General features: G+C 43.2%; 1 protein-coding gene across 1 annotated transcript; it reads left to right on the top strand.

The window, feature by feature from the left end:
• The first annotated feature begins 62,929 nt into the window (after window positions 1-62,929).
• On the top strand, window positions 62,930-201,681 carry LOC139382343 (low-density lipoprotein receptor class A domain-containing protein 3-like). Its single transcript, XM_071126313.1, has 6 exons — window positions 62,930-63,177; window positions 119,384-119,530; window positions 147,992-148,117; window positions 148,929-149,063; window positions 198,425-198,821; window positions 199,023-201,681. The coding sequence occupies exons 1-6, from the start codon at window positions 63,123-63,125 to the stop codon at window positions 199,222-199,224; spliced, it is 1,062 nt and encodes a 353-aa protein (XP_070982414.1). The 5' UTR covers window positions 62,930-63,122; the 3' UTR covers window positions 199,225-201,681.
• Window positions 201,682-252,895: the final 51,214 nt, after the last annotated feature.

The raw sequence follows: 252,895 nt of genomic DNA, 5'->3' as shown, positions 1-252,895 counted from the left end.
GCAAGTGCGGTAGAGAGAGTCAAAAACAGCAGGTTCAGGACAAGGTAGCATGTCCGGTGAACAGGTCAGGGTTCCATAGCCACAGGCAGAACAGTTGAAATTGTAACAGCAGCATGACCAGGTGGACTGGGGACAGCAAGGAGTAATCAGGCCAGGTAGTCCTGAGGCATGGTCCCAGGGCTCAGGTCCTCCGGGAGGGAGAGGGAGAGAGAGAGAATTAGAGGGAGCATACTTAAATTTACCAGGACACTGGATAAGACAGGATAAATACTCCATATATAACAGACTGACCCTAGCCCCCCGACACATAAACTATTGCAGCATATGTGAGGGCCATTCCTTCTCGCCACCTGTTAAGCAAACTTTGGGAGGGAGGGAGGAAGGAGTAGATGAGCTGGGTGAGGAAGGGAGTATTTTTCAGTCTTTCCTTTTTCAAGAGTCATGGCACCGTTTCATTCAGATGGGGTTGGGTGAATGGAGGAGTGAATGGAGGAAATGGGAGAAGGAGAGGTTCTCTTAAATTCTGTCTTCTAGCTGCTAGCACCTTTTAAATGCAGTCAACAGCCAGGGAGAGATTCCCTTAGACCTCGCCAAGAAGGAACCACTCTCATCCCCTCACAGCCATAATCAAAAACACTGTCTCATCTTCCGCTCCCCCTTTTTATGCCTTCACATAATCGGGGCGCAGCACGCACTGCGGATTCACACCTGCTTTCAAGCGGAGATGGAACGCTCCATTAAGTGTGGTGCTGCTGTCTCAGCAGACCTCCCAATGTCTTTGCTTTGAGATGTCGACGGCTAGAAACTCATTTAACAATTGGTTATGGTTAGCTGGAGCTGGAGTGTATGCGGTTCTGCATTCTCTCTCCTCACCTGTTTCCCTTTATAGAAATAATGGGCCTTAATGACTCACTGTAGGAGGCATTGATCCCCAGGCCTGGCTAAACCACTGCTGAGTGTCAGTGGACCAAAGCACTCAAACCCTTTTAGTGGGGACGTTTTTCCTCTGCTAAATAGATTTTGGCCAGAGAAAACACATAGAGGGAGAGAGGTTTTCATGCTATCAAACACGTAATCATTAGCCTGTCATACGTGTTTCCTCGATCGTAGATTCCGACGTGATCAAAGCAATAATAACAGGCCTGAGGAGGAAATGGAGAGGAGAAGATAGTCTGATCTAATTTCCCGAGAGAGACCACAAGGTTCCCACACCCAATTACACCTGTTCTCCCAGGCTGGGCTCACCTAGCTAAACATGCATGCCTGCACACAGACACACACACACACGGATACACACACCGGCACAGATTCACACACAAACACACACACGGATACACACACCAGGACAGATTCACACACAAACACATACACATCCATTAGACCTCTGTCTTCACGACAGGCAAAATAGAGAATATGTGTGTTTGTATTGACAATAATGAATTATTTTGTAAGATTAAATTAGCTACGTGACGGGGATGCTAGTGGTGGGTGGCTTTAATTACTGTGTTTAATAGACCCTTTGTCTCTCTATGTAATTTTAAAAAATCTGTAGGCTGTGGTTTCAGAGTAGCAGAGCAGCTCAGACGCCCACCTTCCCACTTTGACATGCTTTAATGATTCTGCTTATTGGCATCAAGCCTTGAGTAGCAGGAGGAAATGGTAATTATGTTCAATGTTTAGACCAAACACTGCAAGAGGCTCAAACCTGGTTGTACGGCTGCACTTTTCAATATGCGGCTGCACATTTGTGTTTGCGCGTGCGTGATGTCCTGTCTAAGATAGGAGCCATTTATTTGAGGAGAGCCACCTCTGCCTAGATTGCATAGTGCCTCAAAGGTGAAGGGAATGTATTGCCTGTCTCAGGGTAAATGCACTTTCCGATTCACCTTTCCCCAGCCCCCTTGAGCAGACACACACACACATTCTCGGGAGATAAGGATCAACAGCAGGATTCCACCCTGCATTCCTTTGGCTCTTGAACCCTGCTTCTACAGACAATGAAGTCCTTTTTCCTACTGCATCAATTCACCAATTGTTCAGAATGTAACAACCATTTTTAATAAAAGAGGCTGAATATCAAAACAGTAACATTATTCACGTGTTGTTGAACACTGAGAAGCTTGGATACAATAGTGATTAGTTTGAATTAGGGTTGTCAAACTATTACAATAATTAATTGCGATTAATTTTAGGATTTTCTGTAGTTAATCACAATTAATCCATTTAAAAAGCAGTGCATTGAGTTACAGGCATACTATGCTTTTAGTGTAAGGGAGATAAATACAAAACATTCTGTATCAGAATGTTTATAATAGCATTTTCATCATAACCAACACAAAAGTCACTATAATACAGCCATTAATCTAACTGCACTGTCCGATTTACAGTAGGCTTTACAGTGAAAGCATGCCATGCGATTGTTTGAGAACAGCGCCCTACATCAAAATACTTGTTTTATATCCTTAAAAGTCTATTTATTTGGCGCCATCAATTTGAGTAATCCACTTGTTCAACATGCAGACAAAGGATTCCAAAAAGCTACCTCTAAACCTTGTTAAAACAAGTCAAAATACGTTTCTATTAAATCCTCAGATGCCCTAAAACGTAATTAAACTATAATATTTCATACGGAAAGAAGTATGTTCAATAGGAAAACGATATTAGCAGGTGCGTGTCCTCTAAATACACTGATTTCTAAGTCTGTGTCCCTGTATCAAAACTCATTATTCTTCCTCGTTTGGGAAGAAACAAGCCTGAAACCTGGAACAAAGACTACTGACATCCAGTGGACGCCAATAGGAATTGCATCCTGGGAGCTAGATTACATTTTTTACCTATACGTTCCATTGGAAGAGCATGGGCTCTCAAAAAACATTTCCGGTTCGTTTTTCTTTGGATTTTCTCCTACCATATCTATTGTGTTATAGTCGCCTACATTATTTTAACATTTCTACAAACTTCAGAGTGTTTTCTTTCCAATGGTACCAATTATATGCATGTCCTGGCATCAGGGCCTGAGCAACAGGCAGTTTACTTTGGACTTCACAATTCTAAACGAGGGAGTGTAAATGGGATTCATCTAGCTAGTCAGCTAGTTAAACATACAAAAAATGTATCTAAAATCAAATGTGCAATGTAAAATCTACATGGCTGGCTAGCTAGCTTCCAAATTAGCCTGTTTGTCCCATTGACTTAGCATAGATTTCTGTAAACCTGCTCCTATTCAATAAGCATGCGCACCACGTCAACATTTTCAGCAGTTAAACATAAACTGAACACAGATTTAATGTATTATGATAAAATATTGTAATGAAGCAACATATGAGACCTGAATGGCCAACATTTCACTCCATAGCTACATAACAGCTGCTGCCATCAAGTGCACACTGTGCTGTGTGTTGCGCTTGGTCAGGGAGGTGACCAAAAAGCCGATTGTCACTCTGACAGAGTTCTAAAGTTCCTCTGTGGAGATTGGAAAACCATCCAGAAAGACAGACAGGACTCCACCAATCAGGCTTTTATGGTAGAATGGCCAGATGGAAGCCACTCCTCAGTAAAAGGCACATGACAGCCCGCTTGGAGTTTGCCAAAAGGCACCTAAAGATTTTCTGGTCTGATGAAACCAAGACTGAACTCTTTGGCCTGAATGCCAAGCCTTACATCTGGAGGAAACCTGGCATCATCCCGACGGTGAAGCATGGTGGTGGCAGCATCATGCTGTGGGGATGTTTTTTCAGCGGCAAGGACTGGGAGACTAGTCAGGATCAAGGCAAAGATGGACGGAGCAAAGCACAGAGAGATCCAAAGGCGCTTCAACAAAGTAATAAGTAGAGGGTCTGAATACTTATGTACATGTGATATTTCCTTTTCTTTAACACAAAATGTTTTTGCTTTATCATTATTGGGTAATGTGTGTAGATTGATGATGGGGGAAAAAGCTATTTAATCAATTGTAGAATAAGGCTGTGATGTAACAAAATGTGGAAAAAGTCCAGGGGTCTGAATACTTTTCGAAGACCCCTTAAGATATGCTTAAAAATAAATTGCAGTAAATAAATTGAGATGTAATTAATGGTGTAATTAATGGTGTAATTAATGGTGTCTAAAACATGTGTGGAATAAAAAATTGAACTCATTAAAATGTTATTAACACCTTCACTTTGACAGCCCTAGTATTAATTGAGCAGCTTTAAAAGGCAATGTTCCTTAATGCTGTGGTTTTCTAAGTGAAAACCTGGAAGTGGACAGCTTCAATAGATTGATTAGTTCTGTGCCTGCCTGGGCTAGTTTTAAAAACACAGAGGACTAAAATGCCTATTTGTGGTCTGAGCTCTGAATCAGAGGGTGGTTTTTGGTACTGGGTTTGGCTCATCAACATCATCATCTGAAGATGACGGGATGAATAGTGAAACTGCCTGTACTCCATTGCAGAAGGAGGCTCATACCTAAATCATCAGTAACAACAGTGTCCAAGGCTCTGTGTGTGTGTGTGTGTGTGTGTGTGTGTGTGTGTGTGTGTGTGTGTGTGTGTGTGTGTGTGTGTGTGTGTGTGTGTGTGTGTGTGTGTGTGTGTGTGTGTGTGTGTGTGTGTGTGAGACAATAAGATGGACAGCTGTGTCCGAGATTTTGGCCCATCCCAGACTGAGTGACAGGTGGCATCTGTCGGGTGTGACACAGACAGACAGGTGTCAGGCAACCCACACTGATGAACAATGACTGTGTGGAAATGAGAGGGCCCAGAAATCCATCTCCCACTGTCTTCATCACTCCTTTGTCCCCAGGTCTGCCAACGTGACCTCTCGTCCACCTATCTGTCTGTAGGTCTGTCTAGGTCTCCCTGGCTCTGGATCAGTTTGTGTCTCTAGAACTTGTCTGTCTCTGCCTGTCTGCTGCCAGGTCTGTTAACCCATTCAATCTGTCTGTCTGTCACTGGGAGTGTGTATGTGTGTGTAGAGATGCTTGATTCCTTCTCAGTCGGTGAAAACGGTACGTGTGTGTGAATAAAATGTGATCCTGCGGCAGTTACCCATCCTGCTGGTGTTCTATCTGGGAGCTGTAGCACATTCTCTCTCTTTCGCTCTCTCTCTCCCCTCCAAACTCTCTCCCTCCAAACTCTCTCTCTTCAAACTCTCTCTCTCTATCTGTTATCCCACAGGTACAGGTAACAGCAAAACAATAGAACTCTGGATTGCATCATCAAAGTGGTACATGAAAAGGCTCACCCCAAAAACAGTTTCATCATGTTTGTGTCAAGGAAGAAAGTTGAGCATCCGACTCAGAATTTAATAAAACATGTTTATTTTTTTATTTTTTTCTCAGAAAGAGAACATCGCTGGTTGTTGTGAGGATTCTGCCACCCGCCTACACCAGCTGTTCACTACAACCTGGCAACCCAGCATGTCCACCCTCCTGCACGTGTTCTCTCCATTCTCCCTCCTCCCTCCTTCCTCTCTTCCCTCACTCTGAATATGCGGTCTGTCACTCTGTTGTTGTCCAGGCTCCTCCAGAGCTTGTTAATTGCGGTGGCGACACAGGACAGTGTTTGAGTCAGCAGGTCTAATTGCTCTGTCTAGTAGTGTGGGGGCAGCGTGGCAGCTCAGGGTATGCCACATGGCCTCTGTCCTGCCCCCAGGCCCTGCCCTCCTCTGTCACATCACATCTGCTTTCTGTTTGATGACATGGAAAGGTTGTTCTTTCTTCCTTTTCAGGGACAGTTAAAGTCCTAAGATACCTTGTTAGGAGTGTCAGCTCAAGGTATGCCAGTTTGCTACCTATGCTTATAAGTGTCACTCAAACCATTCTGTTCTTACTTTACATTCTGTTCTTTCTTTATGGGACCAAACTATGTCCAACTTTTTTCATTTTAACGTTTTCAAAGTTTTAAACATAGCGATCGGATCGTAAATGGAGGCAGCTGAAGTCTGAATCCCGTGAGTCCCGACAGTTAATATCTTGTTGGGGATTGTTTGGTGAGTAATCTGGCTAGCCTAGCTATAAGGTTACATTCAGCTGGCTATCTAACGTTACCTTAAACAGCAATAACAGAAACACTTAACCGCTGAAACATATGGATTCTGATAGAAATGTACGCAGTGGTGAAATTTATCAAAGTAAGAAAGTGCCAATAGCATGGCTAATCTCATGACGGAGATAAGGAGTCTAGATACAAAAATGGAAAAAAAGATGGACGAAATGAAGCTGAGTATTGAAAAAAGAATGAATAGTAAAGTTGACAGCGTACGTGCATCTTTGGAGAAAGTAATTCAGGATGATCATACAGCTTTACTCTCAACTGGAGAATAATAACAAGCAGCTCTTGAAGTTGGACGTCTGGAGTCCCGTGTAGAATTCCTAGAATCTGGGAGAATAGGCACTGCCAAAACAACGAGGTTCAACCCAGACGTGTCTATCATAGCTGATGAAAACGAGGACCTAAACCTAATCTCCAAAGTGAACCAGTTGATATCGGTAGGCCTAGGCTGCGAAACAGAGGTGATTGCAGTTGAGAGGATGAGGGCGAGAGGTTAAGGTCCAAGGGTTGTGAAGGTGAAGTGTCCGTGGAGGAGAAAGTGGCTCTGTTACGGACAAAGCAAAAGCTGCGAGTCTTCCTTCAATCAGCCAAGTCCCACACCGATCGCCTTATAGAACTGAATTTCAAGACGCTGCTGAGGGAAATACCAGGAGGAAATTACTATTTTGTCACGGGAAGTGGACGGGTCATGAAACGAGATCAACCAGAAGGACAACGCAGACAAGGACATGGGGTGGACAGACCTACTAGATACTGAGGGGCTTCCCATCCCTACAACATTCGATTTCAATTGGAATGTTAACGGATGGACTGTACTGAACAATAAATTACGAATAATAATACTAAAATCCTTAAACCCAGACATTATCTCAATAAATGAAATGCATTTGTGTCGGCAAGAAACTATTGATATTGAAGGGTATGTATGGTGTGGACCCAACAGGAACTGTCACACCCTGACCATAGTTTACTTTGTATATTTCTATGTTTTGGTTGGTCAGGGTGTGATCTGAGTGGGCATTCTATGTTACATGTCTAGTTTGTCCAGTTCTATGTTCGGCCTGATATGGTTCTCAATCAGAGGCAGGTGTTCGTCATTGTCTCTGATTGGGAACCATATTTAGGTAGCCTGGGTTTCACTGTGTGTTTGTGGGTGATTGTTCCTGTCTATGTGTTTTCACCAGATAGGGCTGTTTAGGTTTTCGTTACGTTCATTACGTTCTTTATTTTGTAGTGTTTGTATTGATTCGTGTTTTACGTTTGTTTATTAAAACATGGATCGCAATCTACACGCTGCATTTTGGTCCGACTCTCCTTCTCATACAGAAAACCGTTACAGAATCACCCACACCCAACGGACCAAGCAGCGTGTCAACAGGCAGCAACAGCAGCGTAAAGAGGAGATGCGGAATAAGGATTTCTGGACATGGGAGGAAATCCTCGACGGGAGAGGACCCTGGGCTAAACCAGGGGAGTGTAGCCGCCCAAAGGTGCAGCGGGAGAAGAAACAACAGGAGCAGCCCAAAGAGGAGTACAGTATGGAGTATACGACTTGTGAGGAAATAGACAGGTGGGCGGTCGACCCAGGGAGAGTGCCGGAGCCCGCCTGGGATTCAATGGAGCAGTGCGCGGAAGGTTATCAGAGAATGGAGTTGGCGAAGCAGGCACGGCGGCGCGGAAGGAAGCCCGAGAGGCAGCCCCAAAAATTTCTTGGGGGGGGGGCTAACAGGGAGTATGGCTACGCCAGGTAGGAGACCTGCGCAAACTCCCTGTGCTTACCGGGGGGCTAGAGAGACCGGACAGGCACCGTGTTATGCAGTGGTGCACGGTGTCTCCAGTGCAGGTGCATAGCCCGGTGCGGTATATTCCAGCTCCGCGTGTCGGCCGGGCTAGATTGAGCGTCGAGCCTAATGCCATGAAGCCGGCTCTACGCAGCTCGTCCCCAGTGCGTCTCCTTGGGCCGGCTTACATGGCACCAGCCTTGCGCTCGGTGTCTCCGGTTCGCCTGCATAGCCCAGTGCGGGCTATTCCACCTCGCCGCACTGGCAGGGCGACCGTGAGCATTCAACAAGGTAAGGTTGGGCAGGCTCGGTGCTCAAGAGCTCCAGTGCGCCTGCACGGTCCGGTCTTTCCAGTACCACCTCCACACCCCAGCCCTCCGGTAGCAGCTCCCCGCACCAGGCTTCCTGTGCGTGTCCTTGGCCCAGTACCACCAGTGCCAGCACCACGCATCAGGCCTACAGTGCGCCTCGCCTGTCCAGCGCTGTCGGAGCCCTCCTCCTCTCCAGCGCTGTCGGAGTCTCCCGCCTGTTTAGCGCTGTCAGAGCTTTCCGCCTCTACAGCGCTGCCGGAGTCTCCCGCCTGTTCAGAACTGCCAGTCTGCAAGGAGCTGCCAGTCTGCATAGAGCTGCCAGTCTGCAAGGAGCTGCCAGTCAGCATAGAGCTGCCAGTCTGCAAGGAGCTGCCAGTCTGCAAGGAGCTGCCAGTCTGCAAGGAGCTGCCAGTCTGCATAGAGCTGCCAGTCTGCAAGGAGCTGCCAGTCTGCAAGGAGCCGCCAGAGCTGCCTGTCTGCAGGATGCCGCCAAAGCTGCCAGTTTGCAAGGAGCCGCCAGAGCTGCCAGTCTGCAAGGAGCCGCCAGAGCTGCCAGTCAGCATGGAGCAGCCAGAGCCGCCAGTCAGCATGGAGCAGCCAGAGCCGCCAGTCAGCATGGAGCAGCCAGGGCCGCCAGTCAGCATGGAGCAGCCAGGGCCGCCAGTCAGCATGGAGCAGCCAGGGCCGCCAGTCAGCATGGAGCAGCCAGGGCCGCCAGTCAGCATGGAGCAGCCAGTCAGCATGGAGCAGCCAGAGCAGCCAGTCAGCATGGAGCAGCCAGAGCAGCCAGTCAGCATGGAGCAGCCAGAGCTGCCAGTCAGCATGGAGCAGCCAGTCAGCATGGAGCAGCCAGAGCTGCCAGTCGACCGGACTCTTCCAGATCTGCCAGTCGACCAGACTCTTCCAGATCTGCCAGTCGACCAGACTCTTCCAGATCTGCCAGTCGATCAGACTCTTCCAGATCTGCCAGTCGACCAGACTCTTCCAGATCTGCCAGTCAACCAGACTCTTCCAGATCTGCCAGTCAACCAGACTCTTCCAGATCTGCCAGTCGACCAGACTCTTCCAGATCTGCCAGTCGACCAGACTCTTCCGGATCTGCCAGTCGACCAGACTCTTCCGGATCTGCCAGTCGACCAGACTCTTCCGGATCTGCCAGTCAACCAGACTCTTCCAGATCTGCCAGTCAACCAGACTCTTCCAGATCCGCCAGTCAGCCAGGATCTGCCAGAACCGCCAGCCAGCCAGGATCTGCCGGATCCAACTACCTGCCTGAGCTTCCTCTCAGTGCTGAGCTTCCTCTCAGTGCTGAGCTTCCTCTCAGTGCTGAGCTACCCATCAGTCCCGAGCTACCTCTGTTCCGAGCTGTCCTTCTGTCCCGAGCTGCCCCTCTGTCTCGAGCTGACCCTCTGTCCCGAGCTGTCATTAAGGAGGGTCACCTATCTAGCGACGCTAAGGAGGTGGACCAAGACTATTATGGAGTGGGGTCCACGTCCAGCGCCAGAGCCGCCACCACGGACAGATGCCCACCCAGACCCTCCCCTAGGTTCAGGTTTTGCGGCCGGAGTCCGCACCTTGGGGGGGGGGGGGGGGGGGGGGGGGGTACTGTCACACCCTGACCATAGTTTACTTTGTATATTTCTATGTTTTGGTTGGTCAGGGTGTGATCTGAGTGGGCATTCTATGTTACATGTCTAGTTTGTCCAGTTCTATGTTCGGCCTGATATGGTTCTCAATCAGAGGCAGGTGTTCGTCATTGTCTCTGATTGGGAACCATATTTAGGTAGCCTGGGTTTCACTGTGTGTTTGTGGGTGATTGTTCCTGTCTATGTGTTTTCACCAGATAGGGCTGTTTAGGTTTTCGTTACGTTCATTACGTTCTTTATTTTGTAGTGTTTGTATTGATTTGTGTTTTACGTTTGTTTATTAAAACATGGATCGCAATCTACACGCTGCATTTTGGTCCGACTCTCCTTCTCATACAGAAAACCGTTACAGGAACACTCATGTGAAAGCCCCCAGGGGCTCTGCAGAAGTGGGAATATATATATATTGAGCTTTGAACAAAGGGAATCAGAATATTGTTTTGTTGGGGTTTCATACTATTTGCCACCTGAACAGTCCACATGGGGAAGAGATGCATCCTCCTTCTATTGTCATTTGTTAAGTCAAGTATACCTATATACAGAAGCAGATGCTATTTACATATGCGGGGATCTTAACAGTGGAATTGGGAGATTAGATGACTATATAAATGATTTTGATGATATTTAACTTCTTGGTTCTACTTGAGACGCATATGTCTCAAGTAGGCACCTGGAAATGCAAATGCGCTACGCTAAATGCTAAATGTACTCGTTTAAACTCAAACCTTGATCAAAATTCACAAGCAGGGTATTGAATTAAAGCTACACTCGTTGTGAACCTAGCCAACAAGTCAGATTTTTAAAATGCTTTTCGGCGAAAGCATGAGAAGCTATTATCTGATTGCATGCACCACCTGAAAATGCATGAATGCGACGTAAACAAAGACTCTGCTTATCCGACGCAGCACAAAACGCAGAAATAAAATATAAAACATTCATTACCTTTGACGAGCTTCTTTCTTGGCACTCCTATATGCCCCATAAACATCACTATTGGGTCTTTTTTTTGTTTAAATCGGTCCATATATACCCAAAATAGCTTTGTATGGAAGCTGTGTCATTCAGAAAAAAACATCGTTTTTAAACGCTGCGTAATTTTTTTAAATTAAAAAAGTCGACGATAAACTTTCACAAAACACTTCGAAATCCTTTTGTAATCCAACTTTAGGTATTAGTAAACGTTTATAATCTATCAAAATGATTACAGGGCGATGTATATTCAATAGCTCCTCGTTTGCAAATCAATGGCTGCCCATGTCCACATTAACAACATCCGGGTGAAGACTGGAAGAAACGGATGCCAGATAGATGGATTTTCCAACAATTAATTCAATTGAAAATGACGACAATGGCGACATCGTGTGGAATTTGTATGAATTGCATGCAGGTCGATATTAAATTCTGTCCTCTTTTAACAACTCATGGAAGTGACTTATGGAAATTATTTTTAGCTTTCAGAGAGCAGTTTTTCTTGCGTTTTTCAATTAAACACACGATCTGTTATAGTCACAGCCGTGATTTAACCAGTTTTAGAAACTTCAGAGTGTTTTCTATCCACACATACTAATCATATGCATATACTATATTCCTGGCATGAGTAGCAGGACGCTGAAAAGTTGCGTGATATTTAACAGAATTTTCGAAAAAGGTGGGGGTAGAAGTAAGAGGTTTTAAACACGTGTTGCTTTGGATGACTTTGTTAATCATCATGGGGAAACCCTGTTAGAATTCCTTTAGGACTCTGTAATGTGTATCATTAATGGAAGGATATGCCCCTTAAGCAATAACTTTACATCCATATCTGACAAATGAAAAGCTGTGGTGGACCATATAGTTACCCTCCACGACTGTCTAGAAACTTGTTTGGAATTGAAGGTGTTATCTCCTACACAGATGGTTGAAGAGCATGGATGTTTTGACTTAATTGGAAAAAAAAGTAGACTCCCTGATTATTCTCTTTTATTTATGATCTTTTCTGTTGGCCACAAACTTTCTCAACCAGGTATTACTGTGCATCACACGGGCAAAATATACATATCCCGCATAGGCATACATGTAAGAAAAGAAATGTGCCAAATGACTTTTTATGTTCTGAAATGGCATGTAGAGCTCTGGTGGAACTCATTGAAACTCTGGAAAGATGCCAAGAAACAACATTTGTGATATGAACATTTTTTGATATTATGCATTCTGAAATGGGAAAACGTGTGAATAAAGAATACACCCCTAGTCCAGGAAAGTGTACAAGCCGAACGAGCCTTATTGGAATGATGAGTTAAGGGATTTATGGTCAGTAATGCGCAAGGCTGAGTACTTACTTTTACAGTGTAAAGATAAGAATCAAGAGAACAGTGTTTTGGAATTAATTTAAGAAAAAACAGCATGTGTTTGAGAAAGGACTGCGTCTATTTAAACTGAGATATCAGAGAGGGCAGTTAATACACCTTGAGGAGATACAGACAAGAGGTACTCAACAGTTTTGGAGCCAGATAAACAAGTTAGGACCAAAACAACATAAGAAAATTGCAATGGAAGTCAGGGAAGAGCAGGGGGGGCTGAACACTGATATTACACAGGTACTTAAGGAGTGGGAGAAGGGGTTTGCTAGTTTGTTCTCAGGTAACGAAAATGTGGCACATGGAAAATACAATGTACAAAATACAATTTAAATGAGGAGCTGTCTGTGGCAGAAGTTGAGAAGGTGATTGTCACTGCAAAACATGGGAAAGCGTTTGGCATTGATGAACTGCCTAATGAGGTTTTAAAATACCCTAAATAAATTTACATTCTATATGATTTGCTCCAAATTTGTTTTGAGTACAGTGTACTGCCATGCACTTGCTATAAGTCTATAGTTAATCCCATTCCCGAATCTTCAAAAACATTTACACAAAAGTGCCACTGAACAATAGAGGTTTACGTTTTATAAATTATATTCATCCATCCTTAACAATAGGCAAATTACATTTTTGGAGGACCAAAACATTCTGGTGGAAGAACATTCTGGTTTTGGTAAATCCAGAGCCTGTATAGATCATACGTTCTCGGTCTGTACAGTAATCAGTAATAGATTACACGAACAGAAGACTACTTTGCATCTTTCATTGATTTCCAGAAAGCTTTCATTTTGTAAATAGGGATCTTCTAGCCTGTAGTTTGTTAAAAACAGGGGTTAGTGGGACATTTTATCACGCAATCCAGTCTCTTTACAAAGCACCAATTGCTTGTGTGTGCTTTAATTAATATCGTACAGATTGGTTTCCCACACCCTCGGGTGTAAAACCCTTATCCTTAGCCTTATCACCGACTTTGTTTGCTTTGTTTATAAATTATTTACCAAGATAAATGAAACAGTTAAATATTGGAGTAAGATATGATGAAATGCTAAGTATCCTTTTATATGCTGCTGATATTATTTTGATGGCAGAAACTGAACAAGACCTGCAGACCATGTTATTGTGTGCAGTAAATTGGTGTAAAAGATGGAGACTCATCATTAACCAAACAAAAACACAGAAACTGTTTTTCAGTTTTGTTTTGGTGAAGACATTCTTGAGTTTACTAGCATTTATAAATATTTGGGTCTTTTTATTGATGAACATATTACCCTTCTATACGTAACATCTGACCTGGCCGACTCATCAAGTAGAGCTCTTGGGGGAGTTAAAGGAAAAACAAAAACACTCAAAGATATTGGTTATGCAACATATTCCAAACTGTATCAGACATGCGTGTGCCCTGTCCTGGACTATTCAGCAGGAGTGTGGGGTGCTAAGAGGCATCTCAAAAACGAACATGTCCATAACAGAGCAGTACATTACTTTTAAAGTGTCCACAAGTTTGCACCTATATTTGCAATAACTGGGGACATGGGCTGGGAATCCTGTGACGTGAGATGGAAGGTGTGTATGGTGAGACTGGAATAGATTGTTGGATATGCCAACTGCCAGAATAGCTAGAAAAGTTTTTCAATGGGATCTATCTATAGGGGGAGCCTGGGCAACTGAAATGTTTGACCTTTTCAACAGTCTGACTGTGAACATCTGTATGAAAACCAAATTAAGGGAGACATAGATATTATTATTTTTAAACTGTTGATACAATATGAAAGAAATGGAGGGAGGAGATTAATCATAAACCCAAATTGAGAAGCTTTTGTTTGATTAAGGATGAATTTGTGTGTGAGAGACATATTATGTATAACCTACCTAAAAGCAAGAGATCGCTATGTGCACAGGTAAGATCAGGAATATTGTCTCTGCGTATTGAAACAGGTAGGATCAGGTATATTGTCTCTGCGTATTGAAACAGGTAAGATCAGGCATATTGCCTCAGCGTATTGAAACAGGTAAGATCAGGTATATTGCCTCTGCGTATTGAAACAGGTAAGATTAGGTATATTGCTTCTGCGTATTGAAACAGTTTGGTATTGTGGTTAAATGGAAGAGGCCCATTCCTCCTGACAAAGCTGGTGTAACGGAGTCAGGTGTGTAGGCCTCCTTGCTCGCACACGCTTTTTCAGTTCTGCCCACACATTTTCTGTAGGATTGAGGACAGGGCTTTGTGATGGCCACTCCAACACCTTGACATCGTTGTCCTTAAACAATTTTGCCACAACTTTGGATGTGTCCTTGGGATCATTGTCCATTTGGAACACCTATTTGCGAACAAGCTTTAACTTCCTGAAAATATCCACGTAATTTATTTTGTGGTGTGCACCAGTCCCTCCTGAAAGCAAAGCACCCACACAACATGATGCTGCCACCCCCGTGCTTCACGGTTGGGACGGTGTTCTTCGGCTTGCAAGCCGTCCCCCTTTTTTCTCCAAACATAACAATGGTCATTATGGCCAAACAGTTCTATTTTTGTTTCATCAGACCAGAGGACATTTCTCCAAAAAGTATGATCTTTGTCTCCATGTGCAGTTGCAAACCATAGTCCGGCATTTTTTATGGCGGTTTTGGAGCTGAATCAGGGAATCACCAGCAGCAAGAGCGACATCATTGATGTATACAGAGAAGAGAGTTGGCCTGAGGATTGAAACCTGTGGCATCCCCATAGAGACTGCCAGAGGTCCGGACAACAGTCCCTCCGATTTGACAGACTGAAGTCTATCAGAGCAGAAGTTGGTAAACCAGAAGAGGCAATCATTTGAGAAACCAAGTGTATCGAGTCTACCGATGAGGATGTGGTGATTGACAGAGTCGAAAGCCTTGGCCAGGTCAATGAATACGGCTGCACAGTATTGTTTCTTATCCATGGCGGTTAAGATGTCGTTTAGGACCTTGAGCGTGGCTGAGGTGCACCCATGACCAGCTCTGAAACCAGAATGCATAGCAGAGAAGGTGCGGTGGGATTCAAAATGGTCGGTAATCTGTTTGTTGACTTGGCTTTCGAAGACCTTAGAAAGGCAGGGTAGGATATATAGAGGTCTGTAGCAGTTTGGGTCAAGAGTGTCCCCCCCCTTTGAAGAGGGGGATGACCGCAGCGGCTTTCCAATCTTTGGGAATCTCATATACGAAAGAGAGGTTGAACAAGCTAGTAATAGGGGTTGCAACAATTTTGGCAGATAGTTTTAGAAAGAAAGGGTCCAGATTGTCTAGCCCGGCTGATTTGTAGAGGTCCAGATTTTGCAGCTCTTTCAGAACATCAGGTATATGGATTTGGGAAAAGGAGAAATGGGGGAGGCTTGGGCGAGTTGCTGTGGGGGGTGCAGGGCAGTTGACCGGGGTAGTGGTAGCCAGGTGGAAAGCATGGCCCGCTGTAGAAAAATGCTTCTTGAAATTGTCATTTATAGTGCATTTATCGGTGAAGACAATGTTTTCTAGCCTCACTGCAGTGGGCAACTGGGAGAAGGTGCTCTTATTCTCCATGGACTTTACAGTGTCCCAGAACTTTTTTGAGTTTGTGCTACAGGATGCAAATTTCTGTTTGAAAAAGCTAGCCTTAGCTTTCCTAACTGCTTGTGTATATTGGTTCCTAACTTAAAAAGTTCCATATCACTGAAATCTGAAAAGTTGCATATCACGGGGGCTATTTGATGCTAATGCAGAATGGCACAGGATGTTTTGTGCTGGTCAAGGGCAGTCAGGTCTGGAGTGAACCAAGGGCTATATCTGTTCCTAGTTCTACATTTTTTGAATGGGGCATGCTTATTTAAAATGGTGAGGAAATCACTTTTAAATAATAACCAGGCATTGTCTACTGACCGGATGAGGTCAATATCCTTCCAGGATACCCGGGGCCAGGTCGATTAGAAAGGCCTACTTTTGACAGTGATGAGAAGTGGTCGTTTGACCGCCGACCCATTACGGATGCAGGCAATGAGGCAGTGATCTCTGAGATCTTGGTTGAAGACAGCAGAGGTGTATTTGGAGGGCAAGCTGGTTAGGATGATATCTATGAGGGTGCCCGTGTTTACGGATTTGGGGTTGTACCTGGTAGGTTCATTGATAATCATGCATCATGCTTAGATTGTAGATTGGCCGGGGTGTTAAGCCTGTGCCAGTTTAGGTCACCTAGCAGCACGAGCTCTGAAGATAGATGGGGGGCAATCAATATCAATATGGTGTTCAGGGCACAGCTGGAGGCAGAGGGTGGTCTATAGCAAGTGGCAATGGTGATAGACTTGTATCTGGAAAGGTGTATTTTTAGAAGTAGAAGCTCAAATTCTTTGGGCACAGACCTGGATAGTGTGACAGAATTCTGCAGGCTATCTATACAGTAGATTTCCACTCCGCACCCTTTGGCAGTTCTATCTTGTCGGAAAATGTTATAGTTAGGGATGGAAGTTTGTGGGTTTTTGGTGGTCCCCCTAAGCCAGGATTCAGACATGGCTAGGACATCTGGGTTGGCAGAGTGTGCTAAAGCAGTGAATAAAACAAACTTGGGAAGGAGGGTTTTTCAGTCACTTAAACCATTCTGCTCTTACTTGAGATTCAGGATGACGGGGATGGAATTATACTCAGTCACACTGGTAAAGAGCATCTGCTAAGTGAGCAGAAATGAAGTGGTTTTAAAGTGACTTCTAAGATATAATGACCCTGTTAAGACTTAAATGCCATCTCACAGAGTTGAAATTATGCAGTCATTTTCTTTCCATGTTGAGTGGCTCCAATTGGCTTTCCGATTGAAATACAGGAATAGAAAACTTCAAGCTGTATAATATCAAGCTTTCTAGAAAATTTAAATTGTCACAGTCATTTTGCGCATCATGAGTGTCAACTAAATGCTGAGCAATGAAATAGCATGTGTCCAACATTGTCTCACCCTTGTCTCACCTTGGGTTGATCTTGTCCTGTTGTTGTTATCTGTCATAGATTATTATTTTCGGTCCTTGAGCCGCTCCACCCACTCACTCCTACTGTACATCATCCTGGTACTCTGCTCTCTCTTTCTCTCAGACTCTTCCCATGGCAACCGGTTAATCAAGATGACGGGCGGATAAAAAAGTGGATCCTAATTGGATTTGGGTGATGATGATAAAACGTTTACATGTAGATGTCTGTAGATGTCCTTATGATAACCACTGCTGATTCTCTGCTAGGAGCAGCAACAGTGATGCTGGGATGACTGAGGAAGAGACTCTGGTAAACAAACCACTGATGGATATGCATTCACCCACTGAGCTGAGCAATCTGCATCTGGCTTGATGAATCCATCCACCTTGGTAAGCACAGCTGCATGCAGGCAGGAAATATACTGTATACATAGTCTGGCCATGGTTGTGTGTGCTCCCTACACATTATTCCTGATATAGAGCAATACCCAGTCTCATATAGTGCACTAGTTTTGACCGGAGCCCCACATAGTCCAGAAGACAGCTATTTATCCGGTCTAGTTCTTACATCTAAAAAACTGCCTAGGCCTTTGACTGTCTACCATTGTACCTGTATTAGACCTACCATCAGGCTTCAGCTTATCTTTGTGAAAAAGATTGTAAGTTATCCCACAAATGACCTTTCTCAAATGTGAACCACTAGTCTATTCTACTACATGGACATACATTGCCCTCTGTAGTTATTGGGAAAGTGAAGCATTTCTTTGTGAAATCAAACAATGACTATGAATGCACACTGTCAAATTTAAATGTGAGTGTATGACTGCATCATGCTTGTGACTCTACAAATTTGTTGGATGCATTTGCTGTTTGTTTTGGTTGTGTTTAAGATTATTTTGTGCCCAATAGAAATGATTGGTAAATAATGTATGGTGTAATTTTGTAAATAAGAATAAAATATGTTTCGAAACACTTCTACATTAATGTGGATGCTACCATGATTACTGATAATCCAGAAATAATTGTAAATAATGATGAGAGAGAAAGTTAGACGCTCAAACAGGTTTGTTTTTTTGTGGGGGTATGATATTGTGCGTCTAACTTTCTCATTCATCATTATTCGTGATTCATTCAGGATGATTCATAATCATGGTAGCATTCACATGAATGTAGAAGTTACTCTGTTCTATTCTAATTGACAATACAAGAGTGTCCAAAATAACACCATTCATTATTTACCTTTCATTCCTATTGGGCACAAAATAATCTGAAACACAAACAAAACAAGCAGCAAATGCATCCATCAAATTTGTAGAGTCACAAGCTTGATGTAATCATTGCGTGCTAGGAATATGGGAACAAACACTTCACTGTTTCCTACTTTAATACACGTGTAAGTGAATTTGTCCCAATACTTTTCGTTCCCTAAAATGGGGGGACTATGTACATAAAGTGGTGTAATTTAGAAACGGTTCACCCGACATGGATGAAAATACCCTCAAATTAAGGCCGGCAGTCTGCACTTTAACCTCATAGTCATTGTTTGATTTCAATTCAATTTGTTTGGAGTATAGAGCCAAAATAAATAAAAATTCACTGTCCCAATAATTACAGAGGGCACTGTACATGCAGGCCTGTATGTAGAGACTGTATTTTTTCACTGAAACTGAGAAAGTGTTAGAAAGAGAGAGGGAACAGAAATAAACAAGTATTAGGTGTGAGTGAGAGAGGGACAGACAGTGTGAAGGCAGGGTGTGAGGAGCTGGAGGAATGGCAGAGGTAACAGTCTAGACACAGAATGACTCATTCTGGGAAGAGTGAGAGAGGGAGGAGAAGATGGAGCGAGAGACAGGGAGATGACAGCAAAATAAACTTTGAAAGGGTGGTGGTTTGCCAGTGTGGGGAGTGAAAGTAAAGAATGGGGACACTATGCATAGGGAAGCTTTAAGGGGGAGGCTGTATGTGCCATCAGTGCTGGATGATAAGGACTTTCCCAGGGCTAGTTGGGAAATAGGAGATTTTGCTCTTCAAGGCTGTATTCTCAATACAAACATATAGATCATACATGTGATGTCAGAAGGGCTAAATGTTGTTCCACTCTTTACTATAAGGTGACATACCACATAATCATTTCTGCTTTCTGTTTGAAATGTCTCTTCTAGAGAGAGGCCCATAAGGGTTTGTCTATGGGTGACGGAATGAATCTGTTTCTATTTTGTGACACCCCAGAGTGCTGGATGCCTGGGGAATGAGTTTGACTGACTGAGTGAATGTGTGTGTCCCAGGGCTCTGCAATTTCTTCAGTCCTTCTTCGAGCCTTGCCTGTGGGTGGCATAGTCACACCCTCACCCTTTCAACAGCAGGAACCTCTTGCAAAGTTCACTCTCTAACAATGTTTCTAATGAGCCTGGTGCTGGGCTGCTCTCTACCTAAACAGGGTCCTGGTTGGCTGATAGCGTAGCAGGCAAACAGATGGTGGAGATATGCATGCAGACGCACTCCGCTCATCTCATCTGGCCCACTGAGGAGGAGAGGAAAAGATGACCAGTTCATCCCTGAGAAATACTGGAGACATATTTATATTTATTCACATTACGCTTCAATTAAGGCCTCGCTGTATTCAGAGTACTGTTGCAAAGAAGTTAAGAGCACCAAAAAGGGAGTGCATCTCTGAGTAGAAGTAACAAACCCTTCTCTCCTCCTTCCTGTCTCCTGTCTCTGTTGTAATGGTTATCCGTAGGGCCAGAATATTTTCCGGACCACAGGACCCCCCCATGCAGGGCCTGACTGGTGATGTCACATGGTCAGAAAACACTCAGGGCCCTAGTTATTTGATTATATGTGTTTTGGTTCATAGATCACAGCCAATTAGAGTGCTGCATTTCCTCTGTGGCCACCTCAGTACCAAAGCAACGACATTGAAGCAAACAGGCTCTGATTGTAACCATGATGTATGGGTTCTAATAAAGATATGATAAAACACCCTTCTGATTAAACGAGCGCCCAGTCATGTTAATTGTTCTTCTGGTGAAAGTTCAGCCTCAGCATGCATCTGTGCACTAGCTGCCACTGGCAGCACTATTTAATGAGACTTTCTCAATTAAATGATCAGCATGGAAACAAAGAGAGAGGCCAGCTTCCTCTGCCACCGGCTGACATTTATGTGAAATGCTGACTGGTGGTGGTCTTTAAAATGCCCTGGCAGGCAGTTTATGGCCCAATGAAACCTTCTGGTGGATGGGTTTGATGCACCTCTTTATACCATGTACACACACACACACACACACACACACACACACACACACACACACACACACACACACACACACACACACACACACATCTTTCCAAAAGTCTAATGTTTGGTCCACCCGTTTCTCCAAGGGAGCTGAGGTAGGCCTCTCCTCTGAGGATTAGGGAAGATCAAAGCCGGCCTTATTTCACGCTCACATTTCCTTCCTCTGCGAGAGGCGGCTGGGAAGGAGGGGGAGGGAGGGAGACAAACACCACCGGCCAACACTCACACTAACTCCCCTGCATTAGGGATATAAAACATCGATTTTTTTCTTTCCAAAATGAATATTACAAATGTACCATGCATATCCAATGTTCTAGTTGTTTAGTCTCTGAGAGAGATTATAAATGAGCATTCCTACAGTTGGACCTATTGTTTGAATGCTTCAGGACCTATCCTTCCTCTTCAGTCAGTGTGGACTCTATGGGAATGTTGCAGACAACCGCAGCATCTAAGCCATTGGTTCAGAAATGTAAATATTCAGACCCGTTGAAATTCTTCCAGACAGTTTTCCTTGGTCCTCAGTCACTGTAAACGCAGGCATGCATGGGGAGTTCTGCAGCCAGCTACAGCACCTAAACTATTGACTCTCAACAAAGAAAGATTAAACATATTTTGAATTACACCCTTTCCCACTATTCAGATCTATTCCCAGCTAGCACATTTGGTTCCTTGGAGTTGGTTTCCCATTGGTTCTGGGAATGAAGCCACAAGTTACCTGAATGTTCTGAGAACGGAAATGAAAATTTCACCTGTTCTGGGAACCTTACATTTTAGGTTGCTGGGAGGTTATAAGAATGTTTTATTATTTTTCCCTGAAAGTTTTCCTGGGACGTTTTTAATAACGTTTTGAGATCGGAAATTCTAGGTTATTTGAAGGTAAATAAATATTGTTCTGAGAACATGTTTCAATAAGACTTTTAATTACACTGCTAGCTTTCTTCCTTACACATTAATCATGCAAACACATTTATTTTTTATTGTGGCACAGCATCAGTGAGATTGAGATTCAAACCTATGATCTTCTGCTCTCTATCCGTGGAATTAGTCCACTGCGCCACGAGGATGGAGCTAGCATGCAATGTGTTTTTAATTCATACAAAGCTGTTTATTTTAGTCAATTCACAAATAGACCCCATTTCGAAGGAAACAAGCACTCATTAAGATCGGGTTTGGCCAATTAGGGTGTGGCCAACACACCTGAACACACTTAAAAAGATAAAAGATAGAGAGTTGACGCTGAGAACGCAATGTACATGTTTTTAAATAACATTCCTAGAACGTTCTTTGAACATGAATGCTTTCTTGTGTTTCTCATTTTTCTGAATGTTCTGAGAACATGACTTTAAATAGAACAATGAGGAAACCTGCATAAAACGTTATGCTTAATAATTTAATTCCCACAGAAGAACATTGTTTCTTAACGTTCTCTAAACATTCAGAGAACTTGACTTTAAATAGAACTACGAGGAAACCTGTAGAAAACGTTATGCTGAAGTACTGAAATTACCACCTAAGAAACATATGGTTCTCAGAACGTTACGTGCTAACTGGGTATCCTGCACCATTCCCAGAACCATAGGACAAACACGCTAACACCAAGCTCTTTGAAACATACAGTTCTCAGAACTTCATGTGCTAGCTGAGTTGATTATGTCTGTTAATGCTTGTTCTTGTGGTTGAGTGAGTCAGTCTTCAGGCCTACAGACTCTGAGAATAGTTTGGCTGCCTGAAAAAAATGGATTTGGATCACAAAGAAAGGTTATGAACATGCATTTTAACTATTCACACATCATTGTCTAGATCCTGCTAACAACATGGCTCTGTTGCTCTCTCTCTCTGTCACTGTGTCTCTCTGTCACTGTGTCTCACTGTCCCTGTGTCTCTCTGTCCCTGTGTCTCTCTGTCCCTGTCTCTCTGTCCCTGTGTCTCTCTGTCTCTTTCTCCCTGTGTCTCTATGTCTCTCTCTCACTGTGGCTCTGCTTCTCTCTGTGTGAGTGAATGGAGTTTGGCATCACCTCTTCTTTATGTGTGTGTCTCTGTGTGTATGTATGGCTCTGTGTGTCACGGGCCCACATTCCTCACTGTTGACTCTAATGAAAAAAGGCAGGGTGAGGGAACACAGACATTAAGTAAGGTGCGTGTATGTGTGTATGTGTGTGTGTGTACCAGGGACATAGAGAGTAGGGGTTTGGTTGGAGTCTGTGTATTGTACTCTAATCCAACCAGAACCGTTTCCCAGAATGCTTTGTGGAGTTGGGGCCCAGGAGCCGTGGATACGAGCTGGTAATTCCTCTCTGGGTGATCAAAGGCCTTCCCCCTCCCTCTCCCCCCGTCCCTCCCTCTACTCTCCTGTCCTCTCTACCCTTCCTCACAAAAAGGCACTTAATGCAGCCCCTTCTTATAATCACTTTCCTCTCTCCCACCCTGTCCTCTCCACCTATCTCCTCCCTCTCTCTCCTCTCTGTGTTCTAGTCAGGGTTGAGGTAAGTCAGGCGTGAACACTAAGCCTTTAGCGACAGCCCTCATTATCCCAGAGCCCAGGACACCTCCAGTGCCACCACATGACCGTTACCCCCTGCCCGCTTCAAACCTTACATCCTGTCTGCTTAACCGTTACCCCATGTCCACTTCAGCTCGTACCCCCTGTCCGCTTGACCATTAAACCATGTCCACTTCAGCTCTTACCTCCTGTCTGCTTGACCGTTAAACCATGTCCACTTCAGCTCTTACCTCCTGCCCGCTAACTGCGATCCCCTCCCCACTTTCACTGTTATCTCCAGCCAGCTTTCACCCTCCACCGCTTTAACCTTTGACTTCTTACTTCCTACTCACTTTGTCCTCCCTATCCAAACCTCTACTCTCATGGACACTCTTACTGACAGTTGTGGCTGCTTTGTGTGATGTATTGTTGTCTCTACTTTATTGCCCTTTGTGCTGTTGTCTGTGCCCAATAATGTTTGTACCATGTTGTGTTGCTACCATGTTGTTGTCATGTTGTGTTGCTACCATGCTGTGTTGTCATGTGTTGCTGCCTTGCTATGCTTTTGTCTTAAGTCTCTCTTTATGTAGTGTTGTGTTGTCTCTCTTGTCGTGATGTGTGTTTTGTCCTATATTTATATGTTATTTAAAAAAATAACATTATCCCAGCCTCTGTCCCCGCAGGAGGTCCTTTGCCTTTTTTGGTAGGCCGCCATTGTAAATAAGAATTTGTTCATAACTGACTTGCCTAGTTAAATAAAATAAATACAAATTCCCCTTTCCTAGATGTCACAAACTCAGTTCTCTTAATCATAATAATTGTGCAAGTCAAACACCTTACTCCTCTGCAGTTCAGTCACTCTCTCACTGTTATCTTGCACTTTCCATTCATTTTCAACCTTTTTAATATCAGCTGTTTTAATCGGCCCAAAGTTATACTCAATGTTACTCTTTCACAGGGCTGAAGTTTTTTTAATCTAATGGATATACAAATATAGCCCAGAGCAGGCTTCTGAAATATGCAGGAGTGGGGCATTGAGAGAAGGCAGGGAATGTCCCACTTTGGTCCATAAACAAACACCTGCAGCAGGGCAGTTGGTGGGCCACTAAGGCAGTCCGTGGGGCTGAGGGCTGAGACAGGGCCAGCCAAGCCAAGCTGCTGGCACTAAAACAGGCCTTGCCTGCTGGGAAAACTGGTGACGGGGCCTGGCCTTTCTGCACTACCCCCCCCCCCCCCCCCCCCCCCCCCCACCCCCCCCCACACCCCCTCCGCCTGTCATTTTTCGGACATGTGCTGTATCTCTTTCTCTCACTCTCTCTCTCTAGCAGAATTTCTATCTTTATCTCTCTTTCTCCCTCTATATTTCTCCCTCTGCCTTTCTCATCCTTGATGAGAGAAAGTGGTAGTCAATTCCCTGGAAGGTGGCTACTGGTGGAGGGGAGGGATGGATGGAGAGAGGAATAAAGGAATGGATGAAGGGGGAGGGTGAAGGCTGGACACATGACACAAAGATGAAATAACTATAAAAATATTAGATGAATTACCTGGGAAGTGGATGCTGGAAGAAGCGACAGAGAGAGGGAGCATGTGGACAAAAGGAGAGAGAGAGGCTGGACAGCACACACTGAAAATACCAATAAACTGAAATCTTTCATATAAAGTAATTGCCTTTTACAATGCAAAGCACACAATACTTTTCATATCATTCCCTTCTCATTTAAAAAAATATTCTTGACCATCACTTAATCACACTGCACTTAATGGTTAATCACTTAAGCGTTTGGTAAACCTTTGGATTTTAAACTGGTTTGTCTACTATATATGGATTTTGAGAATAACAGAAATAAAATGTGTGTTTGTAAAGTATAAACATCTAAATGACCTGTATGATACATGATAACCATCCATAATGACTACTTGTTATTTCTAATTGATGTCACATAGTGGTAACCACAATTGGTCACCATGTAAAAGCAGTGGTGGAAAAAGTGCCCAATTGTCAAAATGACTGAAGTGAAAGTCACCCAGTAAAATACTACTTGAGTAAAAGTCTAAAAGTATTTGGTTTTAAATATACTTAAGTATCAAAAGTAAATGTAATTGCTAAAATATAGTTAAGTACGGCCTCCCGGGTGGCACAGTGGTTAAGGGCTCTGTACTGCAGTGCCAGCTGTGCCACCAGAGACTCTGGGTAACCGGCCGCGACCGGGAGATCTGTGGGGTGACGCACAATTGGCCTAGCGTCGTCCGGGTTAGGGAGGGCTTGGCCGGTAGGGATGTCCTTGTCTCATCGCGCACCAGCGACTCCTGTGGCAGTGCGCGCTAACCAAGGTTACCAGGTGCATGGTGTTTCCTCCGACACATTGGTGAGGCTGGCTTCCGGGTTGGATGAGCGCTGTGTTAAGAAGCAGTGCGGCTTGGTTGGGTTGTGTATCGGAGGACGCATGACTTTCAACCTTCGTCTCTCCCGAGCCCGTACGGGAGTTGTAGTGATGAAACAATATAGTAGCTACTAAAACAATTGGATACCACGAAAAAGGGATACATTTTTTTTTATATATATATATATATATATATATATATATATACACTGCTCAAAAAAATAAAGGGAACACTAAAATAACACATCCTAGATCTTAAAGGAATGAAATACTCTTATTAAATACTTTTTTCTTTACATAGTTGAATGTGCTGACAACAAAATCACACAAAAATTATCAATGGAAATCAAATTTATCAACCCATGGAGGTCTGGATTTGGAGACACTCAAAATTAAAGTGGAAAACCACACTACAGGCTGATCCAACTTTGATGTAATGTCCTTAAAACAAGTCAAAATGAGGCTCGGTAGTGTGTGTGGCCTCCATGTGCCTGTATGACCTCCCTACAACACCTGGGCATGCTCCTGATGAGGTGGCGGATGATCTCCTGAGGGATCTCCTCCCAGACCTGGACTAAAGCATCCGCCAACTCCTGGACAGTCTGTGGTGCAACGTGGCGTTGGTCTATGGAGCGAGACATGATGTCCCAGATGTGCTCAATTGGATTCAGGTCTGGGGAACGGCCAGGCCAGTCCATAGCATCAATGCCATCCTCTTGCAGGAACTGCTGACACACTCCAGCCACATGAGGTCTAGCATTGTCTTGCATTAGGAGGAACCCAGGGCCAACCGCACCAGCATATGGTCTCACAAGGGGTCTGAGGATCTCATCTCGGTACCTAATGGCAGTCAGGCTACCTCTGGCGAGCACATGGAGGAATGCCAAAGAAATGCCACCCCACACCATGACTGACCCACCGCCAAACCGGTCATGCTGGAGGATGTTGCAGGCAGCAGAACGTTCTCCAGACTCTGTCACGTCTGTCACATGTGCTCAGTGTGAACCTGCTTTCATCTGTGAAGAGCACAGGGCGCCAGTGGCGAATTTGCCAATCTTGGTGTTCTCTGGCAAATGCCAAAAGTCCTGCACGGTGTTGGGCTGTAAGCACAACCCCCACCTGTGGATGTTGGGCCCTCATACCACCCTCATGGAGTCTGTTTCTGACCGTTTGAGCAGACACATGCACATTTGTGGCCTGCTGGAGGTCATTATGCAGGGCTCTGGCAGTGCTCCTCCTGCTCCTCCTTGCACAAAGGCGGAGGTAGTGGTCCTGCTGCTGGGTTGTTGCCCTCCTACGGCCTCCTCCACTTCTCCTGATGTACGGGCCTGTCTCCTGGTAGCGCCTCCATGCTCTAGACACTACGCTGACAGACACAGCAAACCTTCTTGCCACATTTCGCATTGATGTGCCATCCTGGATGAGCAGCACTACCTGAACCACTTGTGTGGGTTGTAGACTCCGTCTCATGCTACCACTAGAGTGAAAGCACCGCCAGCATTCAAAAGTGACCAAAACATCAGCCAGGAAGCATAGGAACTGAGAAGTGGTCTGTGGTCACCACCTGCAGAACCACTCCTTTATTGGGGGTGTCTTGCTAATTGCCTATAATTTCCACCTGTTGTCTATACCATTTGCACAACAGCATGTGAAATGTATTGTCAATCAGTGTTGCTTCCTAAGTGGACAGTTTGATTTCACAGAAGTGTGATTGACTTGGAGTTACATTGTGTTGTTTAAGTGTTCCCTTTATTTTTTTGAGCAGTGTATATATATACTTACCTCTTAAAGATCTGGGTGCATTTTTTCAACTTTTTGATAAAAAGCGTGCAAACTTTCAACGTCCGGCTACTCATGCCAGGAATATAGTATATGCATATGATTAGTATGTGTGGATAGAAAACACTCTGACGTTTATGAAACTGGTTAAATCATGTCTGTGACTATAACAGAACGTGTGTAGCAGGCAAAACCCCAAGGAAAAACTGGTCAGAAAAAAAAAATATCCCTCCGCCAGTTCAATGTATTGTCTATGTCAAGGGAAAATAGATAGCGCCCAGTTTACAGTTCCTACAGCTTCCACACGATGTCGCCAGTCTTTGGAATTGGGTTGAAGTTAATCCTTGGTGAAATGAAGAATAGGCACTTCCTGTCAGTGGGTACACGCTGGATGGTTATGAAAGAGAGAAAATCATCCATGCTTTGTTGACTAGCATCTATTGAATACAGATCGCCCCGTCATCAATTTGATCGATTATTAACGTTTATAAATACCTAAAGTTGGATTACAAATGTAGTTTGAGGTATTCTGGCAAAGTTTATAGGCAACTTTTTGAATTTAAAAAAATGAAATTGCGTTTTGGAAAGCTGTTTTTTCCTGGATCAGACGGGCTATATAAATGGACATTTTGGGTATACATGGACGGATTTAATCGAAAAAAAAGAAACAATTGTGATGTTTATGGGACATATTGGAGTGCCAACAAAGAAGCTCGTCAAAGGTAATGCATGTTTTATATTTTATTTCTGCGTTTTGTGTAGCGCCGGCTACGCTAATTATTTTGCTTACACCTCCTTCAGGTATTTCGGGGGGGTGCATGCTATCAGATAATAGCTTCTCATGCTTTCGCTGAAAAGCATTTTTAAAATCTGACATGTTGGCTAGATTCACAAGGAGTGTAGCTTTAATTGAGTACCCTGCATGTGTGATTTAATGAAAGTTTTAGTTTTAGTGAGTACTATTAGCATTTGGCGCTACGCATTTCCATTTCCTGTTGGCTAGGTGAGACGCTGGCGTCTCGGTGGCTGTAAGAGGTTTTAAGTATAAAAAGTAAAAGTATAAATACTTTCAATTTCCTTCTACTAAGCAAACCAGATGGCACAATCTGCTATTTTTTTTTTAAATGTATGGAAAGCCAGGGGCACACTCCAACACTCAGATATTGTAACGACTTCTGCTGAGGTCAGCCCCTCTCCTTGTTCGGGCGATGTTCGGTGTCACTGGCTTTCTAGCCATCGCCGCTCCATTTTTCATATATCCATTTGTCTTGTCTTGTTTATATACACACCTGGTTTACATTTCCCCAATTAAGCTACTTGTATTTAACCCTCTGTTTCCCATCATGTTTTGTGTGTAATTATTTTCATGTTAGGTAGTGTTAGTTTATGCGCTCTACCTTTATGTTCCGTTTTTTTGAGCGCGTTTGTTTCATGTAGTGCTCTCGTTTTTGGAACTATAATAAAAGTGTGCCTGTTCATTGTATCTGCTCTCTTGCCTTTGACTTCGCCTTCAACACACCATCCTGACAGATATAATTTACAAACAATACATTCGGATTTAGTGAGTCTACCAGAAAAGAGGCGGTAGGATGATCTCTTGATAAGTGTGTGAATTGGATCATTTTCCTGTCCTGCTACGCATTCAAAATGTAACGAGTACTTTTGGGTGTGAGGGGAAATGTATGGAGTTAAACATACATTATTTTCTTTAGGAATGTAGAGAAGTAAAAGTTGTCAAAAATATAAATAGTGAAGATACCTCAAAAAACAACTTAAGTAGTACTTGAAAGTATTTTTACTTAAGTACTTTACACCACTATGCAAAAGGGGCAACTAGCAATTTATTTCAACTTGGAGCAGGATAGACAGCAAGGGAGAGGAAGAAATCGAAGTGCTCGTGGACAAGGGCCCCATCAAAGAGGTTGGCATGGGCCCTGTCAAAGAGGTCAATGAGGTGGGCATTGCCCCCTTCAAAGTGGTGGACATCAAAGAGAGGGAGGCAGACGGCAGGGAACTATTGAGCATGTGGTAAAAAGAGACCTTACAATTGCAGAGGCTGCCAGAATAGTTCACCCCGTTCTGAAAAGATCAACTGTGATCGTGAGAACATTTTGCCAAGAAAACCGGTAAGTCTGCAGGATATGCACTATGCTTTACCATTACACCTCATTGTGTAAATGACGTATTGTAATGCATGTAAATTCACAAGACATGTTACAGTATTCTTACAGTATGATCTATTGACAGTATACTCTGTTCTACCCTCAGAATTGACAGAAGACCCCATGGTAGAGGCAGAGTACTGGCCCACCAGCAGGAGTTGGCAGTGGTGGAAATGGTGAGGGCCAGGAATGACATACCGCTGTCCGAAATAAAGCAGGCCATTGAGGAGAACGAGGACACCTTTGCCAATGTGGCATCCATCAGCCTACCAACAATCACTCACCTTTTGAAGAGGCACCAGGTATCTATGAAACAAATTTACCTGGTGCCTTTTGAGAGAAACCACGGCCGGGTGAAACAACTGCGTGTCGAGTATGTTCAGGTACAGCAGTATATACTGTCTTACTGTTACTATTTGACGCACATGCTACTTCACAATATCAAATTGGAACTATACAACAAAAATAGCTTACCAAAACATATTTTTAGAGTGTGATGGTGCTTTTTGCTGCTGTGAACCATCACAAGTATGTATATCTTTCTTGATGAAGCAGGCTTCAACCTGACCAAAACTCGGCTCCGTGGGAGGAACCTCATCGGCCACATGGTGACCGTCCAAATTCCTGGGAAAAGGTGGGGGAACGATCTCCATGTGCGCTGCTATCTCTGAAGATTATGTGGTAGGACGTAGGTCATTACTTGGATCATAAGGCGCTGCACACCTCATTGTGTTTCTAGATGAAATTGAGCAGGCCTGTCAAGGAAAAGGGGTCACTTATGTCATTGTGTGGGACAATGTCAGGTTCCATCATGCAGAGATGGTTCAGGCATGGTTTCGGGCCCATCCCCGATTCACAACCCTATACCTGCCCTATACACTCCTTTCCTCAACCCTAATGAGGAATTGTTTTCAGCATAGAGGTGGAGGTGTACGATGGCCATCCCTATGAGCGTGACACCCTCCTTCTGGCCGTGGATGAGGCATGGGACAACATCAATGCTGACCAATGTCAAACTTGGATTTGCCATGCCAAAAGATTTTTCCTGAAGTGCTTGTACAATGAGGACCTTCACTGTGATGTGGATGAGAATGTATGGCCAAATGCATTTAATACCTTACATTTGATTAGACAGTACACATATAGAACATTCGGAAAGCAATCAGTCCCCTTTACTTTTTCCACATTTTGTTATGTTACAGCCTTATTCTAAAATGAACAAAAAACAAACACATAATAACAAAGCCAAAACAGATTTTCAGAAATGTTGGCAAGTTTATTGGCTATTTTCCTCTGACACAGAATGCATGCAGACTTCCGTCATTTCCGGTCACAACTTGCAGACTTGTTTACATGCTGCTGTGCGTTTTGTTCCCAACCTTACTTTGCAACCTGACATCTTTACTTTTTAATTACTGTTTATATTTTTTGTTTTTCCCTCACTCAACTTTTTTTCATTCAACTTTTTCACTCCGGACGTTTTATCTGGACGTGGTTCGTCAGGACTTCCAACAGCCAAAGCAAAGTAGTAACATTAACATGATGCCTTCTAATTGCAGTCGCTGTACTCATAATATACAGGAGAACGATCACCTTACGGCGAGGATAGCTGTGCTGCAAGCCCAGCTTCAGATGCAATCGTTAGGCAAGGTTAATTTCAGTGTAGGAAAGGATGAAACAGCGTCTGTGCCACCAGTAAGTACAGATAATAACGTTAGTATAAATCCCCATGCACGGTTCCCGCAGCCGGACAACTTTCTCATGGCTTCTGGAGGGAAATGCTGTATGAATGCTCAACCGGTGTCGCTCATTTAGCCGACAGAAACTTTCAACCAGTTCTCCCCATTAAGCAGTGAGTCGGAGTCAGAGGCCGAGCCTTCTCTGGTCTCTACTCCTCCCGTTATGGGGTCTGAGACACCGAAGCCTCCCACCATTAGCTCTGACAAATTGAAAACCCTAGTTATTGGCGACTCCATTACCCGCAGTATTAGACTTAAAACGAATCATCCAGCGATCATACACTGTTTACCGGGGGGCAGGGCTACCGACGTTAAGGCTAATCTGAAGATGGTGCTGGCTAAAGCTAAAACTGGCGAGTGTAGAGAGTATAGAGATATTGTTATCCACGTCGGCACCAACGATGTTAGGATGAAACAGTCAGAGATCACCAAGCGCAACATAGCTTCTGCGTGTAAATCAGCTAGAAAGATGTGTCGGCATCGAGTAATTGTCTCTGGCCACCTCCCAGTTAGGGGGAGTGATGAGCTCTACAGCAGAGTCTCACAACTCAATCGCTGGTTGAAAACTGTTTTCTGCCCCTCCCAAAAGATAGAATTTGTAGATAATTGACCCTCTTTCTGGGACTCACCCACAAACAGGATCAAGCCTGGCCTGTTGAGGAGTGACGGACTCCATCCTAGCTGGAGGGGTGCTCTCATCTTATCTACAAACATAGACAGGGCTCTAACTCCCCTAGCTCAACAATGAAAGAGGGTGCAGGCCAGGCAGCAGGCTGTTAGCCAGCCTGCCAGCTTAGTGGAGTCTGCCACTAGCACAGTCAGTGTAGTCAGCTCAGCTATCCCCATTGAGACTGTGTCTGTGCCTCGACCTAGGTTGGGCAAAACTAAACATGGCGGTGTTCGCCTTAGCAATCTCACTAGAATAAAGACCTCCTCCATTCCTGCCGTTATTGAAAGAGATCGTGATACCTCACATCTCAAAATAGTGCTACTTAATGTTAGATCCCTCACTTCCAAGGCAGTTATAGTCAATGAACTAATAACTGATCATAATATTGATGTGATTGGCCTGACTGAAACATGGCTTAAGCCTGATGAATTTACTGTGTTAAAAGAGGCCTCACCTCCTGGTTACACTAGTGACCATGTCCCCGTGCATCCCGCAAAGGCGGGATGATTGCTGACAATTACGATAGCAAATTTAAATTTACACCATGTTTTCATCTTTTGAGCTTCTAGTCATGAAATCTATGCAGCCTACCCAATCATGTTTTATAGCTACTGTTTACAGGCCTCCTGGGCCATATACAGCGTTCCTTAATGAGTTCCCGGAATTCCTATCGGACCTTGTAGTCATAGCAGATAATATTCTAATTTTTGGTGACTGTAATATTCACATGGAAAAGTCCACAGACCCACTCCAAAAGGCTTTCGGAGCCATCATCGACTCAGTGGGTTTTGTCCAACATGTCTCTGGACCTATTCACTGCCACAGTCATACTCTGGACCTAGTTTTGTCTCATGGAATAAATGGATCATAATGTTTTTCCTCATAATCCTGGACTAACGGATCACCATTTTATTACGTTTTCAACTGCAACAAATAATCTGCTCAGAGGACAAAAATCTGTTAACCACCTAACTGAGGAACTCAATTTAACCTTGCGCAATACCTTAGATGCAGTTGAACCCCTAAAATCGAAAAACATTTGTCATAAGAAACTAGCTCCCTGGTATACAAAAATCTGTTAACCACCTAACTGAGGAACTCAATTTAACCTTGCGCAATACCTTAGATGCAGTTGAACCCCTAAAAACGAAAAACATTTGTCATAAGAAACTAGCTCCCTGGTATACAGAAAATACTCGAGCTCTGAAGCAAGCTTCCAGAAAATTGGAACGGAAATGGTGTCACATCAAACTGGAAGTCTTCCGACGAGCTTGGAAAGACAGTACTGTGCAGTATCGAAGAGCCCTCACTGCTGCTCGATCATCCTATTTTTCCAACTTAATTGAGGAAAATAAGAACAATCCGAAATGTATTTTTGATACTGTCACAAAGCTAACTAAAAAGCAGCATTCCCCAAGAGAGGATGACTTTCACTTTAGCAGTGATAAATTAATGAACTTCTTTGAGGAAAAGATCATGATCATTAGAAAGCAAATTACGGACTCCTCTTTTAATCTGCGTATTCCTCCAAAGCTCAGTTGTTCTGAGTCTCCACAACTCTGCCAGGACCTAGGATCAAGGGAGACACTCAAGTGTTTTAGTACTATATCTCTCAACACAATGATGAAAATAATCATGGCCTCTAAACCTTCAAGCTGCATACTGGACCCTATTCCAACTAAACTACTGAAACAGCTGCTTTCTGTGCATGGCCCTCCTATGTTGAACATAATAAACGTCTCTGTATCCACCGGATGTGTGCCAAACTCACTAAAATTGGCAGTAATAAAGCCTCTCTTGAAAAAGCCAAACCTTGATCCAGAAAATATTAAAAAACTATCGGCCTATATCGAATCTCCCATTCCTCTCAATTTTTTTTGAAAAAGCTGTTGCACAGCAACTCACTGCGTTCCTGAAGACAAACAATGTATATGAAATGCTTCAGTCTGGTTTTAGACCCCATCATAGCACTGAGACTGCACTTGTGAAGGTAGTAAATTACCTTTTAATGGTAATTAAACCGAGGCTCTGCTTCTGTCCTCGTGCTCCTAGACCTTAGGGCTCCTTTTTATACCATCGGTCACCACATTCTTTTGGAGAGATTGGAAACCCAAATTGGTCTACACGGACAAGTTCTGGCCTGGTTTAGATCTTATCTGTCGGAAAGATATCAGTTTGTCTCTGTGAATGGTTTGTCCTCTGACAAATCAACTGTAACAAGGTTCCATTTTAGGACCACTATTGTTTTCACTATATATTTTACCTCTTGGGGATGTCATTCAAAAACATAATGTTATCTTTCACTGCTATGCGGATGACACACAGCTGTACATTTCAATTAAACATGGTGAAGCCCCAAAATTGCCCTCACTTGAAGCCTGTGTTTCAGACATAAGGAAGTGGATGGCTGCAAACGTTCTACTTTTAAACTCGGACAAAACAGAAATGCTTGTTCTAGGTCCCAAGAAACAACGAGATCTTCTATTGAATCTGACAACTCATCTTGATGGTTGTACAGTCACCTCAAATAAAACTGTGAAGGACCTCGGCGTTACTCTGGACCCTGATCTCTCTTTTGACGAACATATCAAGACTGTTTCAAGGACAGCTTTTTCCATCTACGTAACATTGCAAAAATCAGAAACTTTCTGTCCAATAATGATGCAGAAAAATTAATCCATTCTTTTGTTACTTCTAAATTAGACTACTGCAATGCTCTACTTTCCGGCTACCCGGATAAAGCACTAAATAAACTTCAGTTAGTGCTAAATACGGCTGCTAGAATCCTGACTAGATCCAGAAAATGTGATCATATTACTCCAGTGCTAGCCTCCCTACACTGGCTTCCTGTTAAGGCATGGGCTGATTTCAAGGTTTTACTGTTAACCTACAAAGCATTACCTGGGCTTGCTCCTACCTATCTTTCCGATTTGGTCCTGCTGTACATACCTACACATACGCTACGGTCACAAGACGCAGGCCTCCTAATTGTCCCTAGAATTTCTAAGCAAACAGCTGGAGGCCGGGCTTTCTCCTATAGAGCTCAATTTTTATGGAATGGTCTGCCTACCCATGTGAGAGACGCAGACCTTTAAGAGACGCAATCCTTTAAGTCTTTACTGAAGACTCATCTCTTCAGTCGGTCATATGATTGAGTGTAGTCTGGCACAGGAGTGTGAAGGTGAACGGAAAGGATCTGGAGGTTGGTGGTTGAAGATATCCCTCTAGTGGTGTGGGGGCTGTGCTTTGGCAACGTGGGTGGGGTTATATCCTGCCTGTTTGGCCCTGTCCAGGGGTATCACCAGATGGGGCCACAGTGTCTCTTGACCCCTCATGTTTTAGCCTCCAGTATTTATGCTGCAGTAGTTTATGTGCGGGGGGCTAGGGTCAGTCTGTTATATTTGGAGTATTTCTCCTGTGTTATCCGGTGTCGTGTGTGAATTTAAGTATGCTCTCTCTAATTCTCTCTTTCTTTCTTTCTCTCTCTCAGAGGACCTGAGTCCTAGGACCATGCCTTAGGACTTCCTGGCATGATGACTCCTTGCTGTCCACAGTCCACCTGGCTGTGTTGCTGCTCCAGTTTTAACTGTTCTGCCTGTTGCTATGCTGTTCACCGGACATGCTACCTGTCCAAGACCTGCTGTTTTCAACTCTCTAGAGACAGCAGGAGAGGTAGAGATACTCTCAATGATCGGCTATGAAAAGCCAACTGACATTTACTCCTGAGGTGCTGACTTGTTGCACCCTCGAGAAACTACTGTGATTAATATTATTTGACCATGCTGGTGATTTTTGAACATTTGAACATCTTGGCCATATTCTGTTATAATCTCCACCTGGCACAGCCAGAAGGGGACTGGCCACTCCTCATAGCCTGGTTCCTCTCTAGGTTTCTTCCTAGGTTTTGGCCTTTCTCTGGAGTTTTTCCTAGCCACCGTGCTTCTACACCTGCATTGCTTGCTGTTTGGGGTTTTAGGCTGGGTTTCTGTACAGCACTTTGATATATCAGCTGATGTAAGAAGGCCTAAATAAATACATTTGATTTGATTTATTAAATATAGAAAAATAAAATATCACATTTACACAAGTATTCAGACCCTTTCCTCAGTACTCTGTTGAAGCACTTTTGGCAGCAATTCCAGCATCGAATCTTCTTGGGTATGCCACTACAAGCTTGGCACACCTGTATTTGGAGAGTTTCTCCCATTCTTCTCTCCAGTTCCTCTAAAGCTCTGTCAAGTTGGATGGAGAGCGTCGCCGTATAGCTATATTTAGGTCTCTCCAGAGATGCTGGATCGGGTTCAAGTCTGGACTCTGGCTGGTTCACTCAAGGACATTCAGAGACTCGTACCGAAGCCACTCCTGCGTTGTGTTGACTGTGTGATTAGGGTCGTTGTCCTGTTGGAAGGCTTCCATTTGGCCACTCTAGCATAAAGGCCTGATTGGTGGAGTGCTGCAGAGATGGTTGTCCTTCTCGAAGATTCTCCCATCTCCACAGAGGAACTCTTGAGCTCTGTCAGAATGACCATCGAGTTTTGGGTCATCTTTCTGAACAAGGCCCTTCAGTTTGGCTGGGAGCTAGTCTTGGTGGTTCCAAACTTCTTCTGTTTAAGAATGACGGAGGCCACTGTGTTCTTGGGGACCCTCAATGCTGCAGAAATGTTTTGGTACCCTTCCCCAGATCTGTGCCTCGACAAAATCCTGTCTAGGAGCTCTACGGACAATTCATTTGACGTCATGGCTTGGTTTTTGCTCTGACGTGCTCTGTCAACTGTGGGACAGTAAAAAGACAGGAGTGTGACTTTCCAAATCATGTCCAATTAATAGAATTTACCACAGGTGGACTCAAGGATAATCAATGGAAACAGGATGCACCTGAGCTAAATTTCCAGTCTAATAGCAAAGAGTGAAAACTTACACGACCGTTCAAAAGTTTGGGGTCACTTAGAAATGTCCTTGTTTTTGAAAGAAAAGCACATCTTTTGTCCATTCATAACATGAAATTGATCAGAAATAAAGTGTAGACATTGTTAATGTTCTAAATGACTATTGTAGCTGGAAACGTCTTATTTTTTTATGGAATATCTACATAGGCGTACAGAAGCCCATTATCAGCAGCCATCAATTAGCCTTTTAAAAAGATAAACTTGGATTAGCTAACACAACGTGCTAATGGAACACAGGAGTGATGGTTGCTGATAATGGGCCTCTGTATACCTATGCAAACTCAGCAAAAAAAGAAACATCCCTTTTTCAGGACCCTTTCTTTCAAAGATAATTCGCAAAAATAAAAATACCTTCACAGATCTTCATTGTAAAGGGTTTAAACACTGTTTCCAATGCTTGTTCAATGAACCATAAACAATTAATGATCATGCACCTGTGGAACAGTCATTAAGACACTAACAGCTTACAAACAGTAGGCAATAAAGATCACAGTTATGAAAACGTAGAACATTAACAACACTGTCATCTCAGATTTTCAAAATATGCTTCTCAACCATAGGAAAACAATCATTTGTGTAACAGTGACAAAAAAGATTTGCTTTTCTTTCATAAACAAGGACATTTCTAAGTGACCCCAAACTTTTGAACAGTAGAGTACATTTTGAATCAATTGTTGTGTGGTGAGAGTTGTTTACAATCAAAATGAATGCACAATGACAGGTTTCGAATGAAAGACCGGCAGCGTTACAAGTGTGACCAGTTTGGAGATTTGTACTAAAAATTGTGAAAATGTACCACATACTTGTGAAAATAGTATCAAAGTGATTAAAATACATTTTTATTGGCATTGCCTATTTGCTGTTTCTCTGCATCGGCAGCTGGCAAGACTTCTGCTATAGGAACTACCCATGTCAAAGGAGAGAGATTAAATGATTACTTAATTGAAGAATAAATTAATGCCTTTAGAGGAGCATGAAGGAGACATCGGGGTGATGTGGCACAACACATGGGTGTGCATATTTGCATAAGAGTGTGTGTGTGTGTCTGTGTCTCTTTGTGTGTTTATCCTTGAGCGTGTTACACGACACATGCATGGGTGTGTGTGGTCCATTTGCCACCAAAGTGGATGTGCTAATGGACAGGCAGGCAGATTCTTGCTGAAATCATAAGTGGTATGTCCGCTGAAGTATCCCCTGCTCTGTCAGACACACAAACACACACAGAGTTGTCCTTCACATCACACCACTCCTGACATACTGTACACTATCGTGGTTATTAGGTTTGGGATGGGTATTGAAGGAGGTACACACACACATCCTCCTATCAGCCAGTTCTTTAGGGAGCTTGGCATTTCCCAGCTGCTGTGACAGCAGTCCAACATGACAAGGGCATTTCATCCTGAAGCCTATGTGACTTGTTTTACTCTCCCTCAGATGCAGTAGTAAAGAATGATGTATTTAAAGTCATGCGTTAAGGATGACCTCACAGTGGAGCACAAGATAACTGGCAAGGTTAAATTAACATCCCAGAATGCCTTGTGGCTTCCTCTGTTCTTCATTCTGCCTCCCTTGCTCTTTTACACCTACCCTACTCTTCCTCCCTCTCTCTCACATTACCATCTTACTCATCTCCCCTCTGTCTTTGCTTCTACATTTCTCTCTACCTATCAAAATTCAACTCCATATTTCATCAAATCAGATGGCTTATTCATCACAAAACCATTTGAAGTTGCCAATTATTCTAATGATTATTTAATTGGCAAAGTGGGCAAACTTAGGCAGGAAATGCCAACAACAAACAGTGAGCCATATGCATACAAAAAAAAACTAATAATGAAAGAAAAGCATTGCAGGTTTGAATTTTGTAAAATTAATGTGGAAGAGGTGGAATATGTATTGTTATCTATAAATAATGACAAAACTCATGACATTGATAACGTGGAAGGAAAGCTATTGAGGATTTAATGATTCTAACAGCAGACCTATCAGTTTGATGCCAGCTCTTAGCAAACTGTGAGAAATATTTTTGGGGACTAAATGCTATGCTATTTCTCTGTAAATAAATTAACAACAGACTTTCAGCATGCTTATAGAAAAGGGCACTCAACATGTATTGCACTGACACAAATGACAAATGATAATAATAAGATTGTGGGAGATGTAATGTTAGATTTCAGTGCAGCCTTTGATATCATTGACCATACCCTGTTGTTGAGAAAACGTACAGTACCAGTCAACAGTTTGGAAAGACCTAATATTTCAAGTAATTTTGTTATTTATATTTTTCTACATATTTTCCACATCAAAACTATGAAATAACACATATGGAATCATGTAGTAACCAAAATAGTGTTGAACATTTCAAAATATACTTTATATTTGAAATTCTTCAAAGTTGCCATCCTTTGCCTTGATGACAGCTTTGCACACTCTTGGCATTCTCTCATCCAGCTTCATGAAGTAGTCACCTGGATTGCATTTCAATTAACAGGGTGCCTTGTTAAAAGTTAATTGTGGAATTGATTCCCTTCGACTGACACTAATTAGCATATTGCAACGGACATAAATATCCTAGAAAATATTCCTATTCATGAAAATCACAAGTTAAATATATTGAGACACAGCTTAGCCTTTTGTTAATCACCCTGTCATCTCAGATTTTCAAAATATGCTTTACAGCCAAAGCTAGATAAGCATTTGTGTAAGTTTATCGATAGCCTAGCATAGCATTTTGTCCAGCTAGCAGCAGGTAACTTGGTCACGGAAATCAGAAAAGCAATCAAATTAAATTGTTTACCTTTGATGAGCTTCAGATGTTTTCACTCACGAGACTCCCAGTTAGATAGCCAATGTTCCTTTTTTCCAAAAATATAATTTTTGTAGGCGAAATAGCTCCGTTTGTTCTTCACGTTTGGCTGAGAAATCGACCAGAAATTGCAGTCACGAAAACGCCGAAAAATATTCAAAATTAGCTCCCTAATATTGACAGAAAAATGGCAAACGTTGTTTAAAATCAATCCTCAATGTGTTTTTCAAATATCTATTTAATAATATATCCACCGGGACAATTGGTTTTTCAGTAGGACCGATTGGAAAAATGGCTACCTCTGTATTTTACGCGAGAATCACTCTGAGAGCCATCAGGTGACCACTTTCACAATGTAGCCGCTTACGGGTATTCTTCAACATAAATGCGTAAAACTACGTCACAATGCTGTAGACACCTTGGGGAATACGTAGAAAAAGTAATCTGGTTGATAGCCCATTCACTGCTCAATAGGGACGCATTGGAACGCAGAGCTTTCAAAACATGAGGCACTTACGGATTGGATTTTTCTCAGCCTTTCGCCTGCAATATCAGTTCTGTTATACTCACAGAAAATATTTTTACAGTTTTGGAAACTTTAGAGTGTTTTCTATCATAAGCTGTCAATTATATGCACAGTCTAGCATCTTGTCCTGACAAAATATCCCGTTTACTATGGGAACGTTATTTTTCCAAAAATGAAAATAATGCCCCCTAGTCACAGTCTGGTGGCCTTGAGATAGAAGCTGTTTTTCAGTCTCTCGGTCCCTGCTTTAATGCACCTGTACTGACCTCGCCTTCTGGATGATGGCGGGGTGTCAGCCAGCATAACTTGTAATGTAATTTATTTGAAAAGTCATTACTTTATTACATTGCTCGACATTTTCTTAACATTTGTCATAATTAGTTAAAGGAATGAATTTGTATCCGTTCTCGTCAGACTTCGGCTTCATATGTTCCGCCATTCACTTCAAATCTGAAACAATTGTCAAGCCACGCCCATTTTCTGAAGAAATGCATTATGGGCCCTAAAAGCACTGAAATAGTGTCCAATGCTTATGTACTTCATATTTTGGCAAATAATTATTTAGTACGACATCGGGGAACTTTTGGCAGACAAACTATAACCATAGTATGACCAATAAGCATACTACATTGTCACGCCCTGGCCATAGAGAGGCTTTTTATTCTCTATTTTGGTTAGGCCAGTGTGTGACTAGGGTGGGCATTCCATGTTTTTTTTTCCATGTTTTTGTATTTCTTTGTTTTTGGACGGGTATGGTCCTCAATCAGGGACAGCTGTTTGTCGATGTCTCTAATTGAGAACCATACTTAGGTAGCTCTTGCCCACATGGGTTTTGTGGGTAGGTGTTTTCTGTGTCAGTGTTTCACCATACAGAACTGTTTAGATTTTAATTTCGTTGTTTCATTTGGTTATTTTGTATTCAGTGTTCAGTTATATTTCATTAAAATGGACACTTACCACGCTGTGTTTTGGTCCGATCTTTCATACTCCTCCTCAGATGAAGAAGATCGTTACATACATACTCAATTTACTTCACAAATACTACAGTTAATGCAGTTAGTATGACAATTCAAACACAGCTATTGTCTAAATGACTGATAGAAATACATTCATAACCATAAAGGGGTAACGAGCCCCTAATACTGGGGGGAAAATTGTCTCCAACACACTCATTCAACATAAACTCAGCAAAAAAAGAAACAACGATTTTTCAGGACCCTGTCTTTCAAAGATAATTCATAAAAATACAAATAACTTCACAGATCTTCATTGTAAATGGTTTAAACTCAGTTTCCCATGCTTGTTCAATGAACCATAAACAATTAATGAACATGCACATGTGGAATGGTCGTTAAGACACTAACAGCTTACAGACAGTAGGCAATTAAGGTCACAGTTATAAAAACTTAGGACACTAAAAGAGCCCTTTCTACTGACTCTGAAAAACACCTTAAGAAAGATGCTCAGGGTCCCTGCTCTGCGTGAACATGCCTTAGGCATGCTGCAAGGAGGCATGAGGACTGCAGATGTGGCCAGGGCAATAAATTGCAAGGTCCATACTGTGAGACGACTAAGACAGCGCTACAGGGAGAAAGGACGGACAGCTGATCATCCTCGCAGTGTCAGACCATGTGTAACAACACCTGCACAGGATCAGTACATCAGAACATCACACCTGCGGGACAGGTACAGGATGGCAACAACCCCTCCATCAGTGCTCAGTCTGTCCGCAATAGGCTAAGAGAGGCTGGACTGAGGCCTGTAGGCCTTGTAGGCCTGTTGTAAGGCAGGTCCTCATCAGACATCACCAGCAAAAACGCCGCCTATGGGCACAAACCCACCGTCACTGGACCAGACAGGACTGGCAAAAAGTGCTCTTCACTGACGAGCCCGGTTTTGTCTCACCAGGGGTGATGGTCAGATTCTCGTTTATCGTCGAAGGAATGAGCGTTACACCGAGGCCTGTACTCTGGAGCGGGATCGATTTGGAGGTGGAGGGTCCGTCTTGGTCTGGGGCGGTGTGTCACAGCATCATCGGACTGAGCTTGTTGTCATTGCAGGCAATCTCAATGCTGTGCGTTACAGGGAAGACATCCTCCTCCCTCATGTGGTACCCTTCCTGCAGGCTCATCCTGACATGACCCTTTAGCATAACAATGCCACCAGCCATACTGCTCATTCTGTGCGTGATTTCCTGCAAGACTGGAATGTCAGTGTTCTGCCATGGCCAGTGAAGGGCCCGGATCTCAATCCTATTGAGCACAACTGGGACCTGTTGGATCGGAGGGTGATGGCTAGGGCCATTCCCCCCAGAAATGTCTGGGAATTTGCAGATGCCTTGGTGGAAAGGTGGGGTAACATCTCAGAGCAAGAACTGGCAAATCTGGTGCAGTCCATGAGGAGGAGATGCACTGCAGTACTTATTGCAGCTGGTGGCCACACCAGATACTGACTGTTGCTTTTGATTTTGACCCCCCTTTGTTCATGGACATATTATTAAATTTCTGTTAGTCATACAGTGGGAGATCTATGACCAATAAGCATACTACATTGTCACGCCCTGGCCATAGAGAGGCTTTTTACTCTCTGTTTTGGTTAGGCCAGGGTGTGACTAGGTGAGATCTAGGTGAGATCTTGCAAGGAGCCCCAGACCGAGGGTGATTGACTGTCATCTTGAACTTCTTCCATTTTCTAATAATTGCGCCAACAGTTGTTGCCTTCTCACCAAGCTGCTTGCCTATTGTCCTGTAGCCCATCCCAGCCTTGTGCAGGTCTACAATTTTTTCCCTGATGTCCTTACACAGCTCTCTGATCTTGGCCATTGTGGAGAGGTTGGAGTCTGTTTGATTGAGTGTGTGGACAGGTGTCTTTTATACAGGTAACGAGTTCAAACAGGTGCAGTTAATACAGGTAATGAGTGGAGAACAGGAGGGCTTCTTAAAGAAAAACTAACAAGTCTGTGAGAGACGGAATTCTAACTGGTTGGTAGGTGATCAAATACTTATGTCATGCAATAAAATGCAAATTAATTACTTAAAAATCATACAATGTGATTTTCTGGATTTTTGTTTTAGATTCAGTCTGTCACAGTTGAAGTGTACCTATGATAAAAAAATTACAGACCTCTACATGCTTTGTAAGAAGGAAAACCTGCAAAATCTGCAGTGTATCAAATACTTGTTCTCCCCCCTGTATATCTGTGGAACTTGTTCAGTTTATGTCTCAGTTGTTGAATCTTGTTATGTTCATACAAATATTTACAAATGTTAAGTTTGCTGAAATGAAAAGAAGTTGACTGTGAGAGGACGTTTCTTTTTTTGCTGAGTTTATTACTACTTTACAAAAACGTATCAAATATTTTCTCTCCAAATAAGTGGATTATTTATCTTAAGGCTTTCCTTCTTAAACAATTATAGATCTAACTTCAGTGGAATATATTTTCAACTTTTTCAACTTGTTTTGTTGAAATATCTCCAAAAGTTGTGATGACACAGAGGAAGAGCAGTGGCAGCCAAGTAAAGTGGTGATATCTTCTGATCTTAATGGGAATTACAGGGGGGATGAGGTAGTTACCCCAAGGGGCTATTTACCCCCTAGTACCCTAAGCATTTCACTGTTAATCTACACCTGTTGTTTACAATGCATTTGAAAAAATGTGAATTGATTTGAACCTCTATACCTACACTCCCTACCATTCTCTCTCTTTCTCTCTCTCTCAATATCCACTCTCTCCCTCTAACTAGCTTCTCTGGTTCAGAGGGGTTGGGTTAAATGCGGAAGGCTCATTTCAGAATCCCCCCTTTCCCTACTTGACCTCTTTCTTTCCCTCTCTCCACTACTTTGCCCTCTTCCATTTATCAATGCAACCTCGCCCCCGCAGGCGAAGTCATCTCAGATTAGACTGCTCTGTCCCCTCCCTCCTTCCTTGACACAACCAGTCACATCGTCCCTCTAACCCAGAGTCATTTTCCCAATTGCTGACTAATTGGGTTTCTCCTGCGATTAGGTCAATAACAACCTTCCTATTAGAGTTTAATGTTCTCTAATGAGGCCGGTGGTTGCCGGTCGTTACATTAAAGGCATTTGTCAGTCGCCAACAAGCTAATTAAGTCCTGCAGGCCTGCTGTTTATAAATAGCCTCAGCTAATTGATGGGACATTACTGAGAGCTCTACGTGTCAATCAATAGCTAGGTTTCCATCCAATTGGTGACAGATTTTCTAGAACATTCTAAAATCCGCATTAAAACAGAGATGTGTTTCCATCAAATTGACTTGTTGCTGATGAAAAGCTGTGCGTGATGACATAGTGCACATGAAAATAACTTTTGCGGTTAAATTCCCATGTACCGATAAAAAATAAACTGGGTTTCCACCGCAATTTCAACTCTACTGATGGATTTGTCACAAAAAATGCTGCGTTATATAGCAAATGTGCACACTCTGGTCTTGGCAAGTGCGCTCTAGCCAATAGTGAGTGAGTGAGTGAGTGAGTGAGTGAGTGAGTGAGTGAGTGAGTGAGTGAGTGAGTGAGTGAGTGAGTGAGTGAGTCAGTGTATGCATCCCACATCTGTTAGCAAAAATAGAATTCCTACTGCCAACCCTTGTTATAGATAGATAACCATCCTTCGTAGAAGTGCTTGGAGTGCATTCGGAAAGTATTCACACCCCTTTCTTTTTTCCACATTTTGTTATGTTACATCCTTATTCAAAAATTGATTACAAGTTTTTTTCCCTCTTCAATCCAGACACAATACCCCATAATGACAAATCCATCATTTTTGCAAATGCATTAAAAATAAAAACAGAAATACATTATTTACATAGGTATTCAGACCCTTTGCAATGAGACTAGAAATTTAGCTTGGGTGCTTTCTGTTTCCATTGATCATCCTTGAGATGTTTCCACCTGTGGTAAATTAAATTGGTTGGACAGTTGACAGTGTATGTCAGAGAAAAAACGAAGCCATGAGGTCGAAGGAATTGTCCGTAGACCTCCGAGATGGGGTTGTGAAGGGTACCAAATAAAACATTTTCCCAAGCATTGAACATCCCCAAGAACACAGTGGCCTCCATCATTTTTAAATGGAAGAAGTTTGGAACCACCAAGAAATACTCTTAGAGCTGGCCGCCCGGCCACACTGAGCAAACGGGGAAGAAGGGCCTTGGACAGGGAGGTGACCGGGAACCCGATGGTTAATCTGAGAGATCCAGAGTGCCTCTGTGTAGATGGGAGAACCTTCCAGAAGGACAACCATGTCTGCAGCACTCCACCAATCAGGCCTTTAAGGTGGAGTGGCCAGACGGAAGCCACTCCTCAGTTAAAGGCACATGACAGCCCGCTTGGAGTTTGCCAAAAGGCACCTATAGGTCTCTCAGACCATGATAAACAAGATTCTCTAGTCTGATAAAACCAAGATTGAACTCTTTGGCCTGAATGCCAAGCGTCACATCAGGAGGAAACCTGGCAGCACGGTGCAGCATTGTGGTGGCAGCATCATGCTGTGGGGATGATTTTTAGCGGCAGGGACTGGGAGACTAGTCAGAATTGAGGGAAAGATGAACGGAGCACTGTACAGAGAGATCCTTGATGAAAACCTGCTCCAGAGCGCTCAGGACCTCAGACTGGTGTGAAGGTTCACCTTCCCACAGGACAACGACCCTAAGCACACAGCTAAGACAACACAGGAGTTGCTTCTGGACAAGTCTCCTAATGTCCTTGAGTGGCCCAGCCAGAACCCGGACTTCAACCCGAATATCTCCGGATTCCTGAAAATAGCTGTGCAGCGACGCTCCCTATCCAAGCTGACAGAGCTTGAGAGGATCTGCAGAGAAGAATGGGAGAAACTCCACAAATACAGATGTGCCAAGCTTGTAGCATCATACCCAAGAAGACTTGAGACTGTAAAGGGTCTGAATACTTATGTAAATGTGATATTTCAGTTTTTATTTGAAATACATTTGCTAAAATTTTTAAATATGTTTTTTCTTTGTCATTTTGGGGTATTGTGTGCAGATTGATGAGAGAAAAAAGGATTTAATCCATTTTTTAATAAGGCTGTAAACATAAAATGTGGAAAAAGTACTTTCCGAAACCACTGTATAATATTAAGCATTTTATTCATCACTTGTGGGAATAAATTAAGATATGCAAGATTTCTTGATATAAGTAGTACTAGTCAAAAGTTTGGAGACAATTATTCATTCAAAGGTTTTTCTTTATTTTTACTATTTTCTACATATGACATAACACATGGAATCATGTAGTGACCAAAATTGTTAAACAAATCAATTAACGGGTGTGCCTTGTTAAAAGTTAATTTGCGGAATTTCTTTCCTTCTTAATGCGTTTGGGCCAATCAGTTGTGCTATGACAAGGTAGGGGTGGCATACAGAAGATAGCCCTTGTCATGACTGTCCACGAGAATCCAAATAGGTCAGATCAGGTTTGCAATGAATTTCTTCAATCAGACCCTCTCTCGCCCGCAGAGAGGGGGACGGAATGAACTGGGGGGAGGGGGTGGGGGGTTAACAACTCACACCCTGTTGTATATCAAGGAGAGAAGATTCAGGTCTCACTCTTCAAATTCACCAGAGGAATGTGTCATTGTTTCAAGAGACTTCCTGCCGAAACTCTAACACGTTCAAAAGCAAAAACTGGAACAATATTTCTAAAATAGAATGTGGGGAATGGTTAAAGGCGATATATAGAACACTAATGTAATTTTGTTTGTTATTTTGTGATGTCATTAAAAATGTTATAAAGGAAATAGTGTAACTTGGAAAGTATACCAACTACATGTATGAAGTGTCCATCCTATGCCATGTGCATGTAATATGAAACATTATGAAAGTGATTTTGTTAAGAGAGGGATGTGATTTGAGAAACAATAAGAGATATTTGTTTTTTTTATAACTGTGCACAGTAAGTAAGCCACCACCCGAGTGAGGTCAGAAAGTGTGTCAGCCTCCCAGAACCACCCCTTCCCTGCAAACTGTATAAATGATGGGTAAGAAATAATCATAGCACCAGAAAAGCGTGAAGATGCAGCTGCAATTTTAAAGTGGTCTGAACTTTGAATCTCAACACGAGGTAGAGGCGGTTGTAACGGTTCTCTAGTGGTGAAGGAGAGGCGGACCAAAATGCAGCGTGGTTTCTTTGATTCATGTTTAATAACAAAAAAAGATAAACACGAACACAACAAAACAATAAACGTGGAAAACCAAAAACAGCCCTATCTGGTGCAAAACACAGAGACAGGAACAATCACCCACAAACACACAGTGAAACCCAGGCTACCTAAGTATGATTCTCAATCAGAGACAACTAATGACACCTGCCTCTGATTGAGAACCATACTAGGCCGAAACATAGAAATACCCCAAAACATAGAAAAACAAACATAGACTGCCCACCCAACTCACACCCTGACCATACTAAATAAATACAAAACAAAGGAAATAAAGGTCAGAACGTGACAACGGTAAACTCACCTCCCGGACAATCACTGGTACAGCTAATTAGCTGTCCAAAGTAAAGTATCTTCAAAAGATAATTTAATGAATAATAATTTAAGTAGGACCATCCTACTACTCTCCTACTACTCTGCTCAAACCATCGTATTACGCTACTCTCATCAACCCACTGGCAACCATCGACCCGGCTGGCTAGCCTATCTTCAAAGAAGCATCTTCAGGAGCGAATGGAAGGAAAATAAACAGTGTAGTTATGTTTAGGACTACATGACAAGTCCCCGGATACCAGACAACTACTGTACATAGGAGAACAACAGTAGAAGACTTGTTGGAACCCTTTTGGACAAGCAGAGCCTTTACAAGTGTGCCGTGAAAAGGCCAAACCCCCTTGACAAGACGGCCCGGTTCCGAGAGAGATACTCGGTGAACCCAGGCATTTCACGTAAATACATGTATGATTTCTTACTCAAAGACGTATACGACTACTGTAAGTGAGAGTAGTTTCTGAAAGTACCAATGTTGAGTGTCTCTGTCCTCTCCATCTCTTTTGTAACAAGCAGCCACCTTGTGTCATTCTGCTAGGGACCTGTTTTTAAGGTATTAAGTGTCTATGTTTATTCTGTGTTACCAGTTAATTAGCTAGTAAATAAATCATTAATTTATCTGTTATCAAGTAATCAATAATCAATTTGTGTAGTACTGAATCTTAAGGACTGCACTGTTTTTTTATGCAAGTAGGTTACGACTGTTGAGAATGATGATATGACACGAGGTTATGATTAATAAGTTGACTGTTTAATTAAAGATGTGATAAGTAAAATACCTTTTAGAGTTTCATCCTGGAGATGGTAACTTATTAAAGAACTGCTGTCGTCTTCAGATGAATGTTAAAGTCAAGTCACAACACCCTATTTGGTAAAAGACCAAGTCCATATTATGGCAAGAACAGCTCAAATAAGCGAAGAGAAATGACAGTCTATCATTACTTTAACTTCTCTAGGGTATGTGGGACGGTAGCGTCTCACCTCGTTAACAGCCAGTGAAACTGCAGGGTGCCAAATTCAAAACAACAGAAATCCCACAATTAAAATTCCTCAAACATACATGTATTTTACACCATTTTAAAGATACACTTGTTGTAAATCCAGCCACATTGTCTGATTTCAAAAAGGCTTTACGACGAAAGCAAACCAAACGATGATGTTAGGTCAGAGCCAAGCCATTTTTCCACAAAAAGCAGAAATATAGATCAAATGAATCACTAACCTTTGATGATCTTCATCAGACGACACTCATAGGACTTCATGTTACACAATACATGTATGTTCTGTTTGGTAAAGTTCATATTTATATCAAAAAATCTCAGTTGGCGCGTTACGTTCAGCAGTTCCAAAACATCCAGTGATTTTGCAGAGAGCCACATCAATTTCCAGAAATAGTCATCATAAATGTTGATGAAAATACATGTGTTGTACATGGAATTTTAGATCCACTTCTCCTTAATGCAACCGCTGTGTCAGATTTTTAAAAACCTCATAAATTATATGAGCAAAACATATTCCACTTTATTTTGAACTGCAAGCCAGGACATTTTTTACAGGCCTGTTTATATAAAGAATGTGAATTCGGAGTTCAGAAATTATTAAATATTAAAGCATTTTACTTCTCACTAAAGGTTTCAGTCATACAAAAATTATACTTCAATCCAAACTGGATCTCTAGCATATTAGTAAGAATGGCTCAACCCGTGGTCAAGAATGGCTTGTTTCCCTTCATTCCGATTACCACCAAATAATCTATGAAATATTGCTATTGTTTAAACAAGCAATAGAAAACTGGCAATTTCAGTTTAATCCACCAGAAATTACAGGACAAACATTAGAACAAATATACCAATTTCCTTTAAGGACCAAAAAATTGACAGCTACGCAATTCAGGTTGCATGCACATACAAGCATATTAATAAAATCATAGAGGATAACACACAATAACGTCTGGGAATTATTTCCATTGTGGTCGTCTTGAGAGAAGATGGCTAGACAAGATCGAACACAGTATGGCCGACGTGAGCAAGACCTTTAAACAGGTCAACATTCACAGAGCAGGTCCTACCGGGTGGCGCAGTGGTTAAGGGCGCTGTTCTGCAGCGCCAGCTGTGCCACCAGAGACTCTGGGTTCGTGCCCAGGCTCTGTCGTAACCGGCCGCGACCGGGAGGTCCGTGGGGCCTAGCATCGTCCGGGTTAGGAAGGGCTTGGCCGGTAGGGATATCCTTGTCTCATCGTGCACCAGCGACTCCTGTGGCGGGCTGGGCACAGTGCGCGCCAACCAAGGTTGCAGGTGCACAGTGTTTCCTCCGACATATTGGTGCGGCTGGCTTCCGGGTTGGATGCTCGCTGTGTTAAGAAGCAGTGCGGCTTGGTTGGGTTGAGTATCGGAGGACGCATGACTTTCAACCTTCGTCTCTCCCGAGCCCGTACGGGAGTTGTAGCGATGAGACAAGATAGTAGCTACTAAACAATTGGATACCACGAAATTGGGGAGAAAACGGGGCAAAAAAATAAAATAAAAAAACATTCACAGAGCCACGGGGCCAGACGGATTACCAGGACGTGCACTCAAAGCTTGCACGGACAAACTGATCACAGACATTTTCAACCTCTCCCTGACCGAGTCTGTAATACCAACATGTTTCAAGCAGACCACCATATTCCCTGTGCCCAAGGAAGCAAAGATAACCTGCCTATATGATTACCGTCAGTAGCCAATAAGTGCTTTGAAAGGCTGGTCATGGCTCACATCAACAGCATCCTCCCGGATACCCTAGACCCACTCCAATTCACATACCGCCCCAACAGATTCACAGATGACACAATCTCAATCGCACTCCATACTGCCCTTTCCCACCTGGACAAAAGGAACGCCTATGTGAGAATGCTGTTCATTGACCACAGCTCAGCATTCAACACCATAGTACCCACGAAGCTCATCACTAAGCTAAGGACCGTGGGACTAAACACCTACCTCTGCAACTAGATCCTGGACTTCCTGAGGGGCCAACCCCAGGTGGTAAGGGTAGGCAGCAACACTTCTACCACACTGATCCTCAACAGTGGGGCCCCTCAGGGGTGTGTACTTAGTCCCCTCCTGTACTCCCTGTTCACCCACGACTGCGTGGCCAAACACGACTCCAACACCATCATTAAGTTTGCTGATGACACAACAGTGGTAGGCCTGATCAACGACAATGATGAGACAGCCTATAGGGAGGAGGTCAGAGAACTGACAGTGTGGTGCCAGGACAACAACCTCTTCGTCAATGTGAGCAAGAAAAAGGAGCTGATCGTGGACTACAGGATAAGGCAGGCTGAACAGGCCTCCATTACCATCGAAGTTGCTGTAGTGGAGCAGGTTGAGAGTTTCATGTTCCTTGGTGTCCACATCACCAACAAACTATCATGGTCCAAACACTCCAAGACAGTCGTGAAAAGGGCACGACAACACCTTTTCCCCCTCAGGAGACTGAAAAGATTTGGCATGGGTCCTCAGATCCTCAAAAGGTTCTACAGCTGCACCATTGAGAGCATCTTGACCGCTTGCATCACCACCTGATATGGCAATTGCTCGGCATCTGACCGTAAGGCGCTACAGAGGGTAGTGCGTACGGACCAGTACATCACTGGGGCCAAGGAAAGCCCATAAAATTGTCTGAGACTCCAGTCACCCATAGGCTGTACCGGAGCGCCAAGTCTAGGACCAAAAGGCTCCTCAACAGCTTCTACCCCCAAACCATAAGACTGCAGAACAATTAATCAAATGGCCACCGGCCACTGAACAATTAATCAAATTCCCCCCCCCCCCATTTGTTTTGTACACTGCTGCTACTCTCTGTTTATTATCTATGCATAGTCACTTCACCTCTACCTAAATGTACAAATTACCTCAACTAAACTTTACCCCTGCACATTGACTCGGTACTGGTACCCCCTGTATATAGTCTCATTATTGTTATGTTTTTGTGTTACTTTTTATTCTTTTTTACTTTAGTTTATTTGGTAAATATTTTCATAACTCTTCTTGAACTGCACTGTTGGTTTAAGGGCTTGTAAATAAGCATTCCACATTAAGGTCTACACTTGTTGTATTCGGCGCATGTGACAAAGTTTGATTTGATCCACAAAACGACCCCGGATTCAACACTTTTTCAAGAGACAGAATCATTAGATCACTTGTTTTGGTATTGCCCATATGTACTGTAGCTTGTTTTTGTTCGCAGGTTCGGGAATGAATGAAAATTGCAACATTTAGTAGGAGCTAACTCTGCAAAGAGTTCTGCTGGGTGATTTGAAAAGTAATAGTCAATTGATCAATAATATAATAATACTCTAAAAAATTGTATTTAATTTACAATCTGTAGAAACTGTGAGAATAGAAAGGTTCAGAACTGTTGTGAAACGTAACAGCACAGTGGAAAAATATATGGCAGCTCAAAATCAAAACTGGATGGTCTTCAGTGATAGATAGGAGGGGTTGAGTGTGTCTGAAGGCTGGGACTAAAAACAAACAAAAGATAACTCATGTAAAATATGTCTGTAAAATGCATATAGTATGTATAAGCTGGAAGTGGAAGCCAAACTATTGTTGTCAATTAGTTTACTCCAATTAGGGGCTGGGTGGGAGGCTTCGGGGAACATAATAATGAAGGAAAATACATTTAATTTGTTTACTCCAAGTAGGCACGTCCACCAGGCCTCGACAAGTCTCCCCCAGGTGGCTGACCTGCAGTACGCCACAATATATATATATGCAAATATATGCAATGCAAATGAACTGAATCTCCCAAAAACATTTCCCCTGTATTTCAGCCCTGCCACAAAAGGACCAGCTGACATCATGTCAGTGATTCTCTCGTTAACACAGGTGTGAGTGTTGACGAGGATACGGCTGGAGATCACTCTGTCATGCTGATTGAGTTTGAATAACAGACTGGAAGCTTCAAAAGGAGGGTGGTGCTTGGAATCAGTGTTCTTCCTCTGTCAACCATGGTTACCTGAAAGGAAACACGCACCGTCATCATTGCTTTGCACAAAAAGGGCTTCACAGGCAAGGATATGGCTGCCAGTAAGATTGCACCTAAATAAACCATTTATCAGAACATCAAGAACTTCAAGGAGAGCTTCAGGGTGCCCAAGAAAGTCCAGTAAGCGCCAGGACCATCTCCTAAAGTTGATTCAGCTGCAGGATCGGGGCACCACCAGTACAGAGCTTGCTCAGGAATGACAGCAGGCAGGTGTGAGTGCATCTGCATTCACAGTGAGGCAAAGACTTTTGAAGGATGGCCTGGTGTCAAGAAGGGCAGCAAAGAAGCAATTTCTCTCCAGGAAAAACATCAGGGACAGACTGATATTCTGCAAAAAGGTACAGGTATTGGACTGCTGAGGACTGGGGTAAAGTAATTTTCTCTGATGAAGCACCTTTCCGATTGTTTGAGGTATCAGGAAAAAAGCTTGTCCGGAGAAGACAAGTTGAGTGCTACCATCAGTCCTGTGTCATGCCAACAATAAAGCATCCTGAGACCATTCAGGTGTGGGGTTGCTTCTCAGCCAAGGGAGTGGGCTCACTCACAATTTTTCCTAAGAACACAGCCATGAATAAAGAATGGTACACCTCCTCCGATAGCAGCTTCTCCCAACCATCCAGGATCAGTTTGGTGATGAACAATGCCTTTTCTAGCATGATGGAGCACCTTGCCATAAGGCAAATGTGATAACTAAGTGGCTTGGGGAACAAAACATCGATATTTTGGGTCCATGGCCAGGAAACTCGCCAGACCTTAATCCCATTGAGAACTTGTGGTCAATCCTCAAGAGGCAGGTGGACAAACAAAACCCCACAAATTCTGACAAACTGCAAGCATTGATTACAAGCTCTTTCATGTCGTCCCTAGGATGGGTGCGTCACTTGAGTGGGTTGAGTCACTGATGTGATCGTCCTGTCTGGGTTGGCGCCCCCCCTTGGCATGTGCCGTGGCGGAGATCTTTGTGGGCTATACTCGGCCTTGTCTCAGGATGGTAAGTTGGTGGTTGAAGATATCCCTCTAGTGGTGTGGGGGCTGTGCTTTGGCAAAGTGGGTGGGGTTATATCCTTCCTGTTTTGCCCTGTCCGGGGGTATCATCGGATGGGGCCACAGTATCTCCTGACCCCTCCTGTCTCAGCCTCCAGTATTTATGCTGCAGTAGTTTATGTGTCGGGGGGCTAGGATCAGTTTGTTATATCTGGAGTACTTCTCCTGTCTTATCCGGTGTCCTGTGTGAATTTAAGTATGCTCTCTCTAATTCTCTCTGTCTCTCTTTCTTTCTCTCTCTCGGAGGACCGGAGCCCTAGGACCATGCCTCAGGACAACCTGGCATGATGACTCCTTGCTGTCGTCAGTCCACCTGGCGGTGCTGCTGCTCCAGTTTCAACTGTTCTGCATGCAGAACAGTTGAAACTGGAGCAGCAGCACCGCCAGGTGGACTGACGACAGCTTTGGAATCCTGACCTGCTACCTGTCCCAGACCTGCTGTTTTCAACTCTCTAGAGACAGCAGGAGTGGTAGAGATACTTTTAATGGTCGGCTATTTAAAGCCAACTGACATTTACTCCTGAGGTGCTGACTTGCTGCACCCTCGACAACTACTGTGATTATTATTATTTGACCATGCTGGTCATTTATGAACATTTGAACATCTTTGCCATGTTCTGTTATAATCTCCACCCGGCACAGCCAGAAGAGGACTGGCCACCCCTCATAGCCTGATTCCTCTCTAGGTTTCTTCCTAGGTTAACTTCATGTAATTGTCAATAAAAGCCTTTGACACTTATGAAATGCTTGTAATTATACTTCAGTATTCCATAGTAACATCTGACAAAAATATCTAAAGACACTGAAGCAGCAAACTTTGTGAAAATTAATATTTGTGTCCTTATCAAAACTTTTGGCCACGACTGTATATATATGCACCTGCATAATTATTAAACACACACACATATATATATATATATATGTGTGTGTGTGTGTGTGTGTTTAATATTTATGCAGGTGCAACCCAACAGGCACAAAATGTCCTTGGCAGCAACTAAAGATGAAATGTAAAAATATACATCAAACAGGTATAATTTCATAACAAGCAATTGTGATATTCTTTAGCCTACCCTACCTAATTAAACAGCATTCTGTGGTTACATTCAACATGGATACATTTAAGTAGTTAGTGACATTTTCTAAGCAAACATTTTCAGCTATCCCAACACTGCCAGTATTTAATATTGTCTATTTGAAAGTAACACCTAAATGCCTTTATACATACAAGTCTCCAAATTTGTGCTCACTGGACATGTTAAAATTTGACCTCCATTATAGCCAAGAGAAAAAAGGCTGAGGGCCAAAAAACACCACTCACAGAGGCTGAAGAGAGAGCCCTCAAAATAGTGTGAGACTTATTGCTGAAGGCATCTCTGGAGGAAGCTCATCTGACCCAACCACACACAAGGGCCTAAATAAGAGGTTAGTTATTCAAATTAATGATATATGTACATTCATCCTTTTGCCAGTGTTACCTCAGTGATGCCCAACCATCCATCTTAGACACAACTTGGCACACTAATTATCTTGTAGCGGTACAATTCTTTGTAATTGACTGCTGTTACTTTTTCAGATTCTTAGTTGTCCTTCAGACATCATAATCTGTTTTAAGTTGACTCAGAGTTATATATTTGAAAAATTGTGATGCGGCCTGCACGCTGTTGTAAAATTCAAATTAGGTGGGTCACTTTTCTGGGTAAAGTTATTATTTAACTGTCTAATCTTCATCTTCTACCAGTTACTGATGTTGTAATCTGTCTGGTGGAGCCTTTTGCCATAACAGACCTCCAATCTTCATCTTCTACCAGTTACTGATGTTGTAATCTGTCTGGTGGAGCCTTTTGCCATAACAGACCTCCAATCTTCATCTTCTACCAGTTACTGATGTTGTAATCTGTCTGGTGGAGCCTTTTGCCATAACGGACCTCCATGCAGTTGTAAGTACTCTTGATACTCCACCGATTTTTTCATAATGGGTTAGAGTAGAACACCAAATGTGTTAATTTTCATTACAGGAGGATGATGAAGACACCTTGTTAGCTGCCACAGAGAGGGAAGATACAGAGAGGCCTATTGAGGTTTACACCTTAAAAATAAGATCTAATAGTTGATGATAGTGTTGTACCATAAAACTTGCAACTTCCTTTTCTCTAACAGAGCAATGCTAGAAATTACAATGAGGAGGAGCGTCCATCCACCTCCATAGCACAACTTACCTCAGTTAGATGTTGTTCAGCATTGGCCCATGACTTACAATGACACTAAGTAGACCTGGCACTGTGAAATTCAATGTCATTTTTGTGTGTTCCTATAGCTCCCTTTGAAACCGCTGTGCGAGGTGTACTTTGAGAAACAAAATGAAAAATGTATTTTAGAAATTGTCCACAAGGCTGCAGATTTAAAAGATAAAAATAGAAATACAACTGCTGGAACATCAGTTAAAGGTGGGTGAGGTGCCCACAGGTAGAACATCAGTTACAGGTCGGTGAGGTGCCCACAGGTAGAACATCAGTTACAGGTTGGTGAGGTGCCCACAGGTAGAACATCAGTTACAGGTCGGTGAGGTGCCCACAGGTAGAACATCAGTTACAGGTCGGTGAGGTGCCCACAGGTAGAACATCAGTTACAGGTCGGTGAGGTGCCCACAGGTAGAACATCAGTTAAAGGTGGGTGAGGTGCCCACAGGTAGAACATCAGTTAAAGGTCGGTGAGGTGCCCACAGGTAGAACATCAGTTAAAGGTGGGTGAGGTGCCCACAGGTAGAACATCAGTTAAAGGTGGGTGAGGTGCCCACAGGTAGAACATCAGTTAAAGGTGGGTGAGGTGCCCACAGGTAGAACATCAGTTAAAGGTCGGTGAGGTGCCCACAGGTAGAACATCAGTTAAAGGTCGGTGAGGTGCCCACAGTTAGAACATCAGTTAAAGGTGAGTGAGGTGCCCACAGGTAGAACATCAGTTAAAGGTGAGTGAGGTTCCCACAGGTAGAACATCAGTTAAAGGTGGGTGAGGTGCCCACAGGTAGAACATCAGTTAAAGGTGAGTGAGGTGCCCACAGGTAGAACATCAGTTAAAGGTGAGTGTAGTGCCCACAGGTAGAACATCAGTTAAAGGTGAGTGAGGTGCCCACAGGTAGAACATCAGTTACAGGTGAGTGAGGTGCCCACAGGTAGAACATCAGTTAAAGGTGAGTGAGGTGCCCACAGGTAGAACATCAGTTAAAGGTGAGTGAGGTGCCCACAGGTAGAACATCAGTTAAAGGTGAGTGAGGTGCCCACAGGTAGAACATCAGTTAAAGGTGAGTGAGGTGCCCACAGGTAGAACATCAGTTAAAGGTGAGTGAGGTGCCCACAGGTAGAACATCAGTTACAGGTGAGTGAGGTGCCCACAGGTAGAACATCAGTTACAGGTGGGTGAGGTGCCCACAGGTAGAACATCAGTTACAGGTGGGTGAGGTGCCCACAGGTAGAACATCAGTTACAGGTGGGTGAGGTGCCCACAGGTAGAACATCAGTTACAGGTGGGTGAGGTGCCCACAGGTAGAACATCAGTTACAGGTGGGTGAGGTACCCACAGGTAGAACATCAGTTAAAGGTGGGTGAGGTGCCCACAGGTAGAACATCAGTTACAGGTGGGTGAGGTGCCCACATGTAGAACATCAGTTACAGGTCGGTGAGGTGCCCACAGGTAGAACATCAGTTAAAGGTGGGTGAGGTGCCCACAGGTAGAACATCAGTTAAAGTTGGGTGAGGTGCCCACAGGTAGAACATCAGTTAAAGGTGGGTGAGGTGCCCACAGGTGTATGATTTTACTTGTTTGAACAACATAAAACAATACTAACTACTGTACTGCATTTGTATTTGCAGGAAATAAAGAAGACTTCATAAAAAGAAAGGCATATTGTCTTTATTTGACACTTGGGAGGTGATGGGTCAATCAGAAATGATGGTAACATATAGTGTCTCTGACTGCTCTTCCATCTCATGTGTCAGCGGGGTGGTCAGGATCGTTCACTGGTTGAGTAGAACGTTGTTCTCCTCTAATTGTGGCAATGTTGTGGAGAATCACACATGCCACAATAATGTCCATTTCCCTTTATGGGGTGACCCTAAGCCTATGAAGACACTGGAACCGGGCCTTGAGCATCCCAATGGTCATGTCTATCCTGGCTCGTGTCCTGCAGTGAACCAAGTTATAACGTTGCTACGGGCGGGGCTCAGGATCAGGGTAAGGGCTCAGCAAATAGGGCTGGCGGTGGTACCCTCTGTCACCGAGCAGGTAACCATCGAACCCTCCTATGATAATATGAGGATACAGTTGAAATTGTCAGTTGCAATCGGAGGAAACAAAATATTGATAATATATATCATTATTATACTTATATCCTAATCCTATTCTAAACTCACCATGGGCAAATCTAGCGCTCAGTGTACACAAGAAAAATTTGCGAGCACAGACCCAGGCCACTTTGCTTCCACGTTGCTGATGATGTGGGCTGCATTACATACTGTATGATCTTCACAGTGCAGAATAGTCATTATCTGCAGTAGCTGTAATGTGAAGTATGTTTCATTTGGAATCATAGAGGCTACGATTTAGGCCTTCCTGCACATTAATGCTGTGGAAAGACTTCCTATTCACAATATCTCCTTCATTTACTGAAGGAGCTGTGATAAGAGTATGAGTGCCATCAATGTCTGTGGGAACACCACAAAAGTGTACAGTAAGCGATTCAGTGCAAGAGTCACATTACTGACCGCCCAACAGACGGTTGACTTGGAAATATACTCAGCGTCACCAATGTCATATAGAAAACTCCCGATGGCAAAAAAAACTAAGTGCAACACAAAGAATTTGTTCCGAACTGAGAGCATGTCCACAATGTCAAATCAAATCAAAGTTTATTTGTCACGTGCGCCGAATACAACAGGTGTAGATTTTACAGTGAAATGCTTACTTACAGGCTCTAACCAACAGTGCAAAAAAGGTATTAGGTGAACAACAGGTAAGTAAAGAAATAAAACAACAGTAAAAAGACAGTGAAAAATAACAGTGGCGAGGCTATATACAGTAGCGAGGCTATAAAAGTAGCGAGGCCACATACAGACACCGGGTCGTCGGGCTGATTGAGGTAGTATGTACATGTAGATATGGTTAAAGTGACTTTGCATATGTGATGAACAGAGAGTAGCAGTAGTGTAGAAGAGGGGTTGGTGGGTGGTGGGTGGCGGGCCACAATGCCGATAGCACGGTTAGCCAATGTGTGGCGACACTGGTTGGTCAGGCCAATTGAGGTAGTATGTACATTAATGTATAGTTAAAGTGACTATGTATATATGATCAACAACAGAGAGTAGCAGCAGCGTACAAGAGGGGTTGGGGGACACACACAATGCAAATAGTCCAGGTAGCCATTTGATTACCTGTTCAGGAGTCTTATGGCTTGGGGGTAAAAACTGTTGGGATGCCTTTTTGTTCTAGACTTGTTACTCCGGTACCACTTGCCATGCGGTAGTAGAGAGAACAGTCTATGACTGGGGTCGCTGGGGTCTTTGACAATTTTTAGGGTCTTCAGCTGACACCGCCAGGTGTAGAGGTCAGGGATGGCAGGCAGCTTAGCCTCAGTGATGTACTGGGCCGTACACACTATCCCCTGTAGTGCCTTGCGGTCGGAGGTCGAGAAATTGCCCTACCAGGCAGTGATGCAACCAGGCAGTGATGCTCTCAATGTTGCAGTTGTAGAAGAGGATCTGAGGACCCATGCCAAATCTTTTTAGTTTCCTTGGGGGGAATAGGCTTTGTCGTGCCCTCATCATGACTGTCTTGGTGTGTTTGGACCATTCTAGTTTGTTGGTGATGTGGACACCAAGGAACTTGAAGCTCTCAACCTGCTCCACTACAGCCCCATCGATGAGAATGGGGGCATGCTCGGTCCTCCTTTTCCTGCAGCCCACAATCATCTCCTTAGACTTAGTTACGTTGAGGGATAGGTTGTTATTCTGACACCACCCGGCCAGGTCTCTGACCTCCTCCCTATAGGCTGTCTCGTTGTTGTCGGTGATCAGCCCCTGTTGTGTCGTCTGCAAACTTAATAATGATGTTGGAGTCGTGCCTGGCCATGCAGTCGTGGGTGAACAGGGAGTACAGGAGGGGACTGAGCATGCACCCCTGGGGGGCCCCAGTGTTGAGGATCAGTGTGGCAGATGTATTGCTACCTACCCTCACCACTTGGGGGCGGCCAGCAAGGAAGTCCAGGATCCAGTTGCAGAGGGAGGTGTTTAGTCCCAGGATCCTTAGCTTAGTGATGACCTTTGAGGGTACTATGGTGTTGAACACTGAGCTGTAGTCAATGAATAGTATTCTCACATAGGTGTTCCTTTTGTCCAGGTGGGAAAGTGCAGTGTGGAGTGCAATAGAGATTGCATCATCTGTGAATCTGTTTGAAAATTGGAGTGGGTCTAGGGTTTCTGGGATAATGCTGTTGATGTGAGCCATTACCAGCCTTTCAAAGCACTTCATGGCTATGGACGTGAGTGCTACAGGTCTGTAGTCATTTAGGCAGGTTGCCTTCGTGTTCTTGTGCACAGGGACTACGGTGGTCTGCTTGAAATATGTTGGTATTACAGACTCAATCAGGGACATGTTGAAAATGTCAGTGAAGACACCTGCCAGTTGGTGAGCAAATGCCCGGAGCACACATCCTGGTAATCCGTCTGGCCCTGCAGCCTTGTGAATGTTGACCTGTTTAAAGGTCTTACTCACATTGGCTACGGAGAGCGTGATCACATAGTCGTCCGGAACAGCTGATGCTCTCATGCATGCCTCAGTGTTGCTTGCCTTGAAGCGAGCATAGAATTAGCTCGTCTGGTAGGCTCCTGTCACTGGGCAGCTCGCGGCTGTGCTTCCATTTGTAATATGTAATAGTTTGCAAGCCCTGCCACAGAAGATGAGCATCGGAGCCGGTGTAGTACGATTCAATCTTAGACCTGTATTGACGCTTTGCCTGTTTAATGGTTCGTCAGAGGGCATAGCAGGATTTCTTGTAAGCGGCAGCTCTACCCTTTAGCTGGGTGCGAATGTTGCCTGCAATCCATGGCTTCTGGTTGGGGTATGTACATACAGTCACTGTGGGGACGACGTCCTCGATGCACTTATTGATAAAGCCAGTCTTATGTGATGTGCTCCTCAATGCCATCGGAAGAATCCTGGAAATTGTTCCAGTCTGTAATAGCAAAACAGTCCTGTAGTTTAGCATCTGCTTCATCCAACCACGTTTTTATACACCGAGTCACTGGTGCTTCCTGCTTTAATTTTTGCTTGTAAGCAGGAATCAGGAGGATAGAATTGTGGTCGGATTTACCAAATGGAGGGCAAGGGAGAGCTTTGTACGCATCTCTGTGTGTGGAGTACAGGGGATCTAGAATTGTTTTCCCTCTGGTTGCACATTTAACATGTTGATGGAAATGAGGTAGAACTGATTTAAGTTTCCCTGCATTAAAGTCTCCGGCCACTAGGAGTGCCGCCTCTGGGTGAGTGGTTTCCTGTTTGCTTATTTCCTTGTACAGCTGACTGAGTGAGGTCTTAGTGTCATATGAACGATATGAGGCGCTGAGAATATTGTTCAGATGAATGATCGATTGTGCAGAAAAATGGAAACGCTCAAACAGATAATCATCAGGGAATGATAAAACATCCAAGCGGGATCACCTTCTCCCGACAGAGATTTCTGCTGAGTATTTGTGATTCAATATCAACTGGCTCGTCAAGAAAAGGACATGTCATGTCTGACACCTCCTTCAGTCTGCAGGCTTCAGCTAAAGAGGAGGAGAAACTCAGGGTTAGTTGAAGAAAACCTGCCAGCGAGCAGGTTAGGTTAATGGAGTATGTTGCCATAGTAACTGACTCAGAGTTAATCTGAACTGGCTTTGTGAAACTGAAAACCCAGAGTTTCCTTCAACTCTGAGTCAACTGAGTTTTCACTAAACCCGCTTTCTGGAACAGGGCCCAGGTAGTGACCAAAGGCCTCAAAATGTTTACTCTGCTCTGTGCTGGGCTCATTCATTATGGAGTTTTTTGTTTTCGTAATGCTGTATTGTTATTGTTATGGTGTATTATTTTCATCAGCGACTCAAGGGCTTCCATCACTTATGAATCCATTAGATTTAACTGACTGGAACATATGTGTTACGTCTCAATCTCTGCTCCACAAAACAGTGATCTTCTTCCATTTTGTAACTGTATTGCATGAAGTTAAGTCAAGTACTAGCAAATGTTCATGATAATGTGGAATACACTTTGTTTTGTTTTTAGTGTAACAATGTATTGTAGTACACATGAGAGAGTAAGAAATCTTGAGCTTTGAGATTTTCCCATAATGACCCATATGGATCAAACTGAGATTATTGACAATGGCCTCATACATCACTCTGCCTGGCTCCCTGCCTGCCTGCTCCAGGCTCTACTGCCTTGATAAGCAATGTGTTGATTAATTCTTTCAGGGCAGGAGGTTGTTCGATAGTGGGGGCTCAGAAGCAGCTTTTGTGTTTGAACTGGGGCTGTCTTTGACTTTTACACAGCCGACAAACACATTCACACACACACACTCTGGGCTTTGACTTCACACAGCTGCATTGCATGATAAAGAGAAAAGGTTCACTCAGGTGAAAGCTCATCGCTTCTGTTCTGTCTGCTCCCTCTATTCTCAGGGTTTATACACTTTTCACAACACTGACACTGACAGCCAGACTGATGTGGTGTTTGTGTACGCATGCATGCATCAGTGTGTGTAGATGCATGCATGCTTGAGTGTGTGTTTGTATGTGTGTTATAAAGAGTGATGCTTTTCACAATAGTGTACTGTACATGCATATTGGGGTGGTGGGTAGCCTAGTGGTTAGAGCATTGGGCCAGTAACCTAAAGGTTGCTGGATGATCAAATCCCAGAGCTGACAAGGTGAAAATCTGTCGTCTGCCCCTGAACAAGGCAGAATGCTGTCATTGTAAATAAGAATGTGTTCTTAACTGACTTGCCCAGTTAAATAAAGGTAAAATGTTCTTCTCTTTTTGAAATGGAAGTTCACATAGGGAGAAAAAAACATGCACATTTATCCCCCCAAAAATGTAAACTGATGTTTTCATTAATTCGTTTTTTTAGGGGCAGAGAGCAAACAAGGAGCTGTAGTTTATTCAAGTGCACACATGCGACATTGCTTTTCCCATGTATCTAAAGTCAACAGAGATTTCCTCTCACAAGCCAATAAAGTACGTATAAAGGAGGAATAACTAATGGATGAATAGAATAGGATGTGCCACACTTTTTGAATAAACATTGGCCTGGCTATATCACAAGTTATGTGATATAGAGTTTGTGACTGCTGCACATGGTCATACTCCCAACCGACCTCTTGTCTTCTGTAGCAACCACAAGTCTCCGCCTCTCTCTCACAGCGCTAACCCGATCCCCACTCACTCCAACTCCCCTGCCACCGCCATCCTTCTCCCTAGCCCTTATTCCCGACGTTTGTCCCAGCGATAATCCACCTCTTTTCGCAAGCGATTTTAGAACTTTGTCCCGAAGAGAGAGAAAAAGGATAAAACACCCAGAGAAGTGAAGATCGGAGCGAACCAAATACGTTTTATATTGCCCAGATTGTTGGCCACGGCGAGGTGGATAAAAGCAGGCTGAAAAATACCATATGATGTGGATCTGGTACCTCTTGCTTGGTTCGGGGACGGGCTCAAGCTTGGTTGGTAAGTTTCAAACTACTAGCTTTCAGTGTTCAAGCTTTCACTTCTGTTGGCGCTTCAAACAGTGTCGCTGAGACTGCTCTAGGAGATCAGAAAAGAACAAGCGTGCTTTCGCAACAAGTAACAATTACCTCGTAGCCTATTCTTTACTTTTGTGTCCACGATATCGTTGTTGTCACAACCTTACAAAGTAGCCACCGCTAACTTCAAACAGAGTTGGGGCAAAGTATGTGCACCATCATAGGCTGCGACGTTGATTTAGCTTGGATACTGTACGCACCGTTGTTTTGCTTTTGCAAACCCAATAGCAGCGGGCAATTATACAATTCCCCTTCTTTTATTGATGTGTGGAAGCTGTTTAGAGTTGAAGCAGAGGGAGAGGATGTAGGCAAATTATGACGAGGGTGGTTGACAAGTCAATCTGTGCCATGGCAGCTGGGCCCTGAGAAGCTGTAGGGAAGTCTAGCCTCTTCTGCCTCAATCTACACTTCTAGCAGCAGACATGGGATTGTATGCAGACCTGGTTTCATATACATGACTATCTGGTATTGAAACTTTATTTTATGAGTATTTTCAAATACACAGCCCTAAACAAGAATTTTTACTTGATAGTGTTATAATACTTTTTTCAAATACCTGGGTTAAATGCATGGGAGTGTATTTGAGTCTGTGTATTTGAGTCCTTCAAAAACGTTCAAAGTCTATTTATAAATATATTAAACTACTTGGTTTATTTTTCAAATAAAAGATAGGCCTATCTGAAAACTTACTTCGAATGTACAGTGCCAGTCAAAAGTTTGGACACACCTACTCATTCAAGGGTTTCTTTATTTTGTATATTTTCTACATTGTTGAATAATAGTGAAGACATCAAACCTATGAAATAACACATATGGAATAATTTACTAACCATTCTCTCAACCAGCTTCACCTGTAATGCTTTTCCAACAGTCTTGAAGGAGTTTCCACATGTGCTGAGCACTTGTTGGCTGCTTTTTCTTCAATCTGCGGTCCAACTCATCCCAAACCATCTCAATTGGGTTGAGGTCAGGGGATTGTGGAGGCCAGGTCATCTGATGCAGCATTCCATCCCTGTCCTTCTTGGTCAAATAGCCCTTACACAGCCTGGAGGTGTGTTGGGTCATTGTCCTGTTGAAAAACAAAATGATAGTCCACTAAGCACAAACCAGATGGCATGGCATATCGCTACAGAATGCTGTGGTAGCCATGCTGGTCTAAATAAATCACATACAGTGTCACCAGAAAAGCACCATCACACCACCTCTATGCTTCATGGTGGGTACCACACATGTGATGATCATCCATTCACCTACTCTGCGTCTTACTAAGACACAGCAGTTGGAACCAAAAATCTAAAATTTGGAATCATCAGACGAAGAACAGATTTCCACCGGTCTAATGTCCATTCTTGGCCCAAGCAAGTTTCCTCTTCTTATTGGTGTCCTTTAGTAGTGGTGTCTTTGCAGCAATTCGACCATGAAGCCCTGATTGACACAGTATCATCTGAAAAGTTGATGTTGAGATGTGTCTGTTACTTGAACTCTGTGAAGCATTTATTTGGGCTGCGATTTCTGAGGTTGGTAACTCTAATGAACTTATCCTCTGCAGCAGAGGTAACTCTGGGGCCTCCTTTCCTGTGGCGGTCCTCATGAGAGACAGCTTCATAATAGCGCTTGATGGTTTTTGTGACTGCACTTGAATAAACTTTTTAAAAGTTCTTGAAATGTTCCGGATTGACTGACCTTCATGCCGTAAAGTAATGATGGACTGTTGTTTCTCTTCGCTTATTTGAGCTGTTCTTGCCACAATATTGACTTCATCTTTTACCAAATAGGGCTATCTTCTGTATACCACCGCTACCTTGTCACAACACAACTGATTGGCTCAAACGCTTTAAGAAGAAACGAAATTCCACAAATGGTCTACAAGGCACACCTGTTAATTGAAAACACATTCCATTTGACTACCTCATGAAGCTGGTTGAGAGAATGCCAAGAGTGTGCAAAGCTGTCATCAAAGCAAAGGGTGGCTACTTTGAAGAATCTTAAATATAAAATATATTTTGATTTGTTTAACACTTTTTTTTGGTTACTACATGATTCCATGATTCTTATTTCGTAGCTCTGATGTCTTCACTATTCTACAATGTAGAATTTTTTTTTTTATATCAAGAAAAACCCTTGAATGGGACCCTTGAGTTGTTCACATTTTTGTGCAACTAATTGAGATATTTGAAATAGTTTTTGAACCCGTCTGATTTATTACATTACCAGGACAGGTTTTGCTCTGCTTTCAATATGAAAGTTGTGGGCCTACTCATGGATGGAATTTAGAATTGTTGAAATGAACCTTTTTCTCATCAGAGACCTATTGAGAGGAGTAACTACACAGAAACACTTGTAAAAAAACATTGTTTTAACGTGTAGCTAAATAAAAGGGCTGCTTGATTTTCCTTTAATGAAGTCCAGGGTAGGAATACTAGTATGATGACTATTAGCCAGTTGATATACATAGACCTATGAACACCCTACACAGTTTGAAAAAAGACAGACCATTGAGAATTGATTTGTTGTGCAAAACATCTGCAACCACTCTGTGAAGGCAATGGGAGTTCAATAGAAAATGCCTCATTATTGTTCAAACACATGTTTCAGATTTAAAGGCGACATCGGGGTACAGAGTTGAGTTGTCCACAGAACTGTAGACCCAAATAATTCCGCTGTGTAGCCTATACCACCTGTCCGTTTGTAAGATATACACAGTTTAAATAGAATTACAAATATTTTCACTGGTTGTTTGTGCTCTAAAATGGATTTAGTTCTGACATCTAAATCCAAACCAGCTGATATTCTGTTAATCATTATACATTCTGGACTGGGTGAAAGTTTGTATTTTCTTTAGCTGACGCAATTGTCTTGATGTCTTTGTCTGTATCTCTAATTCATTTCTCATTGGTTTGGCACTTGTGCAATTTGGGACAAGTCACAGTGTCTTAGTCTCAGTATTGCAGAACAGTTTGTTGATTACTTTAGTTGGGAATAGAGTGGTTGATTTTTAATTTACAGTGTCATAAATGTATGCATACAGTGTCTTCAGAAAGTAAAGTAGTCATACCCCTTGACTTATTCCACATTTTGTTTTGTTACAGCCTGAATTCAAAATTGATAACTTTTTTTTTTCTCCCGTCTACACACAATACCCCATAATGACAGAAAATGTTGGCAAATTTATTGAACATGAAGTACGGAAATGCATTGATTTACATAAGTATTCACACCCCTAAGTCAATACATGTTAGAATCACCCTTCGTAGCGATTACAGCTGTGAGTCTTTATGAGTAAATCTCTAAGAGCTTTGCACACCTGGATTGTACAATATTTGTACATTATTCTTCAATTTAAAAAAAATCCAAAACAAAACTCCCTAGTCCTTGCTGATGACAAGCATACCCATAACATGATGCAGCCACCACCATGCTTGAAAATATGAAGATTGGTACTCAGTGATGTGTTGGATTTTCCCAAAAACATAACACTTTGTATTCGGGAAATAAAGTTCAAATGACAAGCTTACATTTCTTGAGTCAGTAAGTATTCAACCCCTTTTATGGCAAGCCTAAATAAATTCAGGTGTAAAAATGTGCTTAACAAGTCACATAATAAGTGGCATGGACTCACTCCGTGTGCAATAATAGTGTTTAACATTATTTTTTTCTCTGTACCTCACACATACAACTAACTATCTGTAAGGTCCCTCAGTCGAGCAGATTCAACCACAGACCAGGGAGGTTTTCCAATTCCTCGCAAAGAATGGCACCTATTTGTACATGGGTACAAATTAAAAAAATCTGAAATTGAATATTCCTTTGAGCATGGTGAAGTTATTAATTACACTTTGGATGGTGTGTCATTAAACCCAGTCACCACAAAGATGAATACGTCTTTCCTAACACAGTTGCCGGAGAAGCAGGAAACTGCTCAGGGATTTCACCATGAGGCCAATGGTGACTTTAAAACAGTTACAGAGTTTAATGGCTTTGATAGGAGAAAACTGAGGATGGATCAACAACATTGTACTTACTCCACAATACTAACCTAATTGACAGAGTGTAAAGAAGGAAGCCTTTGTAGAATAAAAATATTCCAAAACAAGCATCCTGTTTGCAATAAGGCACTAAAGTAATACTGCAAAAATGTGGCAAAGCAATTTAAGGTTTTGTCCTGAATACAAAGTGTTATGTTTGGAGCAAAGCCAATGCAACACATTACTGAATACCACTCATAGCGGTGGCTGCATCATATTATGGGTATGCTTGTAATTGTTAAGGATTGGGGGGGGGGGGTTTCAGGATTATAAAACAAAAGCAGAATGAAGCAAAATCTTATAGGAAAACCTTCCAACAGACATGTAATTCAGCAGGACAATAACCAAAAACACAAGGTCAAATTTACACTGGAAATGCTTACCAAGAAGACACTGAATGCTCAGTTTTGACTTCAATATACTTGAAGCTCTAACCTCTACCAATTGTCAACAATTGATTTGGCAGAGCTTGAAGATTTAAAAAAATAATAATGGGCAAATGTTGCACAATCCAGGTGTGAAAGCTCTTACCCATAAAGACTCACAGCTGTAATCACTGTCAAAGGTGCTTATACAAAGTTTTGACACAGGGGTGTGAATACGTAAGTAAATTAGATATTTCTGTATTTCATTTTCCATGAATTTACAAAAAAATATCAAAACATGTTTTCAGTTTTTTCGTTTAAGACCTATTGTGTGTAGATTGGTGAGGAAAATCTACAATTTAATCAATTTTGAATTCAGGCTGTAAACCAATAAAATGTGGAATAAGTCAATGGGTATGAATACTTTCTGAAGTCACTGCAAGACACAGGCATTAAACATGTTATAGTTATGGACGTTAGTGCCTAAGGTTGTGGTGAATTTTGAGAAGGCTGTCAAACTTTAGACTTCCACTATGTGACCAACCCACTTTGGTCTGACCAATCATCCTCACACAGACCTAACACCACCCACACACACACAGAGCAAATTAAACCTGCATGTATTGTCAATATATCTTTCCAAAAAGGACCCCCTGTCTGTTTGTAATCTCCTTTCCCCTGTGACTCTTTTCTCTGGCACCCTGTATGTGTTCTGCCAGCTTGGACAGTAAAGTATTCTTGTTATAATGAACCCTATCAATCACAACAGACCTGGTTAGAATATAGTTGGAATTACTCTGTGTGTGAAGTGACAAAGGCCAATAAAGCTTTTATTAGTAATCTGTGTGCGGTATGGAATAAGGGTGTTCCCCATGTCTCGCCTGTCAATATGAATGTATGATCAGACGATAGTGTTGGCATACCACATCTGTCACACCTTATTGGCTTGCTGATGCCTCATGGTCTGATACTGCACTCTCAACCTGACAAACACACCAGCTATCACTTCTCACTATAAGAGGGTAGATACTATTTAGTACTGTATGACTATCCGCTATATCTGCCATCCTCACTTATTGTATTTACTACTGTAACGCAGCGAGCCAAAGATGGATCATCAGCAATGGCAATGTGAGCAAACTGACAGGAGCATGCTCCGATATCTCCTTAATCAAGATGAATGTGTTCCATTACAGTCCCAGTAGTACCTCACACCGCAGGAGACAGGTGGTCCGATGTTTTCATACATAAGCACCGTCGGATGGCACAGTAATTTCTCACTTGGTGACACTCAGTCAAGGAGCAGAACCCTGTTGTGTATTGTTTTGGTTCATATTTTGCTCCTGGGTTTTCCTGTTGTCAGGGGAAGGGGGGGGTTAGTGGCTAGCCCTGTGTGTGTGTGTGTGTGCGCATGCGTTAGTTAGGGCTGCATAATTAATCTAATTCATATCGAAATCTTGGCGTACATTATGGATATCACATGCACTATTTTCGAAATGCCTCTAAGCCACGTGTAACATCTGCCCCCCCTGTCAATCAAGTAGTACAGTTCCTCCTCCTTATTATTAAATTCAATATAAGTTTCATGCTGTTCTGTTAGGTCAAATGCAGTCAACAAATTGTTACAAACAAGAATGATGCTGCTTTTCACTTTGCTTCTTAATATAAATCATTCAATGTTAAATATTCCAACAGTTCACCCAAGTATTTTGATCAATATCACAAGTCAAATCGCAATATTTGTAACAAAAGAAAAAAAGAAAATGTCCCTATCGTGCAGTCCTAGTGTGTGTGTGTGTGTGTGTGTGTGTGTGTGTGTGTGTGTTAGGTATGGGGGTTCAAAAATAATTTCACTATTCAAATAGTATCATGAATTTTTGTCGGGTATCTGGAAATGCGAAAAACACGTGGCAGCCTTAATGTTATTTATCATCCCATATAGCAGTGCCTATCTTGACTGGAGTAGCCTAGGGAACCTAGCTAGCTATAGGCTACATGCTGCGCTTTCTCCCCAATCCCATTCAGATGAAACAACCTACCTGTTGGTTCGTCCTTGTAGCCTACAACCCCATTCAGATGAAACAACCTACCTGTTGGTTCCTCCTTGTAGACTACTCCTTCTCATTTCGCTAACTTTGAAGAACCTCTTTTCCACTTTGATTGGCCAACATAAACAACAAGCAACACAGGTGAAGGCTACCGGTCGGCTACGGGTCTATTTATGGTAAAGACTACATTGAATAATTAATTAATAATTGATTGTCATGGTATATCACATGGATATTTAAATTTAATTTAGAAAAAGCCCTTTCAGGGTTCAAATAGTTTTTTTTGTTGTTGTTAAAATGAATGCTCACACAAGTATTCAAATACTAATGTCCATTCGAATATTCTAATAACCGTGCACATCTCTAGTGTGTGTGTGTCCGTCCGCGTGTCAGGCAAATGTCTGTGACTGTATGTATGTCTGTACGGTTTGTGCATACAGTGTGTGTGTGTTGTGTGTGTGTGTGTGTTTTACATCATCTGATATGCTTCCAATCAAAGTCCTATTGTGTCCCTTGGATTAGGCCTGCCTTGTGTTTTGAGAGAGGTGGTTCCAGTTCCCAGAGTTGTTAAACAAAGCCACATGGCAGGAGTCACGTTTCCCCAGCACAGCACCACACTCTAAACCCAATACCAGTGCTGTGATTTGAACCTGTATGCCTGTTAAAGAACTGCGCTGGACCAGACCACTACAGACAGAATTCAGTTGTTGCAGCAGATCTGGGATTTTTTCTGCACTGCGCAGACGTATCCTCTATCGGCAATTATTGAACTCCTGAATAAAATACTACATGCAGTGGGATGCATCAGAGCAGTTTGCTATTCGTTCTGTATAAGTATTTGTTTAATTTGGATGGGATAAATAAATAGTTGATGTGATTCTTCTGTCTGTCTCTACCTGAGATGCAGCATCTCCTTCCATTCAACCTGGGCTCTTCTCAGTGATCTATTAAATCATGCTGCTTCATGTTTCATGGAGCTGATCTATCTGGAGATGTATTGATCGGAGCGGAAACAGAAGAAGAGAGGAAAGCAACACAGAGAGGTAAAAAAAAAACAACTGATGTCCAGAGAACTCATTAGAAATGGATTGCTGATCGATCTAAAGTTCTATGCTATTCCATGAAAGGTTTAGTTGTCTTCTACTGATCATATCTACTTACCTGGAAACAAGATCAAACCCTAGACTGGTTGGAGTGGGTTTTATTCAATGATAGCTTAGAATCTTTTCTGACATACTTTTCGAAGTTCAAAGACATTGTACCGCTAACTTCGGTGGGTGAAAGTTTGTAGCCCCGGTGAAACATTTGAATAATAGCTATTCATAAAGTATGACTTGTTAATCCTACGGCTCACCATGGTCTGGCCTAGAATGTGCTGTATACTCTTCCCCTTGGACTTTATAATATTGCTGCAGTCACTAGTCTACTCTTCATTGTAACGGCCTCTCACAAATTCAACTTCCAAACTGTAATATGAGATGTAGGACTTATTCTGTGAGCTAGGTCAGACTGTATTTTTGTCTGTTTTGCACTAATTCACTGGCACACACACAAAGCCAAAGCCAAGGAGTAGCAGCAGGTCTGCTTTTATTTATCTGAATGCAGTCTTTTAGAATTAAATGACAGTGCCGTGTTGAGTGAGTACATGGCAGTGTTTCATGTCACTGCAGAGCTGTCTCCTGGCGACCCATTAACCCACCATCGCCACGGAAACAAGGAACCCTGATGAGGTTGGAGATTCCATTCCCCTTATGCTGGCTGGGGGGCGGCAGTGGATATGACTTGGTATCTCCCATGAAGAACCAAATAAATCGTCAGATTGTTTGTGACGCCTACACACACCTCATCTCTCCATCTCTCTGTATGTTTTCTTCTGTTCTCTCTTGTTGTTCGTGTGGTATGTAGGAAAAAGCCATTAGCATGGCCCTGTGTTGTACCCCTCTTGCCTGAGAGGGTGATTGACTGCTGCCTTCCAGACAGCTGGGTCCCCTGCTGTCCTTGCGATCAGGAGTAATTTGCTGTGTTGTGTCACACAGTGTGGCACCGGGGACACCGACAGAATATTTTTGACCGCAATCCCAGCATCCCTCTGTCAATCCCTCTGTCAATCCAAACAAAGATCTTCTAAGGTCAACAGAGACACGGATCTCGTCCAGGGAGGGGGGGGGGGGGGGGGGGGGAGACTGGATCATTTGGCTTACAGGATTTATTATTTGCTCTTGTGTACTATCTGTTATGTAACATTGATTGTGTACTAAGGTGCTGAGTGAAGGTCACTCTGGATGAGAGCATCTACTAAATGTTATCATAGTGTTTGGGCTACACTGCATTTTTTAGCATGGATGTATTGGCAAAGTGTATGGGTAGTTTGTATAAATATATTAATGGCTATATGAATGCGGTTGCAGTGGAGCGCTGAACTCTATACTGTAAATATTCTACACATGTATTCTACACATATATTCTACACATCTTGACTTATCCAGAGATAAACTCACTGTTTGAACAGGGATAAACTCCAGGTCCCACTCACCACTGAAGAAAGTATTTACTCATGGAACAAAATGTTTTAAAATGTGAAACGCCAACTCAGAATTGAGATGTCTCAGCCTCCCGAGTGGCACAGTGGTCTAAGGCACTGCATCGCTGTGTCACTAGAGAATCTGGGTTCGAGTCCAGGCTCTGTCGCAGCCGGCCACGACCGAGAGACCCATGTGGCGGTGCACAATTGGCCCAGCGTCGTCCGGGTTAGGGGAGGGTTTTGCTACCGACTCCTGTGGCGGGCCGGGCGCAGTGCACACTGACACAGTCGTCAGGTGTACAGTGTTTCCTCCGACACATTGGTGTGGCTGGCTTCCGGGTAAAGTGGGCATTGTGTCAAGAAACAGTGCGGCTTGGTTGGGTTGTGTTTCAGAGGACGCACGGCTCTTAAGTTGTACAGTGTATGTACTGGAGTTGTACATACAGTCGTGGCCAAAAGTTTTGAGGATGACACAAATATACATTTTATCAAAGTTTGCTGCTTCAGTGTCTTTAGATATTTTTGTCAGATGTTACTATGGAATACTGAAGTATAATTACAAGCATTTCATAAGTGTCAAAGGCTTTTATTGACAATTACACGAAGTTGATGCAAAGAGTCAACATTTGCAGTGTTGACCCTTATTTATCAAGACCTCTGCAATCCACCGTGGCATGCTGTCAATTAACTTCTGGGCCATTCTTGCATAATCAATGCTTGCAGTTTGTCAGAATTTGTGGGGTTTTGTTTGTCCACCCGCCTCTTGAGGATTGACCAAGTTCTCAATGGGATTAAGGCCTGGGGAGTTTCCTGGCCATGGACCCAAAATATTTATGTTTTGTTCCCCGAGCCACTTAGTTATCACATTTGCCTTATAGCAAGGTGCTCCATCATGCTGGAAAAGGCATTGTTCGTCACCAAACTGTTCCTGGATGGTTGGGAGAAGTTGCTGTTGGAGGAGGTGTACCATTCTTTATTCATGGCTGTGTTCGTAGGCAAAATTAAGCCCACTCCCTTGGCTGAGAAGCAACCCCACACATAATTGGTCTCAGGATGCTTTACTGTTGGCATAACACAGGACTGATGGTAGCGCTCAACTTGTCTTCTCCAAACAAGCTTTTTTCCTGATGCCCCAAATAATCGGAAAGGGGTTTCATCAGAGAAAATTACTTTACCCCAGTCCTCAGCAGTCCAATCCCTTTACCTTTTGCAGAATATCAGTCTGTCCCTGATGTTTTTCCTGGAGAGAAGTTGCTTCTTTGCTGCCCTTCTTGACACCAGGCCATCCTCCAAAAGTCTTTGCCTCACTGTGCGTGCAGATGCACTCACACCTGCCTGCTGCCATTCCTGAGCAAGCTCTGTACTAGTGGTGTCCTGAACCAGCAGCTGGATCAACTTTAGGAGATGTCCTGGCACTTGCTGGACTTTCTTGGGCGCCCTGAAGCCGTCTTCACAACAATTGAACCGCTCTCCTTCAAGTTCTTGATGATCCCATAAATGGTTAATTTAGGTGCAATCTTACTGGCAGCAATATCCTTGCCTGTGAAGCCCTTTTTGTGCGAAGCAATGATGACGGCACGTGTTTCCTTTCAGGTAACCATGGTTAACAGAGGAAGAACAATGATTCCAAGCACCACCCTCCTTTTGAAGCTTCCAGTCTGTTATTCAAACTCAATCAGCATGACAGAGTGATCTGCAGTGGAAATGTTTTTTGGGGATTCAGTTCATTTGCATGGCAAATAGGGACTTTGCAATTAATTGCAATTAATCTGATCACTCTTCATAACATTCTGGAGTATATGCAAATTTCCATCATACAAACTGAGGCAGCAGACTTTGTGAAAATTAATATTTGTGTCATTCTCAAAACCTTTGGCCATGGCTGTACACAAAATACTCTAATGTCAAAATGGAAAAAAAATCTTACCATTTATGAAAAGTAAAACACTAACATATGTTAATTTAGAAAAAAATGTCACCCCCCTGAGACAATGCATGTTAGAATCACCTTTGGCAGTGTTTACAGCTGAGTTTTTTAGGGTAAGTCTCTAAGAGCTTGCATATCTGGATTGTACAATATTTGCTCATTCTTAAAAATATATATTTAAGCACTGTCAAGTTGGTTGTTGATCATTGCTAGATAGCCAATTTAAGTCAAAATTGTAACTAGGCTGCTCAGGAACAGTAGTATTGTAGTATTTGCGTGGCTGCCAACCAGAAAACGGAAATATGGTATGTTGTCCTTTTGACCTTAATGTATTTTTTTCATTACTCAAAATGGCGCTGCAGCGGACACAAATTTTTACTGTGAAAGAGGTTGTATCTATGTTGGTTGGTGATACGGACACGTCATTGCACTTTGAAAAGTGATGTTGAGGTGAGTGTATGCATATATTTATATGTTTGGTGTTGTGAAAAATGGGGAATAACTCTCATATTAGCAAATCCTGTCATGTCATGATTATTTGGTTGGTCCAGGCGAGCATCAGCAGTGGGGCTCAAATGATTGCTCACTGTCTCATGGAAACAGTTGCAGTGTTTTGCTGTGTATATAGTCTGCTAACTAGTTGTTTGTTTTGTCAAATCAAACTTTATTTGTCACATGCGCCGACTACAGCAAGTGTAGACCTTACCGTGAAATGCTTACTTACAAGCTATATAGCCTTGTTATTGTCATTTTGTGCTAATTTCTATTAAAAGTTTTAGTTTAGGTTATATAATATTTTCTTGAACTATTTCTTGAACTGCATTGTTGGTTAAGGGCTTGTAAGTAAGCACCTGTCGTATTCGGCGAATGTGACAACATTTGATTTGATTTTAGATGCCAGTTCAGTGGCGCTCATATGAGAAGTTGGATATTTGTTTAAGTAACCAGATAACAAGTTGCTTGTTTTGTCCTGTTTCTACTGATGCAATTAATCTGGAAACTGTCCCAGCTTCATAACTAATCAGCTAACATTGGCAAGCTGAGTCTATCAGGCAAAAAAAAGCAAGAGTTGGAGAGAGATGAGAGGAGAGACCGCAATTGTATCCTACTTGTTGCTCCTCTCACACTGTTCCTCTAGGTTAGTGAAAGCAAAGTAAGTGATGTGGTGAGTCAGGGCTCAGCTGCAAAAGGCAGGGACGAAGAGGAGTTAGAGATGATTGGAGCGATAGAGATATGGAGCGATGAAGGATGAGTGGAGCGGGGCCTATGTTTGCATGAGGGAGCCAAGAGTGTGGCACCAGAGCGTGGCCCGAGGTGTAACTCATTTGAAAGTGGGTGACGCAGAGCAAAGAGTGGTAGATGTGAAGAAACCTACTTTGGGTGTTCTACATGCTCTGTGCCACTTTGCAGGATGGGGCCGTGCTTCCAGAAGTTCCATGACACGTTGTAGGCTACTGCAAATGCAAACACTAAGGTGAATGTGTGAAATATGAATTCATCCTACACATCTTTTATTGTGTTGTGTTTTGAATCTTCTCTCTTTATCTGTGTCCATCTAATACTTGTTGCATTCACTGAATTGTTCTCAAAGTAGGCTACTATTTCAACATTTCGTGTCAGACCTGGTCTGTACTAAATCTTATTGAGAGCGGTTACCTACATTTTGAAACAGTCTCTGAATAGTTAGTATTCAGAACCCTTGACTTTTTACAAATGTTGTTACATTTCAGCCTTAGTCTAAAATTGATGAAATTGAGGGAAAACAAACTATCTACACACAATACCCCATAATGACAAAGCAAAAACAGAAATTAGGAAATTAGAAAATGAGAAATTCTTGCTAATTTATCAAATAAATCTGAAATATCACATTTACTTAAGTATTCAGACCCTTTACTCAGTACTTTGTTGAAGTACTTTTGGCAGCGATTCGGCATTGAGTCTTCTTGGGTATGACATTACAAGCTTGGCACACCTGCAGATCCTCTCAAGCTCTGTCAGGTCGGACGGGGAGCGTTGCTGCACAAGTCCGGGTTCAAGTCCGGGTTCTGGCTGGGCCACTAAATGACATTCAGAGAATTGAACGAAGCCATTCCCGCGTGGTCTTGGCTGTGTGCTTAGGGTTGTTATCCTGTTGGAAATTGAGCCTTCACCCCAGTCTGAGGTCCTGAGCGCTCTGGAGCAGGTTTTCATCAAGGATCTTTCTTTACTTTGCTCTGTTAATCTTTTCCTAGATCCTGACTAGTCTCCCAGTCCCTAGCGCTGAAAGACATCCCCACAGCATGGTGCTGCCACCACCATGCTTTACCGTAGGGATGGTGCCAGGTTTCCTCCAGATATGACGCTTGGAATTCAGGCCACAGAGTTCAATCTTGGTTTCATCAGACCAGAGTCTTTAGGTGCCTTTTGGCAAGCTCCAAACAGGCTGTCATGTGCCTTTAACTGAGGAGTGGCTTCCGTCTGGCGACTCTACCATAAAGGCCTGATTGGTGGAGTGCTGCAGAGATGGTTGTCCTTCTGGAAGTTTTTCCCTTCTCAACAGAGGAACTCTGGAGCTCTGTCAAGAGTGACCACCAGGTTCTTGGTCACCTCCCTGACCAAGGCCCTTCTCCCCTGATTGCTCAGTTTGGCTGGGCAGCAAGCTCTAGAACGAGTCTTGGTGCTTCCAAACTTCTTCCATTTAAGAATGATTGAGGACATTGTGGTCTTGGGGACCTTCAATGCTGCAGAACCTTTTTGGTACCGCAGATCTGTGCCTCAACACAATCCTGTTTCGGACCTCTACGGACAATTCCTTGGACTTCATGGCTTAGTTTTTGCTCTGACATGCACTGCCAACCGTGGGACCTTTATATAGACAGATGTGTGCCTTTCCAAATCATGTCCAGTAAATTTAATTTACCACCGGTGGACTCCAATCTATTTGTAGGAACATCTCAAGGATGATCGATGGAAACAGGATGCCCCATAGCTCAATTTCGAGTCTCGAAGCAAAGGGTCTGTAAATAAGTTATGTTTAAAAAATATGTAATTGTTTTGCAAAAACATCTAAACTTTTTTAACTTTGTCATTATTGGGTATTGTGTGTAGATTGCTGGGAAAAAAAATAATGTAATCCATTTTAGAACAAGGCTGTAATGTAACAAAATGTGGAAAAAGTCAAGGGGTCTGAATATTTTCCGAAGGCATCGTATATTTAGTTTGAGAAGTGTTTCTTCCTTCTGTAAGTTTTAGAAACATTGCCTTGTACCTTGAAATTTCATTACCAAAAACCCACATACCTATATAATAGGATGGAGGATAATGAAAGTTCACAGAAATAACAAGTGAAGGTAGACATAGACCTATCAATTAGTTTGTGTTTTTACTGAGATAAATAGATAATTTGTTTTATTATATATTTAAGTGATTACAACTCAAAATGCTCCCCCCCCCCACATTTTTTTAAAATAATATATATATATATATATATATATACAGTGCCTTGCGAAAGTATTCGGCCCCCTTCAACTTTGCGACGTTTTGCCACATTTCAGGCTTCAAGCATAAAGATATAAAACTGTATTTTTTTTGTGAAGAATCAACAACAAGTGGGACACAATCATGAAGTGGAACGACATTTATTGGATATTTCAAACTTTTTTAACAAATCAAAAACTGAAAAATTGGGCGTGCAAAATTATTCAGCCCCCTTAAGTTAATACTTTGTAGCGATACCTTTTGCTGCGATTACAGCTGTAAGTCGCTTGGGATATGTCTCTATCAGTTTTGCAAATCGAGAGACTGACATTTTTTTCCCATTCCTCCTTGCAAAACAGCTCGAACTCAGTGAGGTTGATTGGAGAGCATTTGTGAACAGCAGTTTTCAGTTCTTTCCACAGATTCTCGATTGGATTCAGGTCTGGACTTTGACTTGGCCATTCTAACACCTGGATATGTTTATTTTTGAACCATTCCATTGTAGATGTTGCTTTATGTTTTGCATCATTGTCTTGTTGGAAGACAAATCTCCGTCCCAGTCTCAGGTCTTTTGCAGACTCCATCAGGTTTTCTTCCAGAATGGTCCTGTATTTGGCTCCATCCATCTTCCCATCAATTTTAACCATCTTCCCTGTCCCTGCTGAAGAAAAGCAGGCCCAAACCATGATACTGCCACCACCATGTTTGACAGTGGGGATGGTGTGTTCAGCTGTGTTGCTTTTACGCCAAACATAACGTTTTGCATTGTTGCCAAAAAGTTAAATTTTGATTTCATCTGACCAGAGCACCTTCTTCCACATGTTTGGTGTGTCTCCCAGGTGGCTTGTGGCAAACTTTAAACAACACTTTTTATGGATATCTTTAAGAAATGGCTTTCTTCTTGCCACTCTTCCATAAAGGCCAGATTTGTGCAATATACGACTGATTGTTGTCCTATGGACAGAGTCTCCCACCTCAGCTGTAGATCTCTGCAGTTCATCCAGAGTGATCATGGGCCTCTTGGCTGCATCTCTGATCAGTCTTCTCCTTGTATGAGCTGAAAGTTTAGAGGGACGACCAGGTCTTGGTAGATTTGCAGTGGTCTGATACTCCTTCCATTTCAATATTATCGCTTGCACAGTGCTCCTTGGGATGTTTAAAGCTTGGGAAATCTTTTTGTATCCAAATCCGGCTTTAAACTTCTTCACAACAGTATCTCGGACCTGCCTGGTGTGTTCCTTGTTCTTCATGATGCTTTCTGCGCTTTTAACGGACCTCTGAGACTATCACAGTGCAGGTGCATTTATACGGAGACTTGATTACACACAGGTGGATTGTATTTATCATCATTAGTCATTTAGGTCAACATTGGATCATTCAGAGATCCTCACTGAACTTCTGGAGAGAGTTTGCTGCACTGAAAGTAAAGGGGCTGAATAATTTTGCACTCCCAATTTTTCAGTTTTTGATTTGATAAAAAAGTTTGAAATATCCAATAAATGTCGTTCCACTTCATGATTGTGTCCCACTTGTTGTTGATTCTTCACAAAAGAATACAGTTTTATATCTTTATGTTTGAAGCCTGAAATGTGGCAAAAGGTCGCAAAGTTCAAGGGGGCCGAATACTTTTGCAAGGCACTGTATATATATATATATAAATTAGTGACAGCAATGGGAAATCATAATACTCACAAACCACAGTTGGGTTCACAAGTTTGGACACTACAGTATAGTTCAGTAAAGTCCACAGAGCACACTAGAGTTGAGTACACTTTATTGTACTGAACTATACTTTACTTTACTGTTCTGTGCTGTGCTGTACTCTACGTTGATGTCCAAACTTGTGAAACATAGATGTCTTTCATACATTCAGACATTCATATCCATAATTATGCATTTCTATTTATTATAGATCAGGAACCCATGGTGAAATTCCGTTTCAAGGGTGTAAATCCACTTCACTTACTGTATTTCAATTTGTCATGTTGTAGCTGACACCCCATTCTTTTTGTAGACGTAGTTGAATCTTAATTCGGAGAGTTTTTGGAAAATGTGCACACAAAAAAACTGAGGGAGATTCTTTACTGAAATTCTGTTAAACTTTGCATCTGCAGTTTATCCAGCAATTTTTTTTTGTAAAATGTTCAGTGTAAATTGTTAAAAGTATACCTTGTGGTTTCTTAAACTTTTAAATCAATGTTTTTTGTCTGGCAAAAAACATTGGAGTCTCAGCGCAATTCCTTGACCGTGGAATTTTGCCAAGGGTAAAGTACAATGTAGTCCGACACTGAGCAAGAGAAACTCTCAGCCTCAAAATAGAACTAAAACTCTGCGCTGTTTATCGTAGCATGTAGAACAGGTAGTGTGCCAACATTAGCAATTTCACACACTCATTTGTTTGTTTATTTGGATCCCCATTAGCTTTTGCAGAAGCAACTCTTCCTGTGGTCCACAAAAAAAACACAAAACATGACAAGTAACAAAACACTGACAGACAAGGAAAGTCAGACAAATTTCAAATACGATATACGTACAAACAATGCAACAAAAACATAATACAAAAAATATTTTAAAAATGGTGTGTTAGTGTGTGTGTCCACTCACAGTCCCCCGCTGTTCCATGAGTTGTTTTGTAATCTGTTTTTTTTAAAGTAATTTTGCTGTTTGCTTGAGTATATAGGAGATGAAGGGAGTTCCATGCAATCATGGCTCTTTATAAAACTGTGTTGCCATGAATTTGTTTTGGGGACTGTCAAGAGACCCCTGGTGGCAAATATGAATGTTTTTTTTAACCAGGTAAGCTTACTGAGAACACATTCTCATTTACAGCAACGACCTTGGGAATAGTTACAGGGGAGAGGGGGGATAAATGAGCCAATTGGAAGCTGTGGATGATTAGGTGGCCATGATGGTATGAAGGCCAGATGGGAATTTAGCCAGAACACCAGGTTTAACATCCCTACTCTTCCAATAAGTGCCATGGGGATATTTGGTGACCACATAGTCAGGACACCTGTTTAACATCCCATCCAGAAGATAGCACCCTACACAGGACATTGTTCCCAATCACTGGCCCAATATTTTATTAGAGCAGAGGAAAGAGTGCCTCCTACTGGCCCTTCAACACCACTTCAAGCAGCATCTGGTCTCTCACCCAGGGATCGACCAGGACGAACTGTGCTAAGCTTCAGGGGCAAGTCAGCAGTGGGATGCAGGGTGGTATGCTGCTGGCTGGGTAGTCATGGGTGTCTGAGCTGAATGTTATTTGATTATGCAGATAATCTGGAATTTTCATCACTGTAATATTTCTCATAAAAACTCAGAGAAACAGTTAATCTGAAAGACTGGCATGCATGTTGTTGTTAGTTCTGTATGTGTAGTTAAGAGAAAGGCGTGCTCCTCTGTTTTGAGCCAGCTGCAGCTTTGCTAGGTCTTTCTTTGCTGCACTTGCCCATACCAGAGAGTAATCAAGATGGGACAAGACCAGAGCCTGAACAACTAGTACAGTTGACATGTCAAAAAACGCAGAACATCTTTTTATGAACAGCTATACCTATCCCCATCTTCACAACAACTTTGTCAATATGACTTGCCCAGGATAATTGACCATCCAATGTTATACCTAGGAGTTTAGCCTCCTCAACTTTCTCAATGGTCACACCCTGTACAGAATACTAGAGGTCGACCGATTAATCGGAATGGCCGATTAATTAGGGCCGATTTCAAGTTTTCATAACCATCGGAAATTGATATTTTTGGGTGCCGATTTCTGATTATTATTATATATATTTTTTTAATATTTTATTTAACTAGGCAAGTAGTTAATAATTCCGTCCATATATATCCAAAATGTCCATTTATAAAGCGCGTTTGATCCAGAAAAAAACAGCTTACAAAAAACGCAACGTCACTACAAAATATTTCAAAGTTGCCTATAAACTTTGCCAAAATATTTCAAACTACTACTTTTGTAATACAACTTTAGGTATTTTTAAATGTTAATAATTTATCAAATTGTAGACGGGTCTTTCTGTGTTCAATACAGGAATGAAAACAAACCAGCGATGCTTTTTACGTCTTGTGCAACTCTCAACAGTGTCCCCAGTTCCTAGTTGGCCTACTTCTTCATTGCACAAAGGAATAACCTCAACCAAATTTCAAAGACTGGTTACATCTAGTGGAAGCGGTAGGAACAGGTTCCTAAGAAATATCCCTGGGCAATGACAACTTAGCGAACAGAGAGAGGAAAAAAAAACAGTTAGTCCTCTGGGTTTTGTCTGCTCCATAAGTTCTGTTATACTCACAGACATGATTCAAACAGTTTTAGACACTTCAGAGTGTTTTCTATCCAAATATATGAATAATATGCATATCTTATATTCTTGGCATGAGTAGCAGGAAGTTGAAATTGGACACGCTATTTATCCAAAAGTGAAAATTCTGCCCCCTAGCCCCAAGAGGTCTTAAAAACACATTCTTATTTTCAATGACGGCCTAGGAACTGTGGGTTAACTGCCTTGTTCGGGGGCAGAAAGACAGATTTTCACCTTGTCAGCTCAGGGGATCCAATCTTGCTACCGTTCAGTTAACTAGTCCAACGCTCCAACCATTGCACTTCACGAGGAGCCTGCCTGTTACGCGAATGCAGTAGAAGCCAAGGTAAATTGCTAGCTAGCATTACACTTATCTGATAAAAAACAATCAATCATAATCACTAGTCATAACTACTAATCCAGTTTAGCAGGCAACATTAACCATGTGAAATTGTGTCATTTCTCTTGCGTTCATTGCACGCAGAGTCAGGGTATATGCAACAGTTTGTGCTGCCTGGCTCATTGCGAACTAATTTGCCAGAATTTTACGTAATTATGACATAACATTGAATGTTGTGCAATGTAACAAGAATATTTAGACTTAAGGATGCCTCCCGTTAGATGAAATATTGAATTATTCCGTATTTCACTGAAATAAACGTTTTGTTTTCGAAATGATAGTTTCCGGATTCGACCATATTAATGACCAAAGGCTCGTATTTGTGTGTGTTATTATGTTATAATTAAGTCAGCAGGCACGTAATCATTCATTCAAACAGCACTTTCGTGCGTTTTGCCAGCAACTCTTCGCAAGCACAGCGCTGTGTATGACTTCAACCCTATCAGCCTAATGGCTGGTGTAACCAATGTGAAATGACTAGCTAGTTAGCTGGGTTTGCGCTAATACTGTTTCAAATGTCACTCGCTTTTAGATTTGGAGTAGTTATTCCCCTTGCGCTGCAAGGTCCGCGGCTTTTGTGGAGCGATGGGTAACGCTGCTTCGAGTGTGGCTGTTGTTGATGTGTTCCTTTTTCGAGCCCAGGTGAGGAGAGGGACGGAAGCTATACTGTTACACTGGTGCCTATAAGAACATCCAACAGTCAAAGGTATATGAAATACAAATGGTATAGAGAGAAATAGTCCTATAAAACTATATTAACTACAAACTAAAACCTCTTACCTTGGAATATTGAAGTCTCATGTTAAAAGGAACCACCAACTTTCATATGTTCTCATGTTCTGAGCAAGGAACTTAAACGTTAGCTTTTTTACATGGCACATATTTTACATGGCACATATTGGCATATATTGCAATGGATCTCGTCCTCCTCTTCTGAGGAGGAGTAGCGAGAAGGATCGGAGGACCAATGCGCAGCGTGGTAAGTGTCCATAATGTTTAATCAAAATGAACACTGAAATACAAAACAACAAACGTGAATAAACGACACAAACGAAACAGTCCCGTGTGGCACAAACACTGACACGGAAAATAAACACCCACAACTCAAAAGTGAAACCAGGCTACCTAAGTATGATTCTCAATCAGGGACAATGATTGACAGCTGTCTCTGATTGAGAACCATACTAGGCCGAACACAGAAATCCCAAATGATAGAAAAAGGAACATAGACAACCCACCCAACTCACACCCTGACCATACTAAAACAAAGATAATATAACAGAACTAAGGTCATATATTACTTTCTTCTCCAACACTTTGTTTTTCCATTATTTAAACCAAATTGAACATGTTTCATTATTTATTTGAGGCTAAATTGATTTTATTGATGCATTATATTAAGTTAAAATAAGTGTTCATTCAGTATTGTTGTAATTGTCATTATTACAAATACATAAATAAATCGACCGAATCGGTATCGGCTTTTTTGGTCCTCCAATAAACGGTATCGGTATCGGCGTTGAAAAATCATAATCGGTCGACCTCTACAGTGTACAGTAGATCGTTGACCAAAAATGACAAACCCATTTTAAACCCTTTGTTACACTTCAAGATGTGAAAAACGTCAAGGAGTGTGAATACTTTCTGAAGGCACTGTATGCCTTCATTTTTAAATGTCATTTAATTTGACACCCAATTTGACATGCTCCTATGTTTATGCCTTTTCTCAGTCATCCTTCCACAGAGAAGACCACATTCCTTTGGATAAATATTCATATGAATACTAAACCAAAACCATTGCATATGCTTTATCTCTGTGGTTCTTCATGTAAACATAATTGCAAGAGTAACAAATTATTATAGAGACTAGTGACTGACAGAATGATGGACTCATGGACTCACAGCATATTGGCATTCAGCTGAGGCTGCCAGTGGAATTATCTCCAACTTATCTCCACAGTGCTCACTCACATGGATACACATCTCATTCACCAACCTCTGGGCTAAAACTCCAATCACAGATGAAAATCTGCAGCGCAAAAGCCATTACGCATTTGATGTATCTCTCCCAGGCAAATGCATAAATGAACAAATAAGATCAATCTCATTTTGGCAGACTATAAATAATTACCACTTTGTCACAGTTCATTTAAAAGATTTGACTTAAGACCCCATGATATTGATATTGAACATCTCATTATTGCTACCTGAAAATCCCTCTCATTAAGCCCAGATCAGCTCAGAGGATTATACCAGAGCCTGGCTGTTCTCCCTGGTGTGTAATGGCTGATGGAATATGTCAAGTAAAGCAGGAAAGCAATAATATTTGCCTGTCTGAACAATTATAGTGAGGAGAGGTGAATTCAGGCAGAAGAGAGAGGAGGAGCACATTGTTTCTTTAGTGCATTATTACAAAAAGGATGCATGTTTTGGAATATTTTTATTCTGTACAGGCTTCCTTTTCACTCATTTAGGTTAGTATTGTGGAGTAATGACAATGTTGTTGAGCCAACAGTTTTCTCTTATCACAGCCTTTCAACGCTGCAACGGTTTAAAGTCACCATTGTCCTCATGGTGAAATCCTTCAGCGGTTTCCTTCCTCTCTGGCAACTGAGTTCGGAAGGACGAATGTATCTTTGTAGTGACTGGGTGTATTGATACACCATCCAAAGTTTAATTAGTAACTTCAATTACGTTCCCCAGCAAGAAAAGCCAAATGTCGCTCAAACAGAAGGGGGAACTAACAAAGTCACTGACAACAACCAAAACAGGTGGTGTTTAAGGAGGGGTTCTGAAAGCCACTCATGGGGTGTCTACTGAAAGTTGACTAGAAACAACAACTGGAACCAAAGACACCCACAATGAGCACCCACCAAACAAAAGAAAAACCACACCAAACTTAAAGACGGGAAACAAACCAAAAAAGGTGGAGCAAAACAAAATCAGATAAAGGATCATTTGTCTAAAAATCTAAATAGGGCCCACCAATTAAAGGTGTTAACCGTCCTCATCTATCAAAACAACTGGGGCACTGGGCCAGCACTGGTGAAACACCTTCCCACTAACAAGATGGCAACCAGCACAGGTGTAACACATACTTATTAATGAAGTGACACAAATCGGTGCGCCCTACGTACTAACAAGTTGTACGTGCTAAAGTCCAACCTCAAAACATAAATGGAAAAACCAAAGCCTGTAACAGTCACCATTATTCTACATTCTGGCTATTATTTTAATGAGCTCTGCCCCCAAACAGTATCACATTTTTTAGTCCGAACCGTACCAAATCTGAACCAATCATAGACTTCCTATGTTTCACAAATTTGAAAATCAAAGTAGAGCTCAGTAGAGTACAGCACAGAACCATTGAGTAAAGTATAATACAGTACATTTTAGTGTACTCAACTCTAATGTACTCTACTGTACTATACTCTTCTTTACTGTGCTGTACTGTGCTGTCCAAACTTGTGAACCCAACTGAGTATTATGATTTCCCATTGTAGCCAATTTAATTGGAGAAATTCCATCACCGATTTTTCCGAAATACATTGAAATGCAATATAACTGTTGATATTAGTTGTCAGGGGTCTTTACTTTGTTGTGTTTTGATGTATTTCTAATAGGGTGGGGCGGTATACAGATTTTCATATCGTCAAACTGTCCTTCTCTCATAGGGGATATATGGTATTACCGGTTTAGTACACAATAGGGCGCCAAAAAACGAAAATTTTGCAAAAATAATAGAGAATTTCGATAGAGGCTGCTAGCTAAATATGCTAACGAGTGCAAATGAAAATAAACTATTTTCAATCATGGACACTCTTAGTGACAGTTGTGGTTGCTTTGCATGATGTATTGTTGTCTCTACCTTCTTGCCCTTTGTGCTGTTGTCTGTGCCCATTGATGCTTCACCATGTTTTGTGCTGGTACCATGTTGTCTGGCTTCCATGTTGTTGTGTTGCTACCATGCTCTGTTGTCATGTGTTGCTGCCTTGCTATGTTATTGTCTTAGGTCTCTCTTTATGTAGTGTTGTGTTGTCTCCCTTGTCGTGATGTGTGTTTTGTCAAAACATTTAAAAAATATATTTTTATCCCAGCCCCCGTCCCTGCAGGAGGCCTTTTGGTAGGCCATCATCAAATACTATTTCGATTGTTTAGATTTTTTGTTGTGGAAAATGTACTACGAAAGTACTGGCATGTTTCAAGATGGTGCCGATAGAGAGAGCAGCTTCACTTCAAGTCCTTAGGAAACTGCAGTATTTTAGTTTTTTTATGTATTATTTTACATTGGTAGCCCAGAAAACCTTAAGTGTTATTACATACAGCCGGGAATAACTATTGATAACAGAGAGACGTGAACTTACAAGCACAACCAGCACTACGACCAGGATTATGAGTTTCCCAAAGCGGATCCTTTGTCTGCACATTTGAACTGATTCTAGAGGCCGGAGCGGTCTTCTAGTGAGGCTTCAGATGCGCGCACACCACCCACCGCTTCTGAGTATATTACTCGCTAATGTCCAGTCCCTAGTTAACAAATTAGACGAAATTAGGGCAAGAGTTGCTTTCCCAAGAGATATCCGGGATTGTAACATACTCTGTTTCACGGAGACATGGCTAGCTGGGGACATGCTGTCGGAGTTTGTACAACCAACAAGATTTTCAGTGCATCGATTAACGACGCATGGTGTAATTGTAACAATATACAAGAACTCAAGTCCTTTTGTTCACCTGACCTAGAATTCCTCACAATCAAATGCCAAATACTGTATTATCTCCCAAGAGAACTGTCCTTGGTTATCGTCACAGCCGTGTATATCCCCCCACAATTGGATACCAAGACGGCCATCAAGTAACTTTACTGGACTTTATGCAAACTGGAAACCATATATCCTGAGGCTGCATTTATTGTAGCTGGGGATTTTAACAAAGCTAATCTGAGATCAAGGCTACCTAAATTCTATCAGCATATCGATTGCAGTAACCAAGCGAGTAACACACTCAACCACCGCTACTCTAACTTCCATGATGCATACAAGGCCCTCCCCCGCACTCCTTTTGGCAAATCGGACCATGACTCCATTGTTGCTCCCCTCCTATAGGCAGACACTAAAACAGGAAAGACCCATGCTTAGGTCTATCCAACGCTGGTCTGACCAACCCGATTCCACCCTTTAAGATTGATTTGATCACATGGACTGGGATATGTTTTGGGTAGCCTCAGACAATACCGTTGACCTATACGCTGACTTTATAAGAAAGTGTATAAGAGACTATTAAAACCTTCCCTAACCAGAAACCGTGGATTGATGGCAGCATTCGCGTAAAACTGAAAGCACGTACCATCGCATTTAATCATGGGAAGGCGACTGGAAACATGACCGAATACAAACAGTGTACTTATTCCCTCCATAAGGCAATCAAACAAGCAAAGTGTCAGTATAGAGACAAAGTGGAGTCTCAATTCAACGGCTCAAACACGAGACGTATGTGGCAGGGTCTACAGACAATCATGGATTACAAAAAGAAAACCAGACCCCTTCGCAGACATCGACATCTTGCTCCCAGACAAATTAAACAACTTATTTGTGTGCTTTGAGGACAATACAGTGCCACTGCTACCAAAGACTGTGGGCTCTCCTTCTCCGTTAGTAAAACATTTAAATGCGTTAACCCTTGCAAGGTTGCAGGCCCAGACGGCATGCCTGGCCGCGTCCTCAGAGCATGCGCAGACCAGCTGGCTGGTGTGTTTACGGACATAATCAATCCCTATCCCAGTCTGCTGTCCCCACATGCTTCAATATGGCCACCATTGTTCCTGTTACCAAGAAAGCTAAGGTAAATTAACTAATTGACTTTCGCCCCGTAGCACTCACTTCTGTCATCATGAAGTGCTTTGAGAGACTAGTCAAGGATCAGATCACCTCCACCCTACCTGTTACCCTAGACCCACTCCAATTTGCTTGCCGCCCCAATAGGTCCACAGACGATGCGATCGCCATTACACTGCACACTGCACTATCCCATTTGGACAAAAGGAATACCTATGTAAGAATGCTGTTCATTGACTACAGCTCAGCATTTAACACCATAGTACCCTCCAAACACATCATTAAGTTTGGGGTGACAGGGTAGCCTAGTGGTTAGAGCGTTGGACTAAAAAAGGTTGCAAGTTCAAATCCCTGAGCTGACAAGGTACAAATCTGTCGTTCTGCCCCTGAACAGGCAGTTAACCCACTGTTCCTAGGCCGTCATTGAAAATAAGAATTTGTTCTTAACTGACTTGCCTAGTTAAATAAAGGTAAAAAAAAAAAAAAACGTTTGAGACCCTGGGTCTCGACCCCGCCCTGTGCAACTAGGTCCTGTATTTCCTGACGGACCGCACCCCATGTGGTGAAGGTAGGAAACAACATCTCCACTCCTCTGATCCATCTCCACACTGGGGCCCCACAAGGGTGCATTCTCAGCCCTCTCCTATACTCCCTGTTCACTCAAGGCTGCGTGGCCGTGCACGCCTCCAACTCAATCATCAAGTTTGCAGATGACACTACAGTGGTAGGCTCAACTACCAACAACAACGAGACTGCCTACAGGGAGGAGGTGAGTGCCCTTAGAGTGTGGTGTCAGAAAAATAACCTCTCACTTAATGTTAGCAAAACAACAGAGATGATTGTGGACTTCAGGAAACAGCAAAGGGAGCACCTTGACGGGACAGCAGTGGAGACAGTGGAAAGTTCCTCTGTGTACATATAACCGACAAACTGAAATGGTCCACGCACACAGACAGTGTAGTGAAGAAGGCAGCTCCTCTTCAACCCCAGGAGGCTGAAAAAATTGGGCTTGTTCCCGAAAACCTTCACTAACTTTTACAGGTGCACAATTGAGAGCATCCTGTCAGTCTGTATCACCGGCTGGTACGGCAACTGCACCGCACACAACCACAGGGCTCTCCAAAGAGTGGTGCGGTCTGCACAACGCATCACTGTGTCACAGGAAGGAAAAAAGATCATCAAGGACAATGAGCAGCCTAGCCATTAGCTGTTCGTCCCGCTTCCATCTAGAAGGCGAGGTCAGTACAGGTGCATCAGAGCTGAGATAGATTGAAAATCAGCTTCTCTCTATCTCTTATCGATAAGGTGTCTGATTCATCGTTTTCCTCTACTCCTCCACAGGAGTAGAGGAACTTTAGTCAGAGGTTGCTTTTTGTGGGAATGTATGCACTTGGCCAGATGATTCTGCATCTTTGTTGCATTCTTCACACATGATTTGGCACAGTGTTTGCAAATGTACACAACATTTCCTTCTACATTAGCTGCAGTGAAATGTTTTCACACATCAGATAGTGCCCGTGGCATTTCCCTATAAAGATTAGGAAGAAATGAGTAAAAAAAATAATAATTCCATGTACAGATAAATAGTTAAGCAGTAAAACAACTAATTTGTTAGATAAATGTTTTAAAATGAAACATGTATGGAAACAGTTGAATTAACACTCCTCAGTTAGCAGGCTCAAGCAAGCTAAAACCCACATGAGAGCAAAAACTAACTAGCAGAAATTGTTAACAAGTTTGAAATGATTTAAACACACTTTGCTGTAGTCTACTATTTACTAGTTAACAAAAAAATGTCTCTGTTATATAAAATATATTCACCCCACTCAGTATTGTATTCACCCCACTCAGTATTGTAATCAAAACTTACCAGAAAGCATGTAGTCCTTGGCTCAGACAGTAGTAGTGTGGGCTCAATAGCATCTCATTAGTGTTCAAGATCTTGAGAATCAGCTGTACATGTGATAGAAGAATACACTGTGAATGCAGAGGGTTGCAATTCCATTGAATTGGGGATAGTTTAACTAACATATGCCACAAGACCTACAATTGCCTTGTGTGTCCCACAAAAAAAGGTTCACTGTTATAAACTAACTTTTCTGATGATTTTAAGTAAAATTCCCCAAATTTCAGGGCTGAACTTCGCATGGAAATTTACCGGAAAGTTTCCGACCCTTTACAACCCTAGGCGGCTGCCTACCTACAGACCTGATACCATTGGCGACTTTAATAAATAGAACACTAGTCACTTTAGTAATGCCACTTTAAGAATGTTTACATATCTCACATTACTCATCTCATATGTAAATACTGTATCCTTCACTATCTATTATTTACTATCTATTGAATCTTAGCTGCTCTGTCACTGCTCATCCATATATTTTATACTAATACATTCTCATCCTATTCCTTTACTATATTGTGTGTATTAGGTTTTGTTGTGGAATTTGTTAGATATTAGGTTTTGTTGTGGAATTTGTTAGATATTAGGTTTTGTTGTGGAATTTGTTAGATATTAGGTTTTGTGGAATTGTTAGATATTTCTGCACTGTCGGATCTAGAAACATTTGATTTGATGTATTTAAAAAAAATACTTTCAAGTACAAATATGTAAATATCTCATGCATTTGAACTCAGGTCTGTTTGGTCCATGTTATTTGAAATAATGTATTTGAAAATAGTTTCAAATAGTAGGGTATTTATAGGAAATTATTTGAAAATACTTTCAAATACTTCAAATAAAAGTAGTTGATTCAGCACCACCTGATTTTGAAATTAGTCAAATACACAGAATAAGTATTTAAATGTGAAATAATTAAATACACATGTATTTGAACCCAGGTCTTGTATTGTGTCGGTAACATCCTACAAAGGACTGTGTGTCTAGTCTACAGAGGTCAGTCAAAGGATCATTCTTCATGATCCTTCATAATTGGCTGCTTGGCTGTTCTTTCAGACACCATCTCCTAACCTGTATTGGACATAATGCAAGATAAACATAATTTGAGAAAGCATTGGATGTTCACTATCTTTGGTAATTTGGACCTGTTTTCTTTACATTTTTTTAAGCATGTTACTTTACAACACAGTTAGGACTTTACACTGAGGAGTGAGAACACTCTTGTGGCAGGCATGTCAATGGATTTCTTCACACAGTCAAATAGGAGACCAGACAGGCTAATAACAGAGTGATATCACTCTCTCTCCTGTTACTTAGCTAGTCATACCTGAAGTATTGATCAAAAGTGGCACCATGACAAGCATTTCTGAACATCATTAAAACACTTAACATCAGACTCAGAATTAAATTCAAGCATCAATCTAGTAAATTAACTTCAAAAATAGGTGGAGAACAACCTCGGAGTGTAATAATACTGAGCGCCAAAGTCAGTCAGAGAAATCCCACCAATCCTTCATTAGGCCTATGTAGTCATTAGCTGAGCTGGAGGAGGGCAAGTCTCTCTGATAGTCTGACACATTATCCGGAGCAGAAGAAATGAGTCACAATTCCAGCCTGTAGCTTCTCATTAGACGAGGGCTGCACAGAGACTAACTCAATTACCATCTCCGACATCACTTCCTCTCCTGCAGATGAATACGGCCTCAGTAATGGCCAAACTCTGGCCTGACCTGCCTGCCCTCTATTAAGTAGTGCTGGGCATTTAACCGAAATGTTGTTTAATTTTCATTTTTAAACAACTAATTGACCGACATGGGTTCAATTGTAATTCCATTTAGTTAAGTTTTTTTTCTTCCTGTGAGAAAACCCCAGATCTGCACAACAGATTATCAGAGCTGCAGCACTTCCTGGTCCTCAACCAAGCCCAATCAAACATCAAACTCACCAGACAGACAGCGACCGACCGACAGGGGGGAAAAAAACCTGTGGAAGCTGTTTTGGACTGGTTCATTTGTTTGTATTTGGTACAGTGTCATCACTGTCGTCACACACAAACATCACATAAGGTGCGGGGGGAAGTAGTGAAAAAAAATGAGGTGGAGCCCTCCAGCAGACCTCCAAAACACTTGTCTCTGCTTTCTTCCTGAATACTGATGTGAAGGGCAGACTAAATGGAGAGGAGGAGAGCAGGAAATGTTCAGGATGACTGGAGGCACAGTAGGGAGGGAAGATTTAAGGGTTCTGACTGTGGACATCAGATCTAAATCTGAGTCCCACAATGGTGATTGAGACAAAATGCTTAGATAGTTTAGTTCCACTTTTCTAAGCATCATTCCGTGGAGAGATAATAAACAAGTGTATTAAGAGTGCATCATATCGCCAGAACAGGTGGCCTTGCTTTGTTTATTGTATTGCTAGTTCCTCTTTAATAACTAATTCTCTAAAACTGTTACATTTATGTCCACTGATTGGCCTTGAAAGTAGATATTGTGGTTCCTGCCATGACCTTGTCTCTGACCTTCAGGGTCAACCAGATGCTGCTGGGAGGGAGGGTTTCTTTCGTTCCCTGCCTCCTCCTCTGCACAGCATCCAATCTGCTTAATATAGCCACTTTTACAGTGGGGAGGTAAAGTCCAGCTATATTGTTCAGGACTTCCAAGGCTCAATGATGACACACAGCAACACCTGGCTAATATACTTATCCTCACCATGCACCTCATATCATCCTCTCAGTACCAGGAGTTCACTCACCTCCCTAGAATAACAGGAACAACTCCCCTTGGGAGGGAGGGGGAGAGAAAATGAAACACCTGCTCCTCTCCTCTCCTCTTTCTCTCTGACAGACAAGGAGAATGGCCTCTTATTCCTCATCTATATTGCATTGAAACGCACATAAAAGCATGCACCTCTATCTCTCTCTCTCTCTCTGCCCCCCTCTGTCTCTCTTTCCATATTCTGTCTTTCTCTCTCTTTGGCACACCCCCTCCTCTGCTTTGGTCTTTTGGTGTGCATAGATCATGTGGTGCTCTGTTCGTCCTTCTCGCTACACAATTACGAGCTCATTAGCTGAAAACACAGAAACAGGACAGAGAGAACGAGAGAAAAGAGAGCAGCTGGCCAGTTCTTTCTTTCCCTTCTCCTCTTCCACATCCCTCTCTTTTTCCCTTCCGCCTACTTTTTTAAGTGCAGGACCTTTAATGCCTGCCTTTGTTTGCTAATCTTTCCCCCACGGGAACCACACCTGTTGGCATTCTCACAAACAATCGCAACAGTGTTTCAATAATAAATATAACTTTTCTCGCAGCTCTGGTATATAAAGCTTAGTCTATAGGCTATGAAGTGCATGCTCAGAGAAGCAAAGACGAAAGTTAGTTTTCTAAGGTAGCTGCTGGGATGGTTTAAATCAAACTAGTCTGCATTACACACTGCAATGGATATTCCAACCCTGAGCCCTGGCCTCCTCTGCTGTTGCTGATCCAAAACGTTTTTGTGTGCTGCCTAACCAATTGATGTGCTATGTAGGACTACGGGGGTAATTCCCAAAACATTTTTTGATTTAAGCCTAGTCCCAAAAATGCACTACCTTGCATGTGAACTATCCTATAGCCTACTGTACGTTCTGTTCAGTTTGAGAAAGAGAGTAAGAAGATGAGAAGGAGGACCGGAGGTCAACTTTGATAATTTGCTACTACTGTAATTGATTTATTATAAACCATATGTTTCTTGCCCATGATGTAGGTCTATTTATCAGAGTTAAATGCCTCACAATAAACCAGATTAGAGTAATTTCCATTGGTGCTGAAACTTGAAGCAGCAGCCATGGCACAATCAATCGGAAATGGACAGCTCATGGTGCTGAAAGTAGGCACATTTGTGTAGACATAATTCATATACACCGTCTTCATTTTAATTAGACTTCACTAACAACAAGTGGGCTTTGTGTTGGAGCCCATTTCTTCCTATTTAAGAAATAAGAGGTAGGCCTACCTGTTTGACAGACAAAATTAGGCTACAGGCCTAATACAGTGCATTTGGAAAGTACACTTTTTCCACATTTTGTTACGTTACAGCCTTATTCTAAAATGGATTAAACATTTTCCCCCCTCATCAATCTATACACAATATCCCGTAATGACAGCAAAAAAATAACTGAAATATGACATTTACATAAGTATTACAGACCCTTTACTCAGGACTTTGTTGAAGCACCTTTGGTAGAGATTACAGCCTCTAGTCTTCTTGGGTATGACGCTACAAGCTTTGCACACCTGTATTTGGAGTTCTTCCCATTCTTCTCTGCAGTTCCTCTCAAACTGTCAGGTTGGATGAGTAGCGTCAATGCACAGCTATTTTCAGGTCTCACCAAAGATGTTCAAATTGGGGCTCTGGCTGGTTCACTCAAGGTCATTCAGACACTTGTCGCAGAAGTCACTCCTGCGTTGTCTTGGCTGTGTGCTTAGGTTCGCTGTCCTGTTGGAAGGTGAACCTTCGCCCCAGTCTGAGGTCCTGAGTGATCTGGAGCAGATTTTCATCTAGGATCTCTTTGTACTTTGCTCTGTTCGACCTTCCCTCGATCCTGAATAGTCTCCCAGTCCCTGCAAAACATCCCCACAGCATGTTCCTGCCACCATCATTTAAAAATATATATATATATTTCACCTTTATTTAACCAGGTAGGCTTGTTGAGAACAAGTTCTCATTTACAACTGCGACCTGGCCAAGATAAAGCAAAGCAACTCGACACATACAACAACACAGAGTTACACATGGAATAAACAAACATACAGTCAATAATACAGTAGAAAAAGTCTATATACAGTGTGTGCAAATGAGGTAGGATAAGCCAATGAATAGGCCATGGTGGCGAAGTAATTACAATATATCAATTAAACACTGGTCAGTTGAAGAGCATTCATTTAGTTTTACTTGCATTTAAGAGCAGTTGGAGGCCACGGAAGGAGAGTTGTAGGGCATTGAAGCTCGTCTGGAGGTTAGTTAACACAGTGTCCAAAGAAGGGCCAGAGGTATACAGAATGGTTTCGTCTGCGTAGAGGTGGATCAGAGACTCACCAGCAGCAAGAGCGACATCATTGATGTATACAGAGAAGAGAGTCGGTCCAAGAATTGAACCCTGTGGCACCCCTATAGAGACTGCCAGAGGCCCGGACAACAGACCCTCCGATTTGACACACTGAACTCTATCAGAGAAGTAATTGGTGAACCAGGCGAGGCAATCATTTGAGAAACCAAGGCTGTTGAGTCTGCCGATGAGGTTGTGGTGATTGACAGAGTCGAAAGTCTTGGCCAGGTCAATGAATACGGCTGAATCTAACAGTACACTTCAAGTTACCCTCGTTCTGGATGGCCGTACTTCTTCATTACACAAAGGAAAAACTTCAACCAATTTCTAAAGACTGTTGACATCCAGTGGAAGCGGTAGGAACTGCAAGAAGGTCCCTTAGAAATATGGATTCCCAATGAAAACTTGTGACCTCAAAAAAGGAAAATCTGAATGGTTTGTCCTCTGGGTTTCGCCTGCTAAATAAGTTCTGTTATACTCACAGACATGTTCAAACTGTTTTAGAAACTTCAGAGTGTGTTCTATCCAAATCCAATAATATGCATATAATATGCTAATAATATGCATATCTTATCTTCTGGGGATGAGTAGCAGGCAGTTGAATTTGGGCATGCTTTTCATCCAAAATTCCGAATGCTGCCCCCTATCCTAGAGAAGTTATAACAGTATAAGACTATCATCTGCATATAAGTGGATGAGAGAGCTTCCTACTGCTTGCGCTATGTTGTTGATGTAAATTGAGAAGAGCGTGGGGCCTAGGATCGAGCCTTGGGGTACTCCCTTGGTGACAGGCAGTGGCTGAGACAGCAGATGTTCTGGCTTTATACACTGCACTCTTTGAGAGAGGTAGTTAGCAAACCAGGCCAAAGACCCCTCAGAGACACCAATACTCCTTAGCCGGCCCACAAGAATGGAATGGCCTACCGTTTGAAAAGCTTTGGCCAAGTCAATTAAAAAACATTGCTTAGAATCAAGGGCAATGGTGACAATTTAGGACCTTTAAAGTTGCAGTGACACATCCATAACCTGACCGGAAACCATAACCATGATAAACAGGGAAAAAATAAATGGTCCTATAACAGTTAGGATCAGCTTGATCTCCCCCTTTAAATAAAGGACGCACCATGGCTGCCTTTCAAGCAATGGGAACCTCCCCAATGTAACGATGTGCGCTGAGAGTCAGAAAAGTAAGTTCAGGGAGTGAGTGTTTTTAATAAATAAATGAAACATAATACAAAACAAGAAACACGAACAACGGACAGAAAGGAAACAGAAACAGTGATGACTGGGGAGGAAATCAAAGGGATTCACATATAAAGGTCAGGTAATCAAGAGGGTGATGGAGTACAGGTGAGTGATGACGCGCAGATGCGTGTAACGATGGTGACAGGTGTGCACCATAACGAGCAGCCTGATGACCTAGAGGCCGGAGAGGGAGCACACGTGACACCCAGAGAGGAGATAGGCTTGGCGATGATAAGGGACCTTTTAAAGACGAAAGGGTCTAAACCATCTGACCCAGATGTTTTTGGGGGGTCAAGTTTAAGGAGCTCGTTTAGCACCTCAGACTCAGTGACCGCCTGCAGCTAGAAACTTAGCGGGGCAGGGAAAAAAGAGGGATCGTCGCATTAGAAGGGGTGGGAGATTATTACATGTTGGATGGGAAAGGAGGCATGGCAGAGTCAAATAGGAATCCTGACTTAATCACCCTGTCATCTCAGATTTTGAAATTATGCTTTACAGCCAAAGCAAGACAAGCGTTTGTGTAAATTTATCGATGGCCTAGCATAGCATTATGTCCAGCTAGCAGCAGGAAGCTTGGTCACGAAAATCAGAAAAGCAATCAAATTAACCATTTACCTTTGATGATCTTCGGATGTTTTCACTGACGAGACTCCCAGTTAGACAGCAAATGTTCCTTTTGTTCCATAAAGATAATATTTATACCCAAAATACCTCTGTTTGTTTGTCACATTATGTTCAGAAATCCACCGGTAATAGCGGTCACGACAATGCCGAAAAGAATTCCAAATTATATCCATAATATCGAACGTTTTTTATAATCAATCCTCAAGGTGTTTTTCAAATATCTATTCGATAATATATCAATTGGCTTTTCAGTAGGAGCGAGAGGAAAAATGACTACCTCTGTCTTTTACGCAAGAATCACTCTGAGAGCCCTCAGCTGGCCACTTACGCAATGTAGTCGTTTACGCTCATTCTTCAACATAACGGCGTAAAACTACATCAAAATGCTTTAGACACCTTAGGGAATACGTAGAAAAAGGAATCTGGTTGATATCCTTTTCAATGGCCAATAGGGGTAAATATGAACACAACGGTTTCAAAATAAGAGGCACTTCCTGATCGGATTTTCCTCAAGGTTTCGCCTGCAATATCAGTTCTGTTATACTTACAGACAATATTTTGACAGTTTTGGAAACTTGTGTTTTCTATCCTAAGCTGTCAATTATATGCATATTCTAGCATCTGGTCCTGAGAAATAGGCGGTTTACTTTGGGTATGTTATTTTTCCAAAAATAAAAATAGTGCCCCCTAGTTTCAAGAGGTTAATGAAGTAAAGAGCTCAGCCATGTGCTCCTTGTTGGTAATAACCACATCATCAACATTAAGGGACATGGGCAGCTGTGAGGAGGAGGGTTTATTCTCCAAGTCTTTAAACGTTTTCCAGAACTTTCTGGGGTTAGACCCACAGATAGAGAACTGCTCCTTAAAGTAACTAACTTTCACCTTCCGGTTAGCCTGAGTGCACTTATTTGCCTGAACGAGAACCAATCAGCTTGAGTATGCATCTGTCAAGCGATTTGCCAAATGGAATTCTTGAGGTGGAGTAACTCTGCCAGATCATGGTCGAACCAGGAGCTGAACCTGTTTTTAATTTTAATTTTCTTCATGGGCCCGTATTTGTTAACGATACTACTGAAAATATTTTAAAAAGTAGGTGCAAGTGACAGAGGGGATCAAGCTGATTCTATTCCAATTTACAGAGGCCAGGTCATAAAGGAATGATTGCGCATTAAAGTTTTTTTAGCAAGTGTCACTGAGCAGCCATTATAAACACAGGCTGTAAAACAGTGGTCACTAAGGTCATTAGAAAAAACACCAGACTGATACCTATCAGTATTATTTTTAAGGATAACATCAAGGAGGGTAGCCTTTTCTGGGTGTTTAGAGTCATATATTGTGGGATTGGTAGTAATCGGAGAAAGATTTAGGGAGTCCCATTGCTTTAGGACTTGGTCAGGTGGTTTAAGCATGTCCCAGTTTTAGTCACCTAGCAGGACAAATTCAGAATTAGTGTTAAGGGCCAGAAGAGAGCTTAGGGCATTTAGGGTACAGGTCGGTGCTGATGGTGGCCAATAACACCCAGCGACTGTCAACAAAGTTATTTGAAAGTTTAATGCATAAAACCAGCAAATCAAATTGCTTGGGTACAGACTTGGTATATACAACCGATCACTGAATGTGTTCCTTGGTAAAGATTGCCACTCCACCACTTTTGGAAGATCTGTCTTGCTGAAAAAGGTTATAACCAGAAAGGTTAACATCAGTTTTCAAAACACTCTTTCTTACCCATGTCTCAGTAATGACCAACACATCGGAATTGGAGCTGTGAACCCACACTTTCAATTGATAAATGTTAGTTAATAAGCTTCTAGTGTTAACGTGCAGAAAACCCAGGCTTTTACGAGAGCAGAAATCAGTGAAGCAGAATTGGGGCTAGAAACAGTAGATGGGCCAGGGTGTACATTTCCAGATATCATCAACAGTAAAACAATCAGGGCACGACAGAGGTCAGGGAGAGCTCTGCAGTGTTAATTTATAACATTCAAATGTGCGTTAGATGGCAACAAGATCACATTGTCCAGCAATTTCATCAGGTAACATGAATACAAAGCCGACGAGAGGTGGTTAGAACAGGATGGGAGGCCAAGAGTCCGTGTAACCAATAGAATAAGAGTCCCGAGTGTAGGAACAAACAAAAATTCTGTCCCAACAGCAGCCTTCACAAGCCCTGTTAAACACACTGGAGACTGGAGCACATTAGGTTTATGACTGTGTCATAGTAATACCAGAATGATGTTTGTGTTTACCAAGAGTACTGAATCGGACTACAGTTGAATGATTTAATGATATGGTATGGTGTTTGTGTGCCTGTATATTAAACAAACAGCATTTAGGATATTACTGTGGATTCACTTTTAATTTAATCAGCTAAGTGGAAAACGTAAGTAGACAGAAGTTTGTAATCAATTCTACAATAAACATTAAAAACATTAAAACAGCAAGATTGAGTAGAGATTAGGGAAGCATCCCAAATCATCCAGCCAATCTCTGCTAATGTAATTAGCCTGGGTCATAGTAGAAACTGCTCTGTACTTTAGGGGGCATTGGAATTGCACTCATATTAATCACGTATATTGGAGGGAGCATTGCATTATGCATCAGTGTTTCCTCTTTCGTCTGGAAGGAAAAAGGCCAATCTCCTAATGTTGTCCTGCTAATGTTGATTAGGCCATGTCTGAGGAGAGAAGGCTATTTACTGTGATTACTGGATCTAATGGTATTTCATGGATATAACGGAACTAGGCCAGGCTACTAGAGACAGTGCTGGCTAGACAGTTGGAGGAAAGTTTGAGAAATCACATCATCACTGAAATGAAAAGGTAGCGGAGTGGTGGTGGAATTGAGCGTGTGTGTGTGTGTTTGTGTGTGTGTGTGCGTACGTGCGCGAGCGTTCGCGTGCACACAATCCCCCCACTGAAGGATTGGCTTTGAAAGTGGATCCTGTGGTTTCTGCCATGACCTTGTCTCTGACCTTCAGGGTCAGACAGATGCTGCTGGGAGAAACAGGAGAGGAGAGGAGAGTAGAGGAGGGTTTTCTCTCTCTCTCTTTCTTGCTCTCTGCCCCCCTCTCTTTCTCGCTCTCTTGTTCTCTCTGCCCCATTCTCTCTCTTTCTCTCTCCATACTCTTAACTCCACATCTGTTTTTAAGCCACAGATGGATCATCAATAGCGTATGGTTCAGATACGTTGGAGCGGAGGCATTTAACCGGGCTTTAGTGGCCCTATCCACGCTGCCAGCTAGTCACTGGGTGGTCAAATTCCAGCGGAAAGGCTTCAATTTATACTAGAAATAAACAAGCTGTTAACCTGTACTCTGTCTGAGAGCATTTAATGCAGGGAGATCCTGCTATTCCCTCTAACGAATCATCAAACAGGCAAAGCGTCAATACAGGGCTAAGATTGAATCGTACTACACTGGCTCTGAAGCTCGTCACAACCGAGAGCTGCCCAGTGACACGTGCCAACCAGACGAGCTAAACTACTTCGATGCTCGCTTCGAGGCAAATAACACTGAAACATGCATGAGAGCACCAGCTCTTCCGGAAGACTGTGTGATCATGCTTTCTGCAGCCGCAGGGCCAGACGGATTACCAGGGTGTGTACTGCGAGCAAGCGCTGACCTACAGGCAAGTATCTTCACTGACATTTTCAACCTTTCCCTTTCCGAGTCTGTAACACCAACATGTTTTAACCTCTCTGGTACAAGTGGGACGCTAGCCTGTGAAATTGCAGGGTGCCAAATTCAAAACAGAAATCCCATAATTAAAATTCCTCAAACATACAGGTATTATCCACCATATTAAAGATAAACGTATTGTAAATCCAACCACAGTGTCCGATATCAAAAAGGCTTTACTGCGAAAGCACACCATGTGATTATGTTAGGTCAGCACCTAGTCACAGAAAACCATACACTCATTTTTCCAGCCAAAGAGAGGAGTCACAAAAAGCAGAAATAGAGATAAAATTAATCACTAACCTTTGATGATCTTCATCAGATGGCACTCATAGGACTTCATGTTACACAATACATGTATGTTTTGTTCGATAAAGTTCATATTTATATCCAAAAATCTCAGTTTACATTGGCGCGTTATGGTCAGAAATGCATTGTCTCAAACAAACATCCGGTGAAAGTGCAGAGAGCCACATCAAATTACAGAAAAACTCATCATAAACTTTGATAAACGATACAAGTGTTAATCATACGAATAAAGATAAACTTCTCCTTAATGCAACCGCAGTGTCAGATTTCATAAAGGCTTTACGGAGAAAGCACGCTTTGCGATTATGTTAGGTCTGCACCTAGCTACAGAAACCCATACAGCCATTTTCCAGCCAAGGAGAGTGTCACAAAAGTCAGAAATAACATTAAAATTAATCACTTACCTTTGATGATCTTCATCTGGTTGCACTCCCAGGTCTCCATGTTAGACAATAAATGTTTGTTTTGTTTCGATAATGTCCTTCTTTATGACCAAATACCTCCTTTTTGTTTGCACGTTTTGTCCAGTAATCCGAATGCTTAAGGCGCGTGCACTAAGTCCAGATGAAAAGTTTTAAAAAGTACAATAGAAGTTAGTAGAAACATGCCAAACGATGTTTAAAATCAATCCTCTGGTTGTTTTTGTCATAAATAATCAATAATATTTCAACCGGACAAAAGCTTCGTCAATAGGAAAGAAGAAACAAGAAAGGCACATTCCCGATCAGGCGCATGGCTGATGAATGGAAATTTCCACTGGCCACTGATTTGAAAGTGCTGTATCTCCCTCATTTTTCAGAGTAAAAGCCTGAAACAATGCCTAAAGACTGGCCACATGTAGAGGAAGCCACAGAACTGGGTCCTAAGTCTTTGTATGGTGGATAGGCTTTCAACTGAATAACAGCCTTTCAAAATAATAGTACTTCCTGGTTGGATTTTCCTTGGGTTTTCGCCTGCCATATCAGTTCTGTTATACTCACAGACATTATTTTAACAGTTTTGGAAACGTTAGTGTTTTCTATCCAAATCTACTAATTATATGCATATTCTATCTTCTGGGCCTGAGTAGCAGACAGTTTCATTTGGGCACGCTCTTCATCCAAAATTCCGAATGCTGCACCCTACCCTAGTGAAGTTAAGCAGACCACCATAGTACCGGTGCCCAAGAAATGACTACCGACCCGTAGCACTCACGTCTGTAGCCTTGAAAAGCTTTGAAAGGCTGGTGATGACTCACATCAACACCATTATTCTAGAAACCCTAGACCCACTCCAATTTGCATACCGCCACAACAGATCCACAGATGAGGCAATCTCTATTGCACTCCACACTGCCCTTTCCCGCCTGGACAAAAGGAACACCTATGTGAGAATGCTATTCATTGACTACACCTCAGTGTTCAACACCATAGTGCCCTCAAAGCTCATCAACAAGCTAAGGACCCTGGGACTAAACACCTCCCCTCTGCAACTGGATCCTGGACTTCCTGACGGGCCGCCCCCAGGTGGTAAGGGTAGGTAACAACACATTTGCCACTCTGATCCTCAACACGGGCCACTCAGGGGTGTGTGCTCAGTCCCCTCCTCTACTCCCTGTTCATTCATGACTGCACAGCCTCCAACACCATCATTAAGTTTGCCGATGACACAACAGTGGTAGGCCTGATCACCGACAACGACAAGACAGCCTATAGGGAGTAGGTCAGAGACCTGGCCATGTGGTGCCAAGACAACAACCTCTCCCTCAACATTATCAAGACAAAGGAGATGATTGTGGACTACAGGAAAAGAGGACCGAGCACACCCCCATTCTCATCGACGGGGCTGCAGTGGCGCAAGTTGAGAGCTTCAAGTTCCTTGGTGTCCACATCACCAACAAACTAACTTGATCCAAGCACACCAAGACAGTCGTGAAGAGGGCACGACAAAACCTATTCCCCCCCAGGAGACTGAAACACCTCTATCAAGTGTTAGCTACTTTTCAGATGCTTTTTATACCTCAATTTCACTGTTTTGACCTTATCCCTGACCCAGACTTTTGAGCTTCTACTATGTTTTTCTATGGGAAACATTAATAATTACACATTATGTAATGCTATCTTCTAGAGAAAGAGTCAATTAAATTAAAATCCATGTCAATATTTATTGAGAGTATGTGTCACGCCCTGCCCATAGAGAGCCCTTGGTTCTCTATCGTGTTTAGGTCAGAGCGTGACTGGGGGGGGGGGTGTTTATCTAGTTTAGATTTCTCGGTTGGTGATTTGTGTGGTTCCCAATTAGAGGCAGCTGGTAATTGTTGCCTCTAATTGGGGATCATATTTAGGTAGGTTTTTTCCGCACCTGCATTTGTGGGATATTGTTTGTGTTAGTGTGTTTGAGCACTACCACTTCAGTCTTTGTAAGTTTTGTTGTTTTGTTTCTAGTTTCACTTTGTATTAAAAAGATATGGAACTCAATTCACTCTGCGCCGTGGTCCGTTCATTTCCAAGATCGTGACAGTATGCCCTTTTATATTGTTATTTACACAAAACATAGATGTCCTTTGGTAATGGTGTCATTTCCACCACTGGGGGCAAATACCTCTATCTTCTTGACACTACCCATCCCTTTAGAGGGATAATTGTCATCAACAACCTCTGAATAGCATAGCGCCACATTCCAATAATATTACTAAAAATATTTATATTCATGAAATCACAAGTGCAATATTGCAAAACACAGCTTAGCCTTTTGTTAATCCACCTGTCGTGTCAGATTTTGAAAATATGTTTTACATCGAAAGCAATCCAAGCGTTTGTGTAAGTTTATCAATCGCCCGACAAAACATTATGTACACTTAACATTAGGTAGCTTGGTCACGAAAATCAGAAAGGCAATCAAAGCGTTATGTTCAGAAATCCACAGGAAAGAGCGATCACGACAACGCAGACACAAATTCCAAATAATATCCGTAATGTCCACAGAAACATGTCAAACGTTTTTTATAATCAATCCTCAGGTTGTTTTTAAAATATATAATCGATAATGTATCAACCGCAAATGTCTTTATCAGTAGGAGAGGGAAAGGCAATGGCTGTCCGAACTCTGTTGCGCGAGCAAAACTCATGTGACCACCTGACGCGATGTTATCTTTCTGGCTAATTGTTCAAAATAAAAGCCTGAAACTATGTTTGAAGACTGTTGACACCTTGAGGAAGCTATAGGAAAAGGAAACTGGTTGATATCCCTTTAAATGGAGCAAAGGGAATCTATGGAACATGGAGTTTTCAAAATAGAAGCCACTTCCTGGTTTGATTTTTCTCAGGGTTTCGACTGCAATATCAGTTCTGTTATACTCACAGACAATATTTTGACAGTTTTGGAAACTTGTGTTTTCTATCATAATCTGTCAATTATATGCATATTCTAGCATCTGGTCCTGAGAAATAGGCCGTTTACTTTGGGAACGTTATTTTTCCAAACATAAAAATAGTGTCCCCTAGCTTCAAGAGGTTAATAAAGTTTTGCCAAGAGAATGTTAACTTAGTTACCATGTAAACTTATTGTGACACTAAAGCACATGGCTGCAGCAGACAGTTGTTCCAGAAGTGATGTCCAGAAGTTGAAGAAAAATCTAGGTGAATATTACTTGTGTAGAGAATATTGTTATTGTCAGTAATTTCCAAACAGGCTATACATTCTTTAATTTGTGGTAGAATTTAGATTATTTAAAATATATTTTATGTATTTAGTGTTAACTATATGCTAGCTGTAATACGAGCCAAAGCATGCTAAGAAGTCTGTCATTTTTCTCCAAAAACAGTAGAAGCGTCATTTCCATCACAAACTTAACTGTTGTGGAAATGACAAAAATCCATTGTTATTAGTTTTTACTTTTTTTACTAGGCTTATTTAATCATGTTTTAAATTATTTTAATATAGAAAATGCTCCAATGTGTGCACAATTGGAAAACTTAAATAGTATTTTTCTTTGTTTTTAGACGATACCACATAAAACAGCACAGAGGTCACAGACGTAGAAACAAACTAAAAATGTATCCTATACGATACCAGGAACATCTGCAAAAAGATAACGAGAGATACTGGAAGAAAAAAGGCAAGGGATAAGTGAAATCTATCTCTGAGCTTACAAAGCGAGAACAAAGAAGCAAGAGATGGAAATGCAACCAACAGAATAGAAGACAGACTTTAAAGAGAACAGTTGCAATTGTGACCTACCTATCAGCCAACACACCACCTCAGTCACCAGATGACTTGCAGCCAGAACATGAGGCCATCATACCTGCCCCTAGCTTACCTGCCCCTGATGCATGTCCTGTTACCCCTTCATCATCTGCAACAGGAATGAGAAGTTGAATACTTGTTGGAAGGAAAAAGGTTGGAAGAGGTCACTTAAAAACATAGGGATCTTTGCATGACAAATGTCAAACTTGATAAAGTTTAACGGAAAACTGAGATACAAAAAAGGTATGATCAACAGATGAAGAAAATGGAGAGACAATATTCCCCGAAGACAAATACAAGACAGAAAATGAAGAGAGCTCCAAAGAACTTGAAGGATTTTATTGTTTCAAAATGCCATCCTTGCAGAGTTAATGCAAAAGTATCAAAAAATGCGCACTGCCAAGGACAAACGAGTGTCTTCAAAAATGCTCACAGGCAACATCCTGAGAAAGTATGGCTGGGTCAAAACCGCACACAGAGAATTTGGATTTTCAGCAAAAGCAATGAGGGCAAATGAAAACAAGCCAACAAGTATGCAATACTCCAGGAAAAAGCAGTGTAACATAATTTGTACAGCCACAGAAGAGAAAATCCCTAGATTCTATGAACGTGATGTCAACAGTAGAGCAACGAAAGGGAAAAAGGACACACAAGAGAAAAAAGCAGAAGCGCTTCTTGAATGGCACAATTCAGAACCTTTATCAGAAGATGGAATATTCAGAGATTAAAATGTCCTGCTATGAATTATGCAAAATATTTCCTTTTTGGGTTGTCAAGCCAACAGTCCAGGATAGGGACACATGCCTCTGCAAAACCCACGCCAACCTCCAGTTCATGGGGGACAAACTACAGTATCACAAAGTGATCAGCTGCAGCAACAATAAGAACCTAGTTGAGTCTTTGTGCTGTGAGAACCTGAAGAAAGAGTGCATGTACACAGAGTGCTCCCTCTGTCAAGCAAAAGAGCTTAAAACATCTGACTTTGATGCTGGTGAGCAGACATGGTGGTTTGAGTGGAAAAACAAAGCTGAAGAGAGAGAAAAGGAAAAACAAAGAGGGAAACATGGAGAAGTTCACTGTACATTTGAGAGTTAAAGAAAATGTGTGTGGCACACTGCATATTCTACTGGAGGACTTCTCCAAAGGATTGAAAGAGAAGTTGGGGAAACACGTGTACAACATTCCACACCAATGCTCCAAACTGAGAGAATTTAAAAGAGAATCTGCGGAAAGTGATCATCGTGCATGTTGACTTCGCAGAGAACACAGGGGTGCAACTTTCACTGGGGACGGGGGGACCCACACACACACATTCTGAATTTATTTGCAATTCTGTCCCCCCCAGTTTTATCATTGGAATGTGATACAAAATGAGGCAACGGTGTGCTTTAGTGTTTATCCGACTGGATAAAACTAATTACAATAATTATTCCCCCCCACTTCTAAAACCAAAGTTGCGCCCCTGAGAAACTACCTGTGTAAATACACCAGTGAAATCCAGGCAGTTCACTTTGGTGATTCTCACAAGCCGGTGACCCTCCACACCTGTTTTGGGTATACCACAAATTATACAGTTTCACTTTGCTCACTGAGCTCTTCCATGCGGATGACCCCTCTGCAATCTGGGCTCATCGCTCAAAAGCACTGGCCTACTTCCTTGAGCTCTGCCCATCGGCTACTTTTGGAATCTTACTTTGTCTTAAATTAATTAGATGTTTAACAATGGCTATTGTTCAAAATGTTTGCAATAAAATATTGTTTTCATACGTTTTTTTTTGTTTTTTTTTACATAGATGTCAATTCCACCACATCCATATATTTTTTTAGGTGACTTTAGGTGACTATATTATGTATAATTACATTGATTGTTTTGTTTTAGATTGGGAAATCATATGGTTGTTATCATAGTCTCATAAAAAGGTTGGGTGTAAATATCTTATTTTTTTATGGTAAATACATATTTTCAGCTGTCACAAAGGCAAGTTTATACATTCAGGCGTTATGTTGAATAATACATTTATGGAAAACCTTAAAAATAACTTAAAATAATATTTAATGCAAGTTAATGTACAAATGTATAAGAAATGTGTTAAATTAATTGCATCATCTTTCATTTTCAACTAAAATGTATTGATGTGGCGTATATGACATGTGTCTATGGCTGTCTCAGACATATAAAAATTCCTGAATAGTACGATCTCAGCCATTATCAGATATTATTTCTAGACAAATCAAAAACAATTATAATACTGGTAAAATGGTTTTTCAATACATTTTAATTTCTGAAAGCTTGCAGGGCCAAAGTGCCCGAAGTTGCAGAATCACCCTTCTGTGCCAGAAGTATACAGAATGGTGTCATCTGCGTAGAGGTGGATCAGAGACTCACCAGCAGCAAGAGCGACATCATTGATGTATACAGAGAAGAGAGTCGGTCCAAGAATTGAACCCTGTGGCACCCCCATAGAGACTGCCAGAGCTCAGACAACAGGCCCTCCGATTTGACACACTGAACTCTATCAGAGAAGTAGTTGGTGAACCAGGCGAGGCAATCATTTGAGAAACCAAGGCTATCGAGTCTGCCGATGAGGATGTGGTGATTGGCAGAGTCGAAAGCCTTGGCCAGGTCAATGAATACGGGTGCACAGTATTGTTTCTTATCGATGGCAGTTAAGATATCGTTTAGGACTTTGAGTGTGGCTGAGGTGCACCCATGACCAGCTCTGAAATCAGATTGCATAGCGGAGAAGGTATGGGGGGATTCGAAATGGTCGGTAATCTGTTTTTTGACTTGGCTTTCGAAGACCTTAGAAAGGCAGGGTAGGATAGAAATAGATCTGTAGCAGTTTGGGTCAAGAGTGTCCCCCTCTTTTAAGAGAGGGATGACCGCAGCTGCTTTCCAATCTTTGGGAATCTCAGACGACACGAAAGAGAAGTTGAACAGGCTAGTAATAGGTGTTGCAACAATTTCGGCAGATAATTTCAGAAAGATTTTGCAGCTCTTTCACAATATCAGCTGACTGGATTTGGAAGAAGGAGAAATGGGGAAGGCTTGGGCGAGTTGCTGTGGGGGGTGCAGTGCTGTTGACTGTGGTAGGGCTAACCAGGTGGAAAGCATGGCCAGCCATAGAAAAATGCTTATTGAAATTCTCAACTATAGTAGATTTATCGGTGGTGACAGTGTCTCCTATCCTCAGTGCAGTGGGCAGCTGGGAGGAGGTATTCTTATTCCCCATGGACTTTACAGTGTGTCAGAACTCTTTTTTGAGTTTGTGTTGCAGGAAGCAAATTTCTGCTTGAAAAAGCTAGCCTTGGCTTTTCTAACTGCCTGTGTATATTGGTTTCTAGCTTCTCTGAAAAGTTGAATATCACGGGGGCTGTTCGATGCTAATGCAGAACGCCATAGGATGTTTTTGTGTTGGTTAAGGGCAGTCAGGTCTGGAGAGAACCAAGGGCTATATCTGTTCCTGGTTCTAAATTTCTTGAATGGGCATGCTTATTTAAGATGGTGAGGAAGGCATTTAAAAAAAATAACCAAGCATCCTCTACTGACGGGATGAGATCAATATCCTTCCAGGATACCCCGGCCAGGTCGATTTAGAAAGGCCTGCTCGCTGAAGTGTTTCAGGGACCCATTACGGATGCAGGCAATGAGGCAGTGATCGCTGAGATCTTGGTTGAAAACAGCAGAGGTGTATTTAGAGAGCAGGTTGGTCTGGATGATATCTTTGAGGGTGCCCGTGTTTACGGCTTTGGAGTGGTACCTGGTAGGTTCATTGATAATCATGCATCAAGCTTAGATTGTAGGATGGCTGGGGTGTTAAGCATGTTCCAGTTTAGGTCGCCTAGCAGCACGAGCTCTGAAGATAGATGGGGGGCAATCAGTTCACATATGGTGTCCAGAGCACAGCTGGGGGCAGAGGGTGGTCTATAGCAGGTGGCAACGGCGAGAGACTTGTTTTTAGAGAGGTGGATTGTTAAGAGTAGAAGTTCAAATTGTTTGGGTACAGACCTGGATAGTAGGACAGAACTCTGCAGGCTATCTTTGCAGTAGATTGCAATACCGGCCCTTTTGTCCATTCTATCTTGTCTGAAAATGTTGTAGTAAGGGATGGAGATTTCAGAATTTTGGGTGGTCTTCCTATGCCAGGATTCAGACACGGCTAGAACATCCGGGTTGGCAGAGTGTGCTAAAGCAGTGAATAAAACAAACTTAGGGAGGAGGCTTCTAATGTTAACATGTAGGAGTAGCATAAGGGTACGGCTAAAAGCTATGAGAATTGGTCATCTAGAACGTCCGGAACAGAGAGTAAAATAAGGTTTCTGGGGGCGATAAAATACCTTCAAGGTATAATGTACAGACAAAGGTATGGTAGGATGTGAATACAGTGGAGGTAATCCTAGGTATTGAGTGATGATGAGAGAGATATTGTCTCTAGAAACATCATTGAAACCAGGTGATGTCATCGCATGTGTTGGTGACGGAGCTGAAAGGTTGGATAAGGTATAATGAGCAGGGCTAGAGGCTCTACAGTGAAATAAGCCAGTAAACACTAACCAGAACAGCAATGGACAAGGCATATTGACATTAAGGAGAGGCATGCTTAGTCAAGTGATCATAAGGGTCCAGTGAGTAGTGAGGTTGGTTGGGGTAACGGCGATTCAGACAGCTAGCCGGGCCATCGGTAGCAAGCTAGAAAAGGATGGAGGTCTGTTTTGAGCCACCTTGTGTGTTTCCGTCGGTAGATTAGTGTGGTTCCGTGTGGTAGAGGGGATCAATCCAATTGGCAAAATAGATATAGTTATAGTGACCCAAGAAAAAAATTGTCCGATAGACCTATTCAGGTAGCAGCCGATAAGAAAGCTAACGATTAGCCAGCCGCAGACGGGCGTTCAGGTAACGTCGCGACGGAGAGGCTAGTTGGATAACTCCCTCGGGCAGATAACGTCGGTAGTGCAGTTGTGAAGGCCCGGTGGGGCTCTGCATTGGCAGTAAAACGGGTCCGAATAGGTGATTGTAGCCCAGGAGTGGCTGATGGAACTCTTCAGCTAGCTAGCTCCGGAATCATTTATGTTTGCTCCGGGATCGACGTAAGCCAATAGTCACACGGATAGCAGCTAGCTAGCTGCGAGATCCAGGTGTAAATGCCCAGAGCGGTCAAACATATACAGTGGGGCAAAAAAGTATTTAGTCAGCCACCAATTGTGCCAGTTCTCCCACTTAAAAAGATGAGAGAGGCCTGTAATTTTCATAACAGGTACACTTCAACTATGACAGACAAAATGAGAGAAAAAAATCCAGAAAATCACATTCTAGGATTTTTAATGAATTTATTTGCAAATTATGGTGGAAAATAAGTATTTGGTCACCTACAAACAAGCAAGATTTCTGGCTCTCACAGACCTGTAACTTCTTCTTTAAGAGGCTCCTCTGTCCTCCACTCGTTACCTGCATTAATGGCACCTGTTTGAACTTGTTATCAGTATAAAAGACACCTGTCCACAACCTCAAACAGTCACACTCCAAACTCCACTATGGCCAAGACCAAAGAGCTGTCAAAGGACACCAGAAACAAAATTGTAGACCTGCACCAGGCTGGGAAGACTGAATCTGCAATAGGTAAGCAGCTTGAAAAAATCAACTGTGGGAGCAATTATTAGGAAATGGAAGACATACAAGACCACTGATTTTCTCCCTCGATCTGGGGCTCCACGCAAGATCTCACCCCGTGGGGTCAAAATGATCACAAAAATCCCAGAACCACACGGGGGGACCTAGTGAATGACCTGCAGAGAGCTGGGACCAAAGTAACAAAGCCTACCATCAGTAACACACTACGCCGCCAGGGACTCAAATCCTGCAGTGCCAGACGTGTCCCCCTGCTTAAGCCAGTACATGTCCAGGCCCATCTGAAGTTTGCTAGAGAGCATTTGGATGATCCAGAAGAAGATTGGGAGAATGTCATATGGTCAGATGAAACCAAAATCTAACTTTTTGGTAAAAACTCAACTCGTCGTGTTTGGAGGACAAAGAATGCTGAGTTGCATCCAAAGAACACCATACCTACTGTGAAGCATGGGGGTGGAAACATCATGCTTTGGGGCTGTTTTTCTGCAAAGGACGACTGACCAGGACGACTGATCCGTGTAAAGAAAAGAATGAATGGGGCCATATATCGTGAGATTCTGAGTGAAAACCTCCTTCCATCAGCAATGGCATTGAAGATGAAACGTGGCTGGGTCTTTCAGCATGACAATGATCCCAAACACACCGCCCGGGCAACGAAGGAGTGGCTTCGTAAGAAGCATTTCAAGGTCCTGGAGTGGCCTAGCCAGTCTCCAGATCTCAACCCCATAGAAAATCTTTGTAGGGAGTTGAAAGTCCGTGTTGCCCAGCAACAGCCCCAAAACATCACTGCTCTAGAGGAGATCTGCATGGAGGAATGGGCCAAAATACCAGCAACAGTGTGTGAAAACCTTGTGAAGACTTACAGAAACGTTTGACCTCTGTCATTGCCAACAAAGGGTACATAACAAATTATTGAGATAAACTTTTGTTATTCATTAAAAATCCTACAATGTGATTTTCTGGATTTTTTTTTTCTAATTTTGTCTGTCATAGCTGAAGTGTACCTATGATGACAATTACAGGCCTCTCATCTTTTTAAGTGGGAGAACTTGCACAATTGGTGGCTGACTAAATTTGTTTTTGTCCCACTGTATCATAGGACCATTATTCGGCATTGGGAGAGAAATTTTTTTTTGTTTTAATGGAAAACTAATGATAAAAATTCAGTTTGAACGTTAAGCAATATTGTCCATTTGTCACATCCCTAATTTATTCACATTATGCAAAGTGTGTTTTTTTTAAACTCAGTGAAGCAGGTGTCTTTGTATTTTTGTGTGTGTTAGTTTTCTGTGTGTACTTTGTGTGCAAAAGGAACAAGAGAAAAGAGAGTGAGGCACTGACTGTATTGGGCACAATGAACTGCATGATGTATCGTTAGTACACTCCACCTAGAGCCCAGACCCATGTGGGGCAGCTTGTTTAGTACCCATGGTGTAGTACATGTGTTCAGGTGGCTAGGGAGAGGGTCCAGACATATTTGTTTTGTTTAGTTGACAGATCTCTCTGGTGAAGGATGTTTGCACATGTGTGTTTGTTAAAAACTTTTCTGCAAGCCTCCTTTGGACCAGACAGCATCAGATAGAGGACCGACGTGTAGAGAAACGGGGGGGTGCTGTTTCGCTCGCTCGGATGCTTACTCCTGTGAGATGCATTCAGCCTCTTGCAAATTGAAGGAACATTATGAAACACAGAGAGATAAAATATATATATATTTTTTATTGGTACATTTTTGGAGGAAGCCTAGCTTCCCTTGGCACCCATGATACACACCACTGCTCAAAACTTGAGACATCTGTAGCATTCAATGGAACGAATCATAGAAAAGATCCCACACCCTTTGCCCTGGTTTAGATCAATTGAAGACATAATAGACAGAGATATAACAGCAGGCTGCAACACTTACATCTAACCTTTCCTGAATGGGGAGAAATGCACAAAGAGCAGTGATGCCTGAAAGCTTCCAGTAAAGCCTGTATGTTATTACACTGTTCAATGCTACAGGCTAGCTAACTCTGCATGTAGGAGACCTTCAGAGGCCTAGCCTCAGGCCTGTACAGGGAATTCAAACAGACTGTTCATTTATATTGGATGACCGGTGCCCTGTGCCCCATGCCTTGTGTGTGTAATATGTAATGCTATGTGACTTGTGCCCTGTGCTTCCTGCCCTTTGCGCTGTTCCCATCTAGAGACTGAACAATAAGACACAGCAGAGAGGGAGAAGAGAGGGAGATGGAAGGAAAGCAGCCGAGGAGGACAGAAGGGAGGGATGACTGGACAGTCTTCCTCTGTGACCTTGATGTCCCCAACAAAGACTCCCCCGTAAAACAAGCAAGTTGTTGTAGCAAACAAGACCCCCACAATGCCGCAGCGGCACATATAGAAATCGAATGAATAGAACGTGCTTGGAACCTCTAACCCTGGCAATTTGACTGGAAAACTCATGGGTACACTCACAATGGCTGCCTGGCATTGTGACGCAATAATCCTATTTCTACTTCCTGTGTTGCTCCTATGGACAAAGATTAGTTTAGTATCTTCCTCTTTGCAATGGGTACACTCACAATGGTCTCCAGCCCACCCATTATGCAATCAGGGACTTGAATGGGGAGGTCCGTTCTATTCTATTGCTATGTCAGCACATGCAGTCAGGAGCGGCGGAGAGGGGAAAATGTATGTCTAATATACTTTTTTTGCAAAAATATATATCTTTTTTTAGGGGGTGGGGGGTTATTTTCCTGGCCAATAACCGTAATCCAAAATTCCATAACCATCATAGCCCTAACACACACACGCGCATACAGACTTTGACAGACACACACACACACACACACACACACGGCTCCAATTTCCCTCCACCACTCGCTGTGCTTCAGAAGTTCCTGATACAGCCAACCCATTAAAGTCAGTCTGTAATTGGAAAATAAATTCCTACCTCTAGTCATAAAAAAAGACAGGCTTATTCAGAGCTGTCTAATATTGATCCGTCCCCTCCCTTATTTTTACCTTCCTCAAACATAAAAAGCCCTTCCGTATTTGATTTGGAGTCCTGAAAATGTAACTGTCTGTATTTTTTTCTGCTTCAAACTCAAGTTTACATTCTTAATGGGGTGTGTGACATACACCCTGTGTATATAATCTCCTCATCAATTATGTACCATTCGAATCTATGTCTCACCTCTTCCTCCCTCCTTCTCTCTATCCCCTCTGTCTCTCCTCTGCCACCCCCCCATTTTGTCTATCCCCAACCTGTCATTTCTCCCCTTGTATTACTTGCTCCACCCCATCCCTCTGCCCCCCCCCCCCTCTCTCCCCTGTATCTCCAGTGGAAGTGGGGATTATGCAGCCTCTCATCCAGATGGGCTGTTGCCTTTTTTTCTCCACTCCACTCTCTATTCCCCCTATGGAGGTAGCTGTATTGAGTATGCAGTGTCTGCGCCATCCTACTCTCTTACATATCTCTCTCTCATCCCTGTCTCTCGCTCTCTCTCCATCCCTCTCTTTTCCCTGTGTCTACAGTTGAGGTGTGTGTGACAGTAGGGATTATGCATAGACTGGTCCAGGCGTGCCTACTGTGTATCTGTGGAGGCTTAAAGCCCAAGGATTCTAGTTGACAGAGGTTGAGGGAAGCGGGGGGGGGGGGGGGGGGGGGGCTGACGGCGGGTGAAGGGAACGGGGGGCTGACAGGAAGAGGGGAGCGAGGTCTAGTCAATATTGGCTCAGTGTAATTGCTTTCATATTCGTATTACTGTTAACACATAGTCCCCAGGTATGCTTCGTTTAGAGACTCCTACAGGTATCTTACTTTCTGATGATTTTATATGGAGTAAAAATGAAGTGAATTAGGTGAAGAGTAGTAGAGTGCTGGGACGGGTGCGCGTGTGTGTGCCTGCATGCATATGCGGTGTGTTTCATGCTGAAAGGGTAAATGCATTGCCAAATCAATTGAAGGTTATCTCATGTCACCTTGGGCGATTTAAGTAGGAACGATGCACTAAGGTATACAGTTAAGTGTTACTGATGAAAACCCTACAGTAAGCTGATTCCAGACAGTGAAATGAGATTGCCTTTTTATTACAAAAGGAGCCAGTGAACTGGGATGCATAGATTGTGTGTCCTTGTGTAGGAAGACATCGTATGTAGGGAAGGACACGCATCTCAGAGTGAATGAATGAATGAATGCATGATGGACTGAGTGAGGTGTAGAAGAGTGAGTGAGTAAGTGTAGGCCAATATCCTGGTGTAGTGCTAGTGCACACACACACACGTACAGTCCCAGAGCAGCTCTCTAATTAACCCATTGCCCCTCGCAAACAGCCCGGTTCTCTCAAGTCTATATGCACGGCTCCCTCATACACATTTCCAGTGTGTGTGCACCCATGTGAATTTGTGTGTGTGTGTGTGTGTGTGTGTGTGTGTGTGTGTGTGTGTGTGTCACTGCTACTGGAGGCTGGTTGAAGCAGCTCAGTGTAGCCATCCTACAAACCCGCTGGCACGTCCTCCTGCCAATTAGAGAAATAACTATTAGAATGCTACACATAAAAGACCTGGCAACAGCCCCTTTTCTCCCTTTCTGTCTCTCCCTCAGTCCCTTTCTCCTTTTATTGCAAGAGACAAAAGTGAGGCTTACATCACCCACTCTAAGGATCAGGAGAGGGCTGCGGTGTAAACATTCTGACAGGATGTTATGTAGACATTTTCAGAACCTCAAGGTTTATGCCTCGATCACACCGACAGCGTCATTGCATTTTGGTTGCAGAGGCATTTTTTTGCGTTGCAGAGGCAATTGTAGTGCGTTCTGTGAGGTGCATACTTTGGATTTATCGAGCGCATGCGTCAAACTGTATGTGTAGATGGCTTGACAGCAATGGTCGCACAGAAGGTGAATGTTGAGCTTTTGTTGCACACATATCCAAATGATGCTGCGTACCATTTTACACAATGATTCTGTAGGTGTGATCAGGGCATTAAATGGCCAGGGTGATAATGAAACACTTCTCATACACCTGTAATACCTCTATGACTCATAGCAGCTGTAAATCACTCAGATGAAGCACTGGGAATGGCTGGATCAGAGGAGGTTCAAAACAAGTGGGCGGGACTCAACCTCTGGAGCAGGAGATCTGATGTTTGGGGGGAAAGCACAGTTGAACTTGGCTTGCAGGCTTTCTGGCTATCTGTGTGTAGGTGAGTTTGATGTACTCTCATCAGATATAGTCTGGGTTAACTATAATGAGCAATGTGCTAACATTGTGATCTGCAATCCAGAACACGTAAGTTAATGTTTTCATTGATGATGAAAATAGAGGAAAACATGTTGGTTCTGTTGCTAGTTACTTAATAATACAACGTGTTTAAAATACTGCATTGCCTGTTGTGAGTTGATAACAATAACAAAATCCCCGTTACTACAAGCAGGAGCTATCTAACACATCTCACAATCTACTACTAGTTCCAGTTTGTCAACTTGAATTATAATGCATGTAGGCCTATTATTTATATATTGACACTGGACTCTTGTCATGTTGTATTTCTCCTCTAGCTTGGTCCAGTTTGGGATGCAGATACAGAGTGAAAAGGTGTAGGGGTCCAAAATGATCCCTATTTAGTGCACTACTTTTGACTAGAGCCCTATGGGTACAGTATAGGAAATATGGTTCCATTTGGGACACATCCTGTGCCTTGTTATCCTTAAAGGGATAATTCTGGATTTTGGCAATGTGGCCCTTTTATCTACTTGCTAGCAGATACCCATAGACTTCAAGTCATTGCGCTAACGCGTTTGCTAACAAAACTACCTCTAACTTCCTTCATACTGGACACAAATACATAAAAATGGTATCCACGAGTTCATCTGACTCAGGGGAATTATCTCTTTAAGTCATAATTAGGCCGACTATAGTGTAGTGGTGTTTTTTAGTGCGTACCCACAACCAGTGCCTGAGCCCAGCCAGCAGCCCAGCAGCACATGGTTTACGCTCCAACTCCATTAGTCTATAATGCTTGAGTGCATCAACAAGTTCTGCCTCATCATGTCCCACTTACTAAAGATCAGACAGGCCACTGTGCTTATCTGCTGCTCTGCTTGGGGGTCAATGGATCATACAATGGGAGAGCTTTATGGATGTACTTGATGCCATACAAATATAGCCATCCATATTGTCTTCTAGGTCTATAATCTACACAGGACTCTAGAAAGGAGGCTTCACTCAATGCTGCATGCAGCAGACTCTTGTCGTATTGAGCGACAGAGAAATCAGAGGATAAATTGTGTGTGTGTGTGTGTGTGTGTGTGTGTGCGTGTGCGTGTGTGTGTGTGTGTTTACGACTGTGTCTGCATGTTAGGGATGGACATTTAAAATAATTTCAGTATTCAAATAATCATGCTATTTTTTTGGGATATCTAGATAGTGTTTGAAAGAAACATTTGGGGAGAATCTTCAATGAAAACTTGCTCACCAGAGAGAGAGTCAGTGAGCTGTGCTCTACTTGTTTCAGCAGAAAGGTGGGGGAGGGGTGAGAGAGGTGCAGGGCCTGGTGTGTGTGTGTGACAGTCTGTGTGTGGCACAGAGGAAGAGAGAGTGCAAAAATAGCTACAGTGGCACTAGTTTGACTAACTTGTTGCTGCCATAGGTTATCTATCATACCATCTGGTAGTGCCCATCTTGACTGCATCAAATCATTGTAAAGAAGTTCGCTAGCTAGCTACAATAGCCAGCTAAGTTAACCAGCTAGCTAGCTAAAGTAGCAAGGCTAATTTAGGCTATTTTGCTGTGCTACCCATCCTTGGAGCAGGTCAAGAGCTTCAAGTTCCTTGGTGTCCACATCACCAACATGATCCTAAAACACCAAGACATGCCTATTCCCCCTCAGGAGGATGAAAAGATTTAGTATGGGTCCCCAGATCCTCAAAAAGTTATACAGCTGCACCATTGAGAGCATCCAGACCGGTTGCATCACCGCCTGGTATGGCAACTGCTCAGCATCTGACTGTAAGGCGCTACAGAGGTTAGTGCGTATAACCCAATTCATCACTGGGGCCAAGCTTCCTGCCAGGACCTCTATACTAGGCGGTGGCAGAGGAAGGACTCCAGTCATCCAAGTCATAGACTGTTCTCATTGCCACCACATGGCAAGCAATACCAGAGCGCCAAGTCTAGGTCCAAAAGGGTCTTTAACAGCTTCTACCCTCAAGCCATAAGACTGCTGAAAAATTAATCAAATGACCCCCCCCCCCCCCCCCTAGCGCTGCTACTAGCTGTTTATTATCTATGCATCGTCACTTTACCCCTACCTACATGTACAAATTACATCGACTAACCTGTACCCCCTGCACATTGACTCGGTACCCCTTTATATAGGGGTGGCTGGTAGCCTAGTGGTTAGAGCGTTGGACCAGTAACCGAAAGGTTGCTAGATCAAATCCCCGAGCTGTCAGGGTACAAATCTGTCGTTATGCCCCTGAACAAGGCGGTTAACCACTAGGCTTTCAATATAAATAAGAATTTGTACTTAACTGACTAAATAAAGGTTAAATAAATAAAAAATATATAGCCTAGTTATTTTGTTACTTTTTAAAAACTTTTGTTTCTCAACTATATTTTCTTAACTGCATTGTTGGTTATGGGCTTGTAAGTAAGCATTTCACAGTAAGGTGACACCTGTTGTATTCGGCGCATGTAACAAATACAATGATTTGATTTGTCTACAACAATTTGTCTATCAAACTTAATTCCATTTTGCATTGATTAGAAATCTCCCACTTCTTTGATTGTCCAACAATAACAACAAACTACATGTGTGAAACGTTTGTGGGCTACCAGTGTATCTTTTTGATGGGGCACACTTATAAAAACTGTCATAAAACTGTTGTTTAAAAAAAAAAAAGGAATTTAATAATCTATTCTTGTAGGCTATGTAGCAATGCTACATAGATCATTTTATTTAATTTTAGACAAAGCCTTAAAAGGTGCGATATGTAACTGATCAAATTCACGTAGAAATATGAGTTATACATCTGTCATTATCATTGAAAGCAAGTCTAAGAAGCGGTAGATCTGCTCGATGTGTGCTATTTCTATACTTCTCGTTCTTAACCTTTGTTTTTTGCTTTTATACACCAGCTTCAAACAGCAGAAAATACAATATTTTTGCTTATGGAAAATGATTAGATGGTACACGGATTCTCTACACAATTACTGTTTGTTAAACTGAAATTAGGCAAACTATTAGAAATTTAGCAACCAGGAAATGGCGGAGCTATTTCTGCATTTTGCACCTTCAATTATTATTATTTTTTTAAAATAAATGAATACTCTCCCAAGTAATCGAATACTGTCAGTTTGGATATTTTAGTATTCATATAACCATTCCCATCCCTAGTGAGTGCGTGCCCTTATCTGCCTTTCGTTATATTAGCCAGCAATAGTGACTCAGAGACTTGACTGTTATCACCATATGACCCTTTCGTACCTCTCATGCTCCTCTCTCCTCCCCTCCTCTTGCCCTCTCCTTCTCCTCCCCCTGCTCCTCTCCTCCTCCATCTCTCCTCTCCCACAGAGAGCCAGCTCCTTCCGGGGAACAATTTCACCACAGACTGTAACAACCCAGGGAACTTCATGTGTGGGGACGGGAAGTGTATCCCAGGGGCGTGGCAGTGTGACGGAGTGTCCGACTGCTTCGACAAGAGCGACGAGAAAGGCTGCCGTGAGTACAGATCCCTTTCTCCGCTGGCTAATTCTCTCTTCCTCTCTCTCTCCTTCCCTGTCACCTAGGGTTGGGCCGTTTCCCGATTTCCATACCGTTTCTGTTCCATCCTGGGGTATACGGTATTAACGGAAGTGCACACAAGGGGCGCTATTTCCAAAAATTCTAAAATATTATTTTGAAGCAAGAAAACAGTTTAGGAAACAGGAATCTTGATCCAGGAGGTGTTTGGATGTCTCTGATGTTACCAAGATGCTTGATCTTGAAATCTAGCCACTTAGCTAACAAGATAACAAACCAAATGCATAGCTGGAGCCCTAAGCTGGATATCATTTATTTTACACATCTTTGATTTCTTACCAAAGGTTTGATTTCAATTAAGGAATATGTCGCCTACTCATGTTGGGTGGGAGGGTTTTAGGTCCCTCCCACCCATCTACACACTCCCCTCAATAGGGCTGTGGCGGTCATGAAATTTAATCAGCCGATGATTGTCAAGCAAATAACTGTCGGTCTCATTGTAATTGACCGTTAATTAATATAAACACATTTAGCATCCAAACACTTTTTTTTAACTAGGCAAGTCAGCCTACACCGGCCAAACCCGGACGACACTGGGCCAATTGTGCGCCGCCCTGTGGGACTCTCAATCACGGCCGCTTGTGATTCAGCCTGGTTTTGAACCAGGGTGTCTGTAGTGACTAGCACTGAGATGCAGTGCCTTAGACCGTTGTGCTACTCAGGACCCTACAAGCCACTGATGCAGAACTTTGGAACATCTACATTTTAAAAAGTCTAATAAATCCATGTAATATAGCCTACACCTTCACAATAAATTCAATATAGATAAAGAAACATGTTATGAAGAAAATGTAGTCTATTTCAGAAGAACAGAATAGCATACTCTGAGTTGTCCTTATGTTAGGTCCTGATCTGGCTATGCCATATGGCTGTGGGCTACACTAGTGCACTAGTGCAAAGAAATCGCTGAAGTTGAAGACTTTTATTTCCCTCACCAACTTTAAACATCAGCTATCTGAGCAGCTAACCGATCGCTGCAGCTATACATAGTCCATCTGTAAATTGCCCACTCAATCTACCTACCTCATCCCAATACTGTTTTTATGTACTTTTCTGCTCTTTTGCACACCAGTATCTCTACTTGCACATCATCATCTGCTCATGTATCACTCCAGTGTTAATCTGCTAATTGTAATTATTCGCTCCAATGGCCTATTTATTGCCTACCTCCTCATGCCTTTTGCACACCCTGTATATAGACTTTCTTTTTTTTCTACTGTGTCATTGACTTGTTTATTGCGTTATTGGCTTGTTTATTGTTTATTCCATGTGTAACTCTGTGTTGTTGTCTGTGTCACACTGCTTTGCTTTATCTTGGCCAGGTCGCAGTTGTAAATGAGAACTTGTTCTCAACTAGCCTACCTGGTTAAATAAAGGTGAAATAAAAATAATTAGCAGACAAGATTTGCTTAGAATTCCGTGGAATTGTTTTATATTATTTTATAGTATGAAGAATACAAGTGAACAAAGCTGAATAAAAGAGACAGGATATTATCTCCAAATTATTTGAGGGAGTGCGCACATGCAAGCTATTCTGTGTTGAGCGGTTGACAAAAAAAGATGTACTCTTAGATGCTTAATTTAGAGTTATTCATGTAATCTTAGTTGTACAAACGTTGGGCTATATGTTTTGATTTTTAATAATTGTAAGGTTGCATGATGCGACTAATGATTTAAAAAACAGTTGCTTTAAAGACATGAACTCTGCTTTGTTTTTTTGCGCAGGCTATAGACACTTCGTCAGTCTCTCATTCACAATTTGACAAGCACTTTATAATGACTTGAATTTCCCAGCGACATCCCCTTTGTGTGGCCATAATGCACCCTAAAGAAAAATCTGGCCTTTTGCAGCCCTTCTCCCTGAGTGCTGCCTGCTCCGAAACACCTCTCACTCACACGGCTCTCCATCATGTGATCCATCATGTGATCGGGTCTTTCTCACAGGCCACAAGTGAAGACAGACCGATCGGGGACGCAACTGCGTGCATCCTTATCTAATTGCGAGGTGCATATTGAAGATATTGGAAGAAATGTCCACATTTACTTTTCGTCAGCCAACAAGATGAGTAGGCCTAGCGAACAGCAAAAGCACTAGTCTATGTCAATCTACTATCCCCCATAGTACAAAAGTTGCCCTATTCTGTGCGAGAAATAAATATACCAAACATGGTGTGTGAAATTAGTTTTGATTGCGAATGGACCGTTATCATGCACCTGTCTTGAAACAGGGGCCAGGGGGAAAAATACATGTTATCTCTGCACATATATAGCGAATGGAGGACGCTTTTCCTGTGGCTCATTTTCATGCCAGCCAGGTAGGCTATACTCCTGTTGTAAAGAGAAGCAATGTGCTTAATATTAAGAAAGTTGAGAAATTAATATACTAGTAGGCCTAGCCTACAAAAAGCTGATGAGATCCTCCTCTTTTTAATAGAGGCGATCACTCTGTTTTCTTGCGTAATTGCATAGCCTGTAGAAATATTGCGCAACATGAGCTCATGGGCTCTCGTGAAGTGTTTGATTAGTTTTTCGATTACATTTGCATTGATGTCAGAGTGATTTGAGGGACAATAGAGTACTGAGTACCAGACAGTTAGCAAGTTTGGTAGGCTACTAATGACCATCAGCAGCATTAGAGCTTGGAGAAGCCTAATTACCGTGACTAAAAGGTCACGTAGAATTTGACTGCCTTCATGACTCGTGACCGCCGGTGTAGCGGTAATATGGTCACCGCAACAGCTGCCCCTCAACCCTCTCCCCTCTCTCTTCAACCCTCTCCCCTCACTCTTCAACCCTCTCCCCTCTCTCTTCAACCCTCTCCTGAGACTGTTAGCCGTCTCTGGGGAAATGTACATGTTGCTCAGCCACAGTTTACACAACTTCCTAACACTTATAACACTTAGGTTAGACTTGGTTCTTCAGACAGCTCACTGCTCGGTCAGGTGTTTTCACCTCACCAGATCACTGATGTGCAGTAATAAATAAGTAATACAAATAATACATTTAATTTGCATAGCACTTTTCATTACAGTCTTATGTCAAAGCTCTACATAGGTAAAACATGTATAATGATGATAAAAATACAATTAAAACATCATACATTTAGTGCTAAAAGGACTTTCCAGATTAGGACTATAACAAAGACAGTCTGTAGAAATGTGTTCAGGGCCTAAAATTACCACCCGCCAACTGCGGGTAGATTTTGGCATTGGCGAATAAGAATGTCTAATTCACTAGCCACGTTGGTGCGTGGTCACACTCAAGTCTCTGCAGTGCGAGTGTTTCATAAAAATAGTTAAGTGAAGTAGTGATTTATTGTAAAATAAATGCTAAACTAGCTGTTCTCAAAGTATTTATTCCGTTTTGTTTCATGTCTGGTAATGCACAAGGAAGTAGGAATCCTAGCATCGCCTGGCTGGGGGGCTGTGCGCACTGTGAGTAAAATACTGAAAGATGTGTTTTTAGAAGCAATGTGCACAGGCATAAAAGGTAAGGGAGCAGAACGCTCAGTCCCTTGAAGCAGTGGTGAGTTGCTCAAGTGGAGAGTGCGAGGTGGCTCATTGATAGAAATTAGGTTGTTGATGTAGGTGGGACTCAATATGTTAAAGGCTTTAAACCCTAGGAAGAGGATTTTAAAGTTAATTCTATAGTTGACCGGTAGCCAGTGGAGTTCAGCAAAGATGGGGGTTATGTGGGCTGAATTCTTGGTCATGGTCAGGACTCTGGCAGCACTATTCTGGAGAACGTGTAGCCTTTGAAGTGATTTGGCTGGAAGGCCTCCAAACAGAGTGTTGCCGTTGTCGATCCGGGAGAAGATGAAGGCGTGGACAACTTTCTCTGCATCTGGCTGGGAGAGCGAACGTTAGAGCGTGGCAATGTTTCTGAGATGGAAAAAATATGTTCTGCAGATATGTTTTATATGGGCATTGAAGAACAGCAAAGGATCAAACTTGACTCCCAGGTTAGAAATGACAGAGGACAGGGGGATAGCTTGACCATCAATTGTAGATGTTTCCAGCACTGGTGACCTTCTTGGGTGTCCAAATAAGTATAGCCTCAGTCTTGCTGTTGTTCACCTGGAGGACGTTATTGCTCATCCATGCCATGATGTCATCTAGGCAGCTGCCAAGTTGTGCTAGGGCTGAGATGGTGTCTGGTTTGGTGTTAATATATACTTGGCAGTGGAAGTTGATGTTATAGTCTGAGGATTTCGCTGAGATTAGGAACAGAATAGCCCCCAAAACACCCCTCTGAGAAACACCGCATGTGACTGTAGACTCCTCCGATCTGGACTCTCCAATCATGATGTATTGCTTCCTATTGGAGAGGTAGGAGGAGAACCAGTTAAGAGCAGTTCTAGAGACTGCAGTGTGCTCTTTGAGTCGCCGCAGACGGATGTTGAGGTCAACTGTTTCAAAAGAAGCACTGAGATCTAAGAGGAGGAGGAGGCTAGGTGATCTAGATTCTGCAGCCATCGGTAGGTCGTTGGTAACTTTCACCAGAGCTGTTTCACTGCTGTGCAAGGGCTGGAAGCCAGGCGGAAAAACTTTGTAGAGCTGATTGGAAGACGGATTGAAGCTGGTTTGCAACCACTTTCTCCAGGACTTTTGATAGGAAGGGGAGTTTGAAGATGGGCCTGTAGTTGGATACGATGTCCTGGTCAAGTTTGGGGGTGACAGCAGCTGTTTTGAAGAGTGATGGTACATCCCCGGTCAGCAGGGACTTGTTGCTGAGGATAATGACAAACTGAAGAAGGCTAGATAAGCAGGTTTTGAGTAAGGATGTAGGGATAGGGTCATGGGAGCAAGTAGTGGCCTTCATTTTAAAGATGATTGACTGCACTGGGGTGGATATGACTTCTGTGAAGTTTCTTGAGGTGGGGTGCAGGTCATTTTAGAGGCCATGATGTTTGTTCTGATGGTGTCCAACTTACTCTTGAAATAAATCTGAGAAGTGATTGCACTGCTCAGATGAGGCTGCAGGAGGGCATACGTTTGCAGGATTGAGAAGGCGGTTGATAGTTAAGAACAGGGTTCTTGGATTAGCTTTGTTGTTTTCAATCATGGTGGAATTGGAGGCTGATCATGCTGCTTTTAGGGCAGCAGAGTAGCTTGCATGGTGGTCTTTATAGACCAGTAGATGGACAGTGAGGGTTGTACTCAGAGTTCTCATACAGGTTGACCATGTCATTGAGGGCCAGCTCAGTGCAGTCAGACTCTAAGGTGAGCTGGATGTGTTCCAGAATGAGGGATGGGTTGTTTCCTTATGTTGCGTAATTTGGGCGGTGGAGAGGAGTGGGTGCCGTCATAGACAGTATCAAAGCCATAGTATTAGGTCAGCCGTGATAGTCAGGTAGTTGGTCAACCATGGTTTGCCAGTGCTGTGATAAGATATTGTGTAAAACAATGCATGCGAAGAATTAGCTAGACAGACAGTTTTAGAGAAATTATTCCATGAATTTGTCAAATTAACAGCCAATATGCCAACATTTAATTCAAACAATGAAGTCAATCCACATCCATACACTGACTGAAATCAGTTGATAGGACTTAGATAAGTTGTAAATGCATGGAGTACTGATAATGCATCATATAACTGCACTCACAGCTTTCCAAGAAAACAAAATATGAGACATTTATGGTCTGTTTACATAGGCTATTTATACAGAAAATGTGTATAAAACATGTATAAACTGTATTTAAAATGATATGCCACTATTTTAAGTTGACTATAATAATAATCACATGTCTTTTTTTATTTTCCTGCATAAGAAAAAGCAATACATTAGCTATGCCTCTACTGCCATTCATTCCAATTAGGCTGGTTTGGGATTTCTCCCTGACCTAGATGGCTGTCATTTTCTCCCCTTTATGGAACTTTGTCGTTTTCTTTTTTTACATATCCCCTCTAGTTATTTAGGCAGGGACATCCAGTGATAATGAGTTCTGTGTGTACATGGTTGTGGGTGGGAACATTAACATGTTGCAAAAGGTTTAGAAAGTTCTGCAGAAATGGTGACCTTTATCATCCAACTCCGCTGGGCATGTTGTACTGCTCTCATTGCGAGTGCACACAATCAACTTTTGTTTGTTAATTAGTCTCCTACCACTTCGTCGACCTCACCGTCTGCATATTTTCTGTAGGAGCCCATATCGAAAGAGGCTGTTTGTAAGCTCCTCACACAGGGTTGTTTTAATCTGTGCAAATCTTGTGAGGAATCATGAATAAAGTTTGCTGCCATTTCTGAATCTCTTGGTCCAGCCTTTGGTCCACTAGATGGTAAATGAGATGAGGATCTAGGAAGATCTAGCTAGGCTGTTATTTGAATCAATACAATTTGCTAGTTGAGTGGAGAGGTTGAAGAAGTAGCCAAATATTTTAACTAATTTAATCTTGATGATAATAAATTATTTTGCAGGAGTAAACTACCAAGGCTGCCTCTAGGAGCTATGGCAAACATGGATGAGATCATTTAAAACTGATGCTGAAACAAAGTGAATGGCTTCACAGGAAGTTATTTAAATTGACGCTAAAGCAGAGTGAATGCACTGATATAAAATTACCTGATAGCTCTCCCTACATTGTGGGAGCATTTAGTTGTTATTGTCTATCTCCTCCTGGGCCCCAGTCTGACACACACTCACACACACGCACAAACACACATGCATGCACAGAGACATATACACGCACACACACACACACACACACACACACACACACACACACACACACATACACGCATTGTCTGAGACGTCGGGGCGTAGGTGGGCCTTAATATCCTGCATTAGATGGTTATGTGTCACCTGATATCTCCAGTGACTGCTCCTCCAAATCCCCAGCAAATCTCCCTGCTCTATTAGAGGCTGTGTGGCTGTATAGCTGGCCCTCTGAGTGCGTAGGAGTAGGAGAGGAGAGCTTCATTACAGCTGCCGGGCATGCAGCTGGGGCTGATATACACAGATTCCTACTGGTTAGGGCTATGATGTTGGCGCTATTTATTTAGGCTACTATAGTGTGGAACTTTGCTAATAGATGTTTAAAGAAGTACACTACATACAAAAGTATGTGGACATCCCTTCAAATTTGTGGATTTGGTTATTTCAGCCACACCCGTTGCTGACAGGTGGATAAAATCAAGCAAACAGCCATGCTATCTCCATAGACAAACATTGGCAGTAGAATGGCCCATACTGAAGAGCTCAACTGTAAGTGTTGTTATTGTGAAGTGGAAACTTCTAAGAGCAACAACGGCTCAGCCAAGAAGTGGTAGGCCACACAAGCTCACAGAACGGGACTACCAAGTGCTGAAGTGCATAGCGCTTCCAAACTGCCTCTGAAAGCAAGGTCGGCTCAATAACTGTTCGTCGTCATGAAATGGGTTTCCATGCCTAGCAGCCACACACACGTCTAAGATCACCATGCGCAATGCCAAGCGGCGGCTGGAGTGCTGTAAAGCTCGCCGCCATTGGACTCCGGAGCAGTATAAACGTGTTCTCTGAAGTGCTGAATCACGCTTCACCATCTGGCAGTCTGACGGAGAAATCTGAGTGTGGTGGATACCAGGAGAACACTACCCGCCCCAATGCATAGTGGCATCTGTAAAGTTTGGTGGAGGAGTAATAATGGTCTGGGCTAGGCCCTTTCGTTCCAGTGAAGGGAAATCTTAACACTGCAGCATTCAATGACATTCTAGATAATTCTGTGCTTCCAACTTTGTGTCAACAGTTTGGGGAAGGCCCTGTCCTGTATCAGCATGACAATGCCCCGTGCACAAAGCGAGGCCCGTACAGAAATGGTTTGTCGAGATCAGTGTGGAAGAACTTGACTGACATGCATGAAGCCCTGACCTCAACCCCATCGAACACCTTTGGGATGAATTGGATGCCGACTGTGAGCCAGGCCTAATCACCCAGCATCAGTGCCCAACCTCACAAGTGCTCTTGTGGCTGAATGGAAGCAAGTCCCCGCAGCAATGTTCCATCATCTAGTAAGAAGCCTTCCCTGAAAAGTGGAGGCTGTTAAGGCAGCAAAGGGGGGACCGCAACAGGACATTTATGTGTCACTTGTTAGATGAGCTGCAACTAGTTTGATAGTATGTTTGCCAGTTTACATTTTCATATCTCCAGTTGTGAGTCCATATCTACAGTAGACGTTAAAGCCTGGACTAGCCTATTATTCCATTAGCCTTCAGCTATCTAGCTGCCCTTCCTCTGTGTCCTGAATAGTAATCACTATTTTATGTGGATATAGCCTATTTCCCAGGTGCTCTAAGTGCTTTACATAGTAAAGGTAGAACGTTAGGAACTCACCTCATCTACTACCATGTATCACCCTTGTAAGTGAGGCCATGGCAGCTGTGTTGTACCAGAACATTGTACCAGGCAGTGCAGTAACCTTTCAGCTACCTGCTCTGCCTCTGTCTTGTGGATGGGAATCATTTATCTGGTTCTCTCTCCTAACCCCCCAGAGACAGGGCTACTTAGCCAGCGGTTAGCACTGATGTGGGCGGACTTCACACAAATTGGGTTTTTCATGCAGAGCTGGAAGTAAAGTTCATATTCAATGGGATCTCCCCCATGTCCCATTAATGAGAATGTGTTTTTGGAAATGATGTTGCTGAGGGGGAATGAATGGGCTGGAGCACTGGCTTGTTGGCTGAACTGGACTTGCAAATGACTGATTTGTACACACTGAGACCCATATGTATAAACTTACATAATCAAGCTTTATTTATACAGCACATTTCAGACATGGAATGCAACACAATGTGCTTTACAGGAAAAAAATAATAAAAACAAAGAAAATAAACTGAAATATTTACTACACAACAAACATAAGAGGATGAAAACTAAAGAATAACAAAAACTAAAAAGCACCCTAAGGAAAGTGAAAAAGGTGTTTCTGCCCCCCTCAGGTTCTCTGTCAGGCTGTTCCAGAGGCTGGGGCCATAGTAACTAAAGGCTGCCTCTCCATGCCTCTTGGTCCTAGGCGTTGGGATTGTTAAAGGCCTTTGCCAGAGGACCTGAGGGACTTGACATGTATTGAGGTGAACAATTGCGTATTGATTTAATAACATATCTTAAACGCAATTAATTATAAAACTCACAGGCAGCCAGTGCAGAGACTTTAAAACCAGTGTGCTCTCCATCTGACCTTGGTCAGTATCCGTGCTGCAGCATTCTGTATGTTTTTCAATTGACCAATGGCTTTCTTGGGTAGACCATACAGGAGAGCATTACAGTAGTCAAGCCTGCTTTTAACAAAAGCATTGAGTCTCGCTGTATCAGCCTGAAAGAGAAATTACTACACCATGGCAATGTTCCTCAGGTGGTAAAAAGCTGTTTTGGTCACATTCCTAATGTGTGTTTCGACATTGAGTTCAGAATCTAAAAAACACCTAGGTTTTTTACCAGGTGTTTTATCTTTTTGCTCGTGGATTAAAAGGAATGGCCAGATTCTCTCTCTGGAGTAATGAATCACCCTTCACCACCTGGCAGCCATCCAAGTATTTAAATCACTAATACAGTTTAATAATTTATTCATGGCACTGAAAAGTATTGTATTGTCTGCGTAGCAGTGAAAATCAATGCTGTGCTTTCTGATAACGTTGCCAAGGAGTAACATATATAAACTGATTAGTACCGGACCCAAAATCAAACTTTGTGGAATGCCACGTGATATGTATTTTCTCTGAGTTATGTTCACCAAGAGTGACAAAAAACTATTGACCGGTTAAATAGGTCCTAAACCAATTTAGAACTGGACCTGAGAGGCCAACCCACCTCTGCAGTCTGTCCAGAAGGACATCATGGTGAACAGTGTTGAATGCAGCACTTAAATAAAAAAAATACAAGGACAGAGGGCTGTTTGGCATCCATGTTGGCTCTAAGATTATATACCCCTTTAACTAAGACTGTGCTGTGGTGGGCCCGAAAACCAGATTGGATTTTTTTTAAAATAAAGGTGGCACTTAAAAAATAATTTAGCTGTTTGAAAACCAATTTCTCCAGTATTTTGCTTAAAAATGTAAGGTTGGAGATTGGCCGAAAATTGCTGAGAGCTGAAGAATCTAGATTACTTTTCTACAGAAGGGGTTTCACCATAGCAGTTTTTAGTGCAGAGGGGAAAGTGCCTGCGAACAAGGAGTGATTAGCAATAGCTTGCATTTCTTCAGATATGGAATTAAAACTGTTTTGAAGAAGGTGGTGGGGATAGGATCAAGAAGGTAGGTAGATGGCTTAAGTTGTGATATCACTTTCCTGAGCATGTCTGTGTCAACCAGGGAAAATAAATTCATAGTGCCTTTGGGTGGTAGGCTAGGGCACATATCATCAAACTTCTCATCAGGTCTTGCTTGACTGATACCCAGCCTAATGTTTGTTATAGAAAACTTATCCTCTGGCGCCGACAGAGATGGCCACCTCGCTTCGCGTTCCTAGGAAACTATGCAGTATTTAGTTTTTTTGACATGTTATTTCTTACATTGGTACCCCAGGTAATCGTAGGTTTTATTACATACAGTCGGGAGGAACTACTGGATATATGAGCAACATCAACTCACCAGCATTATGACCAGGAACAATGGATCGGATCCCAGCCAGCGGACCAAAACAACGATGCCGCAAAAGGGCAGACGAAGCGGTCTTCTGGTCAGGCTCCGGAGACGGGCACATCGCGCACTGCTCCCGAGCATACTACTCGCCAATGTCCAGTCTCTTGACAACAAGGTTGATGAAATCCGAGCAAGGGTAGCATTCCAGAGAGACATAAGAGACTGTAACGTTCTTTGCTTCACAGAAACATGGCTAACTCGAGACACGCTATCGGAGTCGGTACAGCCAGCTGGTTTCTTCTCGCATCGCGCCGACAGAAACAAGCATATTTCTGGTAAGAAGAGGGGCGGGGGGGTCTGCCTTATGATTAACGAGACGTGGTGTGATCATAACAACATACAGGAACTAAAGTCCTTCAGTTCACCTGACTTAGAATTCCTCACAATCAAATGTCGACCGCATTATCTACCAAGAGAATTCTCTTCGATTATAATCACAGCCGCATATATTCCCCCCCCAAGCAGACACATCGATGGCCCTGAACGAACTTCATTTGACTCTATGTAAACTGGAAACCACATCCTGAGGCTGCATTCATTGTAGCTGGGGATTTTAACAAGGCTAATCTGAAAACAAGTCTCCCTAAATTCTATCAGCATATCGATTGTGCTACCAGGGTTGGTAAAACCCTGGATCATTGTTATTCTAACTTCCGCGACACATATAAGGCCCTCTCCCGCCCTCCTTTCGGAAAAGCTAACCACAACTCAATTTTCTTGCTCCCTGCCCACATCAACTATTAAAACATTCCCAAACCAGAAACTGTGGATTGATGGCAGCATCCGCGCGAAACTGAAAGCGCAAACCACTGCTTTTAACCAGGGCAAGGTTACCGGAAACATGATCGAATACAAACAGTGTAGCTATTCCCTCCGCAAGGCAATCAAACAAGCTAAGCGTCAGTATAGAGACAAAGTAGAGTCGCAATTCAACGGCTCAGACACGAGGTATGTGGCAGGGTCTACAGTCAATCACGGATTACAAAAGGAAAACCAGCCCCGTCACGGACCAGGATGTCTTGCTCCCAGACAGACTAAACAACTTCTTTGCTCGCTTTGAGGACAATACAGTGCCACTGACACGGCCCGCTACCAAAACCTGTGGACTCTCCTTCACTGCAGCCGACGTGTGTAAAACATTTAAGCGTGTTAACCCTCGCAAGGTTGCAGGCCCAGACGGCATCCAAAGCCGCATCCTCAGAGCATGCGCAGACCAGCTGGCTGGTGTGTTTACGAACATATTCAATCAATCCTTATCCCAGACTGCTGTTCCCACATGATTCAAGAGGGCCACCATTGTTCCTGTTCCCAAGACAGCTAAGGTAACTGAGCTAAACGACTACCGCCCCGTAGCACTCATTTCCGTCATCATGAAGTGCTTTGAGAGACGAGTCAAGGACCATATCACCTCCACCCTACCTGACACCCTAGACCCACTCCAATTTGCTTACCGCCCCAATAGGTCCACAGACGACGCAATCGCAACCACACTGCACACTGCCCTAACCCATCTGGACAAGAGGAATACCTATGTGAGAATGCTGTTCATCGACAACATCTCAGCATTTAACACCATAGTACCCTCCAAACTCGCCATCAAGCTCGAGACCATGAGTCTTGATCCTGCCCTGTGCAACTGGGTACTGGACTTCCTGATGGGCCGCCCCCAGGTGGTGAGGGTAGGTAACATCTCCACCCCGCTGACCCTCAACACTGGGGCCCCACAAGGGTGCGTTCTGAGCCATCTCCTGTACTCCCTGTTCACCCACGACTGCGTGGCCATGCACGCCTCCAACTCAATCATCAAGTTTGCAGACGACACTATAGTGGTAGGCTTGATTACCAACAACGACGAGACGGCCTACAGGGAAGAGGTGAGGGCCCTCGGAGTGTGGTGTCAGGAAAATGTTCTCACTCAACGTCAACAAAACAAAGGAGATGATCGTGGACTTAAGGAAACGGCAGAGGGAGCACCCCCCTATCCACATCGACGGGACAGTAGTGGAGAGGGTAGTAAGTTTTAAGTTCCTCAGCGTACACATCACGGACAAACTGAATTGGTCCACCCACACAGACAGCGTGGTGAAGAAGGCGCAGCAGTGCCTCTTCAACCTCAGGAGGCTGAAGAAATTTGGCTTGTCACCAAAAGCACTCACAAACTTTTACAGATGCACAGTCGAGAGCATCCTGTCGGGCTGTATCACCGCCTGGTACGGCAACTGCTCCGCCCACAACCGTAAGGCTCTCCAGAGGGTAGTGAGGTCTGCACAATGCATCACCGGGGGCAAACTACCTGCCATCCAGGACACCTACACCACCCGATGTCACAGGAAGGCCATAAAGATCATCAAGGACAACAACCACCCGAGCCACTGTCTGTTCACCCCGCTATCATCCATAAGGCGAGGTCAGTACAGGTGCATCAAAGCAGGGACCGAGAGACTGAAAAACAGCTTCTATCTCAAGGCCATCAGAATGTTAAACAGCCACCACTAACATTGAGTGGCTGCTGCCAACATACTGACTCAACTCCAGCCACTTTAATAATGGAAAAATTGAAGTAAAAAATGTATCACTAGCCACTTTAAACAATGCCACTTCATATAATGTTTACATACCCTACATTACTCATCTCATATGTATATACTGTACTCGATACCATCTACTGCATCTTGCATATGCCGTTCTGTACCATCACTCATTCATATATCTTTATGTACATATTCTTCATCCCTTTGCACTTGTGTGTATAATGTAGTTGTGAAATTGTTAGGTTAGATTACTCTTCGGTTATTACTGCATTGTCGGAGCTAGAAGCACAAGCATTTCGCTACACTCGCATTAACATCTGCTAACCATGTGTATGTGACAAATAAAATTTGATTTGATCTCTGAAATATGTCGCAAACCCATCACATTTAGATGTGGAGGACAGTTGACATACGTTTGTGGAGGTAAGAATTATCAGGCCATCAACGGTTGAGAAGAGCACTCTAATTATTCTGATTATTAGTGATCAAGTTAGAAAAATGAGCCCGTCTGGTATTTCTAATTGCCTTGTTATATATGCCAAGTTGCTCTCTCAGAATGTCATAATGGACCTGCAACTTTGACTTTCTCTGCTTCCACTCTGCAATTTATCTTTATTGTATTAGTTTCCTCACTCATCCAAGGGGCTCTCCATTTGGATGTCACCTTTTTCAACTTTACTGGAGCTATGGCATCAATTGTTGCCCTTAATTTGCTTTTAAAGTTATTAACTAAATCATCACAAGAGGAAGGCAGAATGGAGTATTGTTCATACATTCAATAAAATCTGTAGCAACTTCAGAAGTAAGCTAGTGTTTCTTAATAATGTGTTCAGTATTACCCTGTGCTATGGGCAACAAGGTAGTAAAATACACAGTGGTGATCAGATACATCAACAATAGAGGTTATGTCAATAGAAATCCTCTTTGTAATAACCAGGTCTATATTATGGCTGCAGTTATGGGTGTTGAAATCACCCAACACAATGACTTTATAATAGTTCTCAAGGACAATAGACAATAGTTCACAGAAATCAGTAAAGAATCTGGGGCAGTGCTTTGGTGGCTTCAGTAAGAGCCACACTACAGTCTGAAGGCAGCCATGTTTCAGTGAGAAACATGCAATTAAGTTTGCGCTCAGTAATGAGGTCATTCTTGAGAAAGGTTTTATTAGTTGCCCTAACATTTAAAAGTGTCATTAAATGTGTATGGACTACTCTTTCCCTGGGGCATCCGCCTAGAGGTATTCAATAGAATAACAAGCAAATTATTAACGTTACAACCACATTTTAGCACATTTTAGCTGAATAGCCTTGGTTTCTCAAATGACTGCCTAGCCTGGTTCCCCAACTACTCTGATAGAGTTCAGTGTGTCAAATCGGAGGGCCTGTTGTCTGGGCCTCTGGCAGTCTCTATGGGGATGCCCATAGGGTTCAATTCTTGGACCGACTCTCTTCTCTTTATACATCAATGATGTCGCTCTTGCTGCTGGTGAGTCTCTGATCCACCTCTACGCAGACGACACCATTCTGTATACTTCTGGCCCATCTTTGGACACTGTGTTAACAACCCTCCAGACGAGCTTCAATGCCATTCAACTCTCCTTCCGTGGCCTCCAATTGCTCTTAAATGCAAGTAAAACTAAATGCATGCTCTTCAACCGATCACTACCTGCACCTGCCCGCCCGTCCAACATCACTACTCTGGATGGTTCTGACTTAGAATATGTGGACAACTACAAATACCTAGGTGCCTGGTTAGACTGTAAACTCTTCTTCCAGACTCACATGAAACATCTCAAATCCAAAGTTAAATCTAGAATTGGCTATTTCGCAGCAAAGCATCCTTCACTCATGATGCCAAACATACCCTTGTAAAACTGACCATCCTACCGATCCTCTACTTCGGCGATGTCATTTACAAAATAGCCTCCAATACCCTACTCAATAACTTGGATGCAGTCTATCACAGTGCCATCCGTTTTGTCACCAAAGCCCCATATACTACCCACCACTGTGACCTGTACGCTCTCGTTGGCTGGCCCTCGCTTCATACTCGTTGCCAAACCCACTGGCTCCAGGTCATCTACAAGACCCTGCTAGGTAAAGTCCCCCCTTATCTCAGCTCGTTGGTCTCCATAGCAGCACCCACCTGTAGTACGCGCTCCAGCAGGTATATCTCTCTGGTCACCCTCAAAACCAATTCTTCCTTTGGCCGCCTCTCCTTCCAGTTATCTGCTGCCAATGATTGGAACGAACTACAAAAATCTCTGAAACTGGAAACACTTATCTCCCTCACTAGTTTTAAGCACCAGCTGTCAGAGCAGCTCACAGATTACTGCACCTGTACATAGCCCATCTATAATTTAGCCCAAACAACTACCTCTTCCCCTACTGTATTTATTTATTTTGCTCCTTTGCACCCCATTATTTCTATCTCTACTTTGCACATTATTTCCACTGGAAATCTACCTTTCCAGTGTTTTACTTGCTATATTATATTTACTTTGCCACCATGGCCTTTTTTTGCCTTTACCTCCCTTATCTCACCTCATTTGCTCACATTGTCTATAGACTTATTTTTCTACTGTATTATTGACTGTATGTTTGTTTTACTCCATGTATAAGTCTGTGTTGTTGTATGTGTCGAACTGCTTTGCTTTATCTTGGCCAGGTCGCAATTGTAAATGAGAACTTGTTCTCAACTTGCCTACCTGGTTAAATAAATTCGGACTGCTTCCCATCAGAATGGTAGGAGATGACAGGTTGTATAAACTCACTAGAAGGCAGAGTTAAAGGAACATACATGTAGTTTACTCACAATAATCATAGTGCCATTTCTACAGGAGTTGAAATGGTTTCCAAGTCCTCTGTTGCTTATTCTGACAGGGAGAACTGCAGCACTACCAGACCCTGTCTGTCAGTCTCTAAAACAGTTTGATGTTGGGACTGGAGCACTACCAGACCCTGTCTGTCAGTCTCTAAAATAGTTTGATGTTGGGACTGGAGCACTACAAGACCCTGTCTGTCAGTCTCTAAAACAGTTTGCAATGTTGCTGAAAATAGTCATGGAAACCCTGTGGTTAAGGTGAATCTCTTGTCTTTTATAAAGTGCTGGTTGCTGCCAAACAAATCAAAGTTGTCACAAAAATATGACATTCATGCCTTTGCAAAGTTTCTTCAGGTACATGTTTAGGGCAAAGAGTCGACTGAAATGTTAGGAATCCCTTTGGTAGCACGGGAGGGGGCCAGAGATAATTATTATCTTTCCTGTGCTATCCAGGGTCTTTAAAAACATTGTAGTCCTCCCTTAGTTCCTCATATTGCCTAAAACAAAGGTTGTTGAAACCTACATTGGTGATGATGGTGTCAATATTGGAGTAGATGGCCAGACCATAGGCACAAGAGAGTTGATATCATGGACACGGGCTCCTGGGTGACAGTGAACCTTGGTTGGTCCACAGACCGTAGGCAGGCCAAAATCTCTCACCATCAAGCTGCCCACAATGATGGTGGTAATGATGGAATCCAATGGGGAAACATCCTGCTGTACTGTAGTGGCCGTGGAGGAGGGTGCCACTGGGCAGCCGCAGGCTTTTGGTATACACCCAGGATCCGTGCTGACTCCCGGGGCTGATAGGTTCGTCTCAAGTGGGGAAAAGCTTTTTGATAGCAGGATCGGATCTTCTCGGATAGATGGGTGTCCAGACTGCCTCCCCGATCTCCTACGCCTTGTGAGTGTTCTCCGATGGGCCGCATAGTTGAGCTTTACATCTGTCCGTTGGATTGGGACATATCAACGCCCCCCGACTCATCAACAGCTTTGGTATAGGAGGCATTAAAAACTGAGATTCAGTTTGCCTGGGTTACAGCAAGGTCAGTGTACATAGAAAGCAGGTTTTCCTGTTCTCACAGCCAATTTAACAGCCAGAGGATCACTTCCCTAAGATTCTTGATGGTCGTGCATTTAGAGCAGACAATTCCCTGTCCATTTTCCAGTTCCACCTTATCTTTATCTTGTGTGGAAATCATCTCGAACCTGAACCATTTGTGCCCAGCTGAGGATAGACACACCGGTGGGCTAGCACTGCTAGCATTAACGTGCTCCATTTTCATGATTGCTAGCAACTGAATGCTACTTAACTGGAGTCCGGAACACAAACGTGCGGTCCCAGTTGTAAAGGCTAACCGTGTTGGGGAATCAATAGCATTACAACCTTTTAGTTAAGATTAAAAACGATTTAATGAAAAGGATTTAATAAAAACAAATCCGAGTGTAGGCTGCTGCATCTGTTGCATGATGACGTAGCTCTTGACACAAAACTCACACACACAACCACACACTCAAAAATATATATACAGTACACACACACACACACACACACACAGACAGTCAGAAGTAAACACGTCCAGCTAATGTAGTACACACACCTCAGATACACTATGATAGATCAAACACACGGTGACACACACACCTCGACCATAAAAAAATGAAATGTGGTGCTTATGTTGCCCCAGGCTATCCTTTTCCTTGCATTCTATCTCCACAACAACCTGTTGAAAAGTTCATCTCAGAGAGTCATACCAATCTGGCCTGTATTTCTCTGCTGTCTCTGATTTCTCTCTGCTGTCTCTGATTCATCTCTGCTTCTCTGCTTCTGCTGTTGCTCTGATTTCCCACTGCTTCTCTGCTTCTGCTGTTGCTCTGATTTCTCTCTGCTTCTCTGCTCATTCTCTCTGATTCCTCTCTGCTTATCTGATTTATCTCTGGTCTCTGATTCCTCTCTACTTATCTGATTTCTCTGATTTCTCTCTGCTTCTCTGGTCTCTCTCTGATTCCTCTCTACTTATCTGATTTCTCTCTGAATTCTCTCTGCTTCTCTTTCCATCTGTTCTTCCTGATAGAGCTGAGGGCACTTCTCTTTCTCTGTCTCTCTGTGTGTGTGTTTTCTAACTCATCTCTGATATAGGGTCAGCCAGAATCATGTAAATACTGGCACTAACTTTAAAATAGCATTCTACAGCACACAGAAAAAAAATCTATATCTCAGTTTACTTCTCTTCTCAAAGCATGGAAATAAAACATACCCTTGAAATGTCTTATTACATTACACTTGTAATTACATGTGTTATTGTTTTACTGTATTCCAAAGCCAGTGCAAAGTCAATGCCCTCTAAAACTTAACTCATGAACTACCTTTTCCTTCACAAAGCGTGTGTTGAATGAAAACATGTATATTACAGAACTTCAGGGATTCTGTGTTTTGGCAGCATGTGTGTGTACTGGGTTAAGTGAGATTTTGTGCATGTCTCGGTAGTTTGGTAGTATATGTCTGCATACGTGCATGCAAACATCTGCAAGTTTATGCATGTGCATGTACAGTACCAGTCAAAAGTTTGGACACACCTACTCATTCAAGGGTTTTTCTTTATTTTTACTATTTTCTACATTGTAGAATAATAGTGAAGACATCAAAATGATGAAATAACACATACGGAACCATGTAGTAACCAAAAACGTGTATTTCTTCAAAGTAGCCACCCTATGCCTTAACGACGGCTTTGCACACTCGGCATTCTCTCAACCAGCTTCCCCTGGAATGCTTTTCCAACGGTATTGAAGGAGTTCCCACATAGGCTGAAGACTTGTTGGCTACTTTTCCTTTACTCTGCGGTCCAATTCATCCCGAACTATCTCAATTGGGTTGAGGTTGGGTGATTGTGGACGCCAGGTCATCTTATGCAGCACACCATAACTCTCCTTCATGGTTAAGTTGCCCTTTCACAGCTTGGAAGTGTGTTGGGTCATTGTCCTGTTGAAAAACAAATGATAGTCCCACTAAGCGCAAACCAGATGGGATGGCATATCGCTGCAGAATGATGTGGTAGCCATGCTGGTTAAGTGTGCCTTGAATTCTAAATAAATCCTCAACAGTGTCACCAGCAAAGCACCCCCACACCATCACACCTCCTCCATTCTTCACGGTGGGAACCACACATGCAGAGATCATCCATTCACCTACACTGAATCTCAAATTTGAACTCATCAGACCAAAGGACAGATTTCCAACTGTCTAATGTTCATTGCTCGTGTTTCTTGGCCCAAGCAAGTCTCTTCTTATTGGTATTCTTTAGTAGTGGTTTCTTGCAGAAATTCGACCATGAAGGCCTGATTCGCGGAGTCTCCTCTGAACAGTTGATGTTAAGATTTGTCTGTTACTTGAACTCTGAAGCATTTATTTGGGCTGCAATTTCTGAGGCTGGTAATTCTAATGAACTTATCCTCTGCAGCAGAGGTAACTCTGGGTCTTCGTTTCCTGTGGCGGTCCTCATGAGAGCCAATTTCATCATAGTGCTTTAAATTTTCTAGATTGACTGACCTTCATGTCTTAAAGTAATGATGGACTGTCATTTCTCTTTGCTTATTTGTGCTATTCTTGCTATAATATGGACTTGGTCTTTTACCAAATAGGGCTATCTTCTGTATACCACCCCTATCTTGCCACAACACAACTGATTGGCTTAAACGCATTAAGAAGGAAAGAAATTCCACAAATGAAAAAAAAGGCACACCTGTTAATTGAAATGCATTACAGATGACTACTGCCTGAAGCTGGTTGAGAGAATGCCAAGAATGTACAAAGCTGTCATCAAGGCAAAGGGTGGCTACTTGGAAGAATCTCAAATATCAAATATGTAGATTTGTTTAGCACTTTTTTGGTTACTACATGATTCCATATGTGTTATTTCATAGTGTTGATGTCTTATTCAACAATGTATTATTCAACAATGTAAAAAATAGTCTAAATAAATAAAAACCCTGGAATGAGTTGTCCAAACTTTCACTGGTACTGTATGTGTGTTTTATGTATTGCCTGGGTTGCAAGAAGAGATGAGATAAGGGGGTGACTGGGTTTACTGGACCTGGCCCTTATAGTTGAGATTAACCCCCAGCCTTAGTGAAGGGGGCACGGAGAGGTGGGAGAGAAGGAGGATGGTGAGAGAAGAAGAGAGGACGTAGAGATATACACAGTACATACAAAGGACAGAGTGAGGGAGAGTGAGAAATAGGCAGAGATGAGAATATATAGAGGCAGAAAAGTAGGAGGTGTAAAAAATGAGTGGCCATCAGTAAATCCCAGAGGGGAAGGCCTTTCCCAGAGGGATATCTGGACGATGCTGGGCTGATTGTGCGCTGCCCTATGGGACTCCCAATCACGGCGGCCGGATTTGATACAGCCTGGATTCGAACCACGTACTATAGTGACGCCTCTCGCACTGAGATACATTGCCTTAGACCGCTGTGCCAGTCACAGCCAGCTTTCTAAAGGAATATGAATTCAACATTTTTTCATCAAATCAAATTTGTCACATCCGCTGAATACAACAGGTGTAAACCTTACAGTGAAATGCATATTTACAAGCCCTTAAACCAACAGTGCTTTAAGAAGACGCTAGCGTCCCACCTAGTCAACAGGAAATGGAAGTGCGCAATGCCAAATGCTAATAGTACTCGATAAAACTCAAACTTTAATTAAAACACACATGCAGGGTACTGAATTAAAGCTACACTTGTTGTGAATCTAGCCAACATGTCAGATTTTTAAAATGCTTTTCGGCGAAAGCATGAGAAGCTATTATCTGATAGCATGCAACACCCCGAAATACCTGAAGGGGACGTAAACAAAAGAATTAGCGTAGCCGGCGCTTCACAAAACGCAGAAATAAAATATAAAACATTCATTACCTTTGACGAGCTTCTTTGTTGGCACTCCTATATGTCCCATAAACATCACAATTGGGTCTTTTTCATGATTAAATCCGTCCATGTATACCCAAAATGTCAATTTATATAGCCCGTCTGATCCATCCAAAAGCTCTGTTCCAAAACGTAACGTCATTTTTAAAAATTAAATAAGTTGCCTATATTCTTTGACAAAACACTTCAAACTACTTTTGTAACCCAACTTTAGGTATTTGTAAACGTTAATAATCGATCAAATTGATCACTGGGCGATCTGTATTCAATAGCAGCTACTCTTGAAATCGTGGTCCTTTTTCTCTCTTCCATAAGTCTCTTCCTGTTTACTGGACGAAAGGAAGGACCTATTTATTATTCCACAAAGGATTTAAACCAATTAAAATGCCAGTACTGGCGACATCGTGTGGAAGTTGTAGGAACTGCAACCTCACCATTATCTATTTTTGCTTGCAATAAACAATTCAGAGACTGGCGGATGAATACTTTTCTGTGGTTTTTGTGACCAGGTTTTTCTTGGGATTTCGCTTGCTGTTCACGTTCTGTTATAGTCACAGACATTATTTAACCAGTTTTAGAAACTTCAGAGTGTTTTCTATCCACACATACTAATCCTATGCATATACTATATTCCTGGCATGAGTAGCAGGACGTTGAAATAACAAAATGTAACAAAATGTTGAAATAATTCAGGGGAGCTTTAAGAGGTTTTAAGCTATGGACAGCGTGATCACACAGTCGTCTGGAACAGCTGGTGCACTCATACATGTTTCAGTGCTACTTACTTTGAAGTGAGCATATAAGTAATTTAGCTTGACTGGTAGGTTTGTGTCACTGGGTAGCTTGTGGCTGTGCTTCCCATTGTAGTCTATAATAGTTTGCAAGCCCTGCCACATCCGACGAGTGTTGTAGCCGGTGTAGTATGATTCATTGGCTTCTGGTTGGCGTATGTACGTACGGTCACTGTGGGGATGACGTCATCGATGCGCTTATTGATGAAGCCAGCGACAGATGTGGTGTACTCCTCAATGCCATCAGAAGAATCCCGGAACATATTCCAGTCTGTGCTTGCAAAACAGTCCTGTAGCTTAGCATCTGCTTCATCTGACCACTTTCTTGTTGAGCGGGTCACTGGTGCTTACTGCTTTATTTTTTGCTTGTAATTAAAAAATATATATATTTTACCTTTATTTAACTAGGCAAGTCAGTTAAGAACAAATTCTTATTTTCAATGACGGCCTAGGAACAGTTGGTTAACTGCCTGTTCAGGGGCAGAACGATAGATTTGTACCTTGTCAGCTCGGGGATTTGTATGCGTCTCTGTGTCTGGAGTAAAGGTGGTCAAGAGTTTTTTTTTCTCTGGTTACACATTTAACATGCTGATAGAAATTAGGTTAAACTGATTTGAGTTTCCCTGCATTAAAGTCCCCGGCCACTAGGAGCGCCGCCTCTGGATGAGCGTTTTCCTGTTTGCTTATGGCCGTATACAGCTCATTGAGTGCGATTTTGGTGCCAGCACCAGTCTGCGGTGGTATATAGACAGCTACGAAAAATATAGATGTAAACTCTCTTGGTAAATAGTGAGATCTACAGCTTATCATGAGCTACTCTACCTCAGGCGAACAAAACCTCGAGACTTCCTTAGATTTCGTGCACCGGCTGTTTACAAATATGCATAGGCCATCACCCCTTGTCTTCACAGAGGCTGCTGTTCTATCCTGCCGAGAAAAAAAATAAAACCCACCAACTGTATGTTATTCATGTCGTCATTCAGCCACGACTCGGTGAAGCATAAGATATTATCGTTTTTTATTGTCCCGTTGGTAGGATATATGTGCTCATAGTTCATCGATTTTATTATTGATTGATTGATTGTACGTTGGCTAATAGGAAAGATGGAAAAGGTAGATTACCCTTTTGGCAACGGATCCTTACAAGGCACCCAGACCGTCGTCCACGATACATTTTTTCTTCCTGCGAATGATGGGGATGAGGGCCTTGTCACGTGTCTGGAGTAAATCCTTCCCGCCCGACTTGTTGAGGAAGAAGAATGTCTCCAGTACGGGGTGAGTAATCGCTGCCCTGATATCAATAAGCTCTTTTCGGTCATAAGACACGGTGGCAGAAATATTATGTACAAAATAAGTTACAAATAACACGACAAAACATACACAATAGCACAATTGGTTACGGGATTGTAAAACAGCAGCCATCTCCTTCGGCGCCACATATTTGATATAGCACACACTTTTCTTGACAGAAGGTTGCACATAGTGCCTTGACAGTTTATGACGTAGACTGATTTAAAATCATTGCAAAGACATACAGTGTCCAGGAGTCACTGCTCCCCTTCTACACATGTTGGTAATATCGCCTGAACGTTGCTGGCCTGGGCGTGATCGAAAAGTTCCATTAATGTTTCAGGGCCAAGAGAGAGCAAGGCCGAAGGCTGCTCTTTAGTGCCAACCTACTGTACATTGTTCTCCCTCAGATGTTTATTGCATTGTACAGCATCAGACTGGGCCAGGACTCTGAAGGAGCCAGATTGATTAGTTTGATCTCCCAACCTCCTAGCAGACTGCCTCTGTCTCTGTGTGCCCTCCTTGCTTTCACCCAGACTCCATTACCCATCGATTTTCCTTCCCACACAAACGCACAGGCAAGGTCAGAGAATATCCTTTCAACTCCTCAGCCTTTTCCTCTCTCTCTCTCTCTCTCTCTCTCTCTCTCTCTCTCTCTCTCTCTCTCTCTCTCTCTTTTCTCTCTCTCTCTCTTTTCTCTCTCTCTCCTCTCTTTTCTCTCTCTCTCCTCTCTTTTCTCTCTCTCTCTCTCCTTTTATTCCCCTCCGCTCCATGTCACTCCTCACTCTCGCTCATGCATGCTCATCACGACCTGGTCCACCTGTGCTCAGAGACTTATTTTCTTATGGAGCGAGGGAGAGAAGGAAGGAAGGAGGGGCTGAGGGGGAAAGAAAATAAAGAGGGAAAGTATTGGCTGCGGAAGGAGAGGAGAGGAGAAGGTTGGAGGGATGCTGTTAGGAAAAAAATCTAAAGTATTTCATTAAAGCTAAAACTATCATGCTCTTCGCTGCTTAGATGCTTTTATGGCAAACATATTTGCAATTAAGAATGTTCTCTAGTGTAAGGTTTAGGAAGGATTTGAAAGGAAAAGCACTCACCCATCAAGTGTGGGTGCGTGGGTGTGTGCCTTTGCGCCAGCGGCATCATTTGGCAGGTAATGATGGCTGTTATTCCAGTCCTCGAGTGCCTTTTTTGCCCCAGCTAACACACCTGACTCCAATAATCACATAATCATGATCTTCAGTTTACAATGCAAATTGATTAATCAGCTGTGTTTGCTGGGGATGGCGAAAAAGTGTGACACCAATCGAGGACTGGAGTTTCCCACCCCTGTGTAGATGACTTGGGCTAGGTACTGTAACTGCTGTTTGACTTGACATGAAACTAAGCTAGAGTTTTAATCACAGTGCTTATGTAGCTAGTGCATAGCAGTGTTTTTACCACAGGTGGACTCCAATCAAGTTGTAGAAACATCTCAAGGATGATCAATGGAAACAGGATGCACCTGAGTTCAATTTCGAGTCTCATAGCAAAGGGTCTGAATACCTATGTAAATAAAGTATTTATGTTGTATATATATATATATATATATATATATATATATATATATATATATATATATATATATAGCTTCATTCACAGTGCATTCGGAAAGTATTCAGGCCCCTTGACTTTTTCCACATGTTGTTATGTTACAGCCTTATTCTAAAATGCTTTAAATAGATGTTTTCCCTCAATCTACACACAATACCCCATAATAAGGCTGTAACATAGCAACATGTGGAAAAAGTCAAGGGGCCTGAATACTTTCCGAATGCACTGTAAATGAAGCTACAGCAACAAGGTAATAACGTCTGAAGTAAATTTAGCTTATTTTTTGCTGTTCTCGAAATGTAATTTTTGAGTTTTTAAATTGCGTAGAAATGCAGTAAATAAGCTTCAATTTTATTTTCCTGCTGGTATGTTACTTACCCTACATTATTCATCTCATATGCATACGTATATACTGTACTCTATATCATCGACTGCATCCTTATGTAATACATGTATCACTAGCCACTTTAACTATGCCACTTTGTTTACATACTCACCTCATGTATATACTGTACTCGATACCATCTACTGTATCCTGCCTATGCTGCTCTGTACCATCACTCATTCATATATCCTTATGTACATATTATTTATCCCCTTACACTGTGTATAAGACAGTAGTTTTGGAATTGTTAGTTAGATTACTTGTTGGTTATTACTGCATTGTCGGAACTAGAAGCACAAGCATTTCGCTACACTCGCATTAACATCTGCTAACCATGTGTATGTGACAAATAAAATTTGATTTGATTTGGTATTGGCCTTACTTGACTGCAGGCGCATTCGTTTTATTTTGTACAGCTGAGCTGAACACCCCCACTGACTTTGGAAGCCATACAAAAAAAAATGTGGCTGTTTTTTGTAAACAACCTCTATTTAGGCTCAGAGGAGAAGGGGGAAAACTTGGCCCAGAATTAGAGAAGTTCAACTAAGAGGGAGCGCGTGATAGGAGTGGTGGAAGAGTGGGGGGAGAGAGTGGGGGAGGTTGAAGGACAATGCTCTGGAAAAGAAACAAGAAAGTACTTAAATTTAGAGAGGTGGAGAGCAAGGGATTCCGGGCAACAAAAACAAAGAAAACACCTTCACAGAGGAATAAACCAGGGACAGTTAATAACAGGGTCTGATTTTTGTTTCGTAAAGCCTCTCCTCTCTCCGCTCCCCCTCTTTTACCCAAAACTATGTAGCTTCTCTAATTAACTTTGATTGGTTTTTTATGTCCTGAGAGCTGTGCTCTGCTCTGCCTGTGAAGGACGAGGTGACCCCAATGAGATGTGAATGCAGCTATAAGCACATTAACTTCCCCCTTCCACACCCCTCCACCCACACACCCCCACCAATCCAGTTTCTGTGCAACTGCCTTGAAATTACCATTAATGCAATTTTTTAAAACTAATTCTGACAATATAAGCTTGGATCAGACAGTGGGTATCCATACTGGTGCTACTGGGTTTCTGGGGGAGAAGGAGGAAAGGTAGCCATGACAGGGCAAGGGGCGGAAGAGCATTGGGCCAGTAACCGGAAGGTTTCCCTGGAAGCCAAAGATGTGGATGTTGATTAAGGCTTGGGTTAAATGTGGAAGACACATTTCAGTTGAATACATTTAGTTGGACTACTGACGAGGATGCACCCCGGGTCCGGGATAAAGGGAAAAAGGAAAGGGGCCCCTCTCCAGGGGTGCATCCTCGTCTCCTGTCCTTTGTATGAGTAGATGATGAAGGAAAGGAGCAGACAAAAGAAGTGGATTGAGACTTCAGATCCATGTAGCCACAAACCAATCTTCCCTCGATTTTTCACTTTTTTAGGAGACCAAAATAAATGGAAGAAAAACATGATATGTGAGAAACAGATGCAATCTGTTTTGATTGTTTTCCACATCAAAGTGAGAGAGAGTGAGAAAATATGAAGAAAAACAACAACTCAGAGCCATGTCTTTTTTCTCCGCAGAGTTTAATGAATGTGATATACCATCCATGCAGATTGGGCTTTAAGCACTCAGGGCCTCCGCTGTGGCTGTAAACAAAGGCTGTACACACACACACACACACACACACAAACGTGCACACGCACACACACACACAGGCAGACCAGACGCTCCAGTGTTGAGGGATTGCATTTCATAGAGGAGAGGAGAGAGTATGCGGGTGCTCTGCGTACCCCTCCTTCTTCCACACATAATCGCTGCAGCTTGAAAAAGCTCATAAATCAGCCTACCACAATGGATTGTAGGGGGAGAAATGTGTGCCCCTGGCATTTTAAATGGCGCAGTGCCAAGCCATGGACAGGCCAATAATAATTCTCTTTGTTATTCAAAGTGGCGAAAACACAGGGAGATGTTTGGGTGTTGGCTGGCTTAGAGATATACTTTGTACCCACTCACTACACCCCTTTCCTGTGTCAGTGATTCAGAGGGTTGAGGCCTTGCTTTGTAATGCTGGGTTTTACTAGAGCCGCCGGTTATGTATGCAGTGTCTGTGCCCACATACTAGTGGCTAACTGGTTACTGGTGGTTGCTCAACTGACTGCTGAGTTGACTATGCCACCTACAGAAGGTTAGATCTCTTCCTATAGCGTCTGATTTACTAAGCTTTTGTTTTGCATACATTTTCCAGAGGGAATTAAACTTTGAATGTTGAATAAATTATAAAGTACAGATTAAGAAGTAAAAGTTCTGAAGGATAAGTGGTTTTAGCTCTCTCTCTTCTCCTTCCCGTCCCGTCCCCCCCACCAGATAGTGGATTTCTAATCTAGAAAATGCGCTGAGGTTCTTTGATTTGCACGGCAGAGTGTCCCAGATGGACTCATCTTGCCATAGCAAGCTTGGGTCACACTATGGGACAGACTCCCTGGGTCTAGGCAAATCCAATGCACTTCTCAAAATGCCTATCCAGGCCCTGGAAAGTAATTTTCTGCTCTGGACTGAAAAGCATCCAAAGTAACCTAGTTCTTTCTGGTCTGACTTCTCCCCACAAGTCTCCCTGTCTGTCCTCTGCCTGGTGTAGCTACTTTCTCCACAGTGTTTTCCTCCAGAGAGGGGATCAATGTGTCTAAAGCAGGCAGCTAAAGTTAGGTGCTGCTGAGGTTAAACACACCCCTCCACCCACACACCCCCACCCCCATAGGGGTGGAGGCTCGTCAATCTCCTGGCTAGCCACTGAGATCTGGCCCTCCCTCCGTCTACCCTCCGTTATATTGATCGATGGTGGATCTATACTAACGCTTCCCTCCACTTTGTTCTCTCTTTGTCTCTGTCTGCTTTCTGTCTGCTCTCCTTCCTAACTACTTTCCATTCTGTTTCCAACCTGTAGCTCTTAAGGTGGGGGGTAGGTCTATAGAGAAAGTGCAAAGAAGTACTGCAGGACAAGTAGAACTGATACATTCACTGACCTTTAGTATAACATAACTACATTTGTAACATTATGTATTAGAACTCACCATTGCCAGAATGTCAATAAAAAGGATCCTTTAAGGCCATGAATGAAATGTGAGCAGCAGCCTGTAATATACAGTGATTGTCTGGTAGGACCCACATCCCTCTATCCCTCCCACTCGCCTCTCACTCCTTGTCTCCCCCTCTCTCACTGTCCTGTTCTTCATCCCTCTCTCCCCTTCCTTCCCTTTCTCTCCCTCTACTTCTTTCCCTTCTTCTCATTCTTTCTTCTTTCTCATATTTCCCTCTTTTCCCCACAGCTCAACTCTATTATGAGACATTTACAACTGCAACATCATCCATCCATAGTCATTTCTGCATCATCCTAATAACATCCTCTCCCTCGCTCTCTCCCCCACTCCTCTCCTCTCCTCCCCACAGCCAAGATAAAGTCCAAGTGTGCTCCGACGTTCTTTGCCTGTGCCAACGGGATACACTGTATTATCGGGCGGTTCCGTTGCAATGGCTTCAGCGACTGTCCTGACGGGAGCGACGAGAAGAAATGCAGTGAGTATCCCACAGCAACCACCTCCCATCCCATACTAACCCTGGCATAATACCCCATCATGACCTTAATGTACAGTATGTCATGGAAGCCACTCTCTATTTAACCACATACACTGTGGTTAAAACACAGGTTGGTCCTCAGCTTTAGCTGTAGTATACAGAAGTGGTGGATTTGGGAGTGGGCTCACATGGCTCCCTCCCTCTGTTCCTGTTTCTCTCCATCTCGGCAGAGCAGCTTCTAACGAGCCAATCACTCTCCATTGTCAGAGACACTGTGCCTAGCCTGCAGGCCCCCACGCTGATGCACATCTAATCTAGCCATTTAAATGGAACTGCACTCCTTCCACGTGCTCTGTGCTACGAACGCCGCGCTCTGAGAACCGACCACTATGTCTCTACTGCCTAATTGTCTGGATATTCTTACAAGATAATTCAGCCTCATTCTGCTCAGGCTTGGAACAAAGGCCAAGCAGCACAAGAGTGCAAAGAGGAATCAGAAGTGTTCTGAGGTCTCTCATGCTAGTTGGATTTGTGTATCTAATCAAAAACCGAGATCAAAAGGTTTTACTGTATCTCTCGATGCAGTGTGATGCATTTAATTTTTTCATTAATTCCCTCTTGATATTTCTTTGATAAATTGATAAATTGGACCGTGTTAAAGGTTTGAGGTTTCTCTAGCTCTTCAGTTTAAGGAGCTGGTGGTTATAAAAATGAAACAAAAGAATGCCTACAGTTTGTTTATCACATACCTAACCCCTGACCTCTATCCCCAGACCTCTAACCTCTGAGCTGTGTTGTGGTCCTCTCACAGCAGGTAACCCGCTGGTGTGCCTGGAGGCCCGCTTCAAGTGTCGTAACGGGCACTGTGTGGACCGCAGTTTCCTGTGTAACGGACAGGACAACTGTCAGGACAACAGTGACGAGGAACACTGCCTCACCACCGCAGGTAAGGAGCTACACACTACATAGTAACAACCCGCTAGCTACACACCAGCTACCTGCTAGCTATGCGCTAGCTATACACTAACATGGCTACATGCTAATGGTTTCACAGTCACAAGGCACCATTGTACGAGCATCCAACATTGCTCACTAGGATTCAATACTTTGCTACCAATTGCAATCCAAGCCAACTTTGTAAACTTTAAGTCAGAAGCAAGAAGCTAGCTTGTTGTTCCTGCAGAGGAAGTTAACATGCACATGTGCCTCAATACACATCTCCCAGACCTCCATGGCCATCCTGATATAGGCCAGAGTCAGGATCCATCAGGTGGTAACCGTGTAGAGGTCTGCCATCAAGACAGATTGCAGCACGCAGAGAGGAGAGGAGAAGCTCAGGGTTTATTATCCCTCTTAGCTAAGGAAGAGGAGGGGGAAATTAAACTGCATAACACACACCCACAGGCATACACACAGACACAAACACACAATCTATGCCCCCCCCAACCCTCTGACTTTGCCTCTCTCGAGAATAAGAGCAGAGGTGCTGCAGATGACAGATAAGGCACACAACATCCGTTTTAAGCCACTTGAAGTCATCCCACACTCCCTTCTTCCTCTCTACACTCCCCATCTCATGGAGTTAGAATGCTGTTTGGGTTACCTGCCTCTGACGTGTCTGATAATTACATCTAGCCTGCTCTCATAGTTTTATCCTTCCATTGTTTCATTCCTGCAGTCTGATTTAGGCCATTTGTTAGACAGCCACAGAGATGTTTTTTTTCTATTTATTCATTGGGTAATGGGTTTTTGGAGGGGGAAGTGACAAAGTGGCGAACAATGCAATGTAGCAATATAAAATAGTGGTGAGGGAAAAAGTCAATACAGTTACATATCTAAATATTATTTTGGACGATTTTATATTGATACTTTGATTTGATTGATTTGTAGAAATATAAATAAAAATAATAAAAAGTGGGAGCATTTATTTTATTTTTTGCCAAGTGGCATTAAGGGTTTATCATACTTTTTACCAAAATGTGTACACGTATGCACAACAGTGGAATATTGGACCGTTAGCTTTCATACTTTTTAGAATTTTTAGCACAGCTCAAACAATTTCTCCAACTGTCAACACATTCAAATGAATAGAGGATACATACCTGAGACGCGTTGGTTGGGACCTGTGGGGAGGTGCTATGCATCCCCCGCAGATGGTGGTGTCAGAGCCGCGGAGCTATGACACAATGGGACACAGGACAATCACTTATCAGCATCTATGGACTATGATTTACACTTTCGCTAGCGCCACTCAGCTATACCTGCGCCAAAGCTCCGGTATTTTTCATCCGATAGCTTGTTCTCCGTCTATGTTTTCAGTTTTATTTCCATGAATGATCAAACCAAGAATCCAGGACACTCAATTGAGTATGAAATGTTACGTTTGGTATGGTTACATAAGACAGAAGGTTACTTAAGGTAAAAACGAAAGGCGCGTGAATGGGTGGGCATAAAATGTCAACGCCTAGCCGCCCAAAGGTTCCGTGTTCGAATCTCATCACAGACAACTTTTGTATTTTAGCAACTTTGCAACTTCTTGCTACTTTTCATATACTTTTCAACTACTTTACTTTTTAGCTAACCCTCCCCCTAACCTTAACCCTTTAACCTAACTCCTAACCCCTAAACCTAACACCTAGCCTAGCTAACCTTAGCCACCTAACTAAGGTTAGCCAGAAAAAATGTGGAATTCATACGTATTGCAAATTCATAACATATTGTACGAATTACAATTCGTAACATATCATACGACTTGTAATTTGTTAAATATAGGCAGAACTTTACCAAAATGATTACTACGTTGTTTGCTGGAAATAAAAGTTTGGGCTTTGATACCGGCAATATCTTTCAGATATAAAGAAAAGCTGGAAAAAATTTGGCAGTATAGTAAAGCTGGCAGAAAAACGTATTGTGATGTAATCTAGGAAGAGCATGGGAAGATAGAGAATAAACTTCTCTATGTGTAATGTTTACTGTTAATTTGTATTGTTTATTTCACTTTTGTATATTATCTACCTATCTTGCTTTGGCAATGTTAACACATGTTTCCCATGCCAAGAAAGACCCTTGAATTGAATAAAGTGCAATAGAAACAATTGGAATAAAAGGCATGAGAGGCTAAGGGGGATTTGAGATCAATAGAAGGAGAGGGATAGAGAGAGAGAGTGATGCTGAGATAGAGAGGCAGGGTGAAATGGGAGCCAGAAGAGGATGGAATAGATAGAAGTGAGTGAGAGGGGATAGTAAGAGCGAGAGACAGTGAGAGGGATAGCAGTAGTCTGGAGTCGAGCCCCGAGGCAGAGCGAGGGAGGGGGAGGGCTCTGTAATTCAGGAAGCAGAAATAACATTAAAGCCCATTCGGCACAGCAGCGTTTTCTTTTTCCTCACAAATCTGTGTTTGGGTGTACGTTGTCGGAGGGGGTTGGGGGCGGGGTGTGTGTTTGACCCCCCCCTTTGCCTTGTCACAGCAGGAGAACAGCCCGGGGGCACAGACGTCCCAGGCACACACACAAACACACTGGAGACCAGAGACACCCTCAGCATGCCCAAGCACCAAACACATACACACACACTAAAGCAATAATACACACAGTATAACTCCCTGACCTTCAGCAGTCTAATATCAGAATGAGAAGTTTGTGAATGTGAAATAGTATGAGACATGCAGAGAGCTGTAGATGAAGTGTTCTCTGTTAGATGGAAAGTTGGAGACAGTGTCTTAACAGTAATATTAATTCACAGAATGGGGGAAAGATATTTCAAATCTACTACGAAGGGACATTTAAAAAAAAAGTTTAGCCATTGAATTGTCTTAGTAGACTAATGACACAGTGTGTTGGGAGGGAGGGAGGGAGCTTTCAACTGGCTTTGTGGATTTCTGAAGACATGGCATGCTTTGTCTGATTACCACCATCAAAGGCTTTTGTTTTGGCACGCTCTGTGTGTGTTTGAATACTCAACACCTCCCTTCATAGTAAACTGTGGACTTTCAACATAAACATTTTCAAATGGAGATTGTCATAAAATATTTACATTCCAAAAAATATCCAGGAATTCAGAAATGCAGTGGGGATTATGCCTGTGACTTCATGTAGAGTATAGCGCACAAAGGCTCTGAAAACATCTTCATTATGGCTCCCATTCACATCCACTTTCTGCCAAAGCTCTGTTTCATGCCCCCAGTCCCAAACCTTACTCCTATTTCAGCATCCAATGTGCATTTGAATAAGGATTCAATGTTTGTCAAATGAAAGTTCATTGGTCGTGTACACAGTTTAGCTAAATGTTTATGTTATTAGCGCCTAACAATGCAGTAAAATGTCAAACAAGTACACAAATAATTTAAAAAAAAGAAAAGAAAAAAAAGTTTTTTTATAAAGAAGTCAAGAGATGTTCGGAACGAAACCAATTAACAACCCAAATAGCACTGTAACACTAATCCAAATGCCATCTATACGTATCTACACATACATGTGTTAATGGTATGTATAGACAGTATGTGAATAGAAAGTAGTTACAGAGGATAAGTCTAGAATACAGTGTGTATACCTATAAAGTAAAACAGTATGTAAACATTAGTAAAGTGACCAGTGTTCAATGACTATTCACTCTACATAGGGTAGCCATCTCTAAAGTGCAGGGTAAAGTTGAGGATGGACAGACAGATTTACATGTAATTTACATTAATTTACATTCCCTTCACAACAAAACCAAGTGTCCTCCTCAAGGTTATCCTGCAGCATTCCTTGAAGAGGAACGAACTACAGTGACTTCCTTTGTTTACCACTCCCCCTCACATATACAAATACAGTACCAGTCAAAAGTTTGGACACACCTACTCATTCAAGGGTTTTTCTTTATTTGTACAATTTTCTACATTGTAGAATAATAGAGTGATGACATCAAAACTATGAAATAACACATATGGAATTATGGAGTAACCAAGAAAGTGTTAAACAAATCAAAATATATTTTATATTTGAGATTCTTGTAGTAGCCACCCTTTGCCTTGATGACAGCTTTGCACACTATTGGCATTCTCTCAACCAGCTTCTGGAATGCATTTCAATTAACAAGTGTGCCTCTCTTTAAAGTTAATTTGTGGAATTTCTTTCCTTCTTAATGCATTTGAGCCAATCAGTTGTGTTGTGACAAGGTAGGGGTGGTATACAGAAGATAGCCCTATTTGGTAAAAGACCAAGTCTATATTATGCCAAGAACAGCTCAAAAAAGCAAAGAGAAATGATAGTCTGCCATTACTTTATGACATGAAGGTGAGTCAGTCTGGAAAATGTCAAGAACTTTCAAAGTTTCTTCAAGTGCAGTCACAAAAACCATCAAGCTCTATGATGAAATTGGCTCTCATGAGGACCACCACAGGAAAGGAAGACCCAGAGTTACCTCTGCTGCAGAGGATAAGTTCATCAGAGTTACCAGCCTCTTAAATTGCAGCCCAAATAAATGCTTTACAGAGTTCAAGTATCAGACACATCACAACATCAACTGTTCAGAGGAGACCGCATGAATCAGGCCTTCATGGTCTAATTGCTGCAAAGAAACCACTACTAAAGAACACCAATAAGAAGAAGAGACTTGCTTGGGCCAAGAAACACGAGCAATGGCCATTAGACCGGTGGAAATCTGTCCTTTGGTCTGATGAGTCCAAATTTGAGATTTTTGGTTCCAACCGCCGTGTCTTGGTGAGACACAAAGTAGGTGAACGGATGATCTCTGTGAGTGTGGTTCCCACCATGAAGAATGGAGAAGGAGTTGTGATGGTGTGGGGGTGCTTTGCTGGTGACAATGTCTGTGATTTATTTAGAATTCAAAGGAACACTTAACCAGCATGGCTACTACAGCATTCAGCAGCGATACGCCATCCCATCTGGTTTGCGGTTAGTGGGACTTTGCTGCTTCAGTAACCACACCAGGGTCGATATTATGGGAGTGCCTTAGGGGGCCTAGCCCATCCAAATAAAATACTTCAACAGGGAGCATGACTTAGCCACAGATGATCATTAGCGTCTTTATTAAAAATAGCTGTGGATTGTTTCAAATCACAAGTGTGTTTGGGAAGCCCACAATTTGGTTATTTACGCGTGGCAATAGGTCTAGCTGATTGAGTAGCGGCTGTCAGTGAAAGCATCTAAAATACGTGTGAAGATAATGTGTTTTGAGTATAATTTTAAAATGTTGCATCAAGAAGAGGGGGGGGGGCTGTTGAAGATATGGTCTGTCTCCAGAATGCCTCCATAAGTGCCCATTTGGCAATGTCTTCTTTCTGATTGTCTTAACATCCACTGTGAAAGATTGTTCCTCAGTATTTGAAAAATCTTTCCAACACTCCTGACCTCAATAATCACCAAGCCTCTGTGTGAAAGAGCACAATATGATGATCTGATGATTTCATAAAAAACGTGCTTTTTGTCCCGAGCGCACTGGCGCAGGAAGCTCCGAGGTCCCGGAATAGGCTAGTTGATACACTGTTGAGAGTTTGTTAGCGACGGCTTCGGGCCGGACCCTGTGATAATTTGGTACAATGTTGAACTTCACTAGCAATAGCTCAAGTCAAGACAGCTAGAAAGGGAGGCAGACAGGCCGAGAAGAGAGATTAATGCGATTAAAAGAACCAGAACTTTCATCAGTATATTTTCTACTTTTTTTTATTTGTTGGCTTTAGGCCTATGTATTTGACTTAGTTGGTGATGGAGGTTATAGGCCTACTGCTGCATTAGTCTATAGGGTATCACTGAGTTCTAGACAATCATTTATTTAGCCGCCAATGGATCACAGTGTATCAATGTGTAGCAGTGGCTAGTGTATAGTGGCTAATGTATAGCAGTGGCTAGTGCTCTAGCCATAATTGAATTTTAACTTTTAGATTTGTATCATTTTACTTCAGATTTTTATAATTAACCATGTGACAATGATTTTGAGAAACTAAAATGTTATTATTGAAATGTAACTGTTCCACAAAAATGTGCATTTATAAATATTCAGAACTGGCATGCAGATCGGTAGAAACGGTAGGATAAATTGTAAGCTTCCCCTAATTTAAGACTCATGAGCTGACTGTGGTCTTTACTAAAATCCCCATTTAAAAAATGAGTGCAAGCCCGTGCACACATAGGAGGTCCCATGAAAAAACAGGCCTCCTCTGGAAATCAAATGCCCGTCCAACTGATTTGTTCTGTCACAACATGTATTTGGTCACATTACGGTTCCTGCCACCAACCCCATCAGTGTAATCAGTGGCCTACAGGTCCATAGAGGACTGTCAGACAGCCAATTACATCTAAGCAGAGACACAGCGGATGCATGCAGGCAGACTGACATAATGCATTAGCCTGCTACATGACTAGCCTGTCAGCACATGAACAGCCCTGCTGGAAATCACTGATTAAAGATCATCTCTGGGTGGTTAGAGGTGTGGGAAAACCTAAGGCGTGTGTGTGTGTGTGTGTGTGTGTGCGTGTGTGTGTGTGTGTGAGCTAATCTACAATATCTGTTCTCATTGCTTCGCCTATGTGTTTGAATGGTGATCGCCACTCATCTAAGTTATTCTCAAATGGCAATGAAGGAATGTAGCCTTTTAGCGTGTAGATCATCATTAAACTGAACAGGAACTGCTTGGTACAGAACAATTAATCTGCCATTACAGATTGGTCTATATGAACCCGTTGTAGCTGGCTTCTGAATCCTTGGGTTCAAATGTTTGTGACACACAACTGTCTCTCTTTTCTCTCAGTAAAACTCCAGAGAGCCTCTTTTGAACTCCCGGAGAAGCACTCTGTCTACAGAGTATAATCTAAAGCTCTATATTTCATAGATCCTTCCTCAGTGTGAAAGGAGATTCACGGCTGCATCTGCTGCTTTGCATAGACGTCCCGGGCCAACTGCTTACACCAGCTCATAAACAGATACATACATAATACTCATTTCCACCTCACCATTAGAGTCCACAGTAAAGCACCCATTAGGGCCTGCAATCACACTTGATATATAGACTGAATGGAGAATGTCAGTGATTACAGATTCCTGGGTTGTATTCACCATTGGTGGCATCACTCTGCTTTTAATGGCTTTTCAGCCTCCATATTCCACATTGATTTCTGCAGGAGTTTGGGCCAGAAAATAGGCACAGTAGTTTAAAATGACAAGTTAATCCAAGGGTGTTTTGGAGGTGTGTGTGCATGCGTCTGTCTTTGTGTGTGAGGTGTGAGTCTGTCTGTGTGTGTGAGGTGTGGGTCTGTCTTGTCCTATCATTAACACAGAGAGCGAAGGCAGAGGGAGAATGGCGTGGGAGTGGAGGGCAATTTAATGGCCTCAGTGTGAGTTGGGAGATTGGAATAAAATGGCTGCAGTTTGAGATGGGGGAGTGAAATATAATGGTGCTAGTTTATCAGAGTCAACAGTCACTGGACAGAGCCAAAAATAAGATGTTGGACACGCTACTGCCCAGGGAGTTCAACTAGGAGAAACGTTTAGTTTGTGCGTGTGTGGACCCAAGTTTCTCTTCCCTCTGTTGTTCTCCTCTTGCCCCCCCTTCCATGTTCCTCTCCATTGCAAGTAGCACTCTAACCTCGACCATGGCTGAGTGTCAGTGTTCATGGAGATCCTTGTGTTAGGGCCTAACAGTCTTGGCCATGCCCAGAAAGAGCACTCCCCCCTGGACTTGTGTCTGTGTAAATCCCTCTGTCCTTGAACCAGGGCCAGCCATTCCACTCTGTCTGAGATCCCTGAAATTAACAAACTTTTTTCTGCTACATCTAACCCCATTTAGTCACCATGACGATGGTGGTCAACTGACAACCAGCACCAACGGATGTGAAGAGGAATTCCAGTTGGGACAAAAGCTCTACTGTTCCTAATACCCAATGACCCTCTTCTCTAGTGTGTGTGTGCATGTGCACGTACGTGTGTAGAGCCTACTCTTCTACCCAGTATATGTGTGTTTGAATAGGGCTCAGGAACGGCGTCCCTCTCTGTGCCAACATCAGGCACTCTACACTTGCATTAACATTCAGTCATCTAGCTCCACTCTGCTCACAATACACTAGCTCTCCTGCAGAATAGAGTGGAGGCTACTATAGCATTAACATTCAGCTGCATTGTGCTTCTGTTGCAAACACTGATGACACTCATAGGTTCAGGTCTTTTGTTGAACAGTTGAGGGTCTCTTTTTTTTCTCTCCCACCTCTCTTTCCCGCTCTCTCACTCTTTCCTGAATAGAAACCACTCCACTTTACCTCCTCTCCTTTCTGCATGTTTTTGCATAACCATCTCAACCTCTTGGCCAGGACGTAATTGCTGAAGAGAATGTGTTATCAAGTAACTCAAAAGAGGCGTTTGAATAATTAGGCCTACACCTGCCTGACCTGTTATAATGTCAAAACACTGCTGCATGCATATAAATGAAGCTTGTTAATAGTCCAGACCTCTTTAGCCTAGGAGGTGTGCAAACCCATTTTCTGTTGTTTAATAACATTGAGAACTAAGAGGAATTCATAGATATGAGTGAAGAGGTGCAGCATATGACTTCATCCTTCTGGGCAGCAGGGTTGATGATGAATGTATGAGAAATAGACCTACTCTCAGAGGTGGTGATGTGCCCAGAAGCCCATTTAATTATCATATCATTACTTTACCTGGCTGACATGCCTAATGCTCTCATCCATAAGCAGCAGAGCGAAGCAGATAGCTAGACAAGGTCATATAGGGCAGCTCAACGAACTGTTCATCACTGGGAGCTAATGCCAGAGTTTGTGCCAAAGCTGTTTCTATGACTATAGGGCCACTTTATTGATGGTGGAAACTAAGAGATTTTATGAGTAAAGAGCATCACTTCTGAAACGAGTTTTATCATGTGTCTTGTCAAAACACCCTCACCTTTGACCTCTAAGCTTCATCTCTATTGGCCTACAGCAGACTAACCTCGTCTGATTGGTTGTGTGGTCATATGGATCTAGTAGGATCTGCACTAATGGGACCAATCTGTAGCACTAGACATTAGCTGTCTACAGGGGATCTATTAAAGGTCTCTGGCTCCATTCAGTTCTGAGAACAACATTACCATTACCATTACCATTACACGCTTCATCTGTCAATTATCTACTCATGAGACACATATGTGTGTCCCATGGTAATGCTTCTGTACTCGCAAATGGCACCCTATTTACTGCCATTGGTCAAGAGTAGTGCACTATATAGGGAATAGGGTGCCATTTGAGACGCAGACTTTATCCATCAGTGCCACAACAGGCTAATGGACAGCATAGAGAGGAGCTAGTGAATCCGTCAACCTTAATGCATATGAGTTCATATATTTCTTTGTCTTTCTCTCTCTCTCTGATGTGAATATGTTTGTATTGAGCCATTGGCATTAGGACTGGCAGAGTTGGATTACTGTTAATGGGCTACTACTAAGAGAAATGGTGTCCTTCCAACAAGTTGATACTAAGATCACATGATATACAGTTGAAGTCGGAAGTTTACATACACCTTAGCCAAATTCATTTAAACTCTGTTTTTCACAATTCCTGGCATTTAATCCTAGTAAAAATCCCCTGTCTTAGGTCAGTTAGGATCACCTCTTTATTCCCAGTGGGTCACAAGTTCACATACACTCAATTGGTATTTGGTAGCATTGCCTTTAAATTGTTTAACTTGGGTCAAACATTTCGGGTAGCCTTCCACAAACTTCCCACAATAAGTGGGGTGAATTTTGGCCCCTTCCTGCTTGACAGAGCAAGTTTGTAGGCCCCCTTGCTCACACCCGCTTTTTCAGTTCTGCCCACAAATTTTCTACAGGATTGAGGTCAGGTCTTTGTGACGGCCACTCCAATATCTTGACTTTGTTGTCCTTAAGCCATTTTGACACAACTTTGGAAGTATGCTTGGGCTCATTGTCCATTTGGAAGACCCATTTGCGACCAAGCTTTAACTTCCTGACTGATGTCTTGAGATGTTGCTTCAATATATCCACGTAATTTTCCATCGTCATGATGCCATCTATTTTGTGAAGTGCACCAGAGGGCATTTCTCCAAAAAGTACGATCTTTGTCCCCATGTGCAGTTGAAAACTGTAGTCTAGGTTTTTTATGGCGGTTTTAGAGCAGTGGCTTCTTCCTTGCTGAGCGGCCTTTCAGGTTATGTCGATATAGGACTCATTTTACTGTGGATATAGATACTTTTGTACCTGTTTCCTCCAGCATCTTCACAAGGTCCTTTGCTGTTGTTCTATGATTGATTTGCACTTTTCGCACCAAAGTACATTCATCTAAAGGAGACTGAACGCGTCTCCTTCCTGAGCAGTATGACAGCTGCATAGTCCCATGGTGTTTATACTTGCATACTATTATTTGTTCAGATGGACGTGGTACCTTCAGGCATTTGGAAATTGCTCCCAAGGATGAAGCAGACTTGTGGAGGTCTACAATTCTTTTTCTGAGGTTTTGGCTGATTTCTTTTGATTTTTCCATGATGTCAAGCAAAGAGCCACTGTTTGAAAGTAGGCCTTGAAATACATCCACAGGTACACCTCCAATTGACTCAAATGATGTCTATTGGCCTATCAGAAGCTTCTAAAGCCATGACATAATTTTCTGGAATTTTCCAAGCTGTTTAAAGACACAGTCAACTTAGTGTATGTGGAGTGGTTAAAAAACTAGTTTTAATGACTCCAACCTAAGTGTATGTAAACCTCCAACTTCAACTGTAGGTGTTCAGACATAGATGAGTGTTTAGGGGTTGGAGCTGTGTGTGTGTCGATAATGGGGCAGTGTGTGTGTGTAAGTTTCTGTGCCTGTGTGTTGTGTGTGTGTAGGACGGTGGAGGTGTAAGTGTGTGTATTTGTCAGGGAAATGCAGGAGGGAAAGAGACTTGAGTAGAGTGAGACTGAGTGCCCAGGAGAGATGGGAGTGATTTTGTGTCGGAGAAAGGGAGAGAGATTGAAATGCGAGAGGAGGAGGAAATGAGATAGGATATGGGATGAAAAATATTGGAATGTGAGGGATATGGGAGCGGCAGAGAGAGAGAATAGGGAGTTTATGGAGATGGGAGATTAGGAAAAGTGGCGAGGGAGAGAGCGAAGGAGAGAGGGAGGGAAGTTGAAGACAGGAGAAAGGAGAGAGAATGAGGAGGGACTGATAGAGTTGATGGGGACAACAAACAAAGAGGGGGGAGGAGATAGAAGAGAAACAAGTGAGAATGGAAGGAGGAGATAGTGAAGAGCACGAATAAGATTAAAGGGATAAAGGAAAGGGACTGGCATGGGAGGGATTTAGGAGGGGCTGGAGAACCTGGATGACAAGATAGAGGGAGACAATGAGAGAATTAAAATAGCATACTCCTCTTGTTCTCTCTCCTCACCTCCTTCTCAAAACCCATTGGAGGAGAAGGCCAGAGGTTCCTCCGATGGGTTTTGAGAAGGAGGTGAGGAGAGAGGATGCAAGGAGTATGCAATTGATATTTTCCTAAAGAGGTTTAAGGGAAACGGGAGAGTGACAGGGTGTATAGGGTGAAAAGGAGGGAGAGGGAGGTGGGAAAGCGGAGGAGATTTTTGGCTGTGTCCCTGAGGCCCAGAGAGTGAATAGAAGGGCAGGATTCGTCCCTGCATGCAACACTGCTTTCATTAATGGTCATTACTGAGCTCAACTGCCCTCTCTACCTCTCTCTCATTCTCTTCTCTCTCTCTCATTCTCTTCTCTCTCTCTCTCTCTCTCTCTCTCCCTCTCTCTCTCACTCTCTCTGTACTTATCTCTCTCTCTTCCCCTCTTTTTCTCTGTGGACAAGGTTAAAAATGCACAGCTTCAGAGGGCATTCATGTGTCTCTCTCTGTATGTTTGGTAAAACGTTCTTTGCTCTACAGACAATCATTAACATTTCAACTAACTATCGACTAACCCTTACCTTAACACTTATTCTAAACCTAACCTTACCCTGACCCTGACCCTTATTCTAAACCTAACCTTACCCTGACCCTGACCCTTATTCTAAACCTAACCTTACCCTTACCCTGACCCTTATTCTAAACCTAACCTTACCCTTATTCTAAACCTAACCGTAACCTTAGCACGTATTTGCTCAACAGATCATTTAATATATAATGTGCAGTATGCACACAGTATAAACATGCACACGCATGCACACACACACACACACACACACACACACACACACACACACACACACACACACACACACACACACACACACACACACACACACACACACACACACACACTTATGCTCTAATCCCTGTTTGACAGCAGAGGCATGTGTGCATCCTGACTCACTCTTCATTATCTCTCCTCTGCTCCTCCTTCCCCCTCTCCTCCTCACTCCTCTGCTCCTCCTTCCCCTTTTCCTCCTCTCTCCTCTGCTCCTCCTTCCCCCTCTCCTCCTCACTCCTCTGCTCCTCCTTCCCCCTCTCCTCCTCACTCCTCTGCTCCTCCTTACCCCCTCTCCTCCTCTTTCCCACTCTCCTCCTCTTTCCTCTGCTCCTCCTTCCCACCTCTCTTCTTGCCTCTCCTCCTCCATCCCCCTCTCCTCCACTCTCCTCTGCTCCTCCTTCTCCCCTCTCCTTGTCTCACCTCTGCTGCCCTTCCCCTCTCTCCTCTGCTCCTCCTTACCCCCTCTCCTCCTCACTCCTCTGCTCCTCCTTACCCCCTCTCCTCCTCTTTCCCACTCTCCTCCTCTTTCCTCTGCTCCTCCTTCCCACCTCTCCTCTTGCCTCTCCTCCTCCATCCCCCCTCTCCTCCGCTCTCCTCTGCTCCTCCTTCCCCCCCTCCTCCTCACTCCTCTGCTCCTCCTTCCCCCCTCTCCTCCTCACTCCTCTGCTCCTCCTTACCCCCTCTCCTCCTCTTTCCCACTCTCCTCCTCTTTCCTCTGCTCCTCCTTCCCACCTCTCCTCGTGCCTCTCCTCCTCCATCCCCCCTCTCCTCCGCTCTCCTCTGCTCCTCCTTCTCCCCTCTCCTTCTCTCACCTCTGCTGCCCTTCCCCTCTCTCCTCTGCTCCTCGTTCCCCCCTCTCCTCCTCTCTCCTCTGCTCCTCCTTCCCACTCTCCTTCACTCTCCTCTGCTCCTCCTCACTCCTCTGCTCCTCCTTCCCCCTCTCCTCATTCCCCCCTCTCCTCCTCTGCGCCTCCTTCCCCCTCTCCTCCTCCTTCCCCCCTCTCCTCCTCTTACCTCTGCTCCTCCTTCCCACTCTCCTTCTCTCTCCTCTGCTCATCCTCACTCTTCTGCTCCTCCTTCCCCCCTCTCCTCATTCCCCCCTCTCCTCCTCTGCTCCTCCTTCCCCCTCTCCTCCTCCTTCCCCCTCTCCTCCTCTCGCCTCTGCTCCTCCTTCCCCCCTCTCCTCATCTCTTCTCCTTCTTCCCCCCACTCCTCCTCTCTCCTCTGCTCCTCTTTCCCCCCTCTCCACCTCTCTCCTCTACTCCTCCTTCCCTCCTCTCTCCTCTGCTCCTCCTTCCCCCTCTCCTCCTTCCCCCCTCTCCTCCTCACTCCTCTGCTCCTCGTTCCCCCCTCTCCTCCTCTCTCCTCTGCTCCTCCTTCCCCCCTCTCCTCCTCTCTCCTCTGCTCCTCCTTCCCCCCTCCTCCTCTCGCCTCTCCTCCTCCGTCCCCCCTCTCCTCCTCTCTTCTCCTTCTTCCCCCCACTCCTCCTCTCTCCTCTGCTCCTCTTTCCCCCCTCTCCACCTCTCTCCTCTACTCCTCCTTCCCTCCTCTCTCCTCTGATCCTCCTTCCCCCCTCTCCTCCTCACTCCTCTGCTCCTCGTTCCCCCCTCTCCTCCTCTCTCGTCTGCTCCTCTTTCCCCCCTCTCCACCTCTCTCCTCTACTCCTCCTTTCCTCCTCTCTCCTCTCTCCTGTACTCCTCCTTCCCTCCTCTCTCCTCTGCTCCTCCTTCCCCCTCTCCTCCTCACTCCTCTGCTCCTCCTTCCCCCTCTCCTCCTCACTCCTATGCTCCTCCTTCCCCCTTTCCTCCTCTCTCCTCTGCTCCTCCTTCCCCCTCTCCTCCTCACTCCTCTGCTCTTCCTTCCCCCCTCTCCTCCTCACTCCTCTGCTCCTCCTTCCCCCCCATTCATCCTCTCTCCTCTGCTCCTCCTTCCCCCTCTCCTCCTCACTCCTCTGCTCCTCCTTCCCCCCTCTCCTCCTCACTCCTCTGCTCCTCCTTCCCCCATTCCTCCTCTCTCCTCTGCTCCTCCTTCCCCCTATTCCTCCTCTCGCCTCTGCTCCTCCTTCCCCCCTCTCCTCATCTCTTCTCCTTCTTCCCCCCACTCCTCCTCTCTCCTCTGCTCCTCTTTCCCCCCTCTCCACCTCTCTCCTCTACTCCTCCTTCCCTCCTCTCTCCTCTGCTCCTCCTTCCCCCTCTCCTCCTTCCCCCTCTCCTCCTCACTCCTCTGCTCCTCGTTCCCCCCTCTCCTCCTCTCTCCTCTGCTCCTCCTTCCCCCCTCTCCTCCTCTCTCCTCTGCTCCTCCTTCCCCCCTCCTCCTCTCGCCTCTCCTCCTCCGTCCCCCCTCTCCTCCTCTCTTCTCCTTCTTCCCCCCACTCCTCCTCTCTCCTCTGCTCCTCTTTCCCCCCTCTCCACCTCTCTCCTCTACTCCTCCTTCCCTCCTCTCTCCTCTGATCCTCCTTCCCCCCTCTCCTCCTCACTCCTCTGCTCCTCGTTCCCCCCTCTCCTCCTCTCTCGTCTGCTCCTCTTTCCCCCCTCTCCACCTCTCTCCTCTACTCCTCCTTTCCTCCTCTCTCCTCTCTCCTGTACTCCTCCTTCCCTCCTCTCTCCTCTGCTCCTCCTTCCCCCTCTCCTCCTCACTCCTCTGCTCCTCCTTCCCCCTCTCCTCCTCACTCCTATGCTCCTCCTTCCCCCTTTCCTCCTCTCTCCTCTGCTCCTCCTTCCCCCTCTCCTCCTCACTCCTCTGCTCTTCCTTCCCCCCTCTCCTCCTCACTCCTCTGCTCCTCCTTCCCCCCCATTCATCCTCTCTCCTCTGCTCCTCCTTCCCCCTCTCCTCCTCACTCCTCTGCTCCTCCTTCCCCCCTCTCCTCCTCACTCCTCTGCTCCTCCTTCCCCCATTCCTCCTCTCTCCTCTGCTCCTCCTTCCCCCTATTCCTCCTCTCTCCTCTGCTCCTCGTTCCCCCCTCTCCTCCTCTCTCCTCTGCTCCTCCTTCCCCCCTCTCCTCCTCTCTCCTCTGCTCCTCCTTCCCCCCTCTCCTCCTCTCGCCTCTCCTCCTTCCCCCCTCTCCTCCTCTCTTCTCCTTCTTCCCCCTCTCCTCCTCTGCTCCTCCTTCCCCCCTCTCCTCCTCTCGCCTCTGCTCCTCCTTCCCCCCTCTCCTCCTCTCTTCTCCTTCTTCCCCCCACTCCTCCTCTCTCCTCTGCTCCTCTTTCCCCCCTCTCCACCTCTCTCCTCTACTCCTCCTTCCCTCCTCTCTCCTCTGCTCCTCCTTCCCTCCTCCCTCCTCTGCTCCTCCTTCCCTCCTCTGTCCTCTGCTCCTCCTTCCATCCTCCCTCCTCTGCTCCTCCTTCCCCCTCTCCTCCTCTCTCCTCTGCTCCGCCTTCCCCCCTCTCCTCCTCACTCCTCTGCTCCTCTTTCCCCCCTCTCCACCTCACTCCTCTACTCCTCCTTCCCTCCTCTGTCCTCTGCTCCTCCTTCCATCCTCCCTCCTCTGCTCCTCCTTCCCCCTCTCCTCCTCTCTCCTCTGCTCCGCCTTCCCCCCTCTCCTCCTCACTCCTCTGCTCCTCGTTCCCCCCTCTCCTCCTCTCTCCTCTGCTCCTCTTTCCCCCCTCTCCACCTCTCTCCTCTACTCCTCCTTCCCCCCTCTCCACCTCACTCCTCTGCTCCTCCTTCCCCCCATTCCTCCTCTCTCCTCTGCTCCTCCTTCCCCCTATTCCTCCTCTCTCCTCTGCTCCTCCTTACCCCCTCTCCTCCTCTTTCCCACTCTCCTCCTCTTTCCTCTGCTCCTCCTTCCCACCTCTCCTCTTGCCTCTCCTCCTCCATCCCCCCTCTCCTCCTCTCTCCTCTGCTCCTCCTTCTCCTCCTCTCTCCTCTGCTCCTCCTTCCCCCCTCTCCTTCTCTCTCCTCTGCTGCCCTTCCCCCCTCTCTCCTCTGCTCCTCCTTCCCACTATCCTTCTCTCTCCTCTGCTCCTCCTCACTCCTCTGCTCCTCCTTCCCCCCTCTCCTCCTCTCTTCTCCTTCTTCCCCCCACTCCTCCTCTCTCTTCTGCTCCTCTTTCCCCCCTCTCCACCTCTCTCCTCTGCTCCTCCTTCCCTCCTCTCTCCTCTGCTCCTCCTTCCCCCTCTCCTCCTCTCTCCTCTGCTCCTCCTTCCCCCCTCTCCTCCTCACTCCTCTGCTCCTCCTTCCCCCCCACTCCTCCTCTCTCCTCTGCTCCTCTTTCCCCCCTCTCCACCTCTCTCCTCTACTCCTCCTTCCCTCCTCTCTCCTCTACTCCTCCTTCCCTCCTCTCTCCTCTGCTCATCCTTCCCCCCTCTCCCCCTCTCTCCTCTGCTCCTCTCCACTCCTCTAGCACTCTCATGGTTGCTCTTGTTCACAGGGAAAACTTGAGTACAGAGCTTGAAATTGTAATTCAGCTCGGCTCCTGTGGAGGGTTTTATTTTATCCTCCCCTCACTCTCTTTTTTCTTCTCTCTCTTTCTCTTTTTTTTCTCTAGTGTCTCTGTAGGGTACAATTCTATGGACTCACATGCCAGAGGTATGGGGGGGTTGATATGCAGAGCCATCAATAAGAGTGAAAGTGGTGCAGCTGTGTATGTCTTGATATGTGCTGGGCTGTCTTTGTTACTGATTGAGTGAACCAGTCCCAGTTCTCACCCAAGTTGAGAATTTCTTGCAGATGACATAGACAGAGCAGGGGGGGGAGAGGGGGACAGAGAATGGGGGTGGGGTAAATGAGAAAGTAAGGGAGATAATTAGACGTCAGCAGACAAATGGATGTTATACAAGAACTAAGGGTGCCCCACTGACATGGCCAAACACACCACGGCCCCTTGCAGTACATCCATACATAATTAATTGTGTAAGTATTGATCTTAATTGGTTTCGTTTTAACTCTCCAGGGACAGATTTTCCTGGTAAGCAGGCAGCACTCTGGGCTCTTAATAGCCAGAAGAGCTGTGTTCGAGTGAATTTTCTCTGTGTTGCGGTGCCTGATTGAACATTGCAGAACTTTTTGTTCTCTTGGAGGGGAGTGGGGGGGGGGTGCTATTTCCAGATGCACTTGATGAACAATCATTTGCAAATTAGCAGGCAGGGATGGAGAGAGAGAGAAAGGGACTTGACAATGCAAGGAGGGAATTTTGCTTCATCCCATTCCTTATCTCTCAAAATTAGAAATTGATGAACAGAATTATAGAACATTACGTAATTATGCAGTTAAATTGAATCGAAAGAAAAAAATGTTATTTTACAACAATGCTTTTATTGATTGTAAAAATGATTGTAAAAAGGTATGGAACACAGTTAAGGGCTTACTTGGTACATCTATCTCATCATACCCATCTAGTGTGTAGGTGGACGGGAGAATAATAACGAAACCAGTTGATATTGCCAATCATTTTGCAGATTTTTTTACACAGAAAATTTAATTACTAAGCAACAATGTAGACATACATTCTTCCAAACAAGCTATTGTCCAATGGATTGATGATCATATTATGAGCAATAAGATCTGCTCTTTTAGTCTACAAATGGTGTCAGTGGAGGAGGTGTTAAACCTATTGAAGTCATTACCTGATGGTAAATCTACAGGTAATGGTCTTATGGACAACATTTTGCTTCGCTGTGCTGCTCCCCAGATTGCAGTTCCACTGAGATACATATTTAGTTGGACACTGGAAAAGGGGATGTTTGCAAATGTATGGAAGAATGCGAAACTGTGTCCTATTCCGAAAGACAGCAAAGAACCCATTACTCCTGCCAATAGTTGACCAATTAGTCTACTCCCTACACTCAGTAAGATATTGGAGGGTATTGTGAGTAGACAAATGTGGGAGTACATGGAAAAGAATGATCTGATTACAGCCAATCAGCATGCTTATCGCAAAAAACATTCCACTACCACTGCATTGGTTGACATGACTGACCAGTGGCTCAATGCTATGGATAATGGCAAATTTGTAGGTGTACTATTTTTAGATTTCAGTGCAGCATTTGATTTAGTGGATCAAGGTACAAATCTGTCGTTCTGCCCCTGAACAGGCAGTTAACCCACTGTTCCTAGGCCGTCATTGAAAATAAGAATTTGTTCTTAACTGACATGCCTCGTTAAATAAAGGTAAATTAAATTAAATTTCTTCCCCTAATGTGTTAAACTGTGGAATACCGCAGGGCAGATGCCTTGGGCCACTTCTTTACTTAATAGGCAACCTTTGCCTTGGTTGAAACTCGAGCTACTATATTTGCAGATGATACTACAATTTATGCAGCAAGACAATCGGTTCAACAGGTACAAGGAGATTTGGAGAATATCAGAAGTGGGTTTCCCAAAACAAACTTGTTTTAAACACCAAGAAAACCAAAGTTATAGTCTGTTCAACTGGGAAAAGGCCAAAACAGCATACAATTAAGTATGGGAGGAGTACAAATTGAGGAATTGGCAGAAACCAAACTATTGGGAGAGCAGCTAGACAACTGCTTATCTATGTAAAAAAATATATTAAAACAGCATGCATAATCAGAAGGATAGCTAAATATTGACCAGGAAAAATTATTCAGCAAATAACACAAGCATTAATTGAAAGTCAGGTGAACTACTGTTCTGTGGTCTGGGGAAATGCATCATCAAGTGAAGTTAGGAGGCTGCAGAATGCACAGAATAAAGCAGCAAGGATTGTTTTAAGGTAGAGATATGGTTCTTCTGTTGCAGTCATGCGCAGTGTTCTTGGTTGGTCATCAATCAACAAGATAATTGAAAAAAAATGCTTATTTTATTTTATAATATACAGTGCCTTGCGAAAGTATTCGGCCCCCTTGAACTTTGCGACCTTTTGCCACATTTCAGGCTTCAAACATAAAGATATAAAACTGTATTATTTTGTGAAGAATCAACAACAAGTGGGACACAATCATGAAGTGGAACAACATTTATTGGATATTTCAAACTTTTTTAACAAATCAAAAACTGAAAAATTGGGCGTGCAAAATTATTCAGCCCCCTTAAGTTAATACTTTGTAGCGTCACCTTTTGCTGCGATTACAGCTGTAAGTCGCTTGGGGTATGTCTCTATCAGTTTTGCACATCGAGAGACTGACATTTTTTCCCATTCCTCCTTGCAAAACAGCTCGAGGTCAGTGAGGTTGGATGGAGAGCATTTGTGAACAGCAGTTTTCAGTTCTTTCCACAGATTCTCGATTGGATTCAGGTCTGGACTTTGACTTGGCCATTCTAACACCTGGATGTTTATTTTTGAACCATTCCATTGTAGATTTTGCTTTATGTTTTGGATCATTGTCTTGTTGGAAGACAAATCTCCGTCCCAGTCTCAGGTCTTTTGCAGACTCCATGAGGTTTTCTTCCAGAATGGTCCTGTATTTGGCTCCATCCATCTTCCCATACATTTTAACCATCTTCCCTGTCCCTGCTGAAGAAAAGCAGGCCCAAACCATGATGCTGCCACCACCATGTTTGACAGTGGGGATGGTGTGTTCAGCTGTGTTGCTTTTACGCCAAACATAACGTTTTGCATTGTTGCCAAAAAGTTCAATTTTGGTATCATCTGACCAGAGCACCTTCTTCCACATGTTTGGTGTGTCTCCCAGGTGGCTTGTGGCAAACTTTAAACTACACTTTTTATGGATATCTTTAAGAAATGGCTTTTTTCTTGCCACTCTTCCATAAAGGCCAGATTTGTGCAATATACGACTGATTGTTGTCCTATGGACAGAGTCTCCCACCTCAGCTGTAGATCTCTGCAGTTCATCCAGAGTGATCATGGGCCTCTTGGCTGCATCTCTGATCAGTCTTCTCCTTGTATGAGCTGAAAGTTTAGAGGGACGGCCAGGTCTTGGTAGATTTGCAGTGGTCTGATACTCCTTCCATTTCAATATTATCGCTTGCACAGTGCTCCTTGGGATGTTTAAAGCTTGGGAAATCTTTTTGTATCCAAATCCGGCTTTAAACTTCTTCACAACAGTATCTCGGACCTGCCTGGTGTGTTCCTTGTTCTTAATGATGCTCTCTGCGCTTTTGACGGACCTCTGAGACTATCACAGTGCAGGTGCATTTATACGGAGACTTGATTACACACAGGTGGATTGTATTTATCATCATTAGTCATTTAGGTCAACATTGAATCATTCAGAGATCCTCACTGAACTTCTGGAGAGAGTTTGCTGCACTGAAAGTAAAGGGGCTGAATAATTTTGCACGCCCAATTTTTCAGTTTTTGATTTGTTAAAAAAGTTTGAAATATCCAATAAATGTCGTTCCACTTCATGATTGTGTCCCACTTGTTGTTGATTCTTCACAAAAAAATACAGTTTTATATCTTTATGTTTGAAGCCTGAAATGTGGCAAAAGGTCGCAAAGTTCAAGGGGGCCGAATACTTTCGCAAGGCACTGTACATCATTTAAAACGGCCAAGTTCTATTCACAATGGAATTCAGTTGGTAAGAGACAGACATTCCGTAAATACTAAGAATAGATTTTCCACCATCTATGCGTTATCCAAACAGAAAAGAGAAATAGCCAAAATAACATTTTGATTTAGAGCAATAAAGAAATTGAATAAATTAACTGCGCAAACTAGAAACCTTTCAATATATCAATTTAAACATGATTTTAAAACTATTTATTATGCTAGTATATTATGTATGTTTGTAATAGTGTGTTATATGTGAAAGTGTGTTTGTATTATAAATTGTATTTTAATGTTTAAGGACTCTTGGAAGATTAGTCCAAATGTGGACTAAGAGAGATCCAAATCAAATCTCAGGGAAAGAGCCCCCTTGCCTTCTCTTCCACCCAGGCAGAGCTGAGTAGAGCCATATGGCTGCAGTGGTGTGGTCCATAAACATGGGCTGTATTGTGAACAGTGACAAGGATGCCAAGGCCCTCTTCCATATACAGTGCTGGACAGGACTATTGTTTGAGGAGAGGGGATTAGATGCTGTGATCAGCATCAGGAGCCTTTGTGCATTTCAGAGCCATGTGTGTGTAAGGGTAGTGTCTGCATGTGTTTATATTAATTTAGGAGGGTGGATGTACGGTATGTTACTCTGATCGCCTCACATACCAGGGCGGCAGGGTAGCCTAGTGGTTAGAGCGTTGGACTAGTTCAAAGTTCAAACCCCCGAGCTGACAAGGTACAAATCTGTTGTTCTGCCCCTGAACAGGCAGTTAACCCACTGTTCCTAGGCCTTTCATTAAATAAAGGTAAAATAGCCTAGTCAAATAAAGGTAAAATAAATAAATAAAATACTGTGGAGCCAGAGTCTGACCCTCTCTCTCTCTCTTTCCCAGTCCACTCTGGACTCATCTTTCATGGCATGGCTGGATACACTGGATCTAAGAGAAAATCCACTGGTCTCTGTTACTATAGCAGATAAGCCATGCCCAGAATCTCTATGTCCTTGTCTGGTCCAGCATGCAATGAACTTCTACACATACACACTCTCTCTGTTATCATAAGGAGGGTGCGTGTGTGAGATATGGAGGGCCCCACAAGTCTTTTCATTAACCCTGACACATGATTTCCTGTGCTGAGCACATATCATATACCTTCAACCTGATCTTCAAACGCTCACAAAGACTCCAGTCACCACCAGTTCCCATGTGGCTAGAGTTACAATGAGGAATGCTCGGTGTGTGTTTGTGTGTGTGTCTCAGCCCCCAACCTCATATCTAGATCAGTTCCCCATATATGCTCCAAAGTCTTTTTATGTCTGTAATGTCTTTTTTGTTATGTTTTGGACCCCAGGGAGAGTAGCTGTTGTCATTGCATTAGCAAAGCATCCTAATAAAATCTAAATCTTAACGCTTGAATATGTTTTCTCCAGCAGCTGTGATATACCTCCCTGGCCAGAGGGGGAGCACTTTGAGTTAACATCCTGTAGTTACAATTCTCCCAGGGTCGTTAATTTGAGCCATATTCTATTCTATAGAATCTAAGGGGAGCAATATAAAGTGCTCTAAAGGTAGCTTGAAATATGGCTAACATTTCCCTGTTCAAAGCCTGTGAATGTTAGGATAGAAACCACAAGGAAAGGTATTAAGTTGGATAAGTACCCAGCGCTAACTGAGTCTCTTATAATGGGATTTGATATAAGCTGTGTACATTTGAAGGGGAACACATCCTTAACTCTGCAAGTTTTCATATCCAGAGCCTTGGGGCATGGGGTACTGTAGAGGAGGATTTGTTGCTGTAAGAATGAGTGCCAAAGGACCTGTTGGATTATTATACAGGTGTGTGTGCGTGTGTGTGTGTGTGTGTGTGTGTGTGTGTGTGTGCGTGCGTCATAACCATTTCATATCTTCAGAAAGTTGACAACTAAAACCAGTAGATGACAGTCAGAACAGAATGGAAAGACACTACTTCTCCCAGCAATATCCTCAAATAAGATACATTTAATCAGCTTTTGGGGGAATTGGATGTTGAAAGAAAGAGTAAAGACAGAAGCGAGATAGTACCAACAGAAGAAGAAAGGATTGGGGGACAGTTATGCATTCAGGGGACCTGCTCCCTCCCTCCCTCCCTCCCTCACAAACTTGCTCCATACAGTGTTCTCTTACCCAGACCCAGTATCTATCTCTCTCTCTGTGTGTGTGTGTGTGCATGTGCGTGCCACTGAAAATAATGATCTCGTTTAGCTTTAAACACCCCCACCGATGGCGTCCATTCTCCCCATGACAGCATCATTAGCTCGTCCCATTAGCCCCTGACTTCCCTCCATTCCATTCATCCGTTTTTCAAAACAGTTTCTGGCAGTTATGTGGAAAATAAGAATGGTCTAATTTCATGTTCCCGTCATGAAGTTAGTGGTAGTTATTCAGCTCTGCCCTGGCTGTGGAGCTGAATATGTTTGTGTCTCTACTTTGAACTATTAATGAGTCTGATTTCCGCTGTTTTCAATCTCAAAGAGCATCACCTGCATAAATAAAGGGACAATCAAATAAATGTGTTTCCTAGATTTGGTTGTGGCCATGGCTCTGTATCTCATACCGTGTTTCTCAAGATGCATACTACCCTTCTTCAAGAACGGGAGGGTCGGAGTATGAGTCCAAATCAAAGTATGCGAAACAGAGCATGGAGGCACTTCTCAAATGCGTACTACATTTGTACATATTTTGAAGCATGCATCGATGCAAGCTTCAATGGAAAGTATACACAGAAATATGACGCAACCACACAAAAACAACGAAAAATGTATTGAAATCAATAGCTAGGTTTCCATCCAATTGGCGACAGATTTTCATGCGAATATTATAAATTCTGTATTTTCCCACCATAGATATGTTTCCTTAACATTGACTTGTGAAAATTGGGTTATATTGTAGGCAACAACACTCAGATATAGTACAGTATCTTCGCTGTTGGCTAGAGTGCACGTATAGCCTACAGGATGATATTATTATGGACGAAAGAGCAAGATTATTTTTAGTTGTCAAATGCAACCAGGCGTCGGTGATCCTGTCACCAGAATAAAACCCTCAATATTTATTGGAAAGGAGCATCAAGCTCATCACCTTGCTTAAAGTCATCATAACTTATTTCATCTGTAGCCTAATGAACTGCATGCTTTCCTGACGAGTTGTAGTGGGAGGACCACACAGCATGTGATCACACGTCTCCAAGTTCACTTCGATATGACGGTTATTATATCAATATTTGCGTATAAAAGCATTTACACCGACATTTCTCGCATAATTAATTTTGTTTTGACAACATTTGGAAAGTTAACTGAAAAATTATCTGTTTTCATTAGGCCCGTCATTAATTCTTATCTGACATGTATTTTACTCGCATAAAAAGGTTGGATGGAAACCTGGTTAACCAGTTGGATTCAGGGGGCGCTATTTAAATTTTTGGATGAAAAACGTTCCCGTTTTAAACAAGATATTTTGTCACGAAAAGATACTTGACTATGCATATAATTGACAGCTTTGGAAAGAAGACACTCTGACGTTTCCAAAACTGCAAAGATATTGTCTGTGAGTGCCACAGAACTGATGTTACAGGCGAAACCCAGATAGAAATCCAACCAGGAAGTGCCGCATTTTTTGAAACCATGCCAATGACTCCTTATATGGCTGTGAATGAGCTACGAATGAGCTTACGTTTTCCACGTTTTCCCCAAGGTGTCTACAGCACTGTGACATCTTTTTAGGCATTTCCCTTGAAGAATGGCTGTAAGGGACCATATATGGCATGTGGTCACATGGTGTCTCCCGCAGAAAACCTTGCGTAAAATACTGAGGTAGCCATTTTTCCAATCGCTTCTTATGAGAAACCAACTGCCTCGATGGATATATTATCGAATATATTTGTTAAAAACACCTTGAGGATGGATCCTAAACAATGTTTGCCGTGTTTCTGTTGATATTATGGAGCAAATTTTGAAAAAAGTTTGGTGTTATAGTTGTAGCATTTTAGGGTCGATTTCTCAGCCAATCATGATGAAAAACGGGAGCTATTTCACCTACAAAAATAATATTTTTGGAAAAAAGGAACATTTGCTATCTAACTGGGAGTCTCCTGAGTGAAAGCATCTGAAGTTCTTCAAAGGTAAATTATTTAATGTGGTTGCTTTTCTTATTTTCGTGAAAATGTTGCCTGCTGCCAGCAGAGCCTAGCATAGCATTATGCCATGATAAACTTACACAAATGCTTGTCTAGCGTTGGCTGTAACGCATATTTTGAAAATCTGAGATGACAGTGTTGTTAACAAAAGGCTAAGCTTGTGTTTGAATATATTTATTTAATTTCATTTGCGATGTTCATGAATAGGAAAAGTTTATAGGGGTATTTATGTCCGTTGCGTTATGCTAATGCATTTGAGGCTATGATTACGCTCCCGGATACGGGTTTGCTCGTCGCAAAAGGTTAATGTCGGCCATTATTTGAGCTGAAGCAAGAAGAAATCTACTCTGACTTTGGAATTAAATGTTGCCTATTCACATCTGTTTATATGCCTTTTTGTTAATGGCACTTTGATATCTTGATAATATGCAGCTGTTTAAAGGGCAAATCCACAGATGAAACAATAACAAAATGCTCACCCCGCCTCTTTTGGTAAAAAGCTGAGGGATGGGCCTGGAGAAATGTAACCCTTCTCAGATTAACTTGTTATGGCTGCAATCCCACTAACGGGATAAGTGTCATCAACAACCGCTGAATGGCATAACGCTACATTCAATAAATATTACTACAAATATTTATATTCATGAAATCACAAGTGCAATATAGGAAAACACAGCTTAGCCTTTTGTTAATCCACCTGTCGTGTCAGATTTTGAAATGATGCTTTACAGCGAAAGCAATCCAAGCATTTGTGTCAGTTTGTCGATCGCACGACAAAAAACATTAAGTACACTTAGCATCAGGTAGCTTGGTCACGAAAATCAGAAAAGCAATCAAATTAATCTTTTACCTTCGATGATCTTCGGGTGTTTTCACTCACGGGACTCCCAGTTACACAACAAATGTTCCTTTTGTTGCATAAAGATCATTTTTACATCCAAAATACCTCAGTATGTTCAGAAATCCTCAGGAAAGAGTGGTCACGACAACGCAGACGAAAATTCCAAATAGTTTCCATAATGTCCACAGAAACATGTCAAACGTTTTTTATAATCAATCCTCAGGTTGTTTTTAAAATATATAATCGATAATATATCAACCGCAAATGTCTTTCACAGTAGGAGAGTGAAAAGCAATACCTATCCAAACTCTGTTGTGCGAGCAAAACTCATGTGACCACTTGACGCGATGTTATTGTTCTGGCTCATTTTTCTAAATAAAAGCCTGAAACTATGTCTGAAGACTGTTGACACCCTGAGGAAGCGATAGGAAAAGGAATCTGGTACATATCCCTTTAAATCCAGCAAAGGGAGGCTATGGAACATGGAGTTTTCAAAATAGAAGCCACTTCCTGTTTTGATTTCCCTCAGGGTTTCGCCTGCAATATCAGTTCTGTTATACTCACAGACAATATTTTGACAGTTTTGGAAACTTTAGAGTGTTTTCTATCCAATACTAATAATAATATGCATATATTAGCAACTGAGACTGAGGAGCTGGCCGTTTACAATGGGCACCTTTTCATCCAAGCTACTCAATACTGCCCATGCAGCCATAAAAAGTTAATAGACAGTGCTATGGATGCAAGGACTGACCATCTTGATATCAAAAGTTATTGTTTTATCCATGTTATGAGGTTATACAGTGTTTGTTTACATATACAATGTTGACAAACATTGGAGGAAAACAAGCTTATATTTTGGGTTCTCATTGAGTGTGACAGTTGAACTGAGCTCATGAGGCATTTATAAGTCATATTCTTCAAGAATCAAGGGATATATATATATATGTATAAGTCAAAAAATGTATGTAGAATCTAAAGATTGCCCCTTTAAGTCTATCAAAAGTGTGCGAGTTTGAGCATGTGTCCATCAGCATGATTTAGATTGAGCAATAAATGCCCCACTTTTATTCCATAGGCTGGGATCTGCACTACGCAGCTGTTGTAAGAGTGCATTTTTCACTGGCTGTCCACTGGTTTCAAAAACAATGATTGTTAGGCAGCTTAAAATTGTTGAATTCAACCATTATTGGGTTCAAATACACATTTAGATTTGTGAACAAACATCCACAACAAACACAATCCTTAAGGAGCAAATAGCTAAATGAGAGAGCAGCAGTGTGATTCACATCAATGCGCTTGTAGATCAATAATAAGTGATATAAGTATTGCCATAGACTACACCACAGCTGTCATCCTTACCTCTAAGCGTTTATTCAATAATCTTTGGATGTCAACAGCAGTCACAGCATTGGAAGACATAACTTGGACTGTAGCCTATAAAAGCATATTTCTGCTCTTTTCCCGCAATCCACCAAACCCATTTGGTGTGTCAACATTGTGGTCTCTGACTTGTGGTCAGACTCGCTCAGGTGGAGAAATTTTAACTTGCTCCTTTTCTCAAATCTGATTTGAATGTCTTTTCGAAAACAAGAGAAGTGTCAAAGATTTTTTTTCACAAAAATACTTTCTGAATTTAAAATTAATCCTCGAAGTAATCCTCTAGTTTTTCAAAAGTATCTGTAATCGGATTACATCATTTTTTGCTGGTAACGAATTACAGTTACTGTTTTTTATATATATTTTTTATCGCTTGCATGTAAGGAAGGCAGGCAGGCAGGCAGGCAGGCAGGCGGGCGGGCGGGCGGGCGGGCGGGCGGGCGACTTATGATCAGTTATCACTCATCTCAGGCTTAGACCTAGAGGGCTTCAGTGTGTGTTTCAACTCTTGGCCCAAAGCACACAGTTACCATGGAGATTGGCCCTCTCAGGTTCAGTGGGAGTGGCCTGTAGTCAAAGCGCTCTCTGACCTTTGGCCCCTTCTTTTTATTACCATTCCTCCAGAATGTTCTGACCCTCCAACCACATTACACACACATCGCACCCCATCACTGCTCATCTCCAAAGAATTCTACATTTGAATGTCTTTGACACACTGTGTTACACCAAAGTACCCAACCGTTTTTCTTCACTGGGATCCCTATTGACATCTTTGTTGCACTATTCCAGCCAAGTCTGGCTCACTGCAATACAATTATTCATCCACTCTGTCACCCTCCATTTGTCTCTCCATCCCTCCACTCTTTCTTCTTCACTTCTATTCCTTCTATCAGTCTTTCACCCCCTTCTATTCCTCCATCTCTCCATTCCTCCCCAAGTGTGTATGGATGTGGTGCTATCTGTGACGGGGTCTGTTAACTACCCTGCCTCCCTCCATGGTTGGCCATGCTGCTGTAACCGTGTGACTGAGTGTTATGGCTGCTGTGATAGTGGCAGGCAATGGAGCGGACAAGTTATTACAGGACAGGCAAATGGAGACCTGATAGAGCATGAAAACCTCTTCTCTCCTCACATCTCTGCAGGGCTACCTCCCTTCCTCACTACCTCTCGCTCTACCTTTTTTATGTATACCTTTCTCTCAGAAGAGGCTGGTGGGAGAACAGGCTCATTGAAGTGGCTGGAATGGTATCAAGGGAACGGTATCAAACATATGGAAACCACATGTTTGACTCCGTTCCATTGATTCCATTCAAGCCACTACAATGAGCCTGTCCTCCTATAGGTCCTCCCACCAGCCTCCTCTGCTCTCTCTTTTTTTTCTCTTCTCTCCCTTTTTATTATTCACTCGCTATTGTGGCCTTACTCTCTCTCTCTCTCTGTCGTTCCCTCTCTCTCTCTGTCATTCCCTCTCTCTCTCTGTCGTTCCCCCTCTCTCTCTCTGTCGTTCCCTCTCTCTCTCTGTCGTTCCCTCTCTCTCTCTCTGTCGTTCCCTCTCTCTCTCTCTGTCGTTCCCTCTCTCTCTCTGTCGTTCCCTCTCTCTCTCTCTGTCGTTCCCTCTCTCTCTCTCTGTCGTTCCCTGTCTGTCTGTCTGTCTGTCTGTCTGTCTGTCTGTCTGGAGAGGAGAGGAGAGGAGAGGAGAGGAGAGGAAGTCCCTCAACCAAGTTGCCCACCACATCAGTAATTTTTAATGGTGTTTTTCCCTCTCTTCACTGTTCCACAGACAGAGGATTGTGACAGTGAGTAGCTAACATACGTAAGAATGAACAGCATGGCCTCTACAACTTGTTTGTAGTTTCTCCTGCATTTATTGATTTCCCTCCATGTGGGAAGGGTTTAGTTAGTGAAGTTTGGACCAAGATGAAAGACGTGTTGGAATTCTGGAATTGTGTGTATTGTGTGTGCGGGTGGGTTTGAAGCCTGTTAGCCAGATGGCTGGTTCCTCTGTTTGTGCTGTGTTATACCCCGCACTCTGCTGGCGATATGGAGGGCTGCCCATAGGGTGAGAGGGGTCGACCGTGGATGGGAGGAGTAGTCTTGTTTGAGTTTGTAGGCCTGCAATGAGGGGAACCAAAATAGGAACAGCCTGCCACCTAGTGGTATGTCTCACCACTGCTCCACAGCATGGCCCTTCTTTACTCTAGCTCCGGGATGGGCTACTCCAGTCCTCGGGGTCCGGAGTGGTGTCATTCTTTTTCCCCATGCCTAGAAAACATAGCTGATGAAACTAATTGCATTATAAACTGAAGATCATGATTATTGAAGTCCAGTGTATGATGTGGGGCAAAAGTGTGAAACCAATCAGGCCTCCAAGAACTGGAGTTGCCCATCCCTGCTCTAGGTCCATACATGTTCATGTATGGAGCGGCCAGCTTGGTCAATGACTCCATCGCTGCACCAACATCACACACCTCTCTCGTTGTTATGGCCATATCCATGGTAACCGGGCCGCTGGCCGCACGCTATACCAGCACCTGTAACTATCAACCGCCACAAGGTATAGCGTGCGGCATCCTCCATGTAATGAGACAAACCAATCGGAGACACCTTCTACAAGCAGTGGAATGTTTTAGCAGGAGACAATCCAGTTCCTTTATTTTTCTCTCTGTTGGAGAGTTCAGTCATTGCCAAAAATATTGGCACCCTTGCACTTTTTTCAAATAATGCACAATTTCTTCCAGAAAACTGTTGAAATGCTATCCACATATGTTTGTCTTTGTTTTGCAGTTAAAAATAAAATAAAAAATGAACTAAATGTTAGCTTATTCCACAAAGAAATCCTAAAATGGCCCAGACAATATTATTTGCACCTTCTAGAAGTAGTTAGAAATAATTAGAGTTCAAGCAGGTGATTCTCTTTTACTTTGGAATTGAACTCATCTGTGGTGAGTTGAAGGTGCCTGCAATATATAAATCACTCATTCAACTAGTTTGAATAGAGAAAAGGACTCATTCTCCTGTTTTGTGTCACTGTGATGAGCATGGAGAAAAGAAAGAAAACCAGATCATTATCTGAGGAGGTCCGACACAAGATTGTCCACGCTTGGCTACAATCTCAAGGCTACAAGTCCATCACCAGAGACCTTGATGTTCCTGTTTCCACCGTACGTAATGTTATCAAGAAGTTTAAGGCCCAAGCCGCTGTAGCCAGCCGCACTGGACGTGGCAGCAAGAGAGACCTTGACGGAAGATTGCAGTGAAGGATTGTTTGAGTGGTGGAGAACGCACTTCGATCAACTGCCACACAGATTCAAGCTGACCTTCAGACACAAAGTACGTATCTGTCACCAATTCAATGAAAGGGGGTTATATGGTAGGAGACCCAGGAGGACCCCACTGCAGAGAGTGAGACATAAGAGAGTGGACTGCAATTTGCCAAAACACACCTGAACATGTCAAAATCATTCTGGGATAATGTCCTGTGGACAGATGAGACCAAAATGAAGCCTTGAGAAAAAAAATACATTTTCTACAGCCTAACATTGTGGAGGTTCAGTGGTGTTAGGGGTTGCTTTGCTGCCTCTGGCACTGGGTGTCTTGAACATTTCAGTGGTGTTAGGGGTTGCTTTGCTGCCTCTGGCACTGGGTGTCTTGAACATTTCAGTGGTGTTAGGGGTTGCTTTGCTGCCTCTGGCACTGGGTGTCTTGAACATTTCAATGACATCATGAAATCAGGAAAATACCAAGGCATATTTGTAGAGCAATGTCGGAACCAGGTCATGGGTCTTCCAGCAGGACAATGACCCCAAACACTCTTAAAAAAACACCCAGTAATGCTCAAGACAAAACACTGGACTGTTCTGAAGTGGCCATCAATGAATCCAGATCTAAATCCCATGAAAAACTTGTGGAGAGATCTGAAAACAGCAGTTGGGAGAAGGCACCCTTCAAAAATGGGAGAACATGAGCAGTTTGGACAAGATGAGTGGGCCAAACTGCCAGTACAGAGGTCCTGGACGCTCATTTATGGCTATAGTAAACGCTTCATTGCAGGTTTTTTTATTAATTTTTTTACCAAAGGCTGTGTTACCAAATATTAAGTCTAGGGTGTCAATCATTTTGTCAATGCCATTTCTGTTTATTTTCAGATTTAGGGAATGTTCTTAAATTCAATCTGGAGTATCAAAGTGACCTCAGAGTACTTTCTGGGCATTCATAATTTCAGAGCGTTGTCAGATTCTCTGTCCGTAAATTCAGTGTTTCGCTCTCGGAGCGTTCAGGGTGCACACTGGAGACTCTGGCCGAGGAGTAGGGTTGATCCGAGCGTTCTGACCTCACAATGGGAGTCAGGCAACCAAGCTAACATGCTAAGGTTGGCTAGCTTGCTAGCAACTTCCAGACAAAAATGAGAGATCAACTCACTCTGACCATTTTATTCAATGGGTGTTGAGAAATCGTAAATGATCAGTTATTCTATGCTCTGAAATCGGAGTAGATAGCTAGACTGGATTTATGATCGTACCCTTAAATTGATATATTAAGTTCTGAATCATTATTTGTATAGATGCTGGTCTCCTCCCCTATAGTATAAGCAGGGAAAATGTCTCTATTCCTTTATTCCAGTATTCCCAGCTCCCTCTTTTCATTGATAGGCTTTATAAAGAGGGGCAATTAGGATGAGGTGCTACTTTTTTCTCTTTCTCTTTTATTTTCTATCTCTCTATTCTCTCAATTCTCATTCATGTTTCTCATTAGAATACTCGCAGGCAGGTGTCTTATCAGGATAAAGGAATGTGCTTCAAAAAAAAACCTGGTATCCCAGCAACCAACTGCAGTGTTCCATTGATGTGGCTGCATAGTTTGATACGATTAGACAAAGAAGAGTTTCAGGGCTGCTCGCTGTAACCACTGCATGTTCAATAGGCTATTATGTTACAATGTTGGCCCTCAGTTTGTTTGTCACTCAATACATCAGGCATTTTCCAATACTGTGTCTCACTCTCCTGTCTGTGCTTCCTATCTATGCACCTGATCCTTGAGTTACAGAGAGATTAACTAGGTTACTTTATTTTCAGGCTTTGATTGTAGGTTTATGTGTCATACTGTAACTACCGTTGTGTTTCTGTCCGTGGTGTGTGAACGTGTGTTCTTCCTTTATACACACACACACACAGTGATGACACAAAGGACCTACCTCCCACACCACCACTTCTCTGTTGAAATGAGAACACCTCTCTCTCTCTCTCTCAAATAAAAGTTGCTTTATTGGCATGACGTAACAATGTACATATTGCCAAAGCTTACTTTGGAGATTTACAATATCAACATAATTAATAATAATAAATATTGTCAATTGGACAACAATAACCAAGGGTCAAAATAACCATAAATTGAACAACAACAGTAAGCATAGAGGTGTTAGTTCTTACATTAGTACCCCAGGTCATCTTAGGTTTCATCACATACAGTCGAGAAGAACTACTGAATATAAGATCAGCGTCAACTCACCATCAGTACGACCAAGAATACGCTTTTCGCGACGCGGATCCTGTGCTCTGCCTTACAAACAGGACAACGGAGTGGATCCCATGCAGCGACCCAAAAACACGACTCCGAAAAAGAGGGAAACGAGGCGGTCTTCTGGTCAGACTCCGGAGACGGGCACATCGTGCACCATTCCCTAGCATTCTTCTTGCCAATGTCCAGTCTCTTGACAACAAGGTTGATGAAATCCGAGCAAGGGTAGCATTCCAGAGGGACATCAGAGACTGTAACGTTCTTTGCTTCACGGAAACGTGGCTTACTGGAGAGACGCTATCCGAAGCGGTGCAGCCAACAGGTTTCTCCACGCATCGCGCAGACAGGAAAAAACATCTTTCTGGTAAAAAGAGGGGCGGGGGCGTATGCCTTATGACTAACGTGACATGGTGTGATGAAAGAAACATACAGGAACTCAAATCCTTCTGTTCACCTGATTTAGAATTCCTCACAATCAAATGTAGACCGCATTATCTACCAAGAGAATTCTCTTCGATTATAATCACAGCCGTATATATCCCCCCCCAAGCAGACACATCGTTGGCTCTGAATGAACTTTATTTGACTCTTTGCAAACTGGAAACCATTTATCCGGAGGCTGCATTCATTGTAGCTGGGGATTTTAACAAGGCTAATCTGAAAACAAGACTCCCCAAATTTTATCAGCATATCGATTGCGCAACCAGGGGTGGAAAGACCTTGGATCATTGTTACTCTAACTTCCGCGACGCATATAAGGCCCTGCCCCGCCCCCCTTTCGGAAAAGCTGACCACGACTCCATTTTGTTGATCCCTGCCTACAGACAGAAACTAAAACAAGAGGCTCCCACGCTGAGGTCTGTCCAACGCTGGTCCGACCAAGCTGACTCCACACTCCAAGACTGCTTCCATCACGTGGACTGGGACATGTTTCGTATTGCGTCAGACAACAACATTGACGAATACGCTGATTCGGTGTGCGAGTTCATTAGAACGTGCGTTGAAGATGTCGTTCCCATAGCAACGATTAAAACATTCCCTAACCAGAAACCGTGGATTGATGGCAGCATTCGTGTGAAACTGAAAGTGCGAACCACTGCTTTTAATCAGGGCAAGGTGTCTGGTAACATGACCGAATACAAACAGTGCAGCTATTCCCTCCGCAAGGCTATCAAACAAGCTAAGCGTCAGTACAGAGACAAAGTAGAATCTCAATTCAACGGCTCAGACACAAGAGGCATGTGGCAGGGTCTACAGTCAATCACGGACTACAGGAAGAAATCCAGCCCAGTCACGGACCAGGATGTCCTGCTCCCAGGCAGACTAAATAACTTTTTTGCCCGCTTTGAGGACAATACAGTGCCACTGACACCGCCTGCAACGAAAACTTGCGGTCTCTCCTTCACTGCAGCCGAGGTGAGTAAGACATTTAAACGTGTTAACCCTCGCAAGGCTGCAGGCCCAGGCGGCATCCCCAGCCGCGCCCTCAGAGCATGCGCAGACCAGCTGGCCGGTGTGTTTACGGACATATTCAATCAATCCCTATACCAGTCTGCTGTTCCCACATGCTTCAAGAGGGCCACCATTGTTCCTGTTCCCAAGAAAGCTAAGGTAACTGAGCTAAACGACTACCGCCCCGTAGCACTCACTTCCGTCATCATGAAGTGCTTTGAGAGACTAGTCAAGGACCATATCACCTCCACCCTACCTGACACCCTAGACCCACTCCAATTTGCTTACCGCCCAAATAGGTCCACAGACGATGCAATCTCAACCACACTGCACACTGCCCTAACCCATCTGGACAAGAGGAATACCTATGTGAGAATGCTGTTCATTGACTACAGTTCGGCATTCAACACCATAGTACCCTCCAAGCTCGTCATCAAGCTCGAGACCCTGGGTCTCGACCCCGCCCTGTGCAACTGGGTACTGGACTTCCTGACGGGCCGCCCCCAGGTGGTGAGGGTAGGCAACAACATCTCCTCCCCGCTGATCCTCAACACTGGGGCCCCACAAGGGTGCGTTCTGAGCCCTCTCCTGTACTCCCTGTTCACCCACGACTGCGTGGCCACGCACGCCTCCAACTCAATCATCAAGTTTGCGGACGACACAACAGTGGTAGGCTTGATTACCAACAACGACGAGACGGCCTACAGGGAGGAGGTGAGGGCCCTCGGAGTGTGGTGTCAGGAAAATAACCTCACACTCAACGTCAACAAAACTAAGGAGATGATTGTGGACTTCAGGAAACAGCAGAGGGAACACCCCCCTATCCACATCGATGGAACAGTAGTGGAGAGGGTAGCAAGTTTTAAGTTCCTCGGCATACACATCACAGACAAACTGAATTGGTCCACTCACACAGACAGCATTGTGAAGAAGGCGCAGCAGCGCCTCTTCAACCTCAGGAGGCTGAAGAAATTCGGCTTGTCACCAAAAGCACTCACAAACTTCTACAGATGCACAATCTAGAGCATCCTGGCGGGCTGTATCACCGCCTGGTACGGCAACTGCTCCGCCCTCAACCGTAAGGCTCTCCAGAGGGTAGTGAGGTCTGCACAACGCATCACCGGGGGCAAACTACCTGCCCTCCAGGACACATACACCACCCGATGTCACAGGAAGGCCATAAAGATCATCAAGGACATCAACCACCCGAGCCACTGCCTGTTCACCCCGCTATCATCCAGAAGGCGAGGTCAGTACAGGTGCATCAAAGCTGGGACCGAGAGACTGAAAAACAGCTTCTATCTCAAGGCTATCAGACTGTTAAACAGCCACCACTAACATTGAGTGGCTGCTGCCAACACACTGACACTGACTCAACTCCAGCCACTTTAATAATGGGAATTGATGGGAAATGATGTAAATATATCACTAGCCACTTTAACCAATGCTACCTTATATAATGTTACTTACCCTACATTATTCATCTCATAGGCATATGTATATACTGTACTCTATATCATCGACTGTATCCTTATGTAATACATGTATCACTAGCCACTTTAACTATGCCACTTTGTTTACATACTCATCTCATATGTATATACTGTACTCGATACAATCTACTGTATCTGCCTATGCTGCTCTGTACCATCACTCATTCATATATCCTTATGTACATATTCTTTATCCCCTCACACTGTGTACAAGACAGTAGTTTTGGAATTGTTAGTTAGATTACTTGTTGGTTATTACTGCATTGTCGGAACTAGAAGCACAAGCATTTCGCTACACTCGCATTAACATCTGCTAACCAGCTTCTATCTCAAGGCTATCAGACTGTTAAACAGCCACCACTAACATTGAGTGGCTGCTGCCAACACACTGACACTGACTCAACTCCAGCCACTTTAATAATGGGAATTGATGGGAAATGATGTAAATATATCACTAGCCACTTTAACCAATGCTACCTTATATAATGTTACTTACCCTACATTATTCATCTCATAGGCATATGTATATACTGTACTCTATATCATCGACTGTATCCTTATGTAATACATGTATCACTAGCCACTTTAACTATGCCACTTTGTTTACATACTCATCTCATATGTATATACTGTACTCGATACAATCTACTGTATCTGCCTATGCTGCTCTGTACCATCACTCATTCATATATCCTTATGTACATATTCTTTATCCCCTCACACTGTGTACAAGACAGTAGTTTTGGAATTGTTAGTTAGATTACTTGTTGGTTATTACTGCATTGTCGGAACTAGAAGCACAAGCATTTCGCTACACTCACATTAACATCTGCTAACCATGTGTATGTGACATAAAATTTGATTTGATTTGATTTGATTTGATTTGAGGACGTTCAGGTTGGTTGGTCTCTCTCTCTCAATTTTAATTTAAGGGACTTTATTGGCATGGGAAACATATGTGTACATTGCCAAAACAAGTGAAATAGATAATAAACAAAAGTGAAATAATAAAAAATTATCAGTAAACATTACACTCACAAAAATTCCAAAAAAATAAAGACATTTAAAATGTTATACTATGTCTATATACCGTGTTGATTTAGTTGGGTCTAATTGTGTTGCTGTCCTGGGGCTCTGTTGGGTCTATTTGTGAACAGAGCCCCAGGACCAGCTTGCTTAGGGGGCTCTTCTCCGGGTTCCTTTCTCTGTAGGTGATTGCGTTGTTATAGAATGTTTGGGAATTGCTTCCTTTTAGGTAGTTATGCAATTTAACCTTTTCACATGTACCAACAAACGGGTGTGATCATTCTACAGTGGTCCCTGCAGCGTACGCTCCAACCGGTGTGAGTAGAATGCTTATTTAAAACGTCCAGTTCCAATTGACACAACAGTCAGCGTTTGAGCTGGCCACACTGTTTTTTCACAAAAACATTTTGCACAAACACAGTCCTTACAAAGTTATGTCCTGAATGTGACCAGTTTATTTTTGGATGCGATGTTCAGACATTCATAGAAGTAGCAAACATCCAAACCGAAAAATGTAGGCTACATTTGTCCTAACGCTAACTGAAGAAAGATTGACGTAACACAAGCAGTCATATTTTTATAACACTCGGCTGACAGAAACTACGATATAAATGAGCTAATAGCAATTACTATTTATAATTAATCACATCATGGTTGAGCTCACCATTGATCGAAATAATTGAGTAAAACACTTTCTACAAATCGGAAGTAATCCAAAGATGAGAAGTTTATGCGCGGCCATGTTTGTTTTTTGCATCAACCTAAGGTAATAAGAGGAGACACAATGAGTTTGGCCTGTTTATAGTATGCATGTTGAAGGGGTGTGTCGTCTACCATCATTCACTTCCCTTCATTCACTTCCGGAAGTTTACCCGAAAGTTGAGTGAATCATTCCTTCATCTCATAACAACTTTGGTCAGACAGACATTTACGTGACACCCAGAATGCAATTGTATAATGTCAACAAACATGGTGCCACACACACAGTTGAAGTCGGAAGTTTACATACACTTAGGTTGGAGTCATTAAAACTCATTTTTCAACCACTCCACAACATTCTTGTTGACAAACTATAGTTTTGGCAACTTGGTTAGGACATCTACTGTGTGCATGACACAAGTAATTGTTCCAACAATTGTTTACAGACAGATTATTTCACATTATAATTCACTGTATCACAATTCCAATGGGTCAGAAGTTTACATACACTAAATTGACTGTGCCTTTAAACAGTTTGGAAAATTCCAGAAAAGGATGTCATGCTTTAGAAGCTTCTGATAGGCTAATTGACATCATTTGAGTCAATTGGAGGTGTACCTGTGGATCTATTTCAAGTCCTACCTTCAAACAGTGCCTCTTTGCTTGACATCATGGGAAAATTCAAAGAAATCAGCCAAGACCTCAGAAAAATAATTGTAGACCTCCACAAGTCTGGTTAATCTTTGGGAGCAATTTCCAAACACTTGAAGGTACCACGTTAATCTGTACAAACAATAGTACGCAAGTATAAACACAATGGGACCAAGCAGCTGTCATACCGCTCAGGAAGGAGATGCGTTCTGTCTCCTAGAGATGAACGTACTTTGGTGCGAAAAGTGCAAATCAATCCTAGAACAACAGCAAAGAACCTTGTGAAGATGCTGGAGGAAACAGGTACAAAAGTATCTACAGTATATCCACAGTAAAACGAGTCCTATATCGGCATAATCTGAAAGGCCGCTCAGCAAGGAAGAAGCCACTGCTCCAGAACCGGCATAAAAAAGCCAGACTACAGTTTACAACTGCACATGGGGACAAAGATCTTACTTTTTGGAGAAATATCCTCTGGTCTGATGAAACAGAAATAGAACTGTTTGGCCATAATAACCATCATTATGTTAGGAGGAAAAAGGGGAGACTTGCAAGCCGAAGAACACCATCCCAACCGTGAAGCACAGGGGTGGCAGCATCATGTTGTGTGGGTGCTTTGCTGCAGGAGAGACTAGTGCATTTCACAAAATAGATGGCATCATGGAGGAAGAAAAATTATGTGGATATATTAAAGCTCCATCTCAAGACATCATTCAGGAAATTAAAACTTGGTCGCAAATGGGTCTTCCAAATGTACAATGACCGCAAGCATACTTCCAAAGTTGTGGCAAAATGGCTTAAGGACAGCAAAGTCAAGGTATTGGAGTGGCCATCACAAAGCCTTGACCTCAATCCTATAGAAAATATGTGGGCAAAACTGAAAAAGCGTGTGCGAGCAAGGAGGCCTACAAACCTGTTTCAGTTACACCAGCTCTGTCAGGAGGAATGGGACAAATTCACCCAACTTATTGTGGGAAGCTTGTGGAAGGCTACCCAAGTTAAACAATTTAAAGGCAATGCTACCAAATACTAATTGAGTGTATGTGATGAAAGAAATAAAAGCTGAAATAAATCATTCTCTCTACTATTATTCTGACATTTCACATTCTTAAAATAAAGTGGTGATCCTAACTGGCCTAAAACAGGGAATTATTAATAAGATTACATGTCAGGAATTGTGAAAAACTGAGTTTAAATGTAGTTGGCTAAGGTGTATGTGAACTTCCGACTTCAACTGTAGCTGGCAAATAGCTTAACATTAGCTCATTATAATCACTACATCCTTCAAAAATGTTTTTTACACACATTATATGTGTCCATTACAATCTATGCAAGAATCGGAATGCATTATTTGTCACCAGTACTACAAAACGTGAATAAAACGGTAAACACGATATACAGAAAATCAGGAACTTACTTTGATAGGAACGCACACATTTCCAAAGCTATTATTTGTAAAGAAAACAACAAGGAAGGCAATGCAAGCGCCAGCCAGAAAATGTTACAATTTGTGCAAGACTGCGCAAATGTCTGCATACTTGATCTGTGCAAACATTGGTGAAGTGTGTTGGCTCTCTTGGAAGAGACAAGTTTGTCCGGCTCAGTAAAGCCTCAAACATAACTTGTCCGCAATGCTGAAATGGGCTACTTCTATGTGAATTAATGAGGAAGCGGAACACACCTCAATTCAAACTGTTGTTAGAATTCACAACTTGTTGGAAAATAATTTGAAATTGACAAGTTGAAACAGCCTATTAGCAGGCAGCGCGTGTTAACTGTCCTGTTGCGTAACGATCACATTTTCGACAGTGAGGGCATTCTGACATCACTTGTATAAAACAACTCACGCTGGGGCAACCGTTAGAGGTATTTGGAACTCACATATGAAAAAGTTAACGGCTCTTTTCTGGATTTTGATATTTAGCGGGTTTCGTCCTAATTCTGTTCTGCATGCATTATTTGGTGTTTTACGTTGTAAACTGAGAATTTTTTTATTCTCAATTTGGTGTTTGTCCCATTTTGTGAATTATTGGTTGGTGAGTGGACCCCAGATCTCACAAGCATGGAGGGAAATGAGTTCTGTAACTGATTTAAAGTATTTTTAGCCAGATCATAATTAGTATGTTGAATTTTATGTTCCTTTTGATGGCATAGAAGACCCTTCCTGCCTTGTTTTTCAGATCGTTCACAGCTTTGTGGAAGTTACCTGTGGTGCTGATGTTTAGGCCAAGGTATGTATCGTTTTCTGTGTGCTCTAGGGCAACGGTGTCTAGATGGAATTTGTATTTGTGATCCTGGCAACTGGACATTTTTTGGAACACCATTATTTTTGTCTTACTGACATTTATCGTCAGGGCCCAGGTCTGACAGAATTCATTCAGAAGATCTAGGTGCTGCTGTAGGCCCTCCTTGGTTGGGGACAGAAGCACCAGATGATCAGCAAACAGTAGACATTTGACTTCAGATTCTAGTAGGGTGAGGCCTGGTGCTGCAGACTGTTCTAGTGCCCTCGCCAATTCATTTATGTATATGTTGAAGAGGGTGGTGCTTAACCTGCAACCCTGTCTCACCCCTGTGAAAAGAAATGTGTTTTTTTGCCAATTTTGACCACACACTTGTTGTTTGTGTACATGGATTTTAGAATGTTGTAGGTTTTTCCCCCCAACACCACTTTCCATCAATTTGTATAGCAAACTCTCATGACAAATTAAGTCGAAAGCTTTTTTGAAGTCAACAAAGCTAGAGAAGACTTTGTCTTTTGGTTGGTTTGTTTGTCAATTAGGGTGTGCAGGGTGAATACGTGTTCTGTCATACGGTAATTTGGTAAAAAGACAATTTGACATTAGCTCAGTACATTATTTTCACTGAGGAAATGTCAGAGTCTGCTGTTAATGATAATGCAGAGTATTTTCCCAAGGTTGCTGTTGACGCATAGTAGTTATTGGGGTCAAATCTGTCTCCACTTTTGTGGATTGGGGTGATCAGTCCATGGTTCCACATATTGGGGAAGATGCCAGAGCTGAGGATGGAGTTAAAGAGTTTAAGTATAGCCAATTAGAATTTGTGGTCTGTATATTTTATCATTTAATTTAGGATACCATCAACCCCACAGGCCTTTTTGGGTTGGAGGGTTTTTTATTTTGTCCTGTAGTTTATTCAATGAAATTGGAGAATCCAATTGGTTCTGGTAGTCTATAATAGTTGATTCTTAAGATGTGTATTTAACTCATGTATATGTTTTTGTTTGTTCTTTGTTATAGAGACAAAAAGATTAGAGAAGTGGTTTATCCATACATCTCCATTTTGGATAGATTACTCTTCACGTTGTTGTTTGTTTAGAATAGTAAAAGCTTTGTGTTTCATAGTGTTGTTTTTCTGTGGTTTACACCCAGACCATCACAGTAGGTGTGAAAAGAGCATGTTGAGCATCTGATACATACCTCTTAGGTTGCAGGATGGGGCTTGGGCGGGTGTAGTAGTTGCGGTTGGGCCTGTTGCTCTGCTCACGGCCTGGGAATATGTCCTGCTGTCATGTTGAGGTCCTTACCGCAGGGGCTGGGGGCATGGATCTCTCTCTCTCAATTCAGTTCAATTCAAGGGCTTTATTGGCATGGGAAACATATGTTAACATTGCCAAAGCAAGTGAAGTAGATAATTTAACAAAAGTGAAATAAAAAATACAAATTAACAGTAAACATTACACTCACAAAGTTCCAAAAGAATAAAGACATTTCAAGGGTCATATTATGTCGATATACAGTGTTGTAACGATGTGCAATAGTTAAAGTACAAAAGGGAAAATAGATAAAGATAAATATGGGTTGTATTTACAATGGTGTTTGTTCTTCACTGGTTGCCCTTTTCTTGTGGGAACATACATTTGGCAGGAGATTAGAAAGGGCAGCTCAGTTTCCACCTCATTTTGTGGGCAGTGTGCACATAGCCTGTCTTCTCTTGAGAGCCAGGTCTGCCTACGGCGGCCTTTCTCAATAGCAAGTTTCACTGAGTCTGTACATAGTCAAAGTCTCTCTCTGCTGCAGGAGGGAAATAGGGTTTACAATGGCATGACTACCTCCTGCAATCCCTCCCTCTCTGTCTTTCTCCTACACTGTCTCTATACTTTATCAATCTCTCCGTCTTTCTCCTACACTGTCTCTATACTTTATCAATCTCTCTGTCTTTCTCTTACACTGTCTCTATACTTTATCAATCTCTCTGTCTTTCTCTTACACTGTCTCTATACTTTATCAATCTCTCCGTCTTTCTCCTACACTGTCTCTATACTTTATCAATCTCTCCGTCTTTCTCCTACACTGTCTCTATACTTTATCAATCTCTCTGTCTTTCTCCTACACTGTCTCTATACTTTATCAATCTCTCCGTCTTTCTCCTACACTGTCTCTATACTTTATCAATCTCTCTGTCTTTCTCCTACACTGTCTCTATACTTTATCAATCTCTCTGTCTTTCTCTTACACTGTCTCTATACTTTATCAATCTCTCTGTCTCTATACTTTATCAATCTCTCTGTCTTTCTCCTACACTGTCTCTATACTTTATCAATCTCTCTGTCTTTCTCCTACACTGTCTCTATACTTTATGTTACGAATCCCTTTTGGCCCGACAGTCTAGGGGGGATGGTAATGAGACCCGTAACATAACTCATGTAAATTATAATTGTGACAAAGTAAAAGTGTGAACGTAATAACCAGGACCACTGAAATCTACCGTCAAACTCAAGGTTTATTTGATAAACACACGGTAATGGGGGGAGCAGGAAAAGGGGCTGAGCTGGACCCAAGGAATGAAACAAATATGCAAAAACACCCCTAAGCTAGACTAGCCTACTTTAACAACAGCTAACTAACTAACCAAAAATACAGTGGGTGGTCCGCCCAGTTCTAACTAGTGTGTTTAACAAAGTTTACCTACGGGTAGTGTATGCCCATGGGCGACTTGTCTTGGTTTCCCCTTTTCCCACCAGCAAACACCATAAGCAAAAACAATACTCACGGGAGATAACAAAGTGATTTGGAGGTGCTCAAACAAAAGAGGGGTTTAAGACACAACGAGAGAGTGAAACACTGAGATCTACATACATGGCATTTACTAAGAGATTGAGCTACTGAAATCTATGAAGAACAGAGATCTAACAACATGGCATTTACAAAGATATTGAGCTCTTGAGCAAACAAATGATGGGGTTTTTAAACCATGGGGAAGGAACTGTGATAGGGTAGGAAACAGGAGGAGGTGTGTCTTCTGATTGATGGGTTGATTGTTGACTGATTGGGGAGTGATGATGTTCACCTGTGAGGGGAGACAGAGAGAAAAGAACCACACACAGGATACTTGTATCCGTAACACTTTATCAATCTCTCTGTCTTTCTCCTACACTGTCTCTATACTTTATCAATCTCTCTGTCTTTCTCCTACACTCTCTATACTTTATCAATCTCTCCGTCTTTCTCCTACACTGTCTCTATACTTTATCAATCTCTGTCTTTCTCTTACACTGTCTCTATACTTTATCAATCTCTCCGTCTTTCTCCTACACTGTCTCTATACTTTATCAATCTCTCTGTCTTTCTCCTACACTGTCTCTATACTTTATCAATCTCTCTGTCTTTCTCCTACACTGTCTCTATACTTTATCAATCTCTCTGTCTTTCTCCTACACTGTCTCTATACTTTATCAATCTCTCTGTCTTTCTCCTACACTGTCTCTATACTTTATCAATCTCTCTGTCTTTCTCTTACACTGTCTCTATACTTTATCAATCTCTCTGTCTTTCTCCTACACTGTCTCTATACTTTATCAATCTCTCTGTCTTTCTCCTACACTGTCTCTATACTTTATCAATCTCTCTGTCTTTCTCCTACACTGTCTCTATACTTTATCAATCTCTCTGTCTTTCTCCTACACTGTCTCTATACTTTATCAATCTCTCTGTCTTTCTCCTACACTGTCTCTATACTTTATCAATCTCTCTGTCTTTCTCTTACACTGTCTCTATACTTTATCAATCTCTCTGTCTTTCTCTTACACTGTCTCTATACTTTATCAATCTCTCTGTCTTTCTCCTACACTGTCTCTATACTTTATCAATCTCTCTGTCTTTCTCCTACACTGTCTCTATACTTTATCAATCTCTCTGTCTTTCTCCTACACTGTCTCTATACTTTATCAATCTCTCTGTCTTTCTCCTACACTGTCTCTATACTTTATCAATCTCTCTGTCTTTCTCCTACACTGTCTCTATACTTTATCAATCTCTGTCTTTCTCCTACACTGTCTCTATACTTTATCAATCTCTCCGTCTTTCTCCTACACTGTCTCTATACTTTATCAATCTCTCTGTCTTTCTCTTACACTGTCTCTATACTTTATCAATCTCTCTGTCTTTCTCCTACACTGTCTCTATACTTTATCAATCTCTCTGTCTTTCTCCTACACTGTCTCTATACTTTATCAATCTCTCTGTCTTTCTCTTACACTGTCTCTATACTTTATCAATCTCTCTATTTTCATCTTGTATTTCTCCCTGGCTCTCCTTCCTGTCTCTCACTCTCGCATTATCTTTATCTATATTTCTTTCTATTTCTATAACTGCCCCTCTCTCTGTCCATATCTGTCTCAATCCTTCTCTCTCCTCCTGTTGGTCTCTGTCTGACCTTTCTCCCTATAATTCTCTCCTTCCACAGCACAGCTAATTAGATGGATGCAGACAGCAGATAATGGGATGAGCGATAGAGAGAGAGGGAAAAATCATGGAGGAGAAAAGGGAGAGGGAGAGAGAGAGAGGGAAACAGCATGGAGGAGAAAAAGGAGATGGAGAGGGAAACAGCATGGAGGAGAAATGGGAGAGAGAGAGAGGGAAACAGCATGGAGGGGAAATGGGAGAGAGAGAGAGGGAAACAGCATGGAGGAGAAATGGGGGAGAGAGATGGCTGTATATTGTATTGAGTGTATAATATACACTGAGTGTACTAAACATTAAGAACACCTGCGCTTTCCATGACATAGACTGCCCAGGTGAATCCAGCTGAAAGCTATGATCTCTTATTGATGTCAGTGTAGATGAAGGAGAGGAGACAGGTTAAATAAGGATTTTTAAGCCTTGAGAAATATGAGACTGTGAGATTGTGTATGTGGGCCCTTCAGAGGGTGAATGGGCAAGACAAAGATTGAAGTGCCTTTGAACAGGGTATGGTAGTAGGTGCCAGACGCACCGGTTTGCGTCAAGAACTGCAACGCTGCTTGTCTTTTTTAACGCTCAACAGTTTCCCGTGTGTATTAAGAATGGTCCATTACCTGAGGACGTCCAGCCATCAAGACACAACTGTGGGAAGCATTGGAGTCAACATGGGCCACCGTCCCTGTGGTACGCTTTTGACACCTTGTAGAGTCCATCCCCCGACGGATTGAGGCTGTTCTGAGGTGGGAGTATAGAGCACTGAGAGTATAGAGACTCTTCTAGAGGTGATGATGTCATCTGGGAAGGGGAAAAGCTACCCTATTAGTGGTAGCACAGCTCCTTCCTTTGTGTGAAGAATTTCACGGTATATAAGGGGTTAAAACACAAGCAAGAGGCTTGGAGCAATCATACACACAGCAGGGGGTAGAGACAAGGCACTACCTCCTTAGACACTACCTCCTTCCCCTGACAGCTAGGGAATTGCTGTAGAGTAAAAAATAAACCACCTCTTTCTCTCCCTTTTCTGTCTCTCTCTTTCTCTTGCTCTCTTGTGACGAGTTTGTAAAACCCAGCAGGCATTCCAGTTAGGCCCTCTATTGCTAAAATCCCCAAATCCCCACCAGTTGTTTATGCAGGGGCATTATGAGTTCTCTTTGTCTGTGAACTCTGTGAACGAGGCCATTGAGACCTGGCGGGCGGGACTGGTGGCAGCGGTGGGATCCTTTTATCATTTTTTTTACGAGGTAATTACTGTAATAATTTCTCTTTGTTTTGGACCTCTCTCTGCAGAGCTCGGTGCATAATGAATGGAACCAGTGAACTGAGGAAAAGAACAGCCAGGTCCGAGTAAATGAGCATAGTTCTAAGAGAGAAAACAAACCCATAGTCCTTCTCTCTCTCTTACTCTCACTCTCACACACACACACACACACACACACACACACACACACACACACACACACACAGTTTACCATCCATACAGCTGGAGATACTGTTTATGCAAGCTTTGTCCTCTGTTACAGTAGCTGAAGTGCTTTGAGAGGCTAGTTAAGGACCATATTACCTCCACCCTACCTCACACCCTAGATCCACTACAATTCACATTGTAATTCGCAATCCCCGGCAGATCCAAGGACAATGCAATCGCCATCGCACTGCATACTGGCCTATCCCATCTGGACAAGAGAAATACCTATGTACGAATGCTCTTTATCGACTACAGCTCAGCCTTAAACACCATAGTGTCCTCCAAACTCATCACTAAGCTCAGGGCCCTGGGTGGGAAACCCGCCCTTTGCAACTGGATCTTTGACTTCCTGATGGGCCGACCCCAAGTGGTGAAGGTAGGCAACACCACCTCCGCCACGCTGATCCTCAACACGGTGGCCCCACAGTGGCAGCACACTCAGCCCCGTTCTGTACTCTGTTCACCCATGACTGTGTGGCCATGCACGTCTCCAACTCAATCATCAAGTTTTCAGACGACACAGCAGTGGTAGGCCTACAGGGAGTGGTGCCAGGAAAATAACCTCTCCCTCAACGACAACAAAACGAAAGAGCTGATTGTGGACTTCAGGAGACAGCAGAGAGAGTGCACCCCTATCCACATCGACGGGACCACAGTAGAGAAGGTCAAAATATTTAAGTTCCTGGACGTGCACATCACTGACAACCTGAACTGGTCCCTTCACACAGACAGCATGGTAAAGAAGGAGCAACAGCACCTCTTCAACCTCAGGAGGCTTGGCCCCTAAGACCTTCACAGAATTCTACACATTCCCAATTTAGAGCATCCTGTCGGGCTGTTTACCGCCTGGTACGACAATTACACTGTCCGCAACCACAGGGCTCTCCAGAGGGTGGTTCAGTCACCCCAACGCATCAGTCACGGCAGACTGCCTGCCCTTCAGGACATCTACAGCTCCCGGTGTCACAGGAAGGCCAAGAAGATCATCAAGTACCTCAGCCACCCGAGCCACATCCTTTTCACCACCCTACCAGCTAGAAGGCAGAGACAGAACGGGTGCATCAAAACTGGGACTGAGAGACTGTTAAACAGTCACCACTAGAAAAAGAAAATGAGAGCTTCAATCTAGGAGCTCAGATGCAATAATTTTATAACCAATGTTTCGACAGACAAGCTGTCTTCATCATCTTCAAACAGTCACCACTTAGTCACTGTTCTGGGCCGGCTACCACCCGGTACTCTATCCTGCTACCATATGTATGGTACGTAGTCATTGAACACTGGTCACTTTAATAATTACATACAAAACACACCATTTATATGTACTGTATATATACAGTATCTGCAGGGCCACTGAAAACCATAAACACTTACAGAGCCAGATGAAGCTGATATAGCAGATCAACGAGAGATCCACGTGAGAAAGCCTTTAAAACTCCTACAACAAGACACTTCCCCCTCTAAAGTCTACCCCTACAGTTGTAAATCAAATCCAAATCAAAGTTTATTGGTCGTGTACACAGATTTGCAGATGTTATCGCAGGTGCAGTGAAATGCTTGGCTCCAACAGTGCAGTAATACCTATCAATAATAATACATAAAAAAAGACAGATTCCAGAAAAATTAAGAAATTACAGAATGAGCTATATCAGAGACCGAAATATAAATATACACTGATCAAAAATATAAATGCAACATGTAAAGTGTTGGTCCCGTGTTTCATTACCTGAAATAAAAGATCCCAAAAATGTTCCAAATGCACAAATTTGTTTACATCCCTGTTAGTGAGCATTTCTCCTTTGCCAAGATAATCCATCCACCTGACAGGTGTGGCATATCCAGAAGCTGATTAAACAGCATGATCTGTATGGTCTGCATACTCACCAGACATGTCACCCATTGAGGCCGCTGGGGGTGCTCTGGATCGACGTGTACGACATCGTGTTCCAGTTCCCACCAATATCCAGCAACTTCGCACAGCCATTAAAGAGGAGTGGGACAACATTCTACAGGTCACTATTAACAGCCTGATCAGTGCAACTCAAAAGAGATGTGTTGCACTGCATAAAGCAAATAATGGTCACACCAGATACTGAATGGTTTTCTGATCCACAAATCTACTTTTTTAAGGTATATGGAGTAGGTAGAATCTCAACCTGAGAAAACAACATTACCAAACCACCTTGCCTCTCAAAGCCAGGTAGAGTTCAGACAACTGTCAAAGCCTGACAAATTTGAAAGTGGATAGCAATCAGCACATTCTGTGTAGGCTACTGACGTTGCTTAATTTCATTTGGTGTACAGATGCAGACTATCGTAAAAGAGGTGCTCCTACTTCTACAGTTGTAATCAGGCTTTGAATTACATATCCAATCTTTTGAGTGCAATAGAAGCAATGTGCTGGGCTAATATGGATATTTCCTAAATGTAGAGGGGTGTTCTGAATTGTAATGGGATTGGCTATAGCACCCTTATAGACCCGAGTAATCCTACTCCTTAATGTCTTGTTCAGACTGTGACAGAAATGCATCAGCCATACTGGGACTGGTCTTGATTCTCATCTAGCCAGTCAATGTGATTTCTTCTCTCTGCCTCAGAGCAGTAATCCGCAAAACCAAAGCAGCATTGCGCCACTCCAAATATGGGTCCCATACCAGTCAGTCCTAATATGGATACCGAACCCGTCAATCGTAATAAGATTCCGTACCGGTAAGTCCTAACATGGATGCCTTACCGGGCTCCTATCTCACCCTCAGCAGCTGATTTGAAATTCTCAGCCAGTAATATCAGAGGAAATGTTTAAGTGCCATTCCTTCCACTCATCTGGAATAATAAGGCACAGTGCTCCTTATTAGTGTGACAACTCCCTCTGTTCCGTTTTTGACCACCAACTATTCACTTTCTCATCCTGAGCTGTGAATTCCTAAGTTACTCCTAAATTACTCTTTCTGGTCTCTGTGTGTGTGTGTGTGTGTGTGTGTGTGTGTGTGTGTGTGTGTGTGTGTGTGTGTGTGTGTGTGTGTGTGTGTGTGTGTGTGTGTGTGTGTGTGTGTGTGTGTGTGTGTGTGTGTGTGTGTGTGTGTGTGTTGCCCTCTCCACTACAGCAGTAATCAGAGTTTCACTGTAGTGTTGCTTTCTGTTTTCATCTCAGGATACTGTAAGTTCCTGAACTCTAGAAAGGTTTTTGCTTCTCCAATTTGTCCCTTAGAGCTAGATCTTGCTCTCCTCTCCACTGGGAACAACTGAAATTCCTCAACAATTATGAATGTGACATTATAATATTAAACATGACAGTAGCATAAAACTTAACCATTCTTATTCTATTCTCCCTCCTTCTTCCAGAAGCTCCAGGCCAGGACTTTGTAACCCTGGACTACCGCAACTACCCTAGCATCACCTACGCAGTCATCGGCAGCGCTGTCATCTTTGTCCTGGTGGTGGCGCTGTTGGCCTTGGTTCTGCACCACCAGAGGAAACGCAGCGTGCTGCTGCCCCGGGAGGTCCGGTCCTCCTACCACCACCACCACCACCATCAGCCCCTGCTGCTATCCCGCGTGGTCATCCTAGACCGGGGACACATCCACCCAGCTGGCCCTGGCCTCTCCCCCACCTCCCCGTCTGCAGAAGCCCAGTTCAGTGCAGGTTCACAAGGGCTACAGATGCTGTCTAGGACCCTCTACCCTGCTGACATGTCCATGGACACACCACCCTCCTACTCCCAGGCCGTGCTGGATGTCAGGTAGACATACAGTAAATGTACTGTACTGGAGCGAGTAGCGTGAGGCTAATAATTTTGCCAACTGTAGCTTTGACTATTTAAATGTGTTTTTTGGATTGATCTGCCTCTAAACTTGATTTCAGAATACTTCGGAGCAACATTTGTTCATTTATGTGTGTGCTTCTTCCTGTATCTATTTTTCCTTCTCCATCATGCCTCTAGCCGGCCTCCCTGGTTCGACCTTCCTCCGCCTCCCTACCTCCCAGACGGGGATCTGCCGTCAGAAGGAGAGCTGCCCCAGTACGAAGCCCCCACAGAGCCCTCCACTCAGCCCAGCACACGTATCTCTGAGCCCTCCACACCCAGAACTGTGGCCCCAGGCTTGTCCTGGCCTAGCTTCAGCTCCAGAGACGAGTCGGACTAGCTGTAGTCCTCCTCTGATGACTGCATGTACATAGGACCACAATACCCAGCCTCAGGGCTGTGGAAGGCTGAAGAGAGAGGAGCTGTTCAATTGTGGAAGACCCAATGGATTGTCCTGCCTAATGTGAGAATGAGAGACAAGGCTCTATTCTACCGATAACTACAACTGACTGACTAAGGCACATGGAATGATTGCTATTATATGCTGGCACCCTCTGCTGGAAATTTCTCTACATATCCCCTGACTGGGTTGCTCACTTATTCAATCAATCAATCATCAGTCAATTGCATTTCATCTGTGGCTATATAGTGCTTTTTATAAATGAATTTCTCAGTGTGCTTAACAACTTCAAGGGTCTAAACTTCCAAAGACAAAATCAAAACTACCACAGCCTCCCAACTCTATGCATCTCCTGTTGGACTGGTGAAGACCCTGGTTGGTGCGAGATCCTGTAGCTTGGTTGTGTTGACTGGTTGGATGGTCAACCTTTATAGTACAGTCATGCATTAACAATGACCCTTCTACTTGGTACCTTGGAACACAAATGTGTAGATTGAAATAAGCATTTGGGATCCTCCTCAAGTTAAAAACATAATTCAAGTCAGTAACTAATTACAGAAGCTGTTCAATTGGCTCTTATGTAGTCACTGAACAAAAAGATCAGCCTTGTTCTCCTTGGTTCCATAATGATGTGTTACTGACTGTACCATGTACCACCTACCTCCATGTTTTTCCTGACAAACTAAAATTGTTGATAGTCACATAAATGGTTGGTCAGAGTATTGGTGTATTTCAATCAATGCGATATGTCAATCAGAAAAGTTTTTTTTGCTCCACGAATTACATTTAGATACATTCATTATATGCAGTTTTGACTCCATGCTTATTTAAACAGAATTGTATGAGATCAATGTCCTTACTGGGTTGTTGAGGTAAATCAAATTAAATCACATTTTATTTGTCACATGCGCCTTACCATGAAATGTTTACTTACAAGCCCTTAACCAACAATGCAGTTTTAAGAAAAATAGGAGTTAAGGAAATATTTACTAAAATAAACATGTGTAAATAAAGTTAGACAAGCATTTTTGTATGGAGCTCTAGAAGTGACTGATTTACCTACAGTGCCTTGGTTCAAATGTCTCTCTTACTGTATTTCTTTGATTCATACTCAACGACTTACTGATAGGATTCCAACTGACTCATAGGATCCCAACTGACTCATATGATCCCAACTGACTCATAGGATCCCAACTGACTCATAGGATCCCAACTGACTCATAGGATCCCAACTGACTCATAGGATCCCAACTGACTCATAGGATCCCAACTGACTCATAGGATCCCAACTGACTCATAGGATCCCAACTGACTCATAGGATCCCAAAGGCTCTAACTGCCATTCCTATTATGCAGATTATTTTCTGAATTTGCACCATAGCTATCTGACCGATTCAATTGACACCCAATAATGTTTGTTTGGATAAAGAAGAAAATTACACTATTTTTTTATGTGTCCCAATTCATTGTTTAGAAATGTGTAAGTTTCATGACAGATGTGAGAGAGAAGACTGTCATTGTCTCTCTGCCTCTGTCTGTCTGCCCACCCGCCCGCCCGCCCAGTAACTAGTATTATTCATTGACTGACTAGTGAAACGTCTATCTGAAGGATCTGTGCATATGTATTGTGGTTGTCGTGTCATTTCATTTCAGAACTTGTCAAGGGTTTCATGTGACCATGTAGCTTTGTAGGTAGAGAGAGAGAGAAATATTTATTTAAAAGCAGCATATTTAGACTTTAAACTAATATAATAACATTTAACTATGAAACGTGTTACTTTGGATGGTACCTCTGTCTTTTGTCCATATCCCCAGCAGTCATCAGGCTGGTGGCATTATTAAACAACATGGAAACCAAAGATTATCACTCATCATCCCCATAAAACCCAGAAGATAAGCCTTACTCTCCAAAGTCCTATCCAAAAACAGTGTTGTGCCTCGTTTTGTTTCAGATACCTAGCTGACTAGAGAATGAAGAGTAGTATTACTCTAATACAAAGGGGGAAATCCTGTTCATCACTAGATAACTGGAGAATGATACTCAGTCTCAGGATGAATCTGCTCACAGCTGGGTTTTATTCACTAGGAACCATCAGAAGCAAACAGGCTGGAACGGGGATGACTACCTGAAATTGTCCAATAAAAAGTGTTTTTCTTTTTCGTTGCAAAACGTTTTGCACTAATGAATAAAGTCCTGGTCTGTTGCGTTTCAGTTACAACACACTGTTACACTTTTCACGTCACTATATCCGTTTGGTTTGTGACAGTGATTACTGATTTGTTGTTCCACCCTGTTGGACACTTGTTTCGTGTTTATCATTTATTAATGACACCACCTTTTTGTTTGTAATGAAATATATTCTGTACATTGAAAGTAATATAAAGTGTTTCTGATTCAAAGATGTGTCAAGGTTTTTCCTCATAAAATTCACTATTTGTTTCCCATCATAATCTATGTAAAGTGTAAATATTGTTTTATTTCACATGGTTGCGCCTGGGATTCAGTTCACTTATCCTACCACCAGATGTCCCTCTTTCCATACAATTGGCCTGGGTTAGAGATGACCAACTTGTCTGAAGTCTACTGTTGTGTGGGCAGGTTTGTGCTAACTCTCCCTATAGGCTCTCATTAAACATGAGATGAATGCTTAGTTCATACAACTCTTATTAAAAGCATGATTTTCCTCTGTTTTATTACTTCCACACTGAAAATGCAAAAATTATAATGTAGGAGCTAACATTTCAGTTTTGGTCAGATGGGGTTTTGGCCTGCCTGGAGACGTCACCAGGCGTTAATTAGTCAGACCAATAAGAAGTTACAAACCTCTCTGCCAATAAAATATAGTTTTCAGTGTTCCGCTCTCCATTTACATCACTCCCAGACAGTCCTTGCAAAATGTTTGCTTGAGAAATTGCTCTTTGCAAACAAGCTATTTGTTTCTTTCTGACCATTTTAACTGAAAACAATCACATTTTAATAAAATCTGATTGTTAAATACGCCTCTTGGAGGGAACGCAACACCCTGTTACATCTCAACTCACCGTGGAGTGAAAACATTTGTGATCGTAGGTGCGGGGAAGGACAGAGGCAGAGAAAAATACTGTTTACAGGGAATTTATTATTCCTTAAAGCGGTAAAGTGGGGAAAACGGGCTGAACGGAACCAAAGCAAAGAAAGTAAAAATGAAAGAGTCCCCTCTCCTACCTTACCTGCCTTCCCACTTCTTACCTAACATTTAGAACCATCCAGCGCGCTAACCAAAATAAAGGGGGTGGTCCTCCCAGGTCTTACCTAGTGTACATAGGCAGATTAAATACAACAGGTTATGTACAAACCCACAACACAGAAACTGGGGAACGTAACGATGATCAAATGTATTTTAGTATGTCTATGCTTTGATCGATATCAGGGCACAAGAAGAAAAGCATCAAATATTTGTCAAGGGTTTGAATTTGAAGAAAAAATGGATGAAATCGTAAAGTCATAGAGAAAGGGTATATTGCCTTTGGGCCGGTCGCCCATTCCTCCTTATTAAGGTATTATTTGAACACCCAGGCCCCCCACCTTGCCTTCCTCACCCCTCTTTCCCCATCACATTATGACATAACAGATAGCATCATAACATCTTTGAATCAGGCTGTCCCTAGTCTTCTATTTCCCCCAGTCCCTGGCTCCCCTTCTCTACCCTCTCATCCATTTCTGTCCCCCTCTCCCCTTTGTCCTTGTGTCTAACTCTTTGTCGCCCTCTCCCTTCTCTCACCCTCTGCCTCTCTCTCCCCTCTACCCAAACACTGATGGCGGGGTACCCTGTTTGTGTAGCCCCAACCCAGCCCCACAAGCCTTAATTAAAGGACTTCTCTCTCTCTCACACTCTCTCTCGCTCTCTCTCTCTGTCCTGTGTCTCCATCTCTGCTAGGACCTTGTAATCTGTAGATCAGGGTTAGGCAGACCAGGCCTAGCAGACAGCTGGTGTGGAGGAGAGCAGCCATCCAATAGCTACCCAGGGAAATGAGAGGCGGTGTGGCAACACACAGAGACACAGATGAAGTGTTGATTCAGTGTGGCCCGTGATCTGGAGTTGATGACCTTCATTGAGTCCCCAAGGAAATGAAAGCAAGCCCATAACTCAGATTTAATGGCCCGGGGTATGATGGCGGAGCTGGGGTTGGTTGGGTGATGGAGGTGGTGTGCTGGGGGGTGGGGGGTGATGATAGTGGTGGTGGTGGTGGTAGTGTGATGATGGTGGTAGTGATTGTGGTGGTAGTGATGATGGTGGTGGCAATGATTGTGATGGTGGTGGTGGTAGTGTGATGATGGTGGTGGTGATGATTGTGGTGGTGGTGGTAGTGTGATGGTGGTGGTAGTGATGATGGTGGTGGTAATGATTGTGGTGGTGGTAGTGTGATGGTGGTGGTAATGATTGTGGTGGTGGTGGTAGTGTGATGGTGGTGGTAGTGATGATGGTGGTGGTAATGATTGTGGTAGTGATGATGGTGGTGGTAGTGATGATGGTGGTGGTGGTGGTAGTGTGATGGTGGTGTGATGATGGTGGTGGTAATGATTGTGGTGGTGGTGGTAGTGTGATGGTGGTGGTAGTGATGATGGTGGTGGTAATGATTGTGGTAGTGATGATGGTGGTGGTAGTGATGATGGTGGTGGTAATGATTGTGGTGGTGGTAGTGTGGTGGTGGTGGTAATGATTGTGGTGGTGGTGGTAGTGTGATGATGGTGGTGGTGGTGGTAGTGTGATGATGGTGGTGGTAATGATTGTGGTGGTGGTGGTAGTGTGATGATGGTGGTGGTAATGATTGTGGTGGTGGTGGTAGTGTGATGGTGGTGGTAGTGATGATGGTGGTGGTAATGATTGTGGTAGTGATGATGGTGGTGGTAGTGATGATGGTGGTGGTGGTGGTAGTGTGATGGTGGTGTGATGATGGTGGTGGTAATGATTGTGATGATGGTGGTAGTGATGATGGTGGTGGTAATGATCGTGGTGGTGGTAGTGTGATGATGGTGGTGGTAATGATTGTGGGGGTGGTAGTGTGATGATGGTGGTGGTAATGATTGTGGGGGTGGTAGTGTGATGATGGTGGTGGTAAATATGGTGGTAGTGATGATGGTGGTGGTAGTGATGATGGTGGTGGTAATGATTGTGGTGGTGGTAGTGTGATGATGGAGGTGGTAATTGTGGTGGTAGTGATGATGGTGGTGGTAATGATTGTGGTGGTGGTAGTGTGATGATGGTGGTAGTGGTGATGGTGGTGGTAATGATTGTGGCAGTGGTGGTAGTGTGATGATTGTGGTGGTGGTAGTGTGATGATGGTGGTAGTGATGATGGTGGTGGTAATGATTGTGGTGGTGGTAGTGTGATGATGGTGGTAGTGATGATGGTGGTGGTAATGATTGTGGTGGTGGTAGTGTGATGATGGTGGTGGTAATTGTGGTGGTAGTGATGATGGTGGTGGTAATGATTGTGGTGGTGGTAGTGTGATGATGGTGGTAGTGATGATGGTGGTGGTAATGATTGTGGTGGTGGTAGTGTGATGATGGTGGGGGTAATGTGATGATGGTGATGGTAATTGTGGTGGTAGTGATGATGGTGGTGGTAATGATTGTGGTGGTGGCAGTGTGATGATGCATATACTATAATAAATTGGCAGGTTGACAGGATAAATAGCTAAGGGGCAAGGGCTTCCTCACTCCTGGACTCTCCTTTGTGTTACATTACCACCGCCCATGGCTGTTGGATGCACTACAAGTGTGATGCAGCTGGTTGATGCCCCATTTCCTTTCAAATAATTGGAAAAATGCATTATTGAGTCATGAGACTCTAGTAGTTCCATCTCATGATTACAAAATAATATACATACAGTAAATACCATCAAATTATCTCATAATTCTCTCCTTTCTGTTCTCACACATTAAGATAGTAATGTATTCATCCCCCAGAGGCTGTGATTGCACCACCCAAAACATACATCAACAATAAATACACTATAAAACGACACAGACACTAAAAGCAGCATCATCTATGAATATAAAAGTGTTCATGTTAAAAAGAGTCATAGCATAAGGTAAGAAGTATCGGCCGTTTGTGCTCACACACACACTCTTCTTCCCACTCACTTACACTCTCAAAAACAGCCCACAGTCTTCTACTGGGCTGCCCATCCATAGCTCCAGTGAACTGGACATAAGACTGTGTTTTCTCATGTAAATGTAGTGATTGTGGAGGGGAAGGAGGGTGTGTTGTTAGCGTGGTGCAGCTCTGATGGGCTTCGCTGAGGGCTTGGCGAGCTAGACCCTTATCAGATGAAGAGCAGGCCTCTGAGGGAGGGGGGGGGGGGGGGGGGGGGGTACTAGGAGACTGGGAGAGGGGAGAATAGAACAGCTGGCGGACTCATGCGTGCAACCCCAAAACACACAGAGCTCAGACACACTGAGCACGGTGGGAAAGCCCAACGCTAAGAAGTCCACAAACACATACAGTCTCGTGTTATTATCAGCCACCGGACAGCGAGGCTAAGCCCACACACACCACAATCCCAAAATAACAAGCTCAATCACACACATTAGAGTAGACACAATCATACACTGACACACACCAGCATCAAGCTCAGCCATCAACCAGCATGCCTCAGTACACACACACATGATTACACACATCAGACGCGTTAATCACATTCACACATACTGTATACAAACACACGCACACTCACATTCAAAACACACACAGGAACACACACAGACAGATTTGTTTTGTTTTTCCAGTCTAAGTGCCAGGGTCTCACACAGAGCAGATCAGTAGCCAGACCACTGTTCTATTTGTTTCGGAGTTATTATGGAAAACACCCTGACAGCCAAAAGTGGTGTTATCAGCATTCACCCATTTTCACAGACTGGGATTGTAGACAACAAGCCTGAGTTGCCACTGTTCGACAGATCTTGTTTAAAGATCTGTGCCTTGCTCCAGTCTAATCCAGAGTGATAAGTCTCTGTGTGTATGTATGGGTCCAGTTAGCTGTGTTTGTTCTGGTCTATCTGAGAGTTCCAGGCCACTGACAGGACCTTAATAGATTATCTCCCTATGGCAGTTTCTCCTGGCTTAATTGGGTTTTATTGCATCCTGGCCGGAGCCGTTGGTTTTATGTGTGTGTGTTAGTGTAAAATAACAAAGCTCCACAAGCTATAGGTGGGTCTCTGTACCAATAGGTTTGGGATCTGATACAGTCCTACTCTATTTTGTGCAAAGTTGATGACCCAAGACTACCTACTGAAGGAAGAAGAGGGCTACTGTTCTGTGTCAATGACAGTACAACTGATATCTCCCTTCATCATTCACATGTCTTCTACACATTGCAGGTGTCAATCCTCATCATCAATAAAGTCTTGGTCATTTGTTTTAAAAGTATTTAATACATACCATTCAAATACACTAATTAATTTATACACCATATTTTCTGTTTGAGAAAATGTCATTCCTAAAACCCAAATGTCAGTGCAGCACAAAACCCACATACCGATAGATAATCATGATCCTCTCATATCAAGTGGGGAGAACAAGTATTTGATACACTGCCGATTTTGCAGGTTTCCCTACTTACAAAGCATGTAGAGGTCTGTCATTTGTATCATAGGTACACTTCAACTATGAGAGACGGAATCTAAAACAAAAAAACGAGAAAATCACATTGTATGATTTTTAAGTAATTAATTTGCATTTTATTGCATGACATAAGTATTTGATACATCAGAAAAGCAGAACTTAATATTTGGTACAGAAACCTTTGATTGCAATTACAGAGATCATAGGTTTCCTGTAGTTCTTGACCAGGTTTGCACACACTGCAGCAGGGATTTTGGCCCACTCCTCCATACAGACCTTCTCCAGATCCTTCAGGTGTCGCTGGGCAATAAGGACTTTCAGCTACCTCCAAAGATTTTGTATTCGGTTCAGGTCTGGAGACTGGCTAGGCCAGATGCTTCTTACGGAGCCACTCCTTAGTTGCCCTGGCTGTATGTTTTGGGTCATTGTCATGCGGGAAGACCCAGCCACGACCCATCTTCAATGCTCTTACTGAGGGAAGGAGGTTGTTGGCCAAGATCTCGCAATACATAGCCCCATCCATCCTCCCCTCAATACGGTGCAGTCATCCTGTCCCCTTTGCAGAAAAGCATCCCCAAAGAATGATGTTTCCACCTCCATGCTTTACGGTTGGGATGGTGTTCTTGGGGTTGTACTCATCCTTCTTCTTCCTCCAAACACGGCGAGTGGAGTTTAGACCAAAAAGCTCTATTTTTGTCTCATCAGACCACATGACCTTCTCCCATTCCTCCTCTGGATCATCCAGATGGTCATTGGCAAACTTCAGACGGGCCTGGACATGCGCTGGCTTGAGCAGGGGGGCCTTGCGTGCCCTGCAGGATTTTAATCTATGACAGCGTAGTGTGTTACTAATGGTTTTCTTTGAGACTGTGGTCCCAGCTCTCTTCAGGTCATTGACCAGGTCCTGCCGTGTAGTTCTGGGCTGACACCTCGCCTTCCTCATGATCGTTGATGCCCCACGAGGTGAGATCTTGCATGGAGCCCCAGACCGAGGGTGATTGACCGTCATCTTGAACTTCTTCCATTTTCTAATAATTGTGCCAACAGTTGTTGCCTTCTCACCAAGCTGCTTGCCTATTGTCCTGTAGCCCATCCCAGCCTTGTGCAGGTCTACAATTTTATCCCTGATGTCCTTACACAGCTATCTGGTCTTGGCCATTGTGGAGAGGTTGGAGTCTGTTTGATTGAATGTGTGGACAGGTGTCTTTTATACAGGTAACGAGTTCAAACAGGTGCAGTTAATACAGGTAATGAGTGGAGAACAGGAGGGCTTCTTAAAGAAAAACTAACAGGTCTGTGAGAGCCAGAATTCTTACTGGTTGGTAGGTGATCAATTACTTATGTCATGCAATAAAATGCAAATGAATTACTTAAAAATCATGCAATGTGATTTTGTTGATTTTTGTTTTAGATTCTGTCTCTCACAGTTGAAGTGTACCTATGATACAAATTACAGACCTCTACATGCTTTGTCAGTAGGAAAACCTGCAAAATCGGCAGTGTATCAAATACTTGTTCTCCCCACTGTATATGGATGTATGCTTAACTCAGGGGGGCAGCATTAGCAGCTGAAACAGTAACACTTCCCTGCTTAAGAATAGCCCAGGACCCTGCCTCTTGCCCTCCCCATTCAGACCAGGCCTAAACATACACCAGCATGCTAATAGCTAATCCCCAGGGCAGGCCACCTTTGTCCCCACACAACCCACCGCCAATGTCTCTTTTTGGGCACTGGGTGACAACCACCAGCCTGGATGGGCCTGCTTTAGCCAGCAGGTTGACAAATTCTAAAGGCTTGTTTCTCCTGGGCTGCAAAGAGCGGATTGCTAGGCCCTGATGGATTTCTGAAGGGCGTAAGATTGGCGTTTGTCTTAGTTTTCCCTTCTGTCTGGGATGTGCAAGGAGAGGTATGTTAGCTGTCTCTGGGTAGTGAGAGTGTGGCGTGTGGTGGCTGTCTTACAGCGGGTGGTCTGTGTGAGAGACAAAGCCCCCCGGCTGGCCTGATAGACTGCAGTAGGGAGAGAATGCACTCACCACTGTCACTCTTTGTGTTAGGGAGGGAATTGTTGTCAAATGGGGCTGAGAAGACTTTTGATTTTGGGGGAGAGATTTTAGGGACAGTTCTGGGAGATGTGTGGCTGTTTGTGTGTCCCTAAGGAACAGTGGATTCCTCATCGCAAGGTGGAGCGCTGGGGGAGAGGCAGGGGATCAAATAGGGGAAGTCAGCATTGATTGGTTGTGTATGGACATTCCACAGTACAAGGTGCAGAGAGGAGGCCACGGCTTGAGATCGAAGAGGTCACCTCTGGAGAATAAGACACTCCATTTAATGGGTTATGGGCTTATATAGAAAATAAAATAAGATAAAATAAAGGATAGATGGATTGGTTGACAGAGAGACAGATAATTATATATATATATAAGATCTTGTTAAAGATCTTGTCTGAAAAGAGGAAAGGTCTTCTTGCGCGTGTGTGAGTGGCAATGTCGTTTCAATAACATTGTTTCAATCAGTAAGGTTGGTCTTATTGGAAAGCTCACTTTACTTCATTCAGTAAGCATAATATACATGTAACTGCCAAAATGAAGGAAACACCCACTGTGTCTTAATAGGGCGTTGGGCCACCACAAGCCGCCAGAACAGCTTCAATTTGCCTTGGCGTAGATTATACAAGTGTCTGGAACTGGAGCCATTCTTCCACGAGAAATTCCATAAGTTGGTATTTTGTTGATGGTGGTGGAAAACGCTTTCTCAGGCGCTACTCCATAATCTCCCACAAGTGTTCAATTAGGTTGTGATCTGGTGACTGAGGCACGCACGCACGCACGCACGCACGCACGCACACACACACACACACACACACACACACACACACACACACACACACACTTTAAACCCCCTATGCTCCTTTGAGACCCCTCCTTCAAAGTCTCAGAGATCTCTTCTTCTAGCCATGGTGGCCAAAATAATTGGCAACTGGCCATTTTTAAACATGACCCTAAACATGATGGGATTTTAATCGCTTAATTAACTCAGGAACTACACCTGTGTGGAAGCACCCGCTTTCAATATACTTTGTATCACACATTTACTCAAGCGTTTCCTTTATTTTGGGCAGTTGCCTGTAGTTCACATTGCTTCCTCTTCTACGGGCACAGCTACGGGCACAGCTACGGGCACAGCTAGCCTCACAAAGCCATCTGATCGTTTACATTTACGTTAAACCGTTAGGAATGAATATCTGATGTTGACAATGTTCTCATCAACAGCACAGTGTCATGTCATTCCTCCTCCTTTACTATCAATTAGCCACATGAGGAATGTCAGTCCTATTACCCTATGGCCAATGAGCATAGCTGAATAATGCAACTTTACTATGCTTGCTAAATAATCTACCTGTGCAATCACCTTTCTGTCTTCTCACCAATGGGAATACATATTGTAATGTATTTAAATGACAGTTTATTTTTGTATAAGTGCTACCTGCCATCATAGCATCTGGCTCCAAGGATCATCCCTCAGAGATGAGACCCCTCCCCAATCTATTTTAATAAATGTTCATACTTGCATTTTGTCTCTGTTGTTCATTCAGTTAAGCCTGACCTCGATTGAACTGTGTTGTGTTGGTGGTAGATGATGATTATTATAAACTCTTGTAATCCCAGCCCTGGTTCTATCCTGTCCGTGATGAAAGATGACGGCCTGGTTCCAACACACACTCTCATCTATCGCTACACTCTGGGGATGAGCTGGGACACACATAGCACCCACTGTTCACACACACACACCATCCAGTCTTGTAAGGGGCTAGCCTCAGCATTCTGCTCTTGGCCATCAGTTCATCGTCAGTGTAGTTTGGAAGTTTCCAGAGTTCTAGTTGTACCTGCCTGTACTTTGGTCAAGCTGTGCATTTTATTTTAAGGATCATCAATATTTCTGTAAATCTAGAAGGTTCTTATGGACAGAAATAGAAGGGGACTATTTTAGAATGTATATGCCCTGAAACTATCTTTTCAATGTTAACATTCCAGCTCTCATGACTCTGAACATTTGTTGAAAATCACAGTAATCTGTTGCAGATGTCTCTTACAAAAGATAAACAATGTGGGCATGCTCTCAGACATATTTTTCATAAGATAGTAAGTAGCCTGCGGGTGAAAGCCCAGACTAAGATTGGTCAGAGCCATTGTTTGACCTCCTCCAACACCTTGTCATGATGGATCCCATCTTCACCACTCCTTAAGTACTACTTATTCAACCCACACACTCCCTTGTTCACAATGCACTCCCTCGCCCACACACTCCCTTATTCACAATGCACTCCTTCACCCACATACTCCGTTGTTCACAATGCACTCCCTCACCCACAAACTCTGTTGTTCACAATGCACTCCCTCACCCACAAACTCTGTTGTTCACAATGCACTCCCTCACCCACAAACTCTGTTGTTCACAATGCACTCCTTCACCCACATACTCCCTTATTCACAATACACTCCCTCACCCACACACTCCCTTGTTCACAATGCACTCCCTCACCCACACACTCCCTTGATCACAATGTACTCCCTCACCCACACACTCCCTTGTTCACAATACACTCCCTCACCCACACACTCCTTTGTTCACAATACACTCCCTCATCCACCCCCCTCAAATCCGAACATGTACTTCAACCCCCCATCACATATACCCTAGTTCAACTCCCTGAACCTCCCAAACATGCACCCTCTCCATCCATCCCTCACCCCCTCCCTTTCGCCTGCCGATCCCTGCAAGCCTCGCACGTTCCTCTGAGGTATCGCCTCCCCCCACCCATATCCCAACATGTAGCTACCCCCTGTCTACAGCCTAAACATACCCCTTCTCCCCCATCCTCACCCCCACTGACCCGCCCACCCCCAGGGCAGCCCCACGCCTCGCACGTTCCTCTCAAACAGGGAGCATGACACTGCTCCCCCGACCCACCCCAAACCCCCCCCCTCCCCGCATCCTTATATCCCTCCATCTCCCCAGGCCCATCCATCATATTAACCCCCCAGTCTACACCTAAGCCCCATAATAGCAGCCAGAGAAGAAAAGGAGGAGAAGAATAAGACCGCTACCATGCAGAACAGTGCTGGCCTTAAGACCAGGCCTTTGTTTCATGGCCTGCCTTTCCTCGCCTGGCCTCTCCCCCAAACACACCCTCTCCTGTTGGGGGACAACGGGCTGGGGACGGGGGGTATTGAGAAAGGGATGTGTTGCTCTTTAAAGCAGGCCGCTCGACCCCCTCTATAGTCCCCTGTTCACCAGCAACCTCTCTGTGTTGGGCTGTCAAAGGGGGGTACCCCAGCCCGGCCCTCCCCTCATCTCCCATCGCACTCCCTTAGAGGGCTAACAGGGGACAGGGGCCCCTCCACTCAACTGTAGAACTCAGATCACTGGTGCTCAATGGTGTGGATCAGTGGTCTGCAGGTGAGGAGGGAGGAACAAAACTAGAGAGAATGAGAGAGAGAAAAACAGGGAGATCAACAGGGAGTGTTTGTGTGTGAGAGAGAGAGAGAGAGAGAGAGAGAGAGAGAGAGAGAGAGAGGGAGGGTGAGTGAAAGAGAGAGAGAGAGAGAGAGAGAGAGAGAGAGAGAGAGAGAGAGAGGGAGGGTGAGTGAGAGAGAGAGAGAGAGAGAGAGAGGGAGGGTGAGTGAGAGAGAGAGAGAGAGAGAGGAAAGAAAGAAAGAAAGAAAGAAAGAAAGAAAGAAAGAAAGAAAGAAAGAAAGAAAGAAAGAAAGAAAGAAAGAGAAAGAGAAACTAGGCAATAGTGAATTTGTGGTCGTTGTTCCCTCAAACTGTACTTCCTAGAGGCAAGTAACTAGCGTAACGAGTGCAGGTATGTCTTGGTGAAGTAGGAGACAAAGCAACATGTGACAGAGTGACCATCCCCCGCAACTGTGACCTGTCTCCCATCCCAAAGAGAGGTGAGAGAGAGACAGAGAGAGAGACAGAGAGAGAGCGAGAGAGAGAGCGAGAGAGAGAGAGAGAGAGAGAGAGAGAGAGACAGAGAGAGAGAGAGAGAGAGAGAGAGAGTGTAAAAAAGGAGACAAACAGAAAGGAAAAGAGACCATTAGCTCACAGGTGGGAGACAGATCAAACATGCAGTGGGCTTTACCAGCGCCTAAGTGACACACTTCTCAGGTTGATCTAAGAATATGACCCTAGATGACCTTTCTTCCAGCTGCCCAAAGATGAGGGAGAAAGAGAGAAAGATAAAGAAGAGAAATAAGCCTCCTTAACCAATGTGACAAAGAGAGAGAGAGAGAAAGACAGAGAGAGGGAGAGAAAGAAAAACAGACAGAGTGAAGGGGAAGCATCCCTAACTACCATTAAGTGTAAACAAAGGCAGGTCCTTTTCTGTGTGTGTCTGAGGGTCCAGGCTGCAGGCTGAAGACTTTCAGCCAAGATGAAGAGAGGGCAGTCCCACGTTGGACATGTCCACACCCTTTTCTGATAAAGCAGCCATCAACACCCTTCATTCCTGTTAGAGCCCTCTGCAGATGGCCCTGAAGAAAGAAAGAAAGAAAGAGAAAGAGAGAGAGAGAGAGAGAGAGAGAGAGAGAAGAGAGAGAGAGAGAGAGAGAGAGAGAGAGAGAGAGAGAGAGAGAGAGAGAGAGGAGAGGAAGCATTGAGAAATGAGTGAGGACGGCTAAGAGGAGGAGAGAGAGGAAAAAAATAATAAAGTGAAAATAGACTGAGAAAGAGTTTAACAAAAAGAATGGATAGAGAGGGAGAGAGATGCTTCCTTGATAGGTGGAAGAACACGAACATACACACGCACAGACACACACATTGACAGCCCCCCTCCCCTCAAGAACATACCATTCTTTAAAGGGATACTTCAGGATTTTGGCAGTGAGGTTTGAAGGAAGTTGCTAACTGGTGCTAGTGCAATTTCTAACTGGTGTTAGCGGAATGTTAGTCCTTCATACGGGACACATAGACATAAAAAATGGCATCCACGAGTTAATTTGACTCTGGGGATGTGTCGGGTCCCAGTAAGCACAGATTGTGACTTACCCAGGTCAACCGTACCATCCGGCAGCCCATTAAAGAGCATTCTGATCCATAAGAAAGCATTGAGTAGCAGGGCTTTGAGCTAACCCTGCCTGCATTCCTGTAATCAGCACCCTAGTCAGCCATCAGGGCCATGGAGCTGTGCTCAAAGACCTTGAGGTGGGGACCTATGCTAAACATGGAACACAGCAAAAGGAGATCATCTCTGCCTTGTCTTTGATGCACACTGGTGGCTGAGGATTTAGGATAGGACCAGAGGGGCTGGATGACAGCTAGTTGAGTTCCCTGACTAGGCGAATGTGGATGGTAATACGTAATAGTCACGGATTCATTCAAAATATACATGTTCAAGAAAGAAAAAAACGACTTGAGAAAATCCGATTTTAAAGATTTGAATCTGTGATTTTAGAGATGGGTTAGAAATCCCATCCTTTTACTGTTGTATATTTGTCACCTGAATATTAGGTGAAGGAGATGGGTTAATTATATAATTAAATGATGTTGCTGATGATAATGATGTTTATGTCAGTTCTAATACGCCTTAACACTGATTCTCCCCTGTAGTATATTGATTCTCCCCTGTAGAAGTTATAGCCAACATAGCCCTTTTTAGCTGTGTGTCCCATATTACTCCCACAGGGCTGAGCGTTGCTAGGCAAAATGCAGCCAGCGGGGGGCTAGTGGAGGGCTAGGGGGTTGGGGCAGGGGACAGGGATGCACCCTCCGCCTCTGATGGTTATAAATGAGCAAAACTGTCAGTGTGTGGGACCCCAGACCATCTGTGTTGCTCTCAGACCCTCTCATAACTTCCATAGCTGCCTCCTCAAACCCTCCACACAGGCCAGGCAAATATGCTAGCACACACACACACACACACACGCACACACGCGCATACACACACACACACACATCAAGAGGAAATAGCCATCCCACTTACCCCCTCTACTGGTCAACATGGTAATTACATGACAGCACTGGCAGATTCCTTCACTGTCCCCATAAAACTGTAGAAGTCACAGACAGAGAAGTATGTAATCTATTGCTTAGTCATTTATTTTGTAGGATGAAGAGGATAAGGCCAAACTTTATCTAGGTTTCCCCCAAAAAATATATCTATTTCTCTTGTAGTCAATTTATCAGTTGGCTTGCCACCTAACTCCCTCAGGTAAGAGGAGCAGGAATAGGTAGACTTCTCGGGTGAAGGAGAGGGAGAGGAAAGTCAAATATTTATAGATTTATAAGCAAGGATTCATTTGTCTCTCATGACACTTTGTACAGGCTTGCCTTTTGGCAGTTAACACACACAAGATAAATAGTTCCACAACCAATCCATTCCCATTTTATTTTAGTTTACAGTCATCAGATATAAACGTCAACCGGCCCACATAGCAGACTGGATCATGAATCTTACCAGAGAGAGAGAGAGAGAGAGAGAGGAGAGAAGGAGAGAGACAGAGAAGGGGAGAGTGAGATAGAGAGATGGAGAGAGGGAGAGAGAGAGCGAGAGAACAGGCAACAGTGAATTTGTGGTCATTGTTCCCTCAAACTGTACTTCCTAGAGGCAAGTTGCTAGGGTAACGAGTGTGGGTATGTCTTGGTGAAGGAGGAGACAAAACAACATGTGACAGAGTGACCATCCCCCGCAACTGTGACACAACTGTGTCAGGGAGGCAGGGCTCTGAACTCAAAACCTGCTGTAACAGTGAGGGGTCAGGGAGGCAGGGTGCTGAACTCAAAACCTGCTGTAACAGTGAGGGGTCAGGGAGGCAGGGCGCTGAACTCATGACCTCAGAGGTGACCGGGGGACACCACCCAATTAAAACAATACACTCGTTATCTTCCTGGTTCTGTGTGTATGTCTCTGTATGTGTTTGTGTTTGTGCATGCGCACCAGCATATGTGTGAGTACAGGGTTCCCTGTGTCCATAATGTTCTTCTGAAGATCGATAATGTTCCCAGTCCTATAACACCCCGATCTCCCTGTCCATCCCCTTTTCATCTCTCCTCCTCCCCCTTCTCTCCTCCCCCTCTCTGGCCAGGCTGGAGTGGGTTCCCTCCCCCAAACCAAAGTCTTCGTCTTCTTGTCCTCCCTCAGACCAGGAAGACAAAAGGAAAGATAAGGAGATAGAGGAGTGTAAGATCATCCCCACAACTCCCTAATCCACAGAAAGAGAGAGGCTCTCCAATGAAAAGGTAACAGATCCACTGATCAGGGGTTTAGGACACGACCTCTCCAACCTCTACAATGGACCAGGGGATCTGAGTGGGTTCATCACAGCAGGAACACACACTAATACCACAGATTAGAATATACCAATCCCAAACCACACACACTGTGGAACACATACATACACACACATACACTTAACACCATACCATATACTGTGAGGCACACATCACACACACACACACACACACACGCACACACGCACAGACGCACAGACGCACACACACATTGGTTTTAATATCTAAATGGGGACCAAAATATTTATTCCAACTCAAAATCCTATTTTCCCTAACCCCTTACCCAACACCTAAACTTAACCCCTAACCCAACCGTAACCCTAACCCTAACCTTAAAGTTTGATCACATACACACTGTGAAACCCACTTCATACACAGTGTGAAAGGAACGCAAACATTCCATGACCTCCTTTCCTATCCTCTCCTCCTGTCCTCTCTTTTCCTCTCCTCTCCTGTCCCCACCTCTCCTCTTCAGTCCTGCCCTGTCCTCTCTTGTCCCTTTCCTCTCCTCCTCTACTGTCCCCTCCTGTCCTTTTCCTTTCCTATCCTGTCCTCTCCTCTCCTCCTCTCCTCTCCTCTTTTATTTTCTCCTCTCCTGTCCTCCCTGGCTGTGCACTGCAGGCTAGAGCTAGATGTTTTCTCATGCTAATCAAACACTTTGTCCCTGGATAGATAATCCTGCACTGCCTTTTGTCTGAGCCCCACAGCCCAGCCCTACAAGGTCAACCCTGCCTCACACACACGCACAAAGACCCAAACACAGCACCCCACTCCAGGCCTGCCGTATCCAAGCACACACAAACACACACACTCATTAGTTATTCTCAATTCCACCACTCTGACTGACAGGCCCATGGTTGTTAAAGCTGAATGCAGATCCCCCAACACACACACACACACACACACACACACACAGGTGCACACACACACACACACACACACACACACACACACACGCACACACACACACACACACACACACACACACACACACACACCAACCAAATCCACATAGAGTTACGTTGCACAAATAACCTTTTACACAAACCAGTTTCTGCAAATCATGTTATAATAGTATATGTCTGTGACTCAGTATGTAACTGTCCCAACAGAGACAAACTACAAACTGGGTAGTTCGAGCCCTGTATGCTGATTGGCTGACAGCCATGGTATATCAGGCCGTATACCACGAGTAAGATAAAACATTTATATTTGCTGCTCTAATCACATTGGTAACCAGTTGATAACAGCAATAAGGCACCTCGGGGGGTTGTGATATATGGGCAAATATACCATGGCTGCGTCGTGCTTGAGAATAGCCCTTAGCCGTGGTATATTGGCTATATACCATACCTCCTCGGGCCTTATTGCTTAATTAAACAATATACCAACTTAGAAATAAACCACCTAAACTATAATTAATCTCTATGATTCTGCAGTGGTCCTCCATTTCTATTAAAGGAGAGGAGAGGAAGCTCCCATAGGTGTCCACTATGTTCCCTATACAGCTAAATTGCAGATGAATCAAACCCAGAGGAATTTGGGACTATACATGGTGGAGGACCTTATTACTTTATCACAGTCACAGTGCAGCCTGCAGTCACACCACAGGTTGGGGAAGGAAGAATTAGGTTATGCACATCCACATTGAAAACTACCAAAGAATACCTATTTCACAAGAATCTGGTGTCCTTCACAATTTGATGTAAGAGAGTTAAGAATGGGTAATAATCAATATTTAGTGTGCACTCACTTTTCTATCGGTCTCTTTCCCTATATCCCTGGGGCATGGTGGGATGAATGTATCCCAATGGGTCATTCATTTGATTTTTTTGTCACCTTTATTTAACCAGGTAGGCAAGTTGAGAACAAGTTCTCATTTACAACTGCGACCTGGCCAAGATAAAGCATAGCAGTTCGACACTTATAACAACACAGAGTTACACATGGAGTAAAACAAACATACAGTCAATAATGCAGTAGAAAATAAGTATATATATATAATGTGAGCAAATGAGGTGAGATAAGGGAGGTAAAGGCAATAAATAGGCCATGATGGCTAAGTAAATACAATATAGCAATTAAAACACTGGAATGGTAGATTTGACAGTAGATGAGTGTGCAAAGTAGAAATACTGGGGTGCAAAGGACCAAAATAAATAAATACAGTAGGGGAAGAGGTAGTTGTTTGGGATATTTATAGATGGGCTATGTACAGGTGCAGTGATCATCTGTGAGCTGCTCTGACAGCTGGTGCTTAAAACCTGTTGACGCCAGGGGTTCCCCTAGGGGAACACCACCCCCCCCCCCCCCCCCCGTTCAGCTCAAACCGTGGCGCATGGAACACAAAAATATTCTTAGAAATATTTAACCTCCACACATTAACAAGTCCAATAGCTCAAATGAAAGATAAACACCTTGTTCATCTACCCAGCATGTCAGATTTTTTAAATGTTTTACGGCGAAAACACACCACATATTTATATTAGACCACCACCGAAACCAAGACAAGAGGCAGCCATTTTGTCCCAGAAAATATACAATTATAAAAGCAGGATTAAAAAATAAATCATTCACTAACCTTTTGAAAATCTTCATCAGATGACAGTAATAGGACATGTTACACAGTACATTTTTTTTTTCAATAATATGCCATTTATATCCATAAATGTCCATTTACATTGAATTCGTGTTCAGAAAATACTCAAAAATGTCCGCAGAAAATGTAGGTAGCGCCGCAAGGTAACGTAAATAGACATCATAAACTTTGACTAAATATACATGTTCTACATATAGTTAGAAAGATACACTGCTTCTTTATGCAATTGCTTTGTTACATTTATTTTTAACGTTACAGAAATCGCACACTATTCAATATTCTGAGACGGCGCTCAGATATAAGCTACATTTCTCCGTAATGTTGGAGTCAACAGAAACACAGATTTCAGCATAAATATTCCCTTACCTTCGATGGTCTTCGTTCAGAATGTTCTGGAAGGGTTCATACTTACCCAATACATCGTTTGGTTTCAAGTCTTGCGTCTTTGTATTAGCTACTGCTAATAACATCAGCTGAAATGCACCCAAAATGTCCTCTGGTCCGGAAAAGTTGCGCATCAAAACTTCAAAATTACATATTATATGTCGACTAAACAGGTCAAACTAAGTGCAAAACCAAGCTTTAGGATGTTATAGACATACAAAACAATTTTCAACTCAACCGGTCATTGTTTGTCCTTCTTCTGAGTACTGGAACAAAGGAATGGCTGGGACCAATTCGCGCCCTAACGCACAGGTTTTTTCTCGCGGCACTTACTCAAATCACTCCCATAGGGCCAATTCTCGCGGGATTTGAACGATTAAACGCTCTACAGAATGAGGACATCTAGTGGAAGACATAGAAAGTGTCCCCAGATCCATAAGTGGTTGGGAAGGGTGGGGGCGATGACGTCAAAGTTGCTCCAACTTTCATGACCACAAAACTAGTTTGGAAGAATGCCTGCCCTGTGAGTTCTGCTATACTTACAGACATAATTCCAACGGTTTTAGAAGCTTTAGAGTGTTTTCTATCCAATAATAATTATTATATGCATATATTAGCAATTTTTGACAAAAATTTCAGTTTACTATCGGCACGCAATTGCTCCAAAGGGGGCAGTAGTCAGCCATATCTTTAACAAGTTAAAGCTAGTGAGGGAGATAAGTGTTTCCAGTTTCAGAGATTTTTGTAGTTCGTGCCAGTTAATGGCAGCAGAGTGCTGGAAGGAGAGGCGGCCAAAGGAGGAATTGGCTTTGGGGGTGACAAGTGAGATATACCTGCTGGAATGAGTGCTACGGGTGGGTGCTGCTATGGTGACCAGCGAGCTGAGATAAGGCGGGACTTTACCTAGCAGGGTCTTGTAGATGACCTGGAGCCAGTGGGTTTGGCGACGAGTATGAAGCGAGGGCCAGCCAACGAGAGCATACAGGTCGCAGTGGTGGGTAGTGTCATGACGTTTCCCTCTTTGGGTATAGCAAGCCCCATCCCCCTCTCCCTGGCTCCCCCTTTCCTCATTCAACTAGGCTGCTGTGGTCAGAGAGACATCATAAATTCCTGAGGATCTCCTCATGGACACACAGTATAGAGAGAGTACATTTTCATTGAGAACAAAGGAATTTCTCCCACCTCACAGAACTCGAGGCCCGAACAAATTTCCTGTTCCAGAGAAAGTATAAAAGATCGGTGAAGAATCCAGCTACGAACTGGTCCATTTGTTACAACTTGGGGAAGCTCATGGGAGACGGTGTGGCCACATTACCATAACGCTATTTATATAATAGCCTCAGATATGAGGTTTACATCTAATTGTTGTATAAGATGAATGAGTGAGTATGATACTGTTTGTAAAATTGTGTAATATGATTTTGGACTGTTTAATGAAGGAAAATACAATTCCCTTTTGATTTGAACTAAATCAGAGGACTGCCCCTGAGCCCAGTTAGGGTCAGACATCCTGGGACAGCCCTTTTTCTGCAATTCCGAATAAAACCCAACTTTGAGAAATTATCACCAGACCATGTTTTTCTCCATTAGGAGAGGACAAAGGTTGTAGACCATTGCTGAATCTTTTAACCATACCACGTGGTTAAACTCTTCGACTATCGATACCGACAGAATAAGAACAAGTCTTTGATATTAATTACTAGTCAGCTAGGAATTCGGTATCATTGAACACGAAGAACGACATCCGCCGAAACATTAATTCTATAACGAAACGAATGAATGTCACTCTGAACTATCCCCTCTAACCAAGACAGAGAGAGAGAGAGAGCGAGAGAGAGAGAAAGAGAGAGAGGACGAAACTCGAAACTCTACAAACAGAAACAAACTTTTCACCAGCAATCAAGACGACACACTGAGCGTAAATATATATATTGATTGCAATTGTTCCCGAATGAGTGAGCGTTCATGTGCAAAGGATTAGCATTTCAATTGTTATAATTATCACTCTGTAGTGACTTCTTAGTTGACCCCCACTTCCCCTTTTGTCTAACAAGCCGCCATGCCGGTTTAGCCCACTAGGGCGCATTCTCCTATCATTTCATGTAACTACATTTACCTTGTTTGTTTGTTGATGCATTTCTGTGAATTACTTAGTTAGTAATAAATACATGATTTAAGACAATTGATATATGGATGCCTCATAGTGAAGACTGGGTTCGTGCAGATAACCAACAATTTAAGACGTTTGAGACTAACGTGAGGTAAAGTAAATAATTCATTAATTAGAAGACAATGGATAAGATATGAAAATGTCTGAAAGGTTATATTAGGAAATTATAACCTTGTAATCTGAATATTTTTCCTTGGTGCCCCGACTTTCTAGTTAATTACAGTTACATGATTAATCAGTTGATCGCGTAATACTAATTACAGAGAATCTTTGATAAAAACTATAAGTCTTCAATTTAATGAAAGTAAAGACACGACAGTAGTATATGGGGCTTTGGTGACAAAACAGATGGCACTGTGATAGACTGCATCCAATTTGTTGAGTTGGGTGTTGGAGGCTATTTTGTAAATGACATCGCCGAAGTCGAGGATTGGTAAGATGGTCAGTTTTACAAGGGTATGTTTGGCAGCATGGGTGAAGGATGCTTTGTTGCGAAATATGAAGCCAAATCTAGATTTAACTTTATATTGGAGATGTTTTATGTGAGTCTGGAAGGAGAGTTTACAGTCTAACCAGACACCTAGGTATTTGTAGTTGTCCACATATTCTAAGTCAGAACTGTCCAGAGTAGTGATGCTGGACAGGCGGGCAGATGCAGGCAGCGATCGGTTGAAGAGCATGCATTTAGTTTTAGCTAGCTATAGGGAGTAAAGGGACTGGGAGCCAGTATGAGGAGGCAAAGAGAAGGGCTCTGTCATCCTCACTGGGAATCAATGGGACACTACCAAAGACTTGTCTGTCTGGAGACAAACTGGGACATTTCTGTTACAACTCTCACACACACACACGCACGCACATACGCAAACACACAAGTACATTCACACACACATGCATAAGTGGGCACCATTCCAGTCTAGTGATCCTCATTCCGTATTCCGCTGGAGGTTTGCCTTGGGAACAGTGGACACTAAGTTGACAGACAGAGTGAGAGAGAGAAAGAAAAGGAGAGAGGGAGTGAGTGAGAAAAGGAAAAAGAAAGCAGACAAAAATACTTCCCTCTTTCCGCTCCCCTAGCCGTCATTGGTTGATGACACAGGGTATTTTCTTTCCTTTCCGCTAATTGGCCACCCAGGCATTGATTCCTTCGTGGGTTACCCCCAATATGTGAGTCTCTGGCTCCCCTGCAGTACATCGCCCCTCTGCCCCTCCCTGTACCTCCACATTTAAATGTCCAAGGACGCCACTGTTGCTATGGCGAGAGACCACATATGAAAAAAGGAACAGTATACGGAGGTTCAAAGGTTACTACGAATGCAAGGTGCAACCCAAAATGTTTTTCCCCTTATCTGCTGCAGAAGACTGCATAAAGTAGCATTCTTATGCTGTTGATGTACTGTTAAAATGCATCTTGTATGGGAAAGCTTTATCTTCAGTGCTTTATGTTTGTCAGTGGAAGTTATGCAGCTTAGCATCACATGTCATTGAAAACACACACTCTCCTGCATAGTCCGTGCTATCTGGAATCCTTGGGATATCCATACCCCATTGAAGTTGATGTTTAAAATGGTTAAGTTTAGGGTAAGGGTAGGGGTTACAGTTAGGGTTAGGGTTTAGGGTAGTGGTGTCCCAAGGATCCCGGATAGCACTGATCTCTCCTGCAGTGGGAGACCTAGGCCTTTAGTATCTTATTGGTACAGATAGAGATCTTAATTTGATCACCCTGTTGTTGCAGGAAATGTCCTGCTAAGCAGGAAATGCAAACTTGTATTTAAGGTTGAAAAAGGCTTCTAAACTTCGTAAATTCCATTTGAACATTTCTGACTGGATTTGCACTAATAGAAAGTGTATCAACACAAATGTCCATTAGGGGAGAGTGGGGTAAGCTGAGCCATTTTTTACATTCAGCATCACTCCCCCCCTACAAGGTGCCCAAATAACTCTAGGTGTTCAAAAGGCTCCACAAGGATGCTGGCCCACATTGACTCCAATGCTTCCTTCCCACAGTGGTGTCAAGTTGGCTGGATGTCCTTTGGATGTCCTTTGGGTGTCCTTTTGTCTTGCCCATTCACCCTCTGAACACAATATTGTCTCAAGGCTTAACAATCCTTTTTTAATCTGTCTCTTCCCCTTTATCTGCACGGATTGAAGTGGATTTAACAAGTGACATCAATAAGGGATCATAGCTTTCATCTTGATTCACCTGCTCAGTCTATGTCCTGCAAAGATGTCCTTAATGTTTTGTACACTCAGGGTAGTGTTCTTTCTAACAAAGAGATCTACATATATTTCAGAATGTTGTGTATACCTGGAAATAATCAGAATAATTGAAAAAATTACAGTTTTGAAAACATAGCTTGTCCAAACAAAGTGGTATTTTGGCACAACTTACCCCGGGGTGAGTTGAGCCGTGGGGCAGATTAAGTTAAGCCGCCTACACATTTCTTATCTGAATGAAATATTACCACTACCTTTTTAAAACCATGTCTATCTCTATTTCCCAAACACAATTCAACACAATCACAATCGCTTTATTGTCTTTTAATAATTTTAAGCATATTTTACAAACACTTTGTCATTTTTTTACACTTTATACACAGGCCAAGCCCCATTGTTACCTCAAATCCCACAAAAAATAGGTTGGCGCACAATTGGCCCAGCGTCGGCCCGGGTTAGGGTTTGGCCAGGGTAGGCCGTCGTTGTAAATAAGAATTTGTTCTTTGTTATGTTTGTTCCTTATATAATGACAAACTGGGGCGTAGGTTTAACTACTTTTAATGAACATATACTTCAGCTAGAAAACTCCAGGTTTAGCCATGCAAGGCATTCTTCAACCATCCGCCTAGCCTGCTGGGTAACATTGTCTAAATGTTATTAACACATCTTCTTTTCTTTAAAAGAAAACTACTTTTCCATGTAACTACATATGTCACATCACATTTGTTTAGTTAGCCTGTATAACATGCAATTTTCAATAACACACATTTCTTTCCCCAAATGTTTTTCTTAAAGAATAAAAAAAAAAAATTCTACTAAATATAGTAGTAGTTCTATTTATATATATATATATATATATATATATATATATATATTTATATATATATATAGTGGTTCTATTTATTTTCACATAAACCAAACATTCACTCCAGGTGCCCCTTTTTTGTATTTTTTAGCAATTCTCAATAAGCCTTTCAGGGGCTCTGACAGTCCTTTTTGGTGGTTCTGCTGAAGTGCCTCCTGAAACAGTTGGACAGTGTTCACTGTCAGTCAGGGTGTTCTGACTGAATTGTCCATTTCTAAAGGCATTTGACGATTCAGCAGAATCCTCCTGATGATCCTCAGTCCCTTGAGTGAGTGAATGGCTGAAGCCTTAGATCCACTCTGTTTCATCTCAGTTGTGATCCATGCTCTGTTTGGATCTCATAGGATCGACTTCTCTCTGCACACACCCTTGCTGCATCCAGGTTCCTGTAGTGATGTCTCGGAGTCGTACATGATCTCCAGGTTTCAGTTCAGGTAAGTGTTTTGCACTTTTGTCGTGTCGCTGTTTTTGTTTCTGTTTCTGTTTTTCCTTCGTGAGTTTGACTTTGTGAGCACCTCTGGATGTTAGCAAGTCCTCATGGACGGGTAGGTTGGTTCTGATGCGACGTCCCATCAACATTTGTGCAGGTGAAAGTCCGTTCTGCAGCGATGCGCTGCGGTAGATCATCAGATTTTTCAGGAAATCCTCCTTTCCATCGTGTGCCTTTTTCATCAGACCTTTGACAATTTTGACTGAACTCTCTGCTAAGCCGTTGAACCTTGGGTAGTTGGGGCTGGAGGTGTTGTGTCAGAATCCCCAGTCGTCAGCGAACGATCGAAATTCGGAACTTGAGAACTGCGGGCCATTGTCCGAGTACAGTTCAGACGCAACCCCATGTCTTGCAAAGACTGATTTCAGGCAGGTGATTACAGCTTTTCTGGAGGTAGTTGGCAGTGTTGCTACTTCAGGGTAGTTTGAGTAGTAGTCGGTAACAACAATGTGACTTTTGCCATTGCAGTCAAAAAGGTAAACTCCAACTTTGTAGTAGGGTCTGTTGGGTACTGGATGAGGCATTAGCGGCTCTGCTTGCTGCTTTGGCCTGTAGGTCAAACACAGTTCACATGAAGCAGTGGTCTGGCTGATTTCCTGGTTCATACTTGGCCAGTACATTACTTCTCGTGCTCGTTGTTTGCATTTTTCCTCACCCAAGTGGCCCTTGTGTATTTTCTGTAGCATTTCTTTGCGTAGTGTCATGGGAATGACAATCTTGTTGCCTTTGAACACTATGTCATCCACAATGGTGAGCTCTGCTCTGCACATCCAGTAATCCTGTATTCTCCTTGGACAGTTGTTTTACGGTGCAGGCCATCCTATCAGTGTTGTTTCTTTCAACTCTGTCATTGTTTGGTCAGCTGCGGTCTCTCTTTTGATCTGCTCTATTCTCACAGAAGACACAGGAAGTGATGCTACGATCATGTTGACGTAGGCTTGAATCTCAGTGTTTTTCTGTGTGTCGAAGCTCTCCTACTTGTCGACTGCTCGAGAAAGTGTCGGCGGTGAACATTAACTTTCCCGGGGTATAGATCATCTTCACATCATACTTTTGCAGTCTGATCAACATTCTCTGTATTCTCATTGGACAATCATTCAGTGGCTTACACATGATTGACACCAATGGTTTGTGGTCGGTTTCTACTTCGAAGTCTCGTCCGTAGACGTATTGGTGAAATCTTTCGCAAGCGTATGTGCTTGCCAGTAGTTCTTTCTCTATTTGTACATACCTTGTCTCTGCGCCTGTCAAGGCTTTGGATGTATATGCGACGGGTTGCCATGTGTCGTCATGCTGTTGCAGAAGAACTGCTCCCAGGCCAAACTGTGAAATCCTTGTGCTTTTCTCTGGATCATAGAACCTGAGCACGGGCTCTTCTATGATTGTCTTCTTTAGGTTTTTGAAGCAGTTTTCCTGTTCATGGGACCATTCCCAATCCTTGTTAAGTTCCAGAAGACATCGGAGAGGAGCGGACTGTGCTGACAGTTGAGGTATGAACTTTGCAAGGTAGGTGATCATGCCCATGAAGCGTCTCACATCGTCCTTGTTTTTCGGGCGCTCTATGTTGTTGATGGCTGATGTTTTCCTCGGGTCTGGTTTGACTCCGTCCTCAGAAAGTACATCTCCCACGAAGGTAAGTGTTTTCACACCAAACTCGCATTTGTCCTTGTTTACTTTTAGGTTGACTTTCCGTGTCAGGTCCAGCACGTCTCACTCTCGCATCGTGTTCTTCTTTGGTGGCCCCCAAGACGATGATGTCATCCATCATAGTCTCCACTCCTGGAATGTGCTCGAAGATCATGTGGATTGTCTTGTGGTAGACCTCTGGCGCTGAGAGAATCTCATATGGTAGACGAAGAAATCTGTACCTGCCCTCAGGTGTGTTGAATGTGCATAGCTTTGAGCTTGCATCGTCTAGCTTCCTTTGCCAGAATCCTGATGAGGCATCAAGCTTACTGAACCACTTTGCTCCAGCAAACTGCGACAATATCTCTTCTCTGGTTGGCAACTTGAAATGCTCTCACTTGATTGCTTTGCTGAGATCGCCGTTCTTTTTCACCACAATAACCAGTGAGCTTACCCAGTCTGTAGGTTCATCCATTTTTGTGATGACGTCCATCTTTTCCATGCGTCCGAGTTCCTCTTTGAGCTTTTTCCTCAGTGCAAATGGAACTTTTCTGCATGCATGCACAACTGGAGTAATATTGTCATCAGTACATATTTTGTGTTCTCCTGGTAAACATCCAAGACCCTTAAACACATCCTCATACTCAGCCAGTAGTGATTCTTGGTCATTTTCAGTCTGTGATGTCACTACATACACTCTTTTCAACAAATTAAGCTTTTCACATGCATTGATTCCTAGAATAGGCTGTAAACTCTTTTCCACAATCAGCAGCTGTGCTCTGAACTGTTTTCCTTTGTGCTGTAAAGTTACTATGCAGCTACCTTTGACTGGTACGTTCTCCCCATTATAACCAGTAACCTTCATTTCCACCGGGTGTATTTTGCTCTTCACCTTCAGTGTTTGTAGTCATCCAGCGATATCAGGTTTACCTGTGCTCCAGTATCAAGCTTGAATGGTATTAGAGTTTCATTCACAGTCAATGGCACAATCCATTCAGCATTTACTGCATTGCATATTTTCCACAGAATCAACAAAGAATTCTTCCATCTCCTCCACTGTGTGAACCTTTTTCTTTGTAGCCTCAGCTTTGCAGCATTTTGAGAAATTATTATTTTTCCCACAGTTGTTACATGATTTGCCATATGCAGGGCATTTTTTTGGCTTGTGGATAAATCCACATTTTCCACACGTAGTGTTTTGATTTCTCTCTTTTGCTTGTTTTTGTTTTGTAAGGCGTTGTGTGTGGTGCTCCTCTCTTTTTATTCCACTGAAGTCTCATCCCTGCACAGCTCTTTAACTTGTGTTCTGGTGGTTTCAGCTGCTCAACACATATTCACTGTTTTATCCAAAGTTAAATCTTGCTCACGCAGCAATCTCTCCTTGAGTCCATTATCAAGTATACCACATACTATCCTGTCTTTCACTAGTGAGTCTTTCAGATTTTCAAATTCACACATTTTGCTCAGTGTGTTCAGCTCAGCCAAATACTGGTCAAAACTGACTCCCTGTTTCTGACCATGAGAGAAAAACTTGTACCTCTCAAACGTGACGTTCTGGCTTGGTACAAAGTACTCCTCAAATTTAGCTATTAGCACAGTCAATGTCAAGTTTGCCTCGTCTTGCTGAAAGATATTGTAAATGTCCAATGCATCCTCTCCAATAATAACATGCAGAAAAATAGAAGCTTTCATCATCTCCCCCTGCACCACTGGCTGCTAGGTAGATATTAAATCTCTGCTTGAAACGTTTCAAATTGTCAGCTAAATTGCCTGTTAACTGCATAGGAGTAGGAGGACTAAGCCTATCCATGACGGAGAACAGGAACAGTGTCAATTTCTCTATGTTGCTCATTAACTTGCTTGTCAACAGATTCCAATGCAGCCTCGCTCTCGCTGCTGTCACTCTCGCTGCTGCGGCTCGTTGTCCTCGCTCTTGCAAGCTAGAATCTTCGACTACTCACGTCACTTGACTTGTGGTAGAATGTTCAATTTTCGTCGCGGAAATTTGCAGTTACTCCTTTCTTTAGTCTGTCTCGCCATGGCGACTACCAATCTGACACCATGTTATGTTTGTTTCTTATATAATGACAAACTGGGGCTTAGGTTGAACTACTTTTAATGAACATATACTTCATCTAGAAAACTCCATGTTTAGCCATGCAAGGCATTCTTCAACCATCCGCCTAGCCTGCTGGGTAACGTAGTCTAAATGTTATTAACACATAACAACACATTCTTTACTGACCTGCCTAGTTAAATAAAGGTTAAATAAAAATAAATAAATAAACAAAATAATGCCCTGCATTAAGCCTGGGAGTAAAACACATCAATTTGCTCTACTTGCCATTGGCTCAACCTTTGACTCAACTTACTCCAATGCAAACATTTTGATTGTATTAACCCAAAGAGCTACAGTGCCTTGCGAAAGTATTCGGCCCCCTTGAACTTTGCGACCTTTTGCCACATTTCAGGCTTCAAACATAAAGATATAAAACTGTATTTTTTTGTGAAGAATCAACAACAAGTGGGACACAATCATGAAGTGGAACGACATTTATTAGATATTTCAAACTTTTTTAACAAATCAAAAACTGAAAAATTGGGCGTGCAAAATTATTCAGCCCCCTTAAGTTAATACTTTGTAGCGCCACATTTTGCTGCGATTGCAGCTGTAAGTCGCTTGGGGTATGTCTCTATCAGTTTTGCACATCGAGAGACTGAAATTTTTTCCCATTCCTCCTTGCAAAACAGCTCGAGCTCAGTGAGGTTGGATGGAGAGCATTTGTGAACAGCAGTTTTCAGTTCTTTCCACAGATTCTCGATTGGATTCAGGTCTGGACTTTGACTTGGCCATTCTAACACCTGGATATGTTTATTTTTGAACCATTCCATTGTAGATTTTGCTTTATGTTTTGGATCATTGTCTTGTTGGAAGACAAATCTCCGTCCCAGTCTCAGGTCTTTTGCAGACTCCATCAGGTTTTCTTCCAGAATGGTCCTGTATTTGGCTCCATCCATCTTCCCATCAATTTTAACCATCTTCCCTGTCCCTGCTGAAGAAAAGCAGGCCCAAACCATGATGCTGCCACCACCATGTTTGACAGTGGGGATGGTGTGTTCAGCTGTGTTGCTTTTACGCCAAACATAACGTTTTGCATTGTTGCCAAAAAGTTCAATTTTGGTTTCATCTGACCAGAGCACCTTCTTCCACATGTTTGGTGTGTCTCCCAGGTGGCTTGTGGCAAACTTTAAACAACACCTTTTATGGATATCTTTAAGAAATGGCTTTCTTCTTGCCACTCTTCCATAAAGGCCAGATTTGTGCAATATACGACTGATTGTTGTCCTATGGACAGAGTCTCCCACCTCAGCTGTAGATCTCTGCAGTTCATCCAGAGTGATCATGGGCCTCTTGGCTGCATCTCTGATCAGTCTTCTCCTTGTATGAGCTGAAAGTTTAGAGGGACGGCCAGGTCTTGGTAGATTTGCAGTGGTCTGATACTCCTTCCATTTCAATATTATCACTTGCACAGTGCTCCTTGGGATGTTTAAAGCTTGGGAAATCTTTTTGTATCCAAATCCGGCTTTAAACTTCTTCACAACAGTATCTCGGACCTGCCTAGTGTGTTCCTTGTTCTTCATGATGCTCTCTGCGCTTTTAGCGGACCTCTGAGACTATCACAGTGCAGGTGCATTTATACGGAGACTTGATTACACACAGGTGGATTGTATTTATCATCATTAGTCATTTAGGTCAACATTGGATCATTCAGAGATCCTCACTGAACTTCTGGAGAGAGTTTGCTGCACTGAAAGTAAAGGGGCTGAATAATTTTGCACGCCCAGTTTTTCAGTTTTTGAATTGTTAAAAAAGTTTGAAATATCCAATAAATGTCGTTCCACTTCATGATTGTGTCCCACTTGTTGTTGATTCTTCACAAAAAAATACAGTTTTATATCTTTATGTTTGAAGCCTGAAATGTGGCAAAAGGTCGCAAAGTTCAAGGGGGCCGAATACTTTCGCAAGGCACTGTACAAGGATGCACTTTCATGCTAGGTGTAGGACCTCATATTGAAGCTTAGAGACATCAACTGATGTATAGATCAATCTTAAAAGGATCTACTTTGGTTTAGATACAAGCATCATGAAACCTATAAATTCATTTGACTTGTGAAAAACAGCTTTTTAGACCTAACTTGCTTACTACTTTTTCCATGTGGTTTCATCCTTTACAGACTCTCCTAAATATTTGGTCAAATTATTACTTTTCTGTATGGTTTCATAGAAACAAGTGTGGCTCAATTCCCCCACTCTCCCCTAATTATAATCCACACAATAATTCACATTTCCTGTTGCTGTAGGATAATTTCTGCTGTGAAAAACGGGTCAAATTATGATAATGTATCATATGCAAAAGTAAAATATAAAACGCTGAGGAAAGAAACATATTCAGAATTCTTCCTGTGTTTGTCTTCAAATCCATTATGTGAGCTAGCAGCACAGTTATTCCTGGTGAGTTGGTCCCCCGGGGTAGACCGGGGTAGACCAGGGTGGACCAGGGTAGACCGGGGTGGACCAACTCAAAGGGCTGTGATCAATTCTGAAAGAAAAAGAGAAAGTGGGGAGAAGAGGGGAGAAGAAAAAGGTAATTTGATTGTTCTGGATGCTCCATATGTTTCTGTGGCTGTTGGGTTCACCCTGCCTCACTGCTACCAGGCTAGGACCTTTCAGGGTTTCAAACCAACCACAAATCTCACGTACCCCTCTACACACCTACACACTTACCACCCCAATCCCTCTGCCAAACAACCACACACACACCCCAAAGAAAATACCCTGAATCTGGTTAGGGAAGAATAGAAGAGGCAAACAATGTGGATGGGTACGGGAGGGTGGGTTGTGTGTGTGTGTGTAGGTGTACGCGTGCTTGCATGGGTGTGTGTGTGTCTATTTGTGTTTGCCTGCGTGCACGCGTTTTGCGTGTGTGCACGTGTGCGCACTTGCATGCCCATGTGCATTTGTGTGTGTATGTGTGCGTGTGCGCTTTAGTGCGTCTTTGTGTGCGTGCATGTGAAGGGTGTCAAGTGACCCATAGAAAACACTATCAAACAACACTGGGACTCTAAAGGGCACACAATAGAATAGCTTGCTCTTTTCTCTGAAACACCACTGCTGGGGTGAGATAAGGGAATTCCTAAATAAGAACAACAGAAAAAAAGGGAAGCTCTGTCTTTTGGGATATTCAGAGCCCCAATCTGAACCCCCATGGATTATGCATGTGGGTTTTGAAGGGGTGCTGAAATAAAGCAACACTTTGTTGAACAAGTTTCCCTTGTTGCTGTCGATCTCCATTTCCATTGTGGGCTCTGGTCTTATTCAGTTCTATGCAGATGACTTGCAGATTACCATGGCCTGGATTTAGCAGGCCTTTAAAGCATCTAAAGCGCCCCAGATCAGGATGAAGACTATGTAGCAGGCCTCTGTAGCAAGCCAATGTCTGATGCAAAGCTACAGAGATTAATCCACAATCACTGAATGCAATGACTCCTAACACATGCAGCTGATCTGTAAGGTGTACCACCAGACATTGTTCAACCTTATCATTATGCTCTTTTAATATAAGAATTTGAACTTTCAAGCCAATCTCCCACTATTGCCAACAGGTTTTGCAAGCAAAGGAAAAATGTATTGAATGAAGGAATCCTTCCAATAGTCCAGCCTCATGATTGTGGATGCTAAGCAGTGCTGGTAAGGATTGAGGTGAACATTTACCACCTCAGGCCAGTTTAGTGTTGGGCAATAGTTTACTCCCTGAAGAAGGCAACGTTTGTGTAAAGACATCATCCATGGAGCATGCAGCAGCACAACACCCAACATGAAGCCTGCGGGCTGGGTTACAAGCCTCTGCACCCATCAAACGAGGTGAAATATCTATATGGCCCTGTCTCTGCCAACAACCTGCCATCAGACAGCCAGAAAAAACTCCTCTCCTCACCCCTCTGTCTTTACCACCACCGATCAAAACACAGCCTCCACTGGCATCATCATAAACTATGGGAGTTCAAAAGCACATCAAAATGTTTTATTAATGCACTGCACACAGGTTTATTCTAGACCCTTTTAGCTCAGGGTGTGTGTGTGTCTGCCTGCTTGCATGCAAGTGTGATGGGTTGGACAACTGGAGGAGCATGGCAAGTGAAGCAAGGGGAATGAGGGAGAGAGATGGAGAGTGAGGAGGAGAGCAGGAGAGAAAAAGAGAGAGATGGTGAGTGAGGAGAGCAGGAGAGAGAAAGAGAGATAGAGTGAGAGTTGAAGGTTAAACTATTTCCTGCCCTTCATTCTATCTTTCTCTCTGTTTCTTAGTGTGTCTCTCATTCTCCTTTTCACCTTCTATCTCTCTCTGTCGAGGGGTTTGCTATAGGAGGCAGGCCATAATACTGACACTGACTACACAGTACAGCCATATAAGATTCAACATTCAGACCATTAAAAGGGGGACTCCCCTGCTAGCCCAGCCCTTATCTCAATGTTAGGAAAACCAGATGGGGCTTTACTGCGTAGCAGGGCTGCAGTATTTGCACAGCGTACAACTTCCTAGTCACTGCGGATTAGTCTAACAATACAACTCACCACACACAACCCCTCCTTCTGCCACAAACCTCCACCCAAATCACTCTTTCTATGGCCTGTTATAGAGGCCTGAGTATGAATGAGGGGCTCTGTTAGCGCGTCTGAAGATAACACACTCAAACACACTCACTGCAACAGAAATGAGCGCAGATGATTGCTTGCCTCTGGTTGGCTGATTGGATAACTGACTGGGACTGGTTTTAAACCTGTCGAGCTGAGCTATGAAGTGAGAAAAAGAGAAAAATAGAGAGATAGAAAGGCCTGCTGCTCTGTGATTAAGAGGCTGGAGTCTTGAGAGTAGAGTTGAGAGAGAGACTGGCCATATGTGACTTGTTTCAGGAAACTAGGCGTCTGTCGCACGTCACTAATTCACAGGAGAGCCATTTGAACGTAAACTTTTTTTAAATCAAAATGTGTTTTTTGGCAGAAATACCTTCTGGAACATATGAACTTTCATGTGCCTTAATAATAAACTTGTATACCATCTGTAAATATGAATACAATTGTTAAATTACGAGCCTAGTTGGTTTAGCCACAGAAAAAGTCAACAACCTTCCCCGGGCCATGATTGGCTGAGATAATGAGTGGGCTTGACATGCCGAGAGATTAGTTCGGATTGGTCTGACATGTAGCACGCTTCTGTCTGTCATGACTGTCCAGTGAGGATTCGAATGGGTCAGATCAGCTTGGCGATGGATGACAATAACCAGACCTTCTCTCACCCACAGAAGAGGGGAGGAGAGAACTGGGCCTGTTTGACAGCTCACACCCTGTCATAAATTAAAGGAGAGGCTATCCAGAGAGATCTCCCTCCAAAATTCACCAAGGAATGTGCTTTGTCTACACAGACAGTCTTCCCACCGAAACTCTAACACGTCCTAAAAGCGAATACTGGAACAATATTTCTATGTATATGATGTAAAGAATAATCATGTCATATGGGGTTGTTATTTGGGATGTCATTACAATGGTTATGAAGGAAATACTGTAACTTGAAAAGTATATACACTATATGTATGAAGTCTCCATCCTTAATGTATCCTTAATCCTTAATATCTGTAGGCTACATATCTAGAGGCTACATATCTATAGGCTACATATCTATAGGCTACACATCTATAGGCGACATATCTATAGGCTACACATCTATAGGTTACATTTCTACAGGCTACATGTCTATAGGCTACACATCTATAGGCGACATATCTATAGGCTACACATCTATAGGCTACATTTCTACAGGCTACATGTCTATAGGCTACATATCTATAGGTTACATTTCTACAGGCTACATATCTATAGGTTACATTTCTACAGGCTACATGTCTATAGGCTACACATCTATAGGCGACATATCTATAGGCTACATATCTATAGGCTACACATCTATAGGCTACATTTCTACAGGCTACATATCTATAGGCTACACATCTATAGGTTACATTTCGAAAGGCTACATGTCTATAGGCTACACATCTATAGGCGACATATCTATAGGCTACACATCTATAGGCTACATTTCTACAGGCTACACATCTATAGGCTACATTTCTACAGGCTACACATCTATAGGCTACATTTCTACAGGCTACACATCTATAGGCTACATTTCTACAGGCTACATGTCTATAGGCTACATATTTTTCTCCCAAGATGGCATAGCAGTTCAGACGTATTTTTGTCCTCGTCCTGTCGTGTCCCGTATATATATATATTTACAACTTTTTTTTCACATACATTTTTAATTTTCCAAAAACTCATCTTCAGAACACTCTCCTGCAATCCGTTTCACCAATTTATATGTATATAAAAAAGTATTATTTACCTCAGATCTGTGATCCTCCGAGAGGCTAGCCAGAAATTAGCCAGAAGTTAGCCGGGAGCTAGCCAGAAGCTGGTCCAGAAGCTACTCTGAAGCTGGTTCAGGGGCTAGTTCAGAAGCTAGTTAGCTTATTTACTGGCTAATCGTTGGTACTCAGCTGACCACGGTTTGTGGTCATCGGCTGTCCTTTGGCTCGAGAATCTATCGGCAGTTTTGTACGGCGCGGTGCAGCGCAGCGCGGCTCGGAGCGGAACATATCGGACCAATTTTTCTCTCCATGTCCCTGGATTTCGTCCGCTGGCTCTGGATGTCCATGCCTGGATCTCGCAGCTAGCTAGCTGCTATCCGTGTGACTATCGGCTTTCGTCGATTCCGGAAAAACATCAATTGTTCCGGAGCTAGCCAGCTGAAGAGTTCCATCAATCACTCCTGGGCTGCAGTCACCTATCCGGACTCGTTTTGCTGCCTACGCGGAGCCCCACCGGGCCTTCACGGCTAGACTGCCGACGTTGTCTACCCGAGGGAACTGTCCGGCTGGCTCCTCCGGCGCAACGTTGCCTGGGCCCCTATCTGCGGCCTGCTAGCCGTTGGCTATCTTATCGGCTGCTATCTGAATAGACAATCGGACAATTTTTATTTTATTTTTATTTATTTATTTATTTTTCTTCTTGGGCCTCTATAACTATATCTATTGTTTTTATTTTTGTTGTTGTTGTGTGATTTGGATTCATCCCCTCTACCACACGGAAACCCACTAATCTACTGACGGAAAGCAAGAGTTGGCTAATAACAGACCTCCATCTTATGCTAGCTTGCTCCTATGCTAGCTGCTACCGATTTAGCTGTCTAAATCGCCGTGACCCCCAACCAACCTCTCCACTCACTGGACCCTTTTGATCACTCGACTGAGCATGCCTCTCCTTCATGTCAATATGCCTTGTCCATTGCTGTTCTGGTTAGTGTTTATTGGCGTATTTCACTGTAGAGCCTCTAGTCCTGCTCATTATACCTTATCCAACCTATTAGTTCCACCACCCACACATGCAATGACATCTCCTGGTTTCAATGATGTTTCTAGAGACAATATCTCTCTCTTCATCACTCAATACCTAGGTTTACCTCCACTGTATTCACATCCTACCTTACCTTTGTCTGTACATTATACCTTGATGCTATTTTATCGCCCCCAGAAACCTCCTTTTACTCTCTGTTCCATTGCTTTTAGCCGCACCCTTATTCTACTCCTACTCTGTTCATCTGGCGATGTAGAGGTGAATCCAGGCCCTGCAGTGCCTAGCTCCACTCCTATTTCCCAGGCGCTCTCTTTTGACGACTTCTGTAACCGTAATAGCCTTGGTTTCATGCATGTTAACATTAGAAGCCTCCTCCCTAAGTTTGTTCTATTCACTGCTTTAGCACACTCTGCCAACCCGGATGTTCTAGCTGTGTCTGAATCCTGGCTTAGGAAGACCACCAAAAATTCAGACATTTTAATTCCAAACTACAACATTTTCAGACAAGATAGAACTGCCAAAGGGGGCGGTGTTGCAATCTACTGCAAAGATAGCCTGCAGAGTTCTGTCCTACTATCCAGGTCTGTACCCAAACAATTTGAACTTCTACTTTTAAAAATCCACCTCTCTAAAAACAAGTCTCTCACTGTTGCCGCCTGCTATAGACCACCCTCTGCCCCCAGCTGTGCTCTGGACACCATATGTGAACTGATTGCCCCCCATCTATCTTCAGAGCTTGTGCTGCTAGGCGACCTAAATTGGAACATGCTTAACACCCCAGCCATCCTAAAATCTAAACTTGATGCCCTCAACCTCACACAAATTATCAATGAACCTACCAGGTACCTCCCCAAAGCCTTAAACACGGGCACCCTCATAGATATCATCCTAACCAACTTGCCCTCTAAATACACCTTTGCTGTTTTCAACCAAGATCTCAGCGATCACTGCCTCATTGCCTGCATCCGTAATGGGTCAGCGGTCAAACGACCTCCACTCATCACTGTAAAACGCTCTCTGAAACACTTCAGCGAGCAGGCCTTTCTAATCGACCTGGCCGGGGTATCCTGGAAGGATATTGATCTCATCCCGTCAGTAGAGGATGCCTGGATATTTTTTTTAAATGCCTTCCTAACCATCTTAAATAAACATGCCCTATTCAAGAAATTTAGAACCAGGAATAGATATAGCCCTTGGTTCTCCCCAGACCTGACTGCCCTTAACCAACAAAAAAACATCCTATGGCGTTCTGCATTAGCATCGAACAGCCCCCGTGATATGCAGCTGTTCAGGGAAGCTAGAAACCATTATACACAGGCAGTTAGAAAAGCCAAGGCTAGCTTTTTCAAGCAGAAATTTCGTCTGAGATTCCCAAAGATTGGAAAGCAGCTGCGATCATCCCCCTCTTCAAAGGGGCTGACACTCTTGACCCAAACTGCTACAGACCTATATCTATCCTACCATGCCTTTCTAAGGTCTTCGAAAGCCAAGTCAACAAACAGATTACCGACCATTTAGAATCTCACCATACCTTCTCTGCTATGCAATCTGGTTTCAGAGCTGGTCATGGGTGCACCTCAGCCACGCTCAAGGTCCTAAATGATATCTTAACCGCCATCGATAAGAAACATTACTGTGCAGCCGTATTCATTGATCTGGCCAAGGCTTTCGACTCTGTCAATCACCACATCCTCATCGGCAGACTCGACAGCCTTGGTTTCTCAAATGATTGCCTCGCCTGGTTCACCAACTACTTCTCTGATAGAGTTCAGTGTGTCAAATCGGAGGGTCTGCTGTCCGGACCTCTGGCAGTCTCTATGGGGGTGCCACAGGGTTCAATTCTTGGACCGACTCTCTTCTCTGTATACATCAATGAGGTCGCTCTTGCTGCTGGTGAGTCTCTGATCCACCTCTACGCAGACGACACCATTCTGTATACTTCTGGCCCTTCTTTGGACACTGTGTTAACAACCCTCCAGGCAAGCTTCAATGCCATACAACTCTCCTTCCGTGGCCTCCAATTGCTCTTAAATACAAGTAAAACTAAATGCATGCTCTTCAACCGATCGCTACCTGTACCTACCCACCTGTCCAACATTACTACTCTGGACGGCTCCGACTTAGAATACGTGGACAACTACAAATACTTAGGTGTCTGGTTAGACTGTAAACTCTCCTTCCAGACCCATATCAAACATCTCCAATCCAAAGTTAAATCTAGAATTGGCTTCCTATTTCGCAACAAAGCATCCTTCACTCATGCTGCCAAACATACCCTTGTAAAACTGGCCATCCTACCAATCCTCGACTTTGGCGATGTCATTTACAAAATAGCCTCCAATACCCTACTCAACAAATTGGATGCAGTCTATCACAGTGCAATCCGTTTTGTCACCAAAGCCCCATATACTACCCACCATTGCGACCTGTATGCTCTCGTTGGCTGGCCCTCGCTTCATACTCGTCGCCAAACCCACTGGCTCCATGTCATCTACAAGACCCTGCTAGGTAAAGTCCCCCCTTATCTCAGCTCGCTGGTCACCATTGCATCTCCCACCTGTAGCACACGCTCCAGCAGGTATATCTCTCTAGTCACCCCCAAAACCAATTCTTTCTTTGGCCGCCTCTCCTTCCAGTTCTCTGTTGCCAATGACTGGAACGAACTACAAAAATCTCTGAAACTGGAAACACTTATCTCCCTCACTAGCTTTAAGCACTAACTGTCAGAGCAGCTCACAGATTACTGCACCTGTACATAGCCCACCTATAATTTAGCCCAAACAACTACCTCTTTCCCTACTGTAATTAATTAATTTATTTATTTTGCTCCTTTGCACCCCCATTATTTTTGTTGTATCTGAAAGATGAAAATGATGTAGGTAGTTTTGTTAATATATGAATGTGATTTTAGGTGCCATAAGAGAATCTATCTCCTATAAACTGTGAATAGTAAGTTGCCACGGCCGAGTGAGGTCAGAGAGTGTGTCAACCTGATGGACCTGTCCCCTTTGGCCAGAGTGCATAAAAAGATTGTTGGAGAAATAAACATTAGAAAATGTGAAGCGGTAGCTAAACGTTCGAAATGATTGGAACTTTGAACCTCAACACGAGGTGAAGAAAATAAACCCAGCTCCCAGACCAAAGAGGCTTTGAACCTTGAATATCAACATGAGGAAGAGGTGAGAAGCTCAGCTTCCAGACAATCACTGGTAAGGCTGATTAGCCTTACATTGCGTCAAACAACAACATTGATGAATATGATTCGGTGAGCGAGTTTATTAGCAAGTGCATTGGCGATGTCGTACCCACAGCAACTATTAAAACATTCCCAAACCAGAAACCGTGGATTGATGGCAGCATTCGCGTGAACCTGAAAGCACAAACCACTGCTTTTAACCAGGGCAAGGTGACCGGAAACATGACTGAATACAAACAGTGTAGCTTTTTCCTCCGCAAGGCAATCAAACAAGCTAAGCGTCAGTATAGAGACAAAGTAGAGTCACAATTCAACGGCTCAGACACAAGAGGTATGTGGCTGGGTCTACAGTCATTCACGGATTACAAAAAGAAAACCAGCCCCATCGCAGACCAGGATGTCCTGCTCCCAGACAGACTAAACAACTTCTTTGCTCGCTTTGAGGACAATACAGTGCCACTGACACGGCCCGCTACCAAAACCTGCGGACTCTCTTTCACTGCAGCCGACGTGAGTAAAACATTTAAACGTGTTAACCCTCGCAGGGCTGCAGGCACAGACAGCATCCCCAGCCGCGTCCTCAGAGCATGCGCAGACCAGCTGGCTGGTGTGTTTACGGACATATTCAATCAATCCTTATCCTAGTCTGCAGTTCCCACATGATTCAAGAGGGCCACCATTGTTCCTGTTCCCAAGAAAGCTAAGGTAACTGAGCTAAACGACTATCGCCCCGTAGCACTCACTTTCGTCATCATGAAGTGCTTTGAGAGACGAGTCAAGGACCATATCACCTCCACCCCACCTGACACCCTAGTCCCACTCCAATTTGCTTACCACCCCAATAGGTCCACAGAATACGCAATCGCATCCACACTGCACACTGCCCTAACCCATCTGGACAAGGGGAATACCTATGTGAGAATGCTGTTCATCGACTACAGCTCAGCATTTAACACCATAGTACCTCCAAACTCGTCATCAAGCTTGAGACCCTGGGTCTCGACCCCGCCCTGTGCAACTGGGTACTGGACTTCCTGACTGTTGACATCCAGTGGAAGCAATAGGAACTGCAAGAAGGTCCCTTAGAAATCTGGATTCCCAATGAAAGCCCATTGAAAAAAGAGCGACCCCAAAAAAATAAATCTGAATGTTTTTTTCTCAGGGTTTCGCCTGCTGAATAAGTCCTGTTATACTTACAGACATGATTCAAACGGTTTTAGAATCTTCAGAGTGTTTTCTATCCAAATCTACTAATAATATGCATATCCTTCTGGGGATGAGTAGCAGGCAGTTGAATTTGGGCATGCATTTCATCCGGACGTGAAAATACTGCATTTTTTATGGATGTGATAGGTAAAGAACTTTATTTCAGGAGATGGTAACTTTTTAAACAACCGCTCTCATGGTGCCCCAAATTCCCAATGAGTTCATTGATATAGGATTAATTTAATCTGGTAACAATTAAACATAGTTAGTTGATTCAATACATAACAGTCATCAGTTTAATGGAAGTAAAGTCACGACATGTCTATAATATCGTCGGTACGTACATGTAATCCTGTCACGCCCTGGTCTTAGTATTTTGTGTTTTCTTTATTATTTTGGTCAGGCCAGGGTGTGACATGGGTTTATAATGTGGTGTGTTTTGTCTTGGGGTTTATTGTAGGTATTGGGATTGTACTATAGTGGGGTTTTCTAGGAAAGTCTATGGTTGCCTGGAGTGGTTCTCAATCAGTCTCTGATTGGGAACCATATTTAGGCAGCCATATTCTTTCCTAGAAAACCCCACTATAGTACAATCCCAATGAAATGAGTGTTTCGTGGGTGATTGTTCCTGTCTCTGTGTTTGTTTTCACCAGATAGGCTGTATAGGTTTTCACACGTTTATTGTTTTGTTAGTTTGCTCATGTGTAGAGTCTTTATTAAAGTGCGGGTGCATTGCCCGGTGCGGTACATACCAGCTCCGCGTATCGGCCGGGCTAGATTAAGCATCGAGCCAAGTGTCATGAAGCCGGCTCTACGCATCTGGTCTCCAGTGCGTCTCCTTGGGCCGGCTTACGTGGCACCAGCCTTGCGCCCGGTGTCTCCGGTTCGCCTGCATAGCCCAGTGCGGGCTATTCCACCTCGCCGCACTGGCAGGGCGACCGGGAGTATTCAACCAGGTAAGGTTGGGCAGGCTCGGTGCTCAAGAGCTCCAGTGCGCCTGCACGGTCCGGTCTATCCAGTACCACCTCCATGCATCAGCCCTCCGGTGGCAGCTCCCCGCACCAGGCTTCCTGTGCGTGTTCTCGGTCCAGTACCACCAGTGCCAGCACCACACATCAGGCCTACAGTGCGCATCGCCTGTTTAGCGCTGCCAGAGCCTTCCACCTCTACAGCGCTGCCGGAGTCTCCCGCCTGTTTAGCGCTGCCAGAGCTTTCCTCCTCTCCAGCACTGCCGGAATCTCCCGCCTGTTTTAGCGCTGCCAGAACCTTCCTCCTCTACAACGCTGCTGGAGTCTCCTGCCTGTTCAGCGCAGCCAGAGCTGCCAGTCTGTAAGGAGCAGCCAGAGCTTCCAGTCTGCATGGAGCAGCCAGAGCTGTCAGTCTGCATGGAGCAGCCAGAGCTGCCAGTGTGCAAGGAGCTGCCAGTCTGGAAGGACCTGCCAGAGCTGCCAGTCTGCAAGGAGCTGCCAGAGCTGCCAGTCTGCAAGGAGCTGCCAGTCTGCATGGAGCAGCCAGAGCTGCCAGTCTGCATGGAGCAGCCAGAGCTGTCAGTCTGCATGGAGCAGCCAGAGATGTCAGTCTGCATGGAGCAGCCAGAGCTGTCAGTCTGCATGGAGCAGCCAGAGCTGTCAGTCTGCATGGAGCAGCCAGAGCTGCCAGTCTGCATGGAGCAGCCAGAGCTGCCAGTCTGCATGGAGCAGCAAGAGCCGCCAGTCAGCATGGAGCAGCCAGAGCAGCTAGAGCCGCCAGTCAGCCAGCATCCGCCAGAGCCGCCAGTCAGCCAGGATCCGCCAGTCAGCCAGGATCCGCCAGTCAGCCAGGATCCGCCAGTCAGCCATGATCTTCCAGATCCGCCAGTCAGCCAGGATCCGCCAGTCAGCCAGGATCTTCCAGATCCGCCAGTCGGCCAGGATCCGCCAGTCAGCCAGGATCTGCCAGTCAGCCAGGATATGCCGGAACCGCCAGTCAGCCAGGATCTGCCAGAACCACCAGCCAGCCAGGATCTGCCAGAGCCAACTACCTGCCTGAGCTTCCTCTCAGTGCCGAGCTTCCTCTTAGTGCCGAGCTTCCTCTCAGTGCCGAGCTACCCCTCAGTCCCGAGCTACCCCTCAGTCCCGAGCTACCCCTCAGTCCCGAGCTGCCCCTCAGTCCAGTGGGGCCCTTGGTGAGGGCTACTAGGCCAAGGTCGGCGGCGAGGGTCGCCAATCAAAGGACGCAATGCAAGGGGACTAAGACTTTGTTGGAGTGGGGTCCACGTCCCGCGCCGGAGCCGCCACCGTGGACAGACGCCCACCTGGACCCTCCCCTATGGGTTTAGGTGTGCGGCCGGGAGTCCGCACCTTGGGGGGGGGGGTTCTGTCACGCCCTGGTCTTAGTATTTTGTGTTTTCTTTATTATTTTGGTCAGGCCAGGGTGTGACATGGGTTTATAATGTGGTGTGTTTTGTCTTGGGGTTTATTGTAGGTATTGGGATTGTACTATAGTGGGGTTTTCTAGGAAAGTCTATGGTTGCCTGAAGTGGTTCTCAATCAGAGGCAGGTGTTTATCGTTGTCTCTGATTGGGAACCATATTTAGGCAGCCATATTCTTTAAGTGTTTCGTGGGTGATTGTTCCTGTCTCTGTGTTTGTTTTCACCAGATAGGCTGTATAGGTTTTCTCACGTTTATTGTTTTGTTAGTTTGTTCATGTGTAGAGTCTTTATTAAAGAACCATGAATAGAAACCACACTGCATTTTGGTCCGCCTCTCCTTCACCGCAAGAAAACCGTACCAAATCCTTTCTAACGCAGTTTTTTTTAAAAGATGTCACTTAGTGAACTGCATAAGTGTTGCTCTCCACTTTCTGGAGGACCGAGTTTTGAAATCAGTGGAATTAGAGTGTGATAGCTAAGGAGACAGAGAAAATTCTGTGTTTTGATTGCAAATATGCAGACAGAGTCGAAAAGGTCACACACAGAAGGCTGTTGCATAAAACACCTGTCTCTGGATTATATCTTCAAACAAAGGGCAGCCATGGCATCTGTGACAGAGATAAGTGTCCATCCATGTATACGGGTAAGAGAGTCTAGCTAGCTACATTTTCAGATATTACACATTTCAAATTTTGTCAGAAAGTTGATTTCATTAATTGTTGTTCATTGTTTAGCTAGCTAGCTACATGTCTTAACAAAAGACTCCACTATGCAAATTACTATTTCAATAGAATGTTTATGATGTCACAGTGACAACTTTCGATAGACGTAGCTGCTAAATTTGCTCTGACTATCTACTCCGATTTCAGAGCACTTTCGTCTGAGTGTGCCAGAGTGCAGAATAACTGACTAATTTACTAACACTCAACACCCGTTGAATATGGCCGGTGTCAGTAAATGTTGGCAAAAAAGCATACCTAAAATGTTGCTAGCAACACAGTTTCAGTCACCAACGCTCTGGATAACATAAAACCAGCCTAACCAGCTCTGCTAGCGCGAGAAAAATGGTCAGAAGTTAACTGTAGCTAGCAAGCTAGCCAACATTAGCCAGTTAGCTTGAGTGCTTGACTGCCGTTGTTAGGTCCGAATGCTCGGATGAACCCTACTTTTCGGCCAGAATGTCCAGTGTGCACTCTGAAGCTTCGAGAGCGAAATGCTCTGAATTTACGAACGGCCAATCTGGCAACGCTCTGAGTTTACAAACGCCCAGAGCACACTCTGGCACACCAGAAAAAAATTAAGAACACACCCATAGTATAAACCAGCCTTCAGTCTAGAAATATTTGGTTGTTGAGTACATAGCCTCACATGTGAATCCTTAAAGAGATGGGAGGGGCTAAAACTTAAAAGGGTGTGAACGATTCTGAATGGGTGCAGACAAAGAGCTCTCCAGTAAGAACCAAAACATTCAAGGGCCTTTTTTATCAAAAGTGGGGTTACAAGTTGATCAACTTTCAAAACAGGATTACTTACCCATTGTTCCACAACTGTAGTGTATGATATACCATTTTCTAGCTCTGAGTCTCTACTTTTATCCAACGTAAAAAACACAGTCTTCAGATTTTGCTACATAAGACCGAATCGAGCCTGTCTGTCACATTTAACCATAACAACCTGACAGAATTCAACAGTCTGAATGACACAGAGTACAGACAGGGGAGGTGGGAGGGGGCAAGTCAAGCTACTACAAAACAGATGGGGGGAAAAAACAGTTTAATGACAATGGCCAAATGACCTCTGACATGAATGGCAATGAGTGATAGGAGAAAAAGAGAAGAAGAGTTAACCCAAATATATAGAGGCAATTAGACATGCCAGTGTTTTATGACTGGTCTATTGGTGTTTCAAGGTGGTTTGGGTGAAGGAGGGTGAGACAGAGGTCATTTATAGGGTAGAAACTTTATCAGTAGAATGAGGGTGCAGAGAAGTACTGAGTGAATTCCTTAAATTCCTGTAAAATGCCCATCGAATCCCTTTGAAGAAAAAAACACAATCACGTTAAAAAAACACACCCGTTATGAAAAACTTCACAATGTTTGCAAAACGTAATTTACTCATTAATTTAAGTCATTAATGTAAATGTTAATGTGTCATCATCAAGTTGGATGGATGAAAGGATGGATAAATGTTGCGATTTAGTGGTAAGTAGTGAGTGACAGGTATTCTGTTAAACTCCTTCAATATACAGTTCATTTGGAAAGTGTTCAGACACCTTGACTATTTCACATTTTGTTACGTTACAGCCTTATTCTAAAAGTGATGAAATGTTTTTTTTCCCCTCATCAATCTACACTCCTGTCGTGACGTTGTATTAGTTAATGTGACGACTGTTGCTCATCGAATGATTAAAGGTTTCTAATTGCGTGATTAACCGAATCAAGCAATTATTAACTCATTAACCTGGGGCACCATGGGAAAATTAGTTTTATTGAGTTTCTATTTCCCAAATTAACTCAAAGAATATCAGAATATCGATTTTACAACAGCCGCTAATTAGTCAGTTACCTCTAAAGTCTCGTTCTGAACGTCGCATAATCCGGGAATCTGCACGGACCCGGGTCTCACCAATGAGTTCGTACCACACCAATCTTAGTTGAGTATTTATTTACTAGAAAGCTAAAATGATGATAAAAGATATACATACACAAAAACAGATTATAGACTATTGATTAGAACTTAGTATAACGGGCCAACACACTATGGCGCATGTTACCCAAAATGGGGCTTTAAAAGAGAGAGAAAAAGTGAAGGAACACGAGAGAAATATACATTTGGGTGAATTTGTCAGCTATGCTTATTCTAACCCTAGCCTTGCCCCAAACTGCCGCTCTTATGGGTCAGAATATAACGATGTAATGACGTGGGGAAGGTCTCCGTGGGTTCTCCGCGTGGACTGTTCAGGCTGCTCAATGACGCACTTCTCCGGCGCACCTCTCTGGTCGTCCTCATGATGTCAGTGTCCTTTTGGCTCAGGAGTCTGTTCCCTCTTCTGAGGACAGGCAGCTCTGTATCTCAGAGCTCACAGCGTAGGAATGAAACAGTGTAGATACCACGATTCGATGGGGGGTGGAGGCTAGGTGGTTCGACTTGAATTGACCCGCTTAGACACAGCTACTCATCCGTAACTTGGGTAGAAAAATATTTTTTTGTCTTCAAACTTGTGTTGCGTATTGGGTTCGTTGAATTTTTAGACCTCGGCTGCAGCTTGGGTCACTTAGTCTGATCTGTTAATTCTTCACTCACAGGTTTTATGCCCTCGGATCAGAAGTGGGCGTAAGCGCCTTTAGGGCAATTCTCTGGGCGTACCAAGTTAAAGGCAAGGTCTAGATTTTACTCAAATCCAATTTTAGACAACTAACTTCACATTTCATCTTTACCAAAACATTATCTTTGATTTGGACATTTTCTATACAACGTACAATGTATAAACATCAAACATATACTAGGAAAACTCTTAACGTTACAATGTTTTCGTAATAACGTCATCTATTAACCTTTAATAACAAAACAGAAATGACATACACTTTCATATTCCATCTATCGTCATCACCACCATTGTGGCTGACGGAAACCACTGTTCCAAAGTCCCTTTATTTCATGTTTATTGTTCTGAGGTTGGTTCTCCATATTGAGGGGACACAGGACTGTTGTGTGGCCTAAGATTTACCAGGGGCGTGAGGGGTCATAAAACCCCCACATCTTCAGACCCCTAGATAATCTGTAGGGTTGTGGTCTCCTGTAACCTGACTTGATCAGGACAGTCATGACACCTCATAATGACAAAGAAAAAACTGAAAAATCGCATTTACATAAGTTTTCAGACCCTCTACTCATTACTTTGTTGAAGTACCTTTGGCAGTGATTACAGCCTCGAGGCATCTTGGGTATGACGCTACAGACTTGGCACACCTGTATTTGGGGAGTTTCTCCCATTCTTCTCTGTAGATCCACTCAAGCTCTGTCAGGTTGGATGGGTAGCATCGCTGCACAGCTATTTTCAGGGCTCTCCAGAGATGTTCGATCGGGTTCAAGTCTGGGCTCTGGCTGGGCCACTCAAGGACATTCAGAGACTTGTCCTGAAGCCACTCCTGCATTGTCTTGGCTGTTTGCTTAGGGTCATTGTCCTGTTGGAAGGTGAACCTTCACCCCAGTCTGAGGTCCTGAGCGCTCTGGAGCAGGTCATCAAGGATCTATCTATACTTTGCTCTGTTCATCTTTCACTCAATTCTGACTATCCCCACAGCATGATGCCGCCATCACCATGCTTCACCGTATGCCAGGTTTCCTCCAGATGTGATGCTTGGCATTCAGGCCAAAGAGTTCAATCTTGTTTCTCATGGTCAGGGAGTCCTTCAGGTGCCTTTTGGTAAACAACAAGTGGGTTGTCATGTGCCTTTTACTGAGGAGTGGCTTCCGTCTGGCCACACTATCATAAAGGCCTGATTGGTGGAGTGCTGCAGAGATGTTTGTCCTTCTGGAAGGTTCTCCAATCTCCACAGAGGAACTCTGGAGCTCTGTCTGAGTGACTATTGTTTTGGTAACCTTCCCCAGATCTGTGCCTCGACGCAATCCAGTCTCGGAGCCCTGCGTACAATTCCTTCAACCTCATGGCTTGGTTTTTGCACTGACATGCACTGTCAACTGTGGGACCTTATATAGACAGGGGTGTGCCTTTCCAAATCATGTCCAATCAATTGAAATTACCACAGGTGGACCCCAATCAAATTGTAGAAACATCTCAAGGATGAACAATGGAAACAGGATGCACCTGAGCTCAATTTCGAGTCTCATGGCAAAGGGTCTGAATACTTATGTAAATAACGTACTTCTGTTTTTGATTTTGAATACATTTGCTAAAATGTCACTTTGTCATTATGGGGTATTGTGAGTAGATTGATGAGGGAAGAAAATAATTGAATCAATTATAGAATAAGGCTGTAAAGTAAGAAAATGTGGTCAAGGGGTTTGATTTTTTTTTAATGCGCTGTATTTCCAGGGGGTTTCAACCAATTAAAAAGGATTGTTGTTCTTTGCAAATGTTTTTATACAAGTTTGTCAATATTCCCTAATTATTGATGTGACAATAGCAAAACATGGCAACCTACTGCAGAAAATAAATTAAATTCACACACTGTTCTCAATTTCACTGACGTACAGATCATCACCTGGCTGAAGAGAACTGTGACTGCAATGTCATCAGCAAAGAGCCCTCTCGCCCTCCATTAATCACCAGCCAGGGAGGGTTGACTGTGGCCTGTGTTCAATGTAAACACGCATGGGCATTCAGAGCCTCCAAAACCATTCTGCCTAATAGGGTAGTTTTGGAGGGTTGTGGAAGGTGGGGGAGTAAGGGAGGTTTATAGAAGGGGAGAGGTGCCAAAGGGGGTAGGATGGGTTTGGAGGGGAGTGGTAAAGGGGGAGTGTTTTTAGAGATGGAGGTAACGAGGCAGCAGCAGGAATGTTTAATTAACTGTTAGAAGGGGCTCTGGGTGCTCCTACTCTAAATGACCTTACTGCTGAATGGAAGGATTAACTAGCACCACGGCCAGGCCTGTGGCTAAAGCATGCTCATTACTGCAGAAATGAGAGAAGGAGAGAGAGAAAGAAGGAGAGAGGGAGGGGGGATAGACAATGGAAAGAGAGAGGGATGACTGCATTTTTTTATGAAGATGGAGAGGGAGAGGGAGAGTGGGAGGATGATTGGAGGACAGCTAGAGAAAGAGGGAGAAGGAGAAAGGATGGACAACTAGATGATCATGAGGAATGAGAGAGAGAGAGAGAGAGAGAGAGATGGGAGCTGGCAGGGCTTGAACCGAAAGATTACAGATACTCAATGAAAGCAGGACACACATTCCATAGGGGCTCACACACTCCACCCAGTGCCCTGGCCATGTCCGCATTACAGCCATGGCCAAGCTGACTGTGATCAGTGTCAACAGCCAAGACAGAGGATTCACAGAGGATTCACAGGGGGCAGTTTGCTCAACCTGCTGGCTGGGCTTGTTGACCTTGTTGATTCACGGAGCAAATACACACAACCACTTCCTGGGAGGACACAAATATAAATATGCATCCCTCCTCTATACAGTGTATACCCAGCTAACAATTCTTGGGAGAGAATTGGTTGTTCTGTGTATGAACATGGTTGTTCTGTGTATGATATTAATATTCTAGACACATTTAATTTGAATGTTTTTTTAAAATAATATTGATTAATTATGAAATGATAAAAAACATTAATAACATTCCACATATGAAGCCATTAGAGGGAGATGTGGTCATTTGATTGCAGGAAAGAGCTGCGAGAATGGTATCTTGGAAATAGTCCTTGCACATCACTGGAACACTCCAATTAAAACGTTAGGTAATGAGACTCTCAATGGAACGTTCTCTAAAGTTCTTGGAACGTTTGTTGTTAGCTGGTTATGTACAGAAAAGTTTCATGCAAATATCAATACACCAATATTTGCTCCCCCTGTCAGATGTACCGTTGAAGTTGGAAGTTTATATACACCTTAGCCAAATACATTTAAACTTTCACAATTCCTGACATTTAATCCTAATAAAAATTCCCTGTCTTTGGTCAGTTAGGATCAACACTTTATTTTAAGAATGTGAAATGTCAGAATAATAGTAGAGAGAATGATTTATTTCAGCTTTTATTTCTTTCATCACATTCCCAGTGGGTCAGAAGTTTACATACACTCAACTAGCATTTGGTAGCATTGCCTTTAAATTGTTTAACTTGGGTCAAACATTTCAGGTAGCCTTCCAACAAGCTTCCCACAATAAGTTGGGTGAATTTTGGCCTATTCCTGACAGAGCTGGTGTAACTGAGTCAGGTTTGTAGGCCTCCTTACCCACACACACTTTTTCAGTTCTGCCCAAATATTTTCTATGGGATTGAGGTCAGGGATTTGCGATGACCAAGCTTCAACTTCCTGACTGATGTCTTGAGATGTTGATTCAATATATCCACATAATTTTCTTTGCTCATGATGCCATCTATTTTGTGAAGTGCACCAGTCCCTCCTGCAGCAATGCACCCCCACAACATGGTGCTGCCACCCCCGAGCTTCACGGTTGGGATGGTGTTCTTTGGTCTTGCAATCCGCCCCCTTTATCCTCCAAACATAACGATAGTCATTATGGCCAAACAGTTCTATTTTTGTTTCATCAGACCAGAGGACAATTCTCCAATAAGTACGATCTTTGTTCCCATGTGCAGTTGTAAACTGTAGTCTGGCTTTTTTATGGCGGTTTTGGAGCAGTGGCTTCTTCCTTGCTGAGCTGTCTTGCAGGTCATGTCGTTTCACTCTAGACATGGATACTTTTCTACATGTTTCCTCCATCATCTTCACAAGGTCCTTTGCTGTTGTTCTGGGATTGATTCGCACTTCTCGCACCAAAGTACCTTAATCTCTAGGAGACCGAACGCATCTCCTTCCTGAGCGGCATGACAGCTCCGTGGTCCCATGGTGTTTATACTTGCGTACTATTGTTTGTACAGATTAACGTGGTACCTTCAGGCGTTTGGAAATTGCTCCCAAGGATGAACCAAACTTGTGGAGGTCGACAATTTTTTTTCTGAGGTCTTGGCTAATTTCTTTTCATTTTCCCAATACATTCACAGGTACACCTCCAATTGACTCAAATGATGTCAATTAGCCTATCAGAAGCTTCTAAAGCCATGACATAATTTTCTGGAATTTTCCAAGCTGTTTAAAGGCACAGTCAACTTAGTGTATGTCAACTTCTGACCCACTGGAATTGTGATACAGTGAATTATAAGTGCAATAATCTGTCTGTAAACTATTGCTGGAAAAAATACTTGTGTCATGCACAAAGTAGATGCCCTAACCGACTTTCCAAAACTGTATTTTGTTCACAAGAAATTTGTGGAGTGGTTGTAAAATGAGTTTTAATGACTCCAACCTAAGTGTTTGTAAACTTGCGACTTCAACTGTACATCCAGAGGTACAGTGTCTTGCGAAAGTATTCGGCCCCCTTGAACTTTGCGACCTTTTGCCACATTTCAGGCTTCAAACATAAAGATATAAAACTGTATTTTTTTGTGAAGAATCAACAACAAGTGGGACACAATCATGAAGTGGAACGACATTTATTGGATATTTCAAACGTTTTTAACAAATCAAAAACTGAAAAATTGGGCGTTCAAAATTATTCAGCCCCCTTAAGTTAATACTTTGTAGCTCCACCTTTTGCTGCGATTACAGCTGTAAGTCGCTTGGGGTATGTCTCTATCAGTTTTGCACATCGAGAGACTGAAATGTTTTCCCATTCCTCCTTGCAAAACAGCTCGAGCTCAGTGAGGTTGGATGGAGAGCATTTGTGAACAGCAGTTTTCAGTTCTTTCCACAGATTCTCCATTGGATTCAGGTCTGGACTTTGACTTGGCCATTCTAACACCTGGATATGTTTATTTTTGAACCATTCCATTGCAGATTTTGCTTTATGTTTTGGATCATTGTCTTGTTGGAAGACAAATCTCCGTCCCAGTCTCAGGTCTTTTGCAGACTCCATCAGGTTTTCTTCCAGAATGGTCCTGTATTTGGCTCCATCCATCTTCCCATCAATTTGAACCATCTTCCCTGTCCCTGCTGAAGAAAAGCAGGCCCAAACCATGATGCTGCCACCACCATGTTTGACAGTGGGGATGGTGTGTTCAGGGTGATGAGCTGTGTTGCTTTTACGCCAAACATAACTTTTTGCATTGTTGCCAAAAAGTTCAATTTTGGTTTCATCTGACCAGAGCACCTTCTTCCACATGTTTGGTGTGTCTCCCAGGTGGCTTGTGGCAAACTTTAAACAACACTTTTTATGGATATCTTTAAGAAATGTCTTTCTTCTTGCCACTCTTCCATAAAGGCCAGATTTGTGCAATATACGACTGATTGTTGTCCTATGGACAGAGTCTCCCACCTCAGCTGTAGATCTCTGCAGTTCATCCAGAGTGATCATGGGCCTCTTGGCTGCATCTCTGATCAGTCTTCTCCTTGTATGAGCTGAAAGTTTAGAGGGACGGCCAGGTCTTGGTAGATTTGCAGTGGTCTGATACTCCTTCCATTTCAATATTATCGCTTGCACAGTGCTCCTTGGGATGTTTAAAGCTTGGGAAATCTTTTTGTATCCAAATCCGGCTTTAAACTTCTTCACAACAGTATCTCAGACCTGCCTGGTGTGTTCCTTGTTCTTCATGATGCTCTCTGCGCTTTTAACGGACCTCTGAGACTATCACAGTGCAGGTGCATTTATACGGAGACTTGATTACACACAGGTGGATTGTATTTATCATCATTAGTCATTTAGGTCAACATTGGATCATTCAGAGATCCTCACTGAACTTCTGGAGAGAGTTTGCTGCACTGAAAGTAAAGGGGCTGAATAATTTTGCACGCCCAATTTTTCAGTTTTGGATTTGTTAAAAAAGTTTGAAATATCCAATAAATGTCGTTCCACTTCATGATTGTGTCCCACTTGTTGTTGATTCTTCACAAAAAATACAGTTTTATATCTTTATGTTTGAAGCCTGAAATGTGGCAAAAGGTCGCAAAGTTCAAGGGGGCCTGAATACTTTCGCAAGGCACTGTATATGCCAACCTATAAACGGCCCTTATCTACAGTACCAGTCAAAAGTTTGGACACACCTCATTCTAGGGTTTTTCTTTGTTTTTACTATTTTACAAACGTGAAGATAAAAAAACTACGAAATAACACATATGGAATCATGTAGTAACCAAAAAAGTGTAGTAGTGCCTTGATGACAGCTTTGCACACTCTTGCCATTCTTTCAACAAGCTTCATGAGGTAGTCACCTGGAATGCATTTCAATTAACAGGTGTGCCTTGTTAAAAGTTAATTTGTGGAATTCCTTTCCTTCTTAACGTCTCTGGGATATCTGGGACGCTAGCCAAAAGCCAGTGAAAATGCAGAGCGCCAATTTCAAATATATTACTATAAAATCAAACTTTCATGAAATCACACATGTAAGATAGCGAATTAAA

The sequence above is a fragment of the Oncorhynchus clarkii genome, chromosome 2, assembly GCF_045791955.1.
Source record: "Oncorhynchus clarkii lewisi isolate Uvic-CL-2024 chromosome 2, UVic_Ocla_1.0, whole genome shotgun sequence".
Classification (NCBI taxonomy): domain Eukaryota; kingdom Metazoa; phylum Chordata; class Actinopteri; order Salmoniformes; family Salmonidae; genus Oncorhynchus; species Oncorhynchus clarkii.
This window is presented reverse-complemented; position numbering and strand designations above follow the sequence as displayed.

Bases quoted from the DNA above. Each gene is read 5' to 3' on its own strand.
- LOC139382343 (XM_071126313.1), top strand. From the start codon at position 63,123: ATGATGTGGATCTGGTACCTCTTGCTTGGTTCGGGGACGGGCTCAAGC. The intron at 149,064-198,424 runs GTAAGGAGCTAC...TCCTTCTTCCAG, and splicing joins ACACTGCCTCACCACCGCAG to AAGCTCCAGGCCAGGACTTT. The intron at 198,822-199,022 runs GTAGACATACAG...TCATGCCTCTAG, and splicing joins CAGGCCGTGCTGGATGTCAG to CCGGCCTCCCTGGTTCGACC.